General features: G+C 48.9%; 7 protein-coding genes and 2 pseudogenes across 29 annotated transcripts; 3 read left to right on the top strand and 6 right to left on the bottom strand.

The window, feature by feature from the left end:
* Nucleotides 1-355: 355 nt before the first annotated feature.
* Nucleotides 356-15550, bottom strand: MYBPHL (myosin binding protein H like). Of its 2 annotated transcripts, none has more exons than XM_070077929.2 (9): nucleotides 15093-15550; nucleotides 5969-6057; nucleotides 4901-5096; nucleotides 4543-4682; nucleotides 4239-4398; nucleotides 3997-4133; nucleotides 2421-2607; nucleotides 1559-1602; nucleotides 356-462 (listed from the first exon to the last, which is right to left on the bottom strand). In XM_070077929.2, the coding sequence occupies exons 1-8, from the start codon at nucleotides 15235-15237 to the stop codon at nucleotides 1592-1594; spliced, it is 1065 nt and encodes a 354-aa protein (XP_069934030.2). In that variant the 5' UTR covers nucleotides 15238-15550; the 3' UTR covers nucleotides 356-462; nucleotides 1559-1591. The 2 variants fall into 2 exon arrangements, with proteins under 2 accessions (XP_069934030.2, XP_008262967.3); XM_008264745.5 differs by having other exon boundaries at nucleotides 15087-15507.
* A 2675-nt stretch (nucleotides 15551-18225) lies between these two features.
* Nucleotides 18226-103928, bottom strand: SORT1 (sortilin 1). 12 transcript variants are annotated; one of them, XM_089300209.1, is made up of 21 exons: nucleotides 103524-103900; nucleotides 73342-73401; nucleotides 71576-71649; nucleotides 60950-61052; nucleotides 60256-60420; nucleotides 57271-57344; nucleotides 54437-54486; nucleotides 53200-53330; nucleotides 49663-49807; nucleotides 47191-47346; nucleotides 43651-43757; nucleotides 34593-34695; nucleotides 34102-34270; nucleotides 33312-33502; nucleotides 31028-31217; nucleotides 26215-26331; nucleotides 25473-25581; nucleotides 24632-24730; nucleotides 24029-24135; nucleotides 23389-23512; nucleotides 18226-22520 (listed from the first exon to the last, which is right to left on the bottom strand). In XM_089300209.1, the coding sequence occupies exons 3-21, from the start codon at nucleotides 71605-71607 to the stop codon at nucleotides 22506-22508; spliced, it is 2187 nt and encodes a 728-aa protein (XP_089156335.1). In that variant the 5' UTR covers nucleotides 71608-71649; nucleotides 73342-73401; nucleotides 103524-103900; the 3' UTR covers nucleotides 18226-22505. The 12 variants fall into 12 exon arrangements, with proteins under 12 accessions (XP_089156335.1, XP_051712146.2, XP_089156332.1 ...); XM_051856186.3 differs by lacking the exon at nucleotides 103524-103900 and adding an exon at nucleotides 102990-103490; XM_089300206.1 differs by lacking the exon at nucleotides 103524-103900 and adding an exon at nucleotides 102990-103490 and having other exon boundaries at nucleotides 24632-24715.
* A 5729-nt stretch (nucleotides 103929-109657) lies between these two features.
* On the bottom strand, nucleotides 109658-138917 carry PSMA5 (proteasome 20S subunit alpha 5). 2 transcript variants are annotated; one of them, XM_002715806.6, is made up of 9 exons: nucleotides 138775-138917; nucleotides 132052-132118; nucleotides 126129-126255; nucleotides 122351-122418; nucleotides 121029-121136; nucleotides 120851-120909; nucleotides 119531-119633; nucleotides 117647-117733; nucleotides 109658-109907 (listed from the first exon to the last, which is right to left on the bottom strand). In XM_002715806.6, exons 1-9 carry the CDS (start codon nucleotides 138801-138803, stop codon nucleotides 109830-109832), a joined length of 726 nt encoding a protein of 241 aa, XP_002715852.1. In that variant the 5' UTR covers nucleotides 138804-138917; the 3' UTR covers nucleotides 109658-109829. The 2 variants fall into 2 exon arrangements, with proteins under 2 accessions (XP_002715852.1, XP_069934032.1); XM_070077931.2 differs by lacking the exon at nucleotides 132052-132118.
* Nucleotides 138918-182693: 43776 nt separating this feature from the next.
* On the bottom strand, nucleotides 182694-183075 carry LOC127493413 (calmodulin pseudogene; annotated as a pseudogene).
* An 8266-nt stretch (nucleotides 183076-191341) lies between these two features.
* On the top strand, nucleotides 191342-207531 carry SYPL2 (synaptophysin like 2). The gene is made up of 6 exons (NM_001081986.1): nucleotides 191342-191602; nucleotides 191785-191859; nucleotides 200722-200846; nucleotides 201891-202092; nucleotides 202811-203002; nucleotides 204898-207531. Exons 1-6 carry the CDS (start codon nucleotides 191549-191551, stop codon nucleotides 205042-205044), a joined length of 795 nt encoding a protein of 264 aa, NP_001075455.1. The 5' UTR covers nucleotides 191342-191548; the 3' UTR covers nucleotides 205045-207531.
* LOC127493899 (U2 spliceosomal RNA) lies at nucleotides 198973-199134 on the bottom strand (annotated as a pseudogene).
* Nucleotides 207532-209255: 1724 nt separating the features above from the next.
* On the top strand, nucleotides 209256-218415 carry ATXN7L2 (ataxin 7 like 2). 6 transcript variants are annotated; one of them, XM_008264744.5, is made up of 11 exons: nucleotides 209257-209452; nucleotides 211335-211400; nucleotides 211758-211862; nucleotides 212260-212470; nucleotides 212862-213052; nucleotides 213892-213974; nucleotides 214323-214576; nucleotides 215375-215573; nucleotides 215704-215825; nucleotides 216271-217066; nucleotides 218265-218415. In XM_008264744.5, the coding sequence occupies exons 1-11, from the start codon at nucleotides 209326-209328 to the stop codon at nucleotides 218277-218279; spliced, it is 2169 nt and encodes a 722-aa protein (XP_008262966.3). In that variant the 5' UTR covers nucleotides 209257-209325; the 3' UTR covers nucleotides 218280-218415. The 6 variants fall into 6 exon arrangements, with proteins under 6 accessions (XP_089156328.1, XP_008262966.3, XP_008262965.3 ...); XM_008264743.5 differs by having other exon boundaries at nucleotides 212766-213052; XM_089300199.1 differs by having other exon boundaries at nucleotides 209284-209452; nucleotides 212766-213052; nucleotides 213374-213974.
* A 728-nt stretch (nucleotides 218416-219143) lies between these two features.
* On the top strand, nucleotides 219144-224953 carry CYB561D1 (cytochrome b561 family member D1). 3 transcript variants are annotated; one of them, XM_051856182.3, is made up of 4 exons: nucleotides 219150-219773; nucleotides 220023-220079; nucleotides 220267-220304; nucleotides 220832-224953. In XM_051856182.3, the coding sequence occupies exons 1-4, from the start codon at nucleotides 219626-219628 to the stop codon at nucleotides 221333-221335; spliced, it is 747 nt and encodes a 248-aa protein (XP_051712142.1). In that variant the 5' UTR covers nucleotides 219150-219625; the 3' UTR covers nucleotides 221336-224953. The 3 variants fall into 3 exon arrangements, with proteins under 3 accessions (XP_008262963.1, XP_051712142.1, XP_089156330.1); XM_008264741.5 differs by lacking the exon at nucleotides 220023-220079 and having other exon boundaries at nucleotides 219144-219773; XM_089300204.1 differs by lacking the exons at nucleotides 220023-220079; nucleotides 220267-220304 and having other exon boundaries at nucleotides 219636-219773.
* Nucleotides 224954-229502: 4549 nt separating this feature from the next.
* Nucleotides 229503-234843, bottom strand: AMIGO1 (adhesion molecule with Ig like domain 1). 3 transcript variants are annotated; one of them, XM_089300203.1, is made up of 2 exons: nucleotides 234708-234843; nucleotides 229503-234132 (listed from the first exon to the last, which is right to left on the bottom strand). In XM_089300203.1, exon 2 carries the CDS (start codon nucleotides 234031-234033, stop codon nucleotides 232552-232554), a length of 1482 nt encoding a protein of 493 aa, XP_089156329.1. In that variant the 5' UTR covers nucleotides 234034-234132; nucleotides 234708-234843; the 3' UTR covers nucleotides 229503-232551. The 3 variants fall into 3 exon arrangements, with proteins under 3 accessions (XP_089156329.1, XP_008262959.1, XP_017201504.1); XM_008264737.4 differs by having other exon boundaries at nucleotides 234542-234822; XM_017346015.3 differs by having other exon boundaries at nucleotides 229503-234136; nucleotides 234542-234745.
* Nucleotides 234844-243793: the final 8950 nt, after the last annotated feature.

Genomic DNA, 243793 nt, shown 5'->3' with positions numbered 1-243793 from the left:
CTCAGTTTCTTCAGTACCATCTCAGCCCTCAGGTCTTAGGGCTCTGTCTTTAACTAACTATGCTTGTATTTCTGGTTGCTGTTTTGTGAGCCCTGTGCACTCTTATTACCCTAGAAAGCCCACAGAGGAAGAGAGCAAGTCATCTTCAATATTTCTCCTTAACACTCGGCACTGCAGAGGTGAATTCAGTTCTGTCATAGACTGTCTAGGGCAAAGGACAGCATCAGAAACCTCTGTGGAAGAGAATGTGGTTATGGAAAGAGAAGGAAGAATCTTAGGGTCCTGACATTCCAGTCAGGCTGAAAGATTCTAATTTTCACAATGTTTTCCCATATAGAAAGGCTCAAACAGATGGTTTTTTATGCACAGAGGATCCACACGTTTATTTAGATTAGTTCAAACCAGACATTGTGTTGAAGCTCCTTAAGAATAGTCTCGCCACAGGCAGGCTTCCTGGAGGCACTGAAAAGAGAGGGTCTGTTGTGGCCATGACAGCAAACAGCCAGGGCACATGTAGGACACTGAGACAGTCCCTCTTCATGGGGCCTGGATCCCGTGCTATGGATTCACCACTTACCCTGCTTCATTGCTGGGCACTGGCTGTGAGAGGGGGAAGAGGGTAACTAACACTAACACAACACAGCATGAACACAGAGAAGGGGAAGCGGGTACGGAGAGAACTGTCTCCACAAGCCAGCTGGCAAAGAGAGCTCTCCCATGAAGTCTGCACTTCTAACGCATCGCTTAGTGTTTTCGTTTGCTATCTATCAATGATAGGCTTAAACAAATGGTTTGTGGGATTGAACTCATTCTCAACTTTCATCAACCAGGAGCTGCAAGACATAGGGGACATTGGGAACTAGTCCTTTTTAATTTTCTCATGAGCTTTGTACACAATATTTCTGCTGTGAATGATTTAGAAGTTGAAGGAGCTGTCAAGATCTGAGTAATGATTTGAGTGTGAATGACAAGCTGAGTTACCCTTTGCCAGTCATGTGCTGCCTGGAAACTACATATCCAAATATTTATTATTGCTATCCAGTAAAAATGGTGGTTTTCTTCTCTTGGATGAGAAGGTATGCATAAACTTCAAAGTGAAACAGTAGTAAACTAATCTGTGTCTTATCATGCTTATGATCCCGAGGTGGGAGCACTTGATTGACAGAAACACCCTCCTCTGTCCTTACCCTCCCTGCTGACCCGTGGTGGGGTGACTCTTGTCAGTTCCTCCACTTTTCAGCTGTTTCCTTGGCATCCTTTCTTGCAGTAACTGTCCAACTCCCTCCCACAGTACCTCCTGTGAGGTAGCTGCTATCACTCTTCATTTCTATTACAAGCCCAAGGAGTACAAACATATAAAGGATGTGACAAACGTAAACTTCATCTATGATAAACTCCCTTCAGGGATGATAATATTAGCTTTTTAAAAAATGGCTAAAAAAAAGTAGTCACCGGTGGGTACCTGATAGAAAGGCTCAGAATACACATCTGTCCCAGAGTCGACAACATTAGCTATAAACGTGAACTAATCCATTGAGACACCCATCTCTCTTCTTACCTTTTATAGAGCACCATGTCCTCTTGGGTAGCTTCAGTGAGGAGCTGCAAGAATTAAATCATTTCTTAATGTTAACATCTCAGAAATCTCTGGGAAACCTCAGAGCATTGGGAAGGAATATTCTCTTTCAGGGCTTTGGAGAGTTATGGTACTAGCTAGGGGAGTTATACAGAGAGAAGAATGGTACATGTAAATTCATGAACAGACATTTAGACAGTGCCCACCAGGGCTTGATTCTTGGGGGGGGGGGGACACAGGTAATGAGACACTTCCTGCCCTCACACTGCATACAGTTTAATGGAGAAAGAGACCTGAAACTAGGTCATTATGAAGCAACAAGCTAAATGCAGTTAAGGAGATTTGAATAAGGTAACAGGACTGGACAGATAAATGAATATTCTAAAAGGAATGGAGCTTGTGCAGTATTACCTTTAAACAAAGCAGAGGGGAAAGTTAAATAAAGCCTAACAAACAGCTGCAGCTTTCCTAGACTGAGTCAGAAGATACGTAGTTTAAAGGAACATGATCTGAGTGGAGGACCAGGAGATACAGGCTACTTCCCAACATAGTACCAGCTCCTCAGGTACCAGCCCTGGAGATCTTGAGTAAACCAGTTGCTCCCTGTGCTTTGTGTTTCTCCTCTGCAAAATGGAAATGTTGATTCTGTATTACAGAATTGTGAAGCAGAGAAACGAGATGGGGGACAACAAACGACTCCTCAGTCGCATCTCGATGATAACAGTGAAAGAGGGCCTGGAGAGAGAGACCCCTTTCGACCTGGGCTTATATCTTTGGTACCTCCTGACTTCTCCAGCCTTAGATGATTAGCACCCTGAGGCCACAGTTATCCTCCTGCCCTTACCTTTCACATCTACCCGACAGTCCACAGATGCCTCCCCCAGGGCATTAACTGCTTTGCAGGTGTAGATGCCTCCATCAAAGGGACCAGGCTTGCGGATTTCTAGGGAGCAGACTCCCAGGTGACTGAGAGCTCTGTACTTGGGATTGCCTTGGATATCCATCTTGTTCTTCAACCAGATGATCTTGGGCTGAAAGACAAAAGAAAAGCAGCAGCAGGGCTTGCAGTAAGAACAAATTACTCTGAGTTTTCAGTCTCTCTCTTTTAAGGATTTACTTATTTATTTGAAAGAATGACAAAGAGGGCGAGGGAAGGGGAAGTTGATTGATTTCCTGTATACTGCTTCGCTCCCCAAATGCTCTCAAAGGCTAGTGTTAGGGCAAGCCAAAGCCAGGAACCAAGAACACCATCTGGATCTCCTACATGGGTGGCAGGAACTCAAGTAATTGGGCCATTGTCTGCTACCTCCCAGGTACATTAGCAGGAAACCGGGACAAAAGTGTGGAGTATCTGGGACTTAAACTGGCACATTGATATGGAAAACCAGGGTCCCAGGCAGAGCTAAACCTGCTGCGCCCTATAATTTAGAAATAATGGCAGAAAGCAGCAAAGGATGGTCCAAGTTCTTGGATTCCTGCACTCATGTAGGAGACCCAGAAGAAGCCCCTGGTTTCTGGCTTGGCCTGGCCCAGCCCGGCTGATGCTCCCATTTGGGGAGTGAACTAGCGGATGGAAGACCCCCACCCAACTGTAGTTGTCAAATAAATAAATCTTTAAAAAAAAATGGCTTTCTGGAAGGCTCCCTATCCTTTATGTTGTGGGATAGGATTCCCTTTCCAGTGCCTCCAACATCCCCCAAGCTCCTTTTCTTGATTGAAAAGGGCACCTGGCACCTTGCCTTCATTGACTATCCCTGATGAGAAGAAAAGTGGTAATTTCTGTTCCGTAGTGCCTAAGCAGCCTTTCATGGATCATAAGCACTAGGGACAGGGGCTCCTCTTTTTTCATATTTGTACCGTGAATCATTCATAATCTATTCCCACTGTCAGCTTATCTTTGCTCCTGTCCCTTCCAGGTAGAAAGTAGTTTCCAGAGTACGCAGTCTGGCCCAGGAGTCATAACCCAAAAGATGTTTGTTAAAGATTGTTAATGGTGTTTTATAACACATATAGAGTGTAGTGACTAGATTGTAAATGTGCAGAGAGCCTTGCTCAGGGTACAATCAGAGGCTCAACTCTAAGCAGCCTGCATGCACATGGCCCTGAACAGTTGGATGGGTCAGAAACCCATAGGACTCTGGCATTCCTACCAGATAAACAACTTGAAGCTCACACTCAGTTGCTAGCATATCAGTAAGTGACATTTTCATATATAAGGAACAGACACCAAAAGGAAACATCATTTGCATCAGTCTATCTCAGACTATAAGGACTCTGTTCGTAAATAACATGTTGAGGAGGCAGACAGATGTGATGGTAACAGATGCTGCATTAGAACTCTCTGTGGCATAGCTAAGGTAAGGACAGAATAGGAGCAGGCAGCAGCTCCGTACCACCACTCCCCAGAACACCATACTCACCCTGGGAGAGGCACGGACACAGCAGAAGAGCTGGGTGTCATAGCCTGTGATTGTAGTGCAGTCTGCCAGGGGCTGGGTAAACTTTGGGGCTTCAGAGAAGTCATGCTGGGCAAACCCCTTGCTCTTGTAAACAGTAGCTGCAGGCAGCAAGAGGGGACATGATGTAGCAGCTGATATGCCCCATCTTTCTTCAACCCCTTTCCCCCAGTCTTCCTAGGTATTGGCCTCTGTGCCTTCCTTACCTGCTTTCTGGATGTGGGCAAGGTCAGCAGTGATGGGGGCTGTCTCACTGAGTCCACACTGGTTTTCAGCAAAGACACGAAAGGCATAGGAATTGCCCACGATGAGGTTGGAGACAATGCAGCTGGTGCGATGATAATGCTCTAGCACCGTGAACCACAGCTGTGGGGTCCCATAAATAGCCATGAATGAGGCAGCTATCTGTGACCTCACCCCACATGGAGCTAGGAGAGGCTTCTTCCAGAAGTCCCTGTTCCTCCTTCCCTCCCTCCCTGTTTCCCTTCCTCTCTCCCAGCTAGGCCTCACCCCCGATTTTGTGTCAGCCTTCTGCACCGTGTATCCCAGGAGTACTGTGTTGCCTGTGTCTTGGGGAGGTGTCCATTCCAGGGTGGCGTTGAGGCCCCAAACATCTACCAGCTTAATACTCTGAGGAGGGCCTGGCCTCTCTGAAAGGGCAAAGCCATGGTAGTGGACACAGTACAACCCACATGCACTGAAATGACTTCACCAGTGTCCCTGGTCTCTCTTACACCTCCCCAGCCTACCCCTCCCCTTGCCCACCATTGCGTCCCAGGCTTGGGGTGGGGCTGTCACCCAGCTTGCTCAGCTGTCGGAGACAGCTCTTCAGCATGGACCATCCCATCTCCCATAGCCCCCAGAGTACCGATCACCAGGATATCAATGGTGGCTGTGGCCTCGAGCCCTCCCAGCTGCACACGGAGTTGATAGCGACCCGAGTCAGCACGTTGAGCCTCCCGGATGAAGAGGATAGAGTCTCGCTCCCCGTTCCGCACGCTCACACGACTGGCATCCAAGGCACAGCCATTGTGAGTCCAGGTGGCTTGAGGTCTGGGCTTGCCCTGGGGAATTGGGAGAAGGCTAAGCAGCCCCAAGAAGTTTCTCAACCCTCCTTGCTATGGAGGGGTCAGATCCCTAGGCCTGCAGGGTGACTTGATGCAAATTCCTTGAGTTAGAGTTTGATGGGCTGTCTAAGGGGGCTTCCTTCTTGGAGCAAGTCTGAAGATCATGGGAAAGAGGATGGGTTTGTGTTTCCTGCCCTCTGAGAGTTTAGAGTGTGGATGTGGGGCCAGCACTGTGGCACAGAGGGTTAATGCCCTGGCCTGAAGTGCCAGCATCCCATGTGGGTGCCAGTTCGAGTCCCGGCTGCTTCACTTCCAATCCAGCTCTCTGCTATGGCCTGGGAAAGCAGTAGAAGATGGCCCAAGTCCTTGAGCACATGCACTCGCGTGGGAGACCCTGCGGAAGCTCCTGGCTTCAGATTGGCCCAGCTCCGGCCATTGTGGCCAACTGGGGAGAGAACCAGAAGATGGAAGACCTCTCTGTCTCTGCCTCTCCTTCTCTCTCTGTGTAACTCTGACTTTCAAATAAAATAAATAAATCTTTAGAGTGTGGACTTGCAGGGCAGAAGGGACAAAATGAATAGCTGCCCAAACTTCCATGAGCCCTCAATACTGAGACCTTCCAGACCTCCGAGGACTGAAAGGCATGGATTAGCCTCACCTCATCCCTTGGGGCACTCCTAACCCTACCCAAACCCACCCTTAGGAATGCAGAGTGGACGAGTCATTTGGTCTGAGATGACTGGTGATGTGGTCCTCTCCAGTCAAGGCCAGGAAGACTGCCTCACTACAGGACTCTCAGTACCTGTTTCCAAGTCAAAACCCGAGCCTGGTCCCAGCCGTGGACCCAGCATGGGACTGATGGTAATCACCTGGAATGGGATCAGTAGGTTCACCGTGTCCCCAACCTTCCGGATATAGGTCTGCCTCAGGGCCCGAGGTAGCCAGATCTTGGGGTGCTCTGAGTGATGGAAAGAGAAAAAAGAGATGGGAAATGGATACTGCATGCAGCTATACCCTGTGAATCCAGGCATTGTTCACCAGAGAAAGACACTTCCTGAGAGAATAAGAAGATTGCTATCAGCATCTTTTTTTTTTTTTAAAGATTTATTTATTTGAAAGAGTTACAGAGAGAGAGAAGGAGAGGCAGGGAGAGAGGTCTTCCATTCAATGATTCTCTCCCCAGTTGGGTGCAACAGCCGGAGCTGTGCCAATCCGAAGCCAGGATCCAGGAGTGTCTTCTGGGTCTCTCACGCAGGTGCAGGGGCCCAAGGAGTTGGGCCTTCCTTTACTGCTTTCCCAGGCCATAGCAGAGAGCTGGATCAGAAGTGGAGCAGCTGGGACTCAAACCAGTGCCCATATGGGATGCTGGCACTGGAGGCAGTGGCTTTACCCACTATGCCACAGCGCCGGCCCTGCTGTCAGCATCTTGTTGGGACTTGGACTAACTGACCGAAGGTTCCCCTGGAGAGTCTAAAAGTCAGAAAACGAGTACAGCCTGATGCTTACCACAATGTACATTAATTTAAAACTCAACTACTGGCCGGCGCTGCGGCTCAATAGGCTAATCCTCCGCCTAGCGGTGCCGGCACACCGGGTTCTAGTCCCGGTTGGGGCGCCGGGTTCTGTCCCAGTTGCCCCTCTTCCAGGCCAGCTCTCTGTTGTGGCCCGGAAGTGCAGTGGAGGGATGGCCCAAGTGCTTGGGCCCTGCACCCCATGGGAGACCAGGAGAAGCACCTGGCTCCTGCCTTCGGATAGGCGCGGTGCGCCGGCCACAGCGCGCCGGCCACGGCGGCCATTGGAGGGTGAACCAATGGCAAAAGGAAGACCTTTCTCTCTATCTCTGTCTCTCACTGTCCACTCTGCCTGTCCAAAAAAAAAAAAAACAAACAAACAAACAAACAAAAAAAAAAACCTCAAAACTCAACTACTGACTTTTCATCAGCAGATTTTTGTTTGTGCACAGACCAGTATAGTCTGTGTAGTTTCTCTTCCTGGCCCTTTTAAACACTTGTCCTTAATAGACTGCTTAATAAATGGCTTTTGGGGCCACTGCTGTGGCCCAGTGGATTAAGCCAGTGTCTGCAGTGTCGGCATCCCATATGAGTGCTGATTCGAGTTCCAGCTGCTCATCTTTCAATCCAGCTATCTGCTGGTGGCCTGGGAAAGCAGCAGAGGATGGCCCAAGTGATTGGGCCCCTTCACCTACTTGGGAGACCCAGAAGAAGCTCCTGGCTTCAGGTTGGCCCAGCCTGGGCTGTTGCAGCTGTTTGGGGATTCAACCAGAGGCTGGATGGAAGATGTCTCTCTGTCTCTTTTCTCCCTCCGCCCCTGTAACTCTGACTTTTAAATAAATAAATAAATAAATAAAGACTTAAAAAAAAAAAAAACCCTGCTTTTATAAGGCCACTTTCATTATTAACCCTGACCTTCCACTCTGGTGCAGTATGGGACAGGAGAATGCTTTCCCTTCCATAGGCAGAGTCAACACCGCGAAGTCCTGCAGCCACCCCTTTTACCCCCTCGCCCCACCCCCACCACAGACAGCACTGATGTCATCGCAGAGGGAGCCAGGCGTCTGGGCCCCTTTCCCTGTGTGGCCATCCTGTTCCTGGGTGCCTGCGTGGTGTTCTTCCAGTTGGTAGAGGATCACTTTGTACACACAGAATCTGGGAAAGATTAGGTCCACCGCTCATTTCCCCTTGATCTCCTGGGCCTGCCCTGGTGGGAAGTGGAGATGAGATGACGTTTATTGGCTTCAAGAAGGAAAGCAGGAGACGTTCTGGAAAGTGCTGAGCAGGAGGTTTGGAGAGTGACCAGGAGTGATTTTTCCCCTCTCTGGCTGGGCTGCCACAGTGTAGATATCCCACCTGGGCTGCCTTGGGGGCCTGGCTGAGACTGACAGCTTTTTCCAGCCTTCTCCGGGCAGCTGTCCCCTCCTTTTCCAGGCAGAGACAGTCTTCTGCTGTTGTTGTCTTAAGTAGAACTTGACAGCACTTCAGCTCCCACCAGTAACCCAGACCTCCTGCCACAATTCATTCCTCACAGTTGAAAACACTCCACCCCTGGTACATTCCTGTGGCAAACAGCACGACTGCTTGCAAGTGGATTCTAAACTGTGTGATAACACACATTTCCCTGAGCAGACATTCCTGAACATTTGCCCCATCAGTATGTTTACTATTTGAATGTGTTCATTATTTAAAACACAACTTTAATAGATGAAATTTAAAATAAACAGGTTCTCCTCTGCTCCTCCTACATGTCCGTCTCTAGACCACTGTCTGCTCGCTACCATCTCAAGGTCACTTGTCCTTTGTAGATGAAGATAAATACACACAGGCAGTGCATGCTGTTGTTTTGTTTGCCCAGTCGGCCTCACTGCTGTGTGGCTCATGTTTTCACCTTGGCAGTGCCAATCTTAGTCTGCAGCTAAGAGAACGACCTGGCTGGGACTGAGGGTACTCTGAGCCCTGGACCTGTCTGTCAGGCCTGGGGCCTGAGCACATTAGAAGAACAGGGTGGGGGTGGCGCCCCAGGCATCTGGGCGCCTCTGCTCCTATTGCCCTCTGCTGGACTTTGGCAATTTGGGGGCAGGGCATGAAGAACAGAAGAAGTGTTTGTGATGTGTTCCTCTCCTGTGGCTATCCTGGCAAGCAGCCAAGGAGTTGAAACCAGGCGGATATGAGAGTTTTTTGAGAAAAAAAAAAGGGGGGGGGCTGTAATGGGAAAGGAGGGTCAAAACCTCATCTTGTTGGGCTTGGTTCCCCACTGCTGGGTGAGGAAATAACCCCTTCCACTTGGCGGGGGAGGGCTGCAGAGAAGGTGACCTGCTGTCCCCTGTGCCGCCTACAGATTGCCAGAGCCATGAAGGGCCTTTGTGAGCACCCAAGCGAAAAGAGGGCTAGAAGTAGCAGAGTTCAGAGGAAGGGATTTGCTGGATATTTCCTAGCTGGTTGTGAAGCTGTGCCTGGCACCCAAGATCCTGCCTCCCATCTTGGACTGTATTTGAAGGGCTCATTCTCTGAGCATGGTCTGTTGTCCATTTACCTGCCCAGGGCTGGGCACCACAGGGCTCTGATAGAGACCTTGCCCTGGAGGGAGGAAGCAACGAAGGGGAGGCAGGGATCTACCCAAGGACTGCAGAGGGCTGAGGTGAACAAAAGGGCCCCAGCCCCGAGATGTCCAGGGGGCTGAGCAGGGCAGAGATAGAGGGGCAGGCTGTAGCCCTCCCTGGGGGACTCCTGCCCAGCTCTCTTGGCCACCAGGATATCCCTGCTCTTGAGGACTGCACTCTCAGCAGGGTCCCGGTGGGAGGGCTGAGGACGGCACGAGGCTGATGCAGCAGCAAAGAGGGTCTGACAGTTCCAGATGCTGTCAGCAGCAGCTCCCAGCTCAGCCCAGGCAGCAATCTGACCCTTGCCTGAGAATGTTAACTCCAGGGCTCATTTGAGGATTCTCTTTTCACACATCCCAGGCAAACGAGGTGTAAATTGTACTGACCTTGGAGAGGAATGGCTTCCCCTGCTGCCCAAGGTCTTTCTCCTGCACAGATGACAGGAGGCACGGGACCCAAAATCTAGAGCCCTGTAGCAGAGCCCCAGTTTTCTCAGACCTGGCCTGTGATAGCCAATTTGGTTTTTCCCCTTCAGTCTTGGGGGAAAAGCACTGTGAAAAGTCCCTTCAGAGTCAGTGGCTTCTCAGCTGTTTTGCTCTCAGCTCTATGGGTCTCTCAGAGTACCGTCTAGTTCTTTCACAAAAATTGTCACAAGAGGATAGGGCAAGCTTTTGGCACCTCTTGGGATCCCCATGTCCCATACTGGGGTACCTGGTTCAAGTCCAAGCTCTGCTCCCTGCTGATGTGCACCCAGGGAGGCAGCAGGTGATGGCTCAAGTGGTTGAGTCCCTGCCACCCATGTGGGAGACCCAGATCGAATTTCTGGATCTGGCTTTGGCCTGGGTCAGCCCAAGCTGTTGTGATCATTTGAGAAGTGAACCAGTGGTTTGGAGTGTTCTCTTTCTGTGTGTATGTGTGTGTGTGTGTGTGTGCCTCTCAAATAAGTAGAAAAACCTAAATTATTAGAGGACACTAAAGTTCAAAGTTTTTGACTTTTCCAGATTAGAAAATTCCTCCTAGTATCAACCCTAGTTTTATGCTGCTGAAGTTTATGCTCATTTTCTCATTCTATTCTCATGGGAAATAATTCACATCCTCTTAGAATTTCTCTTCACCCATTTAGAGACTTTGCTCCGGTAATTTCCCAAGAGCTATAGAGTTCAGACCAACGTTGTTAGATACATCTTGCAAAGTGAAGAAACAAGTGGAGGAGTGAAGAAGTCTGTGTGTAGGTTTGTGTATGTGTGTGTTTGTATGACTGTATACATATGTACGTAAGTTTGTGTGTTTATGAGTGTGTGTGTATAAATGTGCATGATTGTGTGAATTTGTGTGGTTGAGTGTGCACACATATGTGCCTCTGTGAGTGAGTGGTTGCCCCAAAAGGGGTAAATACATTAGGCCAGCTAAAGCTAACTAGAAATTTCTAACTAGAAATTTCTAACTAGAAATTTCCAAGGATCCAATAAGTACTGGCATTTCTTATAGAAATATTAACAGATGCTTAGGATGTGGCCTTGGCCTGTCTGGAGGACCATGATAGGAAAGAAGTGTGATGCCCTCAGAATTACCTTGTGGAAGACAAGAGGTCACTTCCTTGAAGACCATGAAACCGACAGGCACCACCTCTTTGAGAAAAAGATCCTGAGACCTTATCACAGTCTTCCTCTGCTTGATGGGCAGCCGAGGCGGGAAGGTGGTTAGCCCTGACTTCCTGTCACTCTCTCATACTGCTCCAGTCCTAATTCCTGGTCATTTCAACACTCATCCCTCCAATCCCTGCAGGGCCTTTCACATCCTACGGTCAGCTCTAGACTAGGAACTGCAACTCCTCTGTGATCTGCATTGCGAGCATCCTATCGCCTCATCATCATCTCCGTGACACAGATGGTTAATGTCCACCAAAATTCTGTTATCCCTTCCGTGGTATAGTTAGCTATGAGAAGCAGCTGCCCAGCCAGGGATGTTTCCAGCCCCTTTGCTGTATGACCAGGAATCTAGTTCTTGCCAATGCAATGTGAATGGAAATGGTGAGAATCACTTCTGGGCCAAGAAGTGAATTTTTTATTTCAGTCTTCTGCTAGCTGTATGCATATAATCCTAGGAACCCTAAGGAATGGCAGAGCCGCAAGATGAAAGAGGCCCAAGTCCCTGAATTATTGCCTGGAGGAGAACTATCTGCTGAATAGGAAAACTTGTTTTTCAGTTATTATGCTAATAAGAAATAAACATCTACTGTTTCTATTTGCTTCAACTATTCCATATGCAATCTCTGTCCCTTTAGCTCATGTCCTCTGATGCTCCCACATTAGCAATTTTTCGGCACTGTTGAGATCTGTGATCCATTTTCTCAATACCCTTTCACTCTCTAGCACTTTTTCCCTCACCAACTTGGGATTCCTTAATCTGTATTATAGTCTCCTGTCTTACACACTCACTTAAATCCCCTAATCCTTTTTCCTCTGCATTGTATGTCCTGACCATAACCAACCCTGGTTAAAGAAACTCTCCACCCAGTTAGTGCCTCTGTTCACACAGAATAACATGCTGCAGAAAATACAAATTTATGCTTACTGTAACTTTATGGCCAGTATTCTCATATTCAGATGTTGGTCTTGCTAGTGTCTAGAGCCTACCCACAATCTATTATTCACACAGTAGCCAGAGAAGTACCACTCATGTCAGTCCTTACACAGAACCCTGCCCGGGGCCGGCTCTGTGGCGTGGCAGGTGAGGCCACTGCCTGTAGTGCGGGCATCCCATGTGGGCACCAGTTTGAGTCCCGGCTGCTCTACTTCTGATCCAGCTCTCTGTTATGGCCTGGGAAAGTAGTAGAAGATGGCCCAAGTCCTTGGGCCCCTGTACCAATGTGGGAGACCAGGAGGAAGCTCCTGGTTTCAGACTGGCACAATTCCAGCCATTGTAGCCATCTAGGGAGTGAACCAACAGATGGAAGACCTCTCTCTAAGAAAAAACAAAAACAAAAACAAAAACAAAAAAGAACCTTGCCCTGGCTTCCCGTATGTCTTGGAGTCAAACCAGTGTTCAAAGTAGCCCAGTTCTCTCTCCAACCCAAATCCTACCACTATCTGCCTCATTGTGCTGCAATCATAGTGACCCCAACCCATACAGTGCACTCCTTCCTGGCATTGGCATTTGTTCTTGCTGCATGGAAAACATTCCCTGCAAACCCTGTAGGCATTGCTCTCTCACCTCCTGTAAGTTGATGCTCAAATATCCTCTTATGATGTCTTCATGGAATGTGCTGTGTGAAACAGGATGTTTGCATGCTTCCTACCACCAGGCGTTTCTGTCTCCCTCTTTGCATTATTTTTGGTGTAGCGACAATCATTATCAAATACATTTTACTCAACTTACTTTTGTCATTATCTCTGCACTAGGATAGATCCTCCAGGAGGGCAGTTATTTTTGCCCATTTGGTTCAGTTCTATAATGCAGGCATCTAGAACAGTGCCTGACATATAATAGGCACAAAAGGAAGGAAGAAAAGAGGGAGGGAAGGAAAGAAAAGAGAGAGGGAGGGAAAAAGGTGGCTCCCAGGCATGAGATTTGACTTCCCATGGCTGGAAGAATCATTCAGATTGAAAGAGTTAGTGGGAGCAATTATGGTTTCACCATCTAAATGTTGGGGCCCAGGCTGTTCTCAAGTCTCTCACTGTTTTGGAAGCTCTGTCTCCAGGACACAGTACCTCAGCACAGGACTAAGGACAGAGCCCGTGTTTACCAGTGCCAGCCACGTAGTGGGCTTGCTTGATTACAAGCTCATGGTTGGCCAGTTAGAGTTTATTTTGATCTTGAAAATTCATTTTTGTTTCTGGTGCCTGCCCTGTGTCCCATGCTCTCACATGCTCACTGCAGTACCTCCCTTAGTACCTGAGCTCCCTCTAAGGAAGAGGAGGAGTTGAGAGGAATGAAGTCTTGGGAGCTTTCAGGGAACTGGTCCAGGTCCACGGCACCCTGAGGGGTTTCTGGTTGGGTGCGCTTTATCAGCTCTGTGAACTCTGAGAACATTTTTTGGCATATTTTCCCTAGAGCAAGCATCTACAACAAAGAGTTAAGACACAGATTAAGTTTAACTCTATAGTTTATAGTTGAGAAAATGGAGGCCCAAGAAAGAGGATTGACTGTCTTAAAGGACAGAGCTAGGATTTTAATGCATGTCTTCCTTTCCCAAGCGGCTGACAGATGTGCACACACTCAGCAGAATGTCAAGCAGTGTCCTTACTGCTCACGTCCTGTGGGACACCACTGGGTTGAGGTACTGGGTTCTGGTGGCCCTGAAGCCTGCAGTGTACGGAGCAGCTCAGAGGAAGGTGAGGATCTCCAGGTTGTGTTTGTGGGCCAAGGCCGGTGGCTGTCAGGAGCTGACTTCCCACAGCAGAGCAGAGGGGAGAAGCATGGGTGAGATGAGCGTTTCCCACCCAGGGCTTTGGGGACCACCACAGCGAATGGCAGAGTCATCCTGGCTCTCATTCTCCCTCTGCCTGTCACTACTTGGGTACAAAACTACCTTAATTACACCAGGTTCATGTGTTCACAGTAATTTCTTCTCCCCCTGCCTCTTCTTCAATGAGAAATTGGTCTGCTCTGCTCTTGACAGACAGCTTCTAAATACCCAGCTCCTTCCATTAGGTTGACAACAGGCAGTGAGCTTCCCTGCACAGCCCCATCTGGAGGTAGAACTCCTGGCCCTCGCCCCTGACTTGGAAATATTTTCTTTATTCACATCTTGGTATGGCCTCTCCAAAGAACTGTGGATTATCTCAGTGAACATTTTAACTACCCTACTAGGTGGATGGAATTAACCACCATTTTACAAGGAGCGTGTTGAAGCTGAGCAGTGAATTGCCTTATCCAAGGTCACAGACCTGCCAGGGGCAGCACTGGGGACTGAGACAAGGTTTTTGCCTCCAACTCCAGTGTGTCTTCTCTCTTCCTTCCTCTCCCTCCCCTGGGAGTTCACAGGCTTCTCCTTTGTGGTCTTTGCACCCTCCATTCTCAAGATTTCAAGGCTCTGAAAGCTGGGGCTTTGTGCAGATACCTGTCTTGAAGGATTACTACAGCCCGTGGGAGCTTCTGCTTGTTCTCATGCAGGAGGGAAGAGCTCGGCTTCTGCCCTCTCTCATCTGCTGAGCCAGATGTAGAAGGGGACACACCTGGGCTTGGCTCCCAGGGCCACCCCGGTGAGCTGTTGACTACTGAGGCCTCAGCCAGGGGAAGCTGGGGGATGGGTGGCAGGGCAGCCTGGGGTGGGTGGGGGCACCAGCTGCCTCCTGGCTCGAGGATGCCTCTTTGCTGAGAGACCTCCACAGAGGGGACTCAAATGCTTCTACCAGAAGGCTCCAGTTCCTTGGGGGCTCTGATTCTGGGATGCTGGGGTTTCCTAGGGGAGCCCACGGGGTGCGGAGGCAAATTCTGGTGCTGTGGTACTGCTGAGGGAGAGGCTGAGTGTCATCAGGCCACTCTGTCACCACAGCTCACTGATGACCCCTTCTCTGACTGCCATCGGTCACTATCTCGTCGCTTGGTCCTTTCCTGTGGCCATTAGTTTAGCAGGTCCTCTCAGCCTTTGTGACATGCATTTTTTAAAGGTTAAAATAGATTGTTTTTAGCCACTGTAAAATAACACAAACACCATTTCCTGACTTCTCAGCTAAAAACAAAAACCCAGCAGAGACACTTGAGTGCTAGCAAGACTCCACCGAGGAGCAGCAGGGCGGGGCACTGAGGAGTGATTCCCCCAACCCTCAGAACTAATCCCACAAAGTCAGCGAGCCCTGAGAAAACCTAGTGAGGTGCGGTCAGAGTGGCACGGCCGTCCTCTCCCTCCACCCCGGCCTCCCCACCCTCACCTTCACCTTCTATCGGGGGCAGGAGCTGGGCCGTGGGGCTGCCAACTTCCCGTCCAGGTGAAGCCTGGGTGCCGTCAGCATCTGCTGGGTTGACGTCTTCCCCCTTCAGCTTGGATTCTGAGGCCACCTCCGGAGCTGTGGGTCCCTCCATACTGGGCCTACCCCAAGGCGCGTCTCCAGCTGCAGATTTTCACTGTTGCTGCTGAGCAAGGGGCTGAGCACCTGCTGCCCAGGCTGGCCTCCCTGGGGTCCCAGCCACGGATTACATAACTGGGCTGGCCTTTCTTCACCAAGCTCCTCCCAGCAGGGGGACTGAAGTAGGGGCTCAGGATGAGGTGGGGGGATCAGAGAGCAGCTCAGAATAGCCACAGGAGGAGGGCTGAGGTGGCCCTGTTATCTTGGGAGAGAGATGACACCTCTCGCAGCACGAGGGAGGGAGGGGAGTGCTTGAGCACAGACTATCCAAAAAGGCTCTCTGGCTTGTGTTGGCGAGGATTGGGTGACATCTCAGCTCCTGACATCCAGCTCATGCAACAGGGTGCTCCAGTCCCAAGCAACGCCTGGGATCAGCTGATTCACAGGCACATCTTTCACTGTTCTTCTTCCACTCTGCCCTCAGTGGGTTGTGAAGTCTGCGCACTGGCCCATGCTGGGGTCCCTGGCCCAGGGCAGGGCAGGTTGGCATAGGCACATTCTGCACTCTGCAGTTAGGCCCTCTCCCCAGCTAGCTGTGTCACTCACAACACCACGGTCTTAGATCTGCTTCCTCATCTGTAAAATGGAGATAGTAATAACCATAGGGTTGTCATGAGGATTAAAAGCGGTAATCTCTGTAAAGTGCTTAGCAGAATGTGGCGGACTAAGTGCTCAATAAATGGAAGCTATTTTTAGGTCAGGCCAGCATTTCCCCTTCGGGAAGCTGTCAATGGCTCTCTTCCTAGGAGATAAAGCACAAATAGTGAGAGGCAGAGTGGGTGGAGGGAGAGCTCAAGGCTGGAATATGACCCTGGCCATGCCACTCACTCACTGGCTGGCGACTCCAGGCAGACCCCTACCCCGAACCATGGGTCCCTGGTCTATGAAACAAGGGATGTGATTCCATGACCAAGCTGAGGACACAATGATAAAAACACAGGGAAGTAGCCAGCCTGACTGGAGTGACTAATTACATCCTAGAGTCCCTGCACAATTTTCTGGCTTACCAAACCATCACTCAGTGCATGCTGTAACTTCAGCCATCCAGATCTTCTGGTCTCTTATCATACTCCCACTTTATCACCAGAAGCCAGCATCCCCTCTGATTATTAAAAAAAAAAATGTACTTCATTTTTACAGCAGTCGTGGGGGTCACAGCAAAGTTGAGTGACAGGTACAGAGTCCCCATATATATCCTCTCCTACCCCCGGAATTTTTTTTTAATGAAAAAAATAAATCAGTAAAGTTGATGAATAGGTTCCTTATTCATTTTAGCTCCCAATATAGTAGTCCTTGTTAATCTCTTTGGCTAATAGAAGCCCGGCCTCTTTGGAATTTGTGTAGGTGCTGAGGTCTTGGACAGTTTGCAAATGTATTTGAGCTCAGAGACCTGACTGTCCAGGGGCCAGCATGGCCATAAGATGGTGACTAGAGTTAACTTTGGTAGTGGTTTGGTCGGTAGCAGGCTGGCCTTGTGCCATGTCAGAGCTAGTTTGAAGGTCTCTCTGGCTTATTTATCATGTTTGACCCACCCAAAGTCCCTAAATGTATAGTCCCCAAACCAGGGTACCCTGTTTTATACTCACATACTCTATTTTTACAGGTTTTGCTGAGAAAATTGGCCCAGGTGTTTAGTCTTAGCCTTTTGTTGCAAGGAAGATTAAAAGAAGTAAATTTAAAATGACATTCCCAGGGTCTGCCCCTCAGAATACCTAATTCAGCAGGTCTAGGGTAAGATTTAGAAATTTACCTTTTAAAAGGCAACCTAGTGGCTCTGGTGCAGGAACTCAGAGGACACTGTTAGGTAGAATTCCTTAAAATGAAGCAAATGCCTGAGCTGATTTCCTGGGATGGGAGCTCTGCCGCAGAGGATGGCCTCTTCAGTTACAAGGGCTTCTTCAGGTCAGATGCCAAGGAATGAAATGAAAATAGTACCCTAGGATGGCGGGGTGGGATGGCCAAAGACTCAAGGCAGGTGGGCAGGAACTTCTCTTAAAAAAACTATTTTGGAAAACAGAAAAGCTGTAACTCTTGGAAGGTCCCTGAATGAAATGGATGAGGAAAGCCTATGAGTAGGAGCAGCAAGAGAAGTGGAGAGGACCGGGCCCAAGGCTGAACTCCACAGTGTTGGCCTTTCTCAAACTCGGCCCTGGGAACGTTGAGCTCAGGAGAGTTGCTGTGTTCAGAAGGAAGAGCGCAGCAACTAAAACCTGAAAAGGTGTGTGGGGTGGGGTGGTCTGCTAGACTTTCCCAGAGTAACAAGAAGAAATCTGGTCTCACAAACATCTATGGGAAGTAGACCTTTAAAAATTTTTTCAAGTAATTACTTACTTGAAAGGCAGAGTAACAGAGAGACAGACAGAAGACAGAGAGCTATCTTCCATCTGCTGGTTCCCTCCCCAAACGCTCACAACAGCTAGCCTAGGCCAGGCCAAAGCCAGGATCCTGGAACTCCATCTGGGTCTCCCATATGGGTGGCAGGAGCACTCAAACCATCATCCCCCTCCTCCCAGGATGCCTTATCGGGAAGCTGGATGGGAAGCAGAGCAGCTGGGACTTGAAGTGGCGCTCCAGTATGGATGTGGGCCTTTTAAGCAGTGGCTTAATCATCATACCACAACAACGAACCCTGGAGGTAAATCTTTATGAGCTTAAAGAACAAGAAAATGAAGAATAAAAAAAAATCAGATAATTTCTGGGCAAAACAATTCACCTTTTTTTGGGAATTGTTTTCCCCATAATTTATCTAATACCTTTTTTACTATAAACACACAGTCCTGGTCCTTTAGCTTATTCTGTATACTTTGATTTCTGAAGTTAGAAAACTGGAAACAGCTATCATATTAACAAACTGTAGTGTAGTCATCTCACTAGGTCAGGTAACAAAGTCTGATCCGTTTTATTTCTAACCCAAATATTGCAAATATACAGAAAATCGCCAGTACAAAGTTAAACATATCCAGATTTATTTATACAATGCTAAAGAAATTTGAGTTTTATTTCCATTTTGTGGAATTTTAGTATGGGGTCTGGCTTTGCTGTGTAACTGACATGGATCATTGAAACTTGATTATTCCACCTCACATGCAGTTTTCTGTCCCATGGGTACAGAAAACTTGAGTTTTTAGTGCACATGCAGTAGTGATCTTAATACTGCTTCACACTCTCCTAGGAAGGCAGCTGTCCACAGCTTGCAGAGGCGGTGGGGGAACCACATGCTCAGAAAAGGGATAAGAGATGAGTGAGGGCGGAACACAGGCACATGGGGACCCTGAGCATTTCTGTGCACGAGGAAAAGGGAAGTACCACCTCCTCCCCAGAGGTCCAACCAGAGGAGAGGTGGGCAGGATCATCAGGGAACATCAAGTCAACCGACCACCACTGAGGGCATGCGGAGGATGGGGACTGGGGCATATCAACAAGTCATTAACATGTACACTATACAGTTTATACATGTATATATGTACATATATATAAAGGTACAGATTAGTTTGTTATCCTATATAAACAAGGACTCTTAAAAATGTACTAACATGAAAAAACTGCACACAGCAAGTTGTTGAAGACAACTTCAAATTAAAGTTTATAATCAAGTTGTAATGCAACGTAACCAAGAAATCAACACGATCCTGCTAATTCAGTTCTCCTTCAGGAGGACAAGGCTGGGCTCTGCTAGGGCAGGTTGGTGTTCCCAGAGCGGCCTGAGCTGGGCACATTGCTGGCAGGTAGAACAGAAAGTCTGGCACCTGCTGATGCTAGCCCTCCCTGTCACTCCACCACATGGCAAATCTTAAGCTTTGGTTTTGTTCAAAGGACATTTAAGTCCATATTCACTTTCCTGAATAAGGGAAGGTGGTAGCAAAGTTGAAAAGCTGGCTCCCATCCTATTCTAGCAATTCCAAATATCCTGGCTTAAAATGAGAGTAATCGGGCCCTGCTGACAACTGGAAGAGGAACTAGGCCATTTGTGTAGGGGTAGGACTCTTCAGAGCTCTCCTAAAAGGAGAGACTCTCTGTGCCTGGATAGTAGATAAATGACTGAAGCCAGGCCAGCTCTGTCACCCTGGGGCAGATGTGGATGGCTCTGTGCTCCTCCCTGCATCCTGGTATGGTGACAAAGGCTGTGGGAAAACAGCTACGGTTCACAGGCTCATTGGAGGAGGTGGAGGTGGCCAGCACACTGCTAATCTGTTGGGATGAAAGGCTAGTATGGGCATGTAGGGCACCAGAGGCAAATCTAAGAGAGAGAGAGATACACACTGGAAAGGCCTCTTCAGAGGCAAGTGGGAGACTCCAAGTTTCAGTTCCAGCTAATCTATTGAATCTCCTGATCTCATCCCGGAACTGCCATAGCGCTCCAAAGGTCTTTACTCTTCTAAACAGTGTTTCCATTCAATCAACAGCAAAGCTGTATCCATCCCTAGTCTCTGGTCTCACTAAAAAACTCAAAGCTGCCTTCAGTCCAGAGCAGGAAGGGTGAGTGTTCTCCACTGGACTTAACAGCCCAGACCACTTTGGACAGTCTGATATATCCAACCTCTATCTTACATGCCAAATTCCACTGTCAAAATCTGCAGAAGTAATCTCTTTGCTACCAGCAAGCCTGGGAGTTTACACAATGATAGGCTATGTTGTATCTTCAAGGATAACTAACTCTCCTGCTCTGAGCAGAACAAATTAGGAAGCTTTTTTCAGAAGTTGTCTCAAACATAGGCTGCTTTACTCTGGCTGAAGGCCTACATTTGTGAGTGATTCAGGGTTCTACAGGAAGTCCACTGGCCATACAGGGACTGAGCTCAGCTTGCTGGGGGTTGTACCAGCAAAGCCAACCAGCCCGTGTGGAAACAGGGCTGGGGAAGGGACCACACACCTGCACTCTTCACAGCAACCCTCCACGAGGAGCAGAGGGTGGTTCCTACACCCTTTCAGCCATGAAAAAGAGAATAAAACATTCTACTTACCCAGGCGGCAAAAAGGTGCTAACTGGCGCTCTGACTGATGTGCCACCAACCCCTGCCCTACAGAGTGGCACACCATCTCTCAGAGAGCAGCTCTGGCTCTGAGTGCCCAGCTAGTGTACAGATGTCAAGAGTCTGGCACCGCTCTTGACAACAGGGGCCTTGCATGGTTTTCTCAATTTTGGCTCCTTCACAAGAACGCTGTGGGGTTCAAATGACGTAATTCAAGTGAAAGTGCTCTGAAAATTGCCAAGTTCCACGGAAGTGCCAGATACCATCATAAGCAAAGAAGAACATTCTTTCCTAGATCTTAGCACTACCAAGCGGATGACCACGCCAGCACTTCTACTCACAGTGGGTGTGTGCTGGGGGAAAAGGTGTGCATTAACAGGTCTTTTCTGGGCATCAAATTCAGTTCGGGCAAGAAGTGAGTGTGGGACAAAGGCTGACCACATTGTGATGATTTGTGAGCTGGCACATCTTTGGAACTAATTTTAAAAGTTTGCAAAGTGAATGAGCTAAAAATCTAGTGTGCTCTAGCCCTAACAAATACTCTTTCTCTTCACAAAAGCTGCCCTAATTGTACTTTCTAACTGGAGCTCCCTGACTCATTGCATTTTACTGCATTTCTGTCTTTCAAATTCTCATTCTGCTCCCTCCCCCACATCCCTGATGCTGTTCATCCATTCTGGGGAGGAAAGAACTCAACCATCTGCTCACGCATTCTGACATAAGTTAATTTGGCACATTTACTTTTTACTGACTTTCTAGCCACAAAATTAACTAGCAGCAAAGTAATATCTACCAAAGAATGTCCCAATCCTCATTATTGGGAGAAACTGTGACCAGCACAGTAGGTACATTAAGACTGAAAACTTACCATGCTATATTCCTGTATAGCAAATATTCAAGCTGTATCACAACAGATATTTCAGCTTTCTACTATATGGCCACCCCCAGATCTACCCAACTGCCTTCTATAACATTTAATTTGAAGAAATGTCAAATGGAAAATTTCCTTAAATTGAAAATACAAATCTAATGTATCACACAAAGCATCTTCTAGCCTGGAAGTGTGTTTTCAGCCAAAAGTCTTGTGCCAACAAATAACTTGGCAAAGCTGAGGGAAAAGGGGCGAGAAGGAGAGCCTGGTAATAAAATTTTTATTTATTTTTTTTTAGAAAAAGTCTGTAAATCTGAAAATATCTAAAGTCCTGGCTCCACGTTCAACAGCAATCCAAAAGGAAGCAGAGAAGCAGCCACTGCAATGATTCAACAATGAGCCAACACAACAGGCAAGAAGAGAAATGGAAGACTGCAATTCAATCTTTGGGGCTGCACTGTGCACTCAACAATCAACTCTGCTGAGAACGTCCAGCCTGGGTAGACCTCCAGGCAAGCCTGTACCCTGTCCTTGAGCAAGTCCACTGGCACACACACAAAGCACAGCCTGAAAGATCTCAGAGGACACAAGAATTCTCTTTTAATAGGTGCTAAATCTCGTCAGTTCTCTGCTGCTCCCCTCTTCCTGCCCCAAGTTAAAAATATTGCCCTGTAAGTTTTCCTGATTTAGTGTCTTGGAAGCACATGGTTAAGTTAGTTGCCAAAGGGCAGTTAACAAGGGTATTGCCTAATTAAACAGGGGAAAAGAAAAAATCACTGTGGCCTGTGGTCCCTGGGGGAAGAGAAAGCAGCAGCATGGATCTGTGTGAAGAGCTGGTGTGCAGTGTTCTTGGAGTGGGGCTCTCCCCAGTGCTAGGCACCGCAGCCCTTGTTTTCATCACTGTAGCTGCTTCGTGTCACCAGCAGCACCTGGGTCAGCACCACATACATTTTAAGAGTTGATGGCAGAATTGGCAGATGCCCTGGGGTAGGTGCCACGCAGAATACACAAGAGTGGGGTTAATCGGTCCCTTCAAATTCCATTTCATTTCCCTTAAAAACAAACAGGCAAACAAATAAACAAAAAACCCCACAAGAGAACAAAACCCAAAACCCATACTTTACAAATGACAGAACTTGAAGTGAAAAGTCAAAGAATTTAAATGTTTTCCCCTTTTCAGAGCCAATTCACTCTTAGAGTGTTTAGGGTTCCCCACCCCCACCCTGCATTTGTTTAGTGTCGGTCCTTTTGGCTTTCATGGAAGCAGCAGAAACAGAGCTGGGTCCCTTGCAATGGGAAATTTATTCCTCCAAGTTGGAGCCACAGGGGTGCAGGAGGTACTGTGGTTCCACCATCCACTTTCGGCCCAGCTCCCTGGAGAAGCTATTCCAGGAGGTCCTGAAAAAGAAACACACAGTCCAGATCACGGACAAGCTAAAAGAAGTCCTATTTTGAAACCCACCATCTAGTTTCTGGCCTTGCTGAATCTTGTCATCAAATTGCTGCTTTGAGGAGCCAACGCTGTGATGTAGTGGATAAAGCCACCACCCGCAGTGCTGGCATCCCATATGGGCTCCTCCTCTTCCAATCCAGCTCTCTGCTATGGCCTGGGAAAGCAGTAGAAGATGGCCCAAGTGCTTGGGCTCCTGTATCTGTGTGAGAGACCTGGAAGAGGCTCCTGGCTCCTGGCTCCTGGCTTCAGATTGGCCCAAGCACTGGCTGTTGTGGCCATCTGGGGAGTGAACCAGCAGATGGAAGACCTCTCCGTCTCTCCCTCTCTCTGTAATTCTATCTCTCAAATAAATAAATTAACTTAAAAGAAAAGCTGCTTTGAGCTCAATATCCTGCTCCATGGGCTGGCACCATGGCCTCGTGGGTTAAGCCTCCACCTGCGGCACTGGCATCCCATGTGGGCACTGGTTTGAGTCCTGGCTGCTCCACTTGTGATCAAGCTCCCTGCTGATGGCCTGGGAAAGCAGAAGATGGCCCAAATGCTGGAGTGCCTGCACCCACATGGGAGATCCAGAAGAAGCTCCTGGCTCCTGGCTTTGGACAGGCCCAACTCCAGCTGCTGCGGCTATTTGAGGAGTGAACCACTGGATGGAAGACCTCTTTCTGTCTCTCCCTCTCTCTGTCTGCAATTCTGCTTCTCACATAAACAAACAAATTTAAAAAAATACCCTCCTTTGCCCCAGCTGCATCTTGACCATGAGTAGGAGAAGATCATTTTTTGGGGGATTACCCCGCAAGGAGAGGTCAATCTCACCTCATCTGAGTCATCATGATAACCACTTTTATTAGCATGTGAGGCTGTGTCCAAGGCATCCACCCCATCCACACCATTGGCTTCTGCATGCTGCTGTAGCACAGAGTATCGATGTACCAGGAACCTATGAACGGAAACTCCTGTTAATGCTCATAAGCTTAGGAGGGGCACATTTCTCACAGGACTGCGAGTTTTCCCAGGTTTTTGTTTTTGCATTTTAAAAGCAGAGGGAAACAGCCCACTCCACCCCCTCAGCACCCCAACTGGGAACATGATTCTGGTCTCCTGTGTGAGAGGTAAGAATCCAATTACTCAAGCTATCACCATTGCCTCCTAGGGTCTGCACTGGTGGGAAGCTCGAGTCAGGAGCTGGAGCTGGGAATCAAACCCAAGCATTCCTGTGTGGGACATGGGTACCTTAATTACTGGACTAAATATGCACTTCCTGGATTGTTCCAGTTTTATACACTCAGGAAATGAATAACATAGGAAGGACACATCATAGTTGACATAAGGAAAATATAAGATATGACGATCTGGGCTTGATTTTTCTGGATGATCACATCAGACACGGAGTTAGCATTGCTGAGAGCTGACTTTCTGGTTTGAACTCAGTACCTCTGACTTTCACATTCCTTACCTTCCTCCACAGACATATTTCTTCACAATGAGCACTCCTGCCACGACTGTGACCAGCATCAATCCCACAATGGCCAGGATAATTGGAACAGAATTTGACTTGGAATTCTTGATAATCAAAACACAAAGACAAAAGCTTGTAGGCATGCATATTCTAGGACTCCATTCGAAGTGGTTGCTCGTTCCCCTCACTTATCTGTGAGTGATCTACAGACCCCAAAACGAACCATCTCAATGTAACCAGGAGAACATCACAGCCGGCAGAGGGTAACGTGAGATCCACCTGCCTTGAAGCTGCAAACTCAGTGACTTCAATGTCAGTTGCACTAGAAGCTTGGCAACTGCTGGATCAAATATGGCAGTTGTGAGTGTTCCACACTACCTCTGTCTGCAAGTCTTGGAGCTTCAGGATGGAGAAGGAAAGGGAGACTATGATAATAGTGGGCTGAATGAAGCTAGAACATGCCCATCATCTGGGAAGAAGTTATGTCAGTGCTATAGCAGGCAGGCTATTGTGGACTCTAAGATTTATTTATTTTTTGCTCAATTTTTAGTATTCTTTTACAAATAGTCCTTATTGTATCATTGTTTGTGTGTGACCTACCTGCTTCTGGGTGGGAGATAGGAAGTGTGTGTTTTCAGTGTATCCAAGAGGAGGCGGAGCTGGATTCTGGGACAAGCTGTGTCCCTGTGGGCGAGAGTCCTGTGCAATCACACACACAAACACTCTGAGAACAGCCACCAGGAGTCCAGGGCAGGGTGCAGAGCAGGAGGAACTGGCCCCTTACAAATACACACACCCATACACTTCTCCCCTTGCCTTTTCAATCCCACCCTTTGTCAGTCCCTCAGCGGTCACTGTCCAGCTCCACCTCTTGTGTCACAGAGTAGGAAGCAGGGCCCACAGACATCACCCCGGTCAGACTGCTGGTCTGGCGCTGCTTTGTCAAGAGGTTTCCTCTTTACTGGTTCTCCAGATCCCAGCCAGACAGCTGAGTGCCGCAGATCTCCACCAGCCCATTATTAGCATAGTTGTCTTTCACTGTGAATACAGAGTGACTCAGCACAGGAACTCACTGCCTGTCGCCCGGGGCTCTTCTCTTCTGCACGTGCAATACTCCAGGCCACAGCTCTTTGCAGCTCACCTTCTTGAGCCCTTCTCTAATGTCTCAGCCTCAGTCACTTCCACCCTATGCTTCTAAGACTTTTACAACTTTATAGAATACCACGATTTCCCCTGGCAGAAAAGGCTTTTCAGTAGGATGAACTTATTATCGGGTTATGTGACCTAGCCTGCATCCTAACAGTTTCCCACACAAAGGGAAGCCCAGAAGTAGTCTGGCCACTTCGTGTCAGTGACCAAATTCTTGGGGCTATAACTGGTTCTTCTAGGCAGAACACAAAATTTCACTTGAACCTAAGAAAGTAGGTCTCTTATAACATACCTGCTTTTCTGGACTCAGGAAGTTGCTTGTGCATTTCTTTTTCAAGTCTTTTACTTCTCGAGCTGGATTCACCCCCCCTTGGCATCTGTCTCCTGGAATTTTCCGGTACCTAAAAGGCAGAGAGGATGTGTTAACAGAAGGCAAGGATGTATTCCTGGGCTCTCGCCTATTTCCTACATGCAAGATTCGAGAAGCTGCAGAAAAGCTTCTCTTCCTACGCCATCTCCTAGGCCTGGTGGGGGGAGGCGCAGGGATGTTCTGGGGGATAGTTTCTGTGACTCCAGGCCTTGGGCAGACTCAGGCATCTCTATCTCTTGCTGTCAATGACACACCTGCCCCTCCCACCTTGAGAGACTGTGACAAGAACTGTATCCCAAGGAATGCTCACTAATCAGAGTTACAAAAATGGGAGAGGAGGAGAATTTACCAGAGCATGGAGGAAATGAGGCTCCTCTGACACCGCCCTGTCCCAGTGGTGGTTGTTAAAATGGATTAGCAGAAAGCCTCAGTTCCGCAGTTGCACAAGTGTCAATGGTCCATGTGGCTAGTAGCTACCACTTGGACACAGTAGGTGACAGAACATTTCCATCGTTACAGAAAGTTCTATGAGACAAACAGCACTTTCCAACATCTAAAACACGGCTGGCCCCTGTGTGTGTGTGTGTGTGTGTGTGTGGAGAGAATCAGCTTTCACTCTGTATGAGGACAGTTTGTTGCAATGAGGGAGACAAAGCCATCTTACCCGTTTGTTGTCAGGTGCTCTTCTCTTCCATACAGACAAAACTCTAGGTCATGGCCCTTCAGTTCTGGCTGTTCCACACACTTGGAGTCATTTTCCGGACGGAAGTATCCAAAATCACTGCAAGAGTCAGCAAATAAAGGTATCTTTCAAAGTTGCTGGGAGACGAGACTGGGGCAATGGATGGTTAAGATTCCAGCTCAGGAAGACCTGTGATCTCTCTGCAGCAGGTCCCCTTAGGTAAGCAGGAAGGGACAGAGCTTTACTGTGAGGAGAAGAGAGCTTACGGATCAGGCCTGGTAGACTCAGCACCAGTCGGAGCTCCAAGGCTGGGAACTGCGGAGCAGGCATTGGGAGGGGATGGGCAGTAGCCTGCAGTGGAGTAGGGTCTCACAACGAAGAAAAAGTAGAGGCCAGAGAAACAGTGACATAAGCAACAGATCTAAACTAGGGACACTTGCCAACTCATTTTTTAAAAGATCTGTTTATTTATTTGAAAGGCAGAGTGACAGAGACAGCTTCCATCTATCTACTGGTTAACTCCCCAGATGGCCACAAAGGCCCCCAGCTGGAGTCAGGAACTCCATCCAGGTCTCCCATGTATGTGGCAGGGACCCAAACACTTGGGCCATTTTCCACGTCCACTCCCAGGAGCATTAGCAGGGAGCTTGATCTGAAGTGGAGCAGCTGGGATGAAAATCAACACTCTATAAGGGATGCCTGTGTTGCAAGTAGCAGCTTAACCAGCTGTGCATTCCTTTTGATGTGGTGTTAACTAGGCAGCTAGTCAAGTCTGGGCGAGCTGGAATTCTTGCAACCCTGCAACATAACCTTATCTCTGTCAGCTTGATATGCCCACCTTCCCAGGATGCACCTGTCTCATCCAGGAACAGGACACATGCTAAGACTCCACTCCATCTGTTTATCCAATTACTACCCCCTACCTCATAAAAGAGGCTGAGAATGGGGGAGAGGTCCCTTTCCACCAAGGACTGGTTGGAGGTACCGTTCTCTTTTCTCTCTTCCATGGCACCCCTCTGGCCCACTCATGACGTGTTTCTCCATGTAGAGCAGCTCACACTCACAGATGAATGTGTGTTTTCTCTCTCACCTTAAATAAATCCTTTTCTTACTTGTTATGTTACTATGCCTCCACTTAGAATTCTTATCTCGGTGAGGGGCAAGAACCTGGAGTGAAAATTTAGGCACTCAGCCCCACATCAATTCCTTTGCCTCCTAATACCATTGTTACATTGCACTTGGCGTCTCTCACTCTCCATCTTTTCCCCTCTGTCCCTTCTAGCTTCTTAGCTGATCTTTGCCTCCAATGTAAACATCCTCTTCTGCCCTTCATTCTACCCATCTGTCCATAATACCACACAGCTGCTTTCCTTTCCCTGTTTTCCACACAGAAATTACGCCTGGCTGACTTTCCACATGAGCATACTTGGTCCCGCTCTTCTACCCGTCCTGGGCCTGTACTCCCCGAAAAGTCTGACAGGGCAGGAGCAATCTCTCCCACTCAGTGGAGAGTGGGAATGATTTCTACATGTGTTTCTACTCTAGAAATTACTTCTGTATGCCCCTCCCCGCCCACTAGCCAAATTTCTTAAAAGAATATTTTTTGCTTGTTCTATTTTGCTCATTTATTTTTTATTCCATGCATTTAGGCCTCAACACCATCCCCCTACCCCTTAACCTTGATGTCTGAAGCCCCCAGAGCTCACAGCCATCAAACTCAGCAGAGCCCTCCCTGGTCTCCTCCACCTCGACCACCTGTCCTGCGGCATCTGACCACTATTGAGCCCGTGCCCACCTTGTCATTGGTAAAGCCGCACTCACCTGTGTCTGTGGCTGCTGCCTGCTCTTCTTTTCCCTGACCCATAAATACAAATGTCTTTCAGCATTCTAGAATCCATTCTCTGATGTGTTCTCTATGTTCTCTCCCTTAGTGACCACAGCTACTTCTGGTTACAACCATAACAGTCAGCTTTTACTTCTCTCCTGAACTTGAATCTTACATTTCTAATTATCTGCTGGTTATCAACACTGACATATGCTAACAGAACTGCAAAGGAATGAAATGTTCAAAACACATCAGGTTTTATCCTCTGTGCCAGCCCTTCCTTGTGTATTTAGGACAGCACCTTCTTTCTCACCATCTGAGTGGAAATTCAGCCTGAGCACCCTCCATCTGGGCCCTCCTTACTCTTTTTTTTTTTTTTCTCTAAGATTTATTTATTTGAAAGGTGGAGTGAGAGAGAAGGAGACACAGAAATAGGTATCTTCCATCTGCTGGTTCATTCCCCAGATGCCTCCAACAGTCAGGTCCAGGCCAGGCTAAGGCCAGAAGCCAGGAACACCATCCTGGACTCCCACATGTGTGGGTGTGGCAGGGGCCAAGTACCTGGGCCATCTTCTGCCTTCTCAGGCTCATTTGCAGGGAGCTGGATTCGAAATGGAGCAACCAGAACGCAAACTGGCACGCCAATATGGTATGCTGGTGCTGCAGGCACCAGATTATCCTGCTGTGTGATAACACTGGTCCCCTCCTATCAAAGTAACTGTGACAACCCCCCCCCCACACCTGTCTTCCAGGACACCTGTCCTCCCTTGTCCATGCCATCGAGTGTCTGCTCACGGCAAGCTGCTGGCTTCAGTGACCTGCTTTGTTCCTAGGTGTGCGAGGTCAAATCCTACCAAATGTCACCTCCTCAATGAAAGCTTCGTTGACCCATCTCCTTTCTTCTCTAGACAGAATTTCCTCTGCCTCCTTTCAATCCCATGGCATCTACCACCTTCTGTTTTGTAACATAATTATGAACATCTCACCAGGAGAGTCTAACAAACTTCCCACTACCACTTTGCATTTCTGTGCGCAGCTGGTACTCAGTATTTGGGGAATGCACAGAGGTTGCATGTACTCCAAGGTTTTCTGAAGAGCACTTAGAGAGGGTAGGGAGAACAAAAGATGCAGAAGACACTACCCCTCCAATGGCACGGGGGAGTTCAGGAAAGCATTTTAGATGTCAACCCCAACTTTCAGATAAAGTGCCCTTCTCACTCCTGAAGAGCCACCCGTGGCAGGTCACAGGCCTGGAGCTGAAATGCCAGCTGCACACCCTACCCCTACCACTTCTTGTGGGCAAGTTCGTCATAACCTCTTTGTGATTGGGTTAAGTATGAACTGCTAAGGGTGGTGCCAAGTCCTGAGAGTTGGGGCTCAATGAATGTTAGCTGCTCCACTGCCGCTATATTCTTATCGACTGTGAGTCTACTATGCTCTCAAGGGGCTTGGGACTTCATGGTGGAACGAAACTTAGAAACAATCATGGAGTGCAGTAAGTAAACTGGCGCAGCAGGGCTGCTGTGGGAGTCTAGATGAGGCAAGACTAGAGGTTTACCGTGGTGATGTCAGAGCTAGGCAGGAAAGCAAAGGCTGCGGAGGAGTCCCCCAGGCGCGGGGGAGTGCGGGAGGGATGTGGGAGACTCTCCAGGCAGAGGAGCCATCCCATGCGGGTGTGGAGCTCTGAAGGAGCGCCATGTGTTTGGAGAAGAGCAAAGCTGAGGTAGTGCACAGCCTTGGGAGCGTCACCGATTCATCGACGACCGCTAGCCTGGCCAGAACGCCAGCCATGATCTGTGTGGTGCTTTTCCCTAGAGAAGGGAGGACCCTTGATGATTCCACACAGATGTGAGCCATGCAGGAGGCACATCAGATCAGACCTGTTTCACCCACACACGTATTCTGCTGCCACCTGCGTCTGGAGAGAATACAGTGAGACAGGATGGGACTGTAGTGGGTAAAGCCACAGCCTGCAATGCCAGCATTCATATGGGCACTGGTTCATGTCCCGGCTGCTCTACTTCCCATCTGCTAATGGCCTGGGAAAAGCAGCAGAAGATGGCCCAAGTGCTGAGTCCCTGCAACCATGTGGAACACCCAGATGAGCTCCTGGCTTCAGCCTGGCTTAACCCTGATGGTTTTAGCCTGGGGAGTGAACCAGTGGATGGAAGACCTCTCTCTCTGTGTAATTCTGCCTTTCAAATAGATAAATATATCTTTATAAAAACTGAGGGAGGGCCTGCCTTCCTTGTCCAACTCCTTTAGGATCCTGTCCATGTCTTCTGCAGGTAACAAGTTCCAAAGGATTATTACATGTGATGTGAAGCAGTTCCTCTTACTTGCCCTAACATTACCTCATTTAAGCCACACAGGAGTTCCTTTGCCTTTATATAATTGACTAACTCTCTGCCAACCAAGTAACTAATCCTTAAGGCTGATGATCCTGAACTCCAGGGCGCCCATCTTGACAGCCCTTAAACCTTGATGGGACACAGAGACCAAGACTACCGATGCTACCTCTAGTCTCAAGACCAGACCGCCATCTCTGCCTTCAGTCTTGCATAGGGTCCAGACCCCAGTGTCCTGCCTGCTGAAATCAAGCTGCCAGGCTACGCCCTACAGTCCAGTGTCCTCTCTCCTGTACCGCTTTCCTTGGTGCTTGTTCTGTTGCTTTCTAGAGATGCTTTATTTTACTGGCTTCCTTCTTATACTGCTTGTCTCTTCCCACAGTTGCCAAGTCAGGATTTCTGTAGTTTGTTGCTGGTTCTGCCCAGTAATTACCTGTGCAATATGATTATCTGTCCAATAATTAACAACTTTGGTTCCCTGTCTCTGTGCCTCAATTTTCTTGATAAGCAGCAGCTTTCCACTCTTGGGGAGTGGATTTCAATATTTTTTAGCCCTACGACAACTCTTTCATCCTCCAGCATAGGAAAGGGGCTGACAAAAAAGTCTGGGGAATGCAAATACCAGAGGAAGTCCTCCAGGGAACAGGGACAGATGGACGGCTGCTTGGCGACAACATAGTCTCGACCGTTCTGACAGACGGAAGATTTGCGTAGCCGAAGGTACTGTTCTTTATATCCCAAAATGCAGCCATCTTCATGGTCTCCGGGGTCTGTGGAGTGCGCCAGCCATACGGTGTAGTCTTTCTCTTCACCTAAAGGACAGACGGACTGCTCAGGAAACCATGCGCACAGAACCCACCCACGGAGGCAGCTGCCAGGCTACAGAAAGAAGGACAGGGAGACAGGGAATGGCTGACTCAGCTTCTTGCTTCATTTTGGAAGTGCAGACAAAAAGTCTAGAGTCAACTAGCAGTGGCCATCTCTTCACGCCAAGAGGGGGCTCTCTCCCCTCCCCTACAGTTGGAGGATTCGCAGAGACCTTGTTTGTTCCGGGAGGGAGGCTGGGAAGAGGCCCTCCAGAGCTCATTCCAGGCTGAGGGGTGGCTGATGCATGCCTGGAGCACCTCTGTCCCTGGCCAGCAACCACATGCTTTCCCATCAGCCTCAGGGGCTCTTTGTTTAGGACAGGAGACTAATTAACAGAGCACAGTTTCAATTTCACGTGTGTGAGTTTGCTTCAAACACAGGGAAAACGACCTCTTTCTACACTTCTAACTCTACCCAACTGGCTCCCAAATGCAGACTGCTGGTGGCAACAGTTTCTGGCTTAGTATACTGTCTCTTCTGTGCCTGGAAAAATGACTCAAAGGCTATGCCCTGAAGACTGTGGATTAGGTTTTCCTCCTTTGGGATATGAAGACCAGCACAGAGCCTGTTTGAAGGGCAGGTAGAATAAATCTTTTAATGATTTTAACTTTAGGGATAGCTATTGAACTGCCCTCCGAGGGGAAGACTCATAAGCCAGTTCTTTTATAGCCTAATTAGTGAATTTAGAGATAGTGACCCTCAGGTATTAAATCATAATTAAACAGGGTCCAAACCAACAGCTGTGTTTCTCAGGAGTCACTGAATTAACACTTTGAGGAAATGGACCCATAACAATCTTCAGTGAAGATGTCCTGACGTTGAGTCTTTGACTGTATTATGCCGACGTGGAACACAGATCACTTTTTCTCCAGGTTTTCCTATTTCTCTAACTGTCAGCACTGCTGGCACTGGAGTCTGGGAATACCGTGCAGTGAACACTGAAGCCCTTTGCACATCTCGTTTGAAGTCACAGAGCTCTGACGGGGCTTCCTGTCGGCCCAGTGGCCACTCTGCAGCCTCACCTGCAACTGAGGTTCTGACCAAAACTGCATGAGAGCGTCCTCACTTCAGCACACTGAGATGACACAATTAGATGCTCTTTCGCAATAGTTTCCTCTAAAATTTCCTCCTCACAGTCCCACTACATTTCCCTAATCAGAGGTGAAAAACCCTGAAATGTTATGAAATCATTTTAGACAAATACTCAGATACTATTCCTACAAGCAGGACAAAAGCCACATAAAAGTTACAGAGAGTGCTCTAACAGTGCAAAAGCCCTACTGTGATAAGGGGTAGCACTAGACCCACGTGGCTGGTCTGGTGTAAGGTTTGCTGTGTTAAATATATACCAGATTTTGAACACTTAGAAGAAAAAAAATGAAAAAAATCTCACTAATCATTTTTTTAGAGAGATAGAGGGAGTTATAGACAGTGAGAGAGAGACAGAGAGAAAGGTCTTCCTTCTGTTGGTTCACCCCCAAAATGGCCACTACGGCTGGCATTGCGCCAATCCGAAGCCAGGAGCCAGGTGCTTCCTCCTGGGCTCCCAAGTGGGTGCAGGGTCCAAGGACTTGGGCCATCCTCCACTGCCTTCCCGGGCCACCACAGAGAGTTGGACGGGAAAAGGAACAACTGGAACAGAATCCATTGCCCCAACTGGGACTAGGACCCCGGGGTGCTGGCGCCGCAGGCAGAGGATTAGCCTAGTGAGCTGCGGTGCTGGCCTTACTAATCATTTTTAATATTGCTTGAATGTTGAAATCATAATATATTATCTATATTAAGATTTCACCATTCTTTTCACTTTTATAATGTAGCTGACAGAATAATTGAAATTACTTATTGGCCCTCGTATTTCTCTTGGATAGTGCTAGTCCCAAGAAGGAAACTGCTTTTCCGGTCCATTCCACTGCTTGATTATCCTTCAGTCCCTTGTGTATGCATTTGCTTATTCCAGCTAAAAGAAATGAAACTGAATTGATTATTGAGAGAAATAGGCTTACAAGATTATGTTAGAAAAGGTTGAAAGAGGCACTTACAGTTCCTTTCAAGGATATCCTTAAAATTGATGGTGTAGGAGACCCACTGGCGGGTCAGGAAAGACTCTGTGAAACCCCAAATGCTGATGTTCATGGACCTGGCCCCGGGTTCCGAAGCCAGGCCGGTGAAATAGATGGGCTCCGTGGTGAACGTGTAGGTTTGCCAGCATTGACCTTCATCTGTAGAGAACCTAAAAGCACAATCAGAGAAAGACCATGGCAGATGATCACTGTGTTCAGGGAATGACAGGAAACCGCTCTGGCTATTGGATCCCAAACTAGAGACAAACCCTTTTGAAGTGAGGGCTTACAATTATTTTAATTTTTAGTACCACAGTTAACAGGGCAGGGAAAGGGGATTCAAACAGAGTACAGAGTAAATACTTCTATAAAAGTCATTTCAAAGGAAGAGGAAAGGGTAGTGACCCAGGTAAGAATGGCTTTTAAATTAGTAAACTCAAGTTATTTTATAAGAACTTGTACACTCAAGAAGTCATTTCTAACCCAGAGTTGATACGCTTGATACTTGCGTAATATTTGGGGGTTGAGAAAGAATGTTTTTAAACAGTGACAAAATGTGTAAGCTAGAGGGAGTCACTGGAAAAAGCAATGCTTTTAATCTGAGTTGCTCTAAATGTAATCCCTTCGAGAACCTCCCCTACAGTAATGGAGAATGCAAAAATGCGAATCAGGTCTGTGACTCCCCCTCCCTGCCTCCCCATGTCAAGTGAAGAACATTCCCACAATTGCCCTCTATTCAGAGTGTGTGTGGAGCTGAGCTCATGCATACTTAATCACATTGATAGGGTGGCTGCTGTGCTCAATGGCCACAATGATGCCTCCAGAGTCCAGGATGGTGTAGTAGTGGGGTCCTTCCAGCATCTTCGCCCAGGAGTAACCCCCATCATCTGAGATGTACACATCTGGGACCATCACTGAGATGGCATCCCCCACGCTACCTGCAACATAAGGCACCGTCTCATCAGCACAAGGAAACTGAAAGGAGTTACTGATGAAAGGATAACTCTGAATAAAATTATTCTGATTACTTCCTATCAAGCCTCTCAGGGTAGAAAAAGAGGACCCTGAAAACTTGAGAAGGGGAAAAATCATGTTGCCAACTCTGAAGGGGGTCTATGAAAAATCCACAGTGTTGTTCTAGCACACAAAATTCTACTGAAAGAATGTAAAAACCATACATGGTGGGTCTTCTTAAAGAGTTCAAAGGCTATGCCTAGTCTGTGTGCCCAGCTACTCCTGTTGAGCAGAAGGGCTCCTTACCATGAGCGATGACTATGCCTACGGCATTAGGCTCCGAGAGTGGGGCCATGGGCACGTTTAGTTTCTGGGAAATGCTGTAGGAAGCATGAATATGAAGGCTGCACTGTGAAAAGAAACCAAAGCTTAGATTAAAACCAAAGGTAAAATTTCTTTACTCATCTCACAGAGCACTCTAAGAAAACTTTAAACTCAACCTAGACCTCAGTGGCATAATCCTTTTTTAATTGTGGTAAAATACACATTTCATAAAATTCACCATTTAAAAAAAAAAGTCTTATTTATTTTATTTGAAGGCAGGGTTAGAGAGAGACAGACAGATGTCTTTCATCTTCTGGTTCACGGCCCAGATGGCCACAATCCACAATGGTCAGGGCTGGGCCACGTCAAAGCCAGCAGTTTGCAAACTCCATCTGGGTCTCTGTGGGTAGTAGGGGCCCCAAGTCCTTGGGCCATCTTCCGTTGCTTTCCAAGGGGCATTAGCAGGGAGGTGGATTGGAAATGGAGCTGCAGGGACTGCAATTGACACTCATATGGGATGCTGGCGTCACAGGCAGCAACTTAACCCACTGCACCACAATGCTGGTCCTTTACCATCTTATTTCTAAGTAAACAGTTCAGTAGTGTTAAGTCTATTCACATTGTTTGCAACCAATCTCCAGTGCTTTCTCATCTTGCAACACTGGAACTCTATCACCTATAAAGCAACAACCCCCGACCACTGTTTCTCCCAGCCCCTGGCAATCCCCATTCTGCTTTCTGCCTTTGGAAATGGGACCTCATATAAATGAAATCACCCAATATTTGTTTTGTGTGTGTGTGTGACTGGCTTACTTCACTTAGCATAGTGTCCTCAAGGATCATCTATGCCACAGTATATGTCAGAACTTCTTTCCTTTTTAAGACTGGTTAATATTCATATATACACCACATTTTATTTACTCACTCATCTGTTGGTGGACAACTGCGTTGCTTCTACCTTTTGGTTACTGTGAATAATGTTGCTATATGCATGTGTGTGCACTTGGGATGCCCATTTCCTACATCAGAATGTCTGGTTCAAGTCCTAGCTCCTCTACTTCTGATCCGACTTCCAGCTAATGCACCCTGGGAGGCAGCAGCTCAGGTGCTTGGACCCCTCCGCCGACGTGGGAGTCCTGGATAAAGTTCTGGGTTTCAGGCTTTGGCCTTGTCCAGTCTTGGCTATTGTGGGCATTTGGTAGGGGAGTGAACTGGCGAAAAGAAGATCTGTTTTTCTCTGTCACTCTGCCATTCAAGTTGATAAGTTGATGAAAATAAACAAATATTAAAAAAAAAAAAAAAGAAAAAACCCTCCCAGCAAAGAACAGCTTAGGCCCAGGTAGATTCATTAGTGAATTCTACAAAATATTCTTTTTTAAAAAATAAGGATTTATTTTTATTTATTTGATGGGCAGAGTTACAGAGAGAGAGGGAGGGAGAAACAGAGAGAGAAGTCTTCCATCTTCTGGTTCATTCCCCAAATGGCCGCAACGGCCTGGGATGGGCCAGGCTGAAGCCAGAACCCAGGAGCCTCATCTGGGTCTCCCACCTGGGTGCAGGGACCCAAGGACTTCAGCCTTCTTCCTTAGCAGAGAGTTGGATCAAAAGTAGAGCAGCTAGGATTTGAATCTGTGCCCATATGGGATGCCAGTGTCACAGGTGACAGCTTAATCTGATATACAATGCCAGCCTCTCTTCTTCTCTTTTTTTAAGTTTTATTCACTTCTTTGAAAGGCAGAGTTTCGGAAAGAGGTAGAGATACAGATCTTCCATCTACTGGTTCACTCCCCAGATGGCCACAACAGCTGAGACTGGGCCAGGCCGAAGCCAGGAGCCAAGAGCTTCTTCCAGGTCTCCCATGTGGGTACAGGGGCCCAAGCACCTGGGCTATCTTCTGCTGCTCTCCCAAGCACATTGGCAAAGATGTCAGATGTGGAACAGCTGGGAATTGAATCAGTGTCCATATGGGATGCCAACATCACAGCTGGTAGCTTAACCCACTACAGCACAATGCCAGCTGCCCAAATACTCTTTCAAGATTTAATACCAATCCTTCTCAAATTCCTCCTAAAAATTAAAGCCACAAACCAACTTAAGTGGGGCCAGCACCACGGCTCACTTGGTGAGCTAATCCTCCACCTGAGGCGCCAGCAAACCATATGGGCACCGGATTCTAGTCCTGGTTGCTCCTCTTCCAGTTCAGCTCTCTGCTGTGGCCTGGGAGGGCAGTGGAGGATGGCCCAAGTGCTTGGGTCCCTGCACCCACATGGGAGACCAGGAGGAAGCACCTGGCTCCTGGCTTCAGACTGTCGCAGCACCAGCTGTAGCTGCCATTTGGGGGGTGAACCAACGGAAAGGAAAACCTTTCTCTCTGTCTCTCACACTGTCTGTCAAATAATAAAAAAGTTAAAAAAAAAAATAAGTGATGCTAAGAGAGATAAAATAAATAAATAAATATTGGGGCTGGTGCTGTGGCACAGCAGGTTAATCTTCTGCCTGTGGCGCCAGCATCCCGTATGGGTACCAGTTCTAGTCCCAGCTGCTCTTCCAATCCAGCTCTCTGCTATGGCCTGGGAAAGCATGGAAGATGGCCCAGTCCTTGGGCCCCTGCACCCACATGGGAGACTGGGAAGAAGTGCCTGACTCCTGGCTTCAGATCGGCCCACTTCCAGCCATTGCGGCCATTTGGAGAGTGAACCAACAGAGGAAAGACCTTTTTCTTTGTCTCTCCCTCTCACTGTCTGTAACTCTACCTCTCAAATAAAATAAATAAAATCTTTTAAAAAAATAAATAATAAGGGGGCCGGTGTTGTGGCACAGCAGGTTAAGTCACTGCCTGCAGCACCAGTATCCCACGTGCGCACTGCTTCACGTCCCAGCTGCTGCACTTCTGATCTAGCTCCCTGCGAATGCGCCTGGGAACACGGCAGAGGAAAGCCAAGTCCTTGGGCCCCTGCACTCTCACCAGAGACCCAGAAGAGGCTCCTGGCTCCTGGCTTCAGACAGGCCCAGCTCCAGCCATTGTGGCCATTTGGGGAGTGAACCTGCAGATGGAAAATCTATCTGTCTCTCACTCTCTAACTCTGCCTTTCAAATAAATAAATAAATATAAAAAAAACCCAATTAGGCACAGAAGGAATGTGCTGAAACAGCCACTGCTAATATCAGCAATCAGACTCAATGGGGAACAGCTGAAAGCTCTGGCTCTCCGCCCAGGGTGCCCACTCTCATACTTGTATTCACTGTAGTACCAGAAGTCCTAGCCAGAGAAATCAGGTAAGAAAAGCAAAAGGCAACTCAACCAAACCACACAAGGAGAAATAAGATTGTGAGACTGACTGAGCCTGTTTGCAGGATGACAGGATCTCAGATGCAGAAATCCCTAAAGACTGCACCATAATACCTGTTTAAGCTCCACCAGTACCTTGAAAAAAAAAATAAATTTGCATATGCTTAAAAAATAAGTTAAAAAAATTTTTAAAAAGCTCCAATAGAGAAAAACTTGTTAAAACCAAAAAGCAAATTCAGACAAATTGCAGGATAAAAATTAATATACAAAAATACACTATAACAACAAACTATCCAAAAGAGAAATCAAGAAAACTCCATTTACAAAGCATCAAAAATTAAAAACTAAAGGAAAAATTACTTAGGAATAAATTTAACTGAGAAGGTGAAAGATTTAAATTCTGAAAACTATGAAACATTTATGAAAGAAACTGAAAGCATAAATAAATGGTAAGGTATCCTGTGTTCATGGATTAGAAGAATCAATAATTAAAAGGGCCATACTACCCAAAATGATCTACAGATTCAGCACAATCCATATTAAAGCCTCAATGACATTTTTTGAAACAGAAATTTAAAAAATTCTTAAGTTCATATAGAACCATAAAAAAGATTCCAAATAACCAAGACAGTCAAAAGCAAAAAGGACAAACCTGGAGGTATCACATTGCCTTGCCTGGTTTCAAAAATCTATGGTAATCAAAACAGTGTTATACTGGCATAAAGACAGAAACTCAGACCAAGGGAAGAGAATAGAAAACCTAGAAATTCATAAATTTATAGTCTATTGATCTTCCACCAAGGTGCCAGGAATGCACATGGGAAAAAGACATCCTCTCTAATAAATGGCGTTGGGAAAACTGGATATCCATACGCAGAAGAATGAATGTGGGCCCTCATTTCCTAACAAAAACCAATTTAAAATGGATTAGCGATGTAAATGTAAGTCTTGGAATGTAAAGCTACTAGAAGAAAACACAGATAAAAAGCTTCTTCAGGTAAAAAGCTGCCCCTTCTTTCAATCAAATGTTTATTGATTTATTTGAAAGGCAGATGGAGAGAGAGAGAGAGAGAGAGAGAGAAAGAGGGAGGGAGAGGGAGGGAGGGGGGGACAGAGAGAGAGACAGAGAGAGAGAATATGGATCTACCATATGTTGGCTCACTTCCCAAATGCCTGCAACAGCCAGGGCTGGGCCGGACTAAAACTGGGAGCCTGGAACTGGGTCTCTTAAGTGGGTAGCAGGGATCCAAGTACTTTAGCGATCATCTGTTGCCTTTTGGGATGCACATTAGCAGGAAGCTGGACTGGAAGTGGAGGTAGAACTCAAACCCCAACACTCTGACATAAGATTCAGGTATCGCAAGTGATGGCTTAACCCACTGTGCCACAACACCCACCTCTAAAACACTTCTCTTCAGTGGTGGCCTTTTGAATATGACTCCAAAAATACAGGCAACAAAAAGTAAACAAAGACAAAAGGGACTGCATCAAACTAAAAGATTTTGCAAAGCAAGGGAAACAATCAAAAGAAAGAAGAAACAAACTACAGAATAGAAGACAATATAGCAAACCATATAACTGATAAGGGATTAATATCCAAACCCAATCACAAGAAAGCAGATAAAACAATTAAAAAATGTGCAAAAGGTCCAAATAACCATTTTTCTAAAGACATACAAATAGCTGATGAGTAAATAAAAAACTCAACATTACTAATTATCAGGGAAATAGAAATAAAAACCAGAGTGAGATATTGCCTCACACCTATTAGGCTATGGTCAAAAAGACAAAGATAGCAAGTAGAGGTGAGAATGTGGAGAAGAGGAAACCCTTGTGCCCTGTTGGTGGGAATGAAAATTGGTGCAGTCATGCTGCAAACAGCATGGAGCTTCCTAGAAAAAAATAAACATAGAACTCCCAGCAACTCCACCTACTGGGGATACAACCCATCAGAATGTCGAGAAAATACTGCACCCACTAGTCACTCCAGCATTATTCACAACCAGGATACAGACTCAGCTCTAAGTCTCAAATGATGGATGAGTGGATAAAGAGAGTGTGTGGGGCCAGCGCCGTGGTGTAGCAGGTAAAGCCGCTGCCTGCAGTGCCAGCATCCCATATGGGCGCTGGTTCGAGTCCTGGCTGCTCCACTTCAGATCCAGCTCTCTGTGATGGCCTGGGAAAGCAGCAGATGATGGCCCAAGTCCTTGGGCCTCTGCACCCACATGGGAGACCTGGAAGAAGCTCCTGGCTCCTGGCTTCAGATTGGCGTAGCCCCAGTCATTACGGCCACTTGGAGAGTGACCCAGCGGATGGAAGACCTCACTCTCTCTCTCTGCCTCTCTGTACTTCTTCCTTTTAAATATATAAATCTTAAAAAAAAAAGAAAATGTGTGATATACACACAATGGAATATTATTCAGCCCTAAAAAAGGAGATCCTGCCATTTGCAACAACATAGTTGAACCCAGAGAACATTACACTAAGTGTGCTAAGTAAGCTGGGCACAGAGGAACAAATATCACAAGAAAAGCTGAAGGAACAGAAGCATAGGGACTGCCAGAGGCTGGGGGCTGGTGGAACAGGGGGTGGGGGAAGATGTTGACCAAAAGAAACAAAGTGTCAGTTACACAGGACAGATACCTTTCTGGAAAGCAATGCACCATGGTGACTACAGTGCATGGTGCTGTGTCATGCACTTGAAATGTGCTGAAAGGACAGAGCCATTAATAAAGATAACTGAGGTGGTAGTTACGTTTGTTTTATTTATTTATTTGGGAGGCAGAAAGAGTTCTCATCATCTGGTTCACTACTCAAATGCCCACACTGGTCAGAGTCAAAACCAGGGGCTAGGAATGTAATCCAGGTCTCCCAGAGGGGTGGCAGTCACGTGAGCCATCTCCACTGCCTTCCAGAGTCTGTAATGGCAGGAGGCTGCGCTGGCAATCCAGGCACTCCCTGTGGGATGTGGGCATCTTCGCTGCTAGGTAAATGCCAGCTCCTATAGATATGTTAATTACTTTGACTGCAGTCACCATCACACAATATATACATATATCAAACAATACACTGTACACCATAAATATACACAGTTTTTAAATATCAGTTACATCGCAAGCTGGGGGGGGGGAGAGAAATAGATATGAGAAACTAGTTGGGGTATAAAGCAGAATGAAAGTGCTTTAAAAGAGGTTCAGGCTGGGTCTCTGGCCTGGCGGTTATGATGCTGCCTGGGACACCTGTGTCCTATGTCAGAGCCTGGGGCTGAGTCCCAGCTCTGCTCCTCATTCTCGTTTCCTGCTGATGCACACCTGGGAGGCAGGAGGTGATGGCTCAGCAGTTGGGTCCCTGTCACCCACTGGGAAGACCTGCTGAGTGCCTGGTTCCTCGCCTGGCCCCAGTGAACCAGCAGATGGGAGCCTTATCTTCTGTCCCTCAAATAGATAAACGTACTGTAGTAAAGAGGTTCAAAATGGCTAAAATGGCTAATATTATATATGCTTAACTCAATTTTTTAGAAAGGCAGTGTAAGCCAGCTACTAATGAAACAGAGGACCGATTAGTTCTAACTGGGCAGGCCCTGAGGATGATTAGGATCTCCCTAATCCTTTGTTTATTGGTTTATTGTTTGTTCAAATATTTGTTTATTTTATTTGAAAGGCATAGTTACAGAGAGAGAAGGAGAGAAACAGAGTGGGAGACCTTCCATTCACTGGTTCACTCCCCAAATGGCCGCGATGGCTGGAGCTGGGCCAGTCTTAAGCCAGGAGCCAGGTACTTCTTCCAGGTCTCCCACGTGGGTGCAGGGGCCCACGGACATGGGCCATCCTCCACTGCTTTCCCAGGTGCATTAGCAGGAAGCTGGATCAGAAGAGGAGCAGCCAGGACTCAACAGGTGCTCATATGGGATGCTGGCACCGCGGGCAGTGGCTTTACCTGCTGCACCACAGCACTGGCCTGTTTCCCTAATCCTGATTTATCGAGGTTGAGGGACACAAGCCCAGCTTCCCCAGGAAGTGTGGAAGGATGTAGATGTGGAGCAAAGGCAGGGTGTTTAAGGCAGAGGTGTGTCAGTGATAAGACGATGGAAGGCAGGAGCCTGATAGGACAGATCTTTCATTCACCAGCTCAGAGGCACAGCCATCAGTCACAGGCAAAGGGGGGACGCCAAGGGAGTTGGGAAGGGCGAGGCAGAGGGTGGCGGTGCAGATAAGGAGTCTGCTCTGTCTGCCCAGGCTTAAAGTGAGGACACAGGCCCACGGCAAGGTCCAGGCAGAGGGATGGGAAAAGAATAAGAAGGCAGAGAGACACTCAGCAGCATCATGTGTGTGGGGAAGGGACAGAGTGTGGTGGGGCAGCAGAGGTGTACACTTCTGATCACCCCTCGGGCTCCTGAAACACAACAGGGAGTCAGGGGAGCTCAGGAGCTACCAGCATTGTCATTTTCAGTAATAAAATCCCAGTGTCACCCAAGCGCCTCTCAAATTCTGTAAGAGCCAAACGTAAGCCTGCTTTTCTTTTCTTTCCCACTCTTTCTCTCTCTTCATTAGGCCTGTCACTCGTGGAATCTGGGGTCTCCTAGGGGTGGCACCCTTGTATTTTTTAAAACATTTATTTATTGATTTGAAAGGCAGAGTACGAGAGAGAGACAGAGAGATCAATCTTCTACCAGCTGGTTCACTCCCCAAATGGCTGCAAAGGCCAGGGCCAGCCCAGGCTGAAGCCAAGAGCCCAGAACTCCATCCAGGTCTACCACAGAGGTGGCAGAGGCCCCAGTACCGGGACCATTTTCTGTTGCTTTCTCAGGCACATTAACAGGGAGCTGGGTGGGGAGCAGAACAGCCAGGACTTGAACTGCACTTGGATACGGGATGCTGGTGTCACAGGTAGCACTTAGCCTGCTGTGCTGCAGTGTGGTCCCACACCTTTCTAGCTTTAGCTTCCAGCTCTCCCAGGAGGGACTGCTCCTGCCTTCCCAGGCACTACCCAGATATCTCCCAGCCCTGACTAGGTGAGCCCAGAGAGAGGAGCGCCCACTTGTGCCTCACCAGCACAGCTCGGCGCTGCTCATGCAAGGCTGCTCTCTGGCATCTTGTAGGATTTCTAAGCTTTTTAGCTGCCATGTTCACCCCTGTGAATCAGCAGCCTACCTGTCTGTTCTGTTTCCATTCCATGCTTCAGTAAAAAACAAATTCTTAGCTTTCAGTTTGTCCTTCTTTAAAAGATAAATAATCCCGGGAAATGGCAGTGCAGTGCTGTGTGTTACACCACCTACACTGCCAGCGTCCCATAACGGAGGGCCGCTCGGAGTCCCAGCCAACTCCCTGCTTATGTGCCTAGGGAGGTAGCAGGAGATGGCCCAAGAACTTAGGCCCCTGCCACTCAAGTGAGGGATCCGTATGGAGCTCCTGGCTCCTGGTTTTGGCCTGGCCTGGCTCTTGTGGCCACTGGGGAATAAACAAGTAGATGGAAGATTTTTCTCTTCCTCTCTCTGTCACTCTGCCTTTCAAATAAACAGATCTTTTTAAAAAGACAATCCACAGTTTTTTTTACCTTTGCTCACAGTTTCTGTTTCCCAGATTTTAAGATAATTTCATTATTCTCAGTTCCAAACTAAAACATCGATAATCAAGTATAAAACGTGACCCTAATGCGGTATAAAACTTTGGTATGCAAAAGCCTGACACCCATCACGGCAGAGCAGAAAAGCGGCTTTGCTCCAAGCACACACGGTAAGTGGAGTAAACAAACCTCATTCTTGTTTTTCGCTGTAGCATCACATTCACTGTTTTCAGGCTTCCTTAGGTGCTTCCACCTGCCTCCTTGGTCAAAAGTGATCATAGTCTGGATGGAATTATCTGAGTGGGAAAAGAACAATATTAAGCCTGACCCACCGGAAGCACCCAATGAAATTCAGTTTATCATTGCATAACTTCCTCCTAATTGAAACCATATATCACCATTATAACCCCAGAGTCTGTAAGATTACAACCCCATAAAAACATTTCAGTGTTGGTGAGTAACTGAGCAGTTTAAACACAGATTTAAGAAGGCTTCCTATCTGAACAGGACCCAGTTGATTCCAGAAATCATCTGAGACTGATTCTGGTTTTTGTTTGTTTATTAAAGATTTATTTATTTGGGGCCGCGCAGTGGCGCAGTAGGTTAATCCTCTGCCTGCGGCGCCAGCATCCCATATGGACACTGGTTCTAGTCCTGGCTGCTCCTCTTCCCATCCAGCTCTCTGTTGTGGCCTGGGACAGCAGTGGAGAATGGCCCAAGTCGCTGGGCCCTGCACCCGCATGGGAGACCTAGAAGAAGCTCCTGGCTCCTGGCTTTGGATTGGCGCAGCTCTGACCATTGTGGCCATTTGGGGAGTGAACCAATGGAAGGGAGACCTCTCTCTCTGTTTCTCTCACTGTCTGTAACTCTACCTGTCAAATAAGTAAATAAAATCTTTTAAAAAAAAGATTAACTTACTTATTTGAAAGGCAGAGTTACAGAGAAGGACAGACAGAGAGAGAAATATTTTCCATCTGCTAGTTCACTACTCAAATGTCCAGGAGCCAGGAACTTCTTCCGGGTCTTCCACATGAGTGCAGGGCCCCAAGTACTTGGGCCATCTTGCACTGCTTTCCCAGGCTCATTAGCAGGTAGTTAGATAGGAAGAGGAGCAGCTGGGTCTTGAATCAATACCCATATGGGATGCCAGCACTGCAGGCAGAGGCTTAACCTGCCACCACGCCGGCCCCTGATATTATTTCTTAAACATACATTTTTTCCCCCACTGTACTGGAAATACAGAGAAAGAGAAAGAGCAATCTTCCATCTACTGGTTCACTCCCAAACGTCTGCCCGTGACAGCCAGGGCTGCATTAGTCCAATGCTGGGAACCCAGAATCTAATGGATTCTGGTCTCCCACATGGGTGGCAAGTACCCAAATACTTGAGTCATCATCTGTTGACTCCCAGGGTATGCTGGATTGGAAGCGGAGCCAGGACTCAAACTACATACATTGATTTGTGTTGTGAGCATCCCAAGTGGCACCTTAACTGCTGAACTAAACACTGCCCTAAGGTACTGGTACTCTTGAAAAGAGGTACCTTTGAACTCCTTGCCAATATGCACAGGCGGAGGTCCATTTTCCTTCCTTGCCTGCTTCACCATGGTGAAGCATTCTGACCTTTACTCAGACAAGGTCATGATGCCAGACTTGTTTTAAAGACTCTCAAGATCTAAGTATGTGGAGCCAGCATTATGGTGCAGCGCTTGCAACACCAGCGCTTCATATCAGAGTGCCTGTTCAACTGTAGGCTGCTCCACTTCTGATCCAGCTACCTACTAATGCACTTGGGAAGGCAGTGGATAATGGCCCGAGTACTTAGGCCCTTGCCACTCGTGTGGGAGATCCAGATAGAGTTCCAGGATCCTGGTTACGGCCTGGCCCAGCTCCAGCTGTTGGGGGAATGAACCAGAAGTTGGAAGATTATTGATATCTCTCTCTTTCTCTCCCTCTCTTAACTGTGCCTCTCAAATAAATAAATCTCTTTTTAAAAAAGATTCATTTTATTTATTTGAAAGACAGAGTTAGAGAGAGAAAGAGAGAGAGAGAGAGAGAGAGAGAGAGAAAGAGAGAGAGAGAGAGAGAGAGAGAAAGCCAGCTGCAGGTTCACTCCCCAGATGGCCACAATAGCTGGAACTGAGCTGATCCGAAGCCAGGAGCTAGGAGCTTCTTCTGGGTCTCCCAGGTGGATGCAGGGACCCAAGGGCTTAGGCCATCCTCTGCTGCTTTCCCAGGCACATTAGCAGGGAACTGGATTGGAAATAGAGCAGCCTGGACTTGAACCAGCACCCATATGGGATGCCAGTGATGCAGGCTGGGGCTGTAACACACTGTGCCACAGCGCCGGCCCAAAATAATAAATAAATCTTTAAAAAAGACTTGAATATGTTTGTGCATAAGCCCGGATTAATAATTCCTAATGATTCACTCTCTACTTACTTTCCCCTTTCCTATCCCTCTTAGACCTTTTTTTTTTTTAAACATCTCTTTCCCATTTTTATTTTAATGATATGAGTATATGAACTATTCTTCAATGATATGAGTATAAAATATTACAGGTTTAAATCCAGAGACAATATCTTTTGAGTTTTCCTAGGAAAAAACAAATAAGAAATCAAGTGAAGGAAAACTCAATTATCCAACATTTATTGAGTGCTCTCTATGTGAAAACTGATTGGGAATATATTAGTGAATCAAACAGACAAAATCTACAGGACTTTCTGCAGTTTCCATGCCAGTCACCAGATATACCAAGTACGTTAGCCAGTAGATGGCACGGAGAAACAGTTCAGGTAAAGGTGGGTTGAGAGTGTGTATGTGGGGGCTGGTGTTGTGGCACAGGTTAAGCCGCCACCCGTGATGCTGTCATCCCATATGTAAATCTGCCTTTTAAATAAGTCAACAAATCTTTGTAGGGGGAGAGAGAGAATCTGGGGGAGGAGGAGGGCAGGATGGATGTAAAACAGGAGAGTCATGCTGGTCTCGCTCCGCGAGCAGCATGTGAGCAACACTCAAAAGAGGGCACGTCAGCCTCAGGCATCTGGGGAGACAGAAGGCACTGGCAGTGACAGCCCCGGGTCCACGGGTGCCCTGGCGTGCTTCAGGCCTGGCAGGGCCTCCTGTGACTGGAGCGCAGCAAGTGGAGGAGAGAAGAGTCAGAGAGGAGCTCCGGCAGGAAAGCAGTGAGCCAGTCTCACTTGGGACCTGGTTAGGCCACTGGGAGGAATTTATAAAATAAAAACAAGCAGCTCCTAGCGCCTGCTGGAAAATATATGCACACATAGCTACACTTGCAGAGTCTTCGTACTTGACAGTAACGTGCTGATTTGTATTCTTGGGCCTTGGTAAAGGCGAGCTCTAAGGAGCCGTCACAGAGCGCCCAGGAAGATCTTGGCTGCCACGGCTATGGCCTCTATAAGAAGAGAAGTGGTGCCAATTCAGGCTCATTCCTGGAGGCCTAAACCTCTCATTACAGAAGATTCCTTTTATAACATAAACAGCACAGACTCTAAAACATATTTCGTCTACCTGCTGTTGCTTTGCTGTCTCCTAGTTATACTTACGGTAACTCGTTTAAACTAGGGAGCCAGGATTAACATGGCTAGTCTTGTTGGCTGGACAAGCAACACCCCTGGGGGGATGGGAGCATCAGTTTTTCCAGAAGCCTCAAATGCTGACCTGTCCTGCGGAAGCCGTTCGGCCAAGGAAGGGCTGCGCCCAGACTCACCTTCTGAGAGCGTGCTTGTTATGTAGACACCGCGGAGGGAGGTCACGTTGGTAAAGTCAGTCTCTCCGCCTGTGGTGGTGTACAGATGTCGGTCCAGAGACTTGGAATAGACAATGCCTCGATCATCTGAGGTAAAGATTGTGCCGAATCCAGTGTCTGAAATAAGCAAATGAACAAAAACACCACGTCGTGGTATGAACAGGGAAAGCAGTAGTCTAAGCACACACACACGACTGCCCGGCTGACCAAACACTCCAGCCACTGTCTCTTCAGGATGGAGACGGAGACCTGAGGCCACTCAAGGTCTGATGCTCAGGATCTTTTTGCCTGTCTTATTTCTAGTTCCCAGCTTAGTGCCTGGGATGTGGGAACTGCCGAGCTTGTTGAAAGAATTAATCAGATGCTACAGAAAACCTCTTCCCAGATATCATACTTTTAGTATTAGGGGTACCGTATTAATGCTTGTTTTATACATTTCCAAATCTTTCTTTTTAAAGATTTATCTGAAAGGCAGAGTGATGCACAGAGATCTTCCGTCTGCTGCTTCACTCCCCAAATGGCTACCACAGCCATGACTGTAGAACAATGCTTCTCAAACCTTCTAAGGTGAAAGATCAATTTTTATTCCCACAATGTCATAAACTGATGCTTTTGTAAAATATGATAAAAAGTAATCACTGGGAGTAAGTGTTGTAAGTGGGTTAAGATGCTGCTTATGCCTGAATGCCGTACTGGAGTTCAAGTCCCAGCTACTCTGCTTCCAGTCTAGCTTCCTGCTAATGCACCTCCTGGGAGGCAGTAGACAATATAGCTCAAATATTTGAGTCCCTGCTACCCACATGGGAGACCTGGATGAAGTTACAGGCTGGCCGGCGCCGCGGCTCACTAGGCTAATCCTCCGCCTGTGGCGCCGGCACACCAGGTTCTAGTCCCGGTCGGGGCGCTGGATTCTGTCCCGGTTGCCCTTCTTCCAGGCCAGCCCTCTGCTGTGGCCAGGGAGTGCAGTGGAGGATGGCCCAAGTCCTTGGGCCCTGCACCCCATGGAGAAGCACCTGGCTCCTGCCTTTGGATCAGTGCGGTGCACCGGCCACAGCCATTGGAGGGTGAACCAATGGCAAAAAAGGAAGACCTTTCTCTCTGTCTCTCTCTCTCTCACTGTCCACTCTGCCTGTCAAAAAAAAAAAAAAAAAAAGTTACAGGCTCCTGGCTTCAGGCTGGCCTACCTCCAGCTGTTGTATGCATTTGGGCAGTGAATCAGCAGATGGAAAACCTCTCTGTCCCTGCCTTTCAAATAAATAAAAATAAACATTAAATTAGTTAATAATTAGAAAAAATGGGGGCCAGTGCCATGGCTCACTTGGCTAATCCTCCGCCTGCAGCACCAGCATCCCATATGGGTACTGGGTTCTAATCCCGGCTGCTCCTCTTCCAGTCCAGCTCTCTGCTGTGGCCCGGGAAGGCAGTGGAGGATGGCCCAAGTGCTTGGGCCCTGCACCAGTGTGGGAGGCCAGGAGGAAGCACCTGGCTCCCGGCTTTGGATCGGTTCAGCGCTGGCTGTAGTGGCCATTTGGGGGGTGAACCAATGGAAGGAAGACCTTTCTCTCTGTCTCTGTCTCTCTCACTGTCTAACTCTATTGGTCAAAAAAAAAAAAAATTAGAAAAAATGAAATAGAAAAGGCAGCTAAAACATAAAACATAAGCCCCCAATTTTTTTAAAAACATTGCTTTCTTTTTTTTTTTTTTTTTTTAAAGATTTACTTTATTTGAGAGGCAGAATTACAGAGGCAGAAGCAGAGAGAGAGAGAGAGAAGAGAGGTCTTCGAGGTCTTCCATCCACTGCTTCATTCTCCAAATGGCTGCAATGGCTGGAGCTGGGCTGATCCCAAACCAGGAGCCAGGAGCGTCTTCCAGGTCTCCCACACGGGTGCAGGGGCCCAAGGACTTGGGCCATCTTCTACTGCTTTCCTAGGCCATGCTTTCCTAGGCCATAGCAGAGAGCTGGATTGACAGTGGAGCAGCTGGGACTCGAACTGGTGCCCATATGGGATGCAGCACTGCAGGCAGCGGCTGTACCCACTATGACACAGTGCTGGCCCCAAGCCCCGAGTTTTTTATCACTAGATTCAACAAACACAAAACTACTTTGTCAAATGACAGAGTTTCTAAACATTTTTGCTCGATTTCTGTACTTTTCTGGGAACAGAGTTTGCAAAATGGCACCAGCCTGCTGACCATTCTCTGAGCAGGTCTGCTCTGGAACACGGGAGCACAGACACAAACTACAGCAGATACCGAACAAGGGGCCTTTGTATCAGAGGCCAAGCGCTATCTCCGGGACAATATAAATAGCAGAATATCAATAAAATTTCCAGAGATAAGAGGAACAATCATATAAGAAGGAAAGCTACTTAAACTAAGGTCCAAAGTTTAAATCTCTATTCATTCAAGAGTGAGTCACTAAACAGCTCTTACCTCCAGGTTCATCTACATGCATGAACACCATGTCATCATTGGCAGCCAGGATAGAATAGAACTGTTCTTGCCCCACAGAGGGAAGCTGGGCCATGCTCCAGGTGTCCCCTTGATCGGTTGACACATGGATCCTTCTTGTTGTATCCTGGAACAAATGCCAATATTTACCTTTTTAATTTTCTGCTGAGACACCATGTGCAGGAACATGAACAGAGGCATTTAAAATAATAATTATCCTCCATCTCCCCAAAGGGCACAACTGCTATAAAGGAGAGGTCACAATATCAATTACCAAAGAAATTTCTAACCTCTAGCCAAGTGCCAGGCAATGGACAACACATTCTGTTGAAGCAAGGTTATCTTGGCATTCTCTTTTGGCCCTGTCACAAGTGTCCTCCCAGTCTCTGGTATGTTGTGTCTTTCAATAAAGCTAAGGATTTGATGGAACTATCATAGGCCTGGCCTTAGCACCACTCACATACATTTGCTTATATAGTTCTTAAAACGATGATTACGGCTGGCGCCGCGGCTCACTAGGCTAATCCTCCGCCTTGCTGCGCTGGCACACCGGGTTCTAGTCCCAGTCGGGGCGCTGGATTCTGTCCCAGTTGCCCCTCTTCCAGGCCAGCTCTCAGCTGTGGCCCAGCAGTGCAGTGGAGGATGGCCCAAGTCCTTGAGCCCTGCACCCGCATGGGAGACCAGGAGAAGCACCTGGCTCCTGGCTTCGGAGCAGCGCGCCAGCCACGGCAGCCATTGGAAAGTGAACCAATGGCAAAAGGAAGCCCTTTCTCTCTGTCTCTGTCTCTGTCTCTCTCTCTCTCACTTTCCACTCTGCCTGTCAAAAATAAATAAATAAATAAACGGAATCTGTTAAGAAGGCAATGAAAATTTACTCTCTGACAAATAACTAAAAAATTGCTCTGAGACAAAGTTAACCAGGGCATGAGAATTAATCTCAGGACCTCCATAGGATAAATACTCTAAAGTTCATTAAGTACATTTAATGTATTTTTTAAAACTTACACAGAGTTGCCTAATGACTTTAAATCTTATTCTCATCGCTAAAGGTAGAAAGGAGGATTCAAAAGCATGTTGCAGAATTTTAACTTGGTAGATAGTGGCAGTGCAGTAAAGGGGCTGTAAGGGCTCCCTCTGGGATATGATGGTCTGATTTCCACCAGTGTTCCACACCGGCTGACCCTAGGAAGTTACTTAATCAACTTACCCATGAAATAGAGACAACAGCATTGGCTCGTGGAGTTGCTAGGAGGATTACTACAAAATCCTTGAGTTACCTGTACTTACCCTGTCTATTTCCCTATTTCCAGTTCTCCCTGAAGCCATTTCAGCCAGACTTTTAGCTTCATAACTCAAAGAAACTGCTTTCATCCAGGCCACCAGCAACCTCCACTCTTCTAAACTGGAGGGTAATTCCCAGATCTCATCTAACTCAACATCTCAGTTGAGTTTAATACAGCTCATCACTTCCTCCTCCTTGAAACAGTTTCCCCACTTGGCTTTCGTGACGTCACATTGTCCCTGTTTCCCACTACCTAACTGGTCCCTGCTTTTCTTCACAACCTTTCAGGGTTGGGGTGCTTCAGGACTTGCTCAGTATCCCCCAACTCTTCTCCACCTACTCACTCCTCCAGATGACAGTAGCTCATTACATCATTTTCAGAGATACAGATACCCAAATGCTTACTTGACATTTCTACTTAGATGTCAAATAGGCATCTTGTAATCAAAAAATGAACTCTTGATTTTTCTCCCACAAACCTAGATCTCCTGCAGAAGGAGCCATCTCAAAAAATGGCATCACCATTCACCCAGCTGCTCATGCCAAAGACTTTAAAGTTATCCTTGGGGACAGGCATTTGGCTAGCAGCTAAGACAATGGTCAAGACATCTATGTCCCCCATCAGGGTGCCTGGCTCGGGCTCCTGACTCCAGCTTTTTGCTGATGCAGACCCTGGTGACAGCTCAAGTAATCGGATCCCTGACACTCATGTGCAAAATATGGGTTGAGTTCCTGGCTCCTGGCTCTAGCCCTGGTCATTGCAGGCATTTAGGGAGTAAACTAGCAGATGGCAGCTCCTTCTCCCTGTCTCTTTTTCTGTCTCTCAAATAAAAAGAGATAATAAATAGAAAAATGAGGTTATTCTTGGTTCTGCTCATTCTCTCAATTAGAACAAATATGTCTGGCGTGGCACTGTGGCTCAGCAGGTTAAGCCATCGCTCACAATGCCGATATTCCATGTTGGAGTGGAGGTTCTACTCTTGGCTGCTGTGCTTGTGATCCAGCTCCCTGCTGATGCACCAGGGAAAGCAGCAGAAAATAATCCAAGTACTTGGGCCCCTGTCACCCACGTAGGAGACCCAGATGGAGTTCTGGGCTCCTGGCTTCAGCCTGGATCAGCCCAGCCATTTCAGCCAGTTGGGGAGTGAACCAGAAGATGGAAGGTTATCTCTCTCTATTTCTCTCTCTGTGTGTGTCACTTTGCCTTTCATATAAATAAATACTCTAAGGAAAAAAATCTCTTTGAATATATTTTTAAAAAAAGAATAGAACATGTTTAAAAACATCCACAGCCTTACCACTTCTCCCCTCACTCACTGTCACCAGCCTGGCCCAAGTGACCGTCTCCCTAGCTTGACCACTCTGACAGCCTTCCACTGCTCTCACTGCCTCCATTCTTGCCCCATCAGGCACACCTATTCTGTAAAAAGAAAATCCAAATCACGTCATTCCCCAGCTCACAGCCCATTCACAGCTCCCCAACACATGAAGAATCAAAGTTGGTGTCTTACTCACGACCCAGAAGGGCCCTGGTCAACCCAACCACCAGCTCCCTGCCAGGCCGCACCTCTGAGCGCCCTCTTGCACCCACCACACGGCCTCTCCCTTTCTCCAGTCTGTCCAGCACACTCTGGCCTGAGGGGCCTTGCGCTTGCTCTTTCCTCACCCTGCCGTCCTCCCAGATGGCCACAGGGTCATGCACTCACTCCAGTCAGGTCTCAGAGGCCACCCAACCACCTTATTTAAAATGGCACTGCTTCAATGCCTGTCACTTTCTATTTCCTTACACTGCTCGGATTTCTTCATAGCTTTAATTATACCTGATGTGTCATATTTATTGGTTTAGTGTCTCTTTTGTCCCTTGTATAGAAGCTCTGAAAGCAGAAAATTTATCTGTTTTGTTCACTGCTTTTTTCTGGAACTAGAATAGTACCTGGCTACAGTAGGCAGTCAATTAATGCTTTCTATTTTTATTTTACTACGGGATAATGAAAAGTGGGTTGCTTTTTTCAGATATCCATGCCTGAGTAAAGCCCAAATACTGGGTCTGCCTATTCCCCAAAGGAGGCTAGTATTCCCGTGGTGGCAGAAGGCTAGATACAGGGTGGCCCACAAGAGTGTCAGCCTCCATGAGGAGCATCACCCCCAGACCCTGCGGTGACAAGGACGAGTCGCTGTGGCGGGGCTCAGTGAGTTTACAAAAGAATCAGCTCCGGAGAGAAGAGGCAAGTGCTCACCTTTTCAGCCATCACGGAGGCAAAAAGGAAACGTCCCCCAAGACCAAATGAATAGATTTTCACACCAATGGTTTTGAAGCTTTTTCCCAAGTCTGAAGTTCTCCATAATTCCAGTGCCCCAAGGTCAGCTTCTTAAACAAGACAAAATATTGATTAAAATTTATTGGTGAGCCTCATTCAAAATAGTTGTTTCAGAACTGCTCTCAGCATTATAAAGAATTTTTAATCCTATGCACGTTGATCGAGCGAGAAGACAAATTCAAAACAGTATCAGATATTGGGAATTCACATTTGGGCTGTATTTTATACATGTGAGGTTTTATACTGGATGGAAGTTGAGGGTTTCTTTAATTCCAAGCATAAAAATATTATAGTCACAGCATCCTGCTTTATTTCATTCATGGTACAGTTTGAAATGATCTTATTCTATTTTAAATTGTCTTGTATGAGTCCTGGTTTTCTTGTTTATCATCCAAAATCCCAACTTGAATTTATGTCTCATGAGAACAAGTCTTGGGCATATTGTTCTTCGTATCCTTAGAATAGTGTTTAGTATACAGCAGGTGCTCAAGTATTTGTTGAATGAAAAGATGAAAGATTTTGCTTTCTGCTCTAAAACTGTGCCACAGATTAAGAAGCCAATGGCTTCCTGCAACAGAAACACAATTCATGCTCTTCTTTGCAGAAAGCACTATGCATTTCAAGTTGCTATTGTTTGTAGCTTAATACACACACTGCCTCTCTGTATAGCCTACATTATTTGATCTGGAGACAGTGTACTAATTTGGCTATACTTTCAAGATTTTAAAAAAAGTTTATACATTTATTTTTATTATTTGAAAGTTAGAGTGACACACAAAGAGAGAAAGAGAGAGATCTTCCATTCTCTGGTTCACTCCCCAAATGTCCTCAATAGCAGGGACTGAGTCAGGCTGAAGCCAGGAGCCTGGAACTCTGGGTTTCTCATGTGGTTGGCAGACCATCATCTGCTGCCTCCCAGGATACACATTAGCAGGAAGCTGGATCAGAAGCAGAGGTGGGACTTGATCCCAGACTCTCTGACATGGGTGCTGGTGACCTAAGTGGCAGCTTAACCCCTCAAGATTTGAAAAGTCATTATTTTTATGCAAATCACAGGAGAATGGAAGGGTCTTTACGTTTCTACCTTGCACAATTCAGGATACTCTACCACAGATGGACAACAGGACACACTTCTCTGGGACTAAAATATACTTACTGCAAGAGCCAGTGACGTAGGTGGTAAAAAAGATGATGTTTCCCGGTCCCCTGCAAGGAGGCAAAGACAGGGAGAGGACGTGGTTCATGACTGCTGGTGGACCACATCACCCTTAGTCACGAAGCTCCCAGCCAGTCTCACGGGTGTCACTGGCAGGCACTGGCTGCAGCCTTCTCAGGTGCTGTGCACCTGAACCTCCCACAGCCACCAGCTAGGCATCTGCAGCCTGCTGCCTTGTGCTTCCCACAGCCCATTCTTTCTCTCGTGAACTCTTCCAGCTGCTCACACTGGTCTCCTGACACTCTGCAAATCTGCCTCTTGCATTTGCTCAAGTTTCCTTCCTACAACGGTTTTCTCTCACATAACCTAACCATTTCCCTCACAATGTTCCAGCTTGCAGCTTTCCCTGTCACTCCGACTGGAAAGTTACTTGGCTGCAGATTTCCCGAGCAGTGGTTCTCTACCAGTCGCCACTGCACCTCCCAGGAACATTGGGCAATGCCTGGAGACGTTCTTGGTTGTCACAGCTCAGGGTAGGAGCTGCTACCAGCATCTGGCGGGCACAGGCCAGGGATGCCGCTACACAACTTACAAGTGCAGGACAGGCCCTCCACAGAGAACGCACTGGCCCACAAAGTTGTTAGTGCTGACATTGAGTGCTGTTCTAGAGCCTTCCACCCTCATAGTGCTGTTGGGCACTAATTTGTCTCCTGTTGTAACCGCACGGTATACGCCTTCTCTCTCCTGCTATTCAAATGGGCTTTTTCAGGGCAGGTACTAAGTTTTATGCTTTGTTTCCACTCAGAATCTAGTGCAATGCTTTGTATAAGCTAAATAATTTAGTGCCTTCATCTCAAATAGACAAGTAGGTCGGAGGTTGAATTATTTAAAATGTAAATTGGAAAGGAAGCTTACAGGGCACTAGACTCAGACCCTGATAGTACTTATGGATCACTGCCAGCCAGAGGTGCTGGGTTTGAGTGTGTTCTTTCAGAACTTTAGGTTGTAAATTCCTAGAAATCAAAGATCTAAAAGGTGAATAAATGGTTGTCCAGTTATCTTATATTTAGACACCAAATAAATATATTACAAAAGTAAAAACCAATCTTATATAAGGTACAAAATAGAATACCATTTTCAAACAATCTTTCAGATTTAAAGATGAGTCTTAATGATCCAAATTACTCCAGTCTTATTAAAACATGTCCTACATATTTTAGGCTCATCAGGAGTGAAATAATCCATTAACTTAGTTACTTTAAAAAGTACTTCCTGAGAAGACCATGTAAGGTACAAACACAACTCATTAAAATACATAAAATGAAAGCAGATGTGACAAGTGTACGGTATACAGTGGTGCTGTAAACATCTCATTTAGGGAGCACTTCTGGAACAAGCCCACTTCATTCAAGCAACGTGTTTAATGTTTTACCTGATGTTGGCAGACACACAGTCAGCCCCTCTCATCTGCGGGTTCTACAACTATGGACTGGAAATACTTGGAAAACAAGTTGTGTTGTTCTGAACATATATAGAGAGAGATAGAGACTTGTTTTTCTGTCTCTGTTCCCTAAATAGCATTTACATTTATTAGGTGTTATTAGTAACTGAGAAATCCCTTAAAGTACACAGGGGATTGTGTAGTTTACATGCTAGTACTGAATAAATAAGGGACTTGAACATCTGCAGATTTTGGGTGACCTAACCAATCCCCTACAGGAACTAAGGGAGGATTACATTTCAAACTTGCATTATACATTTTCCTGATTCCCTAAACAGAGTAAACTAAATATTAAACTCCTTGGGATTACAGGTCATCATAATGAACATCAATCGTATGAAACCATAATAGAGTGTTCCCATTAGAAGTTACTGAAGTGTGTGTACTTTTTGATCTAGCACTAAATAATCTCACACGGTTCTATTAGCTAAGATGTTGTCTGTTCTTTTACAATCTCTCTGCCTCCTTCCAGCACTCAGGCTGAACTTCTAACGCTGTCACGCGCTTGCTGCTGGCCACCACATATCCCACTGCTGGCAGCACCCTGCTGCAAACTGGGAATCCAGAGCAACAAATCTGTCAAAGGGAAAGAAGAAACAGGCTCCGAACAAGGGGCTGAAGTTAACAGGTCTCGCAGATATGGAGGCTCTTAATTGCATTCTTGTTCAACCATTTCCCACTGTCCCCAGGCAGAAGTCCTCCCCCAGAAGGACAAAGCGAAAGCCCAGAAAGGTTGAGCCATTGACCAGCAGCAGAGCCAGGTTAGAACAAAGGTGACCTGACTTCCAAGTAAGGGCTGCCTCCACCCCACCGCATCGTCCTTAGGCAGGCAGCTGGTGGGGGCAGGGCGTCCCACCGAGAGGAGCGGGCCGTCCTGGTGCAGAGACGGTGACTCTGGCCGTCTGGAAGCTCTTTGGCTTCCTTGCTGATTCTCTGCCATGGTCCATGTAACTGGGATGTATCGCTAGGCCAGGGAGTGGAAACCTGGGCACAGGGAAGTATTGCAATCCCTAAATTAAAGCTATTTTTCATTGTATTCCATTGGCGCCACCATTTCCTGAGAATAAACCTTTTGCAGGCAGCAGCTACTTGGTCAAACGCCTTGCCTTATACTTTACACTCTAACATTTATCGAGGCTAAGTCTCCTTTCGCAGCAGTATTAGAAGCTCCTCCAGGTCAAGGCCTGTGTCACAGTCCTCCCTCTGCTCTCCCTTCTGGCACCGTGCCGAGGACTTGGCACACAGTGAGTGCTCGATGTTGATTCATGTGACTTCTGGCAGCACTGCCAGGAAAGGTTAGGGCTCTGCGCAGATGGAGTCTTCTGTTACTCACCATTTGGCCAAACATACTGCTTTGTGGATTTCTTCCCATTTTCCCCCAAAATTCTTGGACACCCACAGGCCATTCTGAAAGATTATAAATGACTTATCAAAATTCCAGCTTTATCCTGTGCAGCTGCTTGTATGACCTTTAACAGTTCATATCCAATCATTCAGGACAGTAAAACATACACGGAAGATCTGCCAGAGCTGCCTGGACAACCCCAGCCCCTACAACACACACGGCTGGTCAGGCCCCTTCAGTGTCTTGGAAGTTCAGAATAACACATGTGAATGAAGTGCCGACTGTGTGCAGGCACTGTCCCAGACGTTGCACTGGGACACAAAGACGAACAAGACACACTCCCTGCTCTCAAGGAGCTCACCATTTAAAAAGGGGCACAGATAGGCAGAAAGACAGCAGAACATAAAGCAGCATGTGTTAAGCAGACGTGGTCGATCCAGTGTGCAAGTGGGAAGAGGAGGGACAGTACAGCAGAGCGTTTCCAAAAGATGGCGGCTCACTGAGTCTTACCCAATAAGCACAACAGTCCAAGGAAGGCAAGTGGGCCAGGAGGTGTTACTAGCGCAAAGACAGTGAGGTGCTAATATGCCACTGTACGAGCAGGGAGCTGACAGCCTCCAGACGTGGATGGTGTGCAGATTCCAAGGTGAAGGAACAAGAAGCCAGTGCTGGGGGAAGGGCGCAGGCCCTGCATTCTGTGCAGGGCTGAGGATCTGGTTTCTGTGGTATAGGAGGTGCTCTCAGGAGGAAGGTGTTCCAAGCGGGGGATGGCATGGTCACGTTTCAGATGGAACACTTGCGTGAGAATGGGACAGGCAGATTTCAGAGGGTCCAAAAACAGAAGCGGGAAAGGCAGTGGATAACTATTATGCTAGTTCAGTGAGAGTTAAAGAGGTCTTGACCACAGATGCAAGAAACAGGCCCAGCAAGAGTTTAGGAGCTAGAATAGCAGAACTGGATAATTTTTCTTGCAGTGTGAGATGCATTGTAGTCTCACTATCTAGTGGAAGGACTAAGGGAAGAAGAGTAAATCTTGAGAAAAGAATTCAGTTTTATCTTTGCTATGGGACACATAACAAAGATACCTAGAGGGCAGCAAGACACCCAGCTCGGAATCTGACACCCAGGGGGAAGCCAGGCCTGGAGCTGAGGGACCGAGACTCTTACACACTACACAAGTGGAAGTCAAGTGGTGGAATGAAAGCGATTGCTCAGAGTGAAATGAGCAGTAGGTGGTTAAGGGTAGGTTGAAGGGTATTTAAGAAAAGACCAAGAAAGAAGGGCCAAGAAGGTAGAAGAATCAAAGGGAATGATGTCATAGAGGCCAAACGAGTCGAGTTCCCAAAAGGAGGGACTGCCCAATACTTTGAAATGCAGCAGAGACATAAGAAGGTGAAACTGACCACGTGAACCACAGTAGCAGCATGAGACTGGGCTCCGCTTCAGTGGAGGGGGGACAGAGATGTCCTGTTCCAGCTGAAATCAGATGGGGCTGATGAAGGCAGAATTTAACTTCAGTGTCTGCCTCACCATTCCCCTCTAAGTTTTCCCTCTCTGGAAATACTTGCCTCCTACCCTTTCTGATTTATCTAGTTCTACTTATAAAGGTAACAAAGGGTCTGACATGACATTTGCACTGCAGTACAAATTAACCCAACTTCTCCACCAAAATTATTTATAGTTCAATCTCATACTTAATTGGAAGAAATTTCAAGTAAAAAGTAGAGTGTACCTGCGTCTTCCTGAGGATAGCCCTGTTTTAATAACCTTGAGATTCTTGGCAGTGGAGATGAAGAGGCAAATGGAGATCTTTGGTTCTGTCCATTCCTCCACCTCTGCTTTCTTGTACGCCTTCGGCTCCAGCTGCTGGAGGCCAGTTTCCAAAAACTGCTGCTCTAAGTTTGGAAGTCTACTCCCCAGCAGGCTAATTTCCTTCCTCTGGCCTCTGCTAGCTAAGCATAAACTGAAGCCTCCCCGAGCCCCCCAGCTTCACCTCTGCTCAAGTCTTTCCACAGGAGGCCCAGCGCCCTGACTTCAGTGCCATTCACACCCCTTTGCCGCCCTCTGCTCAGCCTGACTGGTGCACAGTCGGTGAGCCTGCTTCTCGCTCCCCAACAGTCAGCACAGCAATGGTACCCAAATCTTGGTGTGCAGGCTCAGCTGGGGAGCTTGCCCAGCAACCAAGAGCCACTGATGAACTATATCTGGATTGGAGCCTACAAAACATGTACCTTAAACCAGCAACTCGGGCACTTCTATCTGATGGTGCTGCCCAGCAGACCACTCTCTAAGAAGCGAGATGAGAGAGAGCCACACAAACAGGGCATCTAATTATGATCGCCACAGTCAAGCGACTGCAGCCTGTTGGGGCCCTTCATGCCCATGGTAGAGGGGCCCGGGCCCCAGGAAAGGAAGAGTTGAATGTGCTCCTCAGGGAACTTCCAGAAGAGAGGAGGAGGAGAGGGAGAGACACTGTCTTCTGGGGACAGTTTAGAAATGTGGTGGTGGGCGCAAGGCTTGAGACGTTGGATATTAAATACATGAGAGCCGAAGACAGAGCTCAATATGCTTTATGTACTGAGGAACCAGCAGAAAAGCCAGCCACGATAAAGATGTCATTTGGCCAGAGCACAGGAGCGGTAACAACGTCAGCAGTCTGACAGTCTATGCTTGGCCCTTGCAGCAGAGGACTGACCACCCTGAGCTGTTTTCCAATTCACTCCACCACTGGCACACATCTAATCACCTAAAAAATGTATCGTGACAACCAGACATCATACTCACCAGGAAGAGATGTTACAAAGCAATAAATACCCCTTACCAAATAGAAAAAAAATGTAAAAAGCACGTATCGCACGTCCTGAGGGGACATTAGAATGAAGTCCAATATGAAAGCATTACCTTCTAAGACAGTGTATTTTAAGACCATAATAAAAATGCAAAAGGCAAGCCAAGGTCCTTAAGTGAACTTACATCAGTGCTGAGGGCTAAAAGATATTCAGAATTCTGAGGGCTGTACATCGTCTGAGTCAGAGGATGAAAAGGGAGATCTGTCTGAATAAAGTTCTTGGCAAAATCTGATGACCTGAAGATTCTTCCTCCACGACTTCCTCCAGACACTTCTGCTGTTAATATCACCTGGCCAGGAAGAGGAGAGATCAGATGCAGGTGCTAGGAAAACACAGGACGTTCTTGCACCATTTTCACCAAACAGTGAAGAAAGTTTTGGTGCCAAATGTAAGAATTCTAAATCAGATTAGTTGTTCCCCTCCATCCTGAAGTCTTGGTCCTGTTAAAGAACAAAACAAACAGCAACAACAGAATCCACCAAATCATCCTGAAAGGAGCTGGGACACTGTGCCTGTGAGTGTGAGTCTGGCCAGCTTTGACATCAGTTTCCCCAAAGACTAAAATGGTGGCACAGGGAGTGTACACTGTACTCAACACTGCCCCATGGTTATAAAGGGGTTTGGTGCACAGTGGACGGACCAAGAAAAAGAAGTCTGTGGGCGGAGTTCTGTTCGTTTGTGATCAGTGTCATGCTTAATTTTAACATACAGCAGTGTAAAATGAAAATAAATGAGTGTGTCTACTGGATCACTCTAATTACTAACTCATTGCATATGGTGCCAAGCACAAGCTTTGAACATGCAAGAATGGGGCTCACCTTTCCAGAGTTCTCAGGACCAACAGCCATGCCAAATTCAGTCCGAATAAAGGAATTGTTGATGAGATGTGTAATATCCTTAAAGTTCTTTCCATAATCCTCACTGAGAGCAAAGGAAAAAGAAATTTAGAGTACAGAAGTCATGGGTGTAGCTGGGTTCCTACCCAGCCTCCTCGCCCCTTTCCATTGACATTATTACGGCACCCACTCCTCCCCTGACCATACCTAGCTCCAGTGGGTGCTGCTGGCCCCAGGGATATTCCACCCCCTTACCAGTGATGGGCTCGGCAATGGGGGAGTGACCTGGGTTGAGCCAATGAGACAAAGGGGACAACCTGGGGACTTCTGGGAAACATTTCTTCACAAGCAGAACAGCCACCAAGTGAGATGGTCTGTCTGCTGATGACCACTGGTTCTCGGCCAGGGTTTTCTTGCCCCCCATGGAATACTTGGTGATGTCTGGAGATGTTTTTGATATCAACCACCACTCAAGTGTTGAGGTATGACTGGCATCAAGCAGGTAGTGACCAGGGAAGCTGCCAAACATCCTATGATGCACAGGACAGTCCTGCAGCATAAGGAATTCTGATCTGGCCCCAAATGTCATTAGTACCAAGGTTGTGAAACCCCAACGATGAAGTATGTGAATGCAAAGTGAAAAATTGTTACAGTCATCTTGTCACAAAGAGCGCCCAGCTGAGGGAATTCAGGAATTCCAGAGAAACAGAGCCAGAACGCTGGATGGAACTGGCTCTGAAGCCTATTTTTCCTCTGTATTTTGTTACACCAATCAGTAATTCTCTAATTATTCAAGCTAGTTTGAGTTGAGATCTCTGCCACAGGGCGCTGACCAATCTGTTAATCCACAGTACTTATGATTAAACTCTAAATTAAGCAGCAGTGGTCTTAGAGATTCCCCCTAGGAGCTACCATCCCTGGGCCCCAGTTTCCGATGCCTGCAGCACATGAAACACAATTAGGGCACATGAACTCAAATGTTGGGTTCTCAACGCTTCTCCCAAAAATTCATTCCAACAATATCTTTGAGAGGGATTTGAAAATACATTTAGATTTTTTAAAGTTTTATTTATTTATTTTAAAAGCAGAGTTACAGGAAGAGAGGAGAGACAGACAGAGACAGAGACACAGAAAGATCTCCCATCCACTGGTTCACTCCCCAAGTGGCTACAAGGCCAGGGCCGGGCCAAGGCAAAGCCAGGATCCAGGAACTTCTTCCTGGTCTCTCACGCAGGTGCATGGGCCCAGGGACTTGGGCCATCCTCTGCTGCTTTCCCAGGCCATAGCAGAGAGCTGGATTGCAAGTGGAGCAGCTGGGACTTGAACTAGCACCCAAATGGGATTCCAGGGCTTCAGACTATGGCTTAACACGCCACGCCATGCCTCAGGGCCAGCACCTACATTTAGATCTTGAGAAGAGCAAAAAATCAGTAGCTGTCTGACTCTGAATACATGATGCTAACCTTAATATTAATTAAATTTAAGTATCTCACGATGCACTCCCAGTTAGTTGCCTACTAATGTAATCTGCAGTGGTCTCCACTGGGAGAAAGGGGACACACAGTGGTACAACTTTTGGTAGCAGCCTCAACAAATGAAGACTAACACAACTGCCTAATGTGGGAGATACAAGGATCTGAGAACATCTTGTCCAATTCCCTCATTTCGCAGATGAGCAATTGCAAGGGGAGGTCATTTATCAAAAGTCAAATAGTTAATTAAGGGCATAACTGAAACTAGTATCCAGTTCTCTTAATTCTCAATCCCAGACTAGAGACAACATCCTATTGTTTATAAGGATTTCCCCCACTATAATCTGAGGTCTTCCTTTATCTTGCCAGGGCTGTGTCCTGCCAGTAGAGATTGGCTAAGAGGAAGCTAGGCACAGACAGAAGGAAGTACCCATGTCTGTACATACGGGTCCTTGACAGTATGCTAAAGCAAGGGACAGATCCTTAAGTTATCCAGATGTCTCTTCCCCTCCCCTAGCAAACACAGGCAGAAAATTCTTAGATAAACAACATAGATTAGGCACCACCCAACAGATTTCCTATCTTATCCTTTCCTTGGCTTTGGAGTACAAGACCAGTTCTTATCTCCCTGACAGCTGGCGAGATAATGTGCGCAAATGATCCCTAGCTCTGCAGTGTACACGGCACCAACAGCCCAGCCAGCCTTCCAGAGGGGTGACAGCAGTTTCATTATCACCAGTTTACAAATCTCCCCTCCTCTGCGAGATCCCCAGGGGACCTCTACAAACCTGTTGGCAAGCCTGCTCGCTTTTTAAGAACTTGGCACAACAAACATATCCCTGCCCTTCAGAAAAAGCAACATGAGTGGAACAAATAATCACCCACTATGGCATTCTGGTGCTTTAGGCAGTTAAGCAAATGCAGAAAATGCACAAGTAACATTCTGCTGGGATTTAAGTAGGGTTCTGCCATTGCCACTTTGAGCTCAGGGATATAATTAAACATAACACTTGATTTAAATGTAGCTGCATTTGCTATCAGCATACAACACACATCATGAAGAGGGAATCCATGAAATACTCTGAACAAATCTATAGCAGTCAAATGATAAAATGACAAAACCTTGTAAAACCATCTGCTTTAAAAACACACCTTAAAATTTTTTTGAGAGGCAGAGAGAGAGAGAGAGAAAATGCTTCCACTTACTACTTCATTCCCCAAAGGCCACAGATAGCCAGGACTGGGCTGGACTGAAGGTGAGAGCAGGGAACTCAATCCAGGTCTCCCACATAGGTAGTAAGAGCTCAGGTACTTGAGCCATCATTGCTGCCTCCCAAGGTCTGCATTAGTGGGAAGCTGGAGTCAGGAATTGGAGCCAGGTATTAATTCTAGATAGACAGGGGATGTGGGTATCTCAGTCACTAGGTTAAACGCCCACCCCAGAAATAATCTATGTATGCATCAACCTTAATATCTACCATTTCTGGTTAACAACAAAAATAAATGGGGGCCAGTACTGTGGCATATCAGGTAAAGCTGCCACCTGCAGTGCTGGCATCCCATATGGGCACTGGTTCAAGTCCTTGGGCCTCTGCACACGTGTGGGAGACCCAGAAGCTCCTGGCTCTTGACTCCAAATCGGCGCAGCTCTGGCCATTATGGCCATCTGGGGAGTGAACCAGCGGATGGAAGACCTCTCTCTCTCTCTCTAACTCTACCTTTTAAATAAATAAATCTTTAAAAAAGTGATAATTTCTCCATGTATCCATGGTATAGGATAATATGAACGTTTTAACTCAAGAACATAATCCTAGAATACAAATGTATCTGGATTAGAGATTTCTTCAGTCCATTCAGGTTGCTTTAACAGAGTGCCACAGCCTGGCTGGCTTATGAACAGCAGACATTTATTTCTCCCAGCTCTGGAGGCTGTGAGGTCCGGAACTGAGGCGCGGGCAGATCTGGTATCTGGTGAGGGCCCATTTCCTGGCCCACAGCCAGCCATCTTGTCCTCGAGACCTCACACCGCGGTGGGCGGAGGCAGTTCTTCAGTTTCTCTAAGAGTTCTCATCAGCCACCAGAAGCCCCAACTACGAGCAGCTGCACAGGAAGTTTCAGGGAACACAAACATCCAATCTGTCACATTCTGACCCTGGCCCCCCAAATTCATGTCCTTTTCATATGCAGAATACTTTCTTATATCCTAACAGCCCCGAAGTCCTAACTCGTTCCAGCATCACCTCGAAGATCTACTATCCACAGCATCACCTACATATCCTTTAAATTAGACACGGGTGAGACACAGGTGTGAGGCATCCTGAGGCAAACTGCTCTCCAGCTGCGAATCTGTGCTCAAACAACACTGCAGCATGGGCTTGGATGGCCATTTGCATACCAAAAGGGAAAAATGGAAAAGAGGAACGCGGATCCCAAGAAAGTCCAAACTCCAGGGCAAACACCAAGAGATAATAAGGACAAGGAAATAATTCTCTCTAGCCCAGTGCCCTCCCTCCAGACCCATTGGAGTGGTCCTGCCCCTGCAGCTCAGGTTGGGCCCCTGAGACTCCCAGTGGCCCTGCACCTACATGGTGAAAGGAAGCCCATGGAGAGCAAGGTGATGGTGCCTTCTTTTGAAACTGAGGCAGCAACCTTGATCTCTGAATTGCCTCTGGGGTCAAGAGTTGTCATGCTATTGGCCTGGAGTTCAACGTGAAGGACTCCAGGATCCATAGTAAGGAAGGTGTATTTAAGAAGCAGCACAGTGAGCAGTTGATAAAAATGAATGCTGTGACCAGAGCTTTGCAGAAACCTAACCTTGTATTTCCCCTAGGAGCAATGACTCAGCATTTACTACTTCAGTGTTCATTGGGACTTTATAGAACAGTAGCTATTGTGAATAACGAGAAGCAAGTATGTTGAGATGAATAGGGAGGATGTAGTTAAAATGTGCCAGTGATTAACAGACCTGAAAGACAGTTGCCAGGTAAAGTTGGCAAAATTTGAATTCACACTAAACTTAACATCCAAAACCTGTCTATTCCCCACCCCATTCCCCGCCCCACCATCTGATGCTACTTTGTATGTTTTTATTTTAATGGTTTATTGTGTTTTATCATTATTGGAAAAAAGATACATGCTTTCTGGAGAAATTTTGAAAATACAAGTGGGAGAATATGAAGAATATTATAAATAAGATCACAAGACATTTTCTCAGTAAGAATTTGAGTGTGTGTCTGGGCCCTTCTTCTGCTTTGATCAACAGGACAACTCTTGAGTGTGTAAAACTGAACTTATAAAAATACGATACCATCATACATTCTGAGAGGCTGTTTCTTGAAAGAAAAGCCAGGAGGATACATGTTGTAAGTGGGATCCGTGCTGGTCTTACAACGGAAAGACGCAGCCGTTGTTAATAATCTACCGTGGGGACGGGGAAAACTCAGCTGGGCGTGTATCACTCAGAGGCTGGCCCTGGCACGCAAGGTGCCCTGAGAAGCTGGTTACTGCCCCGCGGCACTCTGCCTGCTGTACACTGCATGTTACCCTCTAACTCTGAGATATCCTAAAAAGCTTACACTAAGGAGTAAATCTTAACATGTAGCCTCTTAAGAGGCTTCCTTATTAATTTCCAGAACGTGAGCAGCTCCTGGTAGGCAGTGAAAACCGAGCAGTTCTGTGGCAATCAGGTACAGAATTTTGGTGCTCACATTTGCTTCACTAAGTAGATCTTGCAATAAAAATAGATTCAAAAGGCCATGGAACAGACAGATGCAAAATATCTTTTAGTTGCCAAAACTCAAATTATCATCTTAATTATAGATGGCTCACTTCTTTTTTTAACTTCATACTTGCAAGTGAGAGATGAATCTACTTTACAATCTGTTACACAAGCTAATATTTCTTAGTAGAAAATAAAAATGTATCATCTGATCAAGCATGATTTCTTTAAGCCGAAGCTATTACCATATCCTCTCAATTGTATCTGATGTTAATGTTTATTATCTCTCAAATCCTTTGACATTTCTTCCTCACACCCTAAAGACACAAGTTCACCCTCCAACTTGGTACTGCTGCCACAGCGCTTCCAGCAGGGGCATGTGGTTGGCTGTCTTTTATTTGAATCCCACATGAACCTTGGACCGTGTAAGAATTAGCAAAGATAATCCAATAAATAGTCACTAACAGTCTGACAAACGGAAGACTCTTCAGGGTGGCTTCCGGGGACTTTTGTTGGGCAACTGCGGGCATGCGCGGGAGCCACTTCGCTCCAATGGCGCCCTCCCTTTCCCCGCGTCTGAGGCAACAGGTGCCTCCCGGGTCGCAGCAGGTCGGGTCAGCCCAGGGGCGTCAGGCAACAGGCATGTTTACAGTGTAAACTCTGAGGTGGGGTGAGAGCCAGTCTTCACAGCAGGGAGGACGTAAGTAATAGTCAAAGTGGCAGTTTAAAACAACAACAACAACTGCTCTGCAACCTGAGGGAAAAGAGCCTTGGCGATGTCACAACATCACACTGTGTTAGAAAGAAGCGGGCTGCTCTGTGGGGAGGTGTGGGAGGAAAGACGGGCCTTGCACAGGGCGCAGAGTCAGCACTGCCGATCCTGGTTCCTCTTAAAGCAAGCACATTATGAAAAAGCCAAAGACGGGGTCGGGGGTGGCAGGAGCCACGCAAACACTTTCATAACCCATGGGTCCGACTCAGAAACCTGTTAGGCCCAATTTCAGCCATGCAATTAAAGAATGCAGAGAATAAAAAGTGAATTGAGAAAATCAAGTACTAAACTGGTTGAAGTATTACGTATAAAAGATCACTCAACCTGGAGGAGGATGAGTTTAGCAACAGGCAGAGATCAACTGGAAAGGATGTTTTCATTTGCTGCTGCAAGTGACCTGGAAATAAACATTCCTGATGGCACAGAGACGTCTGGGATCTACCACAACAGCATCAGCTGCAGCCGGACGTTAGTGGCAGAGGGGGTGGGCACCAGCACTGAGCAGTCGGCAGGGGGGCAGGCCGGCCCGCTGGGGATTGCATGGCTCGCGAGCTGTCAGGGCCAGCCGGTCACTTTTCACCAACTGGCTTTGAAAGGGTTTCGATTCGTTTCCACGACCGGCCCAGCAGTGCTGGTGCGGCTGCATGCCATGCGGGGCTGCTGGCCTGGTCCAGCCAACAGCACTTGCCCCAACTCCCTGCCCGGCACTGCGGAGTGCACCTCACACCGGCTCTGGGTGGGCATCATTACTGTCCTCCCTTTACACACGAGGGCGGGTCAGTGAATCGCCCGAGTCCACTTTGCATGCTGAGATGTACTCCCAGGACCGCCAGGCAGCAAAACCTGGCAGCTTTCTCCTCTTCTGTGTCCCTTCCAAAGGCTACACAGCGGTGTGATATAAGATTAAAAAGGAAAATCAAGATAATAAACTGTAAATAACTTGGCTCTTGGGTGAAATTTTTCTTCCTTTTAAAATTCCCGAGTTTCAAAAGGAGAGATAGGTTGGTAGGGAAAATCATATGAGGAGACAGTTCCTAACCCCAAGGATTCTCAAATACTGGAAAGAGGAACTAAACATTTTTAAAAGTGTATTTGTGGGGGCCGGTGCTGTGGTGTAGCAGGTAAAGCCGCTGCTTACAGTTCCGGCATCCTATATGGCTACCAGTTCTAGTCTTGGCTGCTCCACTTCTGATCCAGCTCTCTGTTATAGCCTAGGAAAGCAGTAGAAGATGGCCCAAATGCTTGGGCCCCTGCACTCACATGGGAGACTCAGAAGAAGGAAGAAGCTCCTGCCTCCTGGCTCCAGATTGGTGCAGCTCCGGCCATTGTAGCCATCAGGGGAGCGAACCAACGGATGGAAGACCTCTCTCTCTCTCTCTGCCTCTCTGTAGCTCTGCCTTTCATTCTTTTTTTTTTTTTTAATATTTATTTATTTATTTATTTGAAAGGCAGAGTTTCACAGAGAGAGAAGGAGAGGCAGAAAGAGAGGTCTTCCATCCTCTGGTTCACTCCCCAAATGACTGCAACAGCCAGAGCTGAGCTGATCCAAAGCCAGGAGCCAGGAGCTTCTTCCAGGTCTCCCATGTGGGTACAGGGGCCCAAGGACTTGGGCCATCTTGTACTGTTTCCCAGACCATAGCAGAGAGCTGGATCGGAAGTGGAGCAGCTGGGACCAGAACCGGCGCCCATATGGGATGCCAGTGCTGCAGGCCATGGCTTTAACCCGCTGCACCACAGCACTGGCCCCAGCTCTACCTTTCAAATAAAATAATTAAATCTTTTTTTAAAAAAAAAGTGCATTTGTTCCCTCAGCAAACAACATACTTTTCATCTGGCTGAAATGATTCAACTATTGTTCTAACTGAATGAACAAAGTCACCTGTGATAGCCTTAATAGCACTAGGGATCTGCTATACACAGGTCAGACAAATCACAAAATATTATCAGCCTATAAGTTACATAGAAGGCAGACGGACCTGCTGGGTGAGCCCCGCCAGCCGGGAACCTGCCTTTCACAGAAAGACAGCAATTCCAGGCTGGCCGCTCCTTCTGGGCCTAATGGTATATGCTGCCGATGTTCTGCTACACACTCCCAGCCCATTTCCCCTACTAACATCTCATTTGAGCACCTTTGTCACAACTAATGAGCCACACCCAGCCTCCCGGCATCTTTTAATCCAAACTCCTTTTATCCCTCCCACCCCTCCTAGCCTCTAGTAATCAACATCCTGTGTTAAGAGTTGTTCTGGGGCCAGCGCTGTGGCGTAAGCGGGTAAAGCCACTGTCTGCAGTGCCAGCATCCCATATGGGAGCCAGTTCAAGTCCTGGCTGCTCCACTTCCGATCCAGCTCTCTGCTATGGCCTGGGAAAGCAGTAGCAGATGGCCCAAGTCCCTGGGCCCCTGCACCCGCATGGGGGATCCAGAAGAAGCTCCTAGCTCCTGGTTTCAGATCACCTCTGGACACTGTGGCTATTTAGGGAGTGAAACAGCAGATGGAAGTCTTTCTCTCTATCTCTGTCTCTGCCTCTCTGTAACTCTTTATCAAAATAAAACTAAAAAACCTAAAAAAAAAAAAAAAAAAAAAAAAAAAGATTGAGTCGTTCTAGGGGCCAGTGCTGTGGTGTAGCAGGTAAAGCCACTGCCTGCAGTGTCCATATCCCACACGGGCACTGGTTTGAGTTCTGGCTGCTCTACTTCCAATCTAGCTCCCTGCTAGAACCCACACAGCAGACCTGGATGAAGCTCCTGGCTTTGGCTTGGCCCAGCCTTGGATGTGGGGAGTGAACTAGCAGATGGAAGATTCTCCCTCTCTCTCAAATTCAAAAGTTTTTTTGAACTTTAGTTCCCACATATAAGGGAGAGTATGTGGTATTATCTTTCTGTTTTTGGCTTATTTCACGCAACATGCTGTCCTCTAGTTCTATCCATTTTGCTGTAAATGATGGGATTTCATTCTTTCTTTATAGCTGAATATATATATATATCATATTTTATTTATCCATTCAGCTGATGATGGACATCTTGGTTGATTTCAAATTCTGGCTATTGTGAACAGTGCTGCTATAAACATGGTGGTAAGCATTCTAGTTTTAAGCCAATGTCACTGTGCTGAAGGGCAGAGAGTTGTGGCTGTAGGCCCGGAAGCAGTAGTCATGGAGTGTACCTACTGGGGAAGGGAGATTGGGCTGGTCCATTTAGAACTTCCACATGGCTTTACTCGGACCTGGGCCAAGAGCAACAGTGAAATAAGGAACCCTGGGAAAGCACCATGACTTCCAGAGGACACCTTAGCCCTGGGTTGGTTTCTATATCATCTGCTGGGATCTAGTGATTCTTTAGGTCCCCTGGGGGAAAACAGGATAAACACAAATGACAATCAGCACTTCCTAGAAATTGGCTGATCTTTAATGCGGAAAGGGAAGGAACCCACTGTACCTATGGGCAGGCAGTTCCACGACGTCATGAATGTCCCTGTCCAGGTGATGGCTGCAGAACCCACTCTACCACTCCCACCACCGTCTGGACACTGTAAAGCACTTTGGTAGGTCTGACCTGAGAAACTCCCTGCTTGGAAACAATACCTGAGAACTTCATTATTACCTGCAAACAACGTGTTTAGGACTCCGAATGTTACATGAACAGTATTTGCTTGGGGCAGAGGGGACAATCAGCACAGCAGTTATGATGCTGACATCCACATCTGGGCTCCTAGTTCAAGCACAGGCTTCACGTTTGATTCCAGCTTCCTGATAATGGGCACCCTGGGGGCAGCAGATGGCGATCAAGTACTCCAGTCCTTGCAACCCACGTGGGAGACCTGGATGGAGTTTTGGCTTTTGCCTTGCCCAGCCCAGCTGTTGCAGGCATTTGGGGAGTGAATAGCAGACAGATTTCTCTCCCTCTCTCGGCCTTTCAAATAAAATGAAAATGATTTTTTTAAAAATCACTTTTGCATTCATACTAAATAAAAAATTATACAAATCCCCATATTCCCTTCCCACCAATAACTATCCACTTCAACGAACATACACACATCTCCTTCACCCCCCTTTATTGTTCTGCCTTGCAGTCAGGTCAATATGACCTCCTTGGAGCCAGTTCTCTTCGTACTTGTTCAGGTTGCTAAATAGATATTAAAAAGTGCGTTGAGGAGTTGGCGCTGTGGCGTAAAGGGTAAAGCCACCGCCTGCAGTGCCGGCATTCCATATGGGTGCCAGTTCGAGTCCTGGCTGCCCCACTTCCGATCCAGCTCTCTGCTACGGCCCAGGAAAGCTGTAGAAGTTGGCCTAAATCCTTGGGCCCCTGTACCCATGTGGGAGACCTGAAGGAAGCTCCTGGCTCCTGGCTTAGGATCAGCACAGCTCTGGCCGCTGCGGCCAACTGGAGAGTGAACCAGTGGATGGAAGACCTCTCTCTCTCTTCCTCTCCTTCTCTCTCTGTATAACTCTGACTTTCAAGTAAAATAAATAAATCTTTAAAAAAAAAGACTTCTATTAAAAAAAGTGTGTTGAGTATAACAGTCTGGAAAAAGTTAAGATGGCTGGAAGAGGGTTTGAATGAACTATTGGAGCCATCATGTCTACAGAAGGGAGACCGCGTCCCTCTCGATCTGTAATTTAGTCCAAACACAAGCTATTGATCTCACCTTCGATACAGCTTGGACTGTTGAAAAGTCATAATTACCAGTGGCACGTGGAAGGTAGTCAACACTAGAATGACCTGGAGGGAGACAAAAGCATTCCTTCAACAAGAAAGCTCCTCCAGGCACAGGCTGGTGCGCAGCAGATCTGGAATATTCCTTAAACCAAGAAGGACCAAGTTACTGGCACTTACGACAATTCGATCAGCCCTCAACTCACTGTGCTGGGAGGTCCCCATCAGCTACACTTGAAGCTGGAGACAGAGGTACTCAAATATACATTACAATCAAGGACGGACTTAACCATGTTATTTCCCTATTACAGGAAGATTATTCTAGCCAGAGCCACTTCTTTTTTCAGTTCAGAGACCAGAACAGCAATAGCATGGGTGTTCTTAGAGGTCAGAGTATCACATATATTTGTGACACATGTTCTTCATATGTGTGACACATGTTCTTCATATGTGTGGCACATGTTCTCCATACATGTTACACATAGTCTCCATACATGCTACACATGCTCTTCATATGGGTGGCACACGGTCTCTCTGTGTGACATATGGTTTCCATGCACATGACACATGCTCTTAATGTGTGATACATAGTCTGCATATGTGAGACATGCTCTTTATACATGTGTATCATGTTCATGCATGTGATAATGTTCATGCATGTGATATAAAGTTTTTGTACATGTGATATGTTCTTCATGCAAGTGATATGTTCCTCATGTATGTGGTATACTGTTCTTCGTGTGTGACAGTGTTCTTCATACGTGTGGTATCATGTTCTTTCTGTTGTCAGTTCTCCATGAAATGTATTTTTTAAATAATTATTTTTCTATAAAAAATATGCATTAGACAAGATTCTGGATTAGTACAAGAGCCTAGGGACTCTCAAAAAGCCACATAATGAGAAATCTTGGAGACAGGAACTATCTTAGACTAATGGGTAAATAATAGAAATTAGGATTCAATTCAAATTTTGGAGGAAACTGTGGTGTGCTTAATGAAATTCTACTGGGAGTTTAAAACTTAATTAAAACAAGAAACAATTTTCTTTTCAGAACACAAAATTATTTAGGCTTCAGATAGAGCTATCATGTACCTCAAAGTGTGACCCATGCATTATGGAATACTAGGGGCAAGGGTGTGGTCTGTCCCTGCTCAGGCAGGACAGTAATAACAAGCCCTGAATTAGACCTGAGGCCAATGCATCCCCAGCAATGCATCCCCCCACAGGCAGCCACTGTTTACTGGGAGGGAGAAGGAGCTGCCAGACTTTCCTTCCATTCTCCCAATCCTGGCAGGACCTCCTCTGGGGTGGGGACAGCAAATGGGCTTGAACCACCATGAGCCCTGGGTGCCTCAGTCCTTGAATGAGACTGGGGGAAAGGATATAGGGAGAGCACTATGGGGTGGGTGGGGACGTCAAGATGTGGACCGTGCTCTTTCCTGCTTCTACGAAGGGTGAGGCTGTGAGGCTCTCTCCCAGCACAGGACACTCTGCCTGCCTGCTCACCCTGATCCTGAGCAGCCTCCAAGGACTACCACGTTTCTCCCAAGTGTGCAGGGGGTGGTGTCAGGCCACTCCAGGCTGTGAAGCGAAACCAAGCCAACTAGACTTCCTTCCTGAAGTCTGTCCTGCCGGCATGCGTTTTCTGCCACTGAGGTTTAAGACCACCTCCGAGAGTAATGGTGTTGAGAGCTCAAAGCCCCTGGGGTCTACGTCACCTTGCTGGGCTGAAATCACAGACTCAAAATAGTACTCACCCCAGTGCTGTCTCCAACCCAGGACAAGGACACTGAGCCGCTGAGATCATCAAAGACATGCTACAAAGGAAGAGAAAACGAAATTCACTCAGAAATGACATCTACTCTCCTTCAATCCTTGGCCTCCTTAAATCAGAACTTTGTCACTATGACAAGGAATTAAGTTCATAACCACAAAGGGACAGGGTTTCACTACTTAACCTGAATCATAAATAACTTGGAGGTTTGGATTCTCCCTCCTGCAAAGGCAAGCCACACAGATGCGTTCACCTCATTGCATTAGACGGGGCGACGCGACAAGCCACTGGCTTTCTCCAACAGAACTAACAAAGAGCAAAGTACTCCCAGGATGCTGTAGAGCGAGAAGGCAGGGCCACGCTGCCAGAGGCAACTGTATCGGCTCTGCACAGTTAGCTGAATAGTTAGGAGCTGAATAGAGTAGGTAAGAGTTGGGATCCTTTTGCTTCTAGGTTAACTCACTCAAAATGACAAGGGGCAGAAGTAAGAAGCAAATACCCTTATTCTATCTTCTTACTCAATAATAACAGCAATGGTAATAATGACGACAGAACCTTCCTAGAGTGGGGGTGGTTGCAGGGTGACAAAAAAGAGAAAGCCAGTATGCTGTGTCCAAAATATGGCAAGCTTGCTAAGACACAGGTATAATAATCATTATTGGTACTTCTGGGTTTTGTTTTTCAAATATGTCATTTTTCTATGAAATAGTATACATTTATTACAGAAAATGTAGATGATTACAAAAGGTATAATAAAATTTAAGTCATTTATATCTTACTACACATGGATATTCCAGGTTAACATTATATCTACAATCTTTTAATCTATCTTTCTAAAAAGATTTATTTATTTGAGAGGCCGAGTTACAGAGAGAGAGAAAGAGAGAGAGAGAGAGATATCTTCCATCTGCTGGTTCACTCTTCAAATGGCCACAATGGCTGGAGCTGGGCTGTCCCGAAGCCAGGAGCCAGGAGCTTCTTCCAGGTCTCCCAGGTGGGTGCAGCGGCCCAAGCACTTGGGCCATCTTCCACTGCTATCCCAGGTCACTAGCAGGGAGCCAGATCAGAAGTAGAGCAGCCGGGACTCAAACTGGTGCCCATTTGAGATGCTGGCACTGCCCATAGTGGTTTAATCCATTCCGCCACAACACCCCCGCTTTTTCCCAGAAGAATTGTGGGGCTGATGTTGTGGCGTAGTCATTTAAGCTACCACCTGCGAGGCCAGCATCCCATACAGACACTGGCTTGAGACCCGCTTGCTCCACATCCCATCTGGCTCCCTGCTATTGTGCCTGGGAAAGGAGAGGAAGATGGCCCAAGTCCACGGTGCAGGGGTCCAAGAAAAAGCTGCTGGCTCCTGGCTTTGGTGTGGCCCAGCCCTGGCTATTGCAGTCATTTGGGGAATGAACCAGCGGGTGGAAGATCTCTCTCTCTTTCTGTTTCTCCCTCTCTCTCTCCGTAACTCTGGCTTTCAAATAAATAAATCTATAAAAAAAAAGATTTGCATCTCACTAAGATTTTTAAAAACTTTAAATGTGTCCTTCCTTCCCAAATATGGGAAGTTCCTGAGCAGCAGAGAGCATAACTTTGTATTTCTTGTTACTGCCTGTGCCTACCACAGGGATGCTTTGCACTCTCAATTAGCAGTTGTTGAAAATGATTATATATCCTTCCCAAACCACAAACTCAGTCCCAAAATAGAACACGCCTGCAAATGGTGGGCTGCCAGCTACTTGGTCACTCAAACCACCACTCCCAACAGCGAAGTCTGAAGAAAACAGAAAGTTAGAACACATGCTCTTTGGCTTCTCTCCCAGTTTTCACTCACAGGCCTCCTGAGCGGGCCTCTGAATTCACTGCTGCCATTTCCCTCCGGACCCTGAGTGCCTTGGAGGGTGAAAGCCTCTCTCGCACAGTCTCTGGGAGTAGCATCATTAGCGATGCACACAGGGCTGGCTCAGCGAGTGCCCAGGCAGGGTTTCCTCCGGGGCTGCCAGAGACACCTGGAGCCACCAGCTGAAAGGTGGACACAGCAGTGTGTCTCATAGGGTGCTCTACCCAGAGCCAGGCCGCGTGTCCTTCTGAGTAAAGCTACGGGGCCTGCAGTTCCATCAGCAACTTCCTTGGTGAGCCCCAGCAACACCCAGAGCTACTACCACAGCACCAGACAGATCATGGGGGCCGACAGTCATCTAACACAGGTGATCTTCCCCAAGACAGTTGTCACAACTAACTAGGATAAACGAAAAATACTATCTGCTGGGGCTGGCGTTGTGGCGCAGTGAGTTAAGCTGCTGCCTGCCACACCAGTATCCTAGCTGCTCTGCTTCCGATCCAGTTCCCTGCTGAAGCACCTGGGAAAGCAGCAGAGGATGGCCCGAGTGCTTGTGTCCCTGCCACCCACATGGGAGACCCAGATGGAATTCCTGGCTCCTGGCTTCCACCTGGCCCAGCCCACCTGGGGAGTGAGCCAGCGGATAGAAGATGAATCAATCTCTCCCTCTCTCTCTCAACTCCTGTTTGTCTTGATCAGGCTATAGCATAGCCAAGGTTTGAGCCACTCAGGCACTGGACAGTGGGGATTGACATCACCGTGCTTCGCTCAGATACAAGCGAGGGGGGTCACTGGATGTCACCAGCCACCTGCAGTCTTATCTAAACACCATCCAAAGAGTTCCTTTGGGAACGAAGGCCAGATTTATTATAACTAGTTTTCTGCTATCCTGTACCCTCCCTTCCCACATCCTGTTTTTTTTTAATTAATTAATTTATTTAAAAGGAAAGTTACAGAGAGGCAGAGAGAGAGAGAGAGAGAGAGAGAGATAAAGATAGATCTTCCATCCTCTGGTTCACTCTCCAAATAGCTGCAATGGCTGGAGCTGGGTTGATCCAAAGCCAGGAGCCAGGAGCTTCTTCTTGGTCTCCCATGCAGGTGCAGGGGCCCAAGGACTTGGGCCATCTTCCACTGATTTCCCAGGCCATAGCAGAGAGCTAGATGGGAAGTGGAGCAGCCAGGACTCAAAAAAACCAGCACCCATATGGGATGCCAGCACCACAGGCAGCAGTTTCCATTGCTACACCACAGCACCAGCCCCCACCTCCTTCTAATAATCAATGAACATCTGCTCCTGAAAATACGCAAATTCATTGAAAAATTCATCCACCTTCAGAAAAATCTAACAAATTTATTATGTTTTAGTCTCTGACAATCTTGACTGGTAGAAAGTTGAAAAGGAGAAGTGAAATCCCATCTGGGAGCAGACCACAGCATCAGTGGAAAGATATGGTCACGTGCAAAGGACACAAATCCAGAAGAGCCGTGGGACGGAATGCATGGATTCAATCTGCCCCCTTCCGTGCGAGATGGAACACCACGTCCGGGAAACAGCGGACGCCTGGTCATGGTTGGAAGGGTTCACAGTGGCAGCACAGGCCATCAGTTCTAATGCCGAAACACTCATCACACTTAACATGATGCGTGTGCCACTGAGCACGCTGTGGGGCATCTCAGATCTTTCCAACTGTGCATTACTGTTACTTATGGCAACAAGGACCTTTGTCCTCCTCTCCAGACCTGACGCCCACCTGAGGCAGGGATCAAGCCTACACATTTAGCTTCACACACGCTGTAGCACAGCCCTTGGTGCACACTCAAGGCACCCTGAATCCATTTTCTTTAGAAGCTTCTTGTGAAGCTCTGGACAGGAGGAGGGTGAAATGAAACGCTAAGGCCAGACCCACTTCACGTCCCCACGACGGAAATGCAGGTGAAATGGGAAAGTTCTGTTCTGGTTCAGACTCACCCCGACCTGAAAGCACCCCAAGAAGGTACGAGGCAACAGGCTGTGAGATGGCAGAGCATCGGGCAGGGAAGGACAATGAGCCCTGGACGAAGAAAGCAACAAGAGGCCCCTGCCCCACAGCCTATTGCTAGAGAGAATTTCCAGGCCAGTGCAGGGTGGGGTCCAGGCAGGGCCCTGTGGCCTCCTGAAGCTGGCAGTCTGGGGAAGCCAAAGAGGCTAGGCTTCACAGGGCAGAAGGCCAGAGAGAGCCGCACAGAATGAGAACTCAGGAAATACAGAGAGGAGGTGTCATGGTTTGAGTGTGTTCCCCAAAAGTTCCTGTATTGGAAAATTAACCCTCCAATTCAGGTGGGTGGTATGGGGGGGCCTTTGGGAGGTGATTAGGATGAGATGTGGTCATGAGGACAGGGCCCTGTAACGGCATCAGTGACTGTATAAAGACAGGGAGAGGGGCCTGAGCAAGCTCACTTCCTGTTTCACCACGCAATGCCCATTGCCATGCTGCAATGCAGTGGAGTCATGGTTTTGTAGCTGCCAGTCTCAGAGCCACGAGCAAAATAACCCATATTGTTTATGAATTACCCAGTCTGTGGCATGTGGTTATAGCCTCAGACAGCAGGCTCACCCCTCCCACCAAGTCCTCAGCTGAGTACGGGCCAGCACGTGCATGCGGGGAAACTCCCTGAGGCCAGGAAGGAATCCCTCAGAGGATGGGCAGGAACAAGACCTGGACTTCCTGCAGGGCCAGCAACCACTCCTGCCCTCAGTGACCATGGTGGAAAACCTCATATTTGAAGGACATTCGGTGGAGTATTCAGGAAAGTAGTGGGGGGAAAAAATGAACCCTAGATTAAATGCTATTCTGATTCTGCCAAATAAATAAATAAAGGCAAGATCAAAAAGGAAAAAAGTATTTTTAAATAAACTGTGCCTCAGAACAAAGTTCAAGACTATTTGTCAGAATACAAAAGTATCCAGCACCCAACAAGATAAAATCCATCCAACTACCCATGGAAAAAAGGCTCCAAAGGGGAAAGTCACCTGCACTGACCCACAGATCATCCAACTGGGGGACAAGGACAATAAGGCACTCACAACTGTACTCCACATGTTCAAGAAGTCAGAGAACAGATCGAGTATGTTAAACACTGACAGAAAATTAAAAAGATCCTAACTGAACTTGTAGAAGTAAGAATTATAATGTCTGGGGCCGGCACTGTGGTGCAGCGGGTTAAAGCCCTGGCCTGAAGCACTGTCATCCCATATGGGCACCGGTTCTAGTCCCAACTACTCCTCTTCCGATCTGGCTCTCTGCTATGGCCTGGGAAAACAATAGAAGATGGCCCAAGTCTTTGGGCCCCTGTACCCACGTGGGAGACCAGGAGGAAGCTCCTGGCTCCTGGCTTTGGATCAGTGCAGCCTTGGCTGTTGTGGCCATCTGGGGAGTGAACCAGAGGATGGAAGACCTTTCTCTCTGTCTCTACCTCTCTAACTCTGTCTTTAAAAAAAAAATTACAGTGTCTGAGATGAAAAATACACTGGATAGGATGAAAGACATTGCAGAAGAAATTAGTAACCTTGACACAGCAGTGGAAACTGTCCAGTGTGGAACACAGAGAGCACAGGAGACAGAAGGAAGCGAGGAGAGCACCATTGCGTGTAGAACGGCTTCTAGCAATCTAATATGTACGCAGCTGGAGTCTCTGCAGGAGGGTGGATGGGCGTGGGTACGACAGAAAAGAAATAATAGTGAAATTTATCTCAAAAATTAGAGAGGGCTTTTGGTGCAGTGGTTAAGATTTGGGACACTCACATCCCAAATCAGAGTGTGTGGACTGAACTCTTGGCTCCACTCCCAATTCCATTTTTCTGCTACTGTGCACCTTAGGGGGTAGCAGGTGATAGCTCAAGTAACCAGGTCCCTGCCACTTATGTGGAAGACCCAGGTTGGGTTCCTGGCTCCTGGCTTTGTCCTGTCACAGCCCTGGTTGTTGTGGGCATTTAGGAAGTGAACCAGTGAATGGGAGATTTCCCCTTCCTCCTTCTGCCTTTCAAATGAATATAGTTTTTAATTTTGTAAATTTGATGAAATGTATAAATCTAGAGAGCCAAGAAACTCACAAACTTCAATCTCAAGAAATATAAAAATCATGCCAAGACACATTATACTCAAACTGTCTAAAAGCAAAAATTGATAAAAATCTTCAAAGCAATCACAAGAGAAAAATGGCATTACATATGGAGGAACAAAGACCAACAGTAGATTTCTCTTTAGAATGCAAACCAGAAGACAGTAGAGCAACATCTTTAAAGTACTAGGGGAAACACTGTCAAGCTAGAATTCTATAGCCAATAACAATATCTTTCAAAAAAATGCAGGTTTCAAACATGAAAAATTCTGGGACAGGCGCTGTGGCACGGCATATTGAGCTGCTGCTCGGGATGCCCACACCCAAGACTAGAATGCTGGTTTAAGTCCCAGCTGCTCCACTTCCAAATCAGCCCTCTGCTAACATGCCTGGAGAGCAGCAATGATGGCTCAAAGTACTAGACACCCTGTCACCCACATCAGAGACCTGCACTGAGTTCCTGGCTCCTGGCCCAGCTCCAGCTGTTGTGGCAACCTGGGGAGCGAAGCAGTGGATGGAGGATTGATCTTTCTCTGTCTCTGTGTGTGCCTCTCTCTCTCTGTCACCCCGCCATTCAAATAAATAAATGAAATGTTTTTTAAAAATGAAAAATTCTGGGGGCTGGCGCTGTGGCGCAGCGGGTTAAAGCCCTGGCCTGAAGCACCGGCATCCCATATGGACATCGGTTTGAGACTCGGCTGCTCCATTTCCAATCCAGCTCTCTGCTGCGGCCTGGGAAAGCAGAAGATGGCCCAAGTCCTTGGGTCCCTGCACCCACATGGAAGACCCGGAGGAAGCTCTTGGCTCCTGGCTTTGGATCAGCACAGCTCCGGCCATTGCAGCCAATTGGGGAGTGAACCATTAGATGGAAGGCCTCTCTCTCTGCCTCTTCTCTCTTTCGCTCTCTCTGTGTAACTCTTTAAAGTAAATAAATAAATCTTAAAAAAAAATTTGAAAAATTCCAGGGCCAGTGCTGTGGCGTACCAGGTAAAGCTGCCGCCTGCAGTGCTGGCATCCCATATGTGCACCCGTTTGAGTCCCGGCTGCTCCACTTCTGATCCAGCTCTCTGCTGTGCTCTGGGAAAGCGCAGAAGACGGCCCAAGTCCTTGGGCCCCTGTACCCACATGGGAGACCCAGAAGAAGCTCCTGGCTCCTGGCTTCAGATGGGCCCAGCTATGGCAGTTGTGGCCACTTGGGAAGTGAACCAGAGGATAGAAGACACCTCCCTCCCTCCCTCCCTTTCTCTCTATCTGCCTTTCAAATAAATAAATAAATCTTTTAAAAGAAATGAAAAATTCTGGGAGCCAGTGTTGTGGCATAGTAGGTAAAGATGCCATATGTTATGCTGGCAACCATACAGGTGCTGGCTAATATCCCCGCTGCTCCACTTCCAATCCAGTTCCCTGTTAATGGCCTGGGCAAAACAGCAGAAGATGATCCAAGGACCTGGGCTCCTTCCACTCACTTGAGAGAACTGGATGAAGCTCCTGGCTTCTTGGTTCAGCCTGGCCCAGCCCTAGGCTGTGTGTCCATCTGGGGAGAGAGCCAGCAGATGGAAGCTCGCTCGCTCTCTCTCTCTCTCTCTCTCTCTCTCTCTCTGTGTTTCTCTTCTTTAACTCTGACTTTCAAATAAATAAAAAAATGAAAGCTTCTGTTCTTCTGCACTTGTCCACTGCTCCTTAGCACTGTATGACAAGTGTTCCTTTTTGACAACCATAACGGAGGGACTATGCCAAAGATCTGAAAGTCAGTTGAAGTCCCATTTTTCTACATAAAGGCAACACCTATGGTCCCTAATATCACAGATCAGGGATATCCTCCTGGGTATTATTCTTTTTTATTATTAAAGATTTATTTATTTATTTGAAAGGCAGAGTTTCACAGAGAGAGAAGGAGAGGAAGAGGGAGAGAGAGAGAGAGAGGTCTTCCATCCGATCGTTCACTCCCCAATTGGCCACAAAGGCTGGAGCTGCGCTGATCCGAAGCCAGGAGCCAGGAGCTTCTTCTGAGTCTCCCACGTGGATGCAGGGGCCCAAGGACGTAGGCCATCTTCTACTGCTTCCCCAGGCTGCAGTAGAGAGCTGGATGGGAAGTGGAGCAGCTGGGATGCGAACTGGTGCCCATATGGGATACCAGCACTTCAGGCCCAGGTGTTAACCCACTGTGCCACAGCACCAGCCCCCTCCTGGGTATTATTCTCACAGCATTTGTGGACTTTCCTTGTACTCTGTTTACATATTTATCTACCTCTCAAATGATGCTATGAGTTCTAATGGCACACACTCTAATCTGGTATCAGGCTTAGCACAAGATCTTACATTAAGTGCTCCTCACACATAACCTTAAAAGTCTATTCACAAACTCATGCTACTACTACTATTGTTCTGCGTGTAATCTTCCTTCTATGATAGCTACCACCATTTCAATAAATAATGGCTAACTATGGTTGAAATATAAATTACAGCCAGCCAAGGCACTATTGAACAACTACTCACTGTTGGATAATCACGTGTGTAACTGTAACAGTGACCTTGCTCCTCTCCTTCCCACCACACTTGCCCCCAATTCCATCCAGCCGAAAATGCCACGAACACATCGAGGTGTGCAGAGGCATCAGCCAGCGGGAGGTGATACAGAAGAGAAGTTCAAGTATGTGAGGATGAAGGAATAAGGTCTGAATGCTGAGGTTTAAGCAGAGCTTAGAGGTGGGAGCAGATGGAGGCAGAGAAGGAAGCTGTGCAGGTAGAGCCAACAGGAAGACACATGCAAGTATTCTGAAAAATTTCAAAGGGAATCACAAATAAAATCTTATAAATATCACCAATCAGTACACTGGTAAGGATACACTAGATGCTGTTGGGCACTTGCTAAAGTAAGTTAAAATTAAAAATATTAAAGAAATAGCTTAACATTTAAAATATTAAGTATGAACTGGTACAGCATTTGACTTAGCAGTTAAGCTGCTGGTTACGACAACCACGTCTTAATGCCTGGTTTCAGTGCCCACCTCGGGCTCCCAATTCCAGCTTCCTGCTAAGGCAGACCTTAGGAGGCAGTTATGATGGCTCAAGTAACTGGATCCCTGCCACCTGTTGAGTTCCTAGCTCCCAGTTTCAGCCTGGCCCAGTCCAGGCTGTTGTGGGCATTGAGGGCTGAAATCAGTGGATGAAAGAGCTCTCTGTCTCATTTTGTTTCTAAATTTTTAAATTTAAATTTAAAAAATTAAATTAAGAATTCCAGGATCAGAGTTGGTGCTGCAGCATGGTAGGCTAAGCCTCCACCTGAGGCGCCGGCATCTCATACAGGCACTGGTTCGAGTCCCAGCTGCTCCACTTCCAATCCAGCTCTCTGCTATGGCCTGGGAAAGCAGCAGAAGATGGCCCAAATGCTTGGGCCCCTGCACCCACGAGGAAGACGACAGTATTCATTGTCTCCTGGCTCCTGGCTTCAGATCAGCTCAGGTTCCGCCACTGCAGCCATTTGGAGAATGAACCAGCAAACCTTTCTCTGTCTCTCCCTCTCTCTGCCTCTCAAATAAAGAAAATCACATTAAAAAAAAAAGAATTCCAGGATCAGGATAAAAAACATTAAAGTTGAAATGGAAGGTAAAACAACGGAGAAAAATAAATACGTTGGAGAAGTCATTCTAGAATCGATACTTTGGCTTGAAAGACCCAGAGAAAGCTGAGATGAGGCCATGGGACTGCTTACATGGAAATGATTTCTGATGGCACAAAGAGCTGGACATAATCAACCAACTGCTTCAACTGTTTTCTTTTTCTTTTCCTTTTTTTTTTTTTTTTTTTTTTGACAGGCAGAGTGGATAGTGAGAGAGAGAGAGACAGAGAGAAAGGTCTTCCTTTTACCGTTGGTTCACCCTCCAATGGCCGCCACGGCTGGTGCGCTGCGGCTGGCGCACCGCGCTGATCCGAAGGCAGGAGCCAGGTGCTTCTCCTGGTCTCCCGTGCGGGTGCAGGGCCCAAGCACTTGGGCCATCCTCCACTGCACTCCTGGGCCACAGCAGAGAGCTGGCCTGGAAGAGGGGCAACCAGGACAGAATCCGGTGCCCCGACCAGGACTAGAACCCGGTGTGCCGGCGCTGCTAGGTGGAGGATTAGCCTAGTGAGCCGCGGCGCCGGCCTGCTTCAACTGTTCTAATCAAGGCAAAATAAAATGAGTAAAAGAAGTATGAGCAAAGGACAAAACTTTGTGGTGAGAAAGAATGGAAAGGCAGAATAATCCCTTTAGGAAAGAAAACCCAAAATCCCTTACACAAAATTACCAATGAATACCCTACAGTATTAAAGTACCAAAGCAGCTGAAACGCTTGGGAGCAGCAGGAGGGCCGAGCAACGGAAGGCAGAGCCCATCTCCAGCCCTGTGTAAAAACGGCGCCCTGTGTCCGCTGGGAGCGTGGTGACGGTGAGGTTGCAGCAGATCTTATTTCTGGTAAACAAGAGCTGTGCTGCTCCAAGAGGCTCTGGTGTGCCTATGAGGGAGGTCAGTATACAGAGAACATGATCTGGTCACTGTTACACCGTCAGCCAAATGTGATGTAGAAACAGGGCAAAATTAAGGGACATTCTGTATATATGTTGTTTCTCCAATGAACAGTCCAAAAGGCAATATCAAGAGAGGCCGCAGAGCAAATCCAGTCATTCAGATTCCCTAATCATACTATAGGGTAGGAAGTTCAGAAACCAAGAGGTTGAAGGCCAGCCGGGCAGAACGTCAGCTTGATTGCACCAGGGGCAGATGAGCACGAAACTCCTGCTGCTTCCGGAGTTTCCCTAATCCCCTGCGGTCAGTGGCCCAGGAACAGACAGGTGGATCAGCGCGGCGACGCAGCCTGCGGGGACGCTGAGGCTTCGCGCAGCCCGTGATGCGGCCAGCACTCTCAGTGGCCAAAGGGCACCGGGAAACTGCTTATCTACCAAACAGAAAAAGCTGAATCTTCAGCTTCCTTCTTCTTTTTTTGAATTTATTTTCATCTATTTGAAAGGTGGAGAGGCAGAAAGAGAGATCTTCCAGCTGCTGGTTCACTCCCCAAATGGACGCTATGGCTGGGACACAACTGGGCCAGGTTGAAGCTAGGAGCCAGGAGCTTCATCTGGGGCTCCCATGTGGCCATCTTCTGCTGCTTTCCCAAGCACATTAGCAGGGAGCTGGATTGGAAGAGGAGCAGCCAGGACATGAATCAGCACTCATATGGGATGCTGGCACCACAGGCAGAGGCTTAACCTACTATGCCACAGTGCTGGGCCCATCAGCTCACTTCTTAAACCCACTCCCAAATTCCAGGTAGGGCAATGATTTAAATGTTAAAAGTTAATCACAGGAGGCTGGTGTTGTGGCACAGTAGGTTGAGCCTCTGCCTCCACTTCTGCTCCAGCTCTTTGCTAATCGCCTGGAAAGCAGTAGAAGATGGTCCAAGTGCTTGGGCCCCTGCACCCACGTGGGAGACATGGAAGAAGCTTTTGGCTACTGGCTTTGGAGCAGCTCAGCTCTGGCCATTGCGGCCATTTGGGGAGTGAACCAGCGGATAGATGACCTCTTTCTCTGTCTCTGTCTCTGTATAACTCTGCCTTTCAAATAAATAAAAAAAAATTTTTTTAAGTTAATCACAAAAATACTAAAGGTATGAGTGATTATTTTTAATAATCTGAGAACAAGAAAGTCTACAAAAAATGATATAAACCAATACCCATACTATACAGATTTGCTTTGACCATATAAGAAAAACATTCTAAACAGCAAAACACCAAAGGGAATGCTGAAGACCCATGGGGAAGATATCCACAGGATGACAAAGAGTTAATATAGAGAGGGTTTTCAAATTGAGAAGGAAAGGCAAAGACCTCAAACAGACCTTTGGGAAGTAGGCAAAGGCTACAAACAAGCAGTTCTACCAAGACACAGAAATGGCCACGAAACCTAAGAGCAGCCACTCGGTCTCAACAGCAGTCAGGAAATCAATGCGAGGACACTTTCACTTTCCGGACTGGCAAAGATGAGAAAGACCTTGAAAAATGTGTCCAGTGAGGGCGTGGGGGCAGAGCACCTTCCTGCTTTGAGGGTGGGGCTATGGAAAGCTATTTGGTGGCCAAATTAGAACAGAGAACATCCATATCATTTGACCCAGCAATTCCACACCTCAGAGTTTATCATAAAGGCATAATTATACAGCTTTACAAAGAATATCACACACCTGATGTTTACTGTGGCTAACAACTACTGAGTGTTCCTACTGGCTGTCTTCTGTGCTGGGAGTCCGACATTATCACTGACCCACATAGCAATCCCACGAGATACCATTATATAACCATATATTATGGGTGAAGAATTACGCCATAAAACAATACACCAGGGTGGGCATTGCTCAGCGGGTTCAGCTGCTGCTCAGGATGCCTGTATCGCATATCTGAGTCCCTGAGTACCTGGGATTAAGTCCCACATCTACTTCGGATTCACCTTCCTGCTAATGCACCTGTGAGGCTGCAGACAATGGCCCAAGGGCTTGGGTTCCTGCCACCCACCTGGGAGACCCTGATGGAGCTCCTGGCTCCTGGCTTTGACCTGGCCTAGCTTTGGCTGTTGCAGCCATTTGGGGAGTAAAGCAGTGGAGGGAAGAGCTCTTCCTCTGTCTCTTCCTTTCTCTCACTCTGTGTTTCAAATAAATAAATCTTTAAGAAAAACCAATACACCAGGTGCTACTAAAAATGTTCCAGGTATTTATTAACACTGAAATATAGTCGTAACAGTAAATATGAGGTTTCAGAATGGCAAGTAAAATCATGTATGAATATTTATGGTTAAAAAGATCTGGAAGGATACTCTCTCTGTTACCAGCAACTGCCCCAAAGAGGTAGAACTTACATAGATGCCTTTTTCTTCATAATTTTTCTGGAGGGCATGAATTATTCCCACACCAATTCAAATTAGTAGGAATCATTAAAAAAAAAAAACTACATAAGGAACCTAATTTTAGTTAAAAATATGAAAAAGTAACTTTAAACAGTATGTATGAGGGGCATACATATATGTATGTATGGTGCAGTGGGTTAAAGCCCCAGCCTGCAGTGCCAGCATCCCATATGTGCACTGGTTCAAGTCCTGGCTGCTCCTCTTCCAATCCAGCTCTCTGCGATGGTTTGGGAAAGCAGTAGAAGATGGCTCAAGTCCTTGGGCCCCTGCACCCACATGGGAGACCCGGAAGAAGCTCCTGGCTCCTGGCTTCAGATCGACTCAACTCTGGCCATTGTAGCCATTTGGGTAGTGAACCAATGGATGGAAGACCTTTCTCTCTCTCTCTCTTTTTCAAATAAATAAAATAATTTTTTTTTTAAAAAAGTATATATGAAAGAGTGGTATAAAAAGTATACATAGACCATGCCAGTTTATTCTTTCTTATATCACGTAGGCTAACAGATGTCCTTTACAGCTACAGGACTGGTGTGATAGTCCGGGCTACGCCAAGCCACAGGGACATCCATGGTCCTGATTTAAGGCAGGCTTCCTAACACCACATCCCAGCGCCTCAATCCACCAAATTACTTGTTCAGAGTCTCATTCAGAGCCTTCTGTTTATCACCCATTGGGTGATTTTCCAGAGGCCCAGAGGGTTCCAACAGCCATCCACCGCCCCAGTAGGGGAGCTCTGACCAACAGAGAGTCCCTGGCTGCCGTCTGCAGTCACCATTAGATTGTCAAACAAGCTCTGAGAACTGCTGTGACAAAGCTGGGGGCCTCCCCGGGGAGGCGGTGCCCGGCTCACGTACCAAGCCCACGTGGGGACTAACAGTGTCCGCGCCTGTCGGCGGGCTAGGTAACCCTCTGGTTCTGGCCGGCCAGAAGCCGAGAGGCCACGAAGCACAGCATTCTTCACAGAAAGAACTCCGTCTTCACATCTAATTAACTGGAAGTCTAATTAAATTCCTGTTATCATCAGCTTGGGGAACTTAAAGTTGGCCCCAAGGGCCGCACGGCTTGGATGAACGCTCCTGCCTGTCTTGAGAAGGGAAAATGCTGGCAGCACCAACTCCGCCACAACCGGGTGCTCAGCGGCCACAGTCTAAAAGCCACCTGCACATGGCCTGGCTGTCTTGCCGTGAGGCGCAGCCTCTCTGCCAAGCAAAGCAAGGGGTGAATTCAGAGCTGGTCCCTCACACACACATTCTCTCCTGCCCCCAATACAGCCCTGCCTGGGCGCCCACTGTGGATTGGCCCCAGCCCCTGCCCCCGGGGCACCACAATCCCCAGAGCTCAAGTCCCTCCTGCAAACCGCACGGTATTTGCCTGTAACCTGCCACATCTCCTCCGGCATACTTTAAACCATCTCTAGGTTATGTGAGATACCTAACAGGCTGTGTGAAGGCTTGCTATAGTGATTAGGAAATAGCGCTAGGGAAAAAAGTCTGAGCATGGTCAGCACAGACACAATCCCCGCCCACTACCGGCATCCCATAGGCGCGCAGGTTGGAGACCTGGCTGCTCCACTTCCCATCCAGCTCCCAGCTCCCAGCTCCCTGCTAATGTGCCTGGGAATGCAGCAGTAGATGGCCCAAGTACTTGGGCCCCTGCACTCAAGTGGGAGAGCAGGATGGAGTTTCTGGCTCCTGGTTTTAGCCTGGCCCAATTGCAGTCATTTGGGGAGTGAGCCAGCAGATGGAAGATCTCTTTCTCTCTAACTGCCTTTCAAGTAAATAAATACATCCTTAAAAAAAAAAAAAAAAAAAGTCTGGGAAGTAGGCTTCCACATGCCATCGAGGGGACACAGGGCCAGGCCCCAGGGATGGCACGCTCCTCTGTCTTAACAGATAACAGAAAGCAGTTCTGTTCAATAAGGCACTGCTGGGAACAGAAAAGAGGAGCCAAAAATAAGATCACAGACGTCCCGTCCCAGTTCTCATGGAGACTATTCTTAGAAATGGAAAAGCTCAACATAAAAAAAATACACAATTTCAATTCTGTTCAGTTATTCAGAGCTTCCTGAGAGGCAGGATGATGGAGGGTAGAGCCCAGGGCTAACAATCAGTTGCCTGAATTTGATTCCCAGAGCTCGGTGGTACAACCTGATGGGGGCGGGGCCTTCCCGGCCCCTCTGTTACAGTTCCACGACACATAAATAACTGAACCCCTCAGTTGGTATCTGCTAAAACAAACACAGGCAGGCATTTGGCCTAGTGGTTACACCACTGCTTGGGACACCTATATTCCATATTGGAGTGCTTAGCTCCACTCCCCATTTCAGCTTCCTGCTAACGCACCAGGCTGCAGGTGATGGCCCGTGCAGTCTGAGTTCCTGGCTGCCAGCTGCAGGCTTGGCCCAGCCCTGACCATTGTGGGCCTATGGGGAATGAGCTAGCACGCAGGAGTCCTCTCTTGTCTGTCTCTGTTTTCCAGATTAAAATTTTTTTCTTAAAGATTTACTTACTTATTTGAAAGGTTGAGTTACACAGAGAGGCAGAGGCAGTGAGAGAGAGAGGGGTCTTTCATCCACTGGTTCACTCCCCAAATGGCAGCAATGGCCAGAGCTAGGCCGATCTGAAGCCAGGAGCCAGGAGCTTCTTTAGGGTCAGGGGCCCAAGGACTTGGGCCACCTTCCACTGCTTTCCCAGGTGTGAGCAGAGAGCTGGATGGAAAGTGGAGCAGCCAGGACTCAAAATGGCGCCCATAAGGGATGCCGGCACTGCAGGTGGTGGCTTTACCTGCTATACCACAGTGCTGGCCCCTCTCAGATCAATAATTAAAACAAAAACAAACAACAACAACAACAAAAAAAGGTTGTTCCACAATACCCAGTGCGAGGCCAGCAACCCCTATTGTCCAGACACCTCAACAAACCGGGCAAGAAAGACACGTGCCACTGTCCATGCATTCATATCTACACATTTGGTCTCTCAGTCTACGCTTAGACACCTCTCTTCATTCAATTTACTGAACTTGTCCAAGTTGCCTAATATTAAAAATCTGTGTTTTTTTGCCTTTTTTTTTTTTTTTTGACAGGCAGAGTGGACAGTGAGAGAGAGAGACAGAGAGAAAGGTCTTCCTTTGCCGTTGGTTCACCCTCCAATGGCCGCCGCGGCCGGCGCGCTGCGGCCGGCGCACCGCACCGATCCGATGGCAGGAGCCAGGAGCCAGGTGCTTTTCCTGGTCTCCCATGGGGTGCAGGGCCCAAGCACCTGGGCCATCCTCCACTGCACTCCCGGGCCACAGCAGAGGGCTGGCCTGGAAGAGGGGCAACCGGGACAGAATCCGGCGCCCCGACCGGGACTAGAACCCGGTGTGCCGGCGCCGCTAGGCGGAGGATTAGCCTAGTGAGCCGCGGTGCCGGCAAAAATCTGTGTTTTAACCACACAGAGAAAGCAAATCAAATTTGGGGGATGGTGGGTCTTGAGACAAACAGGGTCAGGACAGTGCAAAGAGGAACATGTCAGCTTCAGCAGGCAGACCCTGGTACCAAGCTTATGAATCTGGGCCACTGAGGACAGGAGCAGACACCCCCTCCCCACCAATCTCACAGCCCCGTCGGCAACAGGCGCCATGCCATGTGACGATAATGTGAATCACAGTATAGTGTAAGTTAATCTCTTCTTAATGAGCCAGGGTCAGACTGCTGATGAAGAAGGCAGAGAAATATTTTAGAAAGAGTCCCAGTAAAAACAAACAAACAATAATAATAATAAAAGCCTCTGACACTTAAAAGGGCAGGCTGAGTTTAGAACAATTCGTTTCTAATCACACGGGTAAAGGAGCTACATTTCAAAACCCTCAGCATGTTATTTTTACTTCTGAGTCCCATTTCAAAGAAGAGGAAGCAACAGGGAGACGGGTGCCAGAGCCAGCGGGCGGAGCCGAGGGACCTCGGAGGCTTGCTGGCCCCCAGGGGGTGGGGACCCTCCCTCTGCTACCACCACGCTGGCAGGCTTCCAGATCTCCGGCCCAGCTCGTTCCAGACCCAGGCTGGCCGTACGGGCTGTTCTCTCCGTGCTGGACTCCTCCCGGTGAAATTCTGTTCAAGTGTCCGCCAGAGTGACTTGCAGGGCGTTCTTCTTAACGCCCCAGACTAAAAAGACTTCTGTCAATCATTGTCCCCGGCTCTGTCGTTCTTCTCGGCACTGAGCACACTGATAACTGTACTGTCTGGGGGCCATTTTCTCCACTGGTCCCTGGAGCTCCAGAAAGGCAGAGGAGGCCTTGTCTGTTACGTGCAAATCAGGCCTAACACATGCAGGAGCTAGATGAACAGCTGTGGAATTCAAGAAGGCCGACCTTGGTAACTAACCTCTACCCTTTACCAAGCAGGTACCTATTAGTTCTATATATGCAATTACCAGGCTACTTTGTAAATTACTGCCACTTTGTAAAGGAGGTAGGCAGCTCAGAGAGGTTAAGTAATTTGCCCAAAGTCACACAACTGGTTAAAGGGCAGAATCAAGGTTTCACGACTACTCCTTTTCCAGGACTCTGGGAAGCAAAAGTGATGAAGGGCTCACAGTACAGAGTGCACCCTGCCTTTAGGGAGTTCATAATCTGGGGAGCAAAACGTGTGTAACTGAAACCGAATGCCAGGACGAACACTTTTGGTGCTGTATTACATGGCCCTAGCACCTGGCGCTAACACGCATTCAACACTAAGCGCTTTGAAAGGAAGCTCAATTTGGGCGTGCTTAGAGGACTAGCGAGCAGAGGAAAGGAGGCAGGGTGGGAAGGGCGTTCAGGCCCGAGGCTGCCGGGAGGACGCAGGTGGCCCCCGAGGGGCTGCAGTGCGGTCACCCGAGCTGGAGCCGAAGGGCAGCTCGGGCCAAGAAATGGTGGAACAGCGGGCGGAGGAAGAAGACGCGCATAATCAAAGCAACTGCGTCCGCGTTCCAACCCCGTCCTCCCACGCACAGTTCCTGGGAAGCACTGACCGCGACGTGCTATTTCCTAGGACTGCACAGAGCTCCGCGGAGCGCAAAGGGACCACCGGGGTGAGATATGCGAGATGCTGTTTCAGCACCAGCAGCTAAAACCGCAGCCACTAACTCTAGTTAAGTGAAAGCCTGATGAAGGAGGAGAAACTAGTCTCAGTTTGTCATAATTGTAAGGTTGTTTTAGGAGCTGGGGAGGTCCGAAGTCAGGAGCCAGGAGCTTCTCCCGGGTCTCCCATGCGGGTGCAGGGGCCCAGGCACTTGGACCATCTTCTACCGCCTTCCCAGGTGCATAAGCAGGGAGCTGGATCCAAAGTGGAGGGGACAGGCAACAGCTTTACCTGCTATGCCACAACACTGGCCCCAATTGTAAGTTATTTAAAACCAATTAACTGTGTATACATGAGAGCACCACAGACGACCAGGTGTCTGATGATTTTAAGTCTGATTATTTTCTCCTCCATCTCCCATAGCTTCAGAAAAGAACACTTTGGAGAGACCGTCTCTCTCCTTCTTCCATTCCCCCTGTTTCTCTCCCTCGTTCAAGGATGTAAGTAGTGGAGTCATCCGTCGGTATCCACAGGGGACTGGTTAGATTCCCACGTCTGCAGCTGCTCAAGTCTTTTCCATAAAATGGCCCTACATTTGCACAGAGCGTGTGCGCGTCCTGCTCCTGCTGTACACTTTCACCCCCCACCCATTTACGATCACCTAACCCAGTGAGTGCTGTGTAAGCAGCCGTTACACTGCATGGTAGAAGAATATTGACAATGGGAACAGGCCTATACACGATCTGCAGTCACAGTTTTAAAATAAATTTTAAAAGTTTTTATTTATTTGAAAGGTAGAAAGACAAAGACAGAGCTCTTCCATCCACTGGTTCCCTTCCCAAATGCCCACAACAGCCTGGGGTAGGCCAGGTTGAGGCCAGGAGCCAGGAATCCAGCCCAGGTCCCCCAGCTGGCAGAGCTGTCACCTGCTGCCTCCGGGTGTGGTGACACTGGACATGGAGTAGGCAGAACCTGACCCAGGCACTAGGATCTGGGAGGTCGGTATCCCAGACAGAAACTCCAGCGCTGCATCAAATACCCGCCCTCACAATTTTTTTAAAACACTGTTTTAAATTTGTGATTAGATAAATCCCCAGGAACAGATCCCAAGATATTGGGGCCAACTGTACACATTGTTTAAGCCAGATTTGGTTCCTTTAAGTACCTAGATAATTCTCTAGGTACAGCATAGCTATGAAAACTTTCACCGCATATCCAGGTATCTAAGCATCTAGCCGGCAGTGCCTTAGTGGCTTAGCCAAGACCATCGTCATCATCATCGTCACACACCCTCAGCAGAAGATGAAGACACACTAAGCCCCGCGCTGCTGCTTAATCCTCACCGTGACCCGAAGGGCAGGCAGGACTACTCTCATTTTATACATGCAGGAACTAAGGTTCACAAAGATTTGCTTGTCCAAGGTTACTGCTCAAGTTTGGAACCAGGCCTCATCTCGGAGATAATTTTCTTCTCTAAACCACTGCTTCAGAGACCTGCCAATCATATCCACAACTTTAAAACGTGTTGTAATCACAATGGGTACAAAAAGAACACCGCTGCAGAAGCTCCTGCCATTTCTAGACTCCCCCTCCCGGCCACCCCCGCCCAGGCCTGTCATCCGACACCGCCAAGCCATTCAACCAGATGCGTTTCTGCCTCCTCCGGCTCCTTTTGGGCACATTTCCTTAGGAGTTGCTTCAAGGCTCTATTGATCTGGATCCTTGGCTGACAACCAGGCACCAGGGAAGCTTATTAAGAAATTACACAAGGGCCGGCGCCGCGGCTCACTAGGCTAATCCTCCGCCTTGCGGCACCGGCACACCGGGTTCTAGTCCCGGTTGGGGCGCCGGATTCTGTCCCGGTTGCCCCTCTTCCAGGCCAGCTCTCTGCTGTGGCCCAGGAGGGCAGTGGAGGATGGCCCAAGTGCTTGGGCCCTGCACCCCATGGGAGACCAGGAGAAGTACCTGGCTCCTGCCATCGGATCAGTGCGGTGCGCCGGCCGCAGCGCACCGGTTGCGGCGGCCATTGGAGGGTGAACCAATGGCAAAAAGAAGACCTTTCTCTCTCTCTCTCTCTCTGTCCACTCTGCCTGTCAAATAAATAAATAAATAAATAAAAAAGAAATTACACAAGGGGAGGCCGAAGCTGTGGCTAGCAGGTAAAGCTCCGCCTGCAGTGCCGGGATCCCATAGGGGCGCTGGTTTGAGACCTGGATGCTCCACTTCTGATCCAGCTCTCTGCCTGGGAAAGCAGAAGAAGATGGCCCAAGTGCTTGGGCCCCTGCACCTGTGTAGGAGACCTGGAAGAAGCTCCTGGCTCCTGGCTTCCAATCAGTGCAGCTCTGGCTGTTGCGGCCAATTGGGGAGTGAACCCACGGATGGAAGACCTTTCTCTCTCTGCCTCTCCTTTTCTCTCTGTGTAACTCTTTCAAATAAATAAATAAATAAATCTTTTTTTTTTTTTAAAGGAAAGAAATTACATAAGGGGGTCAGTGTGGTAGCATAGCAGGTTAAGCCTCTGGCTGGGATGCCAGCAACCCATATGGGCGCTGATTCGAGACCTGGCTGCTCCACTTCCAATTAACAGCTCCCTGTTAATGGCCTGGGAAAGAAGTGGAGGACAGCACAAGTCCTTGGGCCTCTGCACCTGGGAGACCCTGAAGAAGCTCCTGGCTCCTGGCTTTGGCCTGGCCGGGCCTCAGCTGTTGCAGCCATTGGGGGAGTGAACCAACAGATTTCTCTCTCTCTCTCTCTCTCTCCTCTCTCTGTAACTCGGGCTTTTAAATCTGCCTCTTTGAGAGGCAGCGTTACAGAGAGAGAGAGAAGGAGACACAGAAAAAAAGGTCCTCCCTCTGCTGGTTCACTCCCCCAAGCTTCTTCTGGGTCTCCCAGGTGGGTGCAGGGACCCAAGCACTTGGGTTATCTTTTGCTGCTTTCCCAGGTCATCAGAAGGGAGCTGGACTGGAAGCAGAGCAGCCAGGACTCAAACCAGTGCCCATATGGGATGCCAGCACCACAGGCAGAGGCTTAACCCACTATGCCACAGCACTGGCCCCAAAAATAAATCTTAAAAAAAAAAAAAAAGAAAGAAAGAAATTACACAAGTCATGCTCCTATGGCACTTCAAGGTTTTCAAACCAGGGTCACTTTCTCTTCAAAGCCTCGCCATGATGCCCCACTTCAGGCAATGGGGAACTGAGGCTCAGAAAGAGCTCACATCGGTGAGCTCTGCGGGGGGCACTGTGACCTTGAGGAGCAGAGAATTCGCGACCAGGGGACTTGTAGGTGGGCTCTGCAGCCCTGCCTCTGCCTGAGCAGCCTGCTGGCTCAGTCACCGCTGTGACACGCTTCCAGACGCAGCACCACGTGGGGACAACTGGGGTCTATTCCCAGCGCCCGGGCTGCACACACGGCATCGGGCCTTGTGGGTGAGAAGGAGGGATCTGATCTGGACGGGTAAAGACAGCAGTGTCCGGCCTTGCCCTGGCCTGTGACCGCCGGTGGGCATCAGCGGCTCCTGCCCCAGGGTCTCTCATGCCTTGGCCCACTCCTTCCTTCAGTGGGCCCACGCCTGCGAGTGTTCTGGCACCCACAGCGACAAAGGACGGCGGCCCTCCTGCCCTGCTGTGGGGCACTAAGGGGTCATTATCTCTCCCCAGCTCTGCCGCGACTTTCTCCAGCTCTAGCCTCACATCTAGCACTGTCTGTTAAACGCCTTTACCAGGAAAGTTCTAATGCCAAACCCCCAGGCATTTCCCCTCTCTTTGCACCCTCTGACGTTTTTCTTTTTTTTTTTTAAACTTTCCTGTATGTTTTCCTGGAGACCTCAGTCAAATGGCTCGTCAATCCCCTCTCCTTCACTCCTCAGGTAAGGCCCCACTGAACACCCCCGGGTGTGCCTTGGAGTTTCCTCCCTCCATATCTTCACAGATTTCCCTGCGGCCACCTTGATTCTCTCTCCACCCCCAGACCGTCTGCACCACAGTGGTCACGCCTTCTGCCAAGCTCCCAGCAAGCTGTGTCCGAACTCATAAACCTCTCGTGCCGCCACGGCTTAGCTTTGGGCCATATGTCTGGGCCTGGTCTCCACTTACACACAGTAAGCTTGCTCCTAAGCAAGTGCTTAAATGAATGACATCTACATAATACTTTATCAAAAGAGTTCAATAAAATTTCTCATTTGATTATTTGATTCTCTAAACAATCCTAACAGCTGCTTCTCTTTAAAAAAAAAAAAAAAAAAAGCAAACCAAAAATAAACCCCAAAAACCAACAACTCCGGGGCTGATGTTTGGCACAGCAGTTAAGACACTGCTTAGTGGGACCAGCGCTGTGGTGTAATGGGTAAAGCCACCGCCTGCAGTGTTGGCAACCCATATGGGCACCGGTTTGAGTCCCAGCTGCTCCACTGTCAATCCAGCTCTCTGCTATGGCCTGGGAAAGCAGTAGAAGATGGGCCCCTGCACCCACATGGGAGATCTGGAAGAAGCTCCTGGCTCTTGTTTTTGGATCAGCCCAGCTCTGGCCATTCTGGCTATTTGGGGAGTGAACCAGTGGATGGAAGACCCCCCTCCCCTCTCTGCCTCTGCCTCTAATTCTGCCTTTCAAATAAAATAAATAAATCTTAAAAAAAATAAAAAGGGGAAAAAAAAATTATCAACTCCCAACTTGACTCTCACTGGGATTAAACATGACAATAGGTCTGATCTGATTTCATCATCATTTAAAAAAAATCATCTATTATTCCTCACTTCATGTTTCTGTGTGGGAGCAAACTGTTGAAATCCTTACTTAATGTATACTAAGCTGATCTTCTGTATATTAAGATAATCGAAAATGAATCTTGATGTGAATGGAAGGGGAGAGGGAGTGGGAATGGGGAGGGCTGTGGGTGGGAGGGACGGTATGGGGGGGAAGCCATTGTAACCCATAAATCGTACTTTGGAAATTTATATTCATTAAATAAAAGTTAAAAAAAACATAATATTTAATAATAAAAAAAAAATAAAATAAAAAGGGCACTGCTTAGAAGTGCCTGGTTTGAGTCTTGGCAGCTCCATTTCCGACCCAGCTTCCTGCTAATGTGTACCCTGGGAAGCAGTGATGACTGATGGCTCAAGTACCAGGGTTCTTATTCCTGGCTCCTGGCTTCAGCCTGGCCCAGCCCAGTCTGCTGTAGCCATTTGGGTAAAAAAAAATTCAGCAGGTGGAAGATCTTTCTCTCTCTCTCTCTCTCTCTGCCTTTCAAATAGAGTGAAAATAAAGAAATGAGTTTTAGGTTTAGAACACAACTCTGAAGGTCAGAGAAATTAAGTGATTGTCCATGATCACACAGCTATGGAGCATCAGGGGCAGGACTGAAAGCCAGGTACTGGGAATTTTACAAATGGCACATCCATGTTTTACATACAACACATCTAAGTTTTAAATCCCTTATAGGAAACAGCAAATACCAGATCACCATTCCATCTGAGAAGTACTACAGTAAATTAAGTTTCCTTCTCAGTTGGGTTTCTCCTGGGCCTTCAGGGTGCTCGTGCCGTGGAACCAGACTTGCAAACTAGTGAATGTGCAATATCAGAACTTCGCTTTTTTAGAAGTTACAGGAAAAATAAAACTCTGTAGCAAAAAAAGCGAACCTAAGAGGGATGGTATTCGTAAGCTCTTAAGGAACAAACCTAGATTTTCTTCTGATAAAAATACTTCAGCCAATGAATCATATGTCAGTTTCCGTGTATGAGTGTATTTATGGCAAGCCCATCTACTTTCAAACACGCAGGCAAGCAGGATGAACAAAAGAAGCAAGCTCCAGTTTTGACAGGATACTGTAGGGAAGGAGAAAAAAAAAAACAAAACCACGCTTGCTGTCATGTATCTACTGGGTTTACTTTCAGATTCCCCGAGCTAGTAGCTTTGATTAGCAGTTGATCTTTGAGCCAACAAGTGACGATGGAGTATCACCACTGCCCCCAGAAAGAGACAACTGTCCTTCACAATTACAGGAACAAAGCCCCAGTCCCGCCCTCCTCAAGAACGCTGGTGTTTCACAGAAGCCGGCTCTGGAGGTGGTGGCAAATCACCCCCAGATGCGAAGCCCACGGATACTCCAGCCCCTCCAGGAGCCAGGAGCCACAGTGGGCTTCCAAATCCGGGGCTGCCAGATCAACATTCGCCATCACAACCTCTGGCCTCCTCTTGTCCCACGTAGATCACGGGATTTTTTTTTTCTTTTCCAAGGCAAAGGAGAGCTAGTCTAAGACGTCTCATGTTGTGGGTGGAACTGGAAGTTAGAAGGGGAAATGGCCAAACAGAAGCACAGAAAACATTCTCAGCTGAACGTTGTAGGTTCTGAGGGGAGGGTTTTGTTTTTACCGTGGTTTCCTGAGAGGAGGGTTGGGGGCGAAGTGGGAAAAACAGACTAGATCTCTAAGCAGGGCCTCTTGTTCACCTAACAGCCTGCAGAGGTACGAAGGATCTGTCGCGAGGCTCAGAGGCACCCATCACCAACATAACTGAGACCACGGCCACCATCGAACAACAACTAAACAGCCGCCCAGGATGGACTGAAATGGATTAGCTCACTCATAGGGCTCGCTGCTCTTCAGGCTCACCTGCGGGCAGAATGGTGAGGCCCCGGAGTAGGAAGAGCAAGTTGGGGCCGGCGCTGTGGGGTAGTGGGTAAAGCCCCTGCCTGCAGTGCCAGCATCCCACATGGGCACCAATTCGAGTCCCGGCTGCTCTACTTCCCATCCAACTCTCTGCTATGGCCCGGGAAAGCAGTAGAAGATGGTCCAAGTGCTTGGGCCCCTGCACCCACGTGGGAGACCTGGAAGAAGCTCCTGGCTCCTGGCTTCGGATCAGCCCAGCTCTGGCTGCCATCATGGCCATCAGGGGAGTGAACCAGAGGATGGAGGACCTCTCTCTCTCTGCCTATGCCTCTCTGTAACCCTGCCTTTCAAATAAATAAATAAACCTTAAAAAAAAGCAAGTTTTTGCTAAGTTTCTAAAACAGGTGAGTAATAGAGAAACAGATTAAAGTGGCAGCAAAGGGAGAAAAAGGGAACTGAAAATTCATAGACATGCAAAGATGCAGTAGCTGTTTTGGAACATAACCACATAGTTCTTCCTAGGAACAACTGCATGTCAAATTTGATGTTTTTCTCTGCCTTAATATTGGTCCCCTAATCATATTAAACACGTAGGCCTCATTTATCCAGCCTCAAAACACAGGTCACTTTCTGGGGAGACAGAAGCTGAAGGGCAGGGGAGGGAAGGGAAGGAGGGGGGGTGAGAAGACCTTACTCTCCCTCTCTGAGCACTACAACCCATGGCCTGGCAGGTGACGGCCCCACTTGGGGAGCAGAGTCACTGCTGTCAGCCGCTGAGAGGCCAACGGCTGCCGGCAAGAGTTGGGTGGGGGTCAGCAGAGTGCAGGGGAAGCTGGTGCCAACCTGTGTGTCCCTGAGGTGCAGATGAGAAGCAGTAGGGTGCAGAGCCTGCGAGTGCCGCTATGACAGCAAGGAAGTGGACCAGGGCACACGCCCTCTTCCACAAGCAGGCGGAAGACTCAAAGCTTGGATTTGGGATTGTGATGCCCAAAGCCAGCTGTCCCCCTGTGAGCCATCGGTCACACCTGGCTAGGACCTTTCCCCAGATTAAAATGACACTTCTCCAGAGCTGCTGAGACCCCTGGTCCACACGCCAGCCTGATGCCCTTCTCAGGGTTGAGGGTCTGACCAGGACACCGTGCATGGGTGGACATTTCCTGAGGGTTTTGCTTGCTCTTTCAACCAGGACCAAGCAGGGCCTCCAGAGTTCCTGTTCCTCTGCCCAAAACAGGTTGGAAGAAACATGAGCCAAGAGATTAAACGAGCCCTGGTGGGAGCAGGTGTGCAGGTAAGGGTACCGCAGACACAGGCTCAGTCCAGGCATTGACAAGGCAGTGAGAACGTTCCAGGGAGGCTAAAGGCGCTGACCTTCCGCGTGGCAGGGGGCTGTAGAGGACTGGTGATGCAAAGCAGGCTGCCACGGGCACATTCAGTCCCGTCGGCCCGCCGCAGCCCTGCCAGAGCCGGCAAACAAACACGCACATTCTTCTGGAACTGCCACCCCGTACACCGCGGCCTCCCGGCAGCGCCTGTTTATCTAAGGAACCAGTTGCTCTGAGGTTGGGCTGGGAGTCGGGAAGTTATGTGGACAGAAGCAGTTGGTGACAGGAGCGCAGGGAGGAGAGAAAACGGGCAACAGTTCTCAGCTCTGTTAATTGGAAGTTGCCAACGTTTTGAGGAAATTGTCAGAGGGTTTGTACACAGGAAGGAGAAGTAAGGAAATTATGTCAGCCACCACCAAAACTCTGGCCAAGCGCTGCATCTGGGTCTTTAAAGAGTTTCATGGCTGCCCTCAAAGGGGTGCCTACAGGAGAAATGTGTTCAGGCAACTCAACTTAGCAACCAACGTCAATAAAATCTCCCAGGCCTGCTCAGGATCTGTCATGTACACAGGGATACATGTTATGGACACTCTACGCACCCGGAGGAAAGAATCATTAAAAGTGCCACACAAGGGCCTATGCTTTGGTGTAGCAGGTAAAGCCACCGCCTGCAGTGCTGGCATCCCATATGGGCACCAGTTCAAGACCTGGCCACTCCACTTCCCATCCAGCTCTCTGCAATGGCCTGGGAAAGCAGAAGAAGATGGCCCAAGTCCTTGGGAGACTTGGAAGAAGCTCCTGGCTCCTGGCTTCGGATTGGTGCAGCTCTGGCCATTGCGGCCATCTGAGGAGTGATCCAGAGATGGAAGACCTCTCTCCCTCTGCCTTTCAAGTAAATAAATAAATCTTAAAAAAAAAAAAAAAGGTGCAGCACAAGAATTGTTTGGGGTCGAGGACAACAAGACCATCCACTTGTGTAAGAAATGCGTGCTTACAAATCACTCCTAATAAGAAACAAAAGCTAACTTCTTACTGGGTCCTAATGAAACAGTAGACACTGTTCTGCTGAGTTAAGACGTAACCCAGTTTAGATGCACAGTCACTTAACTCCCACAACCACCCTATGAGGGAATAAGCACTCTTGTTTTCTCCATTTTAGGGATGAGGAACAGAGACAGAGAGGACTTAAGTAACTGATCCCAGATCACACAGCTATGAAGTGACACAGTCTGGATTCCAGTGCAGGCTGGCCTCAAAGCCTGCCTGCCCCCTGGGGCTACGTTGCCCTTCCGTGGCATGTCCAGCCCTCAGAGCCAACCTTGGAAGCAGAATTTTGGTAAAGTGTGGCTGTCTTTCTCCTTTGTTTTCTTGTTGCTCCTTCTGCTTTCCATTCTCAGTAACAGCCAACGTTTTTAATTTTCACTTTCTTTCCCATGAGTCTAAGTTATTTATAATACTGCCACTAGAAGGAAAACATGTCCCTCTCCTCCCTCTAAATGCCAAAATAGAGCAGATAAGCATGGCTTCTATGTGAAAACTATATAGCGTCCCCAATAAATGCAACACATTTGAAGTAATTTAAACACACAGATTGAAAAGAGAGGACAATGAAGGGAAACCTCCTGGAGAGAAACAGGGGGTTTTGGGCAAAGAGGGCAATGAATGAAGAAGCCTGAATTGGAGGCTATCAGGGCGCAGGTCCCCTAAAACCATAAACCACAGCCCTATCACGCTTTGGCTTGGCTCAGCTGTCTTGAGATTAGTTAAATGCCGCTATCTTCTCACAAGTCATAGAAACAGGCCCAGGAGATATGCCGAAACCTTCAGCAAACCATCCTCCCTTCCTCCCTTGGCACCCCCAGCTTCTGGCACAGAGGTGGGCGTCTGGAGAGCACTCACAATCAGTGATTATATGAATTATGCCGCTTGCAAAGAACAGCAGTCAGGTATAAGAAATTAACGGAGAACCAAGAACTCTTGATTTTTTCTTAGGGATTCAATCTCGTTACAAAACACAAGAAAAATCAGACTAAGTGTCTTTCCCTTCCCCAGCTGTGCCAAAGCACTTACCACCTTAGACCAAAAAGAAAGAAAAAAAAAAAAGACAAAAAGTTGTTCTGTCATGTGGACACTTTTATTTCAAACTGTTTACTTATTTCAAACTGTTTACCAGGGGCCAGAAAATACCCGACCTCTTCAGCACGGCTCAGGATGATTCACTGGGACTTCTTTAATACACCGGACTGAAAAGCAGAACCAACTCCTCCCGAACACCCCCTGGTTGAGGAAGTGAGCCCCTCCGGAGCGGAGTGACACTGCTCAACCATTTCTATGGTAAAGGCTGTTGATGAAGGCTCTTCCAGATAAACAAGCCGCTAAAAGGCTGTGATCTTTGGAGAAAAGACCCTGGGTGAGCAAAGAATGCAGAAAGGCTTATTTTAAATAAGGTTACTGAAAGAAGACTGACTTCCAAAAAAAAAAAAGCAACTCACTGGCAACAGTAACTGAATAAAATGAAAAGAAGGGGATGTCTTCACTCATGGACTGTCAATGAATGAGCAGTGTCAGATCTGCTCCAGAGCGGATCTGGCCTCAGAAGGGCCTGGGCCAGCTCTCTCCACATCCTGTTTTGGAATGTACATTTACAAACAATATATCAACTCAAACTAACCAGGGAGAATCTGGTTAAGAAATAAATACATGAGCAGCAGCAAGCCCCAGGTAGGCCAACCAGGGAGAGAAGATGATTCTGGCTATGAAGTAAGAATGTTGTATGCAGCTGGCCCAAGGAAGGGGGCAGGTCTGGACAGAAATTAAAAACCGGAAGCTGTGGAAACGCAGTCTACTCAACCACCTTGTGCTCATCAAACAGGAGGGCCTCTCCGTGCCATCCCACCCCGGCTGCGCTCATCGCCCCCCACCCCGTCTGCACCGCCGGGCTATCTTTAGCCAGTTGAGCACAGTCATCCTGATCCTGGCATACTGGTGTCCCCAGAGCTGAGAACTGTGTCACCGGCGCTCAGCACGGTCCAGGGGAGACCGAGGGCGGCTGACCCGGGAAAGGAATGGGGTTACACAAGAACAGGTGCAGCCACAGGGCGAGTGATGGGTTCCTCACTGTTCCCACGTGCCATTCTCTGTGGACGAGGGAAAGACCAGAGGAAGAACACACGTGTGGGCAGCAACAACTAAATGGTTAACTTCGGAGCCCAACTCCCACCGAAGGCCAGGACGGAGCTACAAAGGTGGAGCTGCCGGTCCCCCACGGACAGAGCCTTTCGATCTCAGTAACTGGCTCCAAGCGTAGCATCCGCAATGTGTTTTCTGAACTGCTGGCGATCTGGCCTCTACAGGAGGCAGACAGCGCGGTCGGCGTTCCAGTACCACGGGACGAGGCCAGCTCGCGCGGGGCAGGAGACACGGCCCAGACGCTGCGTCCTAATGACCGCTCCTTGAACTATCAGAACACGCCTCGAGTCCCCCAAGCCTCGCCGGGGCCTCCACACACCGCCTCGCCGGCCTGCGCTTGCCCAGCCCCGAGGCCGCGCCTCGGCTTCCGCCCGGCCCAGCGCCTCCGCCAGGCGCCGCCGAGCCGGCGGCCGCGATCCTGGCTGCTCGTCCCTGACACACACACACACATACACACACACGGGAAGACGCCGCCGCCCCGGCAGGCTTTGACAACTCACAGAACGCCGTGAGAACCCGAGCCCGCCGCGGCTGTGACGAAACACACAGCCCCGCGGCCCGGGCCGGCTCCTCCCGCCGCGGGCTCGGGCGGCGGCCAGGGGTCGGTCCGCGCTCACCTGGTGCGTGTTGTTGACCAGCTTGGAGACGAAGTCTGGGACCCCGCCGCAGTCCCCGTCTTCGCCCGGAGCGCTGCGGCGCCAACGGCCGCCGCGGGCCAACGGGCCCCCGGCCGCGGCCGCGCGCAGCCCCCAGCTCACACCGAGCGGGCCGGCCCAGCGCGGCAGCGACGCGGCGGGCGGCGGCGGCGCGTCCAGCCGGTCCTGGCCGAGGGTCGCGGGCGGCAGCAGCTGCAGGAGGAGGAGGAGGAGGCCGAGGCCGAGGCCGCGGGGCTGGCGCGAGAGGCCGCCCGCAGCTGCCCGGGGCCGCTCCATCGCCGCCGAGTGCCGACGCCGCTGACACCTGCCGCCCGGCGCGCCCGCCCACCCCCGCCGGCGCCGCGCCACACCCCCGAGCGCGGCGGGGCGCTCCTTGGATACGCGCGGCCCGGCCTCCGCGCCCGCAGGGACGGCCCGCCTGTCCTTCTTCCCCGGCCCACTCCTCATTGGCTCGCGTTGCCTCCGGCTTCGGGGGTCTGGGATTCGGATGCCAACCTGCGGGGCTGATTGGCTGGAACGTGGCGGGGACGGCTGAGGTCACCCCCTCGCCCTGCGGCTCCGGGGCCGGCCTTCCAGAGTTCCTCCAACCTGCCCTCGAAGCCCCTCGCGCCGTGGCGCCCTCGACCCCTCGCAGCTCCTCAGGCGCCTTCACGCTGGAACTTGGGCTACGACGCTCCCGCCCCGAGACTCCCCGAAAGCCCCTCCGGTTGAGTGGCGCCTGGCGATCTTTACCAGCTCCCTGCGCTCCCTCGACTGGGAAGGGGGGCTTCGCCTGGAACCGGTGCTGCAGGTTTTAGCCTCTGCTCGCCCGAGCGCCCATTGTCTGCGCAGGCAGCCGCCCTGAGGCCCGGGAGATGAACGCGCACTGGTGTGGGCCCAGTGCTGCGGAGGCAGAGAGACTCCAGGGCTTCCGCCAGTCCTGCGAGCCGGGAGAGGCGCCTTCCTGCACATTCGGCCTGCCTGGCCAGTCTCTTCTGCGGGGAGGCAGGCCGAACGAGGAATCGCTATGGCTTTTCCTGGATTCTGGGTATAGCTCCAGGTTTTTCGGGCAAGTAAAAGGGGCCAGGAGAACTGCCCGATGCCTGCTTTATACATACATGATCACTGTACAGATGCATATCAGGGCTTCGTCAGTTCTACCTGGCAGTGACCACATTGCTCAAGTTTGGTTCCAGTACGTGATGTCCCCAAATCAGCACCCCGCCTCCAAGAAATAAAACCCCCACACCGTTCCCTTTACCGCAGATGCTGCGCACAAGACTTCTGGAACAGGCAGTACAGGTAAAGCCAGTTCTGAATCCTTTAAACCTGACTCCATCCCTTCCAAATGCTAGACACTGGTCCACAGACAAGGTGGCAAGCATAAAGATACAAACTATGGCACTCAGATAAACTGACAAAATGACTTCACCGTAATCTGGCGGAAACTCAGAGGAGGGTATGTTTGCTATGGAGCAAAATGGTGCAGTGCACCCAACCCAGTATTTGCATCAAAGGACTCTGGTCATGTTAACTTGTACAAAGATTCACAACCGTCCATCCCTCCCCGCCACACACACACACACACAAACAACGCCGGTGTGGCAGAAGTGAAGATGTTTCCGAATGCCACCAGGGCAGTCCTCCAAGTTTTGTTACTGGACTGACAAGGAAAGCTTGTGCTGGTGAATACTTTGTTCCTTTCCATAACTACTATGTGTCAGACTATTTTTTAAAATACAAATTATTTAAACGATGCCAACTGAGGAGTGGATCACACGACAGTCAGTTCCAGAAGCATGTGATTAGTTGGGGGGAGAGGAGGGCCTATAAAGGAGTATTTCTTTGTTTGGGTGACACAAAGATGAATAGTCTATTGTCTTACTATAAGAAGAGGAAAAACTCAGCTCAACAGTGCCATCTTCCGGGAGAATGAACAAATACACCTTTTAACTATGTTGCAATTATCATTTACCTTTTTCTTTTTAATTTATTTTTAAGGAATACAAATTTCATAAGTACTTTAGGAATATAGTTATTCTTCCCACCATACCTGCCCTCCCACTCCCCCTTCTCCTCCCTCTCCTCTTCCCAGTCCCATTCTCCATTAAGATTCATTTTCAATTAACTATACACAGAAGCCTAACTCTATACTAAGAGTTTAACAATTTGCGCGCGCATGCGAACACACACACACACAAAATGAGAACTAGTTTTACTGTTAACTCTCATAATACAACTCTTGAAGAGAGGTCCTGCATGGGGAGTTAATGCACAGTGACTCCTGTTGTTAATTTAACAATTAACACTCTTTTATGTATGACATCAGTGACCACCTGAGGCTTTTTTTTTTTTTAAGATTTATTTTGTTTATTTTAAAGACAGAGTTACAGAGAGGGGGTAGAGACAGAGAGAGAGGTCTTCCATCCACTGGTTTACTCCCCAAATGGCTGCATCAGCCAGAGCTGTGCCAATCCAGAGCCAGGAGCCAGGAGCTTCCTCTGGGTCTCCCACATGGGTGCAGGGGCCCAAGGACTTGGGCCATCTTCTACTGCTTTCCCAGGCCATAGCAGAGAGCTGAATCAGAGGAGGAGCAGCCGGGACTAGAATCGGCGCCCATATGGGATGCCAGTGCTTCAGGCCAGGGCTTTAACCCACTGCGCCGCAGTGCCGCAGTGCCGGCCCCAGCATCCGAGGCTTTTGACATGAACTGCTTAGGCTATGGAAGCCTTTTGAATCCACAAACTCTGTCAGTATTTGAACAAGGCTGTAAACAAAGTTAAGTTCTTTCCTCCCTTTAGAGAAAAGAACATCCTTCTTTGAAGGCCACTTCTTTCTGCTGGGATCTCAGAGATCCTTCATGTAGAACATTTTTTGCCACAGTGTCTTGGCTTTTCATGCATGAAATGCTCTCACAGGCTTTTCAGCCAGACCAGGAAGCCTTAAGGGCTGATTCTGAGGTCAAGAATGTTACTTAAAGCAGTTGTCATTCTAAGTCTACTGTGTGGACTGCTTCCCATGTTGGAATATTCTCTCCTTTTAAATTCTATTATCACCAGACACTTGATCCTATTTATATGATCACTTTAACACTTAATCGTATCTATATGTTCACTTTAACACTTAAGATGACATTTTTACCACCAAGCCTAATGGGATTTGGGGGTCCTGTGGCAAGTTTTTAAACTTAGAAGTCCATAGGAATGTACGCAGAACTATACAGCTTTACAGTTACAAACTTCCCATATTCCCATTTTTTACTGAGATCTATTTTCAATTGACTTTATACACGATTAACTTTAACAGTTCAACAAATAGTATGAAGAACCCCCCCCCAAAAACAAACAAAAAAAAAACCTGTTCCTCAACAGTCAAGAGAAGGGCAGCTCAAATCATCCCTTCTTGAAGTGTCATTTTCACTTCTACAGATTTGCTTGTAGGTGCTCAGTTGTCACTTTTCAGGGAGAACATATGGTATTTGTCCCTTTGGGACTGGCTTAATCCACTCAGCAGGGTGTTTTCTAGATTGATCCATTTTGTTGCAAATGATGATTTCATTTTTTTTTTTTTACTTCTGTGTAGTATTCTATCGTGTACATATCCCATAATTTATCTAGTCTTTGGTTGACGGGCATTTAGGTTGATTCCATGTCTTAGCTATAGTGAATTGAGCTGCAATAAACATGAGGTGCAGATAACTCTTTTGTTTACTGATTTCATTCCCCTCGGGTAAATTCCCAGGAGTGGGATGGCTGAGTCATATGGTAGGTCTATATTCAGATTTCTGAGGTTACCTCCATTCTGTCTTCCTTAGTGGTTTTATCAGTTTACATTCCCACCAACAGTGTATTAGGGTAACTTTTTTCCCCACATCCTTGCCAGCATTTTTTTTTTTTTACAATGATTTATTTATTTAACTTAAAAGTCAGAGTTACACAGAGCGAAGAGGAGAGGCAGAGAGAGGTCTCCCATTTGCTGGTTCACTCCCCAGTTGGCCTCAAAGACCTGAGCTGTGCCGATCTGAAGCCAGGAGCCAAGATCTTCCTCTGGGTCTCCCATGCAGGTGCAGAGGCCCAAGGGCTTGGGCCATCATCTCCTACTGCTTCCCCAGGCCATAACAGAGAGCAGGATGGGAAGTGGAGCAGCCAGGACTCAAACCGGCACCCAGATGGGATGCCAGCGCTGCAGGCGGTGGCTTTACCCACTACACCAGTGCTGGCCCCCAGCATTTATTGATTTCTGTATGACAGCCATTCTAACTGGGGTGAGGTGAAACTGCATTGTGATTTTGATTTGCATTTCCCTGACAGCTAGTGCTCCTGAACATTGTTTCAATTGTCTGTTGGCCATTTGGATTTCCTCTTTTGAAAAATCTGTTTATTTCCTTTGCCTATCTCAACTGGGTTGTTTACCTTTATTTTTGATGTGTTGCATTTACTTAATCTACGCTTACTGTATTTCCTAAAACTCTAACGGTTGCTGGGGACATGGTGTTAGTTTGCATGTGGCCCTGCGAAAATGTTTGGGTGAATACTTAGTATTTCACTTTTGTCTTTTTAATTTTTTTTATTTATTCGACAGAGTTCTAGACAGTGAGAGAAAGAAAGGTCTTCCTTCCGTTGGTTCACTCCCCAAATGGCCACTACGGCTGGCGCGCGTTGATCCAAAGCCAGGAGCCAGGTGCTTCTCCTGGTCTCCCACATGGGTGCAGGGACCCAAGCACTTTGTCCATCCTCCACTGCCTTCCCGGGCCACAGCAAAGAGCTGGACTGGAAGAGGAACAACCTGGACTAGAACCCAGCACCCATACGGGATGCCGGTGCCACAGGCAGAGGATTAAGTGAGCCATGGTGCCGGCCCCTCACTTTTGTCTTATGACACAGGCACTAGGTATAAATGTTGCAGTCAGTTCTCCTTTGTGAAAAACTGCACACAAGGTCATACTGTGTAGGGCTAAAATATGCAAATTTACCTTATTACTAAAACCTACCTTTTTCTCCAGAACTACATCCAATGGCACAAAGATGAATAGAGAGCGATGACACATCATAAAACCCTCTCCTTCAATCATTTCTGCACAAGAAACTTGTTTTAATATTCAACACAAAACCAAAGCTCTCTTTGGAGAATGTACATTATTAAGTATTAAGGGCATGAAATTTACCATTTTAACAGGCAGAAATGCACATTGTCCAGGCAGAAGGGAAACCACATAAACTGGAGATGCATTTTTTCCCCTACATGATGTACGTGGCCCAGACACAGTTCCTCTTCCTGGAGCACCATGTGCTTTGCCCTCTTCTGTACTACCTACAGTGTCAGAGGGAATATCGTTTACTTCCTGGTTCCCCCTCCTAGCAGTGAGTTTCACTAGGAGCAGAGTGTACTTAGCATTTTCACAGCTCTGCTTAATACACTGTTTGGTATATAGGTGATAGGTGCTCAATGAATTTGTTAAAGGAATCAACTGGAGCTGACAGGATTTTTCAATGCTATTCTCTAGTAGGACTTAATAAAATGTTAAGAGGGATACAATCACCAGACTTCTCTGGAACATGGTGCCAATACACTCTAATACCCTACTGTCCTTGTGTGCATCTAGTGCAATTTCTTTCTTTCAAATGCTTCCTGTCATTGCAGTTTCCAAATGCATATAAGCACATTATTTTTTGCTTTAATTACAGGATGAACTTAGTATGAATTCAGCCTACTCAAACAGTCACAACTTAAACATCACAGAGTACACTTTCTAATAAAGACCACACATGGAGCCCAGCAAGTGGTTCTGGCGTCCTCATTAGTAAATCAACTCTCATTTATGAATTAATCAATTCTATATCATCCATGAATTAGCTCAAGTACATCTCAAATCTCCATAATATTTCCATATTAATACACAAGCAGGTGTTCTGAAACCACAAAATCTGAATTCAAGGCCCAACAGCTTAATTTCTGTGTCCACAGCCTTAGATTCCTCTATTTAGAGATAATGACAGCTACTTCCTGTGGTTGTTTTTGAGGCTGAAATTGTTAAATTCTTTAACACTCTCAACAAGCCATATCATGGCAGCTCTAATGGGAGATGTCACAACACATCCCAACAGTCTAACGTAAACTGCTTCTGAATTCTACAATTCTCTTACTGATTTGGTTGAGATTTGTAGCCGACTGCCAGTGAGGCCCTGATTGTGGATTTTCTATAGTCCTTAACTTTATAAAAAGGAAAATCTCTTCCCAAATTGTTCATTCAGACACAAGAACTAGTAAGTACAACACTCTAAGTGGCTTATTCCAATCTGTCAATGTTTTGAGGAGGGCCTCAGATCATGCCCTTGATGATCAGTGAATATCATCTTATTCCTTAAGGACAGCAGCAAAATACCTATTTACTTAAGAGAAACCCCAGGACTGAAGTAGACTTACAGTGGTATTACCATGATCTAACCACCAAGAAGAGCTGGATGAGTTTGAGATAATTTACCAAGACCAAGGGGTCCACTGCTGGAACTGGCTGTTCTAAGGACCACTGAAAGAATTTTAGAACAGGAGCTTTAATAAGGTATTAACAGACATTAATATCACTATCTTTTTTGCCCACTAACATAAGCATTTCAAGACAAGACTGCATTTTAAAAGAACAGTCTACTAAATATCTTAAAATTTCTTTATTTCAGAACTGTCTTTATGTACAGACATCATTAAAAAAAAAAAAAAAAAGCACATAGACTGGAGATTTTCCAAGGAATAGGAGCTGGAAATAAAATTTAAGGGCAATCGGGAGAACTGAAATTGTCCCTGGAAAGTTGTGAGGCTCACACTTCCTTAAATGTCCTTGATAACCTCTTCAAGCTCTTCCTTTGTGAACATGTGGAAATTCTGGCCAGGCTGCACCGTGGCTAGCTGCAAAGAAAACAGAGAAGGGTTCATGAGCTGGGCTCGATTACCCTCGCATGGTCAGGAGAAGCCAGGCCACTGACACAGCTGTTCTTTAGGAACTAAGGGATCTGCTGTCCCTGGGATGGCCTTTCCAGGCAGCGGGCCCCTAAAATAGCTCTCTGACTCCAAAATAAAAATTCGTATTGACCAAATTTTCTGTTTTCAGGCTAATCCACCGTGAAATAGTTAACCAAATACCTAGTATCATTGTCACCTCATGAAGTTACTTCAACAAGGATCTCAAACTACACAGACTCACTACTTGTTCTGTTAAACACTCCCTTAGCAGCAGATGTTAGCTTAATGGTTAAGATGCTGGTTATAACACCTGTATCCTTCCCTGCTCACTTGTGTCTCACACTGAGTTCTTGGGTTCAATTCCCAGCTCCTGACTCCAGCTACCTGCTAATGCAGACCCTGGGAGGCAGCAATGACGGCTCAAGGAATTGGGTTCCTGTCCCCTACGCGGGAGACCTGGATTGAGTTTCCTGCTTTCAGCTTCAGCCTAGCCCAGTTCTGACCACTGCAGGCAACTGGACGAGTGACCCAGATGGGAAGCCTGCCTTTCTCTCTCTGCCTCTTAAATAAGTAGTTCTTTTTAAAAAGATTTTTCTTTAGAGGCTGGCATTGTGGCATAGCAGGTAAAGCTGTTGCCTGCAGTGCTGACATCCCATATGGGTGCCAGTTCGAGTCCTGGCTGCTGTACTTCCGATCCAGTTCTCTGCTACGGCCTGGGAAAGCTGTAGAAGATGGCTCAAGTCCTTGGGCCCCTGTACCCATGTGGAGACCCGGAATAATCTCCTGGCTTTGGATCGGCACAGCTCTGGCTGTTACGGCCAATTGGGGAGTGAACCAGGAAATAGAAGAGCTCTCCCTCTCGGACTCTCCTTCTGACTTTCAAAATAAATAAATAAATCTTTTTTTTTTTTTTTTTGACAGGCAGAGTTAGACAGAGAGAAAGGTCTTCCTTCCATTGATTCACCCCCCCCAAAGGCCGCTACAGCCGGCGCTGTGCCCCTCCGAAGCCAGGAGCCAGGTGCTTCCTCCTGGTCTCCCATGCGGGTGCAGGGCCCAAGCACTTGGGCCATCCTCCACTGCCCTCCCAGGCCACAGCAGCACAGCAGAGAGCTTGACTGGAAGAGGAGCAACCAGGACTAGAACCCAGGGTGCCAGCGCTGCAGGTAGATTAGCCTAGTGAGCTGAGGCGCCAGCCATAAATAAATCTTTAAAAAAAAAAAAAAAAAAAAAAAATCACCTGCCAGCGCCTCAGCTCACTAGGCTAATCCTCCGCCTGCGGTGCCGGCACCCTGGGTTCTAGTCCCAGTCGGGGCACCGGATTCTGTCCCGGTTGCTCCTCTTCCTATCCAGCTGTCTGCTGTGGCCCAGGAATGCAGTGGAGGATGGCCCAAGTGCTTGGGCCCTGCACCCGCATGGGAGACCAGGAGAAGCACCTGGCTCCTGGCTTTGGATCAGTGCAGCACACTGGCCACAACACGCAAGCTGTAGCAGCCACTTGGGGGGTGAACCAACGGAAAAGGAAGACCTTTGTCTCTCTCACTGTCTAACTCTGCCTGTACAAAAAAAAAATCACCTTCAATAAGTAGTAGTATTGTTGTTAGGCACTTTCTCTCTAACAACCCAAACTTTCTTTCTAAAAATTTTTATTTATCTACATTCATTTTATTTGAAAGGGAGAGAGAGAAAGACAAACAAGAGAGAGATCCTCCATCTCTTGGTTCATTCCAAAAACCCACAACAGCCAGGGTTGGGAAAAGACAGAGCCAGGAGCACAGAATTCAATCTGGGTCTCCCATGTGAATGGCAGGGACCCAAGTACTTGAGCCATCATCTGTTGCCTTCCAAGTTGTGCACCAGCAGGAAACTGCATCAGAAGCAGAGAAGTCAGAACTTGAACTGGGCACTAGGATATGGGATGCAGGTATCCCAAGGTACATTTTAAGTACTATGACAAATGCCTACCTCTTGTTTGTTTTTTAGTTACTGGCCATGAAAAGATTCCATTAACACAGGTATCGGGTATCAGCTGTGACAAAAGATATCAATGATAACCACTAGTTCAGATTATTAGCTATTTTTTAACTTATTTGAGAGGAAGAATGACAAGAGAAATCTCCCACCTGCTGGTTCACTGTCTAAATGCCCACAACAGCCAGGGCTGGGCTAGGCTGATCTGAAAGTCAGGAACTCAATGTGAGTCTCCTGTGTGCATCTTTCAGGGACCCAATTACTCAAGCCACCATCGCCAGCAGCCTCCCAGAGTGTACATTAGCAGGAAGCTGGAATTGCAAGTAGAGCCAGGACTCAAACTCAGGCACTCTGATATGAGATATGGGCATTCTGACAAGGACCTTAACTGCCACAACGAATTCCTGCCCCTAATAATCTATTTAAGAAACAAAATCTAGGATCACACATGCTTATTTTCAAATTTAACTAAAACTACCAGGTTTTCCATGATCTATGTTGATGACTTATTCCCCATATTTTAAGGGAGTAAGTACCACTTCATATTTTCCTCAAAAGCTTTTGTGTTTTATCTGTTTCAAATGTCATTTCCTTGGGGTAGGCACTGTGGTAGAGCAGGTTAAGTCCCTGTTTTGGATTGCCCACATTCCATACTGGAGTGCATGGGACTGAGTCCCACCTCCACTTCCAATTCAGCTTTCTACTAATGCACACCCTGGGAGGCAGCAGGTGATGACTCAAGTCCTTGGGTCAATGCCATCCACAGTTGCAGACATTTGGTGAATGAACCAGCAGACGGAATCTCTCTCTCTTTCTTGCTCTGCCTTTCAATTAAAGAAAAATATGAACTTAAATTTCCTCATATTGTCTTTAATTTAAAAACACTACAGCATATTTTAGTAATATCCACTACTGACATTTAATATAATTTGAAAGCTATAGAGAAAATGATCATAGTCCAGCTACATGATTTTTTTCTCTTATTTATAAGTAAAATACACTAAAAAACTACTGTACATCTTAAGACACCTGATGATCTGGCCCAGAAATACTTAAAAGGATGTGGGTGAGGCAGGGAGTGAGTGAGGGACAAGGAGCTAGGGACTGCCAACACCCAAGCCATGCACACCACCCAAATCCCAGTGCCAATTCAACATGGCTGAAGCCTTGGCACCTATCCCCTATCAGGCAGCTAAGCCTCACTTTCCATGAGGCACCAGATGCCACGACACATTCTTGGAGATCACCCTGTGTGCTGCAGCCTCATCCCAAACCCCGTGTCCTTTGATTCTTCAGTCAGGCCCTGCCCTGAGCACCGTCCTTACCCCATACAAAGGACGACCCCTACCAGGGTTGGGGCAGTTCTTCCCCAAGAGGTTGCCTGCACTCATGTCTGAGTGGGTTCTATCTCTCTGCCTTTCAGTGAATCCTGCTTTTCTGCTCACCTCTTAGAAAACAGTTCTCCTCCCAATACAAGAGTCATGTCCACACAGACTGAGTTCCGATCTAAATGTATTTAAAAACACATGTTACGACCTTTTTTTTTTTTTTTTTTTTTTTGACAGGCAGAGTGGACAGTGAGAGAGAGACAGAGAAAGGTCTTCCTTTTGCCATTGGTTCACCCTCCAATGGCCGCCGCGGCTGGTGCACTGCGGCCGGCACACCGCACTGATCCAAAGCCAGGAGCCAGGTGCTTCCTCCTGGTCTCCCATGGGGTACAGGGCCCAAGGACCTGGGCCATCCTCCACTGCACTCCTGGGCCACAGCAGAGAGCTGGCCTGGAAGAGGGGCAACCGGGACAGAATCCGGCACCCCGACCAGGACTAGAACTGGTGTGCCGGCGCCACAGGCAGAGGATTAGCCTAGTGAGCCGCGGCGCCGGCCACTACCACTTCTCTTAAGGTATAATGTCTCTACTTGACCATTGCTGACATGAAGACAGAAAGAAAGTCAATAAACAGGAAAAGAGCAAGGGCCTGTAGAATTTTCTCATCAGGTCTCTCATGGCTCACTGGCCAACCCTTCAAAAACATTAAAAAGCCAAAACCCAGCAACCAGACACACTGATTAGACCACAGAATCAGAATACAAATCAATAATAACAGCATTTGAACCAAGCACTGCCTTCAGGAAGTTACTCATCACTAGATGAGTAAAAATAACCCCTTATATTTACATAATGACAAATGGCATTTACATAACGAATATGATACTGTTCTCTCACTTGACTTTCAAAAAACCTTTGTGAGACAAAACAGTTATTTTCTTTCATTTATTCCACCAATAATTAATCACTATGCTAATTAGCTTTTATACAACTGTGGACTAGAGTTGTACTAGGGACCAGGGAAGCAAAAATGAAGAAAATTATTTTGGAGTGGACATTTGGCCTGGTGTTGACACACTGGTTGGGCTGCCTGTATCCCATCAGAGTACATGGCGTGAAGTCCCAGCTCTGCTTCCCAGTCCAGTGTCCTGCTAATGCACACCCTGGGGGCAGCAGTGGTGACTCAACCAGTTGAGTCTCCACCATCCATGTGGGAAACATAGATTGAGTTCCTGGCCTCAGGCTCAGCCCAGCCATGGCCACCTTACACATTTGGGAGGCAAATAGAGGATGGGAGTTCTTACTCTCTCCATCCCTCTCAAATAAACAAACTTAAAAAAAAAAAAAAAAAAGGAGGAATACCTATCTCACAGAGATGTTATGGAGAGGAAAAGAGTAAACACACGCAGATGACTTCAGAGGTTGCATACTATACCATGAAAACCTGGAATTAATCTTGGAGACAGTAAGCATCAGAAATGTTTTTTAAGTCGTGAAGATTGATATAAATGTTGACTGGAAAATCTACTCTATTAGCACCCATGAAGAAAACACGGACTGAAATGCAGGAAAGCAGAAAACTAAATAAGAAACGTATGAAAACATACAAAGCAGGAGGAAGAAAAGGGACTGGGAAGGCACTAGGAGCAGGGATGGAGAGTGCCAGTGACATGGCAAGGGGACAACGACATGATTTAGTGACAGGAGAGGGAAGCCAAAGTCATCTAGGTTTCTGGTGTGAATGGTAAGTACTCCGATGGTGCCATCAACCAGAATTAGGGGAATGGGAAGAGGAAATGGTTTTCAGGAAAGATAATCATTTTTATTTTAGAGCTGTCAGATTCAGACAAGAAAGATCAAATAATAGTTCTAAAAAGTAATCAGAAAATCTGACAAGCAGAAATTATCTTAGCAAGTAGCAGTCTCAGAAATAGTAAAAGTCAAAACAAATGGTAGTGATTAAAAAATAAACAAGAGGAGATGCCTTATGATTCCTGATTATGGATTATATTTGGCAGAGACTTGCACTAAAGGTAAAAAATCAGGACAGATGGAATGGCACTCAGCAATAACATACTACACACAAGAGACACGCAACACGAACCTCAGAACCGTGATGCTGAGCAGGTGTTAGACAGAGTACATGAGCACAGTCCATTTATATAAAGTCCTAGAACATGAAACCATTATTTATAGAAAGTAGATCACTGTGGGGGAGTGACTACAAAGGGGTATGAGGGAACTTTTCAGGAGGAAGGAAATGTTCCCTATCTTGACTGTGGTGGCAGATCAAAAATGTAATGAACTGTATCCTTAAAATGGATGCATTTTACTGTATATAAATTTGACCTCAACAAAATGCCCTTTTAAAAATGACAAGCAGGGAGCCAGCACTGTGGTGTATCAGGTTAAGCTGCCACCTGGGACACAACATCTCATATTGGTTTGATTCTGGGCTACTCCATCCAATCCACCTTCCTGCTGATATGCCTGAGAAGACAAATACACAGGCCACTGCCACTCATGTGGGAGACCAGGACAGAGTTCTTGGCTCCTGACTTTGGCCTGGCATGCAATTCTTTTACTCATCCACATCATCCATAATGAATTTCCCGAATATTCCCCTTCTCCTCCCTTTCACTGCTGCACTCGTCCACCCTCAGCAGGTGAGCCAACAATCACCAGGGAAACAGAGGACACCACTCCAGGCCTACCTATCTTTACTCATCGTGATCCCTTCCCTCCTACCTACATGTACCATTCGTGGTAACATTCAGAATTTGGCCCATCCCTCTCCAGACTCACTTCTTCCCAGTCTTTTATATCTTACACTCAAGTGTCCTTCAGAAAGTCTGTTGAAAGGGGGAATTAAAAGATTATTTTATTTTGATAAAAAATCTTTGAAATCTGTGCATTTTTTTCATAATACACATTTTCCATGCACTTTCTGAAGACCCACTCCATAGATAATTTCAAATTTTTTTTTCACTAAAATAAAAGTTATCTTTTAATTCCATTTTCCATGAACTTTTTAAAGAACCCTCCTATATCTGACATACCAGTAATGAGACAAAACCCCCAAGTTTTTCTTTTATGTACAATGCTATTTTACATCTTTTGAGACTTTGTGCTTGTTGCTCCCTTCTCCAGACACTGCCTCTTTCAGGAAGCTCTCCTAATGCCCTCATCTAAGTTGTATGTTCTATTTTTTTTTTTTTAATTTACTTGACAGGTAGAGTTATAGACAGTGAGAGAGACAGACAGACAGAATGGTCTTCCCTCCGTTGGTTCACTCCCCAAATGGCCACTACGGCCGGTGCTGCGCCAATCCGAAGCCAGGAGCCAGATGTCTCTTCCTGTTCTCCCATGTGGGGCCAGGGGCACAAGCACTTGGCCATCCTCCACTGCCCTCCCGGGCCACAGCAGAGAGCTGGAATGGAAGAGGGGCAACCGGGACTAGAACCTGGCGCCCATATGGGATGCCAGTGCCGCAGGTGCAGCATTAACTAAGTGAGCCACAGTGCTGGCCTAAGTTGTATGTTTTCATGGCAATCTGTTCTTATTGATAGTACAGAAGTATCACCTCAAACTCCTATTATCCATATGTTCCTTAAACTACCCAGTGTAATGTAGTCACTGGATTTTCTGTAGCTGTATCCTGCCATCTAGCATAGCACCTGCCTTATGATGGGTACTTGATATAAAGCTGAATGCATTTTATCATCCCCTTTTCTATCCACTAATTTCTTCTCAGTTTATTCAAGTATTTTCACATCTTTCCCCATCCTTTCAGAAATAAAACTCCTTTTTTTCAATGCTGTCTTCTGCTGACACTAACCAAACTTCTTGAGGAAGTAATATAGTCTTGATTTCTACTTTATCACCTCCCTTTCACTCTTTAACTCATTGAATTCTGACTTCTGCCATCACCACTGTGGTGGAATGAGAAGGCCATGCCAAGATGGCTGCTGGCAAGCGAGCGTCACTTACTCAGGAATGGCTTTGAAACCCACCTGGCAAAGGAGACTGCCTGGCAACAGACTGTGATTGGTTGGGGCATAGACCACCCCTTGACCGGATTGGCTGGTCTTGGCTATATAAGCTGTTGTACTAATGCTGGCCTCAAGCCCACTTTCACCAGACTCCCGGGGTCTGTGTGGTGACTCCGAGCCTCTTGCACCCACCATGCTCCTCCTCTCAGAAACGAATCCACTGCAACACTGTTAAGAAATCAACTGCAACACACCACCTTACTAAAGCTACTTATTATTCAGAGGCTATCAATAACTTAAGAGCATAGCATACAAGAATGTGACTTTCTCCATCTAGTCCATCTTCAGCAGTGGGAGCTACAGTATCTGGAAAACAAAAACAAAAAACAGCCAAGTACCTCTATGTTAGTTGCATTCAGCTTCTCCTCCATGACTTGTTTGAGGATGATGAGTGAAGATTTGATTGCTTCTTTCAGTGTCATTGACTTGAAACAAAAAAGGTGACAAAATGAGTCATTAATGTACATAATTCCTCCATTCTTCAAAGAGCTCCCTTTTAACTACCCGAAGGAATGATTTAGCAAGTATTAATAAAAATCAGACATCTTAATTAGTACAGTCTGTTGCAAGTGTATCCAGAATTCCAATAGATAATAAATAAGTAAAACCCACTTATTCAGAGAAACCAATACCATATTTTAAGGTAAAACAAAGTTGCCAACTTGGATTTAGTGATGGTAAGGAATTCTTCTATTATGGCCGTGTCCAAATACTGATGCAGTATATGGTCACAGAAGGCTTCCACAGCCTTGGCAGCCCATGGCAAGAGCCTCAGATGATGACTGACATCATAAATAAGAGTGTTAATTGTTAAAGGAACAACAGAAGTCACTGTGCACTTACTCCCCATATAGGACTTCTGTCCCTAATGAGTTGTAATATGAGAACTGACTGCAAATTTTGTTCCCAAACTGTACTTTATATGTTGTGTGTGTGTGCATGGGTGCAAACTGTTGAAGTCTATGCTTAGCGTGGAGTTGGTCCTCTGCATATAAAGTCAAATTAAAAATGAACCATAATGAAGAAGAAGATGGGAGAGGGAATGGGAATGGGAGAGGGAGAGGGAGAGGGAGAGGGTGGGGGAGAGAAGGTGGGATGGGAGGGAAGTGTGGGGATTTGGGGGAAAGAACCACTGTATTCCTAAAGTTCTATCTATGAAAAAAATGGATTTATTACATAAAAACTTAAAAAAAAAACACAAAAAAAGAATTCCTCTAAATTTTAATTTAGAATTAAGACAATGTAATACTGATATCCCATGAATAAAAATACCCTAAATCTAAGAAGGCAAATTGAGAGTTCAGAAACACACTTTTTTTTTTTATTTGAAGATAGAGTTAGACAGTGAGAGAGACAGAAAGACAAGCAGTCTTCCATGGCTGCCATGGCTGGAGCTACGCAGATCCGAAGCCAGGAGCCAGGTGCCTCCTCCTAGTCTCCCATGCGGGTGCAGGGGCCCAAGCACTTGGGCCATCCTCCACTGCCCTCCTGGGCCACAGCAGAGAGCTGGACTGGAAGAGGGGCAGCCGGGACTAGAACCCGGCGCCCATATGCGATGCCAGTGCCATATGCGGAGGATTAGAGTCATTAGAGCCATGGCGCCGGCCCCTAGAAATCATTTTTTTTTTTTAATTCTGTTTTGTGCCTAATTGCTCCCACATATAAAATCACTACTACTAGCAATCGATATGAACAGGCATCCCTGTAGGAACTACCCAAATGGTAAGTATGGCAGCCTTTAGTTACACCAATGAGCTACCCAAATCAAATCTGCCAAATGCCCAGAGGCTCTGAGAACCAGGGTAGAAAGCTTTTGCTAAGCAAAGCTGTGAGGGTAGAGAATAAACACGTGTCCCTACCATGGTATATCACTCAGCAGTGAAAAGGAACTACCTATTGATAAAACGACATGAATGACTCTCAGAGTCAGTATGTTAAAAACAATAAGAAAAAAATACAAACTGTAAAATTCCATTTATAAAAAGTACAAGAACAAAAAAATGCACCTACAGTGGTAAACATGGTTACAAGGGAGGGGAAAAGTTGATGAGAAGGTGGATGAGCACTTTAAGGGTGATGATGGAAGTACTGTGCATACTTTAGGATGAGGTTCCAAGGAGGTATAAAACTGTCAAAACTCACAGAACTAAACTATTAATGTCTGTATATTTTATTATATGCAAGTTATTTGACTTCAGAAATAATAACAGGATAAATATTACCTTGTGGTAAACTTCCTGCAAGGAGCTCTGGGCCCCCTCTGAGGCAGAGCCAATTGCTCGAGCATCACACTGTACAAAGGTTCCAGATGGGTCCATGTGAAACCTGTAAAGAGGATCCAAATGCTTCACAGTGATGACATATTATGTAACAAACATATCACTAAAAGAGATAAATGTTTGACCATGCAGCCAAGAAACGCCACTGAAACACCAAGGCGCAGAGCCAAAAGATGTTCTATGTCTGGAAAACTGGATCTTTTTTTTAGATTGATTTATTTATTTGAAAGACAGAGTGACAAGGAGGGTTGGGGAGGAAGAGAGAGGGAGAAAGAGAGGGCAAAGAAAGAGAAAAAGAGAAAAGTCTTTCATCTATTGATTCACTCTCCAAATGGCTGCAATAGCTGGGGATGAGCCAGGCCCAAGCCAGGAGCTTCTTCCAGGTCTCCCACGTGGGTGCAGAGGCCCATGCACTTGGACCATCCTCTGTTGCCCTCCGAGGCACATTAACAAGGAGCCAAACTGGAAGCAGAGCAGCTGGGATTTGAACCCGTGCTCCGACATAGGATGCTGGTGTCAGTAGCATTAACCCCAACAGAAATTGGATCTTTTAAATAGTATTTAAGAAAAGTAGCAATTTCCTCAGAGACTTAGAAGTATAGTATACATAATTATGGTACTCATATACATTTATCCAAATAGGATTTGAGGATGAAGACCAGAAAAACAAAACTCTTAAACATACGCTGAGTACAGTAACAAAGTTACTTCTAATTCTTCCTAAAATTACCACTGATTCCAAAGGGAAGTTCTCTATAGAACCCCCAATGTGTTGGTCTAAATAGCAGAGAACTGGGAATTTGTACAGCAGGTTAAGCTCCCGCCTGTGATGCATAGGAGCACAGGTTTGAGTCCAAGCTGCTCTGCTTCTCACCCAGCTCCCTGCTGATGCACCTGGGAAAGCAGAAGATGACCCAATTACTTGGGCCCCTGCCACCCACATGGGGATCTGGCTCCTTAGCTTCAGTATGACCCACCCCTAGCCTGGCCCAGTCCAGTTGTTGTGGCCTCTTGCGGTGTAAACCAGTGAACAGAAGATCTCTCTCTTTCTGTGTCACTTTGCCTTTCAAATAAATAAAATAAACCTTAAAAAAAAAAAAGAGGAAAGAAAGCACACTGAAATTTAGCAACATAAGTCCCTTTTCTACATCTCTACAAATAATCTTCTCATTAATTTAAACTACCAGTCCTACCCTAAATTAAAATACACATACACACACTCCCTCCAAACATAGGAGGAAAAAATGGCAAAACAGTACTTACAGCTGGGGTCCTTTTTCATCAACTCCCCCAAATAACAGTGCTACTCCAAAGGGACGAGACTAGAATCAAAAGGAAGAGTGATTAAACTAAGTGGCTATAAAGGAAGGAGATTGAGGAGGCTGGGAAAGATATACAGAGGACAAACTGTAAGAAAACTTGACACAAGCTTCATACTCACCATGGCACCTGGATCTGCATCTTCTTCTCCAAACTGTAGAGCCAAATTTGATACAGCCTGGGTCACACTCTCCACTGTCATTGTCTCGTTGTAAGTGAACCAATGGTTCTAGAAGAAGAGCAAAGAATGGTACACATTTCAAGTACGAAGGGCATTAGAGCAGCCCGCCAGCTTACTATATGCATCTCTTTGAACTGTGGTTGAGAACTGAAGCTTCAAATGCTTTTCTTAATTAACACCAACATGAGTATGTGGGACTGTATGAGAGAAGAGAAACAGCTCTGGAAACAAACATATCGAAAGGACTCTAAGCAACGAAGGACTAGAGAATCATCCTTTGATAAACAGGATTAACCCCTGAAAGCATAAGTTCAGTCTTTTTATAAGGTGATCACTGACAGCCAAGTGTCACTTTCCCTCAACGGCCCTAAGTTATCATTCTATTGTTCTTTAAGGTAAATGACTTATTCCTACTTAAGTACTGAGAGAAATCTGAAAATAAGCACAAACATTTTTACCATGAGATTTTTTTAAAAAAATTTATTTGACAGATAGAGTTACAGACAGAGAGAGAGACAGAGAGAAAGGTCTTCCTTCTGCTGGTTCACCCCCGAAATGGCCGCTACAGCTGGCGCTGCATCAACCCGAAGCCAGGAGCCAAGTGCTTCCTCCTGGTCTCCCACATGAGTGCAGGGCCCAAGCACTTGGGCCATCCTCCACTGCCTTCCCGGGCCACAGCAGAGAGATGGCCTGGAAGAGGAGCAACCGGGACTAGAACCGGTGCCCATACGGGATGCTGGCATCGCAGCCAGAGGATTAACCTAGTGAGCCATGGCGCTGGGCCCTCTAGCCTACTCTTAAGGCAGCAGGACCACAGTTAAAAAAACAAAATCAGCATTCTTGAGCAGTATTTGTCATCTGGTGTAACAACTCACTAGAGAGCTGTCACCTGCAAGCCTGGCAGCAAAGGCAGTTTTGAGAGGAATGTTCTTTAACTCTGATCACTTCCCACCAGCATGCTCCCACAGAAAGCCAATTAGGGAACAGAATGCAGTGAAAAGCACGCTTGCTTCATAGAAGGCAAATCCAGAAGAAGCAAAAGACTGTAAGTAGTATTGACCAGAGCTTCCTTAAAGCTCCATCTGCTGAATGGCTAAACTCTAAACCCCAGGGAGTTGTAAGTGGGAAGTCTACCCAAAGTCACTCCCAAGAGCCACATCTAAAAATGACACAGATACCTGCAATAAGCCCAGGCAGCTATATCATCGCTAAACAAGAAACTCAAGCATCCTGATAAAAAGAAGAGATGATGCCCATTTTACCTGTGTCTCCACTCTGGCTTTATCAATTAAAGTCTTAGCATCAGCAATAAGCCCACTCATGGCACAACCTGCAATGTAAAAGCAACAGTGATCCAGTGGCCAAAACCTTGTAGGACCCTCCCATCTACTCATGGAAAAACTGAAATCCCAGAGTGGAACCACAACAGCATTCTTAGGGCAATATACCCAGCAGATTAGATGGGAAACGATCTACACTGAACCCAAGTATAATGACGTTATAAACGAAACCATGCACTGTGATCCGTAAGTCCAGACAAGATAGAAGAGCAGCAGCTAACCAAACACAGGTTTCTATATATTATACCTGTAGGCATCCCTTTGGCATTCCTGGTGGGCCAGAATACACTTCTGAACTAAGAAAACTAAGCAAGCACTAATGCCACAACCTGAGAAATAAGGAAAAGAAAGCCACTCACTGTGGGCTACAGTGGAAGACTCTGGAATAAAGCCTTCTCACCTCATTGTCCCAAACACAAACCAACTAGTTAGATTGGAAAGTTTGCCTGACTGTCCAACATACCAAGATTAACAGATGTTACTATTTCCTTCGAGACCTATCTTCTTCCTTGGTCTACCCAACCAACCAGATCCCAAGTTCTGTCAATCTCTTTCTGATCAATCTGTCTGGCATTAGTTCCTTCCTCTCCATTTTCTGGCCAATGCCTCGGTTAAAGCCTTCATCATCTATGTGTTGGAACTATTTTTCTTTCTTTCTCAACAGCAAATTCCCAAACTAGCTCACTTCTCTTTACTTGAGAGGCAGACAGAAACAAGAGAGAGTTCTCCCATCCACTAGTTCACTCCTGAATGCCTACAATGACTAAGACTGGACTGAGGCCAAAGCCAGGAGCTGGGAACTTAATTCAGGTCTCCCAAGTAGGTGGCAGAAACCTAATAACTTGAGCCATCATCTGCTACCTCCAGGGTCTGCAGGAGTGAGGCAGAAGTTGGAGGTAGGTATTGAACCCTGGCACTCTTGATATGGAATCCAGGTGTTTTAACTAGTATGTTAAACACCTGCTTGTTCAGACAACTAAGAAAGTTTTTTGAGGCTGGCACATGGCATAGTGGGTAAGGCCGTTGGCTGCAGTGTTCAAGATCCAGCTACTCCACTTCCAATCTAGCTCTCTGCTATGGCCTGGGAAAGCAGTGGAAGAAGGCCCAAATGCTTGGGCCCCTGCACCCATGTGGGAGACCAGGAAGAAACTCCAGGCTCTGGGCTTTGGATCAGCCAGCTCCGGCCGTTGCAGACATTAGGGGAGTGAACCAGCAGATAGAAGATCTCTTTCTTTCTGCAACTCTTTCAAATGAATAAATAAATCTTTTCTTTTCTTTTTTTTTAAGATTTTATTTTATTTCAGAGGTAGAGTTACAGACACTGAGAGGGAGAGACAAAGAGAAAGGTCTTCCTTCCATTGGTTCACTCTCCAAATGGCCGCAACAGCTGGAACTGCACTGATCCAAAGCCGGGAGCCAGGCACTTCCTCCCGGTCTCCCACACGGGTACAGGGGCCAAAGCACTTGGGCCATCTTCCACTACTTTCCCAGGCCACAGCAGAGAGCTGGATCGGAAGTAGAGCAACTGGGACTAGAACCAGTGCCCATATGTGATGTCGGCGCTACAGGTGAAGGATTAACCTACTGCGCCACCGCACCAGCCTCCAAAGAAATAAATCTTAAAAAAAAAAAAAAAAAAGTTTATTGAGGCCAACACTGTGTTGTAGCAGGTGAAGCCACTGCCTCTAAGCAAGGCATCCCATATGGGCACCAGTTCAACTCCCAGTTGCTCCACTTCCGATCCAGCTCTCTGCTATGGCCTAAAAAAGCAGTACAAGATGGCCCAAGTCCTTGGGCCCCTGCACTCGCATGGGAGACCCGGAAGAAGCTCCTGGCTCCTGGTTCTGGATTGGCATAGCTCTGGCCATTGCAGCCAACTAGAGAGTGAACCAGTAGATCAAAGACCTCTCTCTCAGTCTCTCTCTTTCTCTCTGTGTAACTCTGACTTTCAAATAAATAAATAAATCTTAAAAAAAAAAAAAAGTTTCTTAACTAGTCTCCCTGCCTCTTCAACACCCACAGTTTATCTTTAACAGCATATTGGGATCATACTACCTCATTGCTTAATACCTTTCCCACCACTGCAAAAGGATCAAGTTTAGGCTCTTTGGCGTGGTAAAAAAGGACTTCCACTCTGATCTCAGACTCATCTTTTGTGACAGTTCATCTCCCAGTCATACTAAAAACACTTGTGCCTTGGAACTTTGCTCATTTTTTATTCCCTCTAACGATAATGCTCTCGGCTACTAAACTCTTTGTTCACTGGTAAACTCTTCCTTAGCTTTTAGAATTGAACTCAGCTCAAGCATCTCCTTCATAGAATCCTTTCCTGAAAGCTCTACTACCACTAACTCCAAGCAAAACTAGCTATTTCCTCCTTGACCACTGAGCACACACTAGAATCTTCCTTGGTATCTACACCACTTAATTGCAATTACTTACTCACATCATATCCACCACAATTAGACTGTGTGCTCCTGGAAGACTCTGACTCACTATCTTGTATCTAGCACTGTGTCAGGCACATTGCAGATTCTCAATTTGGTGAATAAAATGACACTGATCTATCTCCAAAAATCAGGTGACTTTGAAATCAACTAGATCAATGCTGTAATCTTCAAGGATTAAATCTGTTTATCTATGAGATGGATAATATAGATTAAGTAAGGGTTCTCAAAAATGTTCAGGACCAGAAGTGTTTTGGATTTCAGATTTTGGATTATTTGAAAATGAAGAATGAGGTATCTTGGGGTGGGATCCAAGTCTCAATAAAAAATTTATGTTTCATATACTCCTCATATAAATAATCTGATGGTAATCCTATACATTAATTTAAGTAATTTTATACACAAAATAAAGTTTGTACACAGTGAACCATCACACTTGTGGTATCACTTGGATACATAGGAAGTTTTGGATTTTTGTGCATTCTGAATTTTAGGATAAGGAATGCTCAACCTGTATCAAGCTCCCAAACTCATAATGGCATTTGGTTCAAAGGCCTTTAAGCAATTAATTATTTTATCAATGTGTCATTAATTACTTGCCTAGATATGAAAGAAAATTTGGATAGCAAACTAAAATGTGCTATAAGTAAACAAAAGTGCTCACTCTGTAATGCTACAATGATACACAGACCAAGACAGGGAATTATAATCACTGAAGAAGGGGGGTAGGATGGGTTAAGGAAAAAAAGGTAAATCTGAAAACTGTGTTAGAAAACTGATCTACTCAGACAATTATTATTACTCTCTGAACCTTAGTCACTCTCAACAACTTTGTGTGGTCTCAGTGGACACCCTAGCTTCCCTCTGAACCTGGTAGCCTCCTACCAGGGCTAACATTATACATTATATACAATATATATACATTATATATTATTATGTAACATATACATTATACATTAATGAAGACCCAGCCATCACAGGGAGCTTGCCTATGATGGCCTATGATGATTAAACCTTGCCACAACAATCATATTTCCCAAGTCTAAATTTGAGGAAGAGAAGAACTTCAGGAATAGGTTAAATAATAAATGAGTTTTGCTTGCTACTCCTCAAGTTGTACACACTGGCCTACTGCCTGGAAAACAACAGCTAACAAGAGGGTAAGGCATGCATCTCATGAACCTTCTTTCAGACATCAGAGAAGTAATTAACCCACACCGGATTCCATAGAACAGCTTTCCCTGACTCCTTACCTATGTGAGCATCAATCTCTACAATTTTCTCAATGCTGCTGGGCTCCATAAGTGGGGAGGTAATTCTCTTCTCCACGGCCAGGCAAACACCCTCTGCTGTCTGGATACCAATAGCTGTAGAACCAAGCTAAAGAGAAACATGTTATGGTTACCATGAACAAGCCAAAGAACAGTTTGCACGTTCACCAGTGATCTCTCTGCACATCTTCACAAGACAGAAGATTTAATCAGCTATACCTAATATGCACAGAACAAGGAGCATCCCTCTATATGCTATTCCTATCAACAGCAAGAACACTGATGTACAGTTACATACTTCTAAAGAGAAAGTTCAATAAAGTCTTGAAAATTCTAAAAAAATGCCAGTCCAATGCAGTGGGAGGTGAATTCTAAAGTTCTAAATATGGATGAGATAGTAATACATCTCTAACGCCTGCTCTGCACCTGGTTTCTTTTCACTTCTGCTATTTATCTTGGTCTATCCCCAAAGGTGATATTTCCTAAACCTCTGGAAAAATAATTGACAAAGGAAGGAAAGGAAGAAGGGAGGGAAGGTGGAGAGAGAAAGAAGAGTAGAAAAGAACTACTACACCATAAAAATATTCAAGGCCAACAGCAGCCTACCATATAGCTTTAATTCATCTCCTGCTCCAAGTTCCCATCCTAGTCATCTACCTATCTATGCTGTTACAAAGGCAAACACAGGGATACATAAAATGCTTAAAATGGTGCCCATTACATAATGAATGAACAAATGTTACTTATTCTTTTTTTCTTTGACAGGCAGAGTGGACAGTGAGAGAGAGAGACAGAGAGAAAGGTCTTCCTTTGCCGTTGATTCACCCCCTAAGTGGCTGCTGCGGCGCACCGCGCTGATCCGAAGCCTGGTCTCCCATGCAGGTGCAGGGCCCGAGGATTTAGGCCATCCTCCACTGCACTCCCGGGCCACAGCAGAGAGCTGGACTGGAAGAGCAGCAGCCGCAACAGAATCCGGCACCCCGATTGGGACTAGAACCCGGGGTGTGCGCCGGCGCCTCAGGCAGAGGATTAGCCTAGTGAGCCGCGGCGCGGGCCATCTCCCCTGGAATACAGTCTTCCTTCTGCCTATCCAGATTCCATCCATCACTCACAAAGCCTGTCAGGACTGTGTTCTCTCCTCTGAACTCCCATTACCATTTAGTTAGACTTACAAACAATGACTGCCAAATGTGAACACCAGACTTGAGCCTGTTATTACAAAAGATGTATGAGTGGATGGAAGATCTTTCTCTTTCTCTGTCATTGCCTGTTAAATAAATCTTTTAAAAAAAGAAATCTTCATCCTCCAAAATGAAAAGTCCATAGATAATATCTAACAAAAAATATAAGTATGTGTTCTAGAAATACAGAGATAAATGCCAAGAATATTATCAGCTAAAAGAGTTTTAAAGTGTTGCCGCTAAGAAGCTGAAAATAGATGGAGCAGGCACCAGAGATTGCTGTGTTTGTTAACAGGCTTATAGAACTTACCTTCTGCCTCTAAAACTATCTACCTATCTATATAAAATATTAAAAAATGGGGCCAGTGTTGTGGCACAGGTTAGGCTGCCACCTATGATACAGGTGCCAGTTTCAGTCCTGGCTGCTGCACTTCTGATCCAACTCCCTGCTAATGCACCTGGGAAAGCAGCAGAAGATGGCCCAAGTACTTGGGTCCCTGCACTCAACATGGGAGATCAGGATGGAGTTTCTGGCTCCTGGCTTCAGCCTAGTCCGGCCCTGGCCACTGTGGCCATTTAGGGAATGAACCAGCAGATGAAAGATCAGATAAAGATCTTTCTGTCTCTCCCTCTCTCTGTAACTTTGCCTTTCAAATAAATAAATAAATCTTAGGGGAAAAAAAAAAAAAGAAAAATCAGAAACCATTCCCAGAAAACTGAATCTATCAGTTTAGTTGTTCTCTGCTTGTATTATGTTTTATGTATACTGATCTTATATCCCCAACTGAACAGGGCAGGACAGAATTCATGCCTATTTTAAAATTTTATCTAAAAAGAAAAAATATTTAAATTTTATTCAGAAATCTTCCTCAACTGGAGGTCATTTTGCCCCCTGATATTTGGCAAAGACTGGAGACATTTTTGGTTGTCACAAAAGGAACAATGAATGTTAACAGGCATCTAATAGGTGGTGGTCAAAAATGTCACACACCTTACAATGCACAAGAAGCAGGGCTGGCGCTGTGATATAGCGGGTAAAGTATCCTCCTGCAGTCTCACTGAGCATGTCGACCTCTCTTCTGCATGTCTTGGCTCACTAGGTTGTCATAAGGACCTGAGCAGGGATTTACATACTAGTGCACCGGTACCCCTTTGATGGAGGGCTCTTGGCCTGGGCTAGTAAGCCAGTGCCTCCTGGCCCCAGTTTAGTTTAATTTTCTGGATGGGGCTGGCGCTGTTGCATAGCAGGTTAAGCCACTGCTACAGCGCTGGCATCCCATACGGATGCTGGTTGGGGTCCTGACTACTCCATTTCCGATCCAGCTCCCTGCTTATGGCCTGGGAAAGCAGCGAAGGATAGCTTGAGTGCTTGGGCCCCTGTACCTGCGTGAGAGACCTGGCTGAAGCTCCTGGCTTCAGCCTGGCCCAGCCCCAGCTGTTGCAGCCATTTGGAAAGCAAACCAGCTGATGGAAGACCTTTCTCTCTCTGTGTCTCTCCCCCACCCTAACTCTGCCTTTCAAATAAATAAATAAATCTTCAAAAATAAGAAAATCCTCCAGGGAAGACCAATTCCCATGTCAGTGGAGGTGGTGTGGTGTGGGGTTGGGAGAGTTGGCTCTGAAGCCAGCATCTGTCACTTCTTCCCTGGGGGCCTGGGGCCAGGAAGCCATGGCTGCACACTTGTAAGGCAAGGGTGACGACAGAGCCGGCCTTTCAGGCACACTGTGAGGATTCAATACTGTCAGCCAAGAGCCTGAATCAGTCCATGTCACACAGCCAGCCTTGGTGTCTCCAATGCCGGGGTGGGGGTGGGCACTGCTGCCACTGATAGGGGTCCCCTTTCTCCCTGTAGTTCCTGGGAGCACCCTGACACTCAGGGATGGGAGGATTTTCTTTTTAGGATATGTTTTATTTGTATGACTCCAGCAGCTCAGACAGGGCCAGACTGAAGTCAGGAAGGAGCCAGGAACTCCACCTGGATCTCCCTTGTGGGTGCAGGGGCCCTGGTAATTGCTTTCTCAGGTGCATTAGCAGGAAGCTGGATTGGAAGAGGAGCAGCTGGGACTGGAACAGGCACTCTGATAGGAGATGCTGCTGTCACAGGCCATGGCTTAACCCCTTGGGCCACAATGCAGTTCCCAGGAAGATCTTTCAAAAAGCAGGGCTCCACGCTCCCTTTTCATCAGGGTCTCCCTCTCACCTCTGCACATTCACCCCCAGACCCCAGGCTGGTAAGCCCCACCAGGGAAGCATTGCCATGGACAGCTGCCCTCCATCTGTATGAGACAGCCAGGCTGCTGTGGGGTGGGGGTGGGGGAAGCTCATTTACTTCCTATGTTCATGTTTTTGAATTACTAAATGTGCTGAATATAGACTGACCTTCACACGGTTGCAGTCACAGGCCAGAGCCGCTGCCTCCAGGGAGCAGCAGCACCAGGCTGTCAAGTTCTTCCCAGGAACTTCTAACACAAGAAGTAAAACAGGGGGTTGGCGCTGTGGTGTAGCGCGTAAAGCCTCTGCCTGCAGTGCTGGCATCCCATAAAGACGCAGGTTCAAGTCTTGGCTGCTCTACTTCCAATCCAGCTCTCTGCTATGGCCTGGGAAGGAAATGGAAGATGGCCCTAGCCCTTGGGCCCCTGTGCCCATGTGGGAGCTCTTGGCTTCAGATTGGCCCAGCTCCGGCTGTTGTGGCCATTTGGGGAGTGAACCAGAGGATGGAGGACCTCTTTCTCTGCCTCTGCCTCTCAAACAAATAAATCTCTTAAAAAATTGCACAAGATGCACTTTCTCTGAAGAAAAATTAACCAGTCCAAAATGTCAATAGTTCCTGCATGGAGGAAGTGGTCTCACAGCCCAAAAATAAATTCTCAGTCTGTTCAGTTTAGCCTCCAATGTAAAATAACTTTCTAGGCTTCCACTCCAAAAAAAGGGTCAATATTACTGACAGACTATTTTACAACATAGATCAAAATTCAAGATAACTTTTTTCTTACAGTTACATTTCCCTCCAGAGCTTACAGTGTTATAATTCTGCCTAAATTTCTCCCCCAACCACCCTTTTTGAGGACTGTGGAGAGGGGGAAGGGAAGACAAGGAACATCTGAACTGACTATATGTGATATCTCTTGGATGTAACTCATTAACACAGTAATCAATGGCTAGGTGCTCAATATAATACAATAATGTTGACATTTTCACTCCTAGGGTACTTTTTTCTACCTCTACTGGGTGTATCCTTCATCCACACAATTTGCATGGTACCTCCAAGTAGCCATGTCTACCATCAGGCATTTTTACCCCAGATCCTTTCATGCTACTAAAGCCTTATGATTATCAAATCACTTTCATATTGTCCATTTTTAAGTTGCCAGGGCAACAAGCAGATTATTTGAATGTTAAAACACCTGAATTTTTCACAAGGGTTAAGTTGCAACCACTGTGGGTCATATCCACTACCTCTATCCTAACCCAAACTAAGACAAAGAGATCAGATACCACCTCAGAACCTCTAGAAAACCTGGACGTTACGAGCCCTAAGGAGCTGAAAACCTGGGGATTACTCTTGGTGTGCCCACCTGAGCAGAGCCATTAGCTTCACTAAGGCTCAAAATAAATGCTGCAGCTTAGAATTCTGACAGTCAAGCACTTCCCAGTACTCTGTTTTCAATAAAGACTGTAAGAAATAAACATAGGAACAGGCACTTTAGAGGGCCCATCATTTTCTGTCCCACAACATAATGCCTCCACTTCACTCCCATGTCTTCAACTAATCAAAATTTCTTTCCCCTATTTCCAGATTCTTACACAACTTCTTCCCCCAATATACTCTTTCCAGCAGATAACTGAGGAACAGAACAGTTATAGGAACTGTCTTCTGAAAGAGGCATTTTAAATAAATAAGTAAATCTTTCAAATAAACAAATCTTTAAAAAGTTATTTAGATTCTTCATAATTGAATAATGTAGATTTCATAATTTTAGGGACAGATAACTTCTAATTTTTGGAATACTAACTTGAACTACACATTTCATTCTTTTTTTTTTTTTTTTTTTTTTAATGGCAGAGTTACACAGAGAGAGGAAGAGACAGAGAGATCTTCCATCCGCTGGTTTGCTCCCCAAATGGCCGCAACGGTTGGGGCTAGGCCAGGCCAAAGCCAGAGCTTCCACCAGGTCTCCCACATAGGTGCAGGACCCAAGGACCTGGGCTGTCCTCAGCTGCCTTCCCAGGTCCATCGGCAGGGAGCCTGATCAGAAGTGGAGCAGATGGGAAAGGAACTGGTGCCCATATGGGATGCCAGTGTTGCAGGTAGCAGCCCCACCAGCTACACCACAATGACAGCCCCAAACTATCCATTTCTTATGCTACTGGATTACAAAATATCTCTTACTACATAAAGTGTCTAGTAAAAATTCACAACTTTACCAAAAAGAATGCAAAGGTAGTCAGCTACACGATTGATTCAATACAACAAAATACAGAAAACAATACAGGTGCTACTTCTGGACAGCCAAGGGGATTTTTATAAATACAACCAATAAGCCCTTCCACCTGCATGGAGAGAAAAAGCTATTTACATAAATATGAAGCAGTTACCTGGTCAAAAAGTTTTAGAGGTTAGTAGTATTGAAGTTGTTATAAAAATGGTTAACAATGGTTGGTGAAACATCAACAGTGTTAGGTTGCCATAAAATTTCAAAAATTTTGCTATTTGCTACCATACCTTGATGGCCTCAATGGCATATTCCACTTGGAATAATCTTCCTTCAGGAGAAAAAGTATTCACACCTCTATAATTTAAAAAAAAAAAAAAAAAAAAAAAACTTTAAAAAATTGTCAGAAAAATGAGTCATTGGACAATGACCTCAAGTTCCTTCACAACTAGCTCAGACTGCTAGAGAGGCATGTTATTATTCTCTACTTGCCCTCAACAATCTCAGCCATTTTGGGGTACATTAACAGTTTCTCAAGGCAATGGAAACATCCATACAACACTTCTGCCCTACTCACAGGAAGTCCTCCCAAACTGATCAATGAGGAGGCAACTCTTGTGTCTTAATCCTAAATCAACCTAGATCAATGTTGAATCAACTTACCAATTCTTTTGATGAGTTCACAGATCAAAACTATCAGGTAATTCCCAAGAAACTGATTTTTTCCTTTTTAGTCGAGTCATGGGCCAGCATTGTAGTGTAGTGGGTATAGTGGGTAAAGCCATCACCTACAATGCCAGTATCCCATGTGGGCGCCAGTTTGTGTCCTGTCTGCTCCACTTCCCATCCAGCTCCCTGCTGATGGCTGGGAAAAGCGGCAAAGGATGGCCCAAGTGTTTGGGCCCCTGCCATCCACATGGGAGACCCAGATGAAGCTCCTGGGTTCAACCTGGCCATTGCATCCAACTGAGGTGTGAAACAGTGGATGGAAGATATTTTTCTCTGTCTCTCCCTGTAACTGTATCAAATAAATCTTTAAAAAACAAACAAAACAATATACATGGTCAAGTCATTCTCAACTTATTTTTATGAATCAGCACTGTCAGTAGACTGAGAGCCATGTGGTTCCTATGTCTTAACCTAGTTCACTTACTCAAGATACGTAAACCAATTACATGCCAGATTACTTTTTCTCCGAAACACTTTCCCATCATTCTTTGCTTCAATGTTTTTGAAATAAGAGGTACCAATCACCATTGTAACTATAAAACCCTTGAGCACACAATGGATACTTTTTTATATTCATAAAGATTTATTTGTTTATTTGAAAGTCAGAGTTACACAGAGAGAGGAGAAGAAGAGAGAGAGAGAGAGAGGTCTTCCATCTGATGGTTCACTCCCCAAATGGCCACAATGGTCGGAGCTGCGCAGATCTGAAGTCAGGAGCCAGGAGCCTCCTCCAGGTCTCCCACCCAGGTGCAGGGGCCCAAGCACTTGGGCCATCTTCTACTGCTTTCCCAGACCATAGCAGAGAGCTGGATCAGAAGAGGAGCAGCCGGGACTAGAACCGGCACCCATATGGGATCCCAGCTCTTCACGTCAGGCTGTTAACCCACTGCGCCACAACGCCTGCCCCAACAATGGACTCTAACAATATACATTGAAAAGTTTATTTGAGGGGCTGGTGCTGTGGCACAGTGGGTTAAAGCCCTGGCCTGTAGCATTGGCATCCCATATGGGCACCGGTTCAAGTCCCAGCTGCTTCACTTTCAATCCAGGTCCCTCTAATGTGCCTGGGAAAACAGTATAAGATGGTCCAAGTCCTTGGACCCCTGCACCTGCATGGGAGATCTGGGAGAAGCTCCTGACTCCTGGCTTCAGATCGGCCCAGCTCCAGCCACTGAGGTCATTTGGGGAGTGAACCAGCAGATGGAAGACCCCTTTCTCTCTCTCTATCCCTCTCTATAACTCTTTCAAATAGAATAAATATTAAAAAAAATTTATTTGAAAGGCAGAGAGACAGCTTCCATCTGCTGGCTCATGCCCCAAGCCCACAACAGCCAGGGCTGGGCCTGGCTGAAGCCAGGAGCTCAGAACACAAGCCAGGTCTGATATGTGGGTTGCAGGGACCTAAGTTCTTGAGTTATCACCTGCTGTATCCCAGGAAGTACATTAGCAGGAAGCTGGAATTGGAAGTGGAGCCAGGACTCTAACCCAGGTGATATAGGACACAAGCTCCCAACTGGTATCTTAACTGCTGTGCCAATCATCCACTCCCAGAAATATTTCAACAAATGCATGAAAATGGTTTTAATAGTTTATGAGGGGGCTGGTGCTGTGGCGCAGGTTAATCCTCAGCCTGCAGTGCCGGCTTCCCATTTGGGCGCCAGTTCTAGTTCCGGCGGCTCTCTTCCAATCCAGCTCTCTGCTATGGCCTGGGAAAGCAGTAGAGGATGGCCCAAGTGCTTGGGCCCCTGCGCCCACGTGGGAGCCCTGGAAGAAGCTCCTGGCTTTGGATCGGCACAGCTCCAGCGGTTGTGACCATTTGGGGAGTGATCCAGCTGATGGAAGACCTTTCTGTTTCTCCCTCTCACTGTCTGTAACTTTATTTCAAATAAATAAATAAAATCTTAAAAAAAAAATTAGTTTATGAGGTCTAGAGCAAAGTGTTCGCAAATTTGTCAAAAACTCTTTTTTCAAAATAAAATTTATATAAAACCCCAAAATATAAAACAGATAATAAAAGTTTATTTAGCCTTTACTATATGTCTGGCACTGCTTTAAGCCATTAAATGACTCAAAAAAAATCTACCTCACTTAATCCTCAAAATAATCCTACAAAATAGTAGTCTAAGGTGGATAATATGTTACAGATGAAGAAGGTAAGCCACAGTGAAGTAAATTGCTCAAAGTCTCTCAGCATCTATGAGACAGACCTGGAAACAGAATTTAGCCCATCTGACTACAGAGACCAAGGTCTCAACTGCTCCACTGTATGGCCTCAAAAATCATTCTGGCTACATTTGGGGTAGAAAGAGAATCCTACCATCCCAGCCTGCTATGTTCCTGAGGTAATTCCTTGAGGCCCAATTACTACACTTGATCTTAGCCAAAAGGCTAAGTGATACCTTGAGGCCCATTTAAAAGAAGTTAAGGAACAGGTATTTGGCGGAGCCACTTGGGACACCCATGGAGTCCCAGCTCTGCTTCTGATTCCAGTTTCCTGCTAATGCATATCATGGAGGCAGCATGTCATGAGCTAAGTCCTTGTGACTGTGTCACCCACATGGAAGACTTCACTGAGTTCCAGACTCCTGACTTCAGCTTGGCCCGGCCTTGGCTGTTGCATACATTTGGGGGATCAACCAGTGGATGAAAGATTTCTCTCTTCCCCCGTTCTATCTCTCCCTTCCAACTAAACAAATAAATGAAATGTAAAATGAGCAGTTTAATGTAAAGAGCAGTTTAAGGAAGTAGGCATTTAGCCTAGCAGTTAGGATGCCCATATCCTGTATCATAGTGCTTGGCTCCAGTTCCTGACTCCAGCTTCCTGCCAATGAAGATCCCACAAAGAGGTGATGATAGTTCAAATAATTGGGCTCCTGCCACCTACATGGGAGACCTGCATTTCATTCCCAGCTCCTGGCATAGGCCCCAAGCAGCCCACCATTACAGGTATTTGCTTGCTCTCTCTCCCTCTCTTCGCCACTCTGACCTAAAAATAAATAAAAACTAAATTTAAGAAATTTCTGAAGATCACTGAAATATCTAGGATCAAAAGACCTGGAATTGAGTTCTAGTTTTGTCACTTACTACCTTTAGTTCCCTCAAATAATAAATGATTTTTTTTTTTTTTTGGACAGGCAGAGTGGACAGTGAGCGAGAGAGACAGAGAGAAAGTTCCTTTACCATTGATTCACCCCCCACCCCGCAATGGCTGCTGTGGCCGGCGCTCTGCGCTGATCTGAAGCCAGGAGCCAGGTGCTTCTCCTGGTCTCCCATGCGGGTGCAGGGCCCAAGCACTTGGGTCATCCTCCATTGCCTTCCCGGGCCACAGCAGAGAGCTGGCCTGGAAGAGGGGCAACCGGGACAGAATCTGGCGCCCTGACCGGGACTAGAACCCGGTGTGCTGGCGCCGCAGGCGGAAGATTAGCCTAGTGAGCCGTGGCACCTGCCAATAAATGATTCTTATACTGTGGTCTCTCTACTCTTGGCCCTCTTCTCAAACTTTACTGTTTCCTTGGATTACCTCATCTGTGCCAAGTTCCAACAATGTCTGCTGCCAGTTTATTTATTTATTTAAAAGGCAGAGATAGAGAAAGGGAGAGAGAGAGCGTACTTCCTTCTGCTAGTTCACACCCCAAATGACCTCAATGGCCAGGGTTGAGCCAGGCTGAAGCCAGGAGCCAAGGTTTCCCACTTAAGTGGCAGGGACCCAAGTACCTGAGCCATCATCTGCTGCCTTTCCAGGAGCATTAGCAGGAAGCTGGATGGAGAGTGGAGGAACCTGAACCCAAACCAGTCTTCAGTGTAGGATGCAGGAGCCCCAGGCAGTGGCTTAGCCCCGCTGCACCACAATGCCTATCCTCCCCTCACCTCTGTCTTAATTAATTTAAATGTCTGTTTAACATTTCCATTTGGTTGGCCTATCAGCACCTAACCCTCAATGATTTATAATCTGAAAGATTATCTTTTTAAATCCAGTCACCCTGAAAAATTTGCTTCAACTCCCGCCATTCCTACTTTAGTTTTTATTTTAAAATACCTCTAGTCTTGGGGCTGGCGCTGTGGTGTAGCAGGTAAAGCTGCCACCTGCTGTGCCAGCATCCCATAGGAGCACCAGTTCGAGTCCTGGCTGCTCCACTTCCGATCCAGCTCTCCACCATGGCCTGTGAAAGCAGAAGATGATGGCCCAAGTCCTTGGCCCCTGCACCCCTTGGGAGACATAGAAGAAGCTCCAGGCTCCTGGCTTTGGATTGGCACAGCTCTGACCATTGCAGCCAATTGGGGAGTGAACCAGCGGATGGAAGACTCTCTCTCTGCCTCTCCTTCTCTAACTCTGACTTTCAAATAAAATAAATTAAAAAAAAAAAATACCTCTAATCTCTCAGTTTCCAGGCTAGAAAGTTCTGAATTATTTGACACGTTCCTTCCCTTCTTTCCTATCCAACCATATGCCAAGGCATATTCCTCTTCCACAGCCACAGATCGCCCTTCCTTTCATTTGCAATGCCCTCATTACCTTTCACCTAACTAGTGTAATAGCCCCAAACCAGCACTGACTCACTCTCTCCTCTAATCCAACTAATCTCCATAAAGCTCAATAATGACCATGAAACTTAAGATAAAAATTAACAGCTTATAGTTGCCCATAGAATGAGACCAAAACGCCTTAACCTCACACTGAAAATCATCTAGTATCTAACACCATTCTGTTTTTCCCATATCTACTGCTACTCCAAGTATATGTGCTGATCAAACTGGACTTTTCTCAGACATGCATTATTTTTTCCACTGTCCCTCCTTTGCTCCTATTATTTTCAGAATTCAAAATTACTCACTGTATTTATTGAGATACTACTCTCTCAAGATCCACTAAAAATTTCAGCTCCTTCATGAAGTTTTCCATGATCCCTTAGTACAGACTGCACTCTGTCATCCAAACTTCCACGGGGTTGATTTGAATCCTCTGAAAATGTTAATACATTTCTAGCTGAAACTATAATTATTTTTGTGAACAGTTCTTTAAGAGATGCCTCCTATATGGGAACAAGGATCTTGATTTTGTTCACCGTAGGAAGCACCCAAATACACACACTAAGTGGATAAGGATAGACTGTACTTCAATCATTCTTGTTAAGACAAAAAAATGAGTAACACAAAACAATCAATACACATGCTAAGTAAACATTCACACAATTTAGTAAAATTTTCCTGTTAAGGATAATTTCCATCATACACAACCTAACTCAAAATTATCACCTAAAGATGGTTCTCCTCGATGCCCTAGAAGCTGAACACTAACAAAGTCACTTTATATGACAATGGGAATGACAATCATTTTTAAAACTTCACATACATCTTCCAGGAGATAGGAAAAGGATGGAAAAGTGCTAGTTCCAGGTGATGAAACTTTGGGTTAACATACTTGACAAGAAAGGAGGCTTCTTAAGTCAGTTCCTACAAAAAAAATCTGTATTTCCTAACTATTAAAAAAAAAAAAAACTTAACAGCTATGATCAGAATATACTGATCAGAATAGAAAATGAAAGCAAAAATGTCTACAGCATAAATATGTAAAACTTAATATTAGCATATGCGCCTCTGAAAGCTTCGTTTTTTAATAAATATAACCTCAAAATCTTTGACTTTTAAAAACACTACATTCGGCCTTCAACCCTAATACTTCAATATTAACACTAACACTAACCTGCTTTAAACTTTTATTTTAAAAGTCAGAAAACTCTCAGCCAAGTGGAATCAGTATGCGAAATCTCTCGAGATCACTCCAAACTCTGGTTCCTATAAAAGCAGACTCCACACTGGGCATAGCTAAGTCTGCCTTCAACCTTTTCCAAGAACTATACACCCCTGTGAACCATACTACAAATCCACTGGGTAGTCTCCGTGTGCTTTTTCACATTTTTTCTTATAAAAAGGGGGGGGGGAGCAGTCGTACTCAACGCTAAAAGGTGTATGGGTAAGGGGGTGACCCCCGCCTCAGGATTAAAGGTCGGAGTCCCGGACCCCGGCTTCCTTTCCTAACACAGACCGGGGCTTCTCACTTCCGCACCAAGATACGACCGAGCAGTGACTCAGCGGCAGGACAAGTGGGGCCGATTTACCCAAATCTAGCTTGAGCAGTAACCGCGAGCGCAAGGGAGGACAAGAGATCCCGCCCGGCCAGACCCGGGTTCCCGGGGCGCCCCATGACACGGCAGAACCCAGGCCGCGGCCGGGCCCCGGGCCTGCCCACCCATAACCCCGTCCCAGCTTCCCCCCACCGCACGGACCTGTCGTACTCAGACCGGGTGAGGAACATGGTGAGGGCAGAACTAGGCGGCAGCGGCGATGTGGGAAACCGGAGGAACCACGGGACTTCACCGGGATCCAACTCACCCACACCGCCACTTAACCCAGGAACCTGCTTCCAACTGCGCGTGCGCCCGCGACCTCTTTAGCCCGCCCTCCTAGGCTTGCTTTCTATTGGCTGGCCAAAGTTCCCGTCGAGGCGATTGGGCCAACGCGCCTCCCGCCAGGCCTCGCTCAGCCTAACGGAGGCGGGACAAAGAGCATTCTTCCGCTTTAAACTGCCGGCGGTTGCTAGGGGCGCCGGGAGTTTGAGGCGTGTGTGGGGAGTTCTCCATTTAGCGGTGTGAGCCGGCGCCAGGATGGGCAGCTAGGAGGGATTGTACCGAAGGCCGTGCTATCTGAACCTTGATTTGATAGGTCTCTCGCCGGCTTGCTTAATCTCCGCCCGGAGACGTTGGTCCGGTTTCCAACACGCGCTGCGCTCGCCCGTCTCTGCGGAGTTCCGGGTTGCTTGAGGTCTGGCGCGGTCTATCCGGTGCTCTAGCGAGGGCTGCAAATTTTGAGCGGTGATGGGTGCACTACGGTGGGTCTGAGCCGGCGCCGTGGGCGAGTCCAGCCTGGCTCATTTATTGAGAAAAGTTGGTGGGTTTTAACCAGTAAGAAAGTCTTCCAGTTTCCGCAAGTTGAGGTAATTTTGCCAGCTCGTTGTTGGACCCTCCCTGCGCCCGCCCCCAGTCCAGATTTCAGACTGATGAGCTCAGGATCCCAGATTCAGATCGTTCGCCGTTTTTCTGTTCTTAATGAAGAATGCGTGCTTTCCTTTTCGGTGCTTCTTGCCTCCCTTTCCCAAGGGCGGAAGAGCAACTTCGTAGCTTCATAGAAACATTCTGAGTAACTTGTCTAAGACAGGAAGTTAAGAAATCACGGCCGGGGATAAGGTGTTGAGAGGATCGAAAAAAGGAAAGTTGGAGATCTATTATACAGCAGGGTGACGCTAGTGAATAATGTATATTTGAAAGTTGCCAAGAAAGTAGATCTCAAACGTTCTCTCTCACACACACAAGTATGTGAGATGATGGATACAGTAATTGATCTAATCATGCACAAAGTGTATCTGGGGCAAAACATCACAGAGGAAGCGGGGGCTGGCGCTGGCTTAGCTGTTGTGTCCCGGCTGCTCCACTTCCGATCCAACCCCCTGCTAATGGCTTGGAGAAAGCGAAAAATGACCCAAGTGTCTGGGAGCCTATCGCCCACGTGGGAGACTTGGAAGAAGCTTCTGGTTCCTGGTTGCAGCCATCTGGGGAATGAGCCAGCATATGGAAGATCTCTCAGTATATGAGATATGAAAGAGCATATTTCTTTCAAATAAATTTTAAAAATTAAAAAAAGAAAATCAGGAGGAGAGGTTGGGCATTTGGCCCAGTGCTTGAGACACAGGCTGTGATACCCCCATGTCCGACTCTGCTTCCATTACAGCTTCCTGCTAATGTAGCCTGGCAGGCAGCAGGTGGTGACTCATGTGCTTGGATCCTGGCTCCTAGCTTTGGCCTGGCCCAGCCCCATTCATTGCAGGCATTTGGGGAATAAGCCAATGGATGAGAGCTCGCTCGCTCTCTCTCTGCCTCAAATAAATATATTGAAATTTTAAGATGTCTAATTTTTTAGAACTTGCATTTATACCATAACTATAAACAATTTTTGTCAGTTATACCTTAGTAAATCAAGGAGGAAGTCATTTATGGGGCAGTTATGCCTGAAAGGGAAATGCCATGGCTATTAATAATATATCACTGGTCATCCCTTAACCTCTCCAGGTCTGTAGCTCAATAAAGTTCATACTTGTTCCTACACTAGTTTTTTAAGTTACTGAAGCATTTTGGTGGTAGAGGAAATATAGAAATAGGCCTTTGGGGCATTAATATCTGTTTTCCCTCCCATTTATTTCCTGGCTTCCTTCATGAATTCAACAGGAATTTGGTTTTGTGATCAATGGCCAATCAGATGTTTGGCATTTAAAAAGTTTGGGGAAATTCCAAGCAGCAATCCTCAGGAGTCAGATTTGTGGGGGGGAAAAAAAAAAAAAAAGAAGAAGGTAACAGCTTCCTTGTAAGCTTGTCAATTTTTGTGGAAAAGTTGGTCATAAATTCCCTCAGGACCCTTCTCAGTATAAAGAGTGGAATCCAGACTATAGCAAAGAAATGTATTTACTGCAAGAAAGCAAACAAACACCTCACACCGAGGGGCCTCAGGGCTGGGAGTCAGTTGTAGTGTGACCCATCTTTTAAGTCTCTGTAAACACTTCATCTTTCTCCCCCTTGGACAAGACCCTTCCATACCGTGGAGCAACAAATTGACTCCCCCGCCTCTGCACATGTGCTTTTTAAGCCCCATCTGATTGGCTCCCCCATGTATATCCACGAGGGCGGGAGGGGCTATAAATGGGCACTCTAGCTTTAACTAAGTGGGCATTTTGTGCCCTTCCTTGTTCCAATTTTTTTCTCTTTCCACTTCCCCTCGGTGATCTGCTTCCTTGGCCTGTCCCCACTTGAGGGCTTTGTGACCCTTCATCTCCCCTGTCTGAGGACCCTCCAACTGCTCTTAGGGAAGGGGTTGATGACCACTCTAGCTGCGTCAAGCTGAACAGGGGAGATGTTATGGAGCATGGCGGTGGTGGGGTGGGGGAGTTTGTCCTACTGAGGTGGTCGATCCAGCAGCCTGGAGAGCCAGGGAGAGCCATCTGGGGCTCTATTTGGGTCTGCATCTTGATGGCATTTAATTTGTTGGAGATATGTTGAACTAAAAGAAAGGTGCGAAGAAGGATCACCAACACCAAGATGGAGAGGAAGGGGCTTAGATTTTGCATCCATTCTTGGAGGATTTTTGAGGAATCCCAATCAAGTTTCTTGGTTAAGGTTATTATTGAGGTTTTTGTAGACTGTGATTAATTCTTTTAGCTTTGCGGGGTTGTCTGCCACCTTTTGAGAAGTATTTACCCAAAAGCAGCAAGTTTCCTTAAGCATGGCACAGGTGTCTCCCAACTCTGCCATAAGAAGGTATAGTGCCCCTTGATTTTGTAGCACTCCACTAGGGAGTTTAGGCTTTCTTGTTGGACTAGCCAGGGAGAGGTTGAAGATGGAGGCATGAGCTGCCTGAATTCACATTGGCCAAAAGAGGTCCCTAAATTTCCAATCCAGGGGCCCACCCATTCAAGGATGGGATTGTCTGTCCTTAATGTGCCAAAGGACTGGGACTGGCGTGTGGCTCATCTGGTTAATCCTCAGTCTACGGCGCTGGCATCCCATATGGGTGCTGGTTCTAGTCCTTGTTGCTCCTCTTCCAGTCCAGCTCTCTGCTGTGGCCTGGGAAGGCAGTGGAGGATGGCCCAAGTGTTTGGGCCCCTGCATCCCTATGGGAGACTGGGAAGAAGCACCTGGCTCCTGGCTTCAGATTGGCGCAGCGTGCCAGCCGTAGCGGCCATTTTGGGGGTGAACCAACGGAAGGAAGACCTTTCTCTCTGTCCCTCTCTCACTGTCTGTAACTCTCTGTCTCTCACTCTCCCTCTGCCTCTGCCTCTCTGTAACTCTATCTTTCAAATAAATAAATCTTTTTAAAGAGAGAGAGAGAGAGGCCGTCCCAGTTGGGTGGGCTCAGTGGATCTGAGGGCTGACAGAAGTTGTTAAAATGCTGCCTTTGCCGCTTTTCCGCATGCGCTGTGCGGGTCTGCGGATGCCTTCCTCGGAACAGGAGCTGTCAAACCCCGCACTCTGTTCCCTTTTGCGTGGTAACCAATAAAGGTTTGTTCGTACCGCCAAAAAAAAAAAAAAAAAAAAAAAAAAAAAAAAAAAGTTGCCTTTGCCTAAATGTGTGATAGGGATTCCCCAGTCTCTTGATCCAGCAGACTGTCTTTTTTTAAAAAGGGCTGCCCAAACAAAGGAACTAACTTCAAAGGAAGTTAGGCCCTGGAATCTTGGGGTATTTCTGGCTGTAATAAGGGTGATAGGGAGGAGATGTGGCCATGAGTCTTTAACTTCGTGTTATTGGTTTAATCAGATGTCTTTTAATTATCCCATTAGCCCTTTCTACTTGTCCTAAAGATTGGGGTCCCTAGGAGCAGTGGAGATGGTGTTCATTACCTAACACTCATTAAATCCCTTGGTGACTTTGGAACAAAAGGCAGATCCAGTATCACCTTGGAGAGTGTGTGGCACTCCAAACTAGGAAATGGTCTTGTTAACTAGGACCTACGCCACTTCTCGGGCTTTTTCTGGCCAGCAGGGGTGAGCTTCAATCCAGCCCGTACAGGTGTCCACTAGAACTACAGATATCAGAACAGTTTTCCTCTCAGTATGTGGGTAAAATCTATTTGCCAATCTTCTCCAGTGCACTGACCTTTGTATTAAGCTACTGAGGATCGTAAGTGGGCATTCTGGGGGTTAGTAACATTAAGGTGTCTTTCTGCCCTAGGTGGTATGAGTGTGAATGGCTTTAAGTGTTTTCCATGGAGTCCCCTGGATAGGAGATAACATCCATTGGTGTTGTCACCTACCAACCCTGAAGTTGGAGTGAGACCCCCACACAGGTCGCCCCCTCCACCTCTTCTAGGGAGTACTGGATGGGGGCATTGGAAGGTAAGAGGGTTTGTGAGTCTGGAAGTGGGCACTCTACTTCTTGGAAAGCCACTGCTTTTGCCTGCTTGTCTGCCCTCATGTCCCTGGCTCACCCACTCAGTTCCACTTTGATGTCTCAGGCAGTGGATCACCACAATCTCCTTCGGCGGAAAGACCCCCGTATCAATTGTAGAATTTCCTTCGAATGTTTGATGGGAGTTCTTATAGAGATTAGGAGACCTCGTTCCTTCCAGATGGCTGCATGAGCATGGAGAGCATGGTAAGCATACTTAGAACCAGTATAGATGTTAACTCGCAGACCTTGTGCCAGGTGTAAAGCTCGGGTGAGAGCTATTAGTTTGGCCTTCTGGGTGTTAAGAGGCATCAGGTTTGTCTCAGCCACCTGAGAATCAGTAACCACAGCACATCCTGCTCTCCTGATTCCTTCTCACCCAAAGGAACTTCCATCTGTATAGAAGTTCATCAGGGTTTAGGAGAGGGGTACTAAAAAATCCTTCTCTTAACTGTTGGACTTGGAGGAGGACCTCGACACAGTCCTGTTCACCTCCTGGGTTTCTGTCAGGCAGGCAGGTAGCTGGGTTGAGTCCCTTGCAGGTGTCTGTGGCAATGTCATCAGGTCCTTCAAGCAATAGGGCTTGATATTTAAGAATCTGGGCATCCGAAATCCAAGGGTGAATTTGGGAATTAAGTAGCCACCCTGTGTCATGGGGTAGGGGTGGGGAGGATCTAATCTAATGGTCAGGGGTCTTCCATCAGTTGTTTTGTTAGCTTCCAGAACTAGGAGGCTGGCTGTTGGTAAGACTCCCAAGCAGGCCAGCCACCCTTTGGCAACAGTCTAGTTCTATAGTTAAATAAGCAACAGGTTGGAGTGAGAGCCCCAAAGACTGAGTAAGGACTCCGAGAGAAGACCCATTTCGTTCAGCGATGAGGAGAACATGCCTATCTTGAATTGGCAAGCTAAGCGCTAGAGCATCTCAGAGGGCCAGTTTGAGAGCCAAATGCCATTTGGGCTTCAGGTTCCCACAGGAGGGGACATGACTCATCTTGTTGAGCCGTTTTTAGGAGTTGGTACAGGGGCCTGGACTTATCAGCATAGCTAGGGATCTATATCCTACAGAACCCCGTTACTCCCCAAAATGCTTTAAGTTATTTAAGGGTTTTGGGAATGGGAAAGTCAAGGATGGGTTGAACCTGTTGTGGGCTTAAGGCCCTCTTTCCTGCTGATATAATTAGACCCATATAACTGACAGTGGTCTGTCACATTTTGGCCTTTTCTTTGGATACTTTGTAACCTCAAGATGCCAGGAAGTTAAGGAGGGACTCAGTCTTGCCTTGGGTAACCTCTTCAGTGGCACCACAGACCAACAGGTCATCTACATAATGTGATAAGGTCACTCCTGGGTGTTTCCTATCCATTAAGTTGCAAGAGAGAGCAAGACCAAAGAGGTGGGAGCTGTCTCAGAAATTTTGGGGAAGTGTGGTCCCACCTATGGGTTGGGGAAGAATGGTCCATATGAATTGTTCCACCCTAGTTAGGGGGTTTTTAGAAGCAAAGGGGGGTTGGCTGGCAGGGCCTATGGCAATACAGAAGACACCCTTGAGATCCAACACTGAGAAGAACTTGGCCATACCCAGTATCTATGCCAATAGGGTGTACGGATTGGGAGCTACAAGGCGAAGTGGAACTATAGCCTCATTTATAAATCTTAAATCCTGGACCATTCTCCATTTATCAGGATCCTTTTTTACTCCCATTATAGGGGAGTTATAAACGCTAATACATTCCCCAAGAATCCCTTAAGTAGTCATTAAATAACGGACTTTAAGCTTTGCTTTACCTCAGGACAGAGAGAATGTTGTTTCTGATGTGAGAAGTGGAACAGGTCTTTGAGACTAATTTTGACGGGTACTGCCATCCTGGCTCTATCTACCATTTGCTTATCTGTCCACACCTGGGGAGCTACCTGTAATTCTAGGTGGGGAAAACAGCTCTCCACCCCAAGCAGCAATAACAATCAGACTTGGGCCTGTGAGAGTATCTTTTCCTAGTAATGGTACTGGTGTCTCAGGAACAAATAGAAGAGGTGAAGTGGTGGTTTCCACAAGAACAAGCCAAGGGTTGGGAGCAATACTTCTCTATAGATTTTCCAGAAACACTTGGATAGTCACCTTTTTGTTAGGATCGAGTCCAGGCCAAAATGAGATGTTAGAGAAACAGGCTCCAGTATCCAGGATCTTTCAGGAAGCTGATATGTTGGTCCCCTGTAATGAGAGTAGCCCCTCAAGGTGGACTGGAGTGAGAGGGACCAAGAAGGGACACCCTCTGGGGCCTGGGGGCATCTATTCCTCCAATAGATCTGCTCCTGGCAGATGGAGCAAGGTCCCAGTGGTACTGCCTTCTTTTTGGGCAGTCCCTCTTAAAATGCCCTGGTTCGTTGCATAGAAAACAGATTGGCTCTTTGCCAGCTTGGTTTGAGCCTCACTCAGTGGTTTCCCACAGGGTAGCCATCATCATGCTATCTGTCCTTTCTCCTATCAGTTACTTGATCATGATTACAGAATACATCAGTGGCCTCTCTGACCACATAATCCAGGGGCTTGTCAGGTTAGATCACCAGTTTTTTTTTTAATTTTATTTTAATGTTTTTTTGACAGGCAGAGTTAGACATTGAGAGAGACAGACAGAGAGAAAGGTCTTCCTTCCGTTGGTTCACCCCCCTAAATGGCCGCTACTGCCGGTGTGCTGCGCCGATCTGAAGCCAGGAGCCAGGTGCTTTTTCCTGGTCTCCCGTGCAGGTGCAGGGCCCAAGCACTTGGGCCATCCTCCACAGCAGAGAGCTGGACTGGAAGAGGAGCAACCAGGACAGAACCAGCGCCCCAGCAGGGACTAGAACCCAGGATGCCAGCGCCACAGGCAGAGGATTAGCCTAGTGAGCCACGGCACTGGCCAGGTCACCAGTTTTTGAAGCTCACAGATGTCTGGTGCTGACTGATTAAGGAACTGATCCTTGAGGAGAACTTCCCTCTCCACTGACTCTGTTGATCAAAGTGAACTTTGAACGCCTCCGTTAGGAATTCTAGAAACACTGAAGGAGACTCCTTATCCCCTTGATAGACTGAGAGAGTTGGACATAATTTACAGGCTTGACCCTAGCCCTCTTGAGTCCTTCTATTATGCAGTGGAAGAAATGCCTCCTATATCAGTCCTCACAGAGATCTTTGGGGTCCCATTCCTGACCTGCTGTTGAGACAGCCTTTTTGTCCTATAGGGACATTACCATGTCCACCCGAGTGTAGGATATAACATCCATTCCCTACCTGGGTTGCCTGTTCCCACACTCTTTTTCCTCTCTATGGGGTTGGTAGTCTCATCTAATAGGAGAATAAGGTCTCTCCCTGACAGACTGTACAATGCACAGAGTTGTTCAAAGCTGGAAGCCTAGTGTCTGGGTCATCAGTGTAACTTCCCAGTTCTTTTTTGACCTCCTTGAGTTCAGAGAGGTTGAAGGGGACCAATACTTCTCCTCCTGTAGGAGCTGGCATGAAGGGCCTGAGTAGGTCAGAGTGGGGGACTGCATGCCTGGTCATGACCCATTCACGAGGCAGGGGACAGAGTGCAGGTCTGGGGCATTAGAGCCCTCCTTTTTGTTAGTTATTGCAGGGGGTGGTGGTGAACATCCATGGTGACTCAGAGGGGAGGATCTGGGTGACACCTTTTTACCTATTTAGGGTGTTCTCAAAGGACAAAGAAGAGTTGGACACAGGGACCTCTGTCCATTTGCCCTCCCTTTTACAAAAGAGGTCTAACTGGAAAACAGTATTAAAATTAAGGGTCCCTCCCTCAGGTCATCGTTCTTGATCTCCTAAGGGGTATTTAGGCCAGGCCTGGGTACAGAAAAAAGTGAAGACTTGTGTTTTTCGCCCTTGGGGATCCGATTCACTCCAGTGGTCTAAGTAGATATTCCAGTGGAGAACATGAAAGAATCTTGGAGTTGGACATTCCCATCTGTGGGGAAAGTGAGGAAACCAGATGGCTAGACACCAGGAGTCCCTGATCCTTACTCAAAGGGTTCTGGCACAGCCCAGAAGCCCTTGTCCCAAAGTCCTGTCCCTGCTGGCAAGATTCGTTCATGCTCTACCCATGGGAACCACGGGCAGGTCCCGGCCCCGCTACTCTCTTCTCTCCCCCAGATATCGCTGAAACCTCCATCCTTCAAAAGTAATCAGTGACCTAGAGCTCTGTGAGGAAAGGTCAAGCCAAAACCCTGGCTCAAGTACCCAGGTTCCTGCTACTCCTGTGTGAGACATGGATTGAGTGCTAAGCTCCTGGCTTCAGCCTGGCCCTGCTTAGCTGTTGCAAGCATGTAGGGAGTGAACAAGCTGGATGGAAGATCTCTCTCTCTCTCTGCCTTTCAAATAAATAAAAATAAGTAAATTTTAAAGAATAAACATACAGAACACAAAGAAAGCTAGACACAGAAACTGAGAAAGATGAATATGCATCTTGGGAAAGTAGACACATGGCTTCTGGAGCAAAATCAACTGTCAGATGAGTCAAGTAGGACTGGAGATACTACCCAAATTAAAACAAAAGTTAAAACTGATCCCCGGGGCCGGCATTATGGCGCAGCGGGTAAATGCCCTGGCCTGAAGCGCCAGCATCCCATATGGGTGTCGGTTCTAGTCCCGGCTGCTCCACCTCCCATCCAGCTCTCTGCTGTGGCCTGGGAAAGCAGTAGAGGATGGCCCAAGCCCTTGGGCCCCTGCACCTGCATAGGAGAGCAGAGGAAGCTCCTGGCTCCTGGCTTTGGATCGGCACAACTCGGCCATTGTGGCCGATTGGGGAGTGAACCATTGGATGGAAGACCCCTCTCTCTGTGTAACTCTGACTTTCAAATAAATAAATCTTAAAAAAAAAAAAAAACCTGATTCCCAGACTAAACTCTTTTGTACCTATAATTGCTCAACTTGCAAATATTCTTACCTAAATGTAAACTAGAAAATATTACTTTCAAAATGACTCCTGAAAGTATGTTACTGTACTGACAACTTATAGAGGTTCAGAAGGAAAGGGTTAGGAAATGTTTCCAAGACTGGAACTATAAAAGAGAACATCTCTTCCTCTGGTGTGAGAGCAAAAGCAAGGAACTGGCAACTAGGCATCTACCAAGTTGCTCTAGATGCTACCTTAGAAATTCTGGGGGCAGGTGCTGTGGCATAGTGAATAAAGCTGCTGCCTGCAAAGCTGGCATCCCATATAGGCTCCACTTTGTGTTCCGGCTGCTCCACTTCTGATCCAGCTCTCTGCTATGGCCTGGGAAAGCAGCGGAAGATGGTCCAAGTCCTTGGGCCCCTGCACCCACATGGGAAACCCAGAAGAAGCTCCTGGCTCCTGACCTTGGTCTGGCCCAGCCCTGGCTGTCCATTAGGGTCATTCGAGGAGTGACCCAGTGGATGAAAAATCTGTCTCTCCTTCTCTGTAACTGTGCCTTTCAAATAAATTAAATAAATCTTCAAAAGAATTTTTAAAGCCTCATGAAGTCTTTGAACAAAATAAAATGAGAAATTAGGTATTTAAAAGTAAATTAATTGGGCTGGCACTGAGGTGTAGCAGATAAAAGTCCCCGCCTGCAGTACTGGCATCCCATTTGGGCACCAGTTCGAGTCTTGGCTGCTCCACTTCCAATCCAGCTCCCTGCTAGAGTGCCTGGGAAAGCAGCGGAAGTTGGCCCAAATCCTTGGGCCCCTGCTACCCTCAGGGGAGACCTGGATGGAGTTCCAGGCTCCTGACTTCAACCTGACCCAGCCCTGGCCATTGTAGCCATTCAGGGAATAGGCTTGTGGATAGAAGATCTCATTCATTCTCTCCCTCCCTCCTCTCTCTCTCTCTCTCTCTCTCCCCCCCCACCCCCAATTCTGCCTTTCAAATAAATAAATCTTAAAAAAAAAAAAAGGAAAGAAACCAAAACATGAAGATTTGGAAAATTCTCAGCCTATCCATATTGCAAAAAAGGAGAAAACATGTTCTAAAAGAGAACACCAAAGGTGTGGCCAGCCTGTCACTCAATAAGGAGCTCATGGGATTATAGAAGCAGAAACACTGCCAGTTTGAATTGAAGGGGTTGGAGATGAAAGAAATGAAGAAAGGCGGCTCTTGAGCTTCTTGGATTTGAAAGAATGGGATGATAGAGCTAGTCTGCTGTAAATGTGTACTTTTTTTTTTTTTTTTTTTTTTGGACAGGCAGAGTTAGACAGTGAGAGAGAGACAGAAAGAAAGGTCTTCCTTCCATTGGTTCACCTCCCAAATGGCCGCTACAGCTGGTGCTGTGCTGATCCGAAGCCAGGAGCCAGGTGCTTCCTCCTGTTCTCCCATGCGGGTGCAGGGCCCAAGCACTTGGGCCATCCTCCACTGCCCTACCGGGCCACAGCAGCACAGCAGAGAGCTGGACAGGAAGAGGAGCAACCGGGACAGAATCAAGCGCCCCAACCGAGACTAGAACCTGGGGTATCGGCGCTGCAGGCAGAGGATTAGCCTAGTGAGCTGCGGCACCAGTCCAATGTGTACTATTCTTAAAGAAAATCGAAAAAGGAAATCATTCAACAGACCAAGTGCCTCCACCTGAAGCCTTGGCAAGACTGCCCTGCAGAGCCAGCGGCAGGATCTTGCTGGCCAGGGAGCACCTTGGGGATGATACTGCCCTCAAGTGGGTCGATAGGGCACAGCATTGAACCAAAGGGGATCATTCTCCAGCCTTAAGATCTAATGGAATTTGCCCAGGTTTTGGACTTGGAACCTGTCACTCTTTCCTTTTTGCCTGATTTCTGCTTTTTGGAATGGGACTGTTTCTCCTATACCTGTCACAAAATTGTAATTTTGGAGCACATAACTTGTTTGGCTTCACAGTTTCATAGCTGGAGAGAATTTTTTTAAAGATTTATTTGAAAGTCAGAGTTACACAGAGAGAAGAGAGGCAGAGAGAGAAGTCTTCCATCTGATGGTTCACTCCATTGGCTGCAACAGCTGGAGCCGCGCCGATGCGAAGCCAGGAGCCAGGAGCTTCCTCCAAGGTCTCCTACATGGGTGCAGGGCCCAAGGGCTTGGGCCATCCTCTACTGCTTTCCCAGGCCACAGCAGAGAGCTGGATGGGAAGTGGAGCAGCCGGGACTAGAACCAGCGTCCACATGGGATGCCAGCGCTTTAGGCCAGGGCATTCACCAGCTGTGCCACAGCGCCAGGCCCTGGAGAGAATTTGCCACAAGATAATCCCTGTGTTGAGTCTCATCCATATCCGGTTTACATATTTAGATGAAACTTTGGAACTTTGGAGTTGATACTAGAATGACTTAAGACTTTGGGGCTGTTAGGATGATTGTATTTTGCATGTGAGAAACACAGAGATTTTGGAGTACAGGAGCAGAATGTATGGATTGTATATTTGTGTTCCCTTAAAATTCATATGCTGAAGTCCTACCTCTCAATGTGATGCTATTTGGAGTTAAGTACTTTGGGAGGTAATTAGGATTAGATGGAGCCATGAGGATGTGGCCCTCGAGATAGGATTAATGCTTTTATAAGAGATGCCAGAGAGCTTGAACTTTCTACCATGTGAGGACATAGCAAGAAGACAGCTACCTATAAGCCAAGAAAAGGGCCCACACCAGAACTCACTCTAATCTCAGACTTAAAACCTCCAGAACTGTGAGAAAATAAGTTTCTGTTGGTTAAGCTATAAGCTACCTGACCTAAGGCATTTTGTATGACAGCCCTAGCTGACTAAGACAGAATTTAGGGCAAGCCCTGGTGGGAAAACTACAGTGTAGTCCATGAGATTCTGGAGCCATGCCATGAATTTGCAGCCAAGAACATTTGAAGAATCAGGTCCTAATGGATTTTAATGGATACAGAAAACTATAAAGTACCAAGTGACCACATCTCCAGAACTGCCTCTTACTGGGTTGTTGATTTGGATGGATGCAGCAACATCTAGTGTGAAATGGAAATGGTACATCTGAGATTAAGTCCAAGCAACAGCAGAGGGCACTTGTAAGCTTCATAACCAGGTGGCCCGGACCAACCTGTCACCTACCACAGCTGGATCGATACCATGATCAACTGAAGGGAGAGATAAAGCCTGAGTTCGGTTTATGGATGGGTCATCTTTGAATGTGGGTGATGCCAAAATTAGATGATATTTGCATTATAATCACATTGTTGAGTTGCTTTGAAAACTAGCAGAGCTGCAAGCATTGTTCCTGGTCATTTATTTTGTGTACAAGGAGAAGCAGATCAAAGTAAGAATACATACAAATTATATTGCACAGTAGCCAATGGCCTGGAGGGAAAAGGACTGGAAACCAAAGACAATGTCTGCAGTAGAGTCATGTGGATCAATCAACAGGAATGGGCATCAAGTAGCACTATTATTGTATCACTAAACAATCAAGTTAACAAAATGAAAGCCAGTCAACATTACCAGCCTTAATCTTTGGCCACATTAGAACTAGGATGCTAGGCACTACTGTGGGTTAAATTCTATTCCCATCCAAATTAATATATTGAAGCCCTACTCCCTAGTAGCCTAGAATGACCTTATTGGGAAATAAGGTTGTTGCAGATGTAATTATTTAAGGTGAACTCATACTCAAGTAGAGTAGCCACTTAATTCAATATTCCTGGGTTCCATAAAAGCAGGTGGCCATGTAAAGACAGAAACACAGGGTGAGCACCATGTCATCATTCTGTGATGCAACAGAAGCCAAGAAACATCAAAGATCGCCAGGAAACCATCAGGAGCTCAAAGAGAAGCATAGTATAGATTCTCCTTCACAGTGCACAAGGAACCACACTTGCCTACTTGCCGAAGCCTTCATCTCAGACTTTCGGCCTCCAGAATTGTGAGACAATACATTTCCATTGTTTAAGCCATGAGATTCATGGTACTTTGTGATGATAGCCCTAGAAAACTAATACTGGTACAAAAATGGAGTGGACACAGTTGCAAAGATGAGGGCTACATATGGGCCAAAAATCATGGAATCCAACTTTCCAAGGCTGGTCTAACTACTGATAATCTTAACCACTGTCGATGTCAGAAACCAATTCTGAACTCCCAACATGGCACTATGACTCAAGGAGCTCTGCTGGCCACTTGATGCAAGTTGAATTCATTGGGTGTCTTCCATTCTGGAGGGAGCACTGGCTTGTTTTCACAGTGATAAATACCCATTCTGGAGATGGCTTTTCTTTTCCCATCTACAAATCCCCAGTCAGCATCACTATATTAGTGTCTACAGAATGCCTGATCCACAAGCATTGAATCCAATGTAACATAGCGTCAAAGCAGGTAGAAGGGCTGGTGGTAGGGCCATGATCATGGGATCCACTGGTCTTATCACAGAATCTAGAAAAATGTGGCCTCATAGAGAGCTGCAATGACCTTTTTTTTTTTTTTTTTTTTTTTTTTTTTTTGACAGGCAGAGTGGACAGCGAGAGAGAGAGACAGAGAGAAAGGTCTTCCTTTTGCCATTGGTTCACCCTCCAATGGCTGCCACGGCCGGCGCGCTGCGGCTGGCGCACTGCGTTGATCCGATGGCAGGAGCCAGGTACTTATCCTGGTCTCCCATGGGGTGCAGGGCCCAAGCACTTGGGCCATCCTCCACTGCACTCCCTGGCCACAGCAGAGAGCTGGCCTGGAAGAGGGGCAACCGGGACAGAATCCGGCGCCCCGACCGGGACCAGAACCCGGTGTGCCTGCGCCGCAAGGCGGAGGATTAGCCTAGTGAGTCGCGGCGCTGGCCGCTGCAATGACTTTCTAAAGGCAACAGATGAAGTGCCACTCAGCATCCACACTGAAAGGATTCGGTATTGTCATTAGTATCCACTGGATGTCATGCATATTAAATCAGAGACCCTGATAATTCCAACAGGAAAAAAACACATGAGTCCACTAGTTAAGGAATGGGCATAGGAGAAGCCCCATGTATATTCACTAGCAGTGTCCCACTAGGGGATTTTGTGCTTTCCATTCCCATGAATCTAGGATCTTAGGACTGGAGGTTCTAGTCCCCAAAATGTTACACTCCTGTTAGGCAATAGAACAAGGATCTCATTGAACTACAAGCTACAGGTGCTGATGGGGCACTTCCAACTTATGTCCAGAGACCAGCAGGCAAAAAGGGGAGTCACCATCATGACAGGGGTAATCGACTGATTAGCAGGAGGTAGCACTGCTTTTTAAAGCACCCAAGTGATCCACTTAGGCAGCTCCTGATACTCTCAAGCTCCAACGAAATGGAATGAACACATGTGGCAAACCCAGACAGAGAAAGAAATGAGCCCAGGATCTCAGACCCCGCAGGAGTAAAGGTTTAGATCGCACTACCACATAAGCCACTGGGACCTACTAAGGTGCTAAGTGAGAGTGAGGGAGATGTAGAGTGGACAGCAGAAGAGGGAAAGGATCAGTGTCAGTGGTGACTTCCAGAATAGTCACGGCAGTCTGTGCCACTAACCTTCCTCTTCAAGTTTCTCTTTAGAAAGAGAAGCCCAGGAGAAGCATGGAAGAACTTTTGCCTAGCCCTTCCTGAAGAAGCAGCTCTGCGGGGCACAGGAGTGAACTGTGGTGGTTGTGGACGTGGGCTTCTCATTCCTGCTGTGCGAAGCATAGCTGATGGATGATCTTCTGGATCCCTCAGTATGTCTGCAGCTTTGGTCACGCATCCCACTGGCTATTCCCAGCCAATGACTGAGCTTGGCAAGATACTAGTGCAAGCCCATTCCTGCTAAACTGGGACTCTTCTAAATGGGCCACTTTGGTTAGAGAACTGCCTATAGGATTCAGAGTTCAGAGGGAAGTTCAGAGGAACTTTAATGCAACTTTAATGGCAACTTTAATGCCACGAAAATAAAAATACAATCAGGCCGGCGCCGTGGCTCACTAGGCTAATCCTCTGCCTGCAGCGCCGGCATCCTGGGTTCTAGTCCTGGTTGGGGTGCCAGTTCTGTCCCGGTTGCTCCTCTTCCAGTCCAGCTCTCTGCTGTGGCCCGGGAAGGCAGTGGAGGATGGCCCAAGTGCTTGGGCCCTGCACTGGCATGGGAGACCAGGAGGAGGAACCTGGCTCCTGGCTTCGGATTGGCTCAGTGCGTGGGCTGTAGTGGCCATTTTGGGGGTGAACCAACAGAAGGAAGACCTTTTTCTCTGTCTCTCTCACTGTCTAACTCTGCCTGTCAAAAAATAAAATAAAATTAAATAAATAAAAATACAATCAGAAATCAAAGAAATAGAATGTACATATGAAAGAGAGAAAATAAACAAACCAAAACATAATAATCTTATAAAAGATTAATGAAAAATCAACTGTTCTCAAGACTAATCAAGAAAAAGTAAAAGAAAAATATTACCAGTATCACCACTAAAACAGGAAAAATCATTATTAGCCCTATAGACATTAAAAATATGAGACTATTATAAAATATATCCATAAATCTGAAAGTTCAGATGAAGTGGAAAATTTTATTGGAAAACAAATCTCAACAAGACTGAAACCAGAACAAATAGAAAATTTTATATTTTAAAGGAACTGAATTTATAATTTAAAACTTCCTACAAATAAAACTCCAGATGGCTTCACTTGCGAATTCTTTCCAAAATATACACTGCTTTTAGAAAGGCATAAAAGGCATGTTCACACTTGCAGTGCTTATATATTACTCACTCTATTTGTAGCTAACTTCCCTCTGCTTCCACGCATGATTTGTTGAGCACCTACTATGCTTCGGGGTGCGATGTTCATTGTAATACATTACAAGGTGAGTAAAGGTTTTCTTTTTTCAGAGTGGGGGGACTTTCAGGTTGGTGTAAGAAGCACACATATAAAATGCAGTAAGTGCTAATAAGGGTTTGTATAAAGGACTACAAAAAAGAGGAGGAATCCAGGGAAGAGAAGGCTTTCCAGGCATAATGGGTAAAATACACGGCATGTGGGATGGGCATAAAAATGACTGGAAAATAGAGGAGTTTCCTTCTCGTCTTCTTACTGGATCTTCCGCCTTTTACCAAGCCTTGTCCTTGGCTTCTGTTTTTCACTCTCCCCAAGCATTTTCATCCACTCTAACGTGTCGCTATCACAGGTGAATTAATCATCCTGGAGTCTATGTCTTAGCCTCCAGTTCTGCTGCACTGCAGACCTGCATACATAAATATCTTCATAGCCCCTCACGCAAATACTTCTCCTTACGCTGATCCCGTCTCTGTCCTGCAGCAAGGGGACATCCCTTGATGACTCGTCCCCCCCACTAACTACACCGTTTCTCTGCTCCCCTTTACACAGTGAAACTCTTGCATTCTTCCCTTCTGTTCTATCTTAATCTAGCCAATGAGTCCTCTAGTCCAATGACTCCTCTTTATACAACACTTTAAAAATTTATCTTAAGAGACACAAAGAGAACTCTCATGTGCTGGTTCACTTCCCGAACGCAAACAACAGCACAGAGGGCTGAAGCCAGGAACTGGGAACTCAATCCAGGTTTCCCATGGACCCAACCACTTGAGCCACCCCCTGTTGCCTCCCAGGATGCACACAGCAGGAAGTTGGAAGCGGGAGCACAACTGGGATTTCAACGCAGGCATGACATGGAACGGGGGTGTTCCAGTCAGTGTCTTAACTGTTAGGCCAAATGCCTACTCTCATTACTCTTCTGAGACCTCTCTTATGAAGATCACCAATAACTTTCATGTTGCTTAATACAGTTCCAAATGCACTTGACAAAAACAGCAGCATTTGATCAGCTGATCATTTCCTCTTTCTTGGAAGACTCTCTACTTCCTACTGATTTTATTTTCACCTCACCAGCCCCTCCTTCTCAGTCTCTTCATTGGAGCCTCTTTCTCTTCACCTTTGAGTATTAGGGTATTCTAGTGTTTTGTCCTTAACCCAGCCTGTCGTTTAAAATGCCACCCAGATGCCCCCATGACTCCAAAAGTACACATCTCCAACCTCAACCTCCCTCGGACCCCGAGACTCAGATCTCCTTTGCCTTAATCCAGTCACCATCATGACCTGCACAGACTGTTTTACTGTATTCTACTTAACTCTCTGCCTTCACCTTTTTATATCCAGCCCTTCCTTCTATACGATAATTTCACAGCAAATTTGATGACACTATAACTGGTATCTAATCATATCTCCTCTCTACATATAATCTTTTGTAGGGGACACCATCTTTGCATATTGTATAAAGTAAGCCTCTTCACTGTGGCATAGTGAGTAAAGCCGCCACCTGTAGTGCTGGCATCCTATACGGTCACCAGTTCGAGTCCTGGCTCCTCCACTTCCAATCCAGCTCTCTGCCATGGCCTGGGAAAGCAGTAGAAGGTAGCCCAAATCCCTGGGTTCCTGCACCCACGTGGGAGACCCAGAAGAAGCTCTTGGCTCCTTGCTTCAGATCGGTGCAGCTCTGGCTGTTGTGGCCATCTGGGGAGTGAACCAGCGGATGGAAGATCTCCCTCTCCCTCTCCCTCTCCCTCTCCCTCTCCCTCTCCCTCTCCCTCTCCCTCTCCCTCTCCCTCTCCCTCTCCCTCTCCCTCTCCCTCTCCCTCTCCCTCTCCTTCTCTGTACCTCTGGCTTTCAAATAAATAAATAAATCTTTTGGCCGGTGCCGCGGCTCACTAGGCTAATCCTCCGCCTAGCGGCGCCGGCACACCGGGTTCTAGTCCCGGTCGGGGCACCGGATTCTGTCCCGGTTGCCCCTCTTCCAGGCCAGCTCTCTGCTGTGGCCAGGGAGTGCAGTGGAGGATGGCCCAAGTGCTTGGGCCCTGCACCCCATGGGAGACCAGGATAAGTACCTGGCTCCTGCCATCTCTCTCTCTCACTGTCCACTCTGCCTGTCAAAAAAATAAAATAAAAAAAATTTTTTTTACAGGCAAAGTGGACAGTGAGAGAGAGAGAGAGACAGAGAGAAAGGTCTTCCTTTTGCCATTAGTTCACCCTCCAATGGTGCGCTGATCCGAAGGCAGGAGCCAGGTGCTTCTCCTGGTCTCCCATGGGGTGCAGGGCCCAAGCACTTGGGCCATCCTCCACTGCACTCCCTGGCCACAGCAGAGAGCTGGCCTAGAAGAGGGGCAACTGGGACAGAATCCGGTGCCCCGACCGGGACTAGAACCCGGTGTGCAGGCGCCGCAAGGCAGAAGATTAGCCTATTGAGCCATGGCGCCGGCCTACATAGAAATCTTAAAAAAAAAAATAAAGTAAGCCTCTTAACATCCAAGGCATTTCCAGCTACATCTCCTTTACCCTCTAGTAATAATAAAGCACTTTCATCTCCTGTATTTCTTACCTTGATTATTGGGTCTTACTGGTTCTTCTACCTACACCTCTCCTGACTCTCACAGTTAGATCAATATTTACTCTTTTGGTCATGTTTCTATTGCATTCATCATACTGTGCTTGAATTTTTTTTTTTTTTGACACACAGAGTTAGACAGTGAGAGAGAGAGAGAGAAAGAGAGAGAAAGGTCTTCCTTCCATTGGTTCACTCCCCAAATGGCCACCACGGCTGGCAAGCTGCGCCTATCTGAAGCCAGGAGCCAGGTGCTTCCTCCTGGGCTCCCATGCCAGTGCAGGGCCCAAGCACTTGGGCCATCCTCCACTGCCTTCCCGGGCCACAGCAGAGAGCTGGACTGGAAGAGGAGCAACCGGGACAGAATCCGGCACCCCAACCGGGACTAGAACCCGGGATGCCGGCGCTGCAGGCAGAGGATTAGCCAAGTGAGCCACGGCGCCAGCCTGAATATTTTTCTTACACGTATGTCTCATCTTTTCTTACATGTATGTCTGCTCTTTAAGGGAAGAGAGTTGTGTCTTATTCAATATACAGCTTCTGTCGCAGAGTAAGAGGCAGATGGAGATGGAGTAGGGCACTGGGAAGGTTCAAAGCAGAAGCCACTGTATAGTGAGCACTCTGAGGGGTGAAGGGGCTTGGCCTCTTCAGGAAGGAGGGGAGATCACTGAGTCTAGTGAACAAGGGGAAGAGCAGTGGGAGAGCTGGAGAGTAGGAACCAGATCATGGGAGGCTTTGTTCACCATGCCGAGGCCCTCAAACATCAGCCTGAAAGAAACAGGAAGTCTCTGAGGGTTGTTTTTAAAGATTTATTTATTTATTTTAAATTCAGAGTTACACATACACACACATTGAGAGAGAGAGAGAGGTCTTCCATCTACTGGTTCAGTCCCCAAATGGCCGCAATGGCTGGAGCTGCACAGATTGGAAGCCAGAAGCCAGGAGCTTCCTCCAGGTCTCCTATATAGTTGCAGGGACCCAAGAACTTGGGCCATTTTCTACTGCTTTCCCAGGCATAGCAGAGAGCCAGATCAGAAGTGGGGCAGCCAGAACTCGAACCGGTGTCCATATGGCTGGCCGGCGCTACAGACAGTGGTTTTACCCACTATGCCACGGCATCGGCCCCTGAAGGATTTTAAGCAGAAAAAATTTGCTGGAAAGAAGTCACAATAGCTTCTATGTAAAGAAAAGATTGAAAAGATACAAGAATGAATACAGAGACAAGATGTATACCATTACAGTAGTCTGGGCAAAAGTGATAATGAATAGCTTAGGGTAGTGGTATTGGAGACTGTGAAAAGTAAATGATATATCTTGAGGTAGAATGGATAAAAGTTAGTGAGAGAGTACATGAGTGAATAAGGGAGCTAGATTTGCACAACTTATGACTGACGGGGATCATTTACCCAGATGCAGTGGATTTGACAGAGTGACAGTCCAAAGAACGTCAGCAAAATTTTGAGAAGTAAAGCTCAAGATGCTTGAGTAGAAATATGTAATGGGATATGTCAGAAATGCAGTTGACTGTAAGGGTATGGATTTTAGGAGAGAAGTTTGGATTAAAAAAGTAATCGGGAATCAGTAGCATACAACTTGTTTGTGAAGTGTTAAGAGTTGAAAGAACCTAGGAGAGATTGTACCATGGAAAGAGAAGGGGGAGTGCCTGATATGGAGTTGAGAAGAATTTCACTGGACTGGAGACAATGAGAACATGAGACTTAAAGGCTGCATGGATCTTGAAATTGCCCAGCAGGATGGCGGAAACTGAAGGGACAGGAAGGCTATGAGCCAGGTCTTGCAGATCTTTAGAGGATGCGTGGAAATGGCCAAGAGTTTTGAAGATAATTGCATTGGGACTGGAGAAAAGATGAGTGGACCGATGACACGAACCTCAAAAAGACAGATTTTACAAGAGGCAGAGGGAGCAATAAGAAGGAACAACTTGCTTTTCCCCCTAAACTCTATTCTCTGTGTCAGATAATAAAGATCTACAAGACTATGAGCTTCTCAGATTAAAGAGGATCAGAAATTCCATCCTTGCATTTGCAGACTAAGCCAGTTCTCTGGGGCTCAATCAAGGCAGGGAATCCTGCAGAGTGAGGTCAGTGGTGGAACACGGCCAGATAAGAGTGAGAGATAAGAGGCTAGGCTAAGACTTCGGGTGAGCAATGACGAGGGATTGAACAAATGCAGGAGCAGAGGAGACAAAAGGAGGGAGAGCTTCATGCAATATCTCTGATGTCGCTGGAGACTGGTTCCATCACATGGCTAATGATTCAATCAAACATATTCCTACACAATGGGATCTCATCTCTAAGAACAGGGAACACCTAGGCTCAGAGGAGCTTCCTGGCTGATGAACACAACACTGTGCTGGGAAAGTGGTGCATCCTGACATCACAGGGAGAGGTCGCGGATGCTCAGCGCTCAAGGTCCTTCCCTCCACCCTCTCCCGGTTCTTGCCTTACATGTCTCTTCATTTGGCTGACCCTGATTTGCATCCTTCAGAAGAAAATTGTAATCAGTTCTTCCCTGGGTTTTGTGAACCATTCTTGCAAATTACTGAATCTGAAGGCATCATGGAACCCCTGAATTAATGGCCAACTGGTCAGAAGTTTGGGATCCACAGACTGTAGCATCTGAGGTAAGGCCAGTCTTTCTGGAAACTATGCCCCTAAACCTATGGAGTCTGATGCTAATTTCAAGTGGTTAGCATCAAACTTGTGTGTAGCTGGGGTTGGTGTTGGAATAACAGGCAACAGAGACACTACTCAAAATGTCTTATAAAACAAATGAGAGGGGCTGGCACTGTGGTGTAGTAGGTTAAGCATCTGCCTGCAGCGTTCGCATCCCATATGAGTGCTGGCTCAAGTCCCAGCTACTCCACTTCCAATCCAGATCCCTGCTGATGGCCTGGGAAAGTAGCAGAAGATGGTCCAAGTGCTTGGACCTCTGCACCCATGTGGAAGACCTGGAAAAAGCTCCTGGCTCCTGGCTTTGGACAGGCACAGTTCTGGCTGTTGGAGCCATTTGAGGAGTGAACCAGTGGATGGAAGACCTCCCTCTCTGTCCCCGCTTCTCTCTTCTCTAAATCTGCCTCTCAAGTAAATAATAAATAAATCTCAAAAAAAAAAAAAAAACCACCAAGAATGTATTGGTGCACATTGCTGATAAATCCAAAAATATATAGCTTCAGACCTGGCTTGATCTAGGAGTTCAAATAACACTAGTAGGACCTGGTTTTGCTATATCAGATTTTCTGCTCTCCTTCCTGCTTGGCAAACTCTCCCTGCCTTATGTCATGCAAAAGTTCCTGAGGCTAAGGTGCTTATGATTTACATCCAACTAAGAGAGGGAGCAAGGGAAGGGAGAGTGACTCTTTTTTTTTTTTTTTCCTTTTTGACAGGCAGAGTTAGACAGTGAGAGAGACAGAGACAGAGAGAAAGGTCTTCCTTCTGTTGGTTCACTCCCCCAAATGGCCGTTAACGGCCGGTGCTGCGCCAATCCGAAGCCAGGAGCAAGGTGCTTCTTCAGGGTCTCTCATGTGGGTGCTGGGACCCAAGTACTTGGCCCATCTTCTACTGCTTTTCCAGGCTGTAGCAGAGAGCTGGATCAGAAGAGGAGCAGTTGAGACAGGAACCAGCACCCATATGGAAAGCTGGTGCCACAGGCAAAGGCTTAGCCTACCACACCACAGCGCCAGCCCGAGGTTTTTGCCTGCTTACCATTCTCTCTTTTTGGGACAGCAACACCTTGACTTTGGGCAAATCTCCCTCACTGTCGGTTTTATGGGTTTTGTAGTCTTACTCAAAAGACTCACAGATGTGCACATGGACAAGATCTGGTCCCTTCCTTGACCACAGTCATTGATTCTGAAATGGGCATGTGGCCTAATCTGGGCCACCGAGAGGCCGACTCAGAACCTTCCCTGCAACTCTCGTGATGTTTCTAGGTGGTGAAGCTGCAGGGTGAGACCGATGTGGACTGGCACGAGGGAGGACTCTGCTGAAAAATGAAGCCAGTGTGGAGGGAAGCAGAGCAGAAAGGTCAGGATGATAGAGATGGGCATGGAGATGGAGATAGCAAGAGAGAAACAGGTGGCAATACTGAGAGTCCCAGAGAGAGAGAGAGAGAGAGAGAGAGAGAACTCAGTTCTGATGTCACATGTGAGCCCCTGGAACCAGGCATGGCTAACACTTTGCAGTTACGGAGAGGAATCCATTACACCTTTTTGCTTAAGCCAATTTGAGTTGGGGGAGGGTCTCTCCTCAAAGAGCCTTCACTAATTCATCTGGTGTTCGAGCAGATTCGAAGCAACAATAGAAGAGGAGTTTTCTTGGAGGTGTGCGAATTAGCAGCAAGTTTGCCGATTTCTCTTATGTTGTAAATTCTGAATAATTAATGAAATAAAATGCAGCATTCTGCTGTTTGGTGCTGACCCCAAAAGAAGGCAAAAAAAAAAAAAACTACAAATTCTCTCTCTCTCTCTCTCACTAAAAAAAATAGGGGTAGAAAGTTTGGGAGCCAAGTGATGACATCACATCTTGGAGTACAGTATCTCAAAGAGCAGGAGGATGTCGGTGACCCTAATAACATTCCTCTTTTGTGATTGTCCTCAGTGTTCTCTCACACGTAAAACTGTCGCTGATTCCTCCCTCAGTGAACAGTCACAATACCAGAGTGAAATTATATTAGTGTTTCTGGCTTAGAATTTATAAAGTTTTTTAAATTAATGCAGTGAAATATTATTTAACATATTTTGAAACAAAGATTATAAACACAGTACAGCATGTCCTTCTGGCCAGTACTGGTTCTGCAGCTTTCTGTAATTTCACTGTTCCCCACCAAAGCCCCCGGGGCCTGCACACAGACTCAAACACGCATCATCTCACACATGGCTGGTCTGCAAGAGCTTCAAGACCATCCTGTCCAGTTGAACTCCTTCTGGAGTTTCCAGGACTGCTGTCTCTGAGTGAAAATGGTTTCTCTCCTGTGAGTCCAAGAGAGATGGCCCTACCTAGGATCTGACTCTTCCACTTTTTTTTTTTTTTTTTTTTTTTGGACAGGCAGAGTTAGACAGCGAGAGACAGAGAGACAGAGAGAAAGGTCTTCCTTTTCCGTTGGCTCACCTCCCAATGGCTGCTTTGGACGGCGCGCTGCGGCCGGTGCACCGTGCTGATCTGAAGGCAGGAGCCAGGTGCTTCTCCTGGTCTCCCATGGGGTGCAGGGCCCAAGGACTCGGGCCATCCTCCACTGCACTCCCTGGCCACAGCAGAGAGCTGGCCTGGAAGAGGGGCAACCGGGACAGAATCCGGCGCCCCAACCGGAACTAGAACCCAGAGCGACAGCGCCACAGGCGGAGGATTAGCCTAGTGAGCCCCGGCCCCAGCCTCCACATCTTCTATGGGAGATTTCTCCTGCCTGGACCTTGCTCAGCCATTCTACTGCCCGAGTGAGGCAGAGGATGAGGGAGTTTGGAGGAGGTGGGAAGTGGCCAGGACCCGGGGGATAAAGCAGAGGTGAGAGGACTTGTGGTGAGGGTGTCAATGATGGGAGGGGGGCCAACGCCGCGGCTCACTAGGCTAATCCTCTGCCCTGCAGCACCGGCACACCGGGTTCTAGTCCTGGTCGGGGCGCCGGATTCTTTCCCGGTTGCCCCTCTTTCAGGCCAGCTCTCTGCTATGGCCAGGGAGTGCAATGGAGGATGGCACAAGTGCTTGGGCCCTGCACCCCACAGGAGACCAGGAGAAGCACCTGGCTCCTGCCTTTGGATCAGTGCGGTGCGCCGGCCGCAGCGCGCTGGCGGCGGCCATTGGTGGGTGAACCAACGGCAAAAGGAAGACCTTTCTCTCTGTCTCTCTCTCACTGTCCACTCTGCCTGTTAAAAAAAAATATATGGGAGGGGGGTTTGGGCAGAAGGAAGGAGGATTTGAAATGAGAGCCAAGAAAAGTAGTAGAAGCTGCTGAATCATTTGTAGAATAATGATGTTACACCAACACAAACTTGAATTTCAGTGCTTAAAAACAGCATGATATTCTAGAACACTGGGCCATGGAAAACACAAATGCAATCACAACTCCCCCCAGGCAGAGTGGCCTCTGGGTCTTGTTCCTGCATTTGAGAGACCTGCCATCCCATCTAGAGATTCCGCTCGGCACTAGCTTTGGAAGGCTCTGGTTCTGCTGCAGGGAGAAAACCCCTTCCCTTACCTCACTTTCCACACTGCTACCAGGTTAATGTTCCTGAAGCACAGCTCTCATCAGGCAGTCACTAGTATTTGGGGAGTATTTTCTACATTTCAGGCACCAGATTCTACACACATGACCACACGTACCTTTACAACAGCCACTTATAGTAGACAATCTCATTAACCCTATTCTATACATAGGGAAAAGCTTAGAGAAATGAAATCTCTTGAAAACGGAACACAACTACTAAATGGCAGAATCAGGTTAGAAACCCACGTCTTTTTAACTCTGGATCTTAGGTCCTTAACCAATAGACTGTATTAACTCCTTGTCAAAACCTAAGAGTGAGTGCTCACCCAAGTCCAGTGACATCATTCAAGGCCCTTATTTCCAGCTGCCATTTCAGTTTTATTTTCTCCTACTCCACCTTCATACATCAGATTTTCAGGGTACATAGAAGTATTTGCTTACTACCAATATACCCCAGTGTTTCATACTTCCAAGCCATTGCTTATTTAATGCTTTCTCTGTTTCACTGGTTCCAGGAAAAATGGAAATCTTAAAAATCATTGTTTTGTATATTGGCCGGCGCCGCGGCTCACTAGGCTAATCCTTCGCCTAGCGGCGCCGGCACACCGGGTTCTAGTCCCGGTCGGGGCGCCGGATTCTGTCCCGGTTGCCCCTCTTCCAGGCCAGCTCTCTGCTGTGGCCAGGGAGTGCAGTGGAGGATGGCCCAGGTGCTTGGGCCCTGCACCCCATGGGAGACCAGGAAAAGCACCTGGCTCCTGGCTCCTGCCATCGGATCAGCGCGGTGCACTGGCCGCAGCGCGCCGGCCGCGGCGGCCATTGGAGGGTGAACCAACGGCAAAGGAAGACCTTTCTCTCTGTCTCTCTCTCTCACTGTCCACTCTGCCTGTCAAAAAAAAAAAAAAAATCATTGTTTTGTATATTAATCATCATGATTTTCTTTTTTTAAGTTTAGTTATTTACTTTTTTTAGAGGTGACCTTTTTTAAGATTTATTTATTTATTTTAAGGCAGAGTTACAGAGAGAGAGAAAGGCACAGGATCGTCCATTTGCTGGTTCACTCCCCAGTGGCTGCAATAGCCGGGGCTGCACTGATCCGAAGCCAGGAGCTTCTTCTAGGTCTCCCATGAGGGTGCACAGGCCCAAGGACTTGGGCCTTCTTCCTCTGCTTTCCCAGGTCATAGCAGAGAGCTGGATTGGAAGAGGAGCAGCCAGGACTCAAACTGGCGCCCATATGGATGCCAGCACTGCAGACGGCGGCTTTACCTGCTATGCCACAGCACCAGCCCCCTTATTTACTTTTATTTATTTGAAAAAGACAGAGAGAGAGAGAGAGATTGTCCATCTGCTGATTAACCCCCCAAATGCCCTCAACAGTCAACAGCTGGGCCTGAGTTAGGCCAAAGACAGGAGCCAGTAATTCCATCTGGATTTGCCATGTTGGCAGGGACCCGAGCACTTGAACCATCACCTGCTGCCTTGCAAAGTGTGCATTAGGAAGCTGGGCTGGAAGCAGAGGTGGGATTGGATTCCACGCACTCCATATGGAATGCAGGCATCCCAAAGAGGTGGTTTCACTTGTTGGGCCACAACACCTGTCCCATTATTTTCATTACAGTAAGAGCCATCAATTCATGCTTTCATGAAGAAAAAAAAATTTTTTTTTTGACAGGCAGAGTGGACAGTGAGAGAGAGAGAGAGACAGAGATAAAGGTCTTCCTTTGCCGTTGGTTCACCCTCCAATGGCCGCCGCGGCCGGCGCACTGCGGCCGGCGCACCGTGCTGATCCGGCGCCGCTAGGCGGAGGATTAGCCTAGTGAGCCGCAGCGCCGGCCGAAACTTTTTCTTAAACTAGTTCTTCTGAAGCATGCATGTAGATTAGGAAGTTTTTGAAATGTATTAGGCCTTTACAAATTACAAATCTGAATTCTATGGAATTATGGTATTAGATAACAAAAAATGATTTGTCAAAAGTCCAAGAAGTTGTTAGTATCTCTCAAGATTATCTAAATTTTAAAAATTCAACAGGACAGAAGTTTGACAGTGGTCAATCAACCTCCTTTTGTAGTTGGAAGTGCCTCTACTTCTAACAGGCAGGATTTTCAAAACTTGAAATATCTGCTATGATATTTTATTTATGTATTTTAAAGACTTATTTATTTATTTAGAAGGCAGAGTTACAGAGAGGCAGAGGCAGAAAGAGAGAGAGAGAGGTCTTCTGTCCAGTGGTTCACTCCCCAAATGGCCGCAATGGCCGGAGCTCAGCCTATCCAAAGCCAGAAGCCTGGAGATTCTCCAGGTCTCCCATGTGAGTGCAGAGGCTTAAGAACTTGGGCCATCTTCCTGTGCTTTCCCAGGCGCATTAGCAGAGAGCTGTATTGGAAGCAGAGCAGCCAAGATTGATCCAGTGCCCATAGGCGATGCCAGCGCTGCAAGCAGCAGCTTTACCAGCTGTGCCACAGTGTTGGCCCCACTTTATTTTTTTAAAAAGCAGTAGCTTGGGGCCGGTGCCATGGTTCAGCCAGTTAAGCCACCATCTGCAGTGCTTACATACTACTGACGCCAGTTCAAGTCCCGGCAGCTCCACTTCGGACCCAGCTCCCTGCTAAAGTGCCTAGAAAAACAGCAGAAGGTGGCTCAAATCCTTGGGCCCCTGCCACTCACTTGGGAAACCCGGAAGAAGCTCCTGTCTCCTGGCTTTGGCCTGGCCCAGCCCCAGCTGTTTGCAGCCATTTGGGGAAATGAGCCAGCAGATGGAAGATCTCTTTCTTTCTTTCCTTTTCTCTCTGTAACTCTGCCTTTCAAATAAAATTAAAAAAAAAAAAAAAAAGTACCTCTCCAGAAAACAGGAAAGAAGGTAACATTTTCCAACTCATTTCAGAAGATTATCACTATCTTGATACCAAAACCAAACAAAGATACTACAAAAGAAAGAAGAATGAGAGAGAGAGAGAGAGAGAGAGAGAGAAACTGCAGATCAATAGACTTCATACAAAAACCCCCAACAGATGTTGGAAAGTTGAATTCAGCAATATATAATATAAACATAGAGGTAAGCATTTGGCCTAGCAATGAAGACACCTGTGTCCCATATCACAATGCCAATTCCTACTTCCTGCTAATGCAGACTCTGGAAGGCAGCAGGGATGGCACACGTGATTGGGTTCCTGCCGCCTTCATGGAAGACCCGGACTGAGTTCCTGTATCCCAGCTTCAGCCTCCAGCAAGAGGGCTGTTGCAAGCACTTGGAGAGTGAACCAGTAGACAGGAGCCCTCTCTCTCTGTCTCTCTCTGTCCATCCCTACTCTCTGCCTCTCAAATAAACAATATATAAAAAGAATAACATACCATGACCAGAAATGCAAGACTGAGTCAATCAGTGAAAATCAATGCATATATCAACAAAAATACCCATACAGTCAACTAATCTCTGACAAATAAACACAGGCAATTCAACGGAAAAGGATAGGATTTTCAACAAATGGTATTGGAATAAACTGGACATAAACACGTACAAAAATAAATCTGGGCACAGACTCTACAAACTTTACAGAAATTAACTTAAAGTGAACCATAGACCTATATATAAAACAGAAACCTATAAAATTGCTGGAAGGTAACATAGAAGAAAATGACCTTGGAAGAAAATAACATAGAAAAAGATGACCTTAAGTTTAATGAGAACTTTTTAAATGTAACACCAAAGACTTAATCCAAGAAAGAAAAAAATGGTAAGTTGGATTTAACTAAGAGTAAAAGCTTCCGCTAGGCAAAAGGCACTGTCAGAGTTTAAGAAGCGGCCAGTGTTTTGGTGTAGAGAGTAAAGCCACTGCCTGCAATGCCAGCATCCCATAAGGGCACCGGTTTGTGTCCCGTCTGCTCCACTTCCAATCCAGCTCCCTGCTAATTGCCTGGGGAAAGCAGAAGAGGATGACCCAGATGCTTGGACCCCTGCTACCCATGTGGGAGACCTGGTAGAAACTCCTGGCTCCTGGCTTCAGCCTGGCCTAGTCCCAGCCATTGAGGCCATTTGGGGAGTGAACCAGCAGATGGAAGAGCTCTCTCTCTCTCTCTGTCTCTCCCTCTACCTCCATAACTCTGACTTTCAAATAAATAAATAAATAAATCTTAAAAAAAAAAAAAAAAAGAAAGAAAGAAAGAATGGCCGGCACTGCAGCTCACTAGGCTAATCCTCCGCCTTCAGTGCTGGCACCCCCGGGGTTCTAGTCCTGGTTGGGGTGCCAGTTCTGTCCTGGTTGCTTCTCTTCCAGTCCAGCTCTCTGCTGTGGCCTGGGAGTGCAGTGGAGGATGGCCCAAGTCCTTGGGCCCTGCACCTGCATGGGAGACCAGGAGAAGAACCTGGCTCCTGGCTTCGGATCAGCGCAGTGTGCTGGCCGTAGTTGCCATTTGGGAGGTGAACCAACGGAAGGAAGACCTTTCTCTCTGTCTCTCTCTCTCACTGTCTAACTCTACCTGTCGGAAGGAAGGAAGGAAGGAAGGAAGGAAGGAAGGAAGGAAGGAATATGAGATGACAAGTCAGAGACTGGGAGAAAACATTTGCCAAAGACATATCTGATAGAGGAGAGTTATCCAAAATACGAGTTTCTCATGTATGAGAAAACTCTTAAAATTCAACAGTAAGAAAACAAACAAACTGATTTTAAAAAGGGAAAAAGATCTAAGTAGACATTTGACTAAAGATGATGGCAAATAAGCATATGAAAAGGTGATCCATAAAGGGACTTAAAGCAATATGACAATGGTTTTGGGTGGCTGGGTACAGATCTTGTCTTCAGTGCAGAGGAATTCAAGGACAAGACATAGGCAAAGGCTAGTAAAGAAGCAGGATTTATTTACACGAAAAGTGGAACTACACACTCAGGAAGGAGTGTGCGCATGCTCAAGAGAGAACTCAACAAAATTCAGGGCTGTCCTTTTACATGATCTGGAGGCATAGGTGATGGTGTCTGGAGGGAGTTTAATTGAATATTCAAGGGGGTGGAGTTTGGGCCGTGGGGTTTGGGTAGCACATGGAAACTGGGCTTGGGGGAGGGCTGTCGGGCAGCACAGGCAGGGCTACCGTGCAAGCTAGGCTTCAGAGAGGCGCTGGCAGATTCAGCTGCTCCTTTGTAGCTACCTCCCTGCTACATCATCTCTTCCCAACACCCACAGATTTTCATACCTTAATCTTTAGGAGATATAGAGGGAGGAAGATCTGTCTTTTGTAACTTGTACATGCTGTGTCAGGGTGTGGTACCTGCCTAACCAGGGAACAAAAATCCCTTGCTAGATGATTTAGAGTTTCCATTCATGGAGGTAAGGGTCACTGCAGTCATTGGAGATGACTACAATCCATATATGACCATCATTTTTACATGAAACTGTTGAATCCTGTAAGAGACAAATTTGGCAATTAGGATGAATATATATAGACCAAAAGTAAGAACCATGTTGGAGAAGGGAGATGGCAGAAGCTCAGTGACTTCCCTCACCAAAATCATGGAACCACTTGGCATGATCATAAAGCCTTTTGACATCTTTTTCTGCAAACCTACTCTTGTTAAAATAAGTGCAGCAGGTTACATTAATCATTGCACATACCCTGTCTTATTCTGCCAGCAGGGAATGTCGAGTTAGTCGGCTGTCCATGACACTTTAGCTAATACATCTGAAGAATTTTGTAGTTGCTCTGAAGTCTGGACAGCAGTCTGGCTACGTCACCCAAGGCAACAGACAGGTTTCTTAAGGCAATTTCATAGTCTGTAGAAAGATTTTCTCCTTCTGTCATTATGTTGAAAAAGTTTATTAGGGGATTTTCCTGCCAATAGTATTTTCCTAAGAAAAACTGCAGAAAAGGCAGGAAAAGCATACCAGTTGGGATTTGCAACAGTCTTAATGTCTTTCTATCTCTGTCTCTCTAGGGAGAGGTTTATGGCAAAAAAAAATTTTGTGTATCATTTAGCCTTTTGAAGATAAAATTGATATTTCTCTTTTTTAAAGATTTATTTATTTGAAAGTCAAAGTTACAGAGAGAGAGGGAGAGACAGAGAGAGAGTGATATTCCATATGCTGGTCCACTCCCCAGATAGCCACAATAGACAGGGCTGAGCCAGGCCAAAGCCAGGAACCAAGAGCTTCATCCAGGTTGCCCACATGGGTGGCAAGGGCTCAAACACTTGGGACATCTTCTGCTGCTTTTCCCAGGCCAATAGACAAGAGCTGGATCAGAAGTGGAGCAGCTAGGACATAAACTGACACCCAGATGGGGTTCTGGTGTCTCAGCCAGTGGCTTCAACCACTATGCCACAATGCCAGCCCCAAAATTTAGGCTTTCAATTGCTCACAAAAGAAGGCAAAATTATCTTCTTGGTATGCCTATGAAGACTCAAGGATAGAGGTTTAATTCTTTTGTTTTCAAAGATTTATTTATTTATTTATTTGAAAGGCAGAGTTACAGAGAGGTAGAGACAGAGAGAGAGGTCTTCCATATGCTGGTTCACTCCCCAAGTGGCCACAATGGCCAGGGCTTGGCCAGAACAAAGCCAGGAGCTTCTTCTGGGTCTTCCATGTGGGTGCAGGGGCGCAAGGACTTGGGCCATCTTCTACTGCTTTCTCAGGCCATAGCAGAGAACTGGGTTGGAAGTGGAGTAGGCGGAACTCGAACCAGTACCCATATGGGATGCTGGCACTTGCAGGTGGTGGCATTACCTGCTACAGCACAGCGCCGGCCCCGAGGTTTAATTATTGTCAGATGTATCCAGATAGAAATTTCCTGTAATCTAACTGCAGTAGGAATGGTAAGCACCTGTTAGGGTCCTTTCCGTTTAGGCTACAAATGGCCAGAAGGGAATCCCTCTCTCCAAGTTTACATCAAAAGTAGATATCTTGGGCCGGCGCCGCGGCTCACTAGGCTAATCCTCCGCCTAGCGGCGCCAGCACACCGGGTTCTAGTCCCGGTCGGGGCGCCGGATTCTGTCCCGGTTGCCCCTCTTCCAGGCCAGCCCTCTGCTGTGGCCAGGGAGTGCAGTGGAGGATGGCCCAAATGCTTGGGCCCTGCACCCCATGGGAGACCAGGAAAAGCACCTGGCTCCTGGCTCCTGCCATCGGATCAGTGCGGTGCGCCGGCCGCGGTGGCCATTGGAGGGTGAACCAACGGCAAAAGGAAGACCTTTCTCTCTGTCTCTCTCTCTCACTGTCCACTCTGCCTGTGGAAAAAAAAAAAAAAAAGTAGATATCTTGGAGTGATTGATTTTTGGAACCTGGGACCAGGAGAATCTTGAAATTCTGGTAGAGCCTTTTGCAAACGACCTAAATTGAAAATATCGGGGTCAGCGTTGTGGCACAGTGGGTTAATCCCCTGGCCTGAAGCGCTGGCATCCCATTTGGGCGCCGGTTCTAGTCCTGGCTGCTCCACTTCTGATCCAGCTCTCTGTTATGGCCTGGGAAAGCAGTAGAAGATGGCCCAAGTCCTTGGGCCCCTGCACCCATGTGGGAGACCCAGAAGAAGCTCCTGGCTCCTGGCTTTGGATTGGCGCAGCTCTGGCTGTTGTGGCCATCTGGGGAGTGAACTATCGGATGGAAACCTCTCTCTCTCTCTTTCTCTTTCTCTACTCTCTCTCTCTCTCTCTCTGCCTCTGCCTCTCCTCTCTCTGTGTAACTCTGACTTTCAAATAAATAAATAAATAGCGAAAATATGCTTTATTTGATCTTGGGTACATGAATAAAAGAGGATGCTGGAGGTGAGGAAGAGCCTCCCATGTAACATCTCAAGAGAGCGAAGCTCTTAGGTAGCCTTGAATGCTGCACTCACCCTAACAATGGCAATGGGCAATGGCATGAACCAGGAATTCTTTTTTTAAAAAATGGTTTATTTTTATATTCTTGAAAGGAAGAGAGAGAGAGAATATCAATCTACTGGTTCACTCTTCAAATGTCAAAAATAACCAGGACTGGACCATCTACTGGTTCACTCTTCAAATGTCCAAAATAAGCAAGACAAAAGCAGGAGACTGGATCTCCATCCAGGTCTCCCATGTAGGTGCATGGGCCTAAGCACTTGAGCCATCATCCACTACCTCCCAGGATACATTATCAGGACATTGGGTTAGAAGCAGAGGTGTTGGGACATGAAGTGGCACTTCTAGATGGCATGGGGACATCACAAGCACAGCTTAACTTTCTGTGCCACAAGACCCGCCCACCCCTTGAACCAGGATGCTGCGGTCTCTTGGCATAGCTTGACCGGAGTCCTTGCCTCTCTATGTTGCCAGAGGATTGGGGCCTCCAAGAAGCATGGAGACGGTAAGAGATTCCCAGAGTGGTTATCTGCTGAGTTAATTTAGAAGCAAAGGAAGGGCCATTGTCACCAAGCACAACTGTGATGACATAATTCTTAGAGGATAGGAGTCTCAAACAGAAATTGAGAACAGAGTAAATAACTCCTGTACCAGTTAGAAAATAGATATTCTTACCTGTGATATACAGGGTAGCCTAAGGCTCCAGGAAAGTGATGGTTGTATGGGTTGTGAGATCCACCAGAGTTCCCAGGCCCCATTATTCCTCGGATAATGACACAAAGGAACTGGAAGTCCTTCTCTCCCTTAGGAGCTGAGGGCAATCCCATTTCCAGTGTCCCTCTTGTTTACATTGGTGGCAGGGCCCAGGAGGACTTCTCAGGTGGGGACATTGCTTGCACCAAAGTCCCAGTTTCCCACACCAAAAACATTCTTTCCTGGGCTTCTCATTCGTGGTTGGGCACACTCTGAGTTGGTCCTGAGGTTGCAGGGTGCTGGTTGCACTGACTGCTATCATGTGAGCTGTTTTTGAACTCTTCTTTCCCACACTGGGTAAGGTGGTTAGCTCTTCAGGTCCAGCCAGTAGGTGGTCCAATATGATCACTAACATACTCTTGAATGTTATCAATTGAAGGGAGGATAGAGGGCCTTTTTTTCAAACAATATGGAGTAACTGGAGTATTCCACACTTGATCTTAGCCAAAAGACCAAGAAGCAATAATAACTGGAGTATTCCTTAGAGCACCTGCCAATCACATTCCAAGACCCCTTGTTCTGTGTTTCACTTGGGAGATAATAACATTTAAACAAATGGTGAAGAAAACAGAACCCCAAAGTAAGTGGGGGTGCGGTGTCAGGGTTGTGCAGGTATTAGAGCCAGGCACATGAGGTTGGCCACGTGCCAAAACTTTTTCCACAGAGACAGTAAGGGTACTCTGGGGTCGGAGGGTTACAGAATTTATTTGCAGAGGGAACAAATATTGCATTGACAAGAGTGACAAAACGTGCAACGGGGCATTCGTCCTGAAGGAGCAAAAACTGTGGAGGTTTAGGAGGCATAAGTGAAAGACAGGTCAGTGATAGAAACAAGGAGACCCTCTGGGCACTGCATGACTTGGGGGCAACTCCCAGCCACTCTCGTAAACCTTCATGAAGCACTCACAGGTGACAGGTGTCTGATCTGCATGGTGTCCGCTCTTGGTATTCCCACCTCCAGCTGAGGAGTTGGTCTGTGGTGGGTGAGAATGAAGTGAAGAAGGAGAGAAAGGCAGAAAGAAACCAACACCCTCAAGCTCAAGGGAAGGGAGAGATGGGGGGAACTCACTGGCCACTGTCTGGCTGGGCTTCCAACTCCTGTCCCAGGCTCCTGGCTGGTTTACCACTGATATTGTGGGGTGGCTGGGTCTACGTTCTTATCTTCACTGCACAAAGGAATTCAAGGATGAGACATGGGTAAAAGTGAGCAGAGAAGCAAGATTTATTTATATGCAAAGCAAAAGCACACGCTCAGGAATGAGTGTGGGTATGCTAAAGAGAGGGATGCACTCAACAGTCATCCCCTTATATGATCTTGAAGCACAGAGTGGTGTCTGCTGTAGGGCTTAACTGAATATTCAAAGGGGGTGGAGTTTGGGGCAGGAGAGATTGGGCAGTACATGGAAGGGGGGGGTTGGGTAGTGTGGGCGGGGCTGCAGTGCAGGTGAGGCTGCAGGGAGGTGCCGGCAACCTCAGCTCCTCCTTATAGCCACCTTCCTGTCTACAGCAAGACCATTACACACCGGTTAGAATGATTAAAATCCAAAAGATTCACAAGGCCAAATGCTGGTGATTGTGAAGCAAAGGGAACTCTCGGTCATTATCAGTGGGAAGCAAAATGGTTCAACCTCTTTGAAAGACAGTTGGCACTTTCTTACAAAATTAAGCATACTGTTATTAATACAAGCCAGCCATTTTCCTCCTTGGCATCTACGCAAATGAGTTGAAAGATTATGTCCTCACAAAAGCCTGTACACAGATGCCTATAGCAGCTTTATTAATAATTTCCAAAAAACTTGGCAGCAATTAAGATGTCCTTCAGTAGACGAATGGATACATAAACTCTGTTAGTCCCACACAGTAGAAGATCATTCAGCACTCTAAAGAAATGAGCTATTAAGCCATGAGAAGACACGGAGCAACCTTAAAAGTCAACTGCAGGGGCAGGCGCTGTCACACAACAGGTTAACGCCCTGGCCTGCGGTGCCGGCATCCCATAGGGGTGCCGGTTCTAGTCCCGGCTACTCCACTTCCGATCCGGCTCTCTGCTATGGCCTGGGAAACAGTGGAAGATGGCCCACGTCTTTGGGCCCTTGCACCCAAAAGACGCTCTCGTCTCTTGGCTTCAGATCGGTGCAGCTCCGGCTGTTGTGGCCATCTGGGGAGTGAACCAGCAGATGCAGGACCTCTCTCTCTGTCTCTACCTCTCTCTGTAACTCTGTCTTTCAAATAAATAAAATAAATTTTAAAAAAGTCAACTGCAAAGGGCCACAGGCTGTATGATTCCACTTTATGACATTCTGGATGAGGCAAAACTATGGAAGCAGTTAAAAAAGATGAGTTTCCAGGGTGGGGGCGGGGAGAGGGCTGAATAGATATAATATAGAAAATCTTAGCACAGTGAAAAGGGTGATACATGTTATCAAAATACCAAGGATGTACAACACAAAGCCCTAATATAAACTATGGACTTGGGTTAATGATGTGTTACCCATTGTAATAAGTAAGTGTACCATACTGGTATGGGATGTTGGTGTGGGAGACATTATGTGTGTGGGGTCCAGGGGAGCTGGAGGGGAAAGAGTAAACTTTCCACTCAATTTTGCTGTGAACTTAAAACTACCCTAACAATGTGGTTTATGAAATATATACGTATTTATTTTAGAATTGAAAAGAAAAGTCAATGTAATCTACCATACCAGTAGTCATGATCATTATCCACTGATACAGAAAAAGCGTTGGACAAAATGCAACATCCATCAATGATTTTTGCAAAAAAAAAAAAAAAAAAAAAAAAAAAGTGGGAGGAGGGAAATGCCTGCTTCCAGGAGGAGTCGCGCGGCTGGGCGTCCTTGCACTGCTCCACAACGCTGCCCAACACGGAGGGCACCTTGGACACCATCCGCCGGCCGACCCTCGCCTGAGGAAGAGGAACGGAACCATCGCTTTCGTCCTGGCAGGGTTTGAGGGGAACCTGAAGGCGCCCAGACGTCTGGCCAAGGAAGCAGATGTCGACAAGTGCGATTCCCATGGCAGCCGCCCGGCGTGGGACAGTCAAGGCCTCACTGGAAAGGGGGAGCCCAAGTGAACTACAGTCGAAAGACTAAGGACGAGCGAGCAGAAGTAGCTTGGGGTGGCGTGGGGGGCACCGGGGTAGCGGAAGACTCTGAGAACGCCCACGTGGACACCATGCGGGCTCTCCTCAGGGAGACGCGGGCGGACATCAATTCCCGCTCCCGAGCCGCCCTGACAAGCCGGTGGAGAAGAGAGGGGGCTTCAGGCGCAGGACGCCCCCTGATCCTGGCGGTGGAGAAGCGGCCACCTGGGGTTGGTGCAGATGCCTCTGCAACACGGGCACCTCGAGGTGGCCTGGACGGGCGGCTGTGGAGCTCGGTGTGAGCCGGGCAGCCCAGCTGCTGAGTGGGCCGCAGCAGGGCCAGCGCAGCTGGTGGGGACCTCGTCACGACAGCGACGCCCAATGACCACAATGCCCTGGCCGCGTTCCTGGCCCTTCACGGAGCTGGAGCGCAATTCCACCGCCCCTAGAGTTCACGCTGACAACTCTGCACAGGATCAACATCTTTCCTGACAAAGCCTACAGAATTGCTGCCGCGTCTGAAGGGGGCATCTAAGTGTGGCTCCGCGGGAGCCCCGAGGTGGCCATGAGTGCTTCAGGGGAAGGCAGCCCGCGGGGAAAAACAGTGGACTGTCGGCGGGAGAGCAGCGACTCTGCGATGTTCTGTGGCGGGGAGAACCGCACCCGCTGTCCGCGTTCCTGTGTCGCCCACTGTGAGCCCACTCCGGAGGAGTTCCTGGACATGCGCAGACGGGAAGCTGTGGCAGCCCAGGGGGATGAGCTTTTCTGGAAGGTTCTATCTCTACATTGAAGGTTGTTCAGGAGTTTCACGTGTTGTGGGGGGTACACGCGCCAGGACCTGCAGCTGCAGCAGATCCTGATACATTGTTAAGAGAGCCGTTCGCCAGCGGATAAGGATCAGAGCATGAAGGGGCTGGAGAAGCCCAGGGGGCCGGGAGAGATTCTGAGGTAAGGAAGCCGAACGGACATCTCTCATGGCGCTGAAGGCTAAAGGTAATGGTGACCTGAGTCGCCTTTCTCCAGATGAGGAAAGCAAGGACCTCACTCCTCACCGGCTCTGCCCTGGGAAAGAACTGAAGGATCGACTCGGTGGCCTGCTGGGCCACCTCTTCTTTTGGACTTGGGAAAACCTCTACGGGACACTTGGGAATGTGGGAGACGAATCTGCCATCAAAAAGCCAACATCCAGAGGCGAGAGCCTGCAGCTCCTGCGACCTGAGCCCTCGCAGATCCACAAGCTTTCCCCTGTGGACTAGGAAGGGTGCAGGTGAAAACTGAAGGCTCTTCCTGCTACTTTCAGAAGCCATTTCCAGATCTGCTGATCTGCCTGCATAGAAAACTGCAGAATACAGGTAGCATTTTTCCCCAACCCACTTGCACACGTGCCTCTGTGTGTTGGAGGTGGCCCAGCCAGGGCTGGCCAAGCCCTGGGTGCTGGCCCTGTGAGTCCCACAGGTTCAGGGAACTGTTTGGGAGGTGGTAGTCCTTGGCATGGCACAAGCCCTGGGCCTCTGCAAGGATGAGCTACTTTTGGGTGGCTGATGCATCTGTTCCTGGCCTGGTGCGTTCCACACATCTGTGACAAGAGCAGTGGCAGCCCACTTCCATGTCAGCAGGTACACTTTAGGGAGCAGCTTATTGGCAAGGAGTGGGAGGGAGTTCTGCTAAGATTGCTCTTGTGTGCTACATCCTGGGAGCCAGTGCCTAGCCCCCCCCCCCAGCACTGTGTATACAGTGGCTTCCTCCTTCACTTCTCCCAGCAACCCTGCCACTCAGCCTCGTTATCCCCACTGAAGGATCCAGGGAGCTGGCAGCTCTTGGTTCAGAGCTCTGTGGGGTGGGCATGATGCTGCCACATCTCATTTGGGTTCCCTGGGACCTAGTGAGCAGTGCAGAGCTCTGCAGGACAAGACCCCAGAGGGAGGCACCCAAGAGGTGCAGTGGAAGGCTCATTTAGTGTATGTTAAGCACCCATGTGCCAAGGCACCAGTTATGTGGATTCTACTCCTTCTAGAACCTTCTGTGCTGATTTCTCATGACCAGTGCCTTGGCATTCAGCAGGTAGAGGCCATGGATGCAAAGGCAAACCCACAACACAAAATTACCCAGACTGAAGTGTCAGTGGGCCTGCCTTACAGGGCCATGACACCTCAAGACAAGCTCTGGGCTCAGACTGTGGAGCGCAAGGGCCACCTGGAAGAGGGCGATCCTGATTGGTTTGTTTGGAGCTGATTCTGTAGTGAGGCATTTGCTTCCAGTGTCAGCCCCTCAGAGAGTGCTCCAACCACCCTCACTTCCCTGGCCCTATCCAGGTGCTCTTTCTGGCTTCCTCCACCCAGAGCCATGGCAGCACCTGCTAGTCTACCTGTGCTTCGATTTCCTTGCTTGGAGACCAGGCTCCTGAGGGAAGTGCCCATCTTGTTCTGTATTTATATCTTCAGTGCCTCACAAAGTGTGTGCCATGTGGTAGTGCTGAGTAATACTGTGTCATACATGAATAGTAAAACAAACAAACAAACTCTCAGAAACTAGGAGTAGAGAAGAACTGCCTTAACTGAAAAAGGGCATCCACAACAGACCTGGAACTGACCTCATACTAAATGGTGAAAGGATAAATACTCCCCCTATAAGACTGGAAATAAGGCAAGCACGTCCACTCTCACCACTCGTGTAACATTGCACTGGAAGTCCTAGCCAGTGCAAAAAAGTAAGGACAATAAATAAAAAACACATAGGTTGTAAAGGGAGAGAGAGAACTCTTCCTATTTCCAGATGACATAAATTTCTGCATGGAAAATCCAAAGAAATCTTTAAAAAAAACACCGAAATGTGATTTTAGGGAGTGGACAACCACATCCCATATCCAAGTGCCTGGGTTGGGTTTGTAACTCAGATTCCTGAATCCAGCTTCCTGTCAGTGCAGATGTGAGAGGCAGAGGTGATGAATAAAGTAACTGGGTGTCTGCCACCCATGTGGGAGACCTGGATGATGTTCCCAGCTCCTGGTTTGGCCCCAGCTCAGCCCTCACAGGCATTTGGGGAGTTAACCAGTAAATAGAACCTTCTCTCTCTCTCTCCCCCTCCCCCTATCCCCCATCCTCCTCTACCTCCTCCTTTCTGGCCCTCTACATCTCAAATAACTTAACTAATTAACATTTTTAAATAGGGTCCAGTGTTATGGCACAGTGGGTTAAGCCTCTGCCTGCAATTCTGGCTTCCCATATTGGTGCTGGTTCAAGTCCCAGCTGCTCCACTTCCGATCCAGCTCCCTGCTGATGGAACTGGGAAAGCAGTAGAAGATGGCCCAAGTGCTTGGATCTCTGCCACCCATGTGGGAGATCCAGATGGTGTTCCAGCATCCTGGCTTTGATCTGGTCCAGACCCAGCCATTCTGGCCATTTGAGGAGTAAATCAGCATATGGAAGCTCACACTTGTTCTCTCTTTCACTCTCTCTACTCTCTGTGTTTCAGTCTGCCTTTCAAATACATAAATAAATCTTTTTTAAAAACAAAACAAAACAAAACTCTTGGGGCTGGCATTGTGATTTAATAGGTAAATATGTTGCCTGTGACACCAGCATCCCATGTGGGAACTGGTCTGTGTCCAGTTCCATCCACTTCCTATCCAAGCTCCACTTCCCATCCAACTCCCTGCTAATGGCCTAAGAAAAGCAGTGGAGGATGTCCCAAGTATTTGGGCCCCTGCCACTCATGTGAGAGACCTGGAGGAATCTCCTGGCTCCTAACTTTGGCCTGGCCCAGTGATAGCCATTGTGGCCACCAGGGGTGTGAACCAACAGATGGAAGATGGCTCTCTGTCTCTCCTTCTGTCTCTGTAACTCTGATTTCAAAACAAAAAAATAAATATTAAAAAAACTCTTAACAATTTTTAAATTAAAAAAAAAACCCAATTCACAAAGGTTAAAAGACACAATGTCAAAAGCAGAAAAATCAATTGTATTTCTATATGCTAGCAATTGTCAGGTGGAAAGTTAAATTTAAAATAATACTATTTGATCCGGGTAGAGCCAGATGGCAGCTGTGTAAGATCCTCCACTGATTGTGTCCCCATAGAGACACCAATTTGAACAGCTATTCATTCATGTATTTACAAGAGCTGGGGGAGCAGGATGAAAGACCACAGTGCCTGGTTGTTTGCATAGTAACCTGAAAAAATCCATTTAAAAAGGGAGGGAAGAAAGAGTTGCCTGTATCACCGTTCCTCAACTCGAAGCAGCACAGTATGGATAGAGATACCTCCTGCTTGGGGAAGAGAGAAGAAATTAAGTCCAGGTTTCAGTACGCGGCCCAGTGCCAGATTTGCCATGATGAAACCCACTGCCAGGCCCCTGGTCCCATGCCAGTACACTCGGATTAAGCTTCTGAAACCCCATTAAATAGGGGCAGGGAACTGCCCCAACCCTGGGCGGCACAGCATGGAAGAAGACTCCACCCACTGTGCAGTGAGCCAGTAAAGTGAGTAGAGGACTAGACTTTGCAGAACACACAAATACAGGATAGCCTTATAAAGAAGAGAAGTGGAGCCGGCGCTGTGGCATAGCAGGTAAAGCTGCTGTCTTCGTGCTGCCATCGCATATGGGCACCAGCTCAGGTCCCTGCTGCTCCTCTCCTAATCCAGCTCTCTGCTTTGGCCTGGGAAAGCAGTAGTCCTTGGGCCCTTGCACCCGTGTGGGAGACCCTGAAGAAGCACCTGGCTCCTGGCTTCGAATTGGCTCAGTTCTGGCCATTGCGGCTATCTGGGGAGTGAATCAGCAGATCGAAGACTTCTCGACTTCTCTCTCTCTCTGCTTCTCTGTAACTCTGCCTATCAAATAAATAAATGAATCTTAAAAAAAAAAAAAAAAAGGTAAGCACACAGCAGCAGCTGTTCCACCTCTTGAGATAAACCCTGAACCAAAAGGAACTGCACTCGGCAAGGAAATGGTTCAAAGACAGCCCGTGGAGTTTCCCTTCAGACCACAGATGCCAGGAGCATTTACTGTGGGAGAACCCTGGGTCCCTTGCAGGCCTTGTACCTGTTTGGGGGCACCACCAGGTTACTCCACCACTGCATTGCCCCGAAGAAAGTCATGTCGCACCTTCCCCTGCCCAGTTTTTTGCTGTAGGGAGCCGTCCTGAGACCCCAGTCATCAGGGTCCTGTGAAACAGTGGCTCCCAGAAGCTCCACAGATCCTGCTTTGGGAACCCTCCATGGCCCTAGGATAAACCTAGGCAGGAAGCTCACACTAAACAGTTTGACCTGCATAAACCCAAGAGAAAAAGTGGGTAGCCCAGACCATCCTCCTGCTACTCCCTAAACAGCCAAGTGGCCCTGCCTGTGCACCCTCAGCCCTGGAAAGCAACTGGACAATCAGCCCTAAGCAGCTCAGCTCCCAGAGGCCCAGGGAAGCAGCCCTGCCCATTCACCCACAACCCCAGGGAGCAGCCGGGCAGCTCTGGCAACCTGCTCTGACCCCAAGGAGCAGCCAAGCGGGTTGTTTTCAGAAGACAGCTCATCATCGAGGCCTCGACAGCAGCCACTTTGCCCTATATGCATACACCCTCAGCCCCAGGAAGGAGCTGGGCAAATCTCCCAGACCAGGTCGGTCCGTGGAGTTGCCTGTGCAATCTTCAGATCCTGGAAGGTGCTCTGTCTGGGCGTACTGGTGCAGACTGGCCCCCATGTGGCCCTGACACTGGCAGGTACCCCATCTCACAGTGAGGCACAGTGTGCCACACCCACCTGGACCCACAGGGCTGCTCTATCCTTGCATGATCCACAGCAATTGGTGAGCACCCCACAGTTCCAGCTGGATGCAGCACAACTAGACAAGCAAAAACGGATGAATTTTGTCATCATCAGGCTGGCCCTGCAAGAAATGCTTAAGGGACTCCTGCACTAGAAGTCAAAGGATGAGCTACCATCACGAAAACATGTGAAAGTAGGAATCTCAATGCTAGGTCAAGTACACACACACACGAAAGAAGAAACCAAGAACAATCTAATGATTCACATTTTTATTTTTACTCTTCCATGAATTATAGCTGCTATAGATTTAGTTAAGGGCTTTTTCACCTGTATTAGAAATATAGTTATGTAATTTTCTTCTTGTACTCATTAGGCTTTTTAAAAAATTATTTAATTATAATTTTTATTGGAAAACAGATACACAACTGGGAATAGATTTGAGGCAAACTGTGCCAGAAGCAGATTTTCTTTTTTCTTTTTTTTTTTTTTTGACAGGCAGAGTGGACAGTGAGAGAGAGAGAGAGAGAGAGAGAAAGGTCTTCCTTTGCCGTTGGTTCACCCTCCAATGGCCGCCGCGGCCGGCGCGCTGCGGCCGGCGCACCGCGCTGATCCGATGGCAGGAGCCAGGAGCCAGGTGCTTTTCCTGGTCTCCCATGGGGTGCAGGGCCCAAGCACCTGGGCCATCCTCCACTGCACTCCCTGGCCACAGCAGAGGGCTGGCCTGGAAGAGGGGCAACCGGGACAGAATCCGGCGCCCTGACCGGGACTAGAACCCAGTGTGCCGGCGCTGCAAGGCGGAGGATTAGCCTAGTGAGCTGCGGCGCCGGCCCAGAAGCAGATTTTCTTTAAGTGGTTAAACAAAGGTTAAAAAACTAATAGCAATAAAACAGGCTTTTTCCAGTATAGGAACAAAAATATTAAAAAAAAAAAAAGTGTAAAAGTTCCTGGATAATACACCCATCTTGCAATAGTGAAACTTTTAAGTACGTGTTGTTGATTATCCATTGTTGACTATCCGTAGTCAACTCCATACTTCAACAACAACATGCTGACACTCCCTAAAGAAAACTATGTTTATAAGGGCATAACCCAGATGTTCGTCCCATTTAGCTCCATCTAAGTTCAGATGTGTAGAAGGGCTTAGATCTTTCCAGAGTAAGCCACATGCAACATGGTAGTTGATAAATTTCTAAAATAAGGTTTCAGGACAATGACAGCAAGATAAGGAAGAAAACACAGAGGAATGAAGTTCTAATTACTGTAATGCTTTTTTTTTTTTTTTTTTTTTTTTTTTTGCCAGTAGTCGCAAACCGTTTATAGATGGGTGACAAAGAAAAGGCAAATAAAGGAATGTAACACATTCTGTACAATGTCTTCACTTTGCTGTCATGGTCAGTGAAAACTCTTTGTAGCGTACTTGACTATCACCATCAGTGTCCACTTCCCTGAGCAGTTCATCAGCCTGGTCACCTGGTCACTCCCTCCCAGGTTTGTCATCACATGGCGCAGCTCTGCTGCACTCATGGAGCCATTGCCGTCCTTGTCAAACACACGGAACACTTCTCTGATGTCTTCTTCAATGTCTGCGACTTTCGTTTTCCTTCCTGTCATAGTCAGAAGTTCAGGGAAGTGTGCCATTACCACCTTCTCTAATCATGTCCTGTGACTCTGCTTCTGTGGGAATCTTCCCAGGAGACCTCATCACAGTTCCCAATTCCTTTGTTGTTAGAGTTGCGGCAACATCCATGTCAGATAGTGGGAAAGCTGGCCGGCGCCGCGGCTCACTAGGCTAATCCTCTGCCTTGCGGCGCCGGCACACGGGGTTCTAGCCCTGGTCAGGGCACCGGATTCTGTCCTGGTTGCCCCTCTTCCAGGCCAACTCTCTGCTGTGCCCCGGGAAGGCAGTGGAGGATGGCCCAAGTACTTGGGCCCTGCACCCCATGGGAGACCAGGATAAGTACCTGGCTCCTGCCATCGGATCAGCACAGTGTGCTGGCCGCAGCGCACCGGCCGCGGCGGCCATTGGAGGGTGAACCAACGGCAAAGGAAGACCTTTCTCTCTGTCTCTCTGTCTCACTGTCCACTCTGCCTGTCAAAAAAAAAAAAAAAAAAAAAAGATAGTGGAAAAGCTTCTTTAGGGGCCAGCAATGTGGCTCAGCCTGCAACGTCAGTGTCCCATATGGGTACTGGTCAAGTTCTGGCAGCTCTGGGAAAGCAACAGAGGATGGCCCAAGTGCTTGGGCCTCTGCAACCATGTGAGGGACCAGGAAGAAGCTCCTGGCTCCTGGTTTTGGACCAGCTCGGCTCCAGCCATTGCGGCCATTTCATTTAGGGATGAACCAGTGGATTTTTTTTATTTATAGTAGGTTTCTTCTTTATTTTCTGAGAAAACATGCTATTGTACTGTTATTCTTTCAATGCTCAGTGGAGGAGTCGGTGTGTGGTACATCAGGTTGAACCACCACTTGCAATGTCTGCATCCCATGTCGGAGAGCCAGTTCAAATCCTGCCTACTCTGCTTCCAATCCGGCTTCCTGATAATGCAGCTGGGAAGACAGTGGAAGGGCCCCTGTCACCCAAAGGGGAGATCAGGATGCACTCCTGGCCCCTGGCTTTGGCCAAGCCCAGCCCTGGCTATTGCAACCATTTAGAGAGTGAACCAGCAGATGGAAGGTTCTCTGTCTCTCTCTCTCTGTCCCACCCCTCCCTCCTTCCCTCTCTCTGTCACTCTTTCCAAAAAATAAATCGATCTAAAAATAAATAATTATTTAGTAGAATTCACCATTAAACTTTTTAGACCTTTAGTTATCTCTTGGGAAAGATGTTAAAATGTATATAATTTCTCAAATACATATAAATCTATCAATTTTTTTCTTTTCAATTTTCAATGTCAATTTTTAGAATTTGTGGTTTCTGGGGCCAGTGTTGTGGCATAGTAGGTCAAGCCACCATCTGCAATGCCAGCATCCAATATGGGGCTGGTTCATGTCCTGGCTGCTCCATTTCTGATATAGCTCCCTGCTAATGGCCTGAGAAGAGCATTGGAAAATGATGCAAATACTTGGGCCCCTGCTACTCATATGGGAGACCTGGAAGAAGCTCCTGGCTCCTGGGTTCGGCCAGGCCCAGTCCTGGCTGTGTGTCCCTCTGGGGAGTGTACCAGTGGATAGAAGAGCTCTCTCTGTCTTTCCCTGTCTCTGTAACTCTGACTTACCAATAAATAAATCTTTTTAAAAAATAATTTGTGTCTTTGAAGAAATACATTGTTTCACATAAATTGCCAAAGTGGTTTGCATAAAAGTAATAAAAGTATTTGGTGTCCTTTTTAAAAATTAGAACAGACCTACCCTATGACCCAGAAATCCCACTACTGGGAACATACCCAGAAGGTCTTGAAAGTGGTCTGTTGGGCCAGCGCTGCGGCTCACTAGGCTAATCCTCTGCCTGCAGCGTCGGCACCCAAGGTTCTAGTCCCAGTTGGGGCGCCGGTTCTGTCCCGGTTGCTCCTCTTCCAGTCCAGCTCTCTGCTTTGGTTCAGGAGGGCAGTGGAGGATGGCCCAAGTGCTTGGTCCCTGCACCCTCATGGAAATCCAGGAGGAAGCACCTGGCTCTTGGCTTTGGATCGGCACAGCATGCCGGCCATAGCGGCCATTTGAGGGGTGAACCAACAGAAGGAAGACCTTTCTCTCTGTCTCTCTCTCTCTCACTGTCTAACTCTGCCTGTCCAAAAAAAAAAAAAAAAAAAGTGGTCTGTTGAAGAGACTTCTGCACTCCAAGTTTATGGCAGCACTATTCATAATAAGTGAGCTATGGAACAATTATGGATCCGCCAACAGAAGAACAGATAAAGGAATGTAGTAAACATACCTTATGACTGAAGATGTCATTCATGACAATATGACTGAACCTAGAGGACATTAAGTTAAGTGAAATAATTCAGGCACAAAATGACAAATCATGATCTAACTCATATGCGGAATCTAAAAAAATTTGATCTCACAGAAGTTGAAGATAAAATAGTGGTTACTAGAGAGTGGAAAGGGGAGGAAGCAGTAGATAATGGGGAATAGGAAGAGATTAGTCAGTGGATATGATGTTACAGCTAGGTAGGAGGCATCTGCTCCAGTGTTCTATTGCATAGCAGGATGATTAGAGTTAGCATAATATAAAATAACTCATTCTGTATTTCAAAATAGAAGAGATAATCTTTAATATTTTCACCACAAAGAAATGATAGATGTCTGAGGTCATGGATATGCACTTATTCTATTTTGATCATTATGAGATGATCAATGGGCTGTATCAAAACAGCCCATTGAACCCCAAAATATGTACAATTTTATGTCACTCAAAAATATAATAAAACAGCAAATAAATAAGTAAATAAATGAAATAATACTATTCATAATGGCTCCCAAAAAATTAAAAAACAAGGTATAAACCCACTAGAATATGATCTGCATGCTTAAAACTGAAACATGCTTATGAAAGAAGTCAAATATCTAAATAAACGGAGAGATATACCATGTTCATGATGCAAAAGGATGAACTATTTAAAAAGTTGGAAAATTTAGCCAGCACTTTGGCTTGGTAGGCTAAGCCTTCACCTGCGGCGCTGGCATCCCATATGGGCACCTGTTCATGTCCAGCTGCTCATCTTCTGAACCAGCTCTCCACTAATTGATTGGGAAAGCAGTGGAGGATGGCCCAAGTGCTTGGGTCTCTGCACCCATATGGGACACCCAGAAAAATCTCTTGGCTCTTGGCTTTTTTTTTTTTTTTTTTTTTTGACAGGCAGAGTGGACAGTGAGAGAGAGAGACAGAGAGAAAGGTCTTCCTTTGCCGTTGGTTCACCCTCCAATGGCTGCCGCGGCCGGTGCGCTGTGGCCGGCGCACCGCGCTGATCCGATGGCAGGAGCCAGGTGCTTGTCCTGGTCTCCCATGGGGTGCAGGGTCCAAGGACTTGGGCCATCCTCCACTGCACTCCCTGGCCACAGCAGAGAGCTGGCCTGGAAGAGGGGTAACCGGGACAGAATCCGGTGCCCCAACCGGGACCAGAACCTGGTGTGCCGGCGCCGCAAGGCGGAGGATTAGCCTAGTGAGCTGCGGCGCTGGCCAACAAAGGACTTTTAATAAGACTATATAAAGAATTCTGAAGACTCAATAGTAAGAAAGAGACATCCAGCTTTAAAGTGGGCAAAAGATTTGAGCAAATCATCAAAGAAGACACACATGACAAGCACACTAAAAGGTTTGTAACATTATTTAACATTATTATTTAACATTAGTAACCACTGGAGAAATGCAAATGAAAACACTGATGTGTACCACTACAAGGCTTGAATGGTTAAAAACTAAACTAAGCTAAATTCTGGAGAAGATGTAAAGCAATTGAAGTCCATTGTTGATGGGAATTGAAAGTGGTATAATTAGTTGGGAAATAGTTTGGTAGCTTCAAATAAAACTAAGCATACATTTATGTGTGATGTAGGAATCCCATTTCTGAATATTTACTCTAGAAATAAAAATGTAGACCCATACAAAGACCTCTACAAGAATATTCATGATGAAGGAGGCCGGCGCCAAGGCTCACTTGGTTAATCCTCTGCCTGTGGCTCTGGCATCCCATATGGGTGCCGGGTTCTAGTCCTGGTTGCTCCTCTTCCAGTCCAGCTCTCTGCTGTGGCCCGAGAAGGCAGTGGAGGATGGCCCAAGTGCTTGGGCCCCTGCACCTGCGTGGGAGACCAGGAAGAAGCTCCTGGATCCTGGCTTCGGATCGGCGCAGTGCACTGGCCATAGTGGCCATTTGGGGAGTGAACCAACAGAAGGAAGATCTCTCTCTCTCTCTCTCTCTGTCTAACTCTGTCAAAAAAAAAAAAAAAAAAGAATGTTCATGATGGCTCTACACATACCAGCAAAAAACATAAACAAAAGCAAAAACAAAAAAATATACCTCTGCAGGTGAATGAATAAATAAACTATGATGGATCATGTTGTATGATGATACTCTGCAACAAAAATGAGCAAGCTACTGATATGTGCAACCATATGGATGCATTTCTTTCTCTCTTTTTTCTTTCTTCCTTCCTTTTTTTTTTTTTTTTTTTTTTTTTTTTTTTGACAGGCAGAGTTAGACAGTGAGAGAGAGAGAGACAGAGAGAAAGGTCTTCCTTTGGTTGGTTCACCCCCCAAATGGCCGCTACGGCCGGCAAGCTGCTCTGATCTGAAGCCAGGAATCAGGTGCTTCCTCCTGGTCTCCCATGTGGGTGCAGGGCCCAAGTACTTGTGCCATCCTCCACTGCTTTCCCGGGCCACAGCAGAGAGCTGGACTGGAAGAGGAGCAATCGGGACAGAACCGGCGCCCCAACTGGGACTAGAACCCAGGGTGCCAGCGCCACAGGCGGAGGATTAGCCTAGTGAGCCACAGCTCCAGCCTGGATGCATTTCAAAAACTATGCTAAGTGAAAGAAGCCAGACAGAACATTGTACATATTGCATAAATCCATTAATTTAAAATTCTAGAAAAAAGCAAAACTAATTTATAATGAGAGAAAGCAGATCAGTGGTTGCCTGGGGATTTACTGAAGAATGGCAGCAGGAAGCTCTTGAAATGATGGACATTTTATTTTTAAAAAAGTTATTTATTTATTTATTTATTTAGAGGAGAGAAACAGAGAGCGAGAGCGAGAGAGACGATAGAAACAGAAAAAGCTCCTAACAGCTGGCTTACTGTCCAAAAAGGCTGAGGCTGGATCAGGCCCAAGCCAGGAGCCAGGAGCTCAACCAAGTCTTCCACATGGATGCCAGGGAACCAACTATGTGAGCCATCATCTGTTGTCTCCCATTTCCTGTTAGCAGGACCCTGGAATCAGATGCAGACCTAGAACTCAAATCCAGGCACTCCAGCACTCCAGCACTTGTCAAATGCTGCCCCAATTCTGAATCTTGATTGTAGTGGTGGTTGTATGGGTATATACATTTGTTAATTCAAAGTTTATAACATTCACATCTTAGGACCTAACCAGCCCATTTTGGGAATATAGCGATGCTGATCAAACTGATGGTAGAGACATATTAGTAAATTATCAAATCCATTCAATGTGTCTACTAAGGAGTGTCTTCCCTGAGTCTGAAGCTTCAGGCCCCCTGACTTGCACAACTTCTTCCAAGGCTTGGTTACTAAACTTATATTCAAACTGTTGTGTTGTTTTTGTCTCTCTCTTTTTAAAAAAGATTTATTTATTTACTTGAAAGGCGGATTACAGAGAGAGGAGAGACACAAAGAAGAGAGATCTTCTATCTACAGATTCATTCCCCAAATGGCTGCAAGGACCAGGGCTGCGCCAGCCCAAAGCCACGAGCCAGGAGCTTCATTCAGATCTCCCACATGACTGCAGGGACCCAAACACTTGGGCCATCTTCCACTGCTTTCTCAGGCGCATCAGCAGGGAGCTGGATCAGAAGTGGAGCAGCTGGGGCTTGAACCAAGTGCCCATACGGGATGTCCTCATCTCAGACAGCTTTAATCTACTACGCCACAATGCCAGCTCCTGTTGTGTTCTTTTTCTAAAGCGGGTTCCTTAACTGTTATTTGTAGGCTCTAGCCCCTGAAGACTAGAATTTTTTTTAATTAAGTGGGATAGGAAACATGACTGTATTTTGAGCAATTTTTGTTTTAGCTTACTTAATGGATCAGGTTAAAAAAACAATTTTTCCTGGATTTGGTTAAACACACACATACACAAAAGTTGCAAGTTCAGTGCCGTGCAAAAACCCATGCACATGTACACAAGACATATACATATGGGGTGAGTGCTTGGCATAGCAGTTAAGACACCACCTGGCATAACCAAATGCTGTGCAGCTGTGCCTGGGTTCCGTTCCTGGCTGCTTCTTCCTTCTTCCTTCTAATGCATACCCTGGGGGCAGCAGCGAGACCTTTTCACCCATGTGGGAGACCCAGATTGTATGTATTCCCAGCTCCTGGCTTCAGCCTAGCTGAGTCCTGGCTGTCAAGGGCATTTGGGGAGTAAAACAGTGTATGTGGAACAATCTCTGTGCATGTCTCTCTCTCTACCTTCTGTCTTTCAAACAAAACAAATACATTTTTAAAAGTAAAAGTTTTTTTTAAAGAAAGAGATGTGTACACACTCAGTACAGCACTGTTTGTAAGAGTGAATATTCAGAAGCAACCTAAATGTTCAGCGATGGGAGAATAAATATCCTGTAGTCCGTGTGTGCAGTGGAAATCTATACAGCTAAAATGAAAGAAAGCAAGCTCCATGCAAAAGGCAAGATGACTCTCATACACACAACATTAAGCAAAAAAGGCAAGCTGAATAGGGTTACCTAAAGCATGATATTACTTTGATAAAGGTTAAAATAGTTTTAAAAACAATGCTATGTCTGATGAGTTTCAATGTATTGCTTGTAGATAAATCACATACTAAGAGTCTGCAAAAAATTAACAAGAAAATGCAGATGAAAAACTATGCATGATTTTCAAACTTTCTTCACCAAAGTAAACTTAACTTTTAATTCGTTTTCGTGAACTTCACATATAGAAAAAGAATTAAAACATGCATGGGGCTACTAGAAAAGTAATTCAAGACAGAACAGTGGTTATCTCTGAGGCCAAAGGAGGCAGGGTACACACAGGCTCGAATTTTACATGAAATTTTCATTCATTTTCTAAAGAATAGATATGAGGCAAAGAAATGTGGAGATATTTAACAAAGCTGGTTAGTGGGTACCTGGATTTTTGCTACTTTATTCAGATTGTTTTCTGACTGCGTTGTATTCTGTATGAGTATTGTTCTAGTCATTGGGAGTATGGATTATTTCATATTTGTGTAGTGTGGGCCTTCACCTGTTGAGTGAAAGTGATGGCCTTATGAACTAAGTGCCACAGAAATTATTAACCCGATTTCATAGACAGGAATCTAAAAAAGCAGAACGATTTCCTAACAGCTGGACTGGGACTCGGCCGTTTCTTGTTTTGCCCAGATTTGCTTGAAACCCACCGGAGAGCTTTCCCTCAAGCGCCGGTGACCCGATGGCTGCCCGAGGGGTCTGCACCACCCACCCCAGCCTTGGTAAAGCCCCTGAGCTTTGCCGGGAGGAGCTGTGCAGATACCAGCCCGGGAGTTCTGGAGCGCTTGGGGGCCCCAGCGCTGCCTTCCACTGGCTGGATGCGGACGCAGACGCCCGCCACCAGCCAGCGCAGCCCCGACTGCCGCTGACCGGCGGACTCCGTGTCTTTATATTCTCATACAACACTCTTTCATATCCACGACTTCTCACTCGGCGCTCCGGCCGTTCACTTTCCGAATAGAGACCTATTTAAGGTTGATCAAAATGCAGCAAAGTCCAATTTGCTCGCCCCACACTCCCATCCCTCAAAGACTTTATTCTCTCTTGCCTGTAAACTTTCACGCAAACGGCGGCGGCCGTCGGAAATGAAGCTTGGCGCTTTTTAAATCGCCAACGCGCAGATACCTTTCGTTGCTAAAGATTTTTTTAAAGACCTATCTGGGGGGACTGAGATGCGCAGTGCATGGCCCTTTTCGTCTGCGCTGACTCGCGAGCAGTCTGGAAGCCGGTGGCGTGGTAATCGGAAGCTTAAGAACTTTATTTCGGCGCTGAGGGGTACGGTACCGAAGGGAAGAAGAGCGCAGGGCAGCTCCGAAGCCCGGCAAGTCCAGGGAGACCGTGCGGCGCGCCAAGCTAAGGGCTGCGACTTTCCGGCGGGCACCGGTCCCGGACGTCTCGAGCTAAGAACCCGAGCCCCCTCGCGGCACAGCTGCCCGCAGAGGCCACAGGTCCCTTTAAGGCGCCCAGCGAGCGGAGAAAAGGGAGCGCAGGGGGCGGGAGGAGGGCTCGCGAGCGCGCGCCACGTGACTCGGCGGCCAAGTGCGCTGGGGAGTTTGACAGGAGTTTGAATCGGCCTCGGGGGCTTTCTGCAGCCGGCGGGGCAGAGCAGTGGCCGCAGCCCGGGCGAGCGCGAGCAGCAGCGCCCCCCGCGACCCATCCAGACAGCCTGGATCCCGGCCCGCCGACGGCCACCCAGCTCGCTTCCCCAGCCGCGGGCCAGCAGCCCCCAACCCCACCGCGGCCGCAGCCCCCGCGCGAGGGAGCCGAGCCCCTACTCTGTGCCCACACCCCACGGCTCCAGCATGTCCTCGACGGAGAGCCCCAGTCGCGCGGCGGACAAGTCGCCGCGCCAGCAGGTACCGTGCGCGCCCCCGGGCTCTTTCGCCGCCCCCTTGGCACCCTCCGGGTCTGGCCTGACCCTTGGGCAGTCCGGAGCTCGACCCCGGGGGGGAGTGGGTGGAGGGAACGAGCGCCCTCCCCGGCCCCCGACCCCCGACCCCGCCACCGCCGTGACGCGCCGCGGGCTCTGTCTCTGCAGGTGGACCGCCTGCTCGAGGGGTTGCGCTGGCGGCGGCTGGAGGAGCCGCTGGGCTTCATCAAAGTCCTCCAGTGGGTAAGTCTCTGTCCCGGCCCCGGGCTATTTCGGGAACCTGGGCTGTGACGCTGACCCAAAGCAATGTGGCCCGGTGGGGGCTGGGGAGGTGCTTCGGCCGGGCCTCGGCGGAAGGGTGGGGGGCGGCGACAGGTGGGCGGGGGAGGGGCGGGCTGGGGCAGCTTCTGCGGCACTTGGTGGCAGGAGGGTGAGGAGCAAGGCATGCGGAGTCCCGGATTCGGTCCTTCTATGTGCAAGGAGCCTTTGCCCAGGGCGCTCACATTTCACTCGGGCGAGAGGACCCGGGTGTAACCTTTCCAGAACTCTGATCCTGCACATACCACTCCTGGGTGGCAGGGGGGAGGGAGGGGGTGGAGGACGAGGAGGACGAGGTCCGCTCCTCACCAGGAGGGAAGCTGCAGAGGGCAAAGGAGCGAGGAGGCGGGCTGTGGAAACCACCTTGCCCCCAAAACCTCTAGGATGTAGGGGACCCTGGGGGTGGTCTCAGAGAACAGGCCCCCAGCTTAGGGTTCCCTTGGTTCCCTTGGGTGAATGAATGAAGCTCATGGCTCTAGGTTTAAATACATGGGAAAAAATTAAGAGAAAAAAAAAAATCACCACACAGACATGGCTAAACTAATAGTGTGTGGAATAAAACAGAACACTGAACTGGAGCCCTAAGTCCTACACCTGGACCAGCCTTTCCTGGCTGTGTGACCTTCAACAAGTTGCTTCTCTGGGCTTCATTTTGCAATGTCAGTCAAATGCTGGTCCCACCATCCCTAGGGTCCTGTGATGATTTCAGTCCATTGGTGTGCTAGAATATGGACCTATGGTAGACGTGCCCTGTGACCTTGAAAAGAATCACAGGCCCAGGTCCTCAGTTTCCCCTGACATGGGCTGGCAGAAATGCCATCTTGTACTTTCATTGGTCCTTTGAGACTCTGGTATGTGGTGTAAATTAGGAATGTGGACAGGTGCAGTCACATTTTCAAATCATGAAGACTTGTTGGGGATCATTTAATGCACCATTACAGAAGAGATTTTCAGGTAGACCAATGGTGTGCAAATAATTAATGTGCTCTCAGCACAGGATTCAACCAGGGAATTAGTTACGGTTAATAGTGAGCAGGATTGAGATCTAAAGGGCTTTGAACTCACTGGAGTCGGGAGTTAGCTCTGTGTCACCAACTTCTAAATCATAGTTTGGATGAGAATCCTCAAATCTGGAATTTAGGGGCAATAGCACAATTGGATTATCTCTGGATATGTGCAAGATCTGGCTGGGGCTGCCAGCCAGCCTGGGGCGCTCCCAAGTGCGAACTCTGGGGGCCGGTGGGGACTTTCCGCTGTCCTTACTCCCTCAAGAGCTGTGGGACCTGCTGCTGCTGAAGCTCCTTCCTCCTTCCACCCCGCAACGTACCAGATGGGGCCATATAAGGCTGATCTTAAGGCTCCCCATAACTGGCACCCGGGACCAGGAAAGCTACGTGTGCAGTCCAGAGGAGCAGCACCTCTGAGATGTGAGATTACAGTTTTATCATTAAACTCAGCAAAACAGATCTAATGGAAGTTGGAGACAGAGCATCAAGGGATGAGCCAAACAGTGAGGTTTTTAGACTATAGACTGTTCTTCCCTGCGGAGAGCCTCAAAAAGCTGCCTCCTTCAATCCTGCTAGCCACTACCCCCACCCCTGCCGGCCACCTGCAACGTTTCTTTAAGAGCTGCACAGAGCAATGCCTAGGGCAGTGACCCAGTCTGCTCCCAGGGTCGGTGCCCATGCCCTGTGAACTAAGAGCTGTCTGACTTTTACGATCCTCAGCTTCTTAGAGAAGGGGTTATGCAAAACAGAGACCCCTTTTTTTTTATCAGGGGCTGGGGGCTAAACTCCAAACTCAGTCTGAATTCACCAGGTGGCATCGTAAGGAGACAGGACTTGCCTTTGCTGCCGTTCTGGGTGGCCTGAATTCAGGGCGTGAGTTTCACGGTCTGGAGCTTCTGAAAGTAAGCTCACATGAAAGCACATGGAAGCAGCACCGGAAATGATAGTGGAAATGTCACTTGGATTTTCCACCTATTTCTAACTAGAGAAGGACCAAAAAAAAAAAAAAAAAAAAAAAAAAGGCTCCATAAATCATGCAGTTATTGTTATAGTAAATGAAAAAATTTGTTATCATTGTTACCAAAAATCAAACATTTTACTGGAACCTTTGGAGAAGAAAGTAATGTTATTCTTTTTATTTGTCAGGAATTTGTTTAGAGTATCTATTTTTTAAAAAACTTTTTATTTATTTTGTAAAGCAAAGCACAGGAAGATAGCAATAGAGATAAAGAGAGGGGATGGGGAGAGATATCTTGCACCTGCTGATTTACTTCCCAAATTCCCACAACAGCCAGGACTGGGCCAGGCCAAAGTTAGGAGACAGAAACTCCATTTCAGTCTCCCACGTGAGTGGCAGGAACCCAAGACCTAGAACTATCTCCTGCTTCCCCCTAAACTGTGCATTAGCAAGAAGCTGGATTGGAGACAGAGCGGGGACCTGAACCTGGGCACCTTTCTATGGGTTGTGAGCATCCCAAGTGGTATCTTAACTACAGTACCAAAACACCCACCTGTGTTTTTAAAATTTCAACTCAATTCTGGAGCCTCACTAAGTCTGCACTGAAGTAGAAAAGTAACCTGGGTATGGACAAGTTATTGGAAAATTAGTTTAAAAAAAAAAAAGAAAAGGAAAGGAAATGCCAGACTTTGAGATCAGATGGACTTGGTTTAAGCTCAGTCACTTCTGCTTTCTAGCCCTGGAACAGTGGGTAAGTGATGGCATCTTCATGGGCCTCAGCTTCCTCACCTGTTGATGGGGTAAGACCTATTTCATTGGCTCACTGGGAGGAGGACAGGAGGTAGTATTTTTAAAGCCCAGAGCATTCAGCAAGACTACGGTGAGCCTGGCACTGCAGGAAGTATTCAGTGAGTGTTGTTCCCTGTCCCTCCTATTCCTGAATCTCTCCCTTCAAAACTTTTCCCCTTTGCACACTGTCCAACTGGACTTGCCCTTTGCAGAGATGGTTTGAATGCCACTGCCAAGTCCTCAGTTTGAGGGTAAGGATGAAAGAATTGCTGAGTGGCTCCATCATTTTTCCCATTTACCTACAAATCAATCATCCTACCTTTAAGTGGGTGTACCCTCTTGGTCAATAACACACCTTCGGTGTGCCAAAGTCACATATTTGATCTGGAATCTCTGTAATGAAAATCCTCTCTTTCAGGAAGTTGGGGTGGGGGAGGTGTTGAAAGAGCTGATTGTAGGAGTAGGATTTGGGCAGAGAACTTACCTCTCTGGTCCCTACACTAACTGGTGGTGACACAGATTTATCCCAGTAACCAAGTCAGCACCAAAGTAGAGCCTCAGGCTTAAGCTGGCAAGCTTATTCATTTTTTTAAAAATATCTATTTATTTATTTGAAAGGCAGAGTTACAGAGAGGCAGAGGCAGAGAGAGAGTCTTCCATATGCTGATCCATTCCCCAGATGGCCTCAACAGCCAGAGTTGAACCGATCCGAAGTCAGGAGACAGGAGCTTCTTCCAGGCCTCCCACATGGGTGCAGGGGCCAAGGACTAGGGCCATCCTCTACTGCTTTCCCAGGCCATAGCAGAGAGCTAGATTGGAAGTAGAGCAACTGGGACTTGAACCTGCGCCCATATGGGATGCCAGTACTGCAGCTGTGGCTTTACCTGCTACATCATAGCATCAGCCATGGCAAGGTTATTCTGACATCTTTGCAGAGGAGATTCCAAGGGAGAAGGAGGGGGAGGTGGAGGGCAGAGTGTGGCCAGCATTGTCCCCAGCAGGGTAAGTGCAGCTGGTTCCAGAACCCCAGAAATCCCTGGTCTCAGGACCTCCAGCTGTCCTTGGCTGCTGCTGTTCTCGATGAAGAAACATTTCTCATCTCAGAGGCTTGTAGCTGGTGCAAGGCATGTTTTCCCACGCTCTCTCCGGTGGCTCAGTCACCAGGCACAGTTAGGGAAGAAAGCAAATCTGGTGCTGAAAGGTGAAGGGTTAGGCACCAAGGGAGGGGCCTGGTGAGGGTGCCTTTCTCTGTTCCGGCAACCCAGGGCACATTTGCTCCTTGTACCTGTAGAGATCTCTTCTTTAGCCTCAATAACTCTGATGCAGGGTGTGTGTTTGTCTTGTTTTTTAAAGATTATTTATTTGAAAGAGAGAGGCAGACAGAGAGAAAGAGAGAGAGATCTTCCATCTGCTGGTTCACTCCCCAGATGGTAGCAATGGCCAGAGCTGGGATGATGATATGAAGCCAGCTTCTTCTGGGTCTCCCAAGTGGGTGCAGAGGCCCAAGGACTTGAATCCTCCTCCGCTGTTTTCCCAGGCGCATTAGCAGGGAGCCAGATCAAAGTAGAGCAGCCAGGACTTGAACTGGCACTCATATGAGATGCCGGCACTGCAGGCGGCAGCTTTACCTGCTGCACCACAGTGCCAGCCTGTTTGTTTTAACACCACACTCCAGGTCTTCTTTATCTTCCTATTTATAGCACCTGGCACAAGGTAGATGCTTGATAGGTATTGAATTAATGAATGAATGAAGAGGCAAAAGCACAGGATGGGAACTCAGAAGATGTGAATTCTGAGCCTGGCTCTCTCATTAGCTAGATGTGACTTTGGGAAAGTCACTTACTCTTTGGGGACTTCAGTTTTTATCTCAGTGAAATGAAGCCTTTGGGTTTGATCATCACAGAGATCCTTGTTCTGCTGCTCTCCAAACCTGTGCAAGTCTCCTCACTTATCCCATTGTCCACAGTTGTAGCAAACTGTGTGTCATCCAGCACCATCTGGGTGGGGGCCGGCGCTGTGGCGTAGCAGGTTAAGCCACAGCCTGCAGTGTCAGCATCTCATATGGGTGCCGGTTCGGGACCCAGCTGCTCCACTTCTGATCTAGCTTTCTGCTGTGGGCTGGAAAAGCAGTAGAGGATGGCCCAAGTCCTTGGGCCCCTGCACTTGTATGGGAGACCCAGAGGAGGCTACTGGCTCCTGGCTCCTGGCTTCAGATCAGCCCAGCTCTGGCCGTCCCGGTCATTTGGGGAGTGAACCAGTGGATGGAAGACCTCTCTCTCTCTCTCTCTCTCTCTCTTTCTCTCCCTCCCTCCCTCCCTCCTTCTCTCTCAGTGTAACTCTGACTTTCAAAGTAATAAATAAATCTTAAAAAATATATTCTGGCAAAGGGTTATCCTGTAAGATGTTTAGAGAATTTGGTTTTTAAAGAATCAGACTATAGGGGCTGGCTCTGTGGCGCAGCAGGTTAACGCCCTGGCCTGAAGTGCCGGCATCCCATATGGGCGCCGGTTCTAGTCCCGGCTGCTCCTCTTCTGATCCAGCTCACTGCCTGTGGGAAAGCAGTAGAAGATGGACCAAGTCCCTGGGCCCCTGCACCCATGTGGGAGACCCAGAAGAAGCTCCTGGCTCCTGCCTTCGGATCTGCACAGCTCCGGCTGTTGCAGTCATTTGGGGAGTGAACCATCAGATGGAAGACCTCTCTCTGTCTCTCCTCTCTCTCTGTGTAACTCTGACTTTCAAATTAATAAGTCTTTTAAAAAAAGAAAAGAGGCCGGCGCCGTGGCTCACTAGGCTAATCCTCCGCCTAGCAGCGCCGGCGCACCGGTTCTAGTCCCGGTTGGGGCGCCGGATTCTGTCCCGGTTGCCCCTCTTCCAGGCCAGCTCTCTGCTGTGGCCAGGGAGTGCAGTGGAGGATGGCCCAGGTGCTTGGGCCCTGCACCCCATGGGAGACCAGGAAAAGCACCTGGCTCCTGGCTCCTGCCATCGGATCAGCGCGGTGCGCCGGCTGCAGCGCGCCGGCCGCGGTGGCCATTGGAGGGTGAACCAACGGCAAAGGAAGACCTTTCTCTCTGTCTCTCTCTCTCACTGTCCACTCTGCCTGTCAAAAAATAAAAAAAAAATTATTAAAAAAAAAAGAAAGAAAAGAATCAGACTGGAAGAGAATAGAGTTAATATTTAAGTTCCTGTGGACATATTTTTCCCTTTGAGGAATCAGAGAGCAGGGTTCAGGATTTTTAGAACCCCAAGGTCATCATTTAAACATAACAGTACTTCCAGTGATGGTGGGAAAATTCTGTACTCTGTGCTTTCCAGCATAGTACCTGCTAGCTACATGTGGCTGTGTGCACTTGAAATGTGGTTAGTGTGACTGACAACTGAATTCTTAGTCTAATTTAACCTAAATTAATTTAAATTTAAGTGGTGATGCTTAGCTGCTGGCTATCCTTTTAGATAGTGCAGCTCTAGAGTAGGAGCTCCATGAGGACAGAGAATGTTTTTCTCTTTCTCTCTGTCTTTAAAATTTATTTGAAAGGCAGAGTTACAGAGAGAGAAGGAAAGACAGAGAGAGACAGAGATCTTCCATCTGCTGTTTCACGCCCCAGATGGCTGGGCCAGGCAGAAGCCAGGAGCCAGGAACTTCTTCTGGGTCTCCCACGTGCTTGGCAGGGGCCCAAGCACTTGGGCCATCCTTCACTGCTCTTCCCAGGCCATTAGCAGGGAGCTGGACTAGAAATGGAGCAGCCGGGACACGAACCAGCGCCTCTATGGGATGACAGCGATATAGGCAGCAGCTTAACCCTCTATGACACAGTGCATCCCTTTTATCTGTTTATGTAGTGCTAACTAATAGTGCGTGGAAAGTGCTCAGTGGGTAGTCACTGCTCAGTAGCTGGCATCTCTCTGTGGGCTGCCTGACAGGAGAGTGCTGGCACAGAGGCGGCTCCATAACTGACCAGTCCCTGCCCCCAAACCAGGAATAGAAAATCTGCTTTCTTAGGGCACTTGGAAGGAGCCATTTACTAACTGCCAGTGCGTACAAATATATCCACCTGTGTTGCCCTCCCTGGAATGGGACATCCTAATTACCCCCCTGTTCTGGGCACCAGAAGCTAAAGGAATAAAGAAACCCCTAAGAGGAGTCAGCCAGCCGAGGAGCCGGTGAGGCGTGGAGAACTACCGTGAGGGAGGGCTGTGGAAGTTCCCCCCTTAGGCCCAGGAGGCAGCTTGGAGAATGTAAGCAGTGATGAGGCAGAGGCTTCCAGGGACTTCCTTCCAACTCTGTCAAGACGGTGAGAAAACCAGGCTCTACTGCAGCTTCCAACACTTCATTTAACTCAGGTTACTTAAGCAGTGGAGAGAGAGCATACCCTCTCCTTTCCTGGATGTATTTTAAACTGCTAAGAACAGATCCTACACTTGATCTCAGCCAAAAGGCTGAGAAGCAATTCCTGGATGTATTTTAAAATGGAGACAATTCTCATGTGTGTGGTAAAGACCTCCCCACGGCAACCTTTAGAGAGAGGTCAGTGGCTCCAGCACGGAGATGTGCCAGGCCAGGCAATGCAAGGCGGACACCACCCAGGGCCAGAACACAGCTGTTGGCAAGCCCAGCCAAGAGCTCGCTGATAGTATCACCCTCAGAGAGTGAGAGAATTCCAGAGCTGGAAAAGGCCCCCGATGATAACCTCCAAACTCCTCATTTTACTGATGATGAGACCAACACTGCAAGAGCAGAGTCATCCGTCTAATTAGTGGCAGGGCCAGAACTAGAACCCGGACTTCCAGACTTCTAACCCAGGTCTCTTTTGAATGCACAACACTAACAAGTATTAGCAAAATAACATGCATACAACTCTATTCTAGACTCTGGGTGCATGGCTGGCATGTAGACTAGCTGACATCTGGGGGCTTAATATCCAAGACACCCAGTCACAGACAAGCACACACACACACACACACACACAAATGAACAATTAACAGAATAAGCTCCTTGCTTAACAAGTATGATTACATCATGTACAAGCCAAAGGAGCCCAGGGCTGAGCAGACGATGTGGGAGGGTACGAGATGCCAATTTCTCACCTCCTTTTCTAACCAAAGTGTGTTTCCCAGAAAGAAATTTAAAAATCACAGGATGAAGACATTTTATTTCGCTCGAGACAGCAGGTGTAGTGAAACGTGATGAAAGGTGGAGAAGAAAACAATTCAGGGGATCAGAAACACCTCTGGTTCTTAACACCGAGAATGGCAGCATCAACAGATTACAAAGGGAAATACCAGTGGGGTAAGAGTGGAGGCTGATAAGGCAAGTGGTGGAAGGTGCGTCTCCCTGGGCTTGAGCCACAACTGTCAGCACCAGCCCAGCCAGCACTGCCGGCTGGGAGGAAATGTACTTTTAGAGGAAGAATTAGGCCGTCGGTACCATGGGATGGCAGCCTGGCCCCTCTGGACGCTTGGTGGATGTTGTCCCCTTCTCGCTATACCATTCTTGCGGGGAGACAGGAGACCACAGGGGACCACCAAGGTTATGATAGACTCAATGACTGGTTCAGTGGGGAAATGAAAAGCATTCCAGCCATGCCTAGTGGAGGTTAGTTCTTGTTTCTGAAGGTGCCTCTCTCTTGAGGAGGAAATTCAAGTCTAGCTGTGAGCTAGAGGTTTCCAAAAGTCTGAATAGCAGAGGTTTTGGGTGGTCATCAGCTCAAGGAGGCTACCTAGGGTCCGCAGTGGCCTGCCTAGTGGGGAGACCTGGAAACTGTGCACTTCCTTTCTCTTCATCTCCTTCTCAAACAGCACTCAAAGTCAACCTAATTCATCTGGCTATTTGGTCTAGCACCCAATGCAGTGAACACATCTCCCTGAGGCTGGAAGACAAATGGAAGCCATAGGTCCCTCTCCAGGAGGAACATGATAAAAGGGAATCCTGACCCTCCCCCACCCTCCATGCCTGCACCTGCTGGGAGTCAGGGGGCGGTTCTTCACCTTGGCCAACTGAAGCCTTCTGACTCTCAAAGGGGCTTCACTCTCTCTCAGCTCTTTGCTATTTTCGCCTTCGGGTCCTGCGGTTCCTACAGCGGGGAGACAGGAGCAATGGTTCGCTGCAACAACGAAGCCAAGGATGTGAGCTCCATCATTGTTTTGTTCGGCTATCCCTTCAGGTGAGCAGGAACTGGTTCTTACCCAGCACAGCCTCTCGCACTGAATTGGCAGGGCCTGTGTGGTCTCCTCCTCCTCCTCCAGAAACCTAAAGACCACTTGTTGTGTGCTACCCCAGATTCAGATAGCACAAGATTGGGGCCTTTTCTGCCTGGTAGCAGTTTCAGACACACTGATCAGAGAAAGACATGGGGGGAAACAGATAGGTTATTGTTCCAGCCCATAGACAAGCACTAGCAGGTGACAATGGCTCCCACAGAAAGAGCCCAGGCAGTTTGGGATGGAGACTTACAGGAGGCTGGGCAGGTTGTGTAGGTCTTCGTGACCCTCAGCCGCCTCCTCTCTGTGAGAGGGTAAGGAAGGCTCTGTGTATTTAGCTCCTTAATAGTTGATGTGGGATGCTTAGCTGGTACCACCAGAGTGTAAGGAGGCACGCCTTGACTAGGAGGCAGAGGAGAATTCTCTTTCTTGGGTATCTGGAAACTGAGGGAGTGGGGAGTCCAAGAGGGAAGAGGAGGATGGGGATGGGGCTCACCTTTTCAGAAAATTCTAGACTCAGGCCTCAGGTTTAACCCACTGTTTCTTGTATATAACAGGCTGTGTTTTTCTCTTCATTTAGTGCAACATAATCTAGTTTGGGAGCCTACATAAGGCCGGGGAATGGGTAGTTTCAACCTGAACTTGGCCACTGTGGGCCAAGCTTTCCCAGGGAGATAGAATGAAGCTGACCTACCTAGTTGCTTGGCTACCAGAAATAGATGGACTTTACATTTTGTGCCCTAAGAGTCCTTGGAGATGCAGGGGTGCCATATTTGGGCAAGGGAGTGAGTGTGGGGTGATGGTTATTGGGGAGGACGTAGGGTTCCTCTGGAATCTCAGGGAAGTTTCTGTCTGGATTGTAAGGTTCCTTCAGTCCCAGCCCTCCCTACACAACCCCTTTCTTGGTCCCATAAGAGCCCCAGCACGAGGCCTAGCACAGGACTGCCCCTGGGGCAGGCCGAGGGAGGAGCGCCTGGGCTCAGGACAGCCACTCGTGTTTCCTGCAGGTTGCACCGGATTGAGTATGAGATGCCTCTCTGTGACGACGACTCGTCCTCCAAGACCATGCACCTCATGGGGGACTTCTCCGCCCCGGCTGAGTTCTTCGTGACCCTCGGCATCTTCTCCTTCTTCTATACCATGGCTGCACTCGTCGTCTACCTGCGTTTCCACAAGCTCTACACAGAGAACAAGCGCTTCCCGCTGGTGGTGAGTGAGCAAGCGCCCCCAGGAATGGGCGAAGCTGCTGAGGAGGTGCCGGGGGCTGGGGTCAGAAGCAACACGGTGGCCTTGCTGGGTCCCTGACACATGTGTGGAGCCTCTGCCTTCAACCTCCCGTCGCTTGCTCCTGCTCACTGGAGGCTCCCTAGTAGCACGGACTGCCTGGGTTCAAATCCCACCTCTGTCCCCTGCTAGCTGTGTGACCTTGGGTAAGTTACTTGGCCTCTCTCAACCTCAGGCTCCTCATACCATGGAATGGAGATGTAGTAAGAATCCATGGAAAGGGTCTGCTGTATAGTTAACCTCAGCACATGTGAGCTCCCGTTATTCATGCTAGGTGGAAGATGTGCCAGAGGGGGCCCCGTTGTCTGCTGCCCTCCGCCACTGCTGAGGGCTGAGCAGAGGACAAGTTGAGAGGCATGAGTGGGGAGTTTGAGCCACGTGAGTTTGACAGTGAGGCTAGCTGGGTACTTTGTGACCTGACTTTGAGTTCAGAGGACACAGGCAAGGAGTACCTGCGTGGCAGGGTTCCTTTGGTGGTACTGACCACATTTTCCACGACAGTCTGGGTCCCCTGGGGCTCTAGGGTTGGAGAAGAGGGGAAGAGGCAGTTGTCCCCAGACCCCAGGATGGCAAGAGGAAAAGAGGCGGAGACTCGGCCGAGTGGGGCCTCTCTGAGTGCATTTCCCATCCCCTCTGCCCCCAGGACTTCTGTGTGACTGTCTCCTTCACCTTCTTCTGGCTGGTAGCTGCAGCTGCCTGGGGCAAAGGCCTGACCGACGTCAAGGGGGCCACGCGGCCATCCAGCCTGACGGCAGCCATGTCCGTGTGCCATGGAGAGGAAGCTGTGTGCAGTGCCGGGGCCACACCCTCCATGGGACTGGCCAACATCTCTGTGGTGAGACCCTGAGGCCAGCGACACGATCTGGGGGAGGCAGCACTATCACAGCTGCTCAGGCTGGTCCCAGATAGCAGGTTCTGAGAGGCACAGAGGCGTCCCCAGTGTTGGTGTCCCTTGGGCCTGATGCTGGCTGCTGGTGCCTGGCTGACATGGAGAAGACATCTTGGGATGAAGGGAACTGGAGAGCCACTCTGTCTCCCAGTTCCCACCACGCTGTCTGTGTGGCTGCCAGCCGCTCCTGCTGTCCATGTCCCGTGATGTGTGTGTGTGCCCACATGAGCATGTGAATAGGGCCAGGGTGGGGCTGAAGCTGGGAGCAGACCCCGAGTGAGTGAGAAGGGACTCATTATCACTTGGCCCTCCTGAGGGGAAAGGGGCTTTGTGGCAATGGTGGGTCCAGCTGGAATACACATGTTTGATTATGTGCTAAAATGCTGTGTCCATGTCAACTGAGAAATAGCTGAGGCTATGAGCTTCTCAGTTGCACCCTGTCATCCCAGCTGCCTCAGCCTGGCTCTGCAAATACCTTAGGCTTTTCCAAACCCCACAACTGAGATGTTTAGTGGTTATATATTGGAGAGCTTTCTGAAACTTACTGGAACCTTGCTGACAGGTTCCCTCCCCAACACCAACATTTTATTATAAAAAGTTTCACACTTACAGCAAAGTTGAAAGCATTTTTTTAAAGTTTTTTTTTTTAAGATTTATTTATTTATTTCAGAGGCAGAGTTATAGAGAGACAGAGAGAGGTCTTCCATCTGCTGGTTCACTCCCCAAATGTTCGCAACAGGTGGAGCTGGGCTGATCTGAGGCCAGGAGCCAGGAGCTTCTTCCAGGTCTCCCACATGGTTGGCAGGGGCCCAAGCGCTTGGGCCATCCTCCACTGCCTTCCCAGGCCATCAGCAGGGAGCTGGATATGAAGTGGAACAGCCCGGACTCGAACCAGCACCCATATGGGATGCCGGCACCACAGGCAGGTGCATAACCTACTACACCACAGCACCAGCCCCTGAAAGATTTATGTATTTATTTGAAAGGTATAAAAAATTACAGACAGAGAGGGAGAGACAGAGAAAGGTCTTCCATCTTCTGGTTCACTCCCCAAATGGCCGCAACGCTGGGCTGATCAGAAGCAAGGAGCCAGGAGTTTCCTTTGGGTCTCTCATGTGGGTGCAGGGGCCCAAGCATGTGGGCCATCTTCCACTGCTTTCCCAGGTCATTAGCAGGGAGTTGGATTCCAAGTGGATCAGCCAGGACTTGAACCATATGGGATGCTGGCGCTGCAGATAGAGGCTTAACCTACTACGCCACAGCGCTGGCCCCAAGTTAAAAGCATTTTACAGTGGACACCCACATACTTACCACCTAGACTGTACTTTTAACACTTTACAAGCCGTTTCATCACATCTTATTCCTAGTGTACTTCAAAATTAATTGCAGGCATCACTACACTTCCCCTCTTTACTTCCTGCTATTCTGTTTTTTAAATATTTTGAATGACTATGTAAATTTACTGCAGGCTGGGTCCCTGCTCCTAGGAGAGGGACACCTCGGGACAGTGCCGGCCATACCCACCCTCTGAAGGTGCTCCCAACAGGGCTCCATAGGTGCAGTGGGAAGCTCTCCTGGCTCCCACCTCTTGGCTCCTCGCTGTGCCTATTGCATGATGGTCATTCCAGGGCCAGATTCTGCTAGTGACCAAGAGCACATTCCTGGGCAGACTAACACGTTCCCCAGAGAACCGCCTAATGGGTGATGGCTTTGACCCCTGCCTCTATATCCAGCTTTCTGCTTCTTTAGTCTCTCCAGCCCTCTGTGTGCCCCTCTTCCCCATCCCTGTCCCCCTGATGCCCTCCGTGCCATTCTCACAAACTCCCCTGATGTCTTTGCAGCTCTTCGGCTTTATCAACTTCTTCCTGTGGGCCGGGAACTGTTGGTTTGTGTTCAAGGAGACCCCATGGCATGGACAGGGCCAGGACCAGGGCCAGGGCCCCAGCCAGGAAAGCGCAGCCGAGCAGGGAGCAGTGGAGAAGCAGTAAGCAACCCCCACCTGGCTACTCCCGAACTGGACAGCACCTCTTCACCACCTCCGGCTTCCAGGACCTCCCTCTTCCTCCTCCTCCACTTCCCCTCCCCCATCAGTCTGGGATGGGCAGGCATCAGCTGGTGGAAACCTGAGCAGCCTTCCCATGGCTTCCTATCCCTTCTCTCGCTGGAGCCCCAGATGGCAGGAGCTCAGTGCTTCTTGTGAATGGCCTGGATCCAGGTATCTTACCTGGGTCTCACCTGGACCCTCATAGCCTCAGTCTACCAGCTACTGCTGCAGGTGAGGGTTGGGGCAGGAAACCAGAGGCCCGAGACTGGCTCAGCAGCTCCTTTCTGTCTTTCCAAATGTAGTGGGGGAGGGGAGCACGGCTGGCAGCCTTCCCCCTGGTCCCCTGTGGCCAGGTGGCCACTGTGGTTGGGTGGCCCCCTCACAGGCAGCCATCTGGTCTCTGTGCCTGATCCCTAGTCAGCCCAGAGCTCAGCGGGCTTCCACTCTGTTCTCTGCTGTCTGCAGAGTCCACCCCATGTGGACCAGGGAGGCAGTCTGGCCTAGCAAACAGCCCTTTCCAGGGTCCTGATGAGGTCCTCGCTCAGCTGGGATCAGGTAAATTGCAACCTGAACTAAAGCCAAGAAAACTGCTGGCAGAATCAGCTTCTTGGAGCCCCTCAGCCCCCGCCCCCTAGGCTGGGGCACTTCCCACCAACACTGTCAGCTATACTCACTCTGGAAACTCCGTCCCTCCCCCCTACCCAGTCCTCCCTCCTGGGCTGTATCACACCTGTGACACTAGGTGAGGGGGCTGGGAGCAGCCTCACTTCAGTGCCCCCACACCCACTACCTCCCCCTCCCCATCCTTCTCCCTTCCCCAGCCTCTTGGATGTGAGGCATTTGAGATCCTCTCTGAAGACGGTTGGGGCCTGCCTTTCATTCCTGCGGGGCCAGAAGGGGGCTTTTGCAAGGCCCAAAGGACCATCAGGAGGCCAAGTTGCCCCAGAGCCCCAGGACGTGGATGTGTGGGCCCACTTCTTCCTTCCTCTCTGCCCCTGCTCCTTCCACGACTCCTTCTCATCTTTACCAAAGGATGCGTCCTGTCCCCTTGCCCTCCCATTCCGCCCTCTTCCTCTTTCCTCCCAGTCGCCATCCCCTCCCCAGTCCAGGGCAGGCCGATGCTATTGGTGCTTCTTCACTTCGGGACCCAGCTCCGTATTTGTCTTCAGTGCGTCTCCTCTTCCTGACCTCCTTCAGTCCCTCTCGACGCCCCCAAGCTCTGGGAGCCGGGGCTGGCTGGGTGAGGGCCATCTGCCTCCCACCCAGCTCAAAATGCTCCATCCGACTTGGCCACAGGGCTGCTGGCAGAAAGATGAAAAGAATCCAGCCATTTTCCAATCCCATGCCAATTGGCCCATTTAGTATCCCAAAGGTGAATGTGCCCTGTGCCAGTCTTTCCTCAGGGCGCAGCCAACCCCCTTCAGCTTCCTCCCTCCCTGGATGCCATCCACAGTAACATGTGCATTACTGGGGTACCCAGAGGTCTGGCCCACCACGTCCTCTTTGGATCAGAGTTTGGGTCGGGGGGAATGTGAGATTTACACCCCCAAAGGCTCCGGAGTCCCTTGGTGGAAGAATTAGGATGTTGGTTTTGTGTTTTAGGTTGTGGGGAAGGGGTCTGAGGAGCAGAAAGGCGATGAGGTGAGAATATTCTGAAACTCACTCTCTCTGTCCGTCCTGAGCTGTCCCCATGGTTACTCAAGGACAAGGGGGGACGGTTTTGCCAACAGCTCCATAGAACAAAGGGGTGACCTTCACTTTCTTTCAGGCCAGCCCCTGGGGGTGGTCCGTGAGCAGCTTCTGACGAACTTTGTTTGGATTCTGTGTCTGTATTTGTAATTTATTTGAAATATGATGGATAAAGTAGTCTCAATCGGGGGCCACGGTTAGCAGCTATAGTCCCCTTCAACTAGGGAACTGGGGGGCGGGGATCTGCTCCTGCCGAGGACCCCAGCCCAGGCCTCTCGCCGGAGCACAGAAGCCTCCTCTGCTTCTGCCGTGTTCTCAGCTGGGAGCCTCCATTCTGGCTGTCTCCCTCTCCACAGCACCCTGGGAGGAAAGGCCACTTCACCTCATTACCTCCAGAGGGCTGGGCTGTCCTCACAGGACTTCTGTCCCCTCCAACCAGGGCTGGCATTGCCATTTTGCCTAGTGGGGCCTGAGGTAGGAGACGGTGTCTGGTTTCTCCAGCTGCTGCAGGAGGCCAGGCAGGGCACTTGCTGTTTGCCCTAGTGAACCCTGACCCTGCCAGGGAGCCACCCAGGACCTCTCCTGGCCACAGATTCCCTCCAACGTCATGGTCATCGGTCTCCTACGTTGGGGATTGCAGATGGGGTGGGGGGAGAATGTTGCATGTCGTTTTCTGGTGCTTGTTATTACACATTTGAATAAACAGTGCTGCGAGCATTTGCCACAGAGGAGCCGAGACTGCAGACCTTCTGGGGATTTTTTTTTCTCTTCCTCTCCCTTGCTTTACATTCTTGGACAAATATCAGCATTTCCACTGAGACGTCATTCTGCTCCCTTCCATTCTGCACTCCAAAGCAACAGAGTCTGCTGGCTGAGCAGTTGTTCCTGGCAGGCCCCAGTCTGGTGACATCTCCTCTTTCGGTGGCACCCAATTAGTCCAAAGTAACTGGGACTCATTAGCAAATCTGGAGCAAACTCAAAAGGCGAGACATAGTGGCTTCCACATTGCTGTTTCCATGTGCTCTCCTACCATCTGTGACCCAAACAAGCTTCCTGTCAGGAGTCGAGGGCCATATGCTTCACTCTCTTAACTACAAGGTTCTTGCTGAACAGACCTGCACCGCTGTCTCCCTTCAGCCAGCCAGCCACATGCTAGTGTACATCCCTGAGAGAAAAAACACGCAGGCACGTTTTTACATTCACTTTCCCCAGGCTTCCGGAACCCCTAGTGAGCTCCTATGGGTCTCCTGTTAATCCTTACCCTCAGAGATTATCCTTAAAGGACTGAAAGCTTCCCTGGATGAAAAGGAGGAGGAAAAGAAAAGAAAAGAAAAAAAGCCTGAGGTCTCCAAGACACAGACCTTGATTTATTTGCTCCCAAACTTGGTTCCCCCTTAGCTGAAGGGAGGAATATAGGGGGAGATGGGAGGAGGTGAGGGGAAAAAGATTTGCATTACTTTTCTGATGCGATTAGGGCAGGGGAGAGGAGGCAGGCTTTCTTGTGTGAAGGTGGGAAGAAATGTTACCAGCTGAGAAAAAAAAGAGGTGGGTAATTCAGGTACGCTGTCCAGGCCTTAGCAAGGAAAATGACCGATCTGAAGAGAAATCTCCCTCTCCGAGGGTTTGGAAGCAACGGCCTTTCCAGCAGGAAAATATTCATTAGAAAAAGAAGCCAAAGTGATGGATGGAGTCCGGGTGCAGACAGGGTTTGGGAAGAGGCGGTACGGATTATCGATCGCAGTTCTTGGGAGGAGAGAGCCGGATCGGCAGAGACGCAGCAAACGCCAGCAGCCTCGGGGCCACCCCGGTTCCGGGGCTGGCTCTGGCTCGAAGATACCCTTCTGTCATTCTGACAGGTGATCCTGATCGGCTCAGCTAGGTCCTCCCGAACCCAGACAACGCCACTCCGACCCCCGGCTCCGCATCGGGCCAGCGTGGGTTCCACACAGAGGAGGCACGACACGGGAGCGAGGCCCTCCCCCATCCAACCCCCGTGTCCTTCAGCACCTCCTACAGACTCCCTCCCCTTGCCCTTCTGATTCACAGCGCCCACCTCCCTGCACCTACCCTATTCGAGCTACAGGGGAGCACCGTTGCTTCGTGGCTGCCAGCCCCGGAAGGGGCGCCAGCCAGCAGGGGGACGCACGGCTTAGAGGGGGCGTCTTGGGCAGAGAGGGGTTTGGGGCTGGGGTGTGTGTGCAGCGGGCTTGGGAGAGTGGGCTGGTGGCACAAAGAATGTGTGCACAAGGGTCAGGAGAGGAGATCGTGGTGCTTGGGTCTTCTCTTTTCGCCCTGCAAGCGTTCATTTCGGAAGGTCGCTCGCCGCAGGCTCCGTAGGCAAGCCGCGGCTCCGCCAAGACCACATTTCCCAGAAGGCTATGCGGGAAGGCGGGGCGGGGCAGGCAACCTGTGTTGCGCCTGCGCACAGAGCGAGCTGGAAAGGTAGGGGGGGCGAGGGGAGGCGTGCCCGCGGCAGGGCAGGGGGGAGGGGGCCGCGCGGCAGCGGCGCCGGGGCGAGCGCGCGTCCGCGGCGGTGATGGCGGTGCGTGAACGCGCGGCGGCAGCAATGGCCGCTCTGGAGCGGCGGGTGCCGAGTCTCGATGACTTCGCGGGACAGAGCTGGAGCTCATGGGTGGAGCGGGCCGACCTGCCCGCGGCCGACGGTGAGTAAAGCCACCCTAGAGTCCGGGGACCCCATCACCATCTCCCCTCCCCCTCTCCGGGCCCCCGCCAGCTGAGGGGAGCCGCCGACTGGAGCCGCCGTCCGGCTCCCCGGCCCCCCAAACAAAGGACCCGCCGGGTCCTAGTGCCCGCCCGCTCCACCACCCTCGCGCCTCCGGGTCCTAGCGCCGGCCCCTCGCTCGCAGCCCACCCTGCCCACCTCTGTCTTTGCCGGTGCCCAGTACCTGCCCTCACATCCGCTTGCCTTTATCTTTCTTCTTGCCTGTTGCCTTCCAGCTTCCGCCCCTCCTGCACCTGCTCCGGCTTTCTCCATCCGCAACAGTCCTCTCCACGTGTTTCCCACGCACCCCACTTCTGTGTCCCCCTCCCCAGCCCTCGTGTTCCTTCGCCTTTTGCCCCGCACCTCCTGCCCCTTCTCGGCGTTTGCCTGCCCGCTGCAGTGCTCCTAGACCCCGCCGCCCCTCCGCTCTAGTTCATCCATCCATCCATTTATCCATCCTCCCTCTCTCCCTCCCTCTTTCAGTCCATCCATCCATGCCTGCAACCTCCCGTCCTTTCCCGGGCCCCTTACCCTGCCTCTTGGCGTTCTCCCCTGACCCCCACCTTCTGCAGGCCACTGAGTGCCTTTGGTGAACAGGCCTACAGCCCCTTCTTCTGATCTTTGTCTCCTGGACCCCGGGGAGCACCTGGCCTCGTGGCCTTTGGGGGTGACAGCAGGCATCGTGCCCCTGAAGAAGTTTGCAAGTGTGATGAGACCGAGGAGGAGACCTCATGGAACCGTCTCTAATGACACTTGTTCTCCTCGGGGACATCCGACTCCCAGCTCGGTTCTGTCTCTCATTCCCCACACTTGCATTTAATGGACTTCAAAGAGTGGGAGCTGCCTCTTGTCTCCTGCATGCCTAGCCCACCACCCCTCATAGCTGGACATTACATAAGACTGCTAACAGCCTTCTCGTCCTACCAAGGGACCAGGCTGTTAGTGGACACCAGAGATCAGAACTTAGTGGGAACCCAGGCCAGGATGGGGCTGCCCCATGCTGGGTGGGCCAGGATGGGGCCATTGTCAGGGTCTGGGTGCACTGAGAACCGGAAATGGAGTCAGACGCCTTTGGTGACTCAGAATTGATTTTTTTTTTCCAAGGGACAGGGAGGGGGTGTTGAGGAGGGAGGGGAGAGGAGAGGAGTGAGGTAGGGGGATGGGGCAAGAGCTGCTTTGCACAGCTAAGATGTTTTTGTCATTAACCCAGAAACTGAGGTACAAGGGCAGGCCCTGCCCAGAGCCCCTCTAACAAGGGGTGGAGCTTGTGTAGTTGACTAAGGAGTCTTTGGAGATGCCAGAGGGTCCTGAGACAGCAGTTTTTCTGCCCTGTGACCATCCCATCAGTGCAGGACCTGAGATCCAGCTATAACTTTGACAATGCTGTGAGAAAACTCAGAGCAAAGTTTGAGTTGGTGGAGGTGTGGGCCTGGGGAGTGTCTGTTTGGGATGCTGTGGAGTAGCAGCAAGGACCCGTCTGAGAAAGCTCAAGAAGGAACTTGGGGATCTGTAGGAACATTTAAGGGCTGTTCCCTTCCAATGGAGAAGTACGTTTAGAAAAGAGATGGTCCTAACCCACAGTCACCCAGCTGGTCTGCAGTGGAAGTCCGCCTTGGGGCTAAGGGCCCTTAGAAAGGTGGCTAGATTCTTCCTGATAGGGCCAGCTCGGTCCAGAGGCAGCAAGTGACAGAAGCACGGGCGCGAGAAGGACCCCTGAAAGACTTGTCCACGTCCCGGGAGCTTCTCGGGGAGCGTGGGCTTCGTGCTGCTCTGGCCCTGCTCGGGGGAAAGGCCGGGGCTTCTGAGCTCCTGTTCTCTTCCAGGGGCTGAGCTGGAGGAAAGCAGCAAAAACACGAAGAAGCTGGATGCCATGACCCTCATTAAAGAAGGTGGGAGTCACCACACACTGAAGCTGGGGCCCGGGACAGCCAGGACCACCTCTGGTCTCCCGCCATACCCCGCAGGGAGCTAGCTGCTTGAAGCAGCAGGCTGGGGGGTTCCTCACTTTAATGGGCTCCCGTGACCTGCTGTTGGAGATCCTCATCCTAGGTGATTGGCACCTCCTGCCCCAGAAGCCCATGTCCTTCGGGACTGCTTAGCTTGAGCTCTGGAGGCTGGGAGCATCCGGCAGAAAGCCTGTCGTGTCAGCCGGGAGGTGAAGCACCTTCTAAGTGGCGGGCGGGCGGGCGGGCGCGGGAAAGCCCTGGGGTCCCCGGCCCCAGTGATAAGGGCTTCTGTCATTGCAGACATGTCCATCTTCGGGCACTGCCCCGCCCATGACGACTTCTATTTGGTTGTGTGTAACCATTGCAGCCAGGTGGTGAAGCCTCAAGCTTTCCAGAAGCACTGCGGTGAGGGGAGCCCTAGGGAGGCGAGGCGGGGCAGGGGGAGGTGGGGCATGGAACTCTGGGACAGGGTCAGCTGGGAGGTCGTGCGAGGTCTTGGAGGGTGACGCTGGGATGGGAAGGTCCTGCGGTGGCCTCGGAGCATTATGGGGAGGTCAGTGCTGGTATTTGAACTACCTTCCAGCGTCCGGGGGTGTCGGGAGGACCTGAGAGTTTCAGGCAGCCGGTCTGGAATTGTGAGCCATGAAGGCTCAGGTTCGAATGGGAAGCAGGGAGATCAACAGTGCACGTTTGCTCTGGAACGTCAGCTTCTCCAACTGAGCCTGCGGCCGGGTTAGGAGGCTGGGGAGGGAGGCAGCTGATCCCACTCACCTCCGTTACTCTCTCTGCCTCCTGGTGACAGAAAGAAGACATGGGCCCCTCAGCAAGCTTTATGCCCGGGCCCCACCCCCACCTCCAGCCCCTGCCAGCTCTCAGAAATGCCATGTAGTGAATGGGCAGGGCCCAGCTTGTAGGGCCCCAGGTTCCACCAAAACCTCCTCCAGGGAGAAGGGCCAGGGGTCCCGGAGCCGCGGCCACCAGCCTCCCGAGAAGACCCAGAAGGACAACCTCTGGTAAGGAGAGGCTGCAGACTCCCCGGGACCAGCCCTGACCCGCACCCAGGGAGGGGATGACGAGAGGAGGCAACCCTGGGCTGAGGGGCACTGCGCATAGCAGGAGGTGGCCACGCCTGTCTGCGGCTCCTTCCCATGTATTCCAGGGACTGTGGGGTCCTCTGTCTGTGTTCTGCCCCGACCCACTGGAGCCCACCCAAGTTCCAGGGCCAGGAAGGAGATAGCTCTGGGCTAGAGTCCAGGCCACAGCCCCAGTCTCCCCACCCCCCAGCCCATACCCTCTTTCCATGTGTAGCCTTTTCGTGCCTGTGGTGAATCTGGAGAAGATGTCCAGTCTCCCGAAGCCCGATGGACATGGAATCAGGGTGGCCCCGCCCTCTGCTTTCCTCAGCCAGGCAGGCGGCCTCACCAAGGACTCCCCGGGAAAACCCCCCACGGCTCCCCCTTCTAAAGAACCTCCTGGCAGAGAGAACATCGAGATAATCCCCAGTGAGGGCTCCAGTCACCGGGCTGAAGGCAGCCCCCCTGAGAAGGAGCCTGGTGGGGCCAGGCTGCCGCCCAAAAGCCACCGGAAGATGGCTCGTGAGTAGTTGCAGTCTTGGGGCTCAGGAAGGGAGGGGGGCTCCTTTGGGCTGCTTTGTCCTGGGCCAGATGGGGAAGAGGCCAGGAGGGAGTGGGCCTGGTCATCCCAGGTTGACCTGTTTGCTTCCTGGGAAGCTTCTCTCTAGCCCGGGTCTCCTGCCTTAGTCCCAGCAGGTGAAGTTAAAGTGATTGGCCTTTATGTCTTGTCTCACCTGGATTCAGGGCACCAGAGAGCTCTCAGCACATTTCTCTGGCATTCTAGATGCCTGTGGCTGCCTTTTTGCCTTTTTTTAAAAAAATTTTTTTTCTTTTATTTTTAAGGATTTATTTCTTTATTTGAAAGGCAAAGTCACAAAGAGAGGAAGAAGCAGAGACAGAGATCTTCCATCTGCTGGCTTACTCCCCAAATGGCCACAACTGAAGCCAGGAGCTTCTTCCAGATCTCCCACGTGGGTGCAGGGGCCCAAGCAATTGGGCCATCTTCCACTGCTTCCCCAGACACATTAACAGGGAGCTGGATCGGAAGTGGAGCAGCTGGAAATCTAACTGGTGCCCATCTGGGATGCCGGCACTGCAGCAGCAGCTTTTACCCACCGCACCACAGTGCCGGCCCCTGCTTTTGTTTCTTGATATGTGTTGCCCTGCTTTGGGCTTGAAGTCCAAAAGGAGTGCTTGGTCTGGGAAAGGGGAGGACTGGGATGGTTCCCATGCCCAGTGGGGAGATGCTCGTGCCCCTACTTTAGTCCAGTTCTCCCCTGGCCCTGGACAAGATGAGACCAGATCCTCCTGTGAGGCTCTTGGAAGTGGTCTTGGGTTCACTGGAACCGCCTTCCCTACAGGGAAGGAGTGTGACCTCAACAGGCAGTGTGGGGTGATAAATCCAGAGACCAAGAAGATCTGTACCCGCCTGCTGACCTGCAAGGTAATCCCCCCACTGCCCCGCCCCGGCTACTGCACAGTGAGGGAGGGCCACAGAAGCGCCACCTGGGCAGGGAAAGTTTAGATGTTGTCCACAGGGTGGGGGGCAGACCCACACCAGGGAGGGGACCTGGTGGGGGACAGCAGCCAGGCAGTGGCTTCCATATCCCACCCCACCCCTGCCCCAAAGGAGGGTTTTGTCCACATAGGGGAGTGAAAAAAAACATCCAAACAAACCCACAAACACTCACATCCCCTCTCTCTCTGCTTGCCCAGGCCAGAGCACACCGCTGCCCCTTACCCCTGCTCAGCTCACACCCCCTCCCCACCCCTCCGCCCTGCTCTGTTCTAGATCCACTCGGTGCACCAGCGCCGGGAGGTCCAGGGCCGGGCCAAGGACTTTGACGTGCTAGTGGCGGAGCTGAAGGCCAACTCCCGCAAAGGGGAGTCTCCCAAGGAGAAGAGCCCAGGGTGCAAGGAGCCGGCTCTCGAGCGCCCCTCCCAGGAGCCGCCGTGCTCAGTCCCGGTCGTGGCAGCAGCAGCTGCTCCCAGCAGCACCTTCTCTGCTCGTTCCAAGCAGACCTACCCATACTGTGCACTGCCCAGGTACGTCCGAGGTCCAACCCGTACCTTGTCTGGGGTTACTTAGCCCCTAAGCCAGTAGGGAGCCCCCTGAAGACAGGCCCAGGAAAACGTGCTCACTCGGCCCTGAGTGTGGGAGGATACCGGGGGCCCCTAGCTCGGGTGTGGAAGCAGGGACTCACCTACCACAGTACCCCAGCCTCTCTAGAGCGTGCCAGATCCAAACACCTGGGATGGGAACGTGTTCCCAGCCATGCCCAACAGGCCAAAACGTGTCACTGGGGGGCCAACAGGGTCATGGGCCTGGGTCAGGCAGTCCTACTGTGTATTCATTCGCTGGCCCCTTCGTGTGCAGAGGCTGCGCTGGACTCCGGGGAGAGCCTGCCTTGCCGAAGGAGACACACACGCATCTCTGCCTGTAACACGAGGGGCAGACACGAAACACAGGCTCAGCTCACAGACAGGCTCACAGGAATATGTGATGCAAGAAGGGGGGTCAGAGAGTTGACGGGGCTGACCAGAGCTGGGTGCAGTTGAGCTCGGAAGATTTTCTGGAGGAGGCGAATCTGGAGCAGATTTTCCCCCTGAGGAGGCAGGGCCTGGGAAGTGAAGGGGTTGGGGAGAGCGCCCCTAGGGAGCTGTGGTCCTGTCATTCCCTCCCATCCTTTCCTGTTTCCTCTTCCTCTGGCCGTCCGGCAGGGTGTCTGCCCCGGCAGCTTAGCGGGTTCAGGGCCCCCCCACCGACACCCTCCTCCTCCCCCTGCTGCAGACCCAACCCTGACCCCAGTCACGTCGCCCTCACAACCCCTTTGGCCCTTCCAGGTCCCGGGCCTCCTCTGAGAGTGAGGTGGATGATGAAGGCCCCTGTGGTGGTGATGGGGACCCAGGCCTGTTCCCCTTCCCCCTGCCCCGGGGTGGGGCCCAGGCCTCCAGCGAGGAGAGCGAGGAGGAGGGGACATCCGATGACCTCCACCTCCCCCCTGACTGCCATTATGCAACCCGGCCCCCACGGCCGCAGGCGGTAAGGCCCAGGGTGGGGATGGGGGGTAGCCCAGTGCTGCTGGCCCACCCTGTGGGGAGGAGGCCAGATGCTGTGTGCACATACCCTCTCTGCACCCGCGGCCCCGTCAACATGGCCCTTCTGCCTCTAGTTCTGCACCTTTGGGAGCCGGCTGGTGAGCCCAGGATGCTACGTGTTTAGCCGCCGGCTGGACCGGTTCTGCTCGGCACTCAGCTCCATGTTGGAGCGGCACCTCAGCTCCCATATGTGGAAGTAAGTCTCTGGGGGGTGAAAACTCCCTTCTCGGGCCTCCGCGGTGTGCCTTGGCTGCTTGCCAGGAAGACCCAGATGGGGAGTGGCACGAAGGGGGCAGGCAGGTGGCAGCGTGGAGCTGGGTTAAGGCAGGGCGTGAATGGGAGGTCTGAGGGTGAACCTGGATTCTTACTCATCACCTGCAGTGTCGCTTGTGTAACTAGGGATGGTTACTGAGATTTCAAATGAGGCTCTTACTGGGCCTGCATGCTAGTCCATACATTGTGTATTAGTTCCTTCCTTTCCCTGTGCCTTCTTCCTAGCCCTCAGTTCCAGCATTTCCCAGCAGATGGCAGCAACCCTGGGCTCGGCCCGCCGTTTCTAGGCGGGGCAGAGACCAGTTTCTGCTGTGGGAAGGCCCTCGTGTTTGCCTGCCGGTCACAGTGGGGTTCTCTTTTTGCTGCAGGAAAATCCCACCGGCAGCTGAACCTGCCTCCCACCTCGTCAGCTCCCCTTCATCTGCTCCCCTGAGCCCTCCTTCCACAGGCAGCTGCCCCCGCCTCCCAGGCCCACCCCCCAGACCCGCCTGCCCAGCTTCCACGCCCCCTACCAAGGACAGCCTTGTCCCCAGCTACCCTGCAGGCTCCCCCAGCGTGGCAGCCGCCTGCAGCCAGGCAGAGTGCACGGGCGGGAGCCAGGCTATCACCTCACCACTGCCTGCCAACACGCCGTCCCCGTCCTTCAGCAAGCTGCCACCTTCCAAGGCCAGCAAGTCATCCAAAGGCAAGGACGGGGCGGAGGCAGAGGCCCCCTCGCGAAAGCGGAAGTTATCTCCTGGCCCTACCACCTTCAGACGGACCTGCGTCCTGGAGCCCGCTGGAAAGGGCAAACCCTCTGGCTGCCGGGGCCTCTCGGCCAAGACTAAAACAGCCCTGGGCGTGGGGCTGAACGGGACGGTGGGGCCAAGAATGAAGCGGGCAGGGCCCCTGGACTGTCGGGGTCCCCCCCACCAGCCCCCTACGCCAGTCAAGGCTTCTCAGCTGGAGAACCGGGGAGCCGCCGGACACCCAGCCAAGGCCCTGCCCACCAACTGCCTCTCTGAGGAGGAGGTGGCCAAGAAGCGGAAAAACCTGGCCACTTACTGCCGGCCGGTGAAGGCCAAGCACTGTCAGCCTGGGGCCCCTGCCGACGCGGCCTGCTCTGTGCGCCGCAAGAAGCCCGGGCCAGCCCTGGCCTTTGAGGAGAAGTGCTCGACACTGAAGGTACCGGCCCTGCTTCCTGAAACGTGCGGGATGGTGGGCGTGGGGAGCGGTGGGGACCTGACGTGGACAAGGCGCTGAGCAGATGGCTGTGCAGGGCCGGGAGGAAGAGGAAGCTGAGAGTCGCTGAGCTGCCGTCTTTAGGGGGAGGCAGGTCAGCTCTTAGGAAAGGGAACCCAGCTTTGGCCTGCTGAGCCGTGCCCTCTACAGCCCTTGTCCTCTGCCTGCCCTGCCACAGCACAGGGTCGCCTCTTGCTGTGGCCCTCCTTCCAGGCCCTGGAGCTGCTGCTGGGCCCTGATGAGAAGGGAGGTTAGGTCCCCTGAGCTGTGGCCCAGCATGGCGGGCAGGGAGGTGGGCGGGCTGATCTCACTCCTGGTTCTTCCTCAGGGCATCATGGAAGGGCAACTGCACGGCTCAGGGTCCATATGTGTGCATGTGTACCCATGTGCAAGTGACAGGTGACCAGGTGGTTGTGGTTTTTTTTTTTTTTTGCCTCTTTTTTTAATTTTTTTTTTTGATAGACAGAGTGGACAGTGAGAGAGAGAGAGAGAGAGAGACAGAGAGAAAGGTCTTCCTTTGCTGTTGGTTCACCCTCGAATGGCCGCCACAGCCAGCGCACTGTGGCCAGCACACCGCGCTGATCCAAAGGCAGGAGCCAGGTGCTTCTCCTGGTCTCCCATGGGGTGCAGGGCCCAAGGACTTGGGCCATCCTCCACTGCACTCCCTGGCCACAGCAGAGAGCTGGCCTGGAAGAGGGGCAACCGGGACAGAATCCAGCGCCCCGACCGGGACTAGAACCCGGTGTGCAGGCACCGCTAGGCGGAGGATTAGCCTAGTGAGCCACGATGCTGGTTTTTTTTTTTTTTTTTTTTTTTTTTTTGCCTCTTCTAATAGTATCCCTGGTGCAGCAGGCCATGGATTTCATGTGACATTAGCCAGGAGGGACTTCTTGGGACAGGACAGGGAGCTGCCCTGAGTTAGGCTTGGACCAGATGCAGCCAGAGGAGAGCTGTGGGTCTGACCGGTACACGGGGCCCAAGTGCCCCTTCTGGGCAAGCGTTACTTGTCCCCTTGCCCAGTTTTCCTCGGCAGGCTAGCAGAAGGAAGTCAGACGTCATCCCTTCCCGTCCACACAGGTCACCAGCTAGGACGACCGGCGGCCCCCCGCCCTGACCGCCTCTTACCTCTTGTCTTCCACAGTCAAAAGCCCATTAACGAGAAAGTGCCTGCCCACTGCGATGGAGCTGCCAGCACCTCCTCCCCTCCAGATCCGGGCCCCAGGCTGCTGCCGCTTTTTATAACTTTATATTATTTTTTTTAAGAAAAAAAAAAACTCTTTAAAATACCTCAAGACTGTCTCCCTGTTCTGTTGCTGCTAAGGAAATATAAAAACAGAAACATAGAGAAGGAAGAAAAAAACGTGTAACAAAATGAGTGTCCTTACTGTCCCCGACCCCCACCCTGAGAGATGCCGACGTGGGGGTGGGGGGAGCAGGCTCCAGCCCCCATAGCTTGCTGGTAAAAGTGTCCCAGGCGGGCCTTTGAAATAGTGTGAAGCTGTCTGGGTCCCGTATCGTCCAGGCCGTCTCCTTACTGGCTGGGATAATGTGGTGTGTGGCCGGCGGGGTGAGCGGGCGGGCGTCCACGGTGGTGCCCGGAGGACTGTGGTTCTGCTCTTGGATCCCTGCCCTGAGGGTGTGTGGGAGTTGGCCGGTGGCCCTTTCCTGCTGTTCTGGCCACCCAGAGCCTGAACTGAGTAGAAGAGTGCTCTCGGGCTGGGCCTCTTCTGTGGGGTGGGCTGTGGGCCTGGCCGGAGGGAAGGGGTAGGCCTCCTGAACCACTCCTTTGTGGTGACAGGAAGGGAAAAGGTGTAATAACTTGCAACACTTGCGGTGTGGGAGGCCCTGGCTCTTCAGGATCACCTGGTCTCTGCTGAGCAGCTGATGTGGAGGCGGCCAGGCCTGGGAGTGCCCAGTTCCATTTTTCTCCCTGGGGACCACTGTGCAGAGGGCGGAGGAGACACCTATCTCCCTCAGTTGGTCCTCAAGCCTGAATTCGCCAGGGACCAGAGCACTGTTGTTTTTTTTTTTTTTTTTTTTGCCATGTCCTTTCCTTTATTCTTTTTTAGGCAGGGAGGAATCATTTCTGTTCCCTTAACAAGAGAGGGTGACAGGAGACAGAGTAGCCAGGGAAATCTGGTACCTCTGAAAAGCTGTTCGAAACACTGGGTTCACACTCTCGGTTCAGCCTACCGGACGTGGGATTTGGCGTTTCCCACGGCTGCTTGAGACGCACGCCCTTGCAGACACGAGGGTGGACAGGAAGGTGGGCTGGGCCGCCGCTGGGTCCCCTCGAGCCCCCACTGGCCCTCCTGGGAGCCGGCCTCTCCGGGGCAGGCGCGCTTCCCCCCCGACCTCCAGAGGGCGCTGTGGGCGACTCCACCGCGCTGCCGGCGGCATCCCTGGGGAGGAGCCTCTCCTGCAGCCGCCGCCGCCTCCGCGATCACAAACCCGGAAGACGCGCTCGGGGAGCCGGAGGGTGCGGGCCGGACCGGCACGGCCATGCAGCCCCTGGAGGTAGGGCTGGTTCCCGCTCCAGCCAGGGAGCCGAAACTGACCCGCTGTCTGCGGAGAGGCAGCGGCATCGTGGCGCACCTGGTGGCTTTGGGCTTCACCATCTTTCTGACAGTGCTGTCCCGGCCGGGAACCAGTGAGTGTGCGGGGCGGGGCGGGGCGGGGCCGCGGAAGGGGGCGGGGCCGGGATGCTGGAGGGGCTTCGCTGGGAGACGCAGTCGGGACCCGAGTAGGGGCGGGGCGGCCTGAAGCAGGGGTGTGCGGGGTGCTGGGGTGGGGGGCTGGGGGCCCCGGGCCCGGGCATCCTGGCAGGGTGGGGCTTTGCGTATTGTGGGGGAAGGGCCGACGAGTGAACCGAGCCGACTGATCACTTCTTCCGAAGCAGGGCTCCTGATGGTACAAATGAAGAAGGGGTGCTGGAAGGGGCACCCAGGCCAAACCGGTGTGTGTTTGAGGGGAGTGCCTGTTGGCTGCTCACCCTGAAGCCCCTTGGCTGCTACACTTTGCCCTACGTTCCTGATTCGGGTTGGGGATGGAACACCGGAGCCAGACCCTCTGGGCTCCAGCAAGCCTCCCCGGGGTCAGGAACAATGGTGCCCAGCCGTCAGCCTGTTCTCTTTGATTCTTAGGTCTTTTCTCCTGGCACCCTGTGTTCATGGCCTTGGCGGTGAGTTTGGGCTTCTGCCAACAAGTGCTTTGTTTGGATATGCCAGGCTTCTCCCCTAGAGAAGCATCCAGCCTTCATAGGGCTCCAAGAAGTGGGGAAAACAGCCAGGGCCCTATCTTTCCCTGCAACCCATGGGCCTGGGAAGCAAGGGAGGGGGCACAGGGGAGGGCAGGGCCACTGGTAAAGTGTCAGGACATTGGAAAGCCTGGGGAGGTGTGAAGGAGACCTCTTTCTCTGCTGGGAGGTGAAAGGAAGTGGAAGGGGTGGTCTCCCGTCGTCTCCCACTTCACTGAACAGTTCCGGAGACAGCTGTTGCACTGATCAGGAAATTGGAGTCCCGGAGGTGGGGAAATGGCACCCTGAACGGTGAGACTCGCGCTTAGGTGCTGACTCCCAGTTGTCCCCAGCGGTGCTGACCTGAGGGGCAGGAGGCCTTTTGTTCTCTTTGGACGGAGAAGAGCTCCTCCTCCTCTTCCTCAGTGCTCCAGGCCAGGCCCGTGCTCACTGGCCCTCTCCTGTGTTCACAGTTCTGCGTCTGCATGGCCGAGGCCATCCTGCTCTTCTCGCCTGAGCACTCCCTGTTCTTCTTCTGTTCCCGAAAGGCTCGGATCCGGCTCCACTGGGCGGGGCAGACTCTAGCCATCCTCTGCGCAGCCCTGGGCCTGGGCTTCATCGTCTCCAGCAGGACCCGCAGCGAGCTGCCCCACCTGGTGTCCTGGCACAGCTGGGTAGGAGCGCTGACTCTGCTGGCCACTGGCGGCCAGGCACTGTGTGGGCTCTGCCTCCTCTGCCCCCGAGCAGCCAGGGTCTCCCGGGTGGCTCGTCTGAAGCTCTACCACCTGACGTGTGGACTGGTGGTCTACCTGATGGCTACAGTCACAATGCTCCTGGGCATGTACTCAGTGTGGTTCCAGGCCCAGATCAAAGGGGCAGCCTGGTACGTGTGCCTGACACTGCCCCTCTATCCAGCCCTCGTGATCATGCACCAGATCTCCAGCTCCTACTTGCCAAGGAAGAAAACGGAGATGTGAGCGCCTCCGCGCTCCCAGCCGTGGACTTCACTGTTCGTTCCCTTTGGGCACCTCCGGCGGACCCACTTCAGAAGTGGTCGGGGTTTTGCGCTTCGTGGCTTGGCCAGGGGCTGCAGAAACGCAAGCTGCTATTGGTGAGGGATGACTCAAATGGGGGAAATGTAGCAGGTGCGAGTGGCAAGTGTTCAAGCGTGGTCCTGAAGCCTCTCTCCACTCTTGACGAGAGATGGAGTAGTGGGTGGGGGCAGAGAAGGTTTTAGGGTGGTCACTCTTTTTCTGTGTACCTGACTGAGAGCGGGGTTCCTGTGTGTTGTCAGTAGCAGGCATGCGTATTTGGGTCACTTTTGGGAAAGTGTGCTGTAGTGGAGAGAGGCCAGGGGTCGTGCTGTGGGTTCTGGCCTCTTGGGTCCTGCTGTGTGACTTCAGTGAGTTCCGTATCTCAGGATCCCAGTTTTCTTATCTGTGAAATGGATGCTTCCAAGCAGTCTCTAATGAGTGTCAGTCGGGTTGACGTCACAGAACACCCACCCAGCTTTGGACCACGCGGACCACCTAGCGGACTCAGGATGGTAGTTCTGATTCCTTCTCCTTTTACTCACCTGGGGAGACCAGTCTGCCTGCGTGGCCCTTCAGAAATCTGCTAACTTGACTCCTGGAGGGAAGGGGCTTAGGTAGAATCTCCTGGACAGTAAAGGCACTAAAGTCACTTTAAAGTGTTTAAAGGAGCAGAAGGGCTTGGTTTAGCACGCCTGTGGCTCATGGCCGGGGTCCTCACCTGCTGCCCACCTGGATGCGGCTCTTCCCCTGCATCCACTCTCAGGGCAGAGCAGTCCTGGGCGTTGCATGCTTGGCCCTTCTCAGGGCCCCAGTGCTTGCTTGAGCACAGAGCTCTGTGGAGCTCTTCTGAAGCTTCTAGAACAAGATAAGGGCCAAGGAAGCGGGGCAGGGCTCTTCTGACCCAAGGAAAGCAGTTTCCCTGGCTCCTTTCTCCTTGTCGTCTGTGCTCTCCTCAATTGTCTCTTGCCCTTAGGCCCAAGAGAGGGCTGAAGCTAGAGCCAGCCGGCAGGTAGAGGCTGGGCCTCTTCTTGCACAGACTCCTCCTTGTCCCGACTGGAAGAGCTTCCTGGTCAGCCACGGGTGGGGAGAGCTAGATGCCTGCCGGGCTGGCTGTGGTCGTCTTGGTCTGGGAGGTGGGACCCCCACAGATCACAGCCAGCTGAGCTAGGCGAGCTGGTGGAAGTAGGTTGCTACTCCAGGAGGCCTGGGGTGCAGAGGCTAGAGCTTCAGTTCCCGGAGCAGGGGGAGGCATTCGTAGATGTCCGCCGTTGGGACACCCCAGGTTTGCAGAAGGTGCAAGGCTTTCTGTCCGGGTGGCTCAGAGGCAAGGAGGTTGGGCGTGATTTGACAGTACAGGAATGGGGACTGCAAGGACAGCGTGTCCCCTCAGTGGACCTCACGCCACTCCTGGGTGAGGCGGCGTCTCTTTGGAGCGCTCTCCACCCTGAACGTTGAAAGGGGGCCCCTACTGTGCTGAGGCTGTGTGTTCCTGTCTCTTTCGTCACCCTCTCTCCACTCTTAAACCATCCAAGCTGGTGTGAACCTGGAAGAAACGGTTCCAGGGGCCACACGGAGGAGCTGCTCTCCCAGGGCCCTCTGATCCAGGGCTTCCAGCTCCTCTCCCCCCATCACAGTGCTGGCAGCCTGACCTTGTCTGCAGCGGGGCAGGAGAGCCAGGTGAGGCTCACCAGCTTGTTCTGAGAGCAAGCAGGCAATGCTGGAAAGCCTGAGCCTGCCTGAGGTGCTGCCTCCTCCCAGGTGGTGCGGGGGCTGGTGGGCGGGTGGGCAGGCCTGCTGACAGCCGGCAGTTTGCGTGGGCTGTGCCATCTGATGTCTATTCCCAGCCCTGGGAGGAAGGGGGAGTCGTTTATATTCTGCAGGAGGAAGGGACCCCAGCTGTCACCTCTCTGACCAGTGGGGCCAGAGGGCAGGGGTGCAGGGCAGAGAGGAGGGCACAGGTGGTCTCCTCCGGCTTAGTTGGGTCTGAGTGCAGTATAGAGAGCGCTCACCAGGGGGAGCCCTTTCTGGCAGGCTAGATTGCTGCGGGGGGTGGGGGCTGTGCTCTCTCACCTCCCAGCTTTCCATTCCTTCCTCCATCACCACCTGCCCTCCCATCCGTGGGCAGCAGCTGGCCACCCATCAGACCTCAGAGCCAGGGCACTCTTCCTCCAGCTGGGAGCTCAGTGGCTGCCAGCTGCGGATGGCTCCTGCTTGTGTTTCCCTCCTTCCTGCACCCTCTCTTTTCCCTGTCTTCCTGGATCCCCTGTGTCTGGGGTGTCAGCTGGGCTCCGCAGCAACAACCAGAGGCACTGGGGGATAAGCAAATGGCTGTCCTTTTGCCCTTGTTCCTGGGCTGGGCAAAGCTGCTAGTAGTCAAACTGTTTTCCTTTTTTTTTTTTTTTTTTTTAAAGCCAGGGTGCTCAGATTAAAAAAAAAAAAGTTTTGCCTATCATTTGCACAAATTTCCATATCAGGCTCACTAAGTCCTGATTCCAAATTTGATTGTGTTCCATGTTTGATTATATTCAGACTCAACCTTGAGGACATCAGAAATAGGGATATGGTGCTTGTCTCCGAATCCAAATGGTAATAGGGTTACTATTTTGGGTTTGGAATACCCTCCCAAGCCCCCGTCTTTCCTGTAACCACCCCTCCGTCCCCTTGAGCCCCCCTTGGCTGGGGCTGGGGTGGCCTGGCAGGAGCTCTGAGCTCAAGCTTGGTCTGAGCAAGTCTTCCGGGAATCACCTTGGCTCATCGGCTGCCGTCACTTGCCAGTGCTTGCCTCTGCTCTCCCTGCCCCCTCACAGGGCAGACCACCCTTCCCCACTCTCTGACACTGTCCCTTCTTGTTCCCTGTCCCCACCCCTCCAGCTCCATGGTAAAACCTCATGGTGTGGTGGCGGGGGGAAGATGCAGGCATCCTCCCGGAGCCAGCTGGCTGCTGTGCCGAAGTGTGTTCAGAGTTAATAATAATCATTAGCTGAATGGTGCCGGGGCCTTTCAGCTCCAGATCTCTAAGCGCTCACAGACTGAGTCAGCCTGCCCTCACCTTCCCCCTCTGCTAAGGCTATGGTGGCTCCCCTGGGGGGGGGGGGGCAGGAATCAGGAGTCTTGCTGCCTCCCCACGCCTTGAAGCTTCTGTCTCCTAGATGTGGGCATTGAGAGTCCTCTCAGCAAACTAATCAGAGCTTCACACCTGACAAAGGTCAAAGGTCAGGCTGTGTCAGGAACACTGTTTGGCAAAGACCGGCAGTTGCCCTGGTGGCTGTAGATCCTGAACCACGGGTACCCTCTCAGCCTCCAGGGGCATCCCTAGTCCTGGGACCCCTCTGCAAGCTCAGGGAACAGGAAGACTGGATTCAGGGCACCGTTTACCCCTGTGTCTGCTTCTGCACTAGCCTGGAAGCAGCGTGGGTTTCCTCAGCTCCTCACACCCGTGTGGCCACGGGCAAATCAACTCGCTGCTTGGCCTACCTCACAGGGCTGTTGTGAGGGTTCGATGCCAGAACGAATGTTAACAGGCACTGGACAACTCAAAATATTAAACAAATGTAAACAGGAGGTAGCATTGTGTTCTTGTCCTTCTCTCTCTTTGCCTGAGCCTGGCTGTAAGGAGGCAATAAACAGTTCTAGATCGTGATGTGCAGCGGTCCTGAGTCTCAGAGGCTGTGCTGACCCCCCAGAGAGAACACAGACCCGCGTCTTCCTTTGAGCTACAAGGTCAGCTCTTACCCACTCCTGCCAGCAAGGCCATAACCAGTGAGGTTTGCCCTAATGCTGCCTACCTGGTGTTTGCAAGGCATAGTGCTGCCTGAGAATCGGAATGCAGTCCCTGCCGGGTCCGCCTGCAGCCCTTGGAGCTGCTGGTCACCAGCCTCTGGGAAGCTCTCCCACGGCATTCGGTCCTGCTGAGGGAAGGGGGAGCAGACGCAGCGGGGCGCCGCCTCCTCCGCAGAGCTGAGGGGCGTGGCCTTGGGCCGCAGACGCCCGCAGCTTGATTTTCCCTCTTTCAGGCCCTCGGAGTTGGGTCGCAGTCTCCTCCTCTCCAGAGTGCTTTACTGGAATGAGAACACGCACGTGCACACGGTGCATGCGCACTATGAGCGGGTCTGTTTAAATTTTAAGTTCAGGGAAGGAGACCTTCCATTCCATTTGTGTGAGATGAGCCAGCAACCTGCCTGGAGTGGACACAGAGGCAGGAACCACAGTGGGCACGGGGCTCGGCTTTTTGTGCCTTTATTGTCTTTCTGTCCTGGGATCTGGGATGACAATAGGCGGGCATTGTGGGCGTGGCCTCTGCAATTCAACAGGGGCACAGAGAAGACACCCGCTGAAGGACAGGAGGACAGCGTGCCAGTACCACCCCAGGGGGCAAGTTGACACAGACCCCACCACGGGGCTGGGCTTCACAGAGGCACAGACTGTCAGCACCGAGATGCCCCTCTCCCACCCGTAGGCATGACCTATCACCAGGGTGGCCAGGGACTAACAGTGCCAGCTTGTAATCCCACATGAGGCTCTAACCTGTCTTGGAAACAGACTAAGGAACTACTCTGTGGTATGGGGGTAGACAGCTCTTATCTCATTGAGACACACAAGAGGCCCCCAGTATCCCTGTATTTAAAGCAGGTCCCCAGTTACCTCACTGGGGTTATCGCTTTCTAAGGATGCCCAGTTCTGCTTTAGGCCCACGCCAAGAGCTAACTACTGCCACGTGAGGGAGCAGCACCAAACACCGCCAACCCAACCTACGGCACATGTGTGCCCACCGCTTTGGGAGCAAGACTTCATGGCACGCAGCAGGCCCACCGCAGGGCTTCTTGTCTAGGCTCGCAGAAGGTGGGACCTCCCAGGCCGTGGTGGAGTGCCCTCTGTGATCCAGGGACAGTACCCAGGCTTAGGTAGACCAGAAGGCCTCAGGGTAGGTCTAAGCACCTTTACCACTGCCCATTTTCCTCCCGATGAAGAGGCCCGATTGGTAGCTGTTTTACCCCAGGAGAGGAAGCTCCCAGCACCCAGCACAGGCTCACTGTGGTCAGTCATCCTAATGCAGGGGTCTGAGCCTCTTCTGTTCTGTGGGTGTGGAAAGTGAAGCTTTGCCACCAGATTCCTGGGAGACAAGGTATGTGGCACAAGAACTGCAAATGCGGAAAGGGAAGGAGCCAAGTGAACAGGTGGAAGAAGACCAGGCGAGCAAAGACACTGAACTCTCATCTTCTAAAAGGCACCTGTCAGTAGCACTCACCCCAGCCCCTGCCCCAAGTCCAACCTAAGAGGAGCTAGGGAAGGTGCTGTGAGATGTGGCAGAAGCGCACACTTTGACCAGGATCTTGGGAACTTCTGGTGGGGTGGGGCAGGAAGGGTTGGAGAGGTGCAGCATGGACTTCCTCGGGACAACCTCTCAGGCTCAGAGACAGGGCTTGGCACAGGCCAAAACAGAGGGGAGACGTTCACGCTAGTACTCCCCAGACCTTTTTTTTTTTTATTTTTGACAGGTAGAGTTAGACAGTGAGAGAGACAAAGAGAAAGGTCTTCCTTCCATTGGTTCACTCCCCAAATGGCCGCTATGATTGGCGCTGTGCCGATCCAAAGCCAGGAGCCAGGTGCTTCCTCCTGGTCTCCCACACGGGTGCAGGGGCCCAAGCACTTGGGCCATCCTCCACTGCCCTCCCAGGCCACAGCAGAGAGCTGGACTGGAAGAGGAGCAACCGGGACTAGAACCCGGTGCCCATATGGGATGCCAGCGCCGAAGGCGGAGGATTAACCAAGTGAGCCACAGTGCCGCACCCCCCCCCCCGACCTGTTCTTGTTACCAGCTTCATCCTGTCAACCAAGCTGTCAATCACAGCAAAAACTGCTTTGCAAAGATGAAAACCTACATAGGCTGTGGGAGTGCTCTGGCACCAACATCTCACCTCACTGGCTGGCGAGGCTGGTTTGTCTGATGCGGCTGGTTGTGGGGTGTCTCTGCCTCACCAGACCAGTGCTTCCTCGTGAAGCAGACGCTGTCCACATACAGGAGGGCTGCCCTTTGGGTGAGATTTTATACATGTGAGAAATGAGGTAATTCTTCAAATTCTGATTCATTTTCCCCCCTCTTACCACTTCCCATTTTCCTTTGGAATCTATCATGACAATCCCTTTCCAGAAGTACTAAGAGGGGGCCGGTGCTGTGGCATAGCAGGTAAAGCCACCGCCTGCAGTGCTGGCATCCCACGTGGACGCCGGTTCAAAACCTGGCTGCTCCACTTATGATCCAGCTCTCTGCTATGGCCTGGGAAAACAGTAGAAGATGGCCCAAGTCCTTCGCACGGGAGAAAGAGAAGAAGCTCCTGGCTCCTGGTTTCAGATCAGCGCAGCTCTGGCCATTGCGGCCAATTGAGCAGTGAACCAGCGGATGGAAGACCTCTCTCTCCCCCTCTCCTTCTCTGTGTAACTGACCTTCAAATAAATAAATAAATAAATATTAAAAAAAAAAGTACCAAGAGAGCAGCTGAAGAACTTGCATGGCTGGAGTTTGGAATCCAGCCCACTTTCTGATAGGCTGCATCCACCACAGTGGGAACGACACTTTTCCACACCATGCTGAGGACTCACTAACTTGTCAAATATTTACCTGCCCACTAGATGAACAGACTTTTAGCCTGAGATGAAAATCTGAAAATATACTGGTAATCAAACACAGGACAAAAAAATGTCCTGGTAGTAAAAGTGAGCTGCTCCCCATTGCTTCTGAGTCAGTTCCAGCATTTTCTGTAGTCCCTGTCAGTGGGCTTGACCTGGATTTGTTAGAGGACTCTGCAGGACCACCCCTCACCACCAGGGATCCAGGGACACTTCATTATCTACAAGCTTTGGTTCCAAGTCATGGGATTCCTAAACTCATGCCTGCGAAAGCCTCAGAGACCTCTCCTCTGAGAAACTATCTCAGAGGTCAGCAAACTGGTCTGTTCTGCTGACCAAACATGCCCATCCCCTGATCCTGTGTGGCCTGGGAGCTAACAAGAGTTCTTATATTTGTAAATGGTTGAAAAGACTCAAAAGACATGTCAAAATTATATGAAATTCAAATTTCAATGTCCATAAATAACACTTTATTGGATTCTGTTTTGGGTATTGTTTGATCATGTCCTCTGAAGGTTCACGTGCTGGAAGCTTGGTCTCCAGTGTGGTGTGATGTTGACAGGAGATGGAACATTTAGGAAGTGGAACCCGGTGGGAGGTAACAGGTCATTAGGGGTGTCACTCCCAGAAGTGTTCTTGTGGGGCCCTGGTTAGTTCCCGTGGGTGTGAATTATTATAAAAAGAGCAAAGGAAAAGTGTTTGATGCAACAGCTAAGATACCACTTGGAACACCCGCATCAGAGTACCTGGATTTGGGTCCCGGTTCTATTTCAGTTGCCTGCTAATATGCACCCTGGTAGGCAGCAGGTGATGGCTTGGCATGGGAGATCCAGATTGAGTTCTGAATTTCTAACTTTCACCTGGCCCGGCCCCGCCTCTTTGGACATTGGAGTACCCAGTCAGTGGATAGGAGATCTCTGACTTCCAAATAAAATAAAAATCTTAAAAAAAAAAAAATACGTAAAAAGAGCCTGCCTGGCCCCTAGAAGTCTCCGGCTCCCTGTGGCCATGTTATCTCTTCCACACAGGCTCCTGCCGCTGACATGCTGTCTCCCATTAGGCCCTCACCAACAGCCAAACAGCTGCAACCTCCTGATCTTGGACTTCCAGACTCCAAAACTGTGAGCTAAATAAACCTCTTTTTCTTATAAAGTGCTTGGCCTTGGGTGTTCTGTTATAGCAACAGAGAGTCACGCAATGGAGTAGAGCCACAGTCATTTGCATAAATGTTGACTGTGGCCGTTGCCTACTATAGTGGGACAGCCAAGTTCCAACAGTGAAAGGGTCTCCAGAAGCTGACATATTTAATATCTGGCTCATTACAGAGAGTTTGCTGAGCCACGGTCCATCGTGATGCCTAGATGGGGATTTAACCCATGTCCCCACAGTAGTAGCATCTAAGGATCTCCTCCCTTAGGCCACACCCTCTGAGGTCCAGTGAGACCCACCCACACGCTGCAAAGATGAATAAACCAGTCACAGCCTGTGCCAGAACAGAGACTCAAGCCAGGTTTAATGATCATGGTCGAGGTTTCAGAGCCTGGGACTCTGAGGTGTGCCAGCCTGGGTTGTACACAGGGGAGGCAGGGGGGCCTGGACACAGGAGGCCTGCTGCTTGGCCAGCAGGGCCACAAGGAAGTACAGAGGTCAGAACACACAGAAAATGGGAACCAGTCAGCTCTGTTCTCCCCAGCTGGGGTGCACCCTCTCTCCTGACCCCCTCCTGGGGGGCCCCATGAATACAGGCAAAGAAAAAAGATCACAAATAATCACACAGACAGATTGTACAGCCCTGTCATCCTCTGTCTCCAAGGACACCTGCTTCCTGGGAGACATGTCTGGTTTATGGGAGTGGGGTGGGAGTGGTTCTCTACACAAGGGTCTGGTGGGGTTACAAATGCCAAGTACTCATTCTCCCGAGTAGAAAGCTACCTGGGGGTTCCAGTGGCTGATACCACGGAAAGAGGTTCATCAGTTAAATCTCTCGGAGAGAAGGCCAGGCACGTCTATCAGGTGTGTCCAGCTAGGGGCCAAACTAGCAGACTAGGCAGGGAGCTGCGAGCTGCAGGGCTGCTTCTCGTTCCCCAAGCCGGGAGGACACGAGAAGAACACAGCCTGCTCGTCCTTTGGAGCTCAGCGTGAACGCCCGGAAGGCTTGTTTGATTTCACATTCACTTTAAAGATTCTCAGAGCCCTAGGTGGCGCCAAGAGCGGAAACTGCGTTATGGAGATGAGATTTTCCCCCCGGCTTCCTGGTAAGTCTGAGGAGGGAGTCCCAGCACCTACAGCTCCAGTAACAAAACCCTCAGAAGTCTCTGGAATACAAACAACGTTTCCCTCCTGCCCTTGTCTTATTAGGGCTGTCAAGGCGGGAAGAGCAATGGCTCCTTTCCTGGTTTCTTTCTGGGTTCTCCATCTCATTCTACCTTAATTTTGTTTTCTATATGTATTTTTTTCCCCTCTGAGGACTCAGCTAGTTCCTCGCCACTCCTTCTCCCAAGTTCTTCAATCTTTGTCTTAACTCCAGCCTTTGCAGAGAGGCGACTCAGCGCCATGGGCGTGAGTGAAGCTTCAGGGAGTTCAGAAACTAAAGCACAAGAGAGTGTGTGTGTGTGTGTGTGCGGAGCCTGGCGTGTTCACTGTCTCTCCTATAGGGCAAAACTGTGTGCATGGAGTTGTGAACCGTTCTGAGAATGGCATCAGTGGGGACTACAGTTTCACTGTCTTCATGGAGGCCAAGGGGCCGCTGTGCATGCACACCTATAAGCATGCATCCCTACGTGCATGCAAGTACTGGAGTGGAATGCCGCACCTCTCTCGACGAAACTAGGTTCCTAACGAAGGGTGGCCGGCAGTCTCGAGACCCAGGAACAGGTAAGGGAAAGAGCCTGAGTTCCATCCCCTTCCTCAAACTTCATAGGCAGCTTCAGAGTCAGGTCCCCCTAGCAAGCAGCCCTCCCCCACAGGTAAACCACGCCTCTTGGAACCTAAAAAGAAGGTCAGAAAACGGAGAAATCCCAACGGACAGGAAACGTGGGAGAGAAGAGACACTGAAAAAGACCAAAGTCAGGGACCACCTTCGCCTCTGCCCTGCTCCCCTCCCCTGCCACAGCTCAGAGCAGCCACCTCCCAGGGCCCGCAGTCAAGGGCAGAGGTTAAAGGGCGCAGTCAGCTCCAGGTCCACAGCACTCTGCGACTTGGAGGGAAGGTAATGCTGGGCTCATTCTTCTCAATTCCCTCTGGCCTGACAGCTAGAGCTGTCTAGACTCCTGAGAGTTTAATGTGACCGACTGCCTGCTGCTGGACTGCTGAGAGCCTGCTAGAGGGGGCAGAGCTCTGCGCCACACTCTGAATTACCATTCTGGGACAGAGGCCACCTAACTGCCACCCCCCACATGACAGAATCTCACACTTGGGCTGCGTAGCAGGAGTGAGATCTGAGAGAGGAGATCCAGCCCGAATCCCCCTCTAGCGCCAAGCCCAGTCTAACCCAGCTAGGGCAGAGCAGCACATTCAGGGAAACTCGGAATCCCATGTGAACTTGACAAGGAGGCTGAGCCAAGAGATGGCAAACACAGAAACTCGGGTGGGCCCAGCCGGCTCCCACATACGAGAGGCCTTCTACCCTCTTCCTTCAAGTGGGAAGGGGGCCCACGTACCACATCTGTGGCAGGCATCCATGAAAGCTCTGCCTTCAGCAGCCGCACCCTGGTCTGACACACATGCTGAGAGTCAAGTGCTAACCAAGGGTTTCACCAACCAGGGCATTAGCCCATCTGGAGTTCACTTCTCCCACCCCTACCCCCACCCCTGCAAGTCTTGTGCTGGTACCTAGGCTGTATCCCTCTGTGCCACACTGGTCCCAAGACAAGGCACACATCCCACTAGCCACATTGCTGCCATAACCAACAGGCTACAGGCCAGGCTCCTGCAAGGCTCCGTCCTCCCTGGGCTCATTGGGAAAGAGGCACAGTGGCCTTGGGGAGCATCACTGATTGAGGTCTCAGCCTTTTCCCGACTCCTTTTTCAAAGTCCTCAGTTGCAAAGTGGGACTTCCTGCCTAAAGAAGACGCTACAGCTTGACCCCACAGCGGCTCCTGTGGAAGCTGCCCCCAACACACACAACACCACGGCTATGGGTGGGCAGAGACAGAACAAGATTTTTTTTTTTTTTCAAATGGTTTTCTCGTAAGGAGCTAGGGGTGACCTCAAAAGGTCGGCAATCTGCTCTTTCCCTCACCTCTTTTTCATTCCCAACCAACTCAGACATGCTCCTCTTCCTCTACCGCACGGAGAATTGCCAGGGCTTTGGGGAGGGGTATAGCGTTTGCCTGAGGATTAATATATCCATATTGGAAAAGCAGGCAGCCATACCCTCGCCGGGGTCTTGCCCGCTGTTGCGCCCAGGACCAATTCTCTTGAGGCCAGGAGGAACCCACTCCCTTGGGCAGCCAGCCCTCTCTTCCATCCCCTCACATCCTTCGGGGGGTGCATTACCTCTCCTGGGGCAGAATCTCCCCACCAACCCCTCCTGCTCACACCACAATGGGCGTATCAGAGAAGACCGAGCTGACAGATTCCGGATCCGACATCCTCCGTGGGCCCTTGCCTGTTGCCTCAGGCACTGGCAGGGTGTTGCCTGGCTTGAGCTTGCCGTTTTGACCCTGCCCGGGGCCAGCAGGTTCCAGAAAGGCCACCCGCCGGTCAAAACCATCATCTTTGTCCCCACCAGCCATGGGATCGTGGTTAGGTGTGGTACTAAGCATGGATGAGCTGAGGCTGTCTCCTTGATGGCTGGCAGGTTTCTCTACGCCCCGGCACCAGCAGCGGCAAGGGGTGAGGTACAGATATATAAGGACCAGGACCACACTGAGGATACACCCCACCAGGGTGGTATAGGCTGTGTTGAGGGTGTCGTGGTGTCCGTGCAAGGTGAAGTTGTGCACTTTCAATTCCACAGACAGCGTCTCATTGAAAGTCTCCCCCACGGCGTAGCAGGTATACACACCCCCATCCTCCACCTGTACCCGATGGAAACGAAGACTGCCGTCCTTGGACACTGTCACCGTGCCATTGGCTCCCTCATCCAGCACCCGCTCATTGCTCGGAGTCAGCCACACCTTGGTCATGCCCTGCTGCTTGGTGTCACACGTGATGGTCAAGGGTTCGCCCAGGTGGGCCTCCCACGCCCGCTCCTTGTACTCGCTGCAGTTGAGGAAGCTCAGGTTGAAGACACTGTGCAGCTTCGTGGAGTTGACGCAGTACAGGTCCTCCTGAAAGTCCATCACGGAGCTCAGCTGGCGGTACTGCCAGTGCGAAAAGAGCCGGTAGAGCTCGCAGTTGCAGTTCAGGGGGTTGTTGTGCAGGTACAGGCCGTTCTTGATCCACGCCGGCAGCTTCTGCAGGTCGGGCAACGGCAAGTTCTTCAGCTTGTTGGAGGAGAGATCCAGGAGCGTGAGTTTGGGCAGCTTGGCTCCTTCCTTAACCAGTTCCAGAGGGAAGCGGGTGATCTGGTTCTGGCTCAAGTAGAGTTTCTGCAGCTGCACCATGTCGTCAAAGGCGCAGCGGTCCACGGCCATGATGCGGTTATTATACAGCAGCAGCACCTCCAGGGCCTGCAGCTCACTGAACAGGTATTCGTCCAGCGTGCGCAGCTGGTTGGAGGACAGATCCAGGTAGCGCAGGTTGGGTACTGGGGAAAAGGCCTCAGAGGAGATGAAGTTCAGGTGGTTGTGGTTCAGCAGCAGGGAGTGCAGGTGGGTCAGGCGCATGGGGGTCCACTCAGCCCGCAGGCGGCTCAGGTTGTTGTGGCTGAGGTCCAGTATTGCTGTGTAGCTGGGCAAGGAGTGCGGCACATTGGGCAGCTGCTGCTTGGAGCAGCTGAGGATGTTGCTGGCGCACAGGCAGGAGGCGGGACAGCTAACCACTGGGCGGCCGGCCCTGGCCACCTCGAAGAGGAGCAGGAGCAAGGTCAGTAGCAGGAGCCGGAGGCCTCGCAGGTCGCGCTGGGGTTGCATAGTGTCGCCAGGGAGGTCGAGGAAGGCCACGAGGAAGAAGATCTGGGAGGGACTCACCCCGGCATGGTCTGCTGGGGTACTGAAGGGTCACTCTCACTACTGGCTTGAGAGAAAGAAGATGGGTTTGTGGTCAGCAGGGACTCTGGCGGGAAAGCCCACCCCTCCCCAAGGTGCCCCTCTGGGCACGCAGAGAAAGGAAGTGATGGCTGGGTAGTTCCCAGGTACTGTGCAGGCAGAGAGCTCAAAGTCCAGGGGCAGGAGGGGAGGGGGCTGGAGTCACACGGGGGGGTCGAGGAGGACATGCACAGGATGTCAGGGGCTGTTTGAGGGGGGAGGGGTCACAAGGACTGCACCGGCCGGGATTGGAGGCAGGGTCAGCAGGGCCTTCTGCAAGGAGCGGGAGGGAAGGTCATCAGGGCACCGGGCAGAGCAGGGCGCAACCTGATGGGGTTGAGGGTTCCCGGGGCCTGTCGGGGCGGGCTCCCCCTGGGCCCTCGGGTCACTGCACCTGCTCGGCGAGGACGCGTCTCAGCCCATGGCCAGTCCGGGAGCTCCGTCGCGGCCTCCCCGGCGGCGCCTCACTGGCCGGCCTGTCACGGCGCGCGCCTTACGCAGGGGCCCGCGCCCGGCAACATCGCCTCCCGGGGACTCGCCGGGCTCTGCCTTTCGCTTACCGCGCCGCCGCCTCGACCGCCGCGCCCGCCGGAGCCCACCGGTCACGGCCGCCGCCTCCGTGTCCGCGGGCCCGGCGTGGAGCGCGGTGCGGGAGCGGGAGGCGCCGCGATCCGCGCGGAGGGAGCGGCGTGGGGGCAGCGAGCACCGCGCGCGCGCCCGTCGCCGCCGCCGGAGCCTCGGGGCGCGTGCGCGCGGCGGGGGCGGGGCACACGTGCGTGTGTTTGTGTCGGAACCAGGGCGGGCGCGCGCGGGACAGGTCGCCTGCCGGGGACCCCCGCCGGGTCCTCCTCGGCGTGGACGCATCCGAGGTGCCGAGCTGGTGGCGAGATGGTCAGGCAAGGGGACCCCGGCCCCTTAAGCTCCTCGTTCCCCTCCGCCCCCGTCCCCTCCCCGCCCCCCTCGGCCGCGCAGGACCCTTCTCCCAACCCGATCCGCCCTCAGGAAAGGTCAGTCCAACTCGAGCGGATACGCCGCGGGGACCGGGGCAAGAGGCGGCGCACGTCTTTTAATTGTGCGATTTCGAGAAGTCTGGCTCAGCTCCCGCCTGTCAGTGTTGGCGGGAAATTCGTCAGTCAGGTTTTGAAGTTCCCTTTCTCTTCTCTCTGGGGCTGTGAGGAACCAAAAATCCGGCCGGGGGCGGGGCGGGGCCATTCAGCGGAAAGGGAGTTTTCTTCCAGTCTCGGTGCTGGGTGCTACTCGTCCCAGGCCCTGGGGATACCGCCACAGGACACCATCGTCCGCAAGCCGGAGGGAGAGGAGTGGAGCCAGGGCAGGATGCCCCGTGTGCCTCCAGGCCCAGGCCCTGGGACCCCCGTTTCTCAGACTGCCCTTGCAGCTCTCCCCAATCCCCCCCGCCCCCACCAGGCCAGAGGAAAGGCCAGGACCAGATTTCCATGCCTGGAGACTCCATCCCCTTCGCCCTTTGCTCTCTTCCTAAACCAGGACGGGTGCTTTCGCCTCCCCCTGGGGAGCAATCCTAGCAGTTTCTCTCTCACCTGATCCTCCAGATGAAGGGAGGGCGGGAAGAAGAAGGGACCCCTAAAGCACTAAGAGCCTGTTAACCCGAGTGTGTTGCTGGGGGAAGAAGGGCGTGGAGAAAGAGCCTAGACCTTGTCATTGGAGAGTTGAGCTGTTTTTGAGATGGTGGACCCTGAGAAAGAAATTCTCTTTTTATTCCTGTTAGTCTCTTACAACAGCAAGACCAAGGCTGAAATTAATGTCTCAATATTTTAGCCTGCTATGAATTTTAAAAAGAGGAATTTGTACCTATCATGTATGTTTCACCATGAATTTAAGTGAATGTATTATCTCTTCTGGAGTATTAGGTGTTAACCTATGCATAGTGTAAAAAGGTCTTTCTTTTTCTGTTGTTTTCAGGCATTAGTTGAAAGGCAGGGGGTGAGGAATTCACAGTTCACTTTACAGGCTCCTGTGTAGGGTCCCTTATAAGCTCTTGACAGGAAAGCTGAGTTCCACCCCAGGAGGCCTGTCCTAACTGGGTGGTAGCTGACTTCCCTCCAAACGGGAGATCCAAGGGAGCAAGACGGAAGTGACGTAACTCTTAGAAGGCATACCTGTTATCTTCACTGTGGCCCCATGTACAAGCCCCTCATTTATTGTGGAAGGAGACTGCACAAAGGCTTGACTACAAAAGCAGGGTGGGGGGCAGGTGGGGGTGGTTATCACATCATGTCTGAAATCATGTCTGTTTTTCAGTGTGGACAATTTTCTTTTTTGGGGGGTAGATTTTATTTATTTGAAAGAGATAGAGGCTGGCGCTGTGGCGGTGCTGGCACACCGGGTTCTAGTCCCAGTTAGGGGGCTGGTTCTGTCCCAGTTGCCCCTCTTCCAGTCCAGCTCTCTGCTGTGGCCCGGGAAGGCAGCGGAGGATGGCCCAGGTCCTTGGGCCCTGCACCCGCATGGGAGACCAGGAGGAAGCACCTGGCTCCTGGCTTCGGATTGGGTGAACCAACGGAATAAAGAAGACCTTTCTCTCTGTCTCTCTCTCTCTCACTGTCTAACTCTGCCTGTCAAAAAAGAAAAAAATAAAAAATAAAGAGATACACAGAGAGAAAAAGAGACAGAGATCTTAACCTCTGCTGGTTCACTCCCCAAATGGCCACAACAGCCAGGGCTGGGCCTGGCTGAAACCAGGAGCCAGGAGCTCCTTCAGATCTCCCACATGGGTACAGGAGCCCAAGCACTTTGGCCATCTTTTATTGCTTTCCCAGGCCATTAGCAGGGAGCTGGATAGGAAATGGGATAGCTGGGACTCCAACCTGAGCCCACATGGAATCCCAGCGTCATACCACAATGCTGGTCCCAGATAATTTTCAAAGACACAAAAGTAGACTAGTACAATGGATTTCCGTATACCCATCATCCATATTCAGTAAGTACCCAGGACACGTACAAAAGCGTTTTGTACAGATGTCCCTGAAGAACATATACCCTTTCCACCCCACCCCTGATCCCCAAGTTCTATAGTAACTTTGTTTAGATCCCAGTGCTATAGGCTCTTTCCTTCTCTTCCGTCCTCTTTCTGCCATGTTTAAGAGGTAGGCGAGAGTGAGATACAAAGAAAGAAGTTCCCTTGAACTGGACCAGTTTCAACAGGGGTGGTCAACAATTTGGAGGGGTCATCATGGATATGATCCTCAGTCAGTCTCTTTTTTTTTTTTCAGCTCACCCAGAAGTAAGCATATTCTTTTTCAATTTTAATGAGCATACAGCTTGCCCAGGGATCTTGTTAACACAGAGATTCTAAATCAGCAGTAGATCTCGGGCATGGGGGTCGGTGAGCGTCTACATTTCTAACAGCTGACAAAATGCTGCTGAGGCTACTGGGTCCACAGACCACGCTTCGTGTAGCCAGGGTACGAGCTGGGCTATCCAAAAAGATAGCCGTTAGCCACCTGTGGCTATTTAAATGAACTAAAAGTAAATAACAAAAAAAAAGTAAATTATAAATCACTTCTTTGGTCTCCCAGCCACATTTTAAGTGCTCAATGACTACATGTGGCTTGCTACCTTATTAAATAGTGTATCATCACAGAAAGTTCCATTGGATGGCACTGGTACAGAGAATTGACTCATAATAACTCTCCCACAGCTGCTTTTTAGACCAGAACAACTATCAATTAATTCACAACAAAAGAGGATATGGGCAGGATAAATAGCAACAAGTTATTTATAGTGAATATTTACTGCCTTTTGCACAGTGGATCAACACAGTGTTCCTAAATACAACTGGGAAGGTTGTTGGTTAGTTCAGCACTTGAGCAAAAGAGGTGGAATGTATTTACCAGATTATGAAATGGAATGAATTGCTTTTCTCCACACTGGAAGTATTTTTCTTCTTCTTCTTCTTCTTTTTTAAAAGATCTATTTATTTGAAAGGCAGAGTTACAGAGAGGCAGAGGCAGAGAGAGGGAAAGAGAAAGAGAGAAAAGTCTTCCATCCGCTGGTTCATTCCCTAGATGGCTGCAACTGCCGGAGCTGTGCTGATCCGAAGCCGGGAGCCAGGAGCTTCTTCCAGGTCTCCCACGTGGATGCAGGGGTCCAAGGACTTGGGCCATCTTTTACTGCCTTCCCAGGCCAAGCAGAGAGCTGGATTGGAAGTGGAGCAGCGGGGACTTGAACCGGTGCCCATATGCGGTGCTGGCAGTGCAGGAGGGAGCTTTACTCACTATGCCACAGTGCTGGTCCCCAGTATTTTTCTTCTTTCTTAATAACACACAAAGGTCTCCTTTCTGCTGGTCCACTCCTCATGAGCCAACAAAAACCAGGGATAGGTCAAGCTGAAGCCAGGAGCTGTTAACTCAATCTGTGTCTCCTACATGGGGACCAGGCACCCAAATACTTGAGCTGTCACTGCTGCTTCCCAGGGTCTGCATTAGCAGGCTATCTGACCCAGGCAATCTTATATGGGACGAGGGCATTTTTTTAAAAAAGATTTATTCATTTATTTGAAAGGCAGTTAAAGAGAGGCAGAGAAAGGGAGGGAGAGAGGTGTTCCATCCCCTGATTCACTCCCCAAATGGCTGCAACAGCTGGGCCTGGATCAGGCCAAAGCCAGGAGCCAGAAGCTTCTTCCAGGTCTCCCATGTGTATGAAGGGGCCCAAGCACTTGTGCCATCTTCCACTGTTTCTCCAGGCCATAGCAGAGAGCTGGATCAGAAGTAGAACAGCCGGTTCTTGAACCAGCGCACATACGAGATACCGGCACTGCAGGAGGCGGCTTTGCTGGTTATGCCACAGCCTCGGGCCTCTGACATGGGCATCTTAACTGATAAGCCAAGTGCCTGTTCCTCATATGCTATTTTATTTTCTGTTTATGTATCTGATTCCCTTTTGTATTTTTAAAAGATTTATTTTATTTATTTGAAAGAGTTACAGAGAGAGTGGGAACTATCTGCTGGTTCACTCCCCAGATGGCCACAATGGCCAGGGCTGGGCCAGGCCGAAGTCAGGAGCTTCTTCTGGGTCTCCCACGTGGGTGGCAGGGGCCCAAGCTCCTGGATCATCTGCTGCTGCTTTCCCTGGCACATTAGCAAGGAGATGGATTGGAAGTGGAGCTGCTGAGGCTTGAACCAGCAGGCATGTGGGATGCCAGCCTCAGAGGCAGCTGCCCCTCTGCTTTCCCTTTAGACCATAGACTCCTCAAGAGCAGAGATTTGTCCTGGATTTGGCCAGCAGGTATTCAAATAATTTTCTGAATCAGTCAATTAATGATTATATCAAATAAGCGTATTATGTTAGTCTCCTCAAACTGAGGAGATTGAGCATAGGGTTTGGGCTTGGATGAGTGACAGCTGCGTAATAGCTGTGTGACTAGATATTTTACTTCATTCTACTAAGTTTCCTCCCATTATCTGTAGAATGGGAATAGTAAGAACATCCAAGCTTGAAGCAGGTGTTTGGACTGGTAGTTAAGACACCTGCGTCTCATTGTAGAGTACTTATGTGTTTCTGCTGCCAGTCCTGTCTCCAGCTTCTTACCATTGCAGACCCTGGGAAGCAGCAGTGGTGGCTCAAGTAGTTGGATTCCTGCCATCCAAATGGGAGAACTGGATTGCACTCCCAGTGCCTGGCTTCAGCCAGCCCAGCCCTGGCCATTGCAGGCATCTTAGGCATGAACCAATGGATGGGTGCTCTATCTGTTTGTATCTCTGCCTCTCAAAAATTTTTTTTTTAGAAGACTCGAGTTTAGGGACTGGCGCTGTGGCGCAGCAGGTTAACACTCTGGCCTAAAGCGCTGGAATCTCATATGGGTACCAGTTCAAGTCCCAGCTGCTCCACTTCCCATCTAGCTCTCTGCTATGGCCTGGGAAAGCAGTAGAAGATGGCCCAAGTCCTTGGGCCCCTGCACCTGTGTGGGAGACCTGGAAGAAGCTCCTGGCTCCTGGCTTCAAATAGGTGCAGCTCCGGCCATTGCAGCCAATTGAGGAGTGAACCAACGAATGGGAGACCTCTCTCTCTCTCTGTCTCTCCTCTCTCTGAGTAACTCTAACTTGAAAATAAATAAATAAATCTTAAAAAAAAAAAAAAAAAGACTCGAGTTTACATCATAAGATTTGGGGGATCAAATGAGCTAACAGTTTTGAAAATGCTGTATCACTTTAAATTGTTTACTTTTGGGGGCTGGCACTGTGGTGTAATAGGCCAAGCCTCCACCTGCAGCACCGGCATCCATATGGGCGCTGGTTCGAGTCCCAGCTGTTCCTCTTCCAATCCAGGTCTCTGCTATGGTCTGGGAAAACAGTAGAAGATGACAGAAGTGCTTGGGCCTCTGTACCCATCTGGGAGACATGGAGGAAGCTCCTGGCTCCTGGCTTTGGATTGGCCCAGCTCCGGCCTTGTGACCATTTGGGGAGTTGAACCAACAGATGGAAGACCTTTCTCTCTGTCTCTCCCTCTCTGTCTGTAACTCTGCCTCTCAAATAAATAAATAAAATATTTTAAAAAATGAAATTGTTAACTTTTTAAAAATCCTAGCTTTTAAATACTGGTTAACACAGTGTTTGAGATTTCTGCATTCCAGATCAGGGTGCCTGGGCTCAAGTCCTGGCTCCACTTCCCATTCCAGCTTCCTGCCAGTGTGCAAGCTGGGAGGCAGCAGGTGATGGTCCAAGTACTTGAGTCCCTGTCACCCAATGGGAGACCCAGATGGATTCCTGACTCCTGGCTTCGGCCTTGGCCCAGCCCCAGCTAAATTGTGGGCATTTGGGGAGTGAACTAATAGATAAGAGATCTGTGTGTTTGTCTGTGTTCCTACCTTTCAAATAAATTATTAAAATCCTAGCTCTCTCAACAACGGTTAGGAAATACCCTGGCTTTGATATCACTATACAGATGACCTTGCACAATTGTTTGCCTTATTCTGTCATTCAAATGTTACCTGTTTGGAACATCCACTCATATTTTCAAGTTCTCCTTCTCTGGCCTAAATAGATTTAAAAAAAATATGTATTTATTTATTTCAAAGGCAGAGGGAAAAGGAGAGACAGAGAGAGAGAAAGGGAGAGAGAGAATGGCCCCAAATGGCCACAACAGCTGGGCTGGGCCAGACCGAAGCCAGGAGCCAGGAGCTTCATCCAGATCTCCACTGGGTGCAGGGGCCCAAGTCCTTAGACCATCTTTCTCTGCTTTCCCAGACACATTAGCAGGGAGCGGGATTGGAAGTGAAATAGTCAGGAATCCAACCCACACCAATATGGGATGCCGGTACTGCAGGCAGAGGCTTAGCTTTCTATACCACAGCACTGGCTCCCTAAATAGCTTTTTTTTTTTTTTTTTTTTTTTTTTTTTACAGGCAGAGTGGACAGTGAGAGAGAGAGAGAGACGGAGAAAAAGGTCTTCCTTTGCTGTTGGTTCACCCTCCAATGGCCACCGCGGCCGGCGTGCTGCGGCCGGCGCACCGCGCTGATCCGATGGCAGGAGCCAGGTACTTCTCCTGGTCTCCCATGGGGTGCAGGGCCCAAGTACTTGGGCCATCCTCCACTGCACTCCCCAGCCACAGCAGAGAGCTGGCCTGGAAGAGGGGCAACCGGGACAGAATCCGGCGCCCCGACCAGGACTAGAACCTGGTGTGCTGGCGCCACAGGCGGAGGATTAGCCTATTGAGTCGCGGCGCCAGCCTGCTCCTCTTCTAATTGAGCTCTGTGCTCTGGCCTGGGAAAGCAGTAGGGGACTGCCCAAGTGCTTGGGCCCCTGCACCCATGTGGGAGATCTAAAGGAAGCTCCTGGCTCCTGGTTTTGGATTGGTCCAGCTCTGGCCGTTGCAGCCATTTGGGGAGTGAACCAATGGATGGAAAATCTTTCTTTCTGTCTTTCCCTCTCTCTGTAACTCTTCCTACCTCTCAAATAAATAAATAAAAGGAAAAAAAAAAAAGAATTAGAGGTGTTGATGAATGACAGGTGAGGTTTAGGAAGCCTGAGGAGTGAGAAGGACTCAGGATCAGTAATAGAGCAGGCAGTTCCTGCTAATTCCTGTGAGAGCACACACACCAGACCAGCAGGAAGGACACGGTCTGGCTCCCTAGAACAGGGAGCAGCTCTTAAAAAAAACACAAGGGAAGGAGTTCATGCTGTACTCAGTCGGGTCAGACCATGACTGGAGTATCACGTTCAGTTCTGGGCAGCTAATTTACAGTCTGGAGCATGGCCAGAGGCAGTTGATGGAATGGTGTGCAGCCCAGCGATCCTATCATGTGCATTCTCCCAGACATCTGCTGGGTCCCTGGGGCACGGCCCTGCCTTACATGCCTTGGGGTGAGGTTGGGTGGAGTGGGTGCAAATATGCTTTGGAAATAGTTTCTTCCCTCTAGGCTCTAGAAAATAAGACATGAATTTTATGCACTTCTGTAAACATTTATCAATTGCCTGTTATGTTCAGCACTCTAAATAAGTTGTATAATCTTTGGGGCCCTGTAGGAAGAGCACTGGGCTAAGTGTCAAGAGAGCTGGATTCTAGTCTCACTTATACTGGCTCTCAGTTTTCTCACATATGAAATGGGAGTTAGAATACATGCCCCATTAAAAGTACAATTCCAGAGACTGTGACCCCTGAGTCAGACTTTTCATGGGAAGAGCCTGGGAAACACTTTGGTCATCAGAAAAGTTGGTAAACATTTCTTTGTAGGGAAGTGTTCACCCTGTGTGGGCCTCAAACTGCCTATATCAAAATCCCCGAAGAATTTAAAAACAAGACCCCAGGGCCCACCCCAGACTTGCTTAGAACCCTGGAGACAGGGGCCTGGGAATCTGCATTTAAGATGATCCCACATGATTCTTTGCACACCCTAATTTGAGAACCACATTATAGAATCTTTGTGAGGACTATGTGAGAATGTATGGGGAAACTCTGATAGCTCAGAGATGAAGGATGAGTAGTGTAAGCCCTTCCTTCATTTTGGGAGGAAGTCATCATAACTACTCCTGAAAGATGAAGTGTCATGTATTAAATCTCAAGCACTACAGAGAACCGCTTTACCTGACAGGCTTCAGGAAGAGAGGTTTAAGGAAGGACTCCATAGGGTACCTGAGGAGTTGTCCTCCTGGCTGTAGTGTCCATGGGCCTAGTGTTCCTAAGACCTGCAGAACTGAAACTGCGTTTTGAAATGGCATAAAGTGGCTTGTGGGGCAGGTGTTTTGTCCAGCTGTTAGGATATTGCCTGGATGGGGGTGGGGTGCCGGCACTGTGGCACAGTGGGTTAAGCCTCCGTTCGCAGAACCAGCATCCCATATAGGCTCTGGTTTGAATACCTGCTGCTCCATTTCCAGTCCAGCTCCCTGCTAATGGCCTAGGAAAGCAGCAGAGAATAGTTCAAGTGCTTGGGACCCTGTACCCACGTGGGAAACCCAGAAGAAGCTCCTGGCTCCTGTCTTCAGTCTGGTCCAGCCCCGGCCATTATGGCCATCTGGGGAGTAGACCAGCAGATGGAAGATCTCTTTCTCTCCCTCCCCCCTCTCTGTAACTCTGACTTTCAAATAAGTAAATTAAAAAGAAAAGAAAAAGATGCTGCTTGGGATGCCCACATCCGATATCAGAGAGCCTAGGTTCAAGGCCCATCTCTGATGCCAA

Source organism: Oryctolagus cuniculus, chromosome 7 (assembly GCF_051225735.1).
Source record: "Oryctolagus cuniculus isolate XC-2025 breed Fujian yellow rabbit chromosome 7, ASM5122573v1, whole genome shotgun sequence".
Classification (NCBI taxonomy): Eukaryota; Metazoa; Chordata; class Mammalia; order Lagomorpha; family Leporidae; genus Oryctolagus; species Oryctolagus cuniculus.
Note: the sequence above shows the minus strand (reverse complement) of the source record. Positions and strands in the feature narration are given on the sequence as shown.

Bases quoted from the DNA above. Each gene is read 5' to 3' on its own strand.
- MYBPHL (XM_008264745.5), bottom strand. From the start codon at position 15,237: ATGGAGGGACCCACAGCTCCGGAGGTGGCCTCAGAATCCAAGCTGAAG. The intron at 5,097-5,968 runs GTGATTACCATC...CCAATTCCCCAG, and splicing joins ACCTACTGATCCCATTCCAG to GGCAAGCCCAGACCTCAAGC. The intron at 4,399-4,542 runs GTGAGGCCTAGC...GGGACCCCACAG, and splicing joins AGGCTGACACAAAATCGGGG to CTGTGGTTCACGGTGCTAGA.
- SORT1 (XM_051856186.3), bottom strand. From the start codon at position 103,475: ATGAGGAGTGGGCCGGGGAAGAAGGACAGGCGGGCCGTCCCTGCGGGC. The intron at 25,582-26,214 runs GTAAGATGGCTT...TCTGCCTTTTAG, and splicing joins GAGCACCTGACAACAAACGG to GTACCGGAAAATTCCAGGAG. The intron at 23,513-24,028 runs GTAAGGAATGTG...TTCCGTTCATAG, and splicing joins AAATATGTCTGTGGAGGAAG to GTTCCTGGTACATCGATACT.
- PSMA5 (XM_002715806.6), bottom strand. From the start codon at position 138,803: ATGTTCCTCACCCGGTCTGAGTACGACAG. The intron at 126,256-132,051 runs GTATGGTAGCAA...GTTTCTCTTTAG, and splicing joins ATGCCATTGAGGCCATCAAG to CTTGGTTCTACAGCTATTGG. The intron at 121,137-122,350 runs GTAAAATGGGCA...CTCTTCTTCTAG, and splicing joins AAGCCAGAGTGGAGACACAG to AACCATTGGTTCACTTACAA.
- SYPL2 (NM_001081986.1), top strand. From the start codon at position 191,549: ATGTCCTCGACGGAGAGCCCCAGTCGCGCGGCGGACAAGTCGCCGCGC. The intron at 191,603-191,784 runs GTACCGTGCGCG...CTGTCTCTGCAG, and splicing joins ACAAGTCGCCGCGCCAGCAG to GTGGACCGCCTGCTCGAGGG. The intron at 200,847-201,890 runs GTGAGCAGGAAC...TGTTTCCTGCAG, and splicing joins TTGTTCGGCTATCCCTTCAG to GTTGCACCGGATTGAGTATG.
- ATXN7L2 (XM_008264743.5), top strand. From the start codon at position 209,326: ATGGCGGTGCGTGAACGCGCGGCGGCAGCAATGGCCGCTCTGGAGCGG. The intron at 212,471-212,765 runs GTAAGGAGAGGC...TTCCATGTGTAG, and splicing joins ACCCAGAAGGACAACCTCTG to CCTTTTCGTGCCTGTGGTGA. The intron at 213,053-213,891 runs GTGAGTAGTTGC...CCTTCCCTACAG, and splicing joins AAGCCACCGGAAGATGGCTC to GGAAGGAGTGTGACCTCAAC.
- CYB561D1 (XM_051856182.3), top strand. From the start codon at position 219,626: ATGCAGCCCCTGGAGGTAGGGCTGGTTCCCGCTCCAGCCAGGGAGCCG. The intron at 219,774-220,022 runs GTGAGTGTGCGG...CTTCCGAAGCAG, and splicing joins GCTGTCCCGGCCGGGAACCA to GGCTCCTGATGGTACAAATG. The intron at 220,080-220,266 runs GTGTGTGTTTGA...TTTGATTCTTAG, and splicing joins GGGGCACCCAGGCCAAACCG to GTCTTTTCTCCTGGCACCCT.
- AMIGO1 (XM_089300203.1), bottom strand. From the start codon at position 234,033: ATGCAACCCCAGCGCGACCTGCGAGGCCTCCGGCTCCTGCTACTGACC.